The sequence below is a fragment of the Rhinatrema bivittatum genome, chromosome 2 (genome assembly GCF_901001135.1).
Source record: "Rhinatrema bivittatum chromosome 2, aRhiBiv1.1, whole genome shotgun sequence".
NCBI classification, from domain to species: domain Eukaryota; kingdom Metazoa; phylum Chordata; class Amphibia; order Gymnophiona; family Rhinatrematidae; genus Rhinatrema; species Rhinatrema bivittatum.
The window spans coordinates 40,908,292-41,171,105 of record NC_042616.1 but is presented as its reverse complement, the minus strand read 5'-3'; the positions used below and the strand labels follow the sequence as shown (position 1 = coordinate 41,171,105).

Here is a 262,814-nt window from a genome sequence, read left to right as displayed (position 1 = left end):
ACACTCAAGCTGTCACTCTCATATGCTCTCCCCCCCCCCCCCCCCCCCCCCCCCCAAGCTCACATTCAAGTTCTCACTTTCTCACCCCTCCCCAGGCTTATATTCTTATGCACAGACAGACGCACATCCAGGCACCCATTCTCACCCACACACATAAACCCAGACTCCCATTCTCACCCACAAACCCATGCTCCCAGTCTCACCCACACATATTCAAGCTCCCATTCTCATCCATACATATACACATTTAAGGTACTATTCTCACCCACACATACACACATTCAAGCACCCATTCTTATCCACATATTCAAGCTTCCATTCTCACCCACCCACACAAACCCAGGCTCTCATTCTCACCCATATATACACACATTCAAGCTCCCATTCTCACCCACCCACAAACCCAGGCTCCCATTCTCAACCACACATACACACATTCGAGCTCCCATTCACCCACATATTCAAGCTTCCATTCTCACCCACATACACACCCAGGCTCCAGTTTTCACCAACACACACTCCCATTCTCATCCACACATACACATTCAAGCACGTGCACAGCTTCCGCTTTCTCCCCCAGAGCAGGAAGATCAGCTGCCTCTCCTGCTGCCACCGGCCTCCTGCTATCTTCGGGCGTCGGGCCGTACTGCCCGCCGAACTTCCTGTCGGGGGGGGGGAGCGGAAGCGCAGCGCACAACGTCCGCTTCCTCCCTCCCCCCCCCCCCCAGCAGGAAGATCGGCGGACCATACGGCCCGACGCCCGAAGATAGCAGGAGGCCGGTGGCAGCAGGAGAGGCAGCTGATCTTCCTGCTTTGGGGGAGAAAGCGGAAGCTGTGCGCGGCGCTTCCGCTCCCCCAAACAGGAAGTTAGGCGGGCCGTTTGGTCCGAAGATAGCAGGAGAACGGGTGGCAGCAGGAGAGGCAGCTGATCTTCCTGCATTGGGGGGAGGAAGCGGAAGCTGCGCGCGGCGCTTCTGCTCCCCCCCCCCCCCCCCGAACAGGAAGACCGGTTGGCCATACGGCCGCAGCAGCGCTTCCCCATGTGTGCTGTGATGGCGCGCGAGGCGTGGGTTCTCTTGTTCGCTGTCGCGGGGATGGGATCCCGCGACAGCCTTGCAGTTCCGGTGCCAGTTGGGTGGGCCTGGGTCTAAGTTGGGTGGGCACCTGCCCACCCAGGCCCACCCGTGGCTACGCCACTGGTACCGAGTGTGGTAAAAGCTTCCGTCAGAAGACAAGCCTGACCCGCCACCAGAGAGTCCACATGACTGATGAAAAAGAAACAATGGGAGCACAATTCTAATACAGTAGTGGAGAAGGAAGATGTTGTGATCACCTGGAACATTCCTATTTCAACAAACGAGAATACCAATGCATGAAAACCAGATATTGTGGTGAAGGAAAAGAACACAAGAATGGCATTGTTGATAAAAGTATTAGCACCCAGAGATTTTTCTGTGCATTGTATGAAGAAAGGAGAGAGATTTAATTATCAAGAGATGCAATCAGAGCCCAAGAACATGTAGCAGAAAGATACAGAAATAGTCCCAATTACATTGGGTGCCACTAATCTGATTAAGAATTTTCAAGTTCATCTTGATATGTTACCTGTTAAGATTACACCTTATGAACTCCAGAAGGAGGATCTGGCTGGTATAATGCATGTACTGATAAGGGAATGAATAGTAAATTTTGAGAAATTTAGCTAATCCCTCAACATGCCATGGCTTACAAATGATGATCATTCCTGTCAAGGTCTGCACAAAACAAATCCAACTGGAGAGATTGCCCCTGTGGGAAACCATTTACATGTACTAAGTATGGTTAAAGATTCCATCATAAGACACACCTGACAAGTCACCAAATAATCCATACTGGTAAAAACCTTTTGCATGTACTGAGTGTGGTAGTAACTTCCATCACAAGACAAACCTCAATGACACCAGAGAATCCACACAGAAATGAAAGTATTTATAAACCTGGCTATTATCTGTTTCTGATCAATGATGGCCAGATTAATCTCTTCTAAGCAGAAAATAACCACTTAAAGAATTGCAGCATCTACCAGTCTGTTAAGAACACTAAACCTAACCCTTTCTTTTCTATACCTACAGTCAATGGGGGAAGGGGTAAGGACGTATATACTCAACCCCAAAAGTGAAACGATAACAGATTTTTCCAATTTCTATTATATACATTTTAAAAAACAATTATGTTATCAACTATGTACCCACTAGATTATTCATTAGAGTGAATAGACATGTTTATGGGACATATGAAGTTTAATGTTATTGAATATGAATACATATGTAATGGCTCAATGATGTATAACGACTTTTATACACGGTGTACCAATGTAATTGGAAAGTTTATTTTGTTTATCAATAAAATATAAATAGAAGAAAAAAAGAAATGAAAGTATTTATTTGTACTCAGTGTAGAAAAAGTTTCAAATAGACGATCCAACTCTCAGGTCACCAGAGAATCCACAGAAAGAGACCATTTTCATGTTCTGAATATGAGAAAAGCTTTATTAACAAGGGAATGAATGTTTCTTTTTTAAATTTTTTTCTTTATGCATTTACAAAATAATCTCAAGCAAAAATTTGAAAAGTAATACCTGTGATATTACTGCAAAAAGCAGGAAAAAAAATGAACAAATACACAATCATACGTCTAACAAGCCCACTATGTAGGATCCACGATTTACAATATCCAAAGGAAACTTATAAAGAGCATCGAAATAAGGGAGGAAAGGTTGGCATATCAATTATGAGAGGTCAAGTTGCAACATTTGTGGAACTCATTGAGCAAGAACTGGAGAGGAGCTGAGCTGACCCCCCCCCCCATCTTTATTAGATAGAAAAGATGTTAACTGGGAAGGTTGAAAGAACAGGTAAGAAACCCCCAGATATTTAATCATGGAAATTTTAATATAAATAGCGACCTTAGTTCTAGAACCGTGGGCCACAATAGCAAAAACTGACGTCTTCTCCTTTGAGTTTGCTTTGAAAGACCTGGAAATATTTGAACTTTATGATTAAGAAAAAGCTCTGTGCAATGAGCAAAGTATTTTTTGAAGATCCATTCCCTATCAGTCTCAAGCAAAAAAAGTAAAAATCAAAGTGGAAGATGTTGCCACATTTTCATTTGACGATTCCAAAACTGCAGAAATATCCAAATGTGGTGGTGTTTCAGGAGGTATTAGAACATACATAGTATTACTCTGAAGAGGGCTTTTCTTCAATGGAGGAATATATGGAGATGGTCGCCGCATCTCAAAAAAGATATAATTGCGATGGAGAAGGTGCAGAGAAGGGCTACCAAAATGATAAGGGGAATGGAACAGCTCGCCTATGAGGAAAGACTAAAGAGGTTAGGACTTTTCAGCTTGGAGAAGAGACGGCTGAGGGGGGATATGATAGAGGTGTTTAAAATCATGAGAGGTCTAGAATGGGTAGATGTGAATCGGTTATTTACTCTTTCGGATAATAGAAAGACTAGGGGGCACTCCATGAAGTTAGCATGGGGCACATTTAAAACTAATCGGAGAAAGTTCTTTTTTACTCAACGCACAATTAAACTCTGGAATTTGTTGCCAGAGAATGTGGTTAGTGCAGTTAGTATAGCTGTGTTTAAAAAAGGATTGGATAAGTTCTTGGAGGAGAAGTCCATTACCTGCTATTAAGTTCACTTAGAGAATAGCCACTGCCATTAGCAATGGTTACATGGAATAGACTTAGTTTTTGGGTACTTGCCAGGTTCTTATGGCCTGGATTGGCCACTGTTGGAAACAGGATGCTGGGCTTGATGGACCTTTGGTCTGACCCAGTATGGCATTTTCTTATGTTCTTATGTTCTTAATATATCTTGGAAATTATAGGAAGAGTAGGCTCTGGAGTTTAAGTATTTCCAACAAATACCTCCTCCACATATCTTTAGGTGGAATATGTGGAACTTTAGGAAAATGAATATAGCGTAGGTTTTTTGCTCTGGTTTATTTCTCCAAGTTCTCTAATTTAAGCTGCAGTAATTGATTTTCCTTTATTAATGCTTGCTGAGTAGTGAAAGAACTATCTAAGTTGCTTTCAAAGGATTCCTACACAACTTTCTGTTCTCCTGTGTCATTTTCAAGAGTCTTTAGCTGAGAATCCAGATCTTTAACAGTATTAGTAATGGAGTTAAACTGAACAGTAATATTTGTAGTCAGCTTCCCAAATTGTCTCAAAGTTGAAAGACTGTGGTCTTACTGTCAGTGAATTACAGGATATGATCTGCGTCTATCCTACCTGAGTTCACACAACCCTCCTACCCTTAGGAAGAAGTTTTTTTTCTAGAGATGTGAATTCTCCTTTAGAGGTAGAAATGAAATAAACCAGTCTGAACGTATGAAATGATAATCTTTTAAAGCATGTGAATAACTTTATGAAGCATTATACGTCTCTAATCTTATCTTAACCAAACAGTGCAGAGCTATAAGTGTAATTTCCTAGCATGTAGCAGATGGACTCAGGACCAATGGGGTATAGTGTACTCCTGATAGCAGTTGGAGACGGATCAGATTTCAATCTGACGTCAGCCCCTAGTACATCTACCCCTGCAGGAAGTGCAGCTCTTCAGTATTTTCCGTCTCCATAGCAGTTAGGGACTATCTGCACGCTGTCACAGCGTTAGAACCAAATTCTAAGAAGAAAACCAAAATTTAAAGAAGAAACCTACCTGAAGACGAGCCCCGCTCTCCTGCGGTGATACCCATGGGCCCCTTCCCCAGTTGAGATTCCCGAGGTGATTTCCGTGGTCCCTCGGAGGTGAGCTTCGGTCGGGCAGCCGAATCGCGGCAAGGACCTAGCCCCTGATTCTGGGGCGTGGCTGAGAGGCAGCGGGTGCACCCTCGAGTGCGGCGGTGAAGGTATTTGCCCTCTCCCCATGCAGCCAGAGACCGCTCGGAACGAAGCCGGAAAACGCCGAAGACACGGTAAGGTAGAAGTCTTCACCTGATCCAGTCTCCGAGGATCGAGGAGGAGCGCAGGTCACCGGCCAAGACCAGTGCCACCGGGTTGATCTGCCCTAGCAGGGCCAGACCCCGGCTATTTCCAAGGGTCTGCCCATGTGGAGACCCTTCGAGGTGGTCGCCATATTGCCCGTGTGCTCGCCGTCGCCATCTTGACCTCATTCGCCGCTCCGTTCGGCCCAAGCGCACAGAGTACATGTGCGCGTAGACTTACACGCTCATAACCTTGTGCGCATAAGCAGCGTGCAGAAAGGCCGTGCGCATAGAATACGCGCGCCCTATTAGCTGCGTGCATAACTACGGCTTGGGCGCACCACTGCGCGCGTGACCCAGGTGCACTGGAGCGCATAAGATTTATGCGCTGAAAGCCATGGCACCACCAGAAACAGGGATAAAGGCTCAAGGCCTCTGCCCAGCATGTCACATCAGAGCCGCACAAAGCGAGAAGGCCACGCCCTGAGCACCCAGTGTGGGGAGGCCCTGGGAGATCCAGTTCAGGGCCAGTCCCACCCAGGGCCGAATACTAGCTCCTCAGATGGTACCCCGGACCTAGCAAATCCCAGTGGGACACCCCCACAGATGGGGACCCCCAGGGAACCAGCGCCCCTCATCTTGGATCCAGCGTCTATCTCATGGGTGGAGTTCTTCAAAGGGATTCACGCCTTTGTTCAAATGCAAACTGATCCTCTGGCTGATCAGCCACGTGCTCCACCGGAGGACCTTTATGCCCCAGGCCCTTCAAGACCTAGACACAGGCTTCCACTACCCAGAAGCCCCATCTATGGGGAAACGGACATCTCTGAAGAGGAAGCCGAGCCCCTAGAAGAGGGGGAACTCCCCCCGGTGACAGAGCCTCACCGAACCATGAGATGCTTCTTCACTAAGGGCGAGCCACCTGACCTGGTCACCCACAGCCTGAGGGAGCTCGCTATCCCGGGCCCAGGTACTTCGGGGGAGCCTAAGCCGAATCCCCTACTGGAGGGCCTCCGCCATACCTCCCATCATTTCCCTCTGTTACAAGCCGTCCAACAACTAATTGACCTGGAATAGAGTGCTCCAGAGTCCACATTCAAAGGGGGGCGAGCTTTGGCAGCCCTGTACCCCCTGGACCCGGCAACCAAAGATCTCCTTGGATGCCATGGTCTGCGCGGTCTCTAAGCGCACCACTATCCCAGTGGAGGGAGGAGCAGCGCTCAAGGATGCACATGACCGACGTCTGGAATCCATCCTTAAACAGTCATTTGACGTAGCCGCTATGTCTCTACAAATTGCGGCCTGCTGCACCGTGGTGACATGTGCCTGCTTATCCCAAACCAGGAACAACACCCCGGGAGAAGTCATGGAACCAGCGGTATCATTTCTTGCGGACGCTGCTTCCGACCTAGTTCGCACAGCGGCCAGAGGAGTGTCATCTGCGGTGGCGGCCAGGAGGCAACTCTGGCTCCGAAGCTGGTCGGCTGACACATCTTCCAAAACGCGCCTCACAAGGATGCCCTTCAAAGGATCCCTCCTGTTCGGCAGCAAACTAGAGAAACTGGTCGACAAATGGGGAGAGTCCCCATTGCTGCGCCTGCTGGAGGATAGGACGAAGAGAAACCAGCGACCCGTCCCCAGGTCCTCCAGGGGCAGAGGTTCACAGCGCTTCAACTCTTACAAAAGCAACTATTAAGCGCCCCACCCTACGGGCAGGAACCAGTCCTTTCAGAACAAGCACAACAAGAGGGGAACCAGCTCGGGTACAGGCCCCAGCCGCACCCCACAATGAGATTCAGCTGACGCGTCCAAGGGAAGAAGCCATAGGGGGCAAACTAGCCCTATTCTACCGCAGATGGGTCGAGATAACTTCGGACAAGTGGGTCCTAGCCATTATTCGGGATGGGTACTATCTGGATTTTCTGCGAACCCCTCCGGACAAATTCGTGGAGTCTCCCTGCCACGACCTCTCCAAGAGGGCGGCAGTGGAAGCTACACTGTCCAGACTACTGGCCCTCGAGGCCAATACCCTGGTACCTCCACAAGAAATAAATACTGGGCATTATTCCATTTATTTTATTGTCCCCAAGAAAAAGGGAACATTCAGACCCATCCTGGACCTCAAGTCGGTCAACAGTCACCTGAGGATTCCCCGCTTCCGTATGGAAACCCTACGATCTGTAATAAGGGTGATACAACCGGGAGAGTTTCTCACATCTCTGGATCTTTCGGAGGCCTATTTACACATCCCAATTCATCAGGAACACCAGCGCTATCTACACTTCAAAGTCCTGGGCCATCACTACCAATTCCGGGTGCTACCCTTCGGGTTAGCCACAGCACCCCAGACGTTCATCAAGGTAATAGTGGTGGTGGCGGCAACACTGAGGAAGGAAGGAGTCCTCGTACATCCTTACCTGGATGATTGGCTGATCAGGGCAAAGTCACCAGAGGAAAGCCACCAAGCAACCAGCAGAGTCATAACTCTACTGGAGAGCCTAGGATGGGTGGTCAACACAAACAAAAGTTCTCTACAGCCCTCACAGTCGCTGGAATACCTAGGAGTCCGATTCAACACCAAAGAAGACAAGGTCAGCCTGACCCCCACAAAGAGATCAAAATTGTGAAACCGGCTGCAAACCTTGCTGAACGATCCTCGTCCCAAAGCATGGGATTACCTGCAAGTCCTCGGGCTGATGGCATCCACACTGGAAGTCGTGCCATGTGCGCGAGCCCACATGAGGCCCCTACAACGCTCTCTTCTATCACGGTGGAACCCATGGTCCCAGAACTACACCGCACGTCTATCACTCCCGGGCAGAGTCCGGACCCAGCTACGGTGGTGGCTGCAGCCCAGCCACATGAGTCGGGGATCAAGACTGTCCTCCCCAACCTGGATCCTACTCACCACAGATGCCAGTCTACAAGGATGGGGAGCACACTGTGAGGAGTTAACCGCCCAAGGGCAGTGGAACACAGAAGAGGCAGAATGGAACATCAATCTCCTAGAAGCACGGGCAGTCAGACTAGCCTGCCTGTGGTTCGCTCATAGACTTCGAGACAAAGCGGTCAGGGTGATGTCGGACAACGCCACAACAGTGGCCTACATCAACCAACAAGGGGGAACCAGAAGCCAACAGGTGTCCCTAGAAATAGACCCACTGATGGCATGGGTGGAAGTGAATCTCCAGGAGATCTCCGTGTCCACATCACCAGGAAAGACAACATCACGGTGGACTACCTCAGCAGGGAAAGTCTAGACCCTGGAGAATGGAGGCTGTCATCTGCAGCCTTTCAAATGATAGTGAACCGGTGGGGGGCACCGGACATGGACCTTCTAGCAAACCGGTCCAACGCCCAAGTACCCAGATACTTCAGCCGCAGGTGGGAACTGCAGTCCCAAGCGATCGATGCCCTGGTACAGACCTGGCCACTGGGGACCCTGCTGTACGCCTTCCCGCCGTGGCCCCTATTAGGTGCAATCATTCACAAGATACAGCTACACAGGGGACTAGTTCTTCTGGTGGCTCCTGATTGGCCAAGAATACCATGGTACGTAGACATGAAAAGACTACTGGCAGGGAACCCCCTACCTCTGCCTCCACACAGGGATCTGCTACAACAAGGTCCTATCCTCCATGAGGACCCAGCTCAATTCTCTCTTACGGTCTGGCCATTGAGAGGGCTCGCCTGAGAAAGAGCGGATACTCGGGGGCTGTAATCGACACCCTCCTCCGAGTACGCAAGTTCTCCACATTGTTAACGTACATGAGGATTTGGAGAGTATTTGAAGCCTGGTGCGAAGACCACGACATCAAGCCACGCTCATTTAAAGTTCCCATGACCCTGGAATTCCTACAGAACAGACTTCAGAAGGGACTGTCCCTCAACTCCAACAAGGTACAGGTGGCTGCATTGTCATGCTACGGCTCCAAGAGTGAGGGCGACAGCATAGCTTCTCACCCGGACGTGTCACGCTTCCTGAAAGGAGTTAAACACATCCGCCCACCACTAAAGTGGTCGGTACCTCTGTGGAATCTCAATCTCGTCCTGGATTTCCTAGCGGGAACCGCCTTCACACCCCTCCGAGGTCTGTCCCTCCGCCTGTTAACCTTAAAGACTGCGTTTCTGCTGGCAGTTTGTTCAGCCCGCCGCATCTCGGAACTACAAGCACTGTCCTGCCGTGAGCCGTTCCTCAGGCTCACCCCGGGATCCATCCAGTTACGCACGGTTCCCTCGTTCCTCCCCAAAGTGGTCTCATACTTCTATCTTAACCAGACCATCTCGCTACCATTGGCGGATGCCTTGAAGAATTCAGGAGAAGCCCGTAGTCTACGCCACCTCAACATCGGCAGATTCCTATCCAGGTATCTGGAAATGTTGGAACCCGTATGAAAAATGGACCACCTTTTCGTCCTTCACAGCGGAAAGAGACAAGGGGAAGCAGCCTCGCGGGCAAACTTAGCCCGCTGGATCAAGGAAGTTATCAAAGCAGCCTACGTAGAAACAGGAAAGCCTCCACCTCTACAGGTCAAGGCCCATTCGACCAGAGCCCAGGCACCATCCTGGGCAGAAACCAGAATGATGTCACCCGCCGAGATCTGCAGGGCGGAGACATGGTCCTCTATCCATACCTTCTCCAGATTCTACCGTCTGGACGTTCAGGCGCGGGAGGACACGGCCTTTGCAAGGGCAGTACTGAGTGGGTCACGGGCAGCCTCCCACCCGGTTCGGGAGTAGCTTTTATATATCCCATTGGTCCTGAGTCCATCTGCTACACGCTAGGAAATGGAGAAATTACTTACCTGATAATTTCGTTTTCCTTAGTGTAGACAGATGGACTCAGCATCCCACCCTTGGCTGCCGTTACGCAAGGACGTTCAAATGATTCAAGGGTAAGCCACGTTTCATTTACCTAGGGCTTCCACCCTACCGGGTGTCGACGCTTTCCGGTTGAGTACACTGGCGGTCTCCAGCTATAGTCAATCAACCAAATTAATCAAGTTATAACGTTTAAACCACGTTATGAAGTTATGCGAGTTAATCAAGTTACTTAAGTTAATCAATCAGTCAGTCACACATATATCCACAATGCTTTTCGAGGAGAATACTGAAGAGCTGCACTTCCTGCAGGAGTATATGTACTAGGGGCTGACGTCAGATTGAAATCTGATCCGTCTCCAACTGCTAACAGGAGTACACCATACCCATTGGTCCTGAGTCCATCTGTCTACACTAAGGAAAATGAAATTATCAGGTAAGTAATTTCTCCAATATTGTTGTTGCGAATGCGTAGGAGGGAGCGCTAGGGGGGCGCTCCCGATTCCAGGACAAGTGGTGTGTGCCCTTGCGGAGAGACGGACCTCATCTGGAAGTTCAATGAGGACCAAGCCCCTGCCGACCTGCAACCTCAGCGAGACCAACCACGCAAGGTTGCTCTGAGTCGTCTTCCGACCACTCCAAGCCCTTTCGGACCCACTGCTGGGTAACGGCAGAGGCGGCAGGCTGGACAGGGGGAAAGGGCGGACAAAGACACTGGAGTGAAGATGAAGACTCTGATGAAGATAAGGACAAGGCTCAGACGAAGACAAAGATCAGGCTAAGGTTCAGGCTCAGGTTAAAATCATGTTTCTTAGCGTGTAGCAGATGGACTCAGAACCAATGTGTATAGTGTGCTCCTGATAGCAGTTGGAGACGGATCAGATTTCAATCTGACATCAGCCCCTAGTACATATATCCCTGCAGGAAGTGCAGCTCTTCAGTATTTTTCCGTCTCCATAGCAGTTTGGGACTCTCTACACACTTGCACAGCGTTAGAGTATTCAAACCAAAGAAGAAAGAAAAATCCAAACAAAGAAGAAATCTTACCTCTCCAGACAAGCCCCGCTCTCCTGCAGTGATATCTAAGGGTCACTCCCTCAGTTGAGAATTCCTGAGGTGATTTCCGAGATCCCTCAGAGGTAGGCCTCTGTCCGGTAGCCAGTTCCTGGCATGGACTTAGCTCTCGGCAATGGGAGCGGCTGAGAGGCAGCGGGTGCAATACCGAGTGTGGCGATGAAGGTACTTTTCCCTCTCCCCTCACAGCCGGAGACCACCCAGAACAAGACCGGGAAACGCCAAGACAAGGTAAGGTAGAAAACATTTTCTAAGTCTCCGGTCTCCAAGGCTCGGATAGCTGCGCAGATCGCCAGCTGGTATCTGTACCATCGGGTTGATCAGCCCAGTCCGGGCTAGACCCCGATTGGATACAAGGGCCCTCCCACGTGGAGATCCTCCGGGGTGGTCGCCATCTTGCTCGCGTGGTCGCCGATGCCATTTCCCCTTGATCGTCGTTCTGTCCGCCTAACTGAACCGTGCGCACAGAGGCGACCCGGGTGCACAAATATTGTGTGCACCCGGGTCGTGTCACTGTGCGCACAGCAGCGCGCACAGCGACACGCAAGAGGGCCGCTCAACTGTGCCGGACGCACAAGTTAAGGCGCATGCATCTCAGTGAGCGCGCATCCCAGCCTACACGCACATCTTTGGCACACCCGGAACGCGCATAACTAAGCCTCCCAGCACACGTATTACACGCACAGGCCGGGGGTTTCTGCGATCCTACGCACACAAACCATGGCACCACCGGCCAGCATGCCACATAAGAGCTGCGCAGCACGAAGAGGCCATGGCTCTGTGTCTACAGTGCAAGGAGGCGCTGAGAGAACCAGGTCAAGGCCCTCCCCAGCCAGCACTGGAATCCGGATCCACTGACAGTACACCGGACCTCTCTACCCCAGCGTGAGCCTCCTTCAAACGGGGCTCCCTGGGGATGCAACACCTCTCAATTTAGACCCAGCATCCTTTTTCTGGGTAGAATTCTTCAAAGGTCTACACACCTTTGTCCACATGCAACCGGCGCCACCGATGCCACAGACCCCCCCTGAGATGCACCTTCCCTGGCCAAAAGCCTCAACATTGGGGACACGGTCTGGACCCCTCGGACGAGAATCAAGACTCCTTGGAGGAAGGGGAAATCCCCCCAGGAATGGAACCTTACCGAACCATGAGGTGTGTTTTCTCCAAAGATGAATTATCAGACCTCGTGGCTATCAGAGCTTGCCATCCCAGGCACAAGTGCCACAGGGGATACGAAGATGAACCCCCCCTCCTAGAGGGACTCCGGCAGGCCTCCCGCCATTTCCCTTTGCTGCAAGCCGTACAACAGCTGATCGACCTGGAATGGGAGGCTCCGGAGACCACTTTCAAAGGGGGGCGGACCCTGGAAGCCCTATACCCACTGGATCCCTCTGCCAAAGATCTCCTGGGGTTCCCCAAAGTGGACGGCGTGGTCTGCGTGGTCACAAAGCGCACCACCATTCCAGTCGAGGGAGGAGTGGCACTCAAGGATGCCCAGGACAGACGCCTGGAATGCATCCTTAAACAGTTATTTGACGTATCAGCTGTCACTGCAGCTCGCGGCCTGCTGTGCTGTAGTGACACGTGCCTGCTTATCAATGACCAGGAATGCCGCCATGCCCGTTGAAGCACTAGAAACAGCGGTAACCTTCCTCACGGTTCCGCGCTTCAGCCAGGGGCTTCTCATCCGTAGTGGCAGCCAGAAGGCAACTCTGGCTTCGAAGCTGGTCAGCCGACGCGACGTCCAAGATGAGACTCACGAGAATGCCCTTTAAAGGAGCCCTCCTGTTTGGAAGCGAACTGGAGAAGTTAGCCGACAAATGGGATGAATCCCCAGTACCGCGGCTACCGGAGGACAAGAACAAAAGAAGCCAACGCCCTTCTCCCCGAATATATAAGGGCAGAAGTTCACAGCGTTTCAGACCGTACAAAAGTACATATCAAGAATCTTGCCCCACAGGCAGGGGCCAGTCCTTTCGGATCAAACACAACGAAAGAAGAGCCGGCTCTGGTCCAGGCCCCACCCGCACCCCACAATGAGAATCAGCTGACCCATCCACAGGAAGAAGCTATAGTGGGCAGGTTTGCCCTATTCTACCAAAGATGAGTCGAGATAACTTTGGAAAAGTGGTTCCTAACCATCATTCAAAAGGGATATTATCTGGACTTCCATAACATTCCTCCGGACAAATTTGTGAAATCTCCCTGCCACGCCCCTTCCAAAAGGACGGCAGTGGAAACCACACTGATCAAATTGTTCGCCTTAAAGGCCATAACGCCAGTTCCCACGCAACAACAAAATACTGGGCTCTATTCCATCTATTTTATCATTCCCAAAAAAGAGGGTATGTTCCAGCCGATCCTGGACCTCAAGTTGGTCAACCACCACCTGAGGGTACCACACTTCCGCATAGAAACCCTATGCTCGGTCATAAGGGCGATACAGCCGGGAGAATTCCTTACATCCCTGGACCTGTCAGAAGCCTACCTGCACATCCCAATCCATCACAAGCATCAGCACTTCCTACACTTCATGATCCTGGACCACCACTACCAGTTCCGGGCGCTACCCTTCGGGCTAGCCACAGCCCCTCGGACGTTCACCAAAGTCATGGTTGTAGTGGCAGCGACATTGAGGAAAGAAGAAATCCTTGTACACCCATATCTGGACGATTGGCTGATCAGGGCAAAATCTCCAGAGGAAAGTCATCAGGCAACCACCAGAGTCAAGACCCTATTGGAGAACCTCTGTTGGGTAGTCAACACAACCAAGAGCTGCCTGCAGCTCTCTCAATCTCTAGAATACCTGGGAGTCCGGTTCGACACCAGACAGGACAAAGTCATTCTTCCCCCTGCAAGGAGAAGAAAACTGATGAACCAATTGCGAAACCTGCTAAGATGTTTTCGCCCCAAAGTATGGGACTACCTTCAAGTCTTCGGCCTCATGACATCAACCCTGGAAGTTGTCCAATAGGCGAGAGTGTACATGTGACTGCTACCGTGCTCCCCTATGAGGAAAGACTAAAGAGGTTAGGACTTTTCAGCTTGGAGAAGAGACGACTGAGGGGGGATATGATAGAGGTGTTTAAAATCATGAGAGGTCTAGAACGGGTAGATGTGAATCGGTTATTTACTCTTTTGGATAGTAGAAAGACTAGGGGGCACTCCATGAAGTTAGCATGGGGCACATTTAAAACTAATCGGAGAAAGTTCTTTTTTACTCAACGCACAATTAAACTCTGGAATTTGTTGCCAGAGGATGTGGTTAGTGCAGTTAGTATAGCTGTGTTTAAAAAAGGATTGGACAAGTTCTTGGAGGAGAAGTCCATTACCTGCTATTAAGTTCACTTAGAGAATAGCCACTGCCATTAGCAATGGTAACATGGAATAGACTTAGTTTTTGGGTACTTGCCAGGTTCTTATGGCCTGGATTGGCCACTGTTGGAAACGGGATGCTGGGCTTGATGGACCCTTGGTCTGACCCAGTATGGCATTTTCTTATGTTCTTATGGCTCTAAAGAGAGTCAATAATCCCTGGCCTGAGAAACTCCTCTCGCATAGTCTCCGCCTCTCAACAGCCATCCATAAGATAAAATGTTGTGTCCTCCATGGTTACCAGCCCCTGGCTCAGCAGACCCTTTGCCTGGTTGATTCCCCCCCCCAAATATCTTTATTAGTTTTTTTCACAACATTACTACAAAATATGCTTGACAACTTTACAAACATAAACAGGAACTGTACTAGATCCTAGCAGTACGTTCAGCAAGTTAACCTGCAATATCCCTAGAATGTCTCTCTTCCCACTCCCTTCCCAAACAAGTACTCCCCATCACCCCTCTGTCCCCATGATTGGACCTCCACATCCTTCCGCACCACCCCATCGTGTGTGTACTCACTCTCTGACGAAGAGTGGACTATGCACATCTCGTTATCCCAGATTGGCAGAGCATGCGACTGTAAGCATAAAGTATACCCCCAAATCATACCGAAGGTTAGCTCATTCCGTCTATTCCCTGGTACTATTGAAAACAGTGGTTGCCTTACCTCCAAAAAGCATTTTTTGCTCTTTTTACTTAGTGGATCTACAGCTTTATCCTCAAGCATCATCAATGCCATCATATTTGCTTTCCACAGTCTTGCCGAGGGACCCACCACGTCCATCCACGTAAAAATGTTCAATACAATACATAAAGAGTTGACTCCATTAGGCTCTAGCGTCTTGAATGTTACATTAGCCTCACCGGCCCAAAAGTGCGGATTCTCAGTTAGAGGTAAGCAAGGAGACATTTCCCAAGATAGATCGAATAACGACCTAAGAAATTTCCATGTCTGTCGGAATGTTCCAAAGTACAATGACTGAGAAATTTTAAGAGGAAGTGAATCCATAGGAGACTCCAAAGGGGCATGGTGTACACATTTTAAATTCAGAGGATTACACAATTTGCTTCTAATTCTAAGGTCTCTGAGCCCCCACGATTCCCTAACCATCCAGCTATGGTGACTATATTACATGCCATATTGTAGTATTTGATGTGAGAAAATTCCATGCCACTCTCTGCTTTAGGATAACTGTATTTAGCCATAGAGAGTCTCACCTTTGTTGACCTCCATGTAATTGAGGACATAAGTTATGTAGGAACTTAACATCCTTATGCTTCAGTAGGATGGTGAACTGCTGTCTTTTTATAAGTAGGGCTTTTGCGCCTGGTAGCAGAGGGAGTTTGTGTTGCTGTTATTAAGATAACATCAGAATATCTTTTTTTTATGTTATGTTGAGTTGTACGGGGAATATTCTAGTTCTGCTTTATACCCATTGCTGAGGGTCATGGGTGGGGTTAGCCTTGTGACTGTCATGTGTTCAGTATGTCACACATGTGGGGAACTATCTATCAGATGTTTCCTGACAGAAAAAAGGTTGAGAACCACTGATCTATCAAGCTTGCCCTGGAAAAAGTTCCACTAGCCATGCCTCTGCCTCTATTCTCTGGCAGCCTCTGGGGCTTTGATTACTCCAGGTCTTTGACCAACTCTTCCCTGAACAGCCGCCCCTGACAGCCTACTTAACCAGGCCTTAAAGGCCGAGTCTCCTAGCCAGCTCCTCAGCCACAACAGGTGCTTGGTCATCACCATTGTTTGGATGCTATCCTAATCAGGTCGTGCAAGGTAATTGCTATGAAAGCTGCATCTGATTCCATGAATGCTCTCTCTCCACCAGAGTTGAGATCTCTCTTCTTCTGTCCCTAAAGGGGCCTGTTGGATCAGCATATTAAGGTTCTCACTACATATTGCAAACACAGACTGGCCAAGTCAAAGGATTTCTTCAGTAGTGTTTTAACCTTCCTATCCTGTGGGGCCTTCAATGCCGAGCCTTCCTCTACTGGAATTGTAGTTCTCCTTGTCACAGCTATCACCACTGTATCCACCTTTGGCTACTGAAACAGGCGTTTCTTCTCTTGCTGCTGCACAGTGTGTAGCTTTTCTATGGCCCTCAGATTTCTTAATACTGAATCTGGGAAATCCCATTCTGCCCCTGTCATATCCTATATAACTGAATGATTGTGGAATGCTTTGGCTGGCTTTCTTATGCCTGCCAGATTTAGGTCTCCTTTGGGCATCTCCTCCTTTGGCTGGTCTTCCTTCAGCATCATCAACTGCATCATTTTATGGATGAGGGAACTTGGCTTCTCCTTTCTAAAATGCCTGACTGCTAAGACTTCTGCCTACAAAGGCAGCTCACCCTGTAGGGAAATCCCAGTTCTTGCTAACAGGACAAGCAGATACGATGGACTCTCTGACGTCCAAAAAATGGCATTGGTCTGTGTGGCTATCTGCAGTTTCTGTGTATATGACCAGCCTGTAAGGCACCCAGAGAGGGCAAGAAAAACCATAAGGACAATTGCTGCTGTGTGAATATATGCAGCCAGAACACTAGGGGCCTCTTTTTATGACTCTGGGGCCAATCCCAGAGCAGAACTTATCAGTTTACTGTCAGATGTGAACTGGTAGTTGTCATGCTGGTCCCTTGCTGAACTTGGAGAAAGAGACAAAGAACTGAAGCCACAGCCTATCTAAGACTTAATTGTGTATTCACCTGGCTATGCATGAAGCTGATGAATTATGCATAGGTAGCCTCTTAAAAGCAGCAAGGAGCAAGCACTCAGTCGTCGTCAGTCAGCTGATTGTTACCCCATCCAGATGACCCATTCAAGTGTCTGTGCTTCCCTGCACCTGGACTGAGAGACTGATCCTGACCCAGGTATCTCTGAGTAGAGGAGCTGAGTGCACCTTGTTGCTGGCCACTGATAAGGTGAAGCCCTCCTCAGCTCTGGATGACTTGGCCAGGGGAACAGATCTCTACCACCTCAGAGTTCAGAGGCCATTTTACAAAGAGCAGACTCCGCTGAACGTCCTCTGCACTGATGAGAAACTAAGAGTCCCTATCAGTGGGTCAGATAGGCTTTTGGCTCTGGTATGCAAGTCTATGCTAGGGTATGTGATACTAGCATTAACTCTGTAATCTGATAAGCACTGGATGTCACACAGGCTTTTGCAACTATTGTTTTCTTAGCTTTGTTTCCCTAATGATAAGTACTGTCCCTGTATTAGTGTAATTATGGAGGCTCCTAAATAAATAAAATTTTACTCACACAAATGTTCAGTATGGGGGTAATTTTCAAAAGAAGTTACGCACGTAAATGTAATCACTATTGTAGCGATTTTGAAATGCCATTTACTCTAAAGTGCACTTACGAGAGTAAATCCTATGGACAATTCAATGGCATATATTGCAGTATTTACTCATGTAAATGCTTTTTAAAATCAGGCCCCATGTATATTTCACAGTAACTGAAGGGATCGCTGGAAAAGGAAGCAGCGTACAGGGGAGTAAGACCCTAGAAATTCCTCTACAGGCCTCCCTCTTCATCCTCTTGTGAGTCCCAGAGGGAGGCTCCCTCCTCCTTCGCTGACAGAGAGGGATCCCGATCCTCAAGGGATGTATCCAGAGCCAGATGTAACCTTCTCCAAGTCCCCTTGCCCTTGGGCATGACCCGCACCAATTCAACTGAAAAATCCTGCCCCCCTTCCCCCATCAGCTTCTCCAGCCCCTTGAGGCTCTAGACCTTCTCCAGGGCCTGCCCGCAGTGGGTCTGACGCCACGGAGGAATGCCGTGATTATACCGTGGCCAAGGTTCTAGGTTCCAGCAGCTCTGGAAACTCTGCCGCAGAGAGAGCAAGCTGCTTCAAGACGGCCGCACGATCCCCGTCACAATTCCTGCAGAATAAGCCTTTAGCGCTGGAAATACACCTAGCTCTGCCCTGCCCACCCTTGCAGCCCCGCTCCATACCTGGGCGTCCTCGGGGAAAGCACCGCGGGTGGGGGGGTCGGGGAGCGCGTTGTTTGGGGAGGGCCGAAGCTGCGCTGTAGGCCTCTGGTCCTGCCGGCTCTTCTGTGCCTTTTTTTTTTCTTCCTGTTTACCCTCCCCCCCCCCCTTTTGCAGCGTGACTACCCTCCCGCTTTCGGTGGCTATAAATGTTAATGAATTGTTACCAAGATGGTTCTAATTGGGAGTCACCAGCTGTTCACAAGTAGAGTTGATAAGAGGAACACCCCCCCTTTCCATCGGGGCTCCTTACTAGGGCTCGAAAGTAGAGAGGAAAGGCAGACTTAGTAGATGAAAATGAGAGGAAATCACTGTTTTATTTTTCTTTTTTAATTCAGTTTCTTAACAAATTAAATATTTCTTTTGTAAACATGTACTAAAAACTAATAATTTTTTTTCAGGATGTAACAAGATTACAGAGCTGGCCTTACTACTTGCAAGAATTCTCTTTAGAGAAGTATTTTGCTTTATATACAGATACATTTATTAAAGCCATTAAGAATGTATTTTCTGTAACTATTAAAGCGTATTATTTTAAGAAGTGAGTCTTTGTGTGGGCTTGTATCTTTCAGGTAGCTGAAATATGGGATCTGAAGCTTCCCTTATATTGTCTGCTGGTATTTCAGAGAAATGAATCATTTTTTTTTCTCTTTGTTCTCTTTTTTTTGTCTGTTTTCTCTCCTCTGTTTACTTTTGCCTTTGTTGTTTTCTTCTTCTCTCAGTCTTTGCTTGTATTTCTGTAATGTAACTATTGGTGCTTACTTAGTTGCTAATGCTGGTGTTGATATTGGTATCTGCACACTCTTAGCTGTTATCTTGCTAATTGATGCTGGTCCTTTGGCCTTCTTTCTTCCTTCTACCTATCTCGTAACAAAATAAATAAATAAATAAATAAATAAAGGGCTGCTTCCCTGTACCTTTCAATCTTCCACAGACTAATATATGAACATTTATTTATTTATTTATTTAACAGTTTTTTATACCGACCTTCATAGTAAATAACCATATCGGATCGGTTTACATTTAACATAGGGTATAACTGAAGGAACAATTCAGGTAAACAATAAATAACCATAGATAGGAATAAGTCAAAAATTACAATCAACGGGAGTCAAGAACTTGGAAGCTTAAAACAAGCTGGAAGGAAGATAAAGGCAAGTATTAATTATGAAGATACGATAGAGAGAAACGGGTTAAAGCTTGAAAGTGCTTTAACCTGGAGGTACCAGAGTCCATAGTTCATGAAAATAAATGCCAAGGCCGGATGAGAGTGGAAGCCATTAGTGATTGTCTGGAGGATCGGAGAAGGCTTGGTGGAAGAGCCACGTCTTGAGTCTTTTTCTGAAAGTTAAGAGGCAGGGTTCCAATCTGAGGTTTGCAGGGATGTTATTCCAAATAGATGGGCCTGCTATCGAAAAAGCTCTGTCTTTGGTCGTGGAGAGACGTGTGGCCTTAGTGGGGGGATATTTCAGAGTGCCTTTGAGAACCTCTCTAGTTGGTCTGTTAGAGGAGTGGAGTTTGAATGGGATTTCCAAATCGAGTTGAAGTTGATGATGGATGGTTTTGTGAATTAGGGTGATTGATTTGTATAGGATTCTAAAATTTACTGGTAACCAATGTAGGTTACTGAGGATGGGTGAGATGTGTTCACCGCGGCTGGTGCTGGTCAGCAGTCTCGCTGCCGCATTTTGTAACATCTGCAGTGGTTTGGTGGTAGATTTGGGGAGGCCTAGGAAGAGTGCACTGCAGTAGTCTATTTTGGCGAATAGAAGCGCTTGTAGGACTGTCCTGAAGTCCTGGAAAAATAGTAATGGTTTAAGACGTTTTAGAACCTGTAGTCTGTAGAACATTCCCTCAGTGTGTGACTTATTGGAAACTGCAACTCTTTAGTTTTAAAACAATAATTAATTTGGCCCTAACTAAGGAGAAAGAACAGTGTGCTATTGCTTTCACGACTCTCACTCACTCCTATAGCTTTGCACTGTTCCTCTAAACTGGCTCCTTTTGTAGTGTATATGGGTGGCCCGGGTACTATCATCACTATGTAGTTTTCTCTCAGCAGTCTCAGCATATACTGCTTAAGGAAGGGGAAATAAACTTTAATTTGCCCATCAGTGATGCACCAATAATCAGGGTTGGTGACGGTGTGTGGTCTAGTGCTATGTACACTTCTTTGTTCTTTGCACCAGTTATTCTCACTCAAACATTCAATAATACAGTCTCTATCTCAATTAAGCTGCCTTAAGTCACCATGTTGCAGCATCAATATTATCCTTAACTATTCTATTCTTCAGCTTACCTTGCATGGAAACAGTGCTTACATTTTCTCAAACAGACTACACATGCACTCTCAGGTATATGTTTTTAACTATTCTCTCTCTCTCTTTGATAGCATACTGTTACTTTCTGAAGCCTTTTGAGTGCTTCCTCTCTGATCTGACTAAAGTCTAGACTGCCTTTGACTTTTCTTGCTTCCCTAGATCCCTGCGCCATGATGGCACAGGGATCTAGGGATCTAGGCGTTATTTTCTGTTTACGCTGAACAGCGTTCTCCAAGCAAGCACTGGCCAGTGTTTCCAATTTTCAGGGTCAATTGTACAGGATGTTAACATTTTTTTTCTGAAAAGTTATCTTTGCTTAGCGACGCTCGATATCTTACATCTCGCCTGCGCTTTAACCCATTCCGGGGATTTTGCGCCGACCTGCTCACCGGTTGCTAGTTAAGCCGTAACCACATATTCCCCCGGATATGGCTTCAGAATTGCTCCAGTTTCCAGAACGGTCTCTGCTTTTCTGGGATGTATCTGACCGTGGGGATGGACGGACACGACCATTTGTTTATAAACTTTAAATTTTGCTTTTTCTGTGGACATCAAGAAGTGTTTTTCCCCCCATCAGTAAGAATATTCTCCCAGACCAATAAAATCCATACAGGCCATTTCTGCCTTTAAACACAATCTTACAGCTGATGATGAACATTTATTAGCGTTTACATTTTATAATTTCTTTTTTTTTTTTTTAAATAATGCCTGGGTTGGGAACCCAAAGGTCTCTTCTGATGCCCATAATTGAAATTTCTTGGGTTCCAAAGGTTTTAGGGGGGGTTAAGCCCAAACTAGGCAGGTCTCCCAAACAGGGCCAGCAGCGATTCTTAAAGCAACCCCCGAGGTCAGGAGGGTGGCCAGGATCTCCTTACCTGGCCACTACCTTCATTTCTTTTTAATTTGATTTCATTCTCTTCATTTTGTTAAATTTGAGGACCCCCCCCCCCCCCGATCAGGGGTATTCCGCTGATGTCATCACTGATGCAGGTGAACAGGCCTGGCCATTCTCATCGCAGCGGCAGGGCTTCCCCCAAGGCCCCGACGCTAAACTTTCCATTTTTAAAACAAATCACGGCAGCGGTGGCAGGAGAAGACTCGGGCACCTACCCAATTGTGGAGGCGCATGGGCAGAGCCTATTTTGGGCCGGTCGGGAGACACAACAGTGACAGCATCAAAGCGGGCCCAGCAAGCCGGAGGAGGCCGGCACCAGCAGTGACGGTGATCATGGACACCACCTACCGCTGCCGGCCGGTTTTCTCTCCTTCTTCATCTCCGGGTCCCCCCTCAGCGCGGCAGAAGTGGAGACTACAGTGGCAGAAATGGGGCCCAGGCCTTGACATGGCCGCTCCTCTTCCTGCATTTTTTTTTTATCATCGCAGCAAACTCGACTTTCTCTTTGCGGCTCAATGCTGCCCACTGGAACCGTTTTCACTGTGGCAGCAGGGAGCATCGGATCTCTTCAGGCCTCCCACTCTTCCACCTCTCTGGACATCTTGCATTCCCTTCTACTCTTCCTAGGTATTTACTTATTTATTTCTCTGGGTACCCTATTACACCTATGTCCTTGAAACTCCTCGCCTGGCTGGCGGGAAATGCAGGCGTGTTACAACTCCCGATTGCCCTGAGTATTGTCCAGCTGAAGAGTCCCTTGACTCAGCCTGGGCTTCTGTTAGGGAACTTAACCTTCAATAAGGCCCAGATGACTCCTAGCATCTACTGTAGACAAAAACTACTGCTGCCTTCCCTACTATACCAGGCTATGTATGGAGGGACATCAGTACAAAGAGCTTGCCCTCTGCCTCCATCTGCTGTTAATGGTTCATATCCCACTTGTCTGGACTGGTCTATCAGGACAATGAGGAAACTAAGATTTATCATGCTAGGATAGGTAGAAAGAACCACCATAAGTTCCGGCCAAAGGTGATATCCAAATTCCATCCTAACCAATTATCCTTCCAATATTTTTTTTCCCAGGTTAGGCATCCACCAAGGTGAACAAACACTACAAAGTTTGGACCACAAGAGAGCCTTGGCCTGCTACCTGGAGGGGACTGAAGCCCATAAACAGTCCTAACACACTCTTTCCAATTGACTAGCAGATGCATCTCCTTCTGTTATGCCCAATCTGGTGGGTCACGTTAAGGCTCTCAGTGTTAGAGCCAGGGCAGCATCGGTGGCCCACTTAAGAACGGTCTCTATGGAGAAGGTCTGCAAGGCTGAGACATGGAGTTCTCCCCAAATATTCATAATCACACTACTGCTTGGACAAAGACTTCTAACGCACCAAGATGTTTGGTCAGTCAGGCCAGCAGTATCTCTTTTGAGGCATACAACCCAACTCCATCTCTCCTAAGAGCCGTTGTTTTATTCCAGGAAAAATATAGAACAAAAAAGGCCTGTGCCAACAAAAATCATTGTTGTTCCCATTGGCACGATTTTGTTTTCCCAAGGCAGTCTGTAGCTAGGGATTCCCTACTTCTGAGGATTGCCATCCTGCTTGTCCTCAAAGAAAGCAGAGTTGCTTAACTGAACAGGTGTTCTCCAAAGACAGCAGGATGCCAGTTCTCATGATATCCGCCCAGTTCCCCTTGTAGTTGGCTTCTCCAAGTTTAAACTAAAAAACTAGACTGAGGGGACCCTACATGCATGCATGGTGCAATGCCAGCCTGCACATGCTCAGTTGGGACAGTCAAATTTCTAGAAACTTTATCATCAAAGTTCCGGGCCAGACTCTAGCAGATGTCACCCACTTGTAAGGACTGACTTCCTGCTATCCTAGGAAAACATACTCTGCTACTTGTTTATTTGATATTTTATTTTAACTCCACCTTTCGGGAACTTCAAAGCAGATTACATTCAAGTATTATATGTAGTTCTCTGTCCCTAGAGGGCTTACAATTTAAGAGGATCATTTACTAAAGGTCTTCTCCCATTTCGTGTCTATGGGAAATATGCTTAGTAAATAGGGCTCTCAGTTTGTACCCAAGCCAACGGAGGGTGAAGTGACCTGCTCAAGGTCACGAGGAACGGCAGCAGGATTTGAACCTGGCTTCTCAGCCTGTTGCTCTCACCACTAGACTACTTCTCCTCTCCATCATGCAGAGTCTTCCAGTCTTAGTACTATTTGAAAGGGCAAATATGTGTCCCCCATTTATCTGTTCTACCCCAATCATAATTTCATAAACTTCTATCGCCTCTCAGCCATCCGTTCTCCAAGCTGAAGATTCCAAACCTAGTTAGCCTTTCTTCATAAGGGAGCCGTTCCATCATGTTTATCATTGTTTATTGCCGTTTTCTGTACATTTTCTAATCCTGCTGTATATTGTTGAGATGGGATGACTAGAACTGCACATCATGGAATGATTCAGAGGTATGGTGATTACCTCAGTTTTTTTCACTGTTCCTTTCTGAATCATTCCTAACACTGTATTTGCTTTATTAAGCACCACTGATGTTTTACACTGAGCTGAAGATTTCAATGTACTCCAAAATCCCTTTCCTTGGTGCTGACTCCTAAAATGGAACCTAGCTTTGGGTACCTATAATTAGAATGATGTTTCCCAATGTTCATCACGTTGCGTATGTCCACATTAAATTTCATTTGCCATGCAGATTTCCAGTCCCCCAGTTTCACAAGGGAGATCTGCAGTTTCTCACAATCTACTCATGCTTTAACAACTTTGAATCATGTTGTGTCACTCACCAAATATGTTCAACAGTTCTAATCCCAGTACAGATCCTGGGGGAGCCCACCAGTCACCTCTTTCCATTAAGAAATCTGACCATTTAGTTATACTCTTCTGTTTCCTGTCTTTTATTTAGTTACCAAACCATGATAAGACATTGTCTCCCCTCCCATGTCTCTAATTTCCTGAGGAATCTCATGGGGGACTTGTTCAAATGACTTTTGAAAATCCAGATACACTAGATTGATTAGTCTACCCTTATTCACATATTTATTTACACCTGCAAAAAAAAAAAAAAATCTAATAGACTGGTAAGAGACAACATCCCTTTGCTAAATCTATGTTGGCTCTTCCTCAATAAATCATATCTATCTATGTGGCCAGTAATTTTGTTGTTAAGAATAGTTTCTAATATTTTGCTCAATACCAACTTTGAGTTCACTGGTCTATAGTTTCCCAGATCACCCTGGGAGCCATTAAAAAAAAAATGATGATATATTGATCACACTGCAGTCTTTAGGTACTGTGGCTGTTTTTAATGAAAGGTCACAGATAATTAGTAACAGGTTTGCAATTTCATATTTATTTCAGAACGCTGGGATGGATACCATCTGGTCTGGTGATTTGTTACTCTTTGTCAACATACTCTATTACATCTTCCAGTTTCACAGTGATTTGCTTCCATTCCTCTGAATCATCAGTGAAGAACACTTCTCGTGTGGGTATCTCCCCAGCATCCTCCATAGTAAAGACTAAAGCAAAGAATTTAGTTTTTCTGCTATGGCCTTGTCCTCAAGAGTGCCTCTTTTACCCCTTGGTCATCTGGTGGTCCAACTGACTCCCTCACAAGTTTCTTGATTTGAATTTATTAAAAAAATGTTACTACTACTTTTTGGCTCTGTGGTAAGTATCTTTTCAAACTCTTTACTGGCCTGTCTTATTAATTTTGTACATCTATCTTGCTAGTGCTTATGCTCATTTCTACTTTCCCCATTTGGACCTGCTTTCCATTTTGTGAAAGATGTCCTTTTGATTTAATTTCCTATTTTAGCTATTTAACCATACTGGCAGTCACTTGGGCTTCCTTTGACCTTTTTTAAATGCATGGAATACATTTTAGCTGGTCTTCCAAGTTAGTATTTTTAAACAATGTACATGTCTCATGCAAACTTTTTAATCTCAGTAACCACTCCTCTTAGTGTTGTTCTAATTTCATCATTTTATCTTCACCTCTCTTTCTAAAGTTAGACTACAGCAGTAATTTTACTTATTGTCCACCCTACAGTGAGTATGTCAAATTTGACTACATTATGATTACTAGTGCTGAGTAGCACCACCAGTTACCCCTTGCACCAGGTCAGTTTCAGTCTCCTGTAAAACTCCTTGCTGTTCTTTCCTCTCAGTAATTTGTTCCCAAATATTGCATCTTCTTTTATTCCTAGATATTTAACTACCCTTTCTGCTTAGGTTCCTTTACATATGGATTTTCTGATGTTTAATGAGGATTTTCTTAATCCTATACCTTTTATCACACTTAGTACATGCAAATGGTCTCTCACCAGAGTGGATACTCTGGTGTTCAGTGAGGCCTAATTTAATCCTGAAGCTCTTGCCACACTCAGAACATGTAAATGGTTTAATTCCCGTGTGAATTCTCTGATGCCTTATTAGAGTTGTTTTCTGACTGAAGCTTTCATTACATTCAGTACATGTAAATGGTTTTATTCCTGTGTGAATTTTCTCATGGGTTGTGAGGTTTGTCTTCCGACTGAAGCTCTTGCCACATTCAGTACATGCAAATGGATTCATTCCTGTGTGTACTCTCTGGTGGCATATGAGAGATGCCTCATGCCTAAAGCTTTTACTACACTCAGTACAAGAGAATGGTTTCATTCCAGTGTGGATTATCTTGTGCTTTATGAGGTTTCTCTTCTGACTGAAGTTTTTACCACACTCAGTACATGTAAATGGTTTGACTCCTGTGTGGATTCTCTGATGCCTTATAAGGTATGTTTTCCAACTAAAGCTCTTACCACACTCAGCACAGGTAAATGGTTTCTCACCTGTATGGATTCTCTGATGGCATGTTAGAGATGTCTTATGATTGAAACATTTGCTACATTCAGTACATGTAAATGGTTTCACTGCTGCATGGGTTCTCTGATGGTTTATAAGCGTTGTTTTCAGGCTGAAGCCTTTTCCACACTCAGTACACATAAATTGCCTCTCTCCTTTATTGATTTTCTGGTGTTGCATTAGTTCTCGCTTCCTGGTTAAACCTTTTCCATACTCAAAATATGCAAAAGTGGTCTCTGCTGTGCATGTTTTCTGTTGTCCCTGCAGTTCTCTCTTCTGACTGAATGTTGTCACACAGTCTCTATATGTAGGTTGTCTCTCTTCAATGTGAGATCTCTGCTTTGATTTCAAAGTTACAGGATCCCCGAGGAATATCCCATACACATCATATAAACAGCTTGGTTCGGTTGTCAGGTTTCTCTGCTCTTCTCCGGTATATGTGATATTTCTGGCACTTTGCTTACACGAAGCTGAGTCTCCTGTAGAATTGTTTTGCTTCTTTTTTGAGATGCATGGATTTCTGCACTTTTTTACCCAATCAGAACGGGAAGACGTTTCCTTTCCACCTCCTGTTAACATATTGTTCCCTTCCAGATTCTTACTAACTTGCCAGGAATGATTGTTTCTGGGATCATTTTTGTCTAGATAAAAAAAAAAAAAGTAAACATTGAACATTTTTGCAATAGAAGGAAAGTTTAACAAGTTCAGTAATACAATAGCATTTGTTTTTTGTTCTGTTTTCTAGAGAAGGCACAGTGTGAAATAACACCTTAACACAATGAATAACGACAGAAAAAGACCAATCTGACCAGATATCCTGTCCATACTGCTTAGGATACTGTGTGGAAATTTTGCAGGCAGTTAATTAGTGGGTGTGAAGATACAAATGTATGCGAGAGGTGGGAGGTAGTTGGAATGAGCAGAATTCAGAACTCGCGGACCAGCTACAAAGTCATTTCCTGCATAAGTAAGGTTAGGTTAGAAGCAAATCTCTCCTACATAACATAGATTAGGTTAGGAACAGAACAGTTGCAGCTTCACAGAAGCCCAAAATATAGCATAAAAGCTGAGAGGATCAGGATGAAGATCAGATTTAAATCCTGATTCAGTAAGCCAGTGGTATGCTAATGCATCGGGAGTTGGCTTAGCACACAGAAAAACAAGTTTAGGCGCAGAAAACAAGGTGTATGAGCACAAATCACATTTTCCATGCATAAAGTAAGATCTGTGCACACACAAATGCTTTCTGTACAGAAAGTATTTGTGTGTGCATAAATCACGAGTGGAAAAAGACTTGTGCATATAACCATGTTTTCCCGTGCATAAAATATGGTTTATGCACCCCAAAATATTCTCAGTACAGAAAGCATTTTTTTGTGCATGGAAATTAAATTTTATGCATGGGAAAACATGCTTTTTGTGCCAGACATCAAATTATTTAAAAAGGCCCTAAAACCATGGCTATTTCAGCAGGCCTTTGAAATGAATAACTAACCATTGATACGTTTGAAAGGTAACCTACGTCACTCTGGTAACATCTGCAGTGAAGGTCTAATTTATTCTTCTTGTCATGTTGAGTTGGTGTTAATTTTGTCCTTTGCTTTAGATATTCTGTGTATTTTAACATTCTAAACCGGAGCACGGGGTCTAAATAAAGTCCCAACCACAGGTCCCAGCACCGGAACTCCAGCTTCCGCCGTGGACTGACATCAACACTGGAAACGTGACTCCACCTCGGACTGGGAGTTACTGTAAGTTTGCAGCGCAGCTCTCCGCACTGAAGAGTAATACCTGGTGCCTTCATTAGCAGGGTGCCAATTTAAACGCACAAGGTTGTGCACACTTGTTTTTCTGTGCAAAACTTCCTGCAGCACTGGCAGTAGAGTTTGTGCATAAAAATAAACGTACACATAACTGAGGGGTAAACCATGCACTGCACAGAGTGCACCTTTTTGTATTGGCCTCTGTGCAAGCACCTGAATTTCCAACTTCCAATTATTATGCAGCTTGCCAGGCAGACCCAACTGCTATTCATTTCTGTCATCACTGCCCGGCAAGGCCACCGGCCACATGGATGTCCGTTAGTGCTAGGACTGCTAACATTTCCTATTCATTTCTTTCCAGTATAGTTCATTCTGTTGAAGCAAGTGTGTTTAAGATACTATGAATGCTTAAAATATACATTGCCTAGTCTCGCTTTCTGCTCTCACCACTTTTAACAACTAAAAAAAACCTCTGTGCTTATTCCATGTCCACTCCATTAACGTTTCAGCGTCTTCCACCCACTCGTGGAGGAATTCCATGCTTCTACCACCCTTTCCGTGGAAAAACATTCCCTGATATTTCTCTTCAGTCTAATCCCTCTGAGCCTCATATCATGATCACTTGTTCTAGAATGTCCTTTCCCTTGAAACAGATTTGCTTCTTGTGCATTATTGATACTTTTCAGGCATTTAAAGGTCTCTGTCGTTTCCTCCTTGTGACGTATGCGGCTCGCGGGCTGCCCCTGCGAGCCGGCGCGCTCACCTGAACCCACCAGCGGCTCTTCTCTGCATCACAGTGGGCATTGCCGCCACCATGACTCACACGGGGCTTCCCCTCTAGGCACGTGCCCAGCCTTAAAAAGGCCCCGCGGCGGGAACGGCTTCAGCCGGCGCCAGGAGATGGCGTCACGGGGCTTGGTATCTAAACCCCAGCCGTGCAACGCCCCAGCACCGGGTCTGCAGAGGGTTGCTGCTTCTGGAGCTCCTGATCCTGCATTTCAGAACCAAGCTGTCTTGACTCGCCAAGCCCAGCCTGCCTTGTGCTTCCAGCCCCCCTCCCGTCCTCTTCATTCTGCCCTCTCCTGTCCTCGGCCTGACTGCTGGAAACTCCAAGTATTCTTGCCAGCCACCTGCCTCTGATCTCAGCCTGGACCTCGATCACTCTCGTTTGTCTCCCGCCTCTGACCCTAGCCACACCCGGGGACTTCTGTTATTATCAAGTAACTTATGCCTAAGTCTCAGTTTCAGCCCTGGAAGCCGAAGGCTGAAACTAAGCGGAAAGGGGCTTAGTCCCGCCAATTGTCAGGGAGGACCCTACAGGGCCTTCCCAGTGGGTTGAGCCAACCTCCCTATGGCAACAAGGGCCCACAAATCTTACACGCCCCTGCCTCACCTCTCCTCTACAGATGGACTTAAACCATATTTGAGAAGGTTTCTGCATTCCACTCCTATACCTTTGGGTTTTTATACTATTTATTCTATCCTGTTTTTACAATTATAGCTTTATTGTGTTAGCTGAAAAAATAAAATAGAGGATAAAACGTTATGTATGTTATTTTGTTTACTTTTATTTTTGTGTTAGAAAGGTGGTGAATCGAATGTTAAACTGAACTACACACATTTACATTTCTAACTGCCATCCTATAGGGCGATTGAGGCCGACCTCGCACTGTTTTGGAAGCTGTTCCCTGGACTGCCGCAGTTCTCTCTAAATCCTTCCAGAGGGTAAGGCCTCCAGAACTGGATGCAGTACTCCAGCTGAGGTCTCACTAATGATCTGTACAAGGAAATAATAGCCTATTTTTTTTTCTACTAGTTACATTTCTCCTTGTGAAATCTAAACTGTCAAGTAGTCAACCACTCCTCAAACTTCCTTAAATCACTTCTCCTATCATCCACTCCCTCAGGCATCTCCCTTGCACTGCAGATAACGTTTTCTCCCTAACCCTATTAGGGGGCATTTCATGAAGTTAGCAAGTAGCACATTTAAGACTAATTGGAGAAAATTCTTTTTCACTCAACGCACAATAAAGCTCTGGAATTTGTTGCCAGGGGATGTGGTTAGTGCAGTTAGTGTAGCTGGGTTCAAAAAAGGTTTGGATAAGTTCTTGGAGAAGTCCATTAACTGCTATTAATCAAATTTACTTAGGGAATAGCCACTGCTATTAATTGCATCAGTAGCATGGGATCTTCTTAGTGTTTGGGTAATTGCCAGGTTCTTGTGGCCTGGATTGGCCTCTGTTGGAAACAGGATGCTGGGCTTGATGGACCTTTGGTCTGACTCAGCATGGCAATTTCTTATGTTCTTAACCCCTCCACAAAGATAGCAAAGGATCGATCCCTCCAGTTACGCCCTGAAGCCCTCGCTCTAATCCAATCCATCAGGTTTGGGCCCACCTCCAGGCTGCTCGCTTTACTAATGAGGCTCCTCTGCAAGACAGAATCAAAAGCTTTCCTGGAATCCGAGGAAACCACATCCAGTGCATGCTAAAAGTGCGCACGGCCAACATTTTCTTTTCCGTTCATTTCTAAGCTATTTTTTGGACCAAATTTAATTTTTTTTTTTGGGGGGGGGGGTGTTATTTAATTTTGTTTTTTTTCATTTCTATAAACAGTACACACTATTTTCCGAATATATTAAGAATGAAATTTTGGGGGCCTTTTTGATTTATTTAGGGTTTAATAAAATGAAAATGACCATTTTCGTTTTTTTGATTACCATTCATTTTTAAATGAATGCACAGCCCTGGTGCAGGCCTTGACCTACGTTTCTGGTCTCCCAGTCAGAGAAATCAAATCAGATTTGTCTGACATGATTCTCCTCTGCCAAAAGCTCCTGCCGGGTCTCCAGCTTTCCCTTCATTTCGTCACAAATAAGGATCCGTCGTGCTTCTACTCAGTGCAACATGCCCAGGCCCTCTTCTGCCAGGCAGGCATTTTACTGCTGGTCTGAGAGCTTTTGGGCTTAATATGGCCTCCTGGTCATTCCTCCTTGGCTTGTCTGCTCCCCTCATCTACCCTGCTGCTCAAGAGTAGATTAATGAGCTTCTCACTTTTGTGATCTTCCCCACAATCTTCATTTATTTGTCAGGGTTGACAGGCTGAACCCGGCAGCTTCCTTTTTTTTCTTTTGTCAAAATCATTTTTATTGAGGAGCATAGACCGTACAACCATCAAAAACATATAGAAGGTGCCCGATATCATTTAACAGATCAACAACCATAGTGTCAAACCACACCCCCGTCATATTCCCACTGGTTACTAGTCGCACCACCCCACACCTTTTCAGAGTCCGGCAGACACAGACCGCCAGACAAAATCTGTGAAAGCAGTCACCCAGCACACTCACTCCATTCATCTCATATCATGCACTCCCCCTTTCCCCGGAACCCCTAGGAGAGTAACACATTAAACTCAGAGGACATACACTTCATCCAGGTGAAACAGCGAGTTATAGTCTAAAAGACCATCCAACAACTCCCTTCGCCCAAGCAAATTGTCCCATGTACAAGGATCTGTAACTATGAACTGTTACAGCCTAATCACTGCCAGGAAGAGTGATATCCCATCGCAAGCAGGTAAGTTTGAATTTCCATCGGCAGTAAGGTGAAACATACAGCCCAACATTTTTTGTAATCCGGATCCAGCGGCCGCAGCCCATGCAGTGAAGCTAATCTCTCCATTTGCGTAGAAGATGCAAACCGATAGTACCACGCCTTTGTAGTAGGGATTATATTCGGTTGTATCCATTCTGCCAGGACTGTACGGCAAGCCAATAATATAGCGGTATGGCCAAACCGATCCAAAGAGACCTGATAGACTGGTACTGCACCTCGCAGGCCCGACAGCAGAAGCTTGCCATTCTTTCCAATGGTTGAATGCGTACTTTGAGCCACAACGGCCAACACTTCAGTCCAAAATCCTGCCAACTTTTGGCACATAAACAAATCGGTGAATCAATGTTCCCCTTTCTTGATTACACTTGATGCACGTGGGCGATGCGAGCCTCCCCATTTGATAACGACGTACGTCGTCGCAAATGATATGATGTAAAATTTTAAATTGTAGTTCCTGGAGAGATAAGTCCGGTAAACCTTTTGGCATATTTTTGAAGCATGAAAGCAAATAGGATGGAGAAATATCAGTCACCCCCATCTCAGTCCAATATTGCGCTAGGTATGAAACATGCAGAGGAGAACGAGACTTCTTGCCCACTTCTCACCAGCCTTTGATAGGGGGGACAAACCGGTCATGAGCGACGCCCCTGCTGCTCCTGTCCCACTGGTGTCGTAACTTCCAAAGTGGCGCCAGCTGTGCTCCAAAATGCTGTGGGCCTTGGAGGAAGGGGGCCCATGGATGGGGTAAGATATAATGGGGAGCGTGGGGAGATACAAGAGAATCCTGGGGTCCCCCTCTAAAATATTTTTAAACTGGGTTTACTTGGGGGCTGGGCTAAGAAACAAAACTGAAGAAGAAAAGTAAAAATACATTCGTTAACCGTTTTTTCTCTCATTTTGTTTAGAAACAAAAAAAAAACCCACCCAGAAATGTTACTGACATTTTCTATTTTATTTCAAAATGACAGCACATCCCTAGTTCCCAGCTGCTCCTTCCATGCGCCTTCAAAGCAGTTTTACCCCGGTCCCTCTCTTATTTATTTATCTGACATATAGTTCGCTATTTTAGGCACTTCAGACTCACCTGAGCAGCTGCTCTTCCCTGATCTACGGCTCTTCCCCTCGTTCAATGTGGGAGATAATATCAGGGGTGACGGTCGGAGAGCCTGTTCCTGGGGTGAGAACACTGCATTAGGTTTCCCATAGTCACTCTGGGTGAGACTCCCCCACATTCAGGGCTTAGTTAACATTTCTAATATAAAGATATTTGCCAACTTCAGGGAACAAAAACAAATTGAAACGCTCACTAAAAGAAACAATTTTGGTGTCCTGCGAGTCTGATAAAAGTTTCAAACCCAATTTACTCATCTTTTTAGTCTGGCTCCCATTATAAATAGTGCAATACATTATCCACCTCATTTCAATGTGCACAAGCCTCCTTACCCCTTATACAATCTGCGAGTCTCCATTATACCCAGAGCATCTGGAACAGGGGCAGAGGACACACACTGAGCACGCTCAGAATGATGTCAGCTCATGGCAAGGACAGGAAACCAAAACAACTTCAGCACTTCCCTTTCCATATGAATACTTTCCAGTCCCTCACACACCCCAACTCCAGATCAATCCGTGAGAATACCCCCTGACACAGCCCCGTGTGACATCCATTCTACCCTCACTATAACCCCCCCGACACAGCCCCGTGTGACATCCATTCTCCCCTCACTATAACCCCCTGACACAGCCCCGTGTGACATCCATTCTACCCTCACTATAACCCCCTGACACAGCCCCGTGTGACATCCATTCTACCCTCACTATAACCCCCCTGACACATCCCCATGTGACATCCATTCTACCCTCACTATAACCCCCCTGACACATCCCCATGCGACATCCATTCTACCCTCACTATAACCCCCTGACACAGCCCCATGTGACATCCATTCTACCCTCACTATAACCCCCACTGACACAGCCCCGTGTGACATCCATTCTACCCTCACTATAACCCCCGACACAGCCCCATGTGCCATCCATTCTACCCTCACTATAACCCCCTGACACAGCCCCGTGTGACATCCATTCTACCCTCACTATAACCCCCCTGACACATCCCCATGTGACATCCATTCTACCCTCACTATAACCCCCCTGACACATCCCCATGCGACATCCATTCTACCCTCACTATAACCCCCTGACACAGCCCCATGTGACATCCATTCTACCCTCACTATAACCCCCACTGACACAGCCCCGTGTGACATCCATTCTACCCTCACTATAACCCCCTGACACAGCCCCATGTGACATCCATTCACCTTTACAATAATCCACTGTCCCCAGTTTAAAAAAAATTGTGACAAAGTTGCAGAAATTCTGTGGATCATTTTAAAACGTGCATAGACTTTCATATTAAAGATGCATTTAATTTACTTTATTCAAAGAAAATCATTTCCCACTTAGATTATCTGCCTAGATAATTTTATCTTTAGTGAGAGTTTTTGGTGGAAGAAAAAGAGGGCTTTATCATTACCTGCGGGACAGCAGAGAGGATGTTAGGAAAGGTGGAGAGCTGGAGAAGAATTTGAAATATTGGAAAGAGAGCAGGAACTGGAACACAGGAAGAGAGGCAAGAGGGGTCAGGAATGAGAAAGAAAGGTAAGATCTTGAACTTGGTGTGTGGGAAGAAAAGGGAAAATTTACGATGGGAGAGGAAAGGATGAAGCAGGAACTTGGAGGGAGGGGGAAAGGGAATTTTCAGGATTGGAGATGTGGAGAGGATAAATTCTAGTGATCACAAACAGCACATAGCAGGTTCAAAGTCCAATAATTCATTCCTTCATCTAAAAGATTCAATACCTAATCTCAAAAGACTTTTTTTTTTTTAATCTAATTGCACCTTCTAAAACACAGCATCAGATTCACAAGAGCTACAATGCAATCTACCATCTCTTGCCACGCAATGGGCTACAAACAGGATCAGATAACATGCGCCTAATATTTTCATTCGTTTGCTGTTTTTATTAAAAAAAACGAATCTAGGTACTAATAGTAATATATCCCAAAAATGTTTTATTAAAGGACCATTAGAGGTGTCAAACCTCTTCAATTATTAAACCCCCCCAAATTTTTTTAACAAAACAAAAAGTACTTAGCTGAAACAACATAATCATGTAAAACGCTGTGTAAGATACAGGAGTATCTAAATCACCGACACGGGTCCATTTTTCGGCGTCACACCGCCTGTATCAGGGAAATGATTTATCTCCTCTGCCCCAAAGGACATTTAAAGAGCGTATGGAGAAGAAGGATCAGATATCTCACTCTCTCTCAACCCAGAACAAATTCCCTCACACCCACCCCCAGTGCTAATCAACTCTCCCCAGTCTGTTTCACACAAACAGCTCACCCATCTATTATCATCTCACGCTCCTATCCCCCTGGTACTGATCTCCTCCCTCCCAGCCAGTTTCCATGATCACCTTCACCAATTGATCTCATCCACTGATTCCTCTTACCCTACACATATGTAAAGCTGAAAGGATGCAGTATGATCACTGCCGTAATTACTCACTTTCTTATCACACCAGACTTTCACACTCAGAAATGTCCTTTGTAATTAGTCTATGCAGGTCTGCTAATAAAAATGTAAAATTCTCTCTCACCCAATGAGATGAGGGTCTCATAATTCTCCTTCATCACATCCTGATAAAAATCTTTCTGCCATTCTTCTAAATCCTCCCACTCCTCCTGGGAGAAGTAGATGGCGATGTCCTCAAAGGTTACTGGGACCTGAAACACAAACCCTTCTGCATCTCATTCATCAGGAGAATTACCAGTACCGGGGATCAGCAGGGCAGGGGGAGAGTTTATGGGTGTTTATAATTCACAATCATGTAACACAAAGTCCTAACGCAGGATTATAGCAACTGGAAACCAGCTACAAACAGAATATGGAACACAAAATATTTTATGGAACTGATTTCTCTCCACCCACCCCGGGAGATTTCAAAGTATCTTTTCTTTGTCCCAAATCTACTCGGGTTCCTAGTCAGTGTCCCAGGTTAGAAAGCTGCAGCAGGGTTTGTATAGAGAGGGCAGGAAGTTGGGGGGCAATCTCCTACCTGAGCAGAAGCTCCTGCAGGCATTTTCCTCTCTGCTTTTGCTGCTTTCAGGATTAGAAATTAATTGGGGGCTCTTTCTCCGGCTGAGGAAGAGCTGGGTGTTTGCCTCTGGCAGTGCAGCTCGGAAGCAGTTACAGGGGCATCAGAAGGACTGGAGGAAAGAAGCTGAAACTTGAGACTGGTTAATCTTCAAATTAAAGGGTGAAACAAGAAAAGACTCTGGGTCTTCCTGTCTCCAGCACAATGAGGCTCCTCTTCCTCCCAGTTACAAACCGAAAATATCACTCGAGCAGGTCAGACATTTACCATGAGGGCACAGACTGATGAGAGGAGAGGAACGAGCTTTACACTCGACAGGAAGGCAGAAGAACTTTACACAGAGCACAGACTGATGACATCACATACTGGAGGACGGATCTTTACACAGAGCACAGACTGATGACATCACATACGGGAGGGCGGATCTTTACACAGAGCACAGACTGATGACATCACATACGGGAGGGCGGATCTTTACACAGACTGATGACATCACATACGGGAGGGCGGATCTTTACACAGAGCACAGACTGATGACGTAGCTGTGTTTGTTATCTATGAAAGCCGTAGCCTGAGGAATAAGTGGAAAGCTGCTTTATTGCAGGAGCTAAACAGAGCTGGAAGGGAACTTGCAGCTGCAGGGCTAAGGATGCCCCAGGCTGCGTGGGGAGGAAGCTCTCAGCAGTGGGCTTCTTAAAAGTGCATCTACCTGCTTTTCAGCATAATAGTCCATCACTGTATTAAAGTTTGTTATTCAGCCCACAGCATGGGAGTCATGTCCAACCATCCCCTCGAGACAGAGAATTCTGGCTGGCTGAGGTCAGCTCGGACGCCTAGAGGCACGACATTAGAAAACCCGTTATTCTGTCGCCATCAGCTGGATGGTGGGCACAATCCACACATCTGGACTGCTCTGACTGCAGGAACAGGAAGATGTTATTGCAACCTGTGCCAATGGTCATAAGAACATAAGAAATTGCCATGCTGGGCCAGACCAGATTCATTCAAATTACACAGAAGCACTAGACAAGGTTGCCTCCTGTTCTGTTTATTTTAACGTTGGAGCCTTTAATAATCAAACTAAAGAAAGAATCCAGCTGTTCCAGTCACCTCCAAAAAGGTTTTAAGAGGCTCCCTGTGCCGGTTTCTGTTTTCAGTTTTTATGTTCAGCCTGCCCCCTCCCCGCTAACAATGGTCACGGACACCCCCTTCCCCCGACCCCCTCATGTACCTTATTCTTGTTTGCCGAGAGGAAGGGGCCCTCCCTCCTCTGTCCTGCTTCTGGCACCTCCAGCGCTGCTCTAAAACAGGCAGCGTCGGGAGGGTCAGCTCCCGCTTCCAGTGCAGCCCGGGGCCAGAAGAGAAGGCGAGCTAGATGCTGCGCTGGAAGCGTTAGCTTACATGAAGCTTCCCAGCGCCGCCTGTCTTAGGGCAGCACTGGAGGTGCTGGGAGCGGGACAGAGGGTCCTTTGCTCCCAGCAAACAAAAATAGCAGGGGGGGGATGGGAAGGGGATATCTGCGACCATTGTTAGTGGGAGAGCAGGAGGGGGCAGGCCGAACATAAAAATTGAAAACCAAAAACCGGCACAGGGAGCCTCTGCTCCCAGAAATGTCTTTTGGGGGTGACGAGAGAACGGCCCAAGGCCTTCTTAAGATATTGGGGGGGGGGAGAGGGAGATTGCCCCCCCCCCCCGAGACCCCTAGATTTGAAGCTTTTCCCCTTTTTCCTTGTTGTGACAGCGCTACTTAGCCGGATAATCTTTCACATGTAGCCGGATAACTTAAAAACATAAACCAGCTATATTTGAATATGGCCCGACTGAATATTGGGCTCCTGAAGCTTTAGAGCACAGGGTTGTTCCCATTAGAGTGGGCAGGTGACACTTAAATGTTTAGGATTAAATCCACACCGTGACCCTACAGAACGGTAAGTCCCTATTATTCAGGAAGTTTAAAGTAAATGACAAAGTTGGCTGCAGCTTTCCCTCTGCTTTATTGGGGGAACTGCATGAAGATGATTTCCATTTCCAAATTGTTGTATATCTTGCAAAGGATTTTTTTTTTACCTTGTATTGGAGTTTATTTATCAACAATGATAAATAAACTCTGCTCAAAAACTTTATAAGGAAGGGGAAAAGGGTGGGATTACTGCTTTGAAGAACTGATGGATCCAGAAGAAGGAGTAAGGGCGTTTCCCAACATTACATTTTACACTATTGCATGTTGAATGGGATTGGCTGTTATACAAAGAAGATTATTTGAATGTTGTCTATGAAAAAGTAGTTTAGCTGCTCCCCCCTTCATTCAAAGTATATTTTACATACTGAGAGAAAAGATTTAGCCCGCGTCGTTTACGTTCTACGATCATTAGATCTCTGCAAATACGTCCGGCACTTTCTCAGGCACTTGATTCCCTGCCTTGGGAAAATTCATATGTTCTGCCTTTAGTGGGCAACCCATTAACCCCTCCTGGAAATCTTTATGCAGTATTTAAAAGATTAAAGCGATCAGGTGTTCGTATGATTCAAGACTTCCTACACACAAAAACCGGAACAAACAGTTGTTTGACCACGGTTTATTGAAATTAGGTTTTCACCAAAATGATTTTTTTTTTTTTGCATACCTTCAAATACCAAATTTTAACAACACAAGATTCAAATAAAAGCTGCTAAATATACATCTGGAATTTTTCAAAGATTATTGTTTACAAAACTGGCAAATTCTCTGTGAAGTCTTTATACATTTATTCACTCTTTGACATCATATACAACTCTCAAAGTTATGGCAGAAGTATGGAATACAAATCGTAATATAATTATGTTTCGGGTTCAGACAGGCTAGGATCACCTATGACTGACAAGTAGGAAAATTAGGTTCTTACCTTTGCTAATTTTCGTTCCTGTAGTACCATGGATCAGTCCAGACAGCTGGGTTATGCCTCCCCTCCAGCAGATGGAGTCAGAGAGAAAACTGAAAGCACCCCCTAGATATACTGGTGTGCCACCTGCGATCCTTCAGTATATGTGATATCAAAGCAGAAGTAAGAATCCAACCATCGCAAATGCCATCCCCACAAAATTTCCAAAACTTAACTGAGTGCATTGCAACGTAGAGGCCAGATCAAACAGTAACCTCCATGAAAACAGACAAACAAATAGAACACCAAAGTGGTACAGTAAACATGCAACAATAGACAATTGTACAGCGAAAAAATGCTTCATCTGTGGTGTAGTCACCAACTGTAATGGAAAAGATAATAATGGAACACGAGCGGACTCCCAGAAAGAAGTGGGCGGGCGTCTGGACTGATCCATGGTACTACAGGAACGAAAATTAGCAAAGGTAAGAACCTAATTTTCCTTTCCCTGTACGTACCAGGATCAGTCCAGACAGCTGGGATGTACCCAAGCCGCCTCAACTGGGGTGGGACCCTGAGAGTCCCGCTCGAATCACGCTGCTACCAAACGACCGAGAGGACGGAACCCCTGACATCCAGGCGATAATGCCTGGCAAACGTATGCCAAGATTTCCAAGTGGCCGCCCTACATATCTCCAGGGAAGAGACCAATCGATTCTCTGCCCACGAAGTCACCTGAGCACGCAACGAATGAGCCTTAAGCCCATCCGGAACAGGCTTACCGCAGCCAATGTATGTGGATGCAATGGCCCCCTTCAACCATCGGGCAATCGTAGTCTTAGACGCCTGAAGACCCTTCTTGGGCCCATTCCACAACACGAAGAGATGAGCCGACTTTCGAAAATCATTGGTAACCTCCAACTAGCGCAGGAGAACTCGCCGGACGTCCAGACGCCGCAAGTCCTTACCTTGGGGAGACTGCAATTCCTCCGCCGAAAAGGAGGGTAGCTCAACCGTCTGGTTGACATGAAACGCCGAGACCACCTTAGGTAGAAAAGACGGCACGGTTCGTAAGGAAACCCCCGAATCAGAAATACGCAAGAACGGTTCTCTGCAATAAAGAGCCTGTAGTTCCGACACTCTCCGAGCCAAGGAAATAGCCACAAGAAAAACCGTCTTGAGGGTCAGATCCTTCAACGAAGCCGACTGAATAGGCTCAAACGGAGCCACACACAAGCCTCGGAGTACCAAATTCAAGTTCCAGGAAGGACAGGGAAGCCTAAGAGGAGGACGCAAGTTTCTGACACCTCGTAAGAACCGAGCTACATCTGGATGACACGCAAGGGAAAACCCTTCCAGCCGACCTCCCAAGCATCCCAGGGCCGCAACCTGGACACGAAGCGAATTATACGCCAAAACCTTTGTCAGGCCCTCCTGTAAGAACATGAGGATCTGAGGAACGGTCGAACGCTTAGGCGTGATACCCAAACCGGAGCACCAATGATGGAAAACCTTCCAAACTCTAGCATAAGCAAGCGTAGTAGAAGACCGAGGCGCTCGAAGCAGGGTAGACACCACCGCATCCGAATAACCTCTCTTCCTTAACTGCTTCCGCTCATAAGCCAAGCCGCCAGATAAAAGTGATCCGCCAGCTCGAAAACTACCGGACCCTGACGCAGGAGATTGGGCAGATGACCTAGTCGTTGAGGACCGTCCACCGCCAGGTTGACGAGATCCGCGAACCACGGAAGACGCGGCCATTCCGGAGCCACGAGAATCACCGGACCCTGATGGGACTCTATGCGTCGTAACACTTTCCCCACCAGGGGCCACGGTGGGAACATGTACAGAAGGATGTGACGGGGCCACGGAAGTACCAGCGCATCCACTCCTTCCGACGCGTGCTCCCTTCTTCGACTGAAGAAACGCGCCGCCTTCGCATGTGTCCGAGTCGCCATGAGATCCAAGTGCGGAGTCCCCCACCTCCGAGTGATGAGACACATTGCCTCCGACGAAAGCTCCCAGTCTCCTGGATCCAGATGTTGTCGGCTGAGGTAGTCCGCTTGAACGTGGTCTACGCCGGCAATGTGGGAGGCCGCTAGGCGCGACACATGACGTTCCGCCCAGGCCATCAACAACACCGCCTCTGTTGCTACCGCACGACTTTTTGTGCCTCCTTGTCGATTTATTTACGCCACTGTGGTCGCGTTGTCCGACAAAATACGTACCGATCGGCCGCTTACCATGGGAAGGAGGCGACGCAAGGCCAGACGTACCGCCCTGGTCTCCAAGCGGTTGATGGACCAAGTGGACTGGCGCGCTGACCAGGTGCCCTGAACAGCTCGGGATTGGCAGACCGCCCCCCCAGCCGGTAAGACTGGCATCCGTCGTCACCACCAACCAAGAAGAGGGTTCCAGGTTCACGCCTTGGAGCAGGTTGTCCGGATTGTGCCACCAGGAGAGACTGGAGCGGGCCTCCTCCAGTAAAGGGAGTTCCAGACCGTAATCCTCTGATCTGGGATCCCAACGAGAGAGCAGTGATCTCTGTAAGGGCCGCATATGCGCAAAGGCCCATTGCACCATCTCCATAGTAGATACCATATGACCAATGAGCTGTAAATAATCCCACACCGTGGGAGTCGTGAGAGCCAGCAGGCGCCACACCAGTGCCATGAGATTGAGCCTGCGTTGATGAGGAAGAAAAACCTTGCCCACCAAGGTATCGAATCGCGCGCCCAAAAACTCCAGATGTTGGGTCGGCTCGAGTCCGCTCTTCGCGAAGTTGACTACCCAACCCAACGACTGAAGTTGACGCACTACCAGGGAAACTGCCCGTTTGCAATCCGCATGCGACTTCGCCCGGATGAGCCAATCGTCGAGATAAGGGTGCACGAGTACTCCCTGCCGACGAAGAGAAGCCGCGACCACGACGAGCACCTTGGTGAACCCTCGCGACGCGGTGGCCAGGCCGAAAGGGAGGGCACAAAACTGAAAGTGGGACCCTAGCACCATGAAGCGTAGGTATCGTTGATGATGCTCTCGGATACCAATGTGGAGATAAGCCTCCGTCAAGACCAAAAAAGCCAAATATTCTCCCTTGTGGACGGCCGCAACAACAGACCGTAGCGTCTCCATCCGAAAGCGAGGCACTCGTAAGGCCTTGTTTACTCACTTGAGATCCAGGATCGGACGGAAGGTGCCCTCCTTTTTGGGAACCAGAAAATAAATGGAATACCGACCCGTGCGAAGCTGGTCCGGCGGGACCGGGGTCACCGCCCCCAGAGCCTGTAGGTGATCGAGCGTCTGCACTATAGCCAGCCTCTTGTCCACCGGACCGCACGGCGACACCATAAAGAGATCCCGGAGGGGACGTACAAAATCCAACTCGTAGCCGTACCGGACCACGTCGAGGACCCATTGATCCGAAGTTATTTTGACCCATTCCTCCCAAAACCGGGACAGCCGACCTCCGCTAACGGGAACGGAGGAATGGGCCTGCGCACCTTCATTGCGCCGGCTTAATGGCAGCGAAACTTTGTGAGGAGCCTCCACGTTGAGGCCTCCTGCCCCGAAAGGAAGGAGAACAGGACTGGGTTCTCGTTGCCTGTTGTCTCTGGGGAAAGGCACCACCTCTTCCCGCACGGAAACGCCTTTGACCCCGAAAACGAGCCCTAGCATTCCCAAACGCCCGCGATGGACGCGGCTTATCCTCCGGCAACTTATATACTTTGTTGTCTCTCAGGTCCTTAATAAGTTGATCCAGCTCCTCTCCAAAAAGCAACTTGCCCTTAAAGGGGAAGGAACCTAATCTTGCCTTAGAGGTGGCATCCGCCGACCAACGACGGAGCCACAGAAACCTCCGAGCTGAAACAGCCGAGGACATTATGCGAGCTGAAGTACGCAACAAATCATATAAGGCATCCGCTGTATAAGCGACCGCGGCTTCCACGCAATTGGCCTGCTCAGCCTCACCCGGAGGAAGCTCCTGCGTGGTCAGCAACTGCTGGACCCATCGCAGGTTGGCCCTCTGCACGCCGCCGCCCGGACACCTAGGGCCGCCACCTCAAAAATACGCTTCAGCAAGATCTCCAGCTTACGGTCCTGGAGATCTTTCAAGGCTATACCACCCGTAACAGGGATAGTCGTATGTCTAACCACAGCTGTGACAGCCGAGTCCACCGACGGTGTCTTTAGTAGTTCCAAGGAGTCCTTGGGCAAGGGATATAGCTTTTCCATAGCCCGAGTGACCCTCAGGGAAACTCTGGCAGTTCCCACTCCTTTGAAACAATCTGTAAAACCTTGTGATGGAATGGAAAAGTCTGAGGGGGGGCCCGAAGCCCTGCCATAGCGATATCCCCCGTAGAAGTATCAGCGTCCTGGGGGGGCGCCGTTAGCTCAAGCTCCTGCAGGACATGGAGAATAAGGGAGCTTAACTCCTCCTTGCCGAATAAACGCAGCACCTGGGGGTCATCCCCTTCCACGGGCATCTGGTCGTCCGTCGCCAGCAAATCTGAAGGCTCCTGGGGAGCCAGAACCGGTTCCGCAACCCCTGTGCCCTCAGCCCCCCCCCCCGCGGGCGGGGAACACTGGCTCCGGAGGACCCTACGCCCAGCGGTATCCCCTGGGGCAAGGCAGGTTTAGGGACCTTGGGGGGAGAAGGGACCGCTGCCTCCCAACCAGCTTCAGTCTGCAAAAAAGCTTTGTGCATTAAAGCACAAAATCGGAGAAAAAAGGCACCGACCTTTTTAAATTCTTCCTAATGGATCCCGAGGGAGGAGGGGCTGGAGGGCTCCCCAAATCGGCCGGGGACTGTGGATTTCGCTCGCTAGGGGAGGGGGGAGGGGAGGTTTCCTCCTCAGATGCCTCCGAGTCTGTCTGCCGCGTGGCCAAGATGGCCGCCGCACTCCTCCCCGAGGGAGGAGGGGCCGGAGAACGGCTGCTAGAAGCGCTGCGATGCCGCGGCGAAGAAGGCAGCAAGGCATCGCTGCGGGCAGCGCTCGGCCCCCGGGAGGGTCCCTCGTCCCCGGGGCAACATCGGGGACAGAGGCCCTACCGGGAGAGTCGCGCCCCCGTTCCTGCACAGGCCACACAGGCCGAAGATCGCGGCATCGCGGTAAGAAAATGGAGCCCCGATGAAAAAAGGCGCCAAAAAACGAGGTGAGTAAACCCCTCACCGGCTCAGCGCGCTGGGTGACTGAGCCACCCCCTCTGGGGTCCGTAGAGGCTCTGGCAGGCCGGGGTGAAAAAGAAAAAACCCACTGCCTGTTTCCAACAGGACTGAAATGGCTCAATTACTTTAAAAAGGGAACAGTTGTTTTTTTTTTTTTTTTCTTTTTGGACACCCCCTTCAGGGTTGGGACCCCTGGAATTGGGGGGAGGGTGACCGGCCCACCGGTAAGCTCTCCCCCAGCCTCAAGGACCGTCTAACCCGGGAACCTTCACAGGGCAGTGCCCTATGTGCCTGCCCCACTCTGAGCTCAAACCCGCGCTGCGCTCACACAAAACACCAACACGAACATACAGTGCAGAGAGAAGAAGAAACCAAATGATCTTGTCCCTCTATTATTGTTTTTCTTATTATTATTATTTTTTTTTTTTCCCAGTACGAACAAACTGACCAGGCCAGGACCGCAGGTTATGCCTCTCAATCTGCTGGAGTCAGAGAAAATACTGAAGGATCGCAGGTGGCACACCAGTATATCTAGGGGGTGTCTTCAGTTTTCTCTCTGACTCCATCTGCTGGAGGGGAGGCATAACCCAGCTGTCTGGACTGATCCTGGTACGTACAGGGAACTTAACTTAGCACTTCTTTCTCTCTCACACAGAGTTAAAACACCTCAGTGCCAAGTGAAATTAGCAATAGGTTTATTATAAGCTTACAGGAATAATTAGACAATAGGAGTTGCTACAAATAACACTAAGTGGTTAATTGCAATAATAGACAAAAGAGAATAATCACAATAATTAATACAGTTGTATATGAAGCAAAGCATATTCCTTACAATGTTTAATTAGGGCCCAAGGAATCAGCTAGCTCTGCCGCTTCTGGAAGTTTGTTGCTTGAAGAGATCTGACCTCTGACAGTTCTGACCATTTTTATGTAGTTCGGCGATGTACCCAAAATAGCTGTGGCTAAGAAGTGGGCCAGACATCCTCAGCCTAATCACAACTTTCAGATTTTACAAGGTTAGTGACTTTGATCCCCTCTCTCAACCCACGCATGACTTTCAGATTTCACAAGGTTCATGACCTTTTTTTTATTATTTCTGTAAATAGTAGCAAAGGGATCTCCTGATAAGGGTCAGTGTAATGCCCCTTACCTCCTCAGTGGTGCCTTCTGGAGGCAGGATCCTCCGACATGGCTTCTGGCCCCATGCTGCATCCAGTGGCTCCGACTAGGAGGCAGGCTGCAATCTCTAAGCCTTTATAGGCCCTGCATCCGGAATTTCCTCTGGCCTGGCTGATGACATCATTACTGCCTTGTGCTCTCTGCACTTAAGCCAGTGCTTTAGCAAAAGGTCCTTTCATGGATTCCTCTGCCTAGGGGTTTTGTCATTCCTGATTCTGACTCCTGTTCCTGCTTATCTGCCTGCATGCTTGCCATGTCCTGCCTTGCCTGCCCTGTTTTTCCTCCGCCTTGGACTGACTTCTCGTTGTTGGCCTGGCCTTCAATGTTGCTTCGCTTGCTGCATTATCTTAACCTCAGCTTATTTCCTCGTCCCTGCTTGAACTCTGCCAGCCCTGACCTTAGCCTGTTTCGTCTCTGCTTGATCGCCATCTGCCCTGTTTTTAGCCTGCTTTCCATTTCTGGCTGGATGCTGGCTATCCTGACTGTAGCTGGCAACACACCAGCTGCTGCCTGCCTGGACCTAGTCCGTACGCACACGCATTAGGTTGTGCCAATCCAACAGTGGACCAAGGGCTCATCATTCAGTAACATGACAGTCAGTGACCTATTTATTATTGCTCCAAATATTAGCAAATATGACTGCAAGGTCAGGGTCATTCCTCTGTATTTTCTGGGTGTGGCTCTGAGCTCATCAATAGTCAGACTCGGGCTAAATCCCATTACAAGATATGACAGAAGAACATTTTTGGGTGGGCTCTCTTTGCATACCCTCTAGTAATCCTTTTTTTTTTTTTTTTGTTAGCTTCGGTGGTCTGTCTACTGCTGCATGGGTCCATTAACAGGTTCACCATGACCTACAGGTGCACCAAGGTCATTATCTTCTCTTGAAGATTCAGCACTATTGCTGAATCTATTAGCCCTGGTGATTAGGTTAAAGGTGGGCACCTTTTTATCCTAGGCAATGGGCAGCCAGTATGAATTTTTCTTTTTGCTTCCTTCCATACTTAAATAGTCACCTAGCCGAGATTTAGTCTAGATATTGCACAATAGGGTCGCTGCGTGAAGGGCTTAGCAAAACTGGGCAAGAAAGATTTACTCCATCTAATTATTATTCTCACCCCTAGAATCCTGTGTGGATTCTCTGATGGCTTATGAGGGTATTCTTAAGACTGAACTGTTTCCAGTTTAAGTACTTCTAAATGATTTTGTTCCTGTGTGAATCATCTGGTTGTATGTGAGACCTGCCTTACTATGGAAACATTTTCCACTATCAGTACATGCAAATAGTTTCACTCCAGCGTGGATTCATTGATGGTGCGCAAGTAGGTTCTTATAAGTGAAGTTTTTACTATATTAGTACATACAAAACGTTTGAATTCTGTGTGGATTCTCTGGTGTAATGTAAATTGCTACTTCTAACCATAGCAGTTGCCACATTCAGTACATATAAATGATTTTAATCCTGTGTGGATTATCTGATGGCACCTGAGAGTGATATAAAAATGGAAACCTTTTCTAAATTCATTGCATCTAAATGGATTCACTCGTGTGAACTCTCTGGTGGCATTTTCTAGTGAAGCTTATATTATACCCAGAACATGTAAATAGTTTCACTCTTGTGTTGATTCTTTGGTGATCTCCAAATTGTTACTTATGATAGAAGATTTTTGCAACAATCTATACATATAAATGGTGTCATTCTTATGTAGATTCTTTGATGGTTTGTGAGGGTATTCGTCTTATTAAATTTTTTTCAATGTTTTGTACACCTAAACGGTTTCACTCCTTTGTGAATTATTTGAAGGCATACAAGTTGTTTTTTTCAGAATGACGTTTTTACCACACTCATTACAGTAAATGGTTTCAATTTTATGTGGATTCTCTGATGGATTTTGAGCTCTGACTTCAAAACAAAACTCTTGCCACATTCAGTACATATAAATGATTTCACTCTTGTGTGGATTATCTGGTGGCTTGTGAGGTTGCTTTTAAAATGAAAATCTTTCCCACATTCATTGCATCTAAATAGTTTCCGTCCTGTGTGATTTCTGTGGTGGTATGTGAGAGATGCCTTTCTACTGAAGCTTTTACCACACTCAGAACAAGTAAATGGTTTCACTCCTGAATGAATTCTTTGGTGATACTCAAGTTGTTTGTTCTGGTAAAAGCTCTTACCACAGTCTGTACATGTAAATGGTTTAACCACTGTGTGAATTCTCTGATGGCTTGTGAGCTGTGACTTCACACCAAAACTCTTGCCACATTCCATACATGTAAATGGTTTCACTCCTGAATGTATTCTTTGGTGGCTTGTCAGTGCGTTCTTGTGATTGAAACTTTTTCCACACTCAGAACATGTAAATGGTTTCACACCTGTGTGAATTCGTTGGTGGTATGTAAGAGATGTTTTTCTACTGAAGCTTTTACTGCACTCAATACAGGAAAATGGTTTCACACCAGTATGGATCTTTTGGTGGCATGCAAGTTGTTTTTTCTGAGTGAAGTTTTTTCCACATTCATTGCAAGTAAATGGTTTTAATCCTGTGTGGGTTCTCTGGTGGACTGTGAGCTGCCACTTCAAGCTGTAGCTCTTACCACATTCAACACATTTGAATGGTTTCAGTCCTGTGTGGATTATTTCATGGCTTCTGAGAGTGCTTTTAAAATAGAAATCTTTTCCACATGCATTGCATCTAAATGGTTTCACTCCTGTGTGAAGTATCTGGTGGTATGTGAGAGATGCCTTTCTAACAAAACTTTTGCTACACTCAGAACATGTAAATGGTTTCAGTCCTGTGTGGATTCTTTGGTGATATGCAAGTTGTTTCTTCTGATAGAAGTTCTTGCCACAATCTGTACATGTGAATGGTTTCACTCCTGTGTGGATTCTCAGGTGTATTGTAAGTTGTGACTTTAAACTGAAGGTCTTGCCACATTCAGCACATGCAAATGGTTTCACTCCTGCATGTATTCTCTGGTGGCTTGTCAATTTGTTCTTCTGATTGAAACTTTTTCCACACTCAGTGCATGCAAAAGGTTTCACTCCAGTATGGATTGCCTGGTGGCTTGTGAGCTTTGACTTCCACCCAAAGCTTTTACCACATTCAGTACATGTAAAAGGTTTCATTCCTGTGTGAATTCTCTGGTGGCTTGTGAGATTGTTCTTCCAACTAAAACTTTTACCACACTCGTTACATGTGAATGGTTTCACTCCAGTGTGGAGTCTCTGGTGGCTTGTAAGGTGTGCCTTCTGATTGAAGACTTTACCACACTCAATACACAGAAATGGTTTCATTCCTGTATGGATTTTCTGGTGGCTTGAGAGATATCTTTTCTTCTTGAAGTCTTTACCACACTCAGTACATGTGAATTGTTTCACTTCTTTCTGAATTTCTTGGCTTATGAGGCATGTGTTCTCTTTGAATCCTTTTCCGCTCTTAGTAAATTTAAATTCTCTCTCTCCATTGTGGATTTTCTGGTGTTGTGAGATATCTGCATTTTCATTAAGGCATTTTTCTGATTCAGTTGAAGAGAATGGACTCTCATCTGTACAGGTTTTTTTGCGTTTCGGAAAGGCTCTCCTCTGACCATTTTTATCACATTTAGAACTTGAAACTGGTCTCTCTCCTAGGTGGAAAATTGGGTGTCTTGTGAAGTTAGCTTTCTTACTGAAGCTTTTGTCAAAATTAATACATGATAATGTCCTCACATGAGTGTGGTTTTTCTCGAATTTTCTGAGACTTGCTTCATTAGGAGTGCTTTTACCATATTCTGCAATTGTACACAATCTCTCTCCTTTGTTGATTTTCTGTTCTTGCAATTGTTCTCTCTTCCTACAGAAAATTTCCCCACAATCAGAACATGTTAACGGTTTCTCTTCTGTGTCTGTGTTCTGTTGTCCCCGAAGGTCTCCTTTCTGTCCGAAGGTTTTCCCACAGTCTCTACATGTAGATGGTCTCTCTTCAGCGTGAGATCTCTGCTCTGATTTCACGGTTACATGATCCCTGAGGAATATCACACACACATCACATAAACATCTTTGTTCTGTTCTCTTCTCTGTATGTGTGATATTACTGGCACTTTGTTCACCCAGAGTGGAATCTCCTGTTGGATTTCTTTGCTTCTGCGAGATGCAATGCTTCTTACACTTCTTTCCCCAGTCAGAACATGAGGATTTATCCTCTTCATCTCTTTTCAATAACAGCTTGTTCTCTTCTGGATTCTCACTGAGATCCCAGTGAGGTGTCCCTGTTTTAATGTTTCCGGGATCATCTTTTTCTAGGTATAAAATAAAATAAACTAAACATTGGATCTTATTGTAGGAAGAGGACAGTTTGAGGAGTTCAGCAATATGATAGCATTTTTTTTTCTTCTGTTCCCACTATTCTGTTTAAGGACCTTCGTTTTCAGTTTTTATTTTATTTTCCCTGGGAATTTCAATGTTATAACAAAAAATAAATCAAAGTCATTTTTCCACATTTTTTTTTTTTTTATGACACATTGAAATTCCCAAGGGAAAATAAAATAAAAACTGAAAACGAAGGTCCCTAACATTTTTTTAAAAGTGTCCTGCCATAACTTTGCCCTGTAACATAGTATCAGGTCCTGTTGTATCTGAAAGAAAAATATTTGTGCATCCTGTACCTGTCTCTGGTGATTGTGGAGGGTAATTTGCAAAACCATTTATTTGGGTAAACAGCAACTGAAGGAGGTAAAAGTTGACCATCTGAAAACTGCTCTCACTCATTGCAGCTAAAATTGTTGCACAACGCCCAAACATTTAACCACCTTTAAAAGACAGTATATTCCTGGAGACGTGGTTAGGTCGGGGCAGAGGGTACTTGTACAGATTGCCTGGCCAGCTCAACTTCACTCCCAATGTAATAAGGTGAGCGCACAGTTTTACTCACAGTTGTGTGCACAAACTATTCTTCTGATCCAGCAAGGAGTTCTGCACACAAATACCGCATGGATTTATGCTTGTTTTGGGATCACGTAAAATGTGAGTTATGTTTTGGTGTTTTCGGTGCATAAATCCTAACTACGGGTCCTAGCACCAGAACCCCTGCTTCTGCCCATACACTGACACAAGTGCTGGAAACTTGACGCCACTTCTGTTCCAGAGCTAAGAAAATCTGAGTTAAGGCAGCGCCCCCTCCCCCAAGTGGGAGGATAATGTACAATTAACCCTGATGTAGCGGCTGATTCATTTGTAGTCTTGTTGCTGGTCATTCACAAACATAAATCATCTAGTTATCAATTTAAAAACATTAAAGTGAATTTTAAAAGGTGTATGTGTGTGCATTAAATAGCAAGTAGCACTTATTCATGCTAGTGCTCTTTTATAAATCTTGCACATACATGTGCAAGTACTGGTGTGCAAATCACTTTGTTTGTATAAAATAGGGGCAGATTAGGAGCCAATCAGGGGCGTTCCGGGGCGGGCCAACATTTATGCGCACAAGTCGCGAATGCAGCGCTTGCCGGGCTGCTACCTGTGCATATTTACTTCTGCTATTTATCAGGTGCAAGTCAGCAAAAACTCTTTCTAGCCAAATACTGACTGCGTAAGGGGTCTGGGTAAGCTGGGGGAAGTGCAGGATGAAGAACCAAGGGGGGGGGGGGGGGGGGTGGCTTGATGGACTAGAGACAGACTGGGCAAACTGGTGGACTAACTGGTAAAACTGAGAATTTCCTTCATGTGCGGACTTTGGGGTAGATTTTAAAACAGCGCGCCTTCGCGTACTTTTGTAGGCGCATCAGGCGCAAACAAAAGTACGCTGGATTTTAGTAGATACGCGCGTAGCCGCACGTATCTGCTAAAATCCTGGATCGGTGCGCGCAAGGCTGCCGATTTTGTGTAGCCGGCGCGCGCCGAGCTGCACAGCCTACCTCTGTTCCCTCCGAGGCCGCTCCGAAATCGGAGCGGCCTCGGAGGGAATTCGCTTTCGCCCTCCACTCACCTTCCCCTCCCTTCCTCTATCTAACCCACCCCCACGGCCCTGTCTAAACCCCCCCCCTAGCTTTGTCGGGGGATTTACGCCTCCTGGAGGGAGAAGTAAATCCCCGCGCGCCAGCGGGCCGCTGGCGCGCCTAGACGCAACCCGGGGGCGGTTCCGGAGGGTGTGGCCACGCCCCCGGGCCCGCCCCCGAAACGCCACGCAGATCGGCCCCGCCCCCGACGCCCCCCCCCTCGAAAAACCCCGGGACTTACGCGAGTCCCGGGGCTCTGCGCGCGCCGGCAGGCCTATGTAAAATAGGCACGCCGGCGCGCAAGGCCCTGCTCGCGTAAATCTGGGCGGATTTACGTGAGTAGGGCTCTTAAAATCCGCCCCTTTATAAAGCAGAGTTGCTTCTCTGTAACAAGTGTTCTCCGAGGATAGCAAGGCTGCCACACGGATGACAACGTCAGACTGAGCCCATCACGGAACTTTGATCGCAAAGAATCTAGAGCTTTCAGCAAGCTCTACTGAGCATGTGCAGCGGTAGTTCTATCCCTGCCCCCTAGGCAGAGTCCGTCAGTATATGGAGAAAGCAACTCCCAAGGGAGGCCAAAGGGTATTTTGAGGACTGACATCCTGCTGACCTCAGAAAAATGCTTGTTACAGGTAAGCAACTGAGCTTTCTCCGAGGACAAGCAGGATGGCACATTGATGAAACCCAAGGAGATACTGCTGAAAACAGGAAAATTGAGAAAATCCTTTAGTGCGGAAGCTCCACCATTTCCGTCCCGTCCCCCCCCCGTCCTATTTTTCGTGAGGCAACTGACCCTATAAGGGCTCTAGGAGGGAAAAGAGTTGGATTTCTCACCTCAAAGAGACAGAAACCCCAATACACAGCAAGGCATTCGAAGGCAGGGGCATAATGTGAGCACGAGGCGAGAAACCCATTGAGCAGCGAAAAAAAAACAATTCAGTCAGAGCTTCTGAACAGTGAACTCTGACTAGACCCAGTAGTGAAGGATCCCTTCGGTACAGGCAAAAGTACAAATGACCAAATACAAGAGAAAAAAGCTCTCAGATAAAGACCCACAAAGTGTTTTTTTTTTGGGGGGGGGGGGGGGGTGTCACAAGACAACCGAAAATCAGCTGGGACTAGAGAACCCAGCCCAAAGGAAACTGCGGTTCATTATCAAGCGAGAAACAAGGCAGATTGGGCTCGCAGAGCGACGCCCAAAGCATATCCAAAAGGAACTGCAAGCATGGAAACCAAAGGTTCACCTGGGGAAGAAGGGGCAGGAAGCATCAGGGTCTGCAGCAGACCCCACCCGCCGACCTGCCCAACCTCATCTTGAGAACTATGTGCAGTTCTGGTCACATCTCAGAATTAGAGAAGGTACAGAGAAGGACGTCCAAAATAATAAAGGGGGGTGGAACGATTCCCCTAGGAGGAAAGGCTAAAGAGGTTAGGACTTTTCAGTCTGGAGAAGAGACGGCTGAGGGGGGATATGATAGAGGTCTATAAAATAACGAGTGGAATGGAACAAGTAAATGTTAATCACTTGTTTACTCTTTTGAAAAGTACAAATCCCAGGGGACACACAATGAACTTACTAAAAGATACTTTTAAAATAAGAGAAAATATCGTTTTACTCAATGCATAATGAAGCTCTGGAATTCATTGCTAGAGGATGCGGTGAGGGTCAGAGCACCACAAAGAGCGTCATGAAGACCCCCAAGCACCATGAGAGGCGCAAAGCGGCCACCCACGGTTCCAAATGAGGGGCAAAGGGCACCAATAAAAGTGGCATGAAGACGCCGAGCACCAAGAGAGGGGCAGATGGTACCAACAACAGTGCATGAAAATTCCCAGACCGGATGCGAGGGCATTCTGCCTGGGCCACCTGTGGCTGGGTGGGTCCCCTTCACTCGTCACCACCGTGCGCTTGGTCAGAAGATGACGTTCTCTGATAGAAGGAATACCTTTTTTCGGTCAGGGTTATAGGAATAACAGCTATTCCCTGCTAGGACTTTCAAATCATCAGGATGGGCTGAGCACAATGAGACACCTAAAAAGGAGCAAAGGATACCCCTAATAGCGGCATGAACACAAGGCACCTAGTGATCAACAAAACAGGAGCAACAGTTGCATGAACACCCTGGGGCTTTGCACGCAGGGTATGGAAAATATTACAGTGAAATCAGAAACCTCAAGAGGCAGAGTGTATGACAAATTGAGAGTGGCATCAAAACCCAAAAAAAGTAGTGTGTGAAGTATAGCAAGCAGAAGACTGGCATCAAACCCTTTCCTTTCAAGAAAGGCAGAGTTTTCCCATCAGCTGTGGCACTAGTTGTTAATGATGTAGACTTACGATCAAAGCCCCTAGTTTTCTGTAGAATGAGATAGCAAATTCTGTGGCAGATTTTTCAAAGTTCTACAGCAATTCTGTAGCAAATTTGCATAAAGATTCATAAAGGGGCACTTAGAAAAGATAAGTCCATCGCGGAAAGATTAAATGATTTCTTTGCTTCGGTGTTTACTGAAGAGGATGTTGGGGAGGTACCCGTCATGGAGAAGGTTTTCACAGGTAATGATTCAGATGGACGGAACCAAATCATGGTGAACCTAGAAGATGTGGTAGGCCTGATTGACAAACTGAAGAGTAGTAAATCACCTGGACCGGATGGTATACACCCCAGGGTTCTGAAGGAACTAAAAAATGAAATTTCAGACCTATTAGTAAAAATTTGTAACTTATCATTAAAATCATCCATTGTACCTGAAGACTGGAGGATAGCAAATGTAACCCCAATATTTAAAAAGGGCTCCAGGGGCGATCCGGGAAACTACAGACCGGTTAGCCTGACTTCAGTGCCAGGAAAAATAGCGGAAAGTGTTCTAAACATCAAAATCACAGAACATATAGAAAGACATGGTTTAATGGAACAAAGTCAGCAGGGCTTTACCCATGGATCTGTGGCCTCATCATCTATGGGCCATGCCAGATAGCATGTGATTGATATTTGTGCTGGCGTACCCTTTGTGGGAAAGATAATTTGCTCTGCTGCCAATGCTTTTCAATAGGAAACCAGTATTCTTCTTGGTTCGCTAATAAAACAGGTGTCCCATGAGTTCCTTCAAGTTCCCCCAAATAAATCCACCCGTCTAACCTCCACGAAAGAAAGAGCATTCTCCACAGTTGGCCCCATCATCTGGAACAATCTGCCAACTGACCTAAGACTGGAACCCTGCCTGATTACATTCAGAAAGAAACTCAAGACTTGGCTTTTCGTCCAAGCCTTCCCTGAAGCCTAACAGTGCAACAGTTTTCTTTCATATAGCCCAATAGACTATATGTCAGACCCAACCATTGTATATTCTTTCGTGTTCATTCTCCAGTTTTTTCTGTCCTTAATTTCCTGGCTACTCTAGCCCCCAAGTTCATTCTCCCTGTTATTTGTACCTGCGCCTCGGCCTTCCTGTTATATGGTTTTGTTAAGTTAACCCCTAAGTTTGATGTAAACCGGCCTGATATGAAGCTTGTCATGAAGTTCGGTATAGAAAAATGTTAAATAAATAAAATAAATAAATGAGGCTCTGCCTTTTCTGCACTATTATTTAATATCTTATTTCACTCCAATTTGCAAACTTCCATCGAGCCTTGTGTGATGGTTACAGAACATACGCCGATAACGTTCAATTTTATGTCAAAATTAGCGCAACCTGGTCAGAAACGGTTTGTGGCACTGGTATTTGTTTATTGGCCCTCAAACAATGGCTTCAATATAATAAACTCTCTTTGTATGTGGCCACAACCGAGCTCTTGATGGTCACGACGTTCCAACAGTGGCACTCTACCTTCTAAGATTGCTTTCCATAACATCAGTTTTTCAATTTGCCCTCATGTCGCACTACAGACAAGGTCGCCTTGTCTGTAGTGCGAGTTGCTTTCCGAGTGCCTTGTCGTTACCTTGCCTGTTTAGCCTCATTGTTGCCTTGTCTACCTTGCCTCACCCTCTCTGTTATCTTGCCCTGTCTGCCTTGCCTATGTCTTAGTCCCTTGTGCCTTGTCTTGTCCGTCCATCCGTCTCTGCCTGATTTCTGGTTCTGACCTCTGCAACAGATACTCACTACTCTTTTTAACTGCCTCCTGCCCTGACCCTAGCTTGGACCCGGATACTGCTTGTTCACTGCCTGTCCCAACCTTGGTTTGAACCCGGATATTGTTTGCTCGCTGCTAGCCCTGACCTCTGCCCGAGACTCAACTTTGTCGGACCGCTCCTCTTAGGACTCTCGTCAAAGCCCTGCCAGCCCCTGGAACCCAAAGGCTCAACCTGTGTAGAATGGGGCTGGCACAGGTGAAGCCCTAGCTCCAGTCCTAGCAGGGGTGAGTCCACCAACCGTCAGTGGGGGCCTAGGAGGTTCACCTGCTAGGCTGCATCCATCACACCACAGCCCAAAGGCTCACACCCAACCACTATCCTTACCATACAGAATATTTCCTTAGATTTCTCCTGATTTTACTCTCTTTCGCCCTCCTCCTGTAGCCTCTCATTCAAGAGCTTCCTTTCTATTGAAAGAGACCTGCCTTCTGTGAATTTAATCCTTGGAGGAATTTAAATATCTCTATCATGTCTCCCCTTTCCCTCCAGGGTATATTGTTTATAACTTTAAGTCTGTACCCACTTGTTTTATGATGAAGACCAGTGACCACTTTAGTAGCTGTCCTTTGGACTGATTCTATCCAGTTTATCAAATCACAACAGGAGACTTTCACACTCAGAGCTTTTAAATGATAGCCCAGTTCTACTGATACAAATGTAAAATCACTCCTACCCAGTGAGCATAGGATTTCATAATTCTCCTTCATCACATCCCTATAAAGCTCCTTTTGCCATTCTTCTAAATTCTCCCACTCCTCCTGGGAGAAATAGATGGCGATGTCCTCAAAGGTTACTGGGAGCTGAAACACAAACCAGAAAACATGCAGTATTTTCTGCATCATGTCCATCAAGATATCTCACAGCACAAGGGCTCACACACAGTCCCAGAGCAGGATTATAAGAATTTGAAACTAGTGACACACAGATCCTTGAATATAAAATCTCACTTTCTGGGACTCCTGATCTCTCTCCATATACTCATAAGGATGCCAAAATGCCTCTTCTGCACCCCAGTTCTGCTCAGCAGGGGTGATGTAATAAGGTGCACTTAGGAGAAGTAGAGCACATAGGTTTACATGCAATTGAACTCACATTTTCTGTGCAAAAGTTACTCCTGATGCAGCATCGAAATCTGCACACATAAAATGTGTGTGTAGAACTACTAGTAGTGCCGTTTTTTTTTGGAACCCTCAGGCAAATCAAGGCATTAGTCATTACCCCTAAAGCAGAGAGGTGCACTGTTGCAACTCATGATTTCTTAGCTGTGGAAACTTAATTCCTAGGCAGAGTAAAGTTTCCAGCATTAGTGTTCTTCAGGGATGCAGGCTGCAGAGCAGATATAGAAGCAGCGTCATTACAAAGTGCCATTCTTCTTCCCTATCTTCTTTCTATTTTCCCCTCTTTTCTTGTTTTTGAATCCAATCCTGCTGCCTCACACACATCGGCCCCACTGTTTACTCTCTGCCAGTGTGCTGGGTCTCATTCCACTCTTCCCTCTGCTATCTCTTGATTTATGTGAACAAACAAACATAAATCATGTTTTATGTTCACAAAAATTATTTGTGCTTCTTTGTATGCACAAATCATGAGTCGAGAAACTCCACTGCTCCCACCTTACGTTAAAACGTGTGCGCAGCTATTTACATAAGCTAACCACACATTTTAACTATTTTTCATACCTGATGCATTACAACACTATTTGCTTACAGCATCTGAGATTGTGTATATTTGTGTAGGCATTAAGAAACAGTGCACTGAATTTCTGCACAGTCTTAACATATGGTTTAATATATCTGCCCCAAACTCAGGGCTGACTCTGCAGTGTCCCAGGTTAGAAAGCTGCAGCAGTGTTTGTACAGCGAGGGCAGGAAGTTGGGGACATCTCCTACCTGAGCAGAAGCTCCCGCGGGCATTTTCCTCTCTGCTTCTGCTGCTTTCAGGATTAGAAAAGAATTGGAGGCTCTTTCTCTGGCTGGGGAAGAGATTTGTTTGCCTCTTGCAGTGTGGCTCCAGAGTTGGACAGGAGAGGGGGAAAAGGGCAGGAGATGAGATTTGGGGCTGAACGTTTTTGGTTTCCAGCTGTTAATCTGCGCATTAAAGGATGGAGGAAGAAAAGACTTTTCGTGGCTCCCCCGCCCTCGACTGCCTCCAGCACAGCATAGCTCTTCCCTCCGCTGGGCGCAGACTGATGACAACACATACCGACAGAGCGTCACGCTGCAGGCACAGACTGATGACATCACACAGGGGGCGGAGCTCTAGGCTGTGCACAGACTGGTGAAAGCGCTGTGCTTGTTATGTTGGAAAGCATCTTGAGGAACCGCGGGAGCAGGGGCCGCACTGTACTGCAGGGAATAAACGGAGAAGAGCTTTATTGCAGGGGACAGGAGGTGACCCAGCAGCAGGCTTCTTAAAGGTGCAGTAGCCTGCATCAAATCCCCCCCCCCCCCTTCAGCAGAATAGCCTATGAGAAAAGGGAAAGGGATTGTTAGCAGTTATCCTTTGGTGGAGCGCAGACTTTGCTGCTGGCTGATGGTTCCATCCCCTTTATCATTTTGGTCGCCCTTCTCTGTACCTTCTCCATCGCAATTATATCTTTTTTGAGATGCGGCGACCAGAATTGTACACAGTATTCAAGGTGCGGTCTCACCATGGAGCGATACAGAGGCATTATGATATTTTCCGTTTTATTCATCATTCCCTTTCTAATAATTCCCAACATTCTGTTTGCTTTTTTGACTGCCGCAGCACACTGAACAGACGATTTCAATGTGTTATCCAGTATGACGCCTAGATCTCTTTCCTGGGTGGTAGCTCCTAATATGGAACCCAACATTGTGTAATTATAGCATGGGTTATTTTTCCCTATATACAACACCTTGCACTTGTCCACATTAAATTTCATCTGCCATTTGGATGCCCAATTTTCCAGCCTCACAAGGTCCTCCTACAATTTATCACAATCCGCTTGTGATTTAACTACTCTGAATAATTTTGATCATCTGCAACTTTGATTACCTCACTCATCGTATTCCTTTCCAGATCATTTATAAATATATTGAAAAGCATAGGTCCCAGTACAAATCCCTGAGGCACTCCACTGCCCACTCCCTTCCACTGAGAAAATTGTCCATTTAATCCTACTCTCTGTTTCCTGTCTTTTAACCAGGTTGAAATCCACGAAAGGACATTGCCACCTATCCCATGGCTTTTTACTTTTCCTAGAAGCCTCTCATGATGAACTTTGTCAAATGCCTTCTGAAAATCCAAATACACTACATCTAGCAGTTCACCTTTATCTACATGTTTATTAACCTCTTCAAAAAAGTGAAGCAGATTTGTGAGGCAACACGTGCCTTGGGTAAAGTCATGCTGACTTTGTTCCATTAAACCATGTCTTTCTATATGTTCTGTGATTTTGATATTTAGAACACTTTCCACTATTTTTCCTGGCACTGAAGTCAGGCTAACCGGTCTGTAGTTTCCCGGATCGCCCCTGGACCCCTTTTTAAATATTGGGGTTACATTAACCACCCTCCAGTCTTCAGGTACAATGGATGATTTTAATGATAGGTTACAAATTTTTACTAATAGATCTGAAATTTCATTTTTTAGTTCCTTCAGAACTCTGGGGTGTATACCATCCCGTCCATTTGATTTTCTACTCTTCAGGCCTATCATATCTTCTAGAGTTACCATGATTTGGTTCAGTCCATCTGAATCATTACTTAAGAAAACCTTCTCCGGAACAGGTATCTCCCTAACATCCTCTTCAGTAAACACCACAACAAAGAAATCTTTTAATCTTTCTACAATAGCCTTATCTTCTCTAAGTGCCCCTTTAATCCCTCAATCATCTAATGGTCCAACTGACTCCCTTGCAGGCTTTCTGCTTTGGATATAGTTTTTAAAGTTTTACTGTGATTTTTTGCCTCTAGGCCAACTTCTTTTCAAATTCTCTCTGAGCCTGTCTTATCAATGTCTTACATTTAACTTGCCAACCCCTATGCTTTATCCTATTTTCTACTGTTGGATCCTTCTTCCAATTTTTCACCTCACTTTTTTTTTTGTGTTTAAAGATTTTTATTGACTCAGACAATTAGCCTCAGAGGTACATAATAACCAGATCTCGTAGTTAGTTTACTAATAAGGAAGTAGATAACATGGTTAAGAACTACTTTTCTACAGTGTAAAAGAAAGAATAAAACAAGTGTGCTGGACCTAGGATTATAAGAGGCAAAGATTTGATGTACCTGAGTGGAACAAATGATTTAAGTGCCATGGATATGAAAGTTCTTAAGTGACATGTGCTGATAAGAACATAAGATACGCCATACTGGGTCAGACCAAACATTAAATAGATCCCATCCTACTAATGCCGGCAACAAGCAGTGGCTATTCCCTATTGATTAATAGCAGTTTATTGACTTCTCCTCCAGGAACTAATCCAAACCTTTTTTAAACTCAGTTGCACTAGTTGCCTTAACCACATCCTCTGGAAACGAATGCCAGAGCTTAATTGCGCGTTGAGTGAAAAAGAATTTTCTTCAGTTTTAAATGTGCTACTTGCTAACTTCATGGAGCACCCCCTAGTCCTTTTATTATCCAAAAGAGTAAATAACCAATTTACCCGTTCAAGTCCTTTCATGATTTTGCAGACCTCTATCATATCCCCCCTCAGCCGTCTCTTCTCCAAGCTGAACAGCCCTAACCTCTTCAGCCTTTCCTCATAGGGGAGTAGTTCCATGCCCTTTATCATTTTGATCATCCTTCTCTGTACTTTCTCCAGTGCAAACATATCAGAGAAGTGTGTTAAACAGGAGGGAAGCTTTATATGAATGTTATCCCACTTATTGTATATCAAAATAGAGCCAAGGTTTGGTTTTGTATGTAGTTGTATGCAAGCTGCAGAGAGGAGTTCTGGAGGGCGGTGCTGGGATTGGTGTGCATACTTTTCTATTGTAATCACCGTGCACGAACGTTTCCCCACACACATTACACCGTAAGGAGCAGCTGTAGCTGTCATCTTGGCAGAGTGTGCGCAGACTGCTGAATATTTTCAAAGTCTGCGTGTTCACTATAGCGTTGTACAAGCAGACATTACTGCCACCTAGGCCAGCACACAGTTTTTGGTTTATACACTTTTTCAAACTCCTGAGATATTTATGTAGGACTTGTTTACCAGACTGGGGTCAACTTTTAGTAGTGCTGAAAATTAGCACAATTTTTTTTTTTTACCCCTCTCTTATAATAACGGGCTCCAAGTGGCGCACTGCTGTATGGAGTCTCTGTTGGCTTGCGAGATGCACCTTCCCCCCCCCCATTCATAAATCATTTCCCTCTCAGGAGGGAGTGTATAAGAAACTCCTTCAGAACACCTTAAAAGACCAGCCACACTTGTCTGGCCCGGTTCTCCTTAGGAGCTCACCCAGCAAGGGATTCTGGGTCAGGAAGGTTCCCGTCACCTGGGGATAAGAGAGCAGGGCCCAGAGGAAGAAGGAAGCCTGGAGAAAGAGAACTGCACTGAACTGTAAGTTGCATCGTCACATTTGTTTGCTGAACTGCATAGAACAGCAAAGTTGCTTTGGCTGTTACTTTCTACGAATAAAGAGATTTATAAAAGATTTTTTCCCAGAGTCCAGCCTGAAGTCTGTTCTCTGGCTACCTTCTGACCACTCGGTACCACATATGATGGCAGCAGTTGGACCCCCTGTTCTAAGTGGGGAGCACAAACACAGAAGAGACATTTTTTTTTCTTTTCCTGGGGCCGGCTGCAGGGACAGCCTGGGACTTTGGCATATCAGGCCAGGGGGGGGGGGGGGGGGGGGCTAGCCCCCACCTGAAGCAGCTAGTAAAAGGGCCAGACAGGCCAGAAAGATTTTTTTTTTCCCTGTTTCTCTCCAGTTTCCCTGGAGACTCACCAGATTGTGGCTCGTGCACGTGGAGGAGCAGAGGACATGGGGCGGCTTGTACATGGTCCTGGCAGAGGACCAGCAGCAGCAGGCTTTAGAAATGTGTTCAAAGTGTACATGGATAGTTCACCCGGCAGCAAGGGGTGCTGGTGCAGATCGCTGTAGCCACGCAAGCTCCCACAACCCAGAGAAATCCACTCCCTCCCATTCGGTTTAAGAAGAAGACAAGGGAGGACCCGGAGTTTTCCTGAAAAACTTTGTAAGGATCGCCCGCGTGACAGGCTGTCCCGGAAGCCAGTTGGAACATGTACCTTGGCAAACTTGCTCATGGGCAAATGCCAAGCGGCCTATCCGGATGGAAGGACCACCTATTTGATAGTCAAGATCATCCTAGAAAGGGCTGCGTATACCTCAGAAACCTATTGGTAACAATGGTGCAACCTACACCCTGGGGAAAGCCCTCGAAATCTATTTCATCGACTGAACGTTGGAAGTGGCTGCAGCCAGAGGCAAAGCCTAGCCTTGAGGTGGCCAGGCTTTTGGAACAGTTCCTAGATGGGCTCACTCTGGAAGTGGCAGACACCTTTCCACCAGGCACAATTAATGCCCAACATGGTACGGAGGCTAGAAAGATGGCCCGCACAGCTGCCATGTCTCCAAATGAATTAGTATTTTGCTAACCGTAGCAGGCATGAACCTCACGCAGAACCCAGGCGTATGGCAGATGATTTTATTGTTTTGGATAGGTTGCTGGCTTTTATGAATACACGATTCACCCAAAGTGGTTCACAATACATTAGAACAGCAGTAGATGAGCAAAGGTCATTTGCAGCTTTACTATGATGTGTGTGCATCAATTTAAATAGCAGCAATCACATTTTATTTCACAATTTAAAGGGGCACCTTAGTGTTTCTTACACAAAACTTAGTCCTAACTAAAACTCTACAACATAGAGGAGAATACTTATATCTTACTCAAACAAATAACTACAGTAGCTGTATTACTCGTTTCCGGCAACACACAAAGCTTTTGAGGCAGAACGCCAGGTAGTGTCATTTAAAGTCTGTGGGGTACATTTTGAAAAACAGCGCCCGCGCGTATCTTATAAAATCCGGGGTCGGCGCGCACAAGGGGGTGCACATTTGTGCAACCTGCGCGCGCTGCCTGTTCCCTCCGCCTCCCCTCACCTTCCCCTACCTAACCCACCCCCTCCCCCGGCCCTATCTAACCCCCCCTACCATTGTCGGCAGATTTACACCTGCCAGAGGCAGGTGTAAATCTGCGCGCGCCAGCAGGCTGCTGGCGCGCCATCACCTGACCCGGGGGCTGGTTCGGAGGCCTCAACCACGCCCCCGGGCCAGCATCACACCCCCAACACGCCTCCCACCCCGCCATGAAATTCACACCGCCCACCCGCCCCGCACCTTTGGAAAGCCCCGGGACGCGCGTAAGTCCCGGGGCTTGTGCGTGCCGCTGAGCCTATGCAAAATAGGCTCGACACGCGCAGGGGCCTTTTAAGAGGGTTACGCGCATAACTTATGCGCGTAACCCTTTTAAAATCCGGCCCTGTGTGTTTCAGGTTTGGTAACAGAAGCCTGACTGAAGAGCCAAGCCTTTAAACTGCTTTCCCAACTGGGTGTAGTTTTGTATTTCTCGGAGCTCTTCTGGGAGGGAGTTCCGGAGGGCAGGTGCTGCCCCTCAGAAGGATCTCTTTCGGGTGTCTGTTCTTTCAACGATGGGATTGCCAGAGAGGCTCCAAAGCGAGATCTTAGTCTCTCCAATTTACTGCTAATTTGCTCTTTCTGCCAAGCAGGGACTCCCCTCTGGAGCTTCCAGGCCCCATATCAAGGTGGGCCTGGAGGTTCCTTTACCTCAGGCTGCTGGTGCCCTGGTCATCGGGGAAACTATTTCTGTATCCTTCCGCCACATTCTTCTCTTGGTCTCTTGCATCTTTTGACACTTGAAGATCTTTTTCTCTCTACATTGTATTGAACAGTCACTTGGAACTGACACTTCTATCATCAGCAAAGCTTTTCTTGGGCTCCTCTCTTTTACAACAATATCCATCAAGCTTTTTACCAGTTGGAATAGGAATGTCCCAGGCGACCACAGCTTCTTCATACTCTAGAACTCTTTCTGGGTCATGATCTCAATGCTTATCTGGTACAGTAATGTTATATTGTTTGCACGGTTTCCAGTGCATGAGCCATGCCACCTTATTATGCCCTTCTGACATCAGCACATGACACAATCTCTTCTGGTGCTCCCTCACTGTTCAGTCGTCTGACACTTCTCTTCTAATTTTCTCTTTTGGTCTCCATTTCTCATTCTATATCATCCCTTAATTGTTTTAAAATGTTACCGCTTTGTAATTTTTTTGTCAATTTCTTTTAGTAGAATCTTAAATTGTGGTCAATTTCTTTTTGCAGTTTTTCCTTGAATGTTTACTTCTCCCTTTTCCAGGTTTTGGCGCGCTCTCTTTGTGAGCCCTCTTCATTTAAATATAAGGTCTGTGCCATTAAAAAAGGCAGTAAATTATCTCCCCTTTTATCTTCAGGGGTCCATGTTACTGTCTCTCTTCCTCTAAAGTTTTTCATTAACTGCTGTGGTATGTCTCCTGCTGCTCTGGGTCCATCTCTCCAAATGAGTTTAGGTGCACATACATGGACAGAAGTGAATGTCACAAACGCTAGGGTACACCCAAGCATGATCTGAGTCTCTCAAATTCACTGCTAATACCCTTCCTAATTCTTGCATTGTGCCAAAGGGAGCTTCCTTCTGGAGCTCAAAGTCTGCAATCGCTCTTTTTAATCAGGCCAGAGAAGCTCAACATATCACATTTTGAATTTCTACTGTCAATTCCCCCATCACCTGTTCTCTCTCCTCTGTGCCTGCTGCCTGACTTGCTTTACATTCCTCCTCATTCACTGGTATCTCTTGCTGGCTGCCTCATCTAATTGCTCTGGCTGTTTTGGCTTCTTTTCCCCAGTGCTTTTTGATTGCTCCAGCACCTCTCCTCTACAACTTCTCTCAAAAATCTCCTCTTTTAGCCTCTTTTTCTGTAGTGACTTAATTGCTCTAAAATATCATTGCATACTTTTTTGCTGATAAAGATTTTAAATTAGGATCTGTTGATTTTTGCACTTTTCCTTGCATATTATTCCTCTTTCTTACAGTTTTGGGCATGCTCTCTTTCTAAACCATCTTGATTTAAATATTGGGTCTCTGGCATATAAATATCAACCATTATCTCCTTTTTGTCTTCTGGAAACCACATAACTGTATCTCTTCCTCATAGTTTGGTTTTGTTTTTTTTTAATTAAATTTGGTATTCGGTTAACTGCTACAGTGGGTCCATGAACAGGGTGACCAAGGCCTATAGTTGTACCAGGATTCTTACATTCAGCTGAAGAATCTGCACTATCACTAGCATCATCATTAGCCCTAGTGCTGAAGCTAAAGGTGGGCACCTTTATATCCTTTGAGTTGTTCGGCCAGCATGAATTTTTCTTTCCCATCATACTTTAACAGTGATGTTCATTTTGCTGAGATTTTGTCCAAATGTTATATATATGTGAAGGTAATCAGCAAGATTTAGTGAGAAAAAATTAACTCCATTTAATTTTTCTCTCACTTCAGACCTCTATCTGTCCTAAATGGATTCTTTGGTGGCTTGTGAGAGAGGTCTTCTGATTGAAACCTTCACCACACTCAGAACATATAAATGGTTTCACTCCCGTGTGGACTGCCTGGTGGGCCGTGAGCTGGATTTTCCAACTGAAGCTCAAACCACAGTCAGCACATGTAAATGGTTTCACTCCTGTATGTATTCTTTGGTGGTTTGTGAGTGTGCTCTTATTATTGAACTCTTTTCCACATTCTGTACATCTATATGGTTTTACTCCTGTATGAATTCTCTGGTGGTATGTGAGAGAAGCCTTTCTACTGAAACTTTTACTGCACTCAGTACATGAAAATGGTTTCAATCCAGTATGGATTCTTTGGTGGCATACAAGTAGTTTCTTCTGATTAAAACTTTTGCCACACTCAGTACATGTAAATGGTTTCAATCCTGTGTGTATTCTTTGGTGGTTTGTGAGCTGCCATTTCAAACCAAAGTTCTTGCCACAGTCAGCACATACAAATGGTCTCACTCCCGTGTGGCTTATCTGGTGGCTTGTGAGGGTGCTCTTAAGATGGAAATCTTTTCCACATTCATTACATCTAAATGGTTTTACTCCTGTGTGAATTCTCTGGTGGTATGTAAGAGATGCCTGTCGACTGAAGCTTTTACCACACTCAGGACACGTAAATGGTTTTACTCCTGTGTGAACCCTCTGGTGGATTTTAAGCTGCGACTTGGAACCAAAGTTCTTGCCACATTCAGTACATGTAAATGGTTTCACACCTGTGTGAGTTCTCTGGTGGCTTATGAGGGTGCTCTTAAAATGGAAGTCTTTTCCACAGTCATTGCATCTAAATGGTTTCACACCTGTGTGAATTCTTAGGTGGTATGTGAGAGAAGCCTTTCTACTGAAGCTTTTACCACACTCAGGACATGAAAATGGTTTCACACCAGTATGGATTCTTTGGTGGCATACAAGTTGTTTCTTCCGACTGAAATTTTTGCCACACTCAGTACATGTAAATGGTTTCAATCCTGTATGGATTCTCTGGTGGTTTTTGAGTTCTGACTTCAAACCAAAGCTCTTTCCGCATTCAGCACATGTAAATGGTTTCACACCTGTGTGGATTCTCTGGTGGTTTACCAAGCTGTTCTTCAGATTGAAACCTTTATCACATTCAGTACATATAAATGGTTTCATGCCTGTGTGTATTATTTGGTGACTTATGAGTTGCGATTTCCAACCAAAGGTCTTACTACACTCGGTACAATTAAAGGGTTTCACTCCCGTGTGGATTCTTTGGTGACTTATAAGGTTGTTCTTACGATTGTAATCTTTTCCACATTCTGTACATCTAAATAGTTTCACTCCTGTATGAATCCGCTGGTGATATGTGAGAGATGCTTTACTACTGAAGTTTTTACTGCACTCAGTACAAATAAATGGTTTCACTCCTGTGTGGATCCTTTGGTGGCTCGTAAGGCTGGTCTTCCAACTGAAGCTCTTGCCACATTCACTACATGTAAAAGGTTTCTCTCCCGTGTGGATTCTTTGGTGGCTTTTGAGATGTGCCATCTGACTGAAGACTTTTCCACACTCTGTACATAGAAATGGTGTTGCTCCTGTGTGAATTCTCTGGTGATTTGTAAGGGTACTCTTATTATTGAAATCTTTTCCACATTCAGTACATCTAAATGGTTTAATTCCTGTGTGGATTTTCTGGTGTGTTGTGAGGTACTTTTTCTTCTTGAAGCCTTTACCACATTCAGTACATATAAACTGTCTCTCTCCATTTTGAATTTTCTGCTGTTGTGAGATGTCTGTATTCTTGCTGAAGTATTTTTCAGATTTTGTAAAAAAGTACGATCTCTCACCAGTATGTATTGCCTGGTATTTTGTGAAGACTTCCCTCTGACTGAAGTTTGTATTACATTTACTACTTGAAACTGGTCTCTTTCCTCGGTGGAATTTTGGGTGTCTTTTGAAGTTTGCTTTCTGATTGAAGCTTTTCGTATGAATATGGCTTTTCTGGTATTTTGTGAGGGTTGCTATATTAACCATGCTTTTCCTATATTCTGTACTTGTACACAGTCTCTCTCCTATGTTGATTTTCTGGTATTGCAATAGTTCTCTGTTACTACTGAAACCTTCCCCTTCGACAGAACATGTTAAGGGTTTCTCTTCTGTGTCTGCTTTCTGTTGTCCCTTTAGTTCTGTTTTCTCACACTCTGTACTTGTAGATGGTCTCTCTTCAGCGTGAGAACTCTGCTCTGATTTCAGCGTTACAAGATCCCTAAGTAATATCACACACACATCACATAAACATCTTTGTTCTCTTCTCTGGTTTCTCTGCTCCTCTCCTGTGTGGGGGATATTTCTGGCACTTTGCTCACACAAAGCCGAGTCTCCTGTTGAATTTCTTGGCTTCCTTTCTGAGATGTAATGATTCCCGCACTCTCTTCTCCGCTCAGAACAGGAAGACGTTTTCTCGTCACCTTGTTCCAGAAACATCAGGTTCTCTTCTGGAGTCTCACTGAGTTCCCAGTGATGTGGCGCTCTATTAGTGGTTTTGGGATCATCGTTTTCTAGACACATAAAAAGTGAACATTGGGCATTATTGCAGGAAAAAGAACAGTTTTAAAGAGTTCAACAATAGAATGGCATTTGTTTTTTCTTCTTCTGTGTCTGCTATTCTCTGAAAGAAGCAGCACTGCAAAATGTTTACCAAGCATCCTGTAACAGTGTCATGGTTATTTATTTATTTACTTACTGGTTTTATATACCGTCGTTCAGTGTTCTATCACAACAGTTTACATGATCATAAAATGATAAAACAAATAGTTAAATACAATACTAACATAAGTAACAAATAAAAATAGTAAAAGCAATAATACAATAAAAGTAATAAAAACTAAAATTAAGCATAAAATAAAATACAATAATGATATACCTTCAACAATGAAAATTGCTTCCCAAAATGCTTTCTTTAAAAAAGCCTTATAAAGTGCTTCTAGATCATTATTCTGTCTCCTGAAATGCCTTCATGAAAACCCATGTTTTTAGATCTTTCTTAAAGGTTTTTAGATTATTTTGCAAACACAATTCTACTGGTAAGATATTCCATAACTTGGGTCCTGCTACTGAAATAGCCCTGGATCTTACCTCACTTAAATGAGCTATAAGAATTTATGGAACGGTCAGTAAACCTTTATTTAAGGACCTTAAATTGCATTGGAGGTGTGTGAAAATGAATTGCTACATTTAGCCACTTTGTTTGCTCTCCATTTATTACTTTATGTAACATACAAAGTACTTTATACTCGATGCGATATTTAATGGGTAACCAATGTAGAGATATTAAAATGGGAGTTATGTGATCGAACTTTCTTGCTCCTGTTGAAATTCTGGTGGCTGCATTTTGAAAATTTGTAAAGGTCGCAATGTGTTGTTAGGAAGCCCAAGCAGTAAGGAGTTGCAATAGTTGATATTTGAGAATATTAACAATTGAAGTCAGTTCGAAAATCATACTGGGTTCGAAAGGGTTTCAAGTGACTAAGTGTTAAAAGTTTGTGGTAGCCGTCTCTAATTTTTGTGTTAACATGTTTTTTTAAGTTTAAGTCACAGTCAATAAGTATACCCAAGTCTCGTGCATAAGCAGACAATGCAATTTCAGTTTCCGGATCTTGAATTTTTAGAACAGGATAATTAGTGCACGTTAATTTCAGATTCAATAATATGATTTCAGTTTTTTTAATTTGGAAAACCAGTTTCATGTGTGTTAGGAGTTGTTTAATAATGGAAATGTACATGGAAACTGTATCTTTAATGGGAATTAGAAATTGGATATCGTCGGCATCGATGTAATGTGTAATTCCCATCCCTGCTAAAAGGTGGCAAAGTGGAAGCATATATATATATATATATATATAAAATAAAGTGGCAGATAATGATGAACTTTGGGGAGCCCCTGAATCGAAACTTTTTTTTTCTCCGATAAGGTAGACTTAATTTTGACTCAAAAGAAATGATTTTTTAGGTAGGATATAAACCATTGTAGAGTGGTGCCAGATAAGCTCATTTCGGAGAGCCTATTAAGCAAAATATTATGGTTAACTGTATCAAAAGCGCCCGAGAGATCTAATAATACCAACAAATAAGATTGGCCGCTATCAAAACCCCTATGGATAGTATCAGATAAAGGCAAGTAATAATGATTCTGTATTGTGATGTTTTCTAAAGCCAAAGATGGCTATTTTAAATTACATGTCCTAAGAAAACTGAGACCATTGCTTCATAAAAATGACTTTAGAACTGTACTCCAAGCACTTACTTTTTCAAAAATTGATCACTGCAATGCCTTATTACTAGGCCTTCCTGCATCTACCACCAGACCCCTTCCTAGAGTCCTCCCCCTCAGGTGACCAGGGACCACCCGAATGCCTCCGTAGTCGTCTTCCTGATCCTGGCACACGCTGCCACCTGGTCTGGTCTTCTTTCCTCTTGAGCAGTGAAGCAGTGCGCACGGTCTGGGGCACCTCTGTCAAGGCAATACTCACATCACGAAGAAAGTCCATGGCCACTCCCCCAGTTTTAATCTTGATAGACCTGCCCTGTGTGATAGTCCAAAGGGGAACAGCCACCGGTACTTAACCTCCTCTCTCTGCTTCTTTATTGTGATCACTGACAGGGCTTGGAACACCTCTGCTTTTTGGCCTTTCCACATAACATGTCCCAATCTTCTGGCAATCGTGGCTACCTTTTTCCTTGATCACAAAATTATGAAAATCTGCCACTATATCCCGTGGCAGATTCCCTCTCGACCCTCCCAAGGCCCTGTGATCTCTGTCCAGTTTAACCACTGGGGACAGGTGCTACAACATCTTTGGATCCCAGTATTGCTGAGCAGATGCTGGACCCCATCTGAAAACAATCGGCAAACTCGGGGAGCTCCTGCACACCCCTGAAACGCAAGTTTGCCCGGCGTGATCTGTTTTCAGGGTCCTCAAATTTATCTTCTGATTTCCTGGACCGATTTCGCCAAAACCAGCCCCTCCTTCTGCCTCGCAGTTAGGTCCACTGCCTGCTCATCTAAGCGAGATTCGGCCTCCGCTCCTCAGTACCCAAGGGCCGCCACATTGCCTTTCACTTCCGCCACCATTGCCCCGAACTCAGACCGAAATCAAAGCCATATTCTGCCACAGTTCGGCAAACCAGCAGCGGAACTCGGCATGGGTGGGTGGTCCGTCATTTTCAGCCTCCCGCTCGACCCCTTCCTTATTGCGGCCCGCTCCTCCAGCCATGCGCTCAGGCTCCTCCTCCCCCCCTCCAGGCCCGCCATGCTGATTACCTCCCTGCTAGTGAAGGCAAACTGCTTTAGATCAGGTTTCTTTCTACTCTGCGCCATCTCGCGTTTCCTTTTCCAGAGGAGAATTTGTATCTGGGCTCCGGTGGGGATTAGCACCGCGGTGATAGCCGATAGCGATTCGGGGGACTGGAACTCCGGGATCAAGCGTCCATATTGTAGGGCGACATCACTTCCTCCTTCAAATCCTGACTTAATGCTAGAGAGACATTGGCATCAAAGGCACTGCCCTCAAATGGCTTGAATCATTTATGTCTAACATAACATAGTCTGTTGCATGGGCCAACAAACCATCCAATCCCAGAGATATCCCCGACCCTTTTCAACATTTACATTCTTCCAATCTGTGATTTCATTCAGTCCTTAAACATCAAATACTACCTATTTGTGGATGACATTCTACTGTGCATCAAAATGGGATCTGACCAAACTTCATCCACTGCCAATCTCAATGTTCGTCTTAACAGAACATAAGGCTTGCCGTACGGGATCAGAAGAAGGGTGCATCAAGCCCGGCATCCTGTTTCTCACAGTGGCCAAGGCAGGTCACAAGCGCCTGGCAGGATCCCAGATAGTTTTCTGCAACTCTACCTTAATAATTGTTAATGGACTTTTCCACCAGGAACTTGTCGAAAACCTTTTGCAAACGCAGCTACACTTATAGCTTTCGCCACATCCTCTGGCAACGAATTCCAGAGGTTAATAAGCATTGAGTAAAAAAATATTTTCTCTTATTAGTTTTAAATGTATTTTCACATAGATAAGCAGGCTGAATTAGCCGTGCGGTCTGGGATGTCCTCCCGTCCTGTAGGTGGCAGAGCTCTCAAAGTAAAGTTCTCAGTCTTGCTGCAGGGTGTGCCTGCTTGGCACCTCCCCCTCCCCTGTCTCCTCAGTCCATTTTTCTGTGAGCCTGTCAGCAGGCAGAGCTCTTGTTCTCCTTGAGCCGTTTTTTTCTGTGAGGAAAATTAGTTTCAGGAAAGAAGTTTTTCTAAGGTTAAAATCCTTTAGTAGTTAGGCTTAACTACTACTGTTTGAAATTCATCAAAGTTTCTTCAAAAATGCCTCGTCCAGGCTTTAAGTTTTGTAACTGTGGCAAAATCATGTCAGTTACTGACAGACATGAAATTTGCTACATTTGTCTGGGGCCCCAGCATGAACAGGCCACTTGTGATGCCTGTGGACGGATGTCCCTCAGGACACAAAGGCAGAGAGCCGCAAAAATCGAAGGATTAAGAAGAGCCGCGGCAGGATCTTATGCCACCTCTGAGGGATCGGCAAAATCTTCCCCAGGGCCGCCTCGTGCCTCGAGGGAGTCGACTCTGCTGCGATCGGCGTCAGTAGGCCATTCGGCGTCGATCACGCCAAAGACGCAGGTACCTGGATCGGGTGACACATGTTCTGCGTATAAAAAGTCAATTGCATCAACCGGCACATCGACGAAGCCACATCACATCGATGCTCCCGGCGCATCGGCACTTCAACACCGATGCATCGACGCACCCGGCGCATCTAAGCCAAGCCAAGCTTCGGGCTCGAAGCATGGCCATATCACCTCGACGCACCGACGCGTTATGGAGCCGGCTCATCATAAAAAGCATTCTGACTCGACTCCATCCAAGCATAGGGCTCTGAAACCACCTAAAAAACATGTCTCTGGACACAAAAAACGCAGAGAGCCAGCTCCATTGCTTACTGTGGACGAAGACCCGGTTTCATCTCCCCCAGGTCCTTCCTCGCCATCGCTTTCATCGGAGCAGGAAGAACCTTTGCCGAAAAAACCTCGTAAGTCGTCTGAAGAACCTGACACACCTACTAAACACACTCCACCTACTCCAAGGGTGACTCCACCAGCTAGACAGCCACAAGCAGCTCTAGCATCCCAAGCAATGTCTCAAATATTGTTGATTCTGGCGCAATTTTTAGCTTCAGTTGCAGATCAGGACCAACCGGAGAATGCGCCGCCAGTGGAGGAACCACGATCACCTTCAGGAACCCCCACTCCAGAGCCAGCATCGCCTTCACTACCACCGCATGACGTTTCTCCAGTAACATCTTCTCCTGATTCTTCCACAGGCTACCCTTCTGATCCTCCTGAGGAGCAACCAGAGCCAGTCTCACCACCCGAGGACTTAACTTATTCAAAGTTTCTTGAGAAAGTGGGCCAAACCCTCAATATAGAAACACACAAAATACCTGATCCTAGAGCAGACATTCTAGGTCTTCTCAAAGTTTTTGAAACTCCGGCAGAACCAGTTGCATTATCTTCCCATGATGTACTGGACAACCTTATGAAAAGAGCCTGGGAAACACCTTTAACGGGACCTTCCACATCTAGGAAATCAGAGTTGAAGTACAGGATGCATAAATCATCCTACTACTCTCACGTACAATTGCCGCACGCATCGGTGGTAGTGGAATCCGCGATGCAAAAAGCACGTAAACCCAAACTTCATTCAAATACACCGCCAGGTCGAGATAATAAACATCTGGATGACTTCGGAAAACGGGCATATCAGTCTGGCATGCTCAATGCCCGAATACAACAACACCAGTTTGCAATAACTCAGTATTTATTCGAATGTTTGCAATCTTTAAAACCAAAATTGCAGGAGGGCTCTCCTGACCAACAGCTGCCAGATGAATTCCATCACATGGAAGAAGGGTTGCGGCACCTAATACGCACAGTGTATGAGGGATTTGAAACCTCAGCAAAATCTACAGCAAATGCTATAGCCGCCAGAAGAATGGCATGGCTTAGAGCCAGTGCTATAAGAGACGATGTACAAGAAAAATTGGCAAATCTTCCGTGCTTGCCAGATAATTTGTTTGGAGATCACTTTAAAGATACAGTGGCTCAATTAAAAAAAAAAAAAAAATTAGCGGCACAGTCACTCACCACGCCCACACCGTTCTCTTATTACCGAGGCTACTATTCCAGGTACAGAAGGCCCCAATACCAACGCCGCCCTTTCAGGCCATATCCGCCTTCTCGGCCTTCATACTATTCTACAACACGCCCTCAGACTTCTCAAACCCAAACCTCTCGGTAACATCAGAGGACTCTCAGGCAAACCAGGACTCCTCAGGAACAGACACAGCCTAAGTCTTCCCAGAGATTTTAGAAGATCCTACACCACCGCTACCTCTCTCAGTCAGAGGCAGATTAACTCAGTTCTTTCTGCATGGACCAACATCTCCACTGACAACTGGGTTTTAAAAATCATAGAGAATGGTTATGCGTTAAACTTCAAAACCCTCCCGGTTACACCACATTTATAGGAAAACAGGAACAAAACGGTCACTCCCCACATTTACTCCTCGAGATCAACAATCTCCTGCAATAACACTGCATACAAGAACTACCTGCATCTCATCACCACACAGGGTTCTATTCCCCTTATTTCCTCATTCCAAAGAAATCAGGAGGGTTCCGCCCTATCCTAGATCTCAGAGCACTCAACAAGCATCTGGTATTAGAGAAATTCAAGATGACTTCTCTCAAATCCATACTTCCTTTTCTCCAACCCAAAGACTGGATGTGTTCCATCGACCTAAAAGATGCATACTCCCACATACCGATGCACAAAGCCTCATGGAGGTACCTTCGCTTCAAAGCACTGAATCGCCATTTCCAATACAAGGTTCTTCCTGGGGGCCTGTCGTCGGCCCCCAGGGTTTTCACAAAATGGCTAGCGGTGGCTCACTTACGTCACCAGGGCATCCAAATTTTTTCCTACCTGGATGACTGGCTTCTAGTCGTACCCAGCCCCTCCATTCTACAGAACAATCTCTTAACAACCATTCAATGTTTGGATTCATTGGGACTACTAATCAACTACGAAAAATCAAATCTGCATCCAACACAAGTTTTGCAGTTCATAGGGGCCGTTATAGATACTTTAAAGGACAAAGCTTTCCTTCCACAACCAAGGGCTATAGCTGTCCAAACTCTAGCTCAAACTTTAAGACACTCGACCAAGACTCCAGCCCATCAGATATTGACAATTTTGGGGCATATGGCGGTGTCTATCTATGTGGTTCCCCACACCAGACTTCAATGAGATGTCTTCAGTGGGGCTTAAAGACCCAATGGAAACAATTTTTAGATCACCTTTCAACTCCGGTCTCCATTACAAACAGCATGAAGACGGATTTGGATTGGTGGCTACAATCCACAACCCTCACCATGGGAGCTCCACTACAACCTCCGATTCATCATATCATTCTCACCACAGATGCCTCACTGAAGGTTTGGGGAGCTCACCTAACACGCCTTCAAACTCAAGGCCTCTGGTCGGCCTGGGAAAGTATACAGCAAATACATTTTTTAGAACTACGAGCGATTCGAAATGCTCTTCAAACTTTCCAACTGCAGCTACAAGGGAAAAACGGTAATGATCCACACAGACAACCAAGTAGCAATGTTCTATTTAAACAAGGAAGGAGGGTCAGGTTCCAGGACACTCTGCAAGGAGGCAGTGCATATCTTGGAATGGGTGGCCAACAACTCCATTACCCTTCAGGCAACATACCTACTGGGAATAGTCAACACCAAAGTGGACAAACTCAGCAGAATCTTCCATCCCCACGAATAGGAACTTCAGCACAAGGTAGCACTAAAGATCTTCCAAACCTGGGGATGGCCATGTGTCGACCTATTCACCACAGAACGCAATGGCAAGGTGACGACTTTCTGCTCCATATATCCCAGTCACCTAAGACTCACGCAAGATGCGTTCCTCATGGACTGATCACAAGACCTCCTTTACGCCTATCCTCCAATACCACTGATTTCGCGCACAGTACAGAAATGCATCAGGGACAGGGCAAACCTCATCTTAATAGCTCCAGCATGGCCCAGACAACCGTTGTACGTATACCTCATTCGTCTATCAGTAGACACTCCAATTCCTCTAGGAAACAGCCCACGCCTCCTCACACAAGAGCGGGGAACACTTCTACACCCACTCCACTCCTCTCTGAACCTCACAGCGTGGAAACTGAAAGGCTGCTATTTCAAAATTTAAACCTTTCACCTCACTTAGAGGATATTCTACTTTCCTCTAGAAAACCTTCAACTAGGTCGAACTACAGAAGGAAATGGTGAAGCTACGCCGCTTGGTGTTCTACTACTAATATAGATCCATTTACCTGCCCAGCAGAAAAGTTACTGACTTATCTTCATACTCTCTATCAGAGGGGCCTAGCTACAGCTTCACTACGGGTCCATCTCAGCGCCATAGCAGCTTACCATTCGTGGCATGACACAGTGCCTATATCTACCCACCCGCTCATTTCCAGATTTATGAAAGGGATATTACCGTCTGCGAAAATCCCCTGTGCCATGGGACTTGAACCTAGTTCTACAACAACTCATGCTGCCACCATTCGAACCTCTGGAAACCTGTCACCCCAGATACCTAGCTTGGGAGGTGCTTTTTCTAGTAGCGCTCACTTCGGCTAGATGGATTAGCGAACTTCAAGCTCTAGTCCACTACTCTCTGTATCTCGTTTTTTATCACGACAAGGTGGTCTTACGTCCACACCCACATTTCCTGCCAAAGGTAGTTTCAGCATTCCACCTGAACCAATCTATAACTTTACCAACGTTCCATCCCAAGTCTCACATTGATGAGGCTCAACGCCGGTTACATACCCTAGATTGCAAGAGAGCACTTGCATACTACAAACAGCGCACTGCTTCCGAAACTAGAGAGGCACAACTCTTTCTCTCATTCAACCCAAATGTGCCAGGATTACCAGTATCAAAAAGAACTCCATCATCCTGGATAACCAACTACATTCAATTTTGCTACCAAAGTCACTCAGAACAGCTTTCAGCTTCACCTAAGGCTCATCAAGTGCGAGCAGTGGCAGCTTCCATTGCCCATCTAAAGAATGTGCCAATATTGGACATTTGTAAGGTGGCTACTTGGTCATCCCTCCAAACCTTCACTACCCATTACTGTTTGGACAAATTCACATCAGAAGATGCGTCCATGGGTAAACAGATACTGACAGCGGGTACCTCCTCAACCTTTTTTCACCAAGGACTGTCCGTAATCTACCTTTTCAGCTTGAGAACTTGATAACACAATATCTAAACGAACACAAACGCTCAAGCTGTCAGCTGGGGACTCCCAGACAGCATGGCTAATTCAGCCTGCTTATCTACCTGAAAAGAGCAAGTTTGCTTACCGTAAATGGTGTTTTCCGTAGATAGCAGATGAATTAGCCATGCTGACCCTCCGCCTCCCCGGACAGTCTTGCATCTCTCTACCTTGCTTTTTTACTGACTGCGGAGACTCTGCAGAGGAGAGGGGGGGAGGTGCCAAGCAGGCACACACTACAGCAAGACTTAGAACTTTACTTTGAGAGCTCCGCCACCTACAGGACGGGAGGACGTCCCGGACAGCACGGCTAATTCATCCGCTATCTACGGAAAACACCGCTTACGGTAAGCAAACTTGCTCTTACCCAGTCATTTCATTGTGTGTCTCCTGGTCTTTGTACTTTTTGAAAGCAGCAGGGGAACATAACCTATTGGTCCTTACTCCCATCTGGCTACACGCTACGAAATCTGTTTATCATCTTTTAACCAATTGGCAATCCACAATAGGACACTGCCTCCTATCCCATGACTTTCTCATTTCCTAAGAAGCCTCTCTTGAGAGACTTTGTCCAATGTTTTCTGGAAATCCAGATACCCTGTATCAGCTGGCTCACCGTTATCCACATGTTTATTTACGCCTTCAAAGAAATGTAGCAAATTGGTGAGGCAAGACTTCCCTTGGCTAAACCCATGTTGGCTTTGTCCCATTAAACTATGCCTGCCTATATGTTCAGCAATTTTGTTCTTTATGATAGTTTCCACCATTTTGCCTGGCACAGACGTTAGTAGTCCAGTGGCTTAGCAACCACAAACTCAAATCGAACCCCTCTAAATTAGAACGCCTCTCGATCAGTGATCATGGTCATCTCCGCTAATTGCTACTTTCCCTGTCAGGTAATCCCCAGCCCATTGACATCGCTACGGGGTGGCAAGTGCCACCCCAATTTTAAACACTGGATTGGGCAGGGATAAATCAAACCCGTGCCCGATCCGATCACTGGTGACACACCTCCCTACCCTAACCACCCCCCAGCCGCCCCCCCTCGGCAGCAGGAGTCGCGTTTACCCAAATGTCATCTCCTGCTGCTGCGGAGCCAGTCTCACAGCTCTTACCGTGAGAGCAGCCCCGTGGCAGCAGGAGATGACGTTTGGGTAAACGCGACTCCTGCTGCCACCCACCCCACAAACCCGGCAGGGCCATGAGCAGAGCCCATTCCGCTCGCGGCCAAACAAGAAAGAAGCCCGAGGGCACGGCAAGCAAAGCCCATTCTGCTCATGGCCAAAGAAGGCTCGGCAGGATTGGGAGAGCTGCAGGCGGAGGCCATCCTGCCCACAGAAGAAGATGAGACACCTGGGATCAGGAGCCTATGAGCCTGAGAAAGGAAGTGTTTGTGTGTGTGTGTGAGTGATAGAGAGAGGGCGTTTATATGGGGATGCACATGTGTAGGAGAGAGAGAGCGAGATTGCCACTATGAGGGAGTATGTATGTGAGAGAAGAGCTTGTATAAGGGTATGTTAAGTGAAAGAGGACCTGTGTGTGTATGAGAGAGTTAGGGTGCATATGTGTTCGTGTGAGTGAGCGAAAGAAGCCTGTGTGAGGGGTATATGCAAATGAGATGAGGAGCCTATGTGTGTTTGAGAGAGAGTGGAAGCCTGTGAGAGATGAGGGTGTGAGAGTGAGAAAGAGTGTGCAGTAGAGCAAACGTGGGGGAGAGCCTGTGAGTGTGTGTGTGTGTGTATGAGAGAGAGGAGAAAATGTGCACAACAATCCCCTCTCCTCATCCAATCTGCTAATCCACAACAATTTTAGGACATCTGGAAATCGGAAAGTTCTCAGATATGGACAGCAGATGATTTTTATCCTTGTTAGTGTTAATCATTGGGTGGTGTTTGATGTGTCTGCTGTTTTTCAATATTTTTTTTGGAATTTAAAAGATGTTTTTGAATTATGATTTTTGAATTATTGTTTGTCATTCAGCTATTTTGAAATATTTTTAATAGTATGGTTTTATTATTATTGTTTTACATTACTTGATTTTATTGCTTGATATTTTATTAAGAAAAGCAATATTTCTGTTTTTCTATTATTGTACTGCACACAGAGTCTAGTATTGTTTCCAGTTCAGTTTTTGTCTGCACATTTTTCATTTTTACTTTTTAGTCCCTTTATTCTGTATCTGGTGAGGGCCTGTCTGCGTTCTGCATGTGTGACTGAGGTGAGATATTCTGCTAGTTTGTAGTTTCTATAGAGAGATATATAGTAGCCTGACTTGTTCTATTTTCCTAACAGGAGGTGTATTGGTATTTTAGGGCCTGGAGTGCTGACAGTTAGTGCTTCTTTGGTATGGGAGGTTTACTATTACAGTAATTGTAAATTCAGTTTACTCATGGCTTCTTGAGTGCCAAGTCCACACCCAACACAAGTTACAACAGGCCCTAATACCATAGGGGTTCCAAGTGTCTTTTTGGCTTTTTAGAAGGAGTTCTGGTTGGCATACAATATGCATTTTGTGTATTAAATTTACAGGCACTGCTAGAAGGGATATTTTTACTTCAGAAGAATGTCCTTTTTCATATAAGACATATTATTATACATGCATCATTTTTTAATTGTGTCTATGTGTGGTGGTGGTGGTGGGGTGAGCCAGGAGGCTGAGTTTGGGGCCGGGGCAAAATGCTGAAGGTTTGCCTAGGGCGCCTAATACCCTTGCACTGGCCCTGCATCTTTTACATATTACAATAGGTCTAATGTGTCTTTTGTCTCTAGGGGAGAGGGGAGTGGGGACTGAGTGACTTGGAGGGGAGTTGAAAGGGGGGTTGAGGGAGCAAGACCGAATCTTCTGCTAAAAATGGTGACCCCCGGGCATCCAAAGGAGTCAGTATGAAGCCTAGTGGCTTAACATGGTTAAAACCTTACGAGGGAAACTCACATCACTCACAGGCCGATACAGTACAGTGCGCTCCAGTGCGCACCGTTAGCCCACAATTGGCCGCGCGTTTTCGACGCACTATTCTTACCCCTTATACAGTAAGGAGTAATAGCGCATTGAAAAGCGCGGCCAACCCCCCGCCCGAACCTAATAGTGCCCTCAACATGCAAATGCATGTTGATGGGCCTGTTAGTTATTCCCGCGCGATACAGAAAGTAAAATGTGCAGCCAAGCCGCACATTTTAATTTCTGCTGGCACCAGGAAAGTGCACAGAAAAGCAGAAAAAAAAACTGCTTTTCTGTACACCCTCCTACTTAATATCATGGCGATATTAAGTCGGAGGCCCCAAAATTTAAAAAAAACCTAAAAATCGGCCCGTGGGTCGGAAGACGGACGCTCAATTATGCTGGCATCCGTTTTCCGAACCCGTGGCTGTCAGCGGGCTCGAGAACCGATGCCGGAAATATTGAGCGTCGGCTGTCAAACCCGCTGACAGCCACCACTCCTGTCAAAAAAAGAGGCGCTAGGGACGCGCTGGTGTCCCTAGCGCCTCTTTTTACCGCGGGCCCTCATTTAAATGCTGGATCGCGCGCCCAGAAGAGTGGCCCGGGCGCGCGTTGGGAGAGCGGGCGCTCGCCTCGGAGTGCCGGGTCTCCCGCTGATTTTACTGTATCGGCCTGTAAGATGGCAAGAACCTCCTTTCTGCAGCTGCGTCAGAGCTGTCAACCGCGCAGCTATCTCCATAAAGGCGATCTTGCCACCGGAAGCCATACGTTCATCGCTAGCTGGACTACTTCAACTCTCTCTTCAACGGCATCTCACGCTGCAGTATGAAGCGCCTCCAGCTTTACAGAATACAAGTGCTAGAATTTTGGTAGGAGTCAAGGCAACCGACCCCAGAAAGGGTGAACGGATGCATGGAACGCCCTCCTGGTAACAGAATCCCAAAGGACGTGGGAGAAACACGGAGGATCCCCAGTGGCTACAGCAGCGGTTCTCAGCCTTTTTTCTCTTGGGACACACCTGGCAGATAATGCCTGCAGGTGTGACGCGCTGAACACGTGACCATCACGGGGCGAAATGTAAACATATACTCTGCATCCACAGGAACCTGTCGTCCCCCGTCCTCCCCCCCCCCCCCATCCCATCCCCAAACAATGGTTGCAGAGCAGAACTAGGATATTTCAAATAAAACTCGCCATATAAAATGAAGATGTTCTGATTCTGGTGCCATCTCAGTAACGGAAACACAAACTCCCTCACTACCAGGCACACTGTACAATACAAAACCTGAGAAAAATAACACTCAGCACCTGTGAGGCAAACCTTCCCTACCACTGCAACACTAACTCCAAGAAGTCAAACAGCAATAGCCCATCCTGTGAAAGGGCAGCAGTGCCGCACCGATGCATGGCCTACGGAGAATGAGAAAACGCAACAAAGGAGATTGATACAAATCCCTACCTACTGGTAAAATACCTCACCTCAGTCACACATACAGATCCCAGCCTTCACTAAATACAGAATAAAAGACCACAAATTACAAATTTGGAGACAAAAACTGGAATGGAAACCTCAAAAAGCCTCTCTGCATGCAGTGCAAAACTGGAGAGCTAGAAACAGAAATGCATTTCCTCCTACACTAAGACAGAAGAAATGCACCTTCCCCAAACTGCCATATTATGGCTCTTGCACCGCGTCACTCCCCTTCCATGCTGCCATCATCCTTCACTTCTCCCAATTCCTCCCTTTCAATCATCCACTCACACTCACATCCCTGCCCAGCATTCCTGAGCCCTCTCATCCTCTTCCCTGTGCTCCCTCTCCCCTCTGCTTGACTCTTTCTACCCCCCCTTCATCCCATCTCCTTCCCTGCTCAGCTGCCCCGACCCTCCCTCTCTCTTCCACCTTCATCTTCCCAGCATCCACAACCTCCTTTCCCCCATCCTCCACAGGGTGAAGAGATCATCAGCAGCAGCATCACTCCCAGACTCAGCAGGGGAAGATAACGTTTGCGTCCCATCAGGCCCAGAACAGCAAGAGCTGGCAATGTCTCGCTCTGATCTGGATAAAGGAGGAAACAGCCTCCCACTGAGCCAGAAAGAAGAGAAGGAGGTGAGAGCAGCCTCCCATCAGGCCCAAGAGACGTCAACCAAATCCCACCCGGGCTGGTAAGGAGGCAGCCATCTGCTGGCCCTGCGACTCACCTCCCAGGACCTCGCCACACACCTGATGAGAACCACTGGGTGAGAGGACAGAAATGAAGAAATGGGTTAATGGTAAACTGCAGGTGTAACATTTCTGCTTGGGCATAACCCGCCCAGAGCATCGGATACTACTGTTAACAGAAGGCATGGGAGTAACCTGCATGGAGTGGCAATTACTGCCCTAAGCAAACTGATGGGCAGACCCATTTGGGTCATCATCTGCCATCATTTACTACGTTCAGATAAAACCAATATAACCGCAACCGCACTGGCTCCCAGTTACAAGCAGGATAAAATTCAGAAATCCCTGCTACGTCTTAAAGTACATGAATAAACCGGGCTTTACAGGATCTCGCCCGATTTATTATCTCCAACACTCTCGCTGGAGAACGCCCATTCTCCCAAATGGCTCTTCTCGCGTCCCCTCGCCTTTGCCTTCTGCCAGACCGATCTTTTGCAAGAGTTCAGGCTTTCAGCTGTTGTGCACCAAACATCTGTAACAAGGCACCACTACCTCAACCCTTTCAGCCACGCTACCTCTCTTTCAGGAAAAAAAAACCCCCTAAGGCATGACATTTCAGCCAGACTTTCTCTGAAGAAGCCTTCAGTCTTCTGCCCTAACGACCTGAACTGCAAATAAGGCCTCCAAGTTAGGATCCACTGGATTCTTAATGCTAGGATAACTGGAAATTTGATTCCAACTCAAATGGCATTTGGTTTTAAATGGATTGTAGTCCGCTTTATTTATTTAATGGCTTTTATGTACCGATAGCCGTTTGCACGTCGTATCGGTTCACAAGAAACACTGCGCCAGTAAGATGGCGCAACGGTTACATGGAACGAATGGAAACAATAGCACAACAAGAACATGGAACGGTTGGAGACCATGGAAGTGTCATAGGTAATAAATGGAACAACTTTAAAGGATGTTAGGGGAGCGGGATTAGCAGGGGATGGGCAGATGTGTTGAAAAGAGATTAGGGAGGAGCAGGAGCAGAGACAGGGGAAGGCCTGCTGGAACTGAATTTCATGGTGCAGGATTCTGGGCGGAGGTCACGGCGTCCCAAAGACTGGGACCTGCTCCCGAGAATGCTTTATTCTTTGTGGGGGAGAGGCGACTTAGCTTGGGGGAAGGTATGTGAAGGGTTCCTTGGTACGCAGTTCTGGTGGGTCTGCTAGAGGAGTGGAAGCGGAACGAGTCGGGTGGCCATTGCATGCTTTCGTTGAGTAGGGACTTGGGTATAAGGGAAAGGCTTTTGTGGTGGGAGTCTCGAGGTGATAGGTAGCCAACGGAGGTCTCTCAGCAGGGGAGTGATGTAGTCGTTGGTTAAGACTCGAGCTGTGGCATTCTATAAGAGTTGTAGGCGGAAGCAGGGAGGCCTAGGAGGAGGGAGTTACAATAATCAATTTTGGAGAAAATGATGGTCTGGAGCCCAGTGCGGAAGTCGGCGAGATGTAGAAGGGCTCTTAGGTTTCTTTAAAACACGGAGCTCGAAATAGCAATCTTTTAAGGTGGATTTGAGGTGTGGCTTTAGGGGCAGTTGGTTGTCGATTATGATACCTAAGTTCCGTGTGTGTAGAGAAATGGGTTTGGGGAAGGGAGGGGGGTGGTTTGAGGGGGTCTGGGCGAGGGAAGAAATGACAAGGAGTTCCGTTTTGTGGGGGTTAAGTGCGAGGTTCATCTTGGTGAGGAGTTGGTTGATAGGGGTGCCTTTGAGTCCATTCTTGGAAAAAAGGTGAAAAATCAAAAGGTCTATAAATAACTCAGTGCCTATGGTGAAGCTTGAAACAGTGGACGTGTTGGGGAGGGAGGATTTTGTTCCTCAGGACTTCCTGGTCCTTTAAGGATCACTAAACTTAATACCACAAGGAGCCTAAAAAACCCACGTATGTGCCAAATATACAAAAAAAAAAACAAACCCCACGTAAGTTACATATAATATTGGTATCTAGCAATGAGAATTCTTTTGTCAAAATAGGCATCAAACGTGGAGCTTCACCCTAACTCTTTGAGCGAAAGCATCCACCTCATGTCACGAATGCTTCCGCTCAAAGAGTTATGGTGAAGCTCCTCATCTGATGCCTATTTTAACAAACAATTCTCATTGCTAAGTTGCATATAATGTCGGTGCCTACGCCTTTAAGGATGACGAGGGATGCCACCAGCTTGCATATTCTATACCGAGCCCGGTAAGGTGCCACAGTTTTAGTAAAGCCCATTGTATTAACACGGCACGTTAATGCGCTATTTTTTTATCCAGCTTAGTAAATAGGCCCCTAATTATTTTACTCTGAGGTTTCTCATTTCTGTTTTTCTTCTCATCTCCTATAATCCTTTTTCACTCCCTTCCCCTGAGATCCTCTCACTCTGCCTCCTTCGGGATTGGAGGTGCTGTCACTCCTCCTCCCCTTATAATCCTCTCTCAAACCCTCCCAGCCCAACTGTAGGCCAGGGCTCAAAATAGATATTTATTTGCATTTCTTGGGGCTGCTGCCCCTTTAAGAGCTGATGGGGTCATGATGAATGACAGTAGCCTGCTTGGCGGGGTTGGGCTACACTCACACCGGCATGTCGGGTCATGGGGTGTCTGAAAAGGATCCAAATTAAGTGGTGTTGATGAGAACGGTGGAGATAATTATCCTCCTACCCACCCACCCCTGACTGACCCTCTCTCTGTCCCCTTCCTCCCTGGCCAGCAGGAGGAGAGCTGCACTTTAGCGTGTGGAAGAGGAGGAGGCGGCGGCTGATGGGGGCATGAAGTGATGATCTTCTCCTGATGATGGAAGGGCGGGAAAAAAAGAGCATCACGGCGGGGTTCCAGCTGCTGCAGCACATCAAGGAGTTTTCTGCGGCGCCCCAGGTGAGAAGCACTGTCCTGTGTGGCAGACGCATATAAGAGAAACCCTGTGAGCGATTAGAGAGATCTGCAGAGGAGCTTGTGCAGGGGTCTCTGCAGTTCCCAGCTGCTCCTTCCACTCTTCCTCTCAGCAGTTTTACCCCGGTCCCTCTTATTCCTGCACTCACCTGAGCAGCTGCTTCTCCCAGATCCTCTTTCCTCTGATCCCGGCTCATCCCTGATGTACGGCTCTTCCCCTCGTTCAATGCGGGAGATGATATCAGGGGTGTCGGACGGAGAGTCTGTTCCTGGAGTAAGAGTACAGCATTACTATGATTATTAGGTAGACCGTTGTCATTTTAAGATGTGAGAGCTTCACTGTCATCCGGAAAAGGGTGGAGGAAAACCACTGAGCATGCCCAGATTGATATCAGCTCAGAGAAAGTTCCCACGTTTCCCCCCCCCCCCCCCCCCCCCAATGAAACCCTTTCCAGTCCCTCACGAGCCCCAAACTCCCGAGGAATCAATGGGAAAAGGAAATGAAAATAAAGGGAGACATTCTGATTTTATAGCTCTTTCTCTCTCTCACAAAGATACATCTCATCACCTTCTGTGGCTCTCTCTCTGGCACATGGCCCTCACTCCTCACCTCTCCGCCACCCCTGCTCTGTCACCCTCTCTCTCTCTCTTTCACTTACCCCCATCACTACCTTGGGTCCGCTCTCTTGCACTACCTCACTCTCCCCCCCCCCCTCTGCTAACACTTGGATTAGGGGTCACACTCCATGAAACTACCAACCAGCAGACTGAAAACAAACAAAAAAAAAAATCTTAGGAAGTAGCTTTTCCCTCAAGACACAATAATAAAACCTTGGAGTCTTTTGCCAGATAATGTGATCAAAGCAACTAACAGTGGGGTTCAAAAAGAGGGTTGGACAAATTCCTGAAGGAAACGTCCACTGACAGTTATTAGCCAGGAGAGAGAGAGAGATTCGAGAAACGGATCAGGTATTAGGGACCTGCTGACACGGACTGGCCACTGTGGGAGACAAAGATGCTGGGCTCCATGGCCCTCGGGGCCGAGACAGCAGGGCCCGTCTCATGCTCTTATCGACCCACAGCTCTCCAGTACTTCCTTCCTCACTCCACCCCCACCCAAGCTCCCTCGTGACCCCTCCACCACCACAACCCAAGTTCCCTCTCACTCTCTCTGCTCCCTCCCACCCCTACCCCTCTCACGCCCGCTGTGCAACACATGAGAGTGGGGACCCCGAGGAACAAAAAAAAAAAAAAGTGACAAAGAACCAAGCTTACATTGCTGACTTCACCTCTTCCTCATCTCCCCTTGGTATTCACTCTCTCTTCACACTCCCCCAGAATGCACCCCTCCTCCTCCTCTCCGCCTCGGTCTCTCCTTTCCTCTCCACCTGCCAGAATCCCCCTCCTGCCGCCGTCCTCATCGACTCTTTTGGGCAGAGTGGAATCAGTCCGCCGGAGGTGACTGGGGATGAGCGGCGGCCCGCTCGGCCTGCTGATCCCCCGTCGGTGACTGACACAGCGGATTCTCACAGTTGCCCCCCCCACACCCCCTCTAGTGCTTACTCCCAGAGGCTGCCGCCCCTTGCTCGTGCACAGCTCGCACACCCCCTGCTTCTGGCCCTGACAGTCACGTACTGCCCCTTTGGATTTCCGCACCCCAAAATCCCACGATCCTGTACTTTGTTTTGCATTGAAACGTAGTTGCCAAGCACCTATTTATGCCTCAGCCTTACCGTAGGAGCCTTCGTCCAAAACCACCATAATTTGTGTAACTCCCTCCCATTAGAATTTGTAAGGATACAGAACTCTTCCCCCTCCGTCCCTGTGGGGACGGACAGTGCTACAGAAATGACCCACTTATTTTACTTTCACACATGACCCGACGAGCCCAAGGAATCCAGAACAGAGATTTTATTGTAAAGCGTTAGATTACCACAGGAAACACGAACAAATTAGCGACATTAGAAACTTACAATAAATTCTTGGCACAGAATATGCTTACCTTGTGGCTTGGCAGGTATTAATAAAATTAGCAGACGCACATCATCATCGTATTAAGCTGGAACTTGCTTACAATTTTTTTTTTTTTTATAAACCGTCCTGACTTCCTAGCCCCAGACACCATCCAGAAATGCAACCCCTCCCCACTCCCCCCAGTGTCACCACTTTGAAGATTCCTGGGGCCTCTGAGCTGTTAAGAGCAGCTGGAGGTCCCGCGCGCTGAGCCACTGTCACTGTGAAGCAGGCCTTGGGTCTCTGCACCTGGATGGAGACGTCTCCTTGACGGAGTGGATGCAGTCTTCTTTTCCGACCCCGAGCCCCTTTTCCAAGCTGATTTTAAGAGTTAGGATTACGCCAGTGTCTTTGTGCATATGAAAACAGGGACGAGTCAAATTCTGATTGATTCTTCTTTCTTCGTTTCAACTGTCTGACCGCCCTCCCCAGGAGGGCCATCTGTCTGCTGCGTGGCAGGTAGATAACGATCACCTCTGATTGGAGGATCTAGTTCCTAGGTACTTTTGAGCTTTGCTGAAGCCTCAAGTCACAGGCTGGCCAACATTGTCTTAGATCCTCCCTGTTTGCTCAGAAAAGATTTCAATCTTCACGACAGCCTTGGCAGATCAGAAATTTCCGTCTCTGGCAGAAGTTCATCACCTCTGTATTTCTGTGAAATACAGGCCAAGTGTCCAAATAAAATCATAATTCATTTTGCTGCCTGGACAGAGGTGAACCTTAGGGTTTTATTCCTACAGTTTTGCCATAACAACAGTAATCAGCCAGGGATTACAATGAAATTCAACTGACATGGTAAAAAAACAAACCATAGCACCACTGGCACTGGCATTTCTTTTATAGTGTCTCTATAACCAGCACATCCATATGTGACATCCTTTCCACCCTCACTAGAACCCCCCGACACAGCCCCGTGTGACATCCATTCTACCCTCACTATAACCCCCAATTACAGAGCCCCGTGTGACATCCATTCTACCCTCACTATAACCCCCAATTACAGAGCCCCGTGTGACATCCATTCTACCCTCACTATAACCTCACCGACATAGCCCCGTGTGACATCCATTCTACCCTCACTATAACCTCACCGACATAGCCCCGTGTGACATCCATTCTACCCTCACTATAACCCCCTGACACAGCCCCGTGTGACATCCATTCTACCGTCACTATAACCCCCACTGACACAGCCCCGTGTGACATCCATTCTACCCTCACTATAACCCCCACTGACACAGCCCTGTGTGACATCCATTCTCCCCTCACTATAACCCCCACTGACACAGCCCTGTGTGACATCCATTCTACCCTCACTATAACCCCCCCCGACACAGCCCCATGTGACATCCATTCTACCCTCACTATAACCCCCACTGACACAGCCCCGTGTGACATCCATTCTACCCTCACTATAACCCCCACTGACACAGCCCCGTGTGACATCCATTCTACCCTCACTATAACCCCCACTGACACAGCCCCGTGTGACATCCATTCTACCCTCACTATAACCCCGACACAGCCCCGTGTGACATCCATTCTCCCCTCACTATAACCCCCACTGACACAGCCCCGTGTGACATCCATTCTCCCTTCACTATAACCCCGACACAGCCCCGTGTGACATCCATTCTCCCCTCACTATAACCCCCTGACACAGCCCCGTGTGACATCCATTCTCCCCTCACTATAACCCCCACTGACACAGCCCCGTGTGACATCCATTCTACCCTCACTATAACCCCCACTGACACAGCCCCGTGTGACATCCATTCTCCCCTCACTATAACCCCCTGACACAGCCCCGTGTGACATCCATTCTACCCTCACTATAACCCCCACTGACACAGCCCCGTGTGACATCCATTCTACCCTCACTATAACCCCCACTGACACAGCCCCGTGTGACATCCATTCTACCCTCACTATAACCCCCTGACACAGCCCCATGTGACATCCATTCTCCCCTCACTATAACCCCCACTGACACAGCCCCGTGTGACATCCATTCTCCCCTCACTATAACCCCCACTGACACAGCCCCGTGTGACATCCATTCTACCCTCACTATAACCCCCACTGACACAGCCCCGTGTGACATCCATTCTCCCCTCACTATAACCCCCCGACACAGCCCCGTGTGACATCCATTCTATCCTCACTATAACCCCCTGACACAGCCCCGTGTGACATCCATTCTACCCTCACTATAACCCCCACTGACACAGCCCCGTGTGACATCCATTCTACCCTCACTATAACCCCCTGACACAGCCCCGTGTGACATCCATTCTACCCTCACTATAACCCCCTGACACAGCCCCGTGTGACATCCATTCTCCCCTCACCCTAACCCCCTGACACAGCCCCGTGTGACATCCATTCTCCCCTCACTTTAACCCCCTGACACAGCCCCATGTGACATCCATTCTACCCTCACTATAACCCCCTGACACAGCCCCATGCAGGGGTGACTGAAGGCAATCCACTACCTGAGGTGAGGGATGTCAAGGCACTTCCCCACCATTTCTCTAAGGCAAGGCACAGGTCAAATCATGAAGAGGGTTAAGCTGAAATGGGAGACTCTGCTTGGAGTTTTACTGATCAGGAATCCCTTGGAATTTGACATTTTCAATGATTTGAAATGCTGGGGAAACGGGGAGGCAGGGGTCCATGTTCCCAGAGGAAATCTGTGAGATACAGCATCAGTGATAATATTTCTAGGAACCTCACAACCCTGCCGCATTCCCAGGAACTCTACCACCTGCCTTCCCCCCCCCCCGGAAAAGAGGGAGGCAGGCAAATGGTGGGGTCTCTTTGTGGCACAGTCTCTCACACTCACGCCCCACTATAGTATTGCTCACTTTTTACTTCCATGCTTTACTCTTCCCTTCCCCTGCATTTTCACCCCCAAGCCTGGATTCCCAATAGACACACTAGACCTGTGCCTAGAGTGGCACACTTTTGAGGATGGCACAGTTTCTGCCCTGCGAACCTCTCATTTCATTTCGTCTCACTCCCCCGACATGACCCGATTCTCTCCCACAGCAGAACTCAGGGCCTCCTGCTCTACCCCCCCACCGCTGGTATCAGAAATCGGTGAGCGCGGGGACTGGGTCAGATGGAGCCGTGCACTCACAGGTCCGGTCCTCCCCTCCTCCTCCTCCCCCTTCCACGGAAGCCCAGAGGATCCAGGGCCTGCGAGCACACGGCTCAGCCTGGCTCGGGCCTCGTGCTCACGGATTTACAAACCGCAGCAGAGGTAGTGCTGGAGCCCTGAGCTCTGGGGCGGGGGATGGTGGGAGGGACAGGATTGCAGGCCCGGGCTGGGGCAGGAATCAAGCTGGAGGACTGCGAGGAGAAGCGGCAGAGGCATCAAAAGGTTCATAGTGGTAGGGAAAAAAAGGTGATCTGTGGAAGGAGGCAGCTGGCAACTACAGGGCACAGAGGCAGCCAAAACAGAAACTCCTCCGCACGGGCTTCTTCATCCTTTCCCTCAACGCATTCCTACTTCCTGTGTTGTAGATTTAGCAGACGTTGCTCTCTATGACAATTATTTTAAGGTTGGAAAATATTATTTACAGTTCACCGAGGTGCCATGGGTCCAGATGTTAAACCTACCAACAGCAGATGCCGGCAGAAAGAGACCCACGTGATCCATCCAGTCTGCCCAGCAAGCTTTTCTTTTCTTTTATTCTTACGGTAATTGCTGCTTTGTGCAGGTTACCCCCAGCCAACACGAGTTTCCCTCTTTTCTTCAGCTCCATCCTTCAGCCACTGGGATCCTCTGTGCTTATCCCAGACCCTCTTGAATTCCTGTAACGTCTTTCAGGCCGATGCATTACCGTGCGCTGGCTGCAGCACCCGGCTCAAACCTGTGACTGGACGCGCGTTTTGAATGAAAAAATAAAGGGGTTAGCGCGTGCAAAAGGCGCATCCAATCATGAGCGTAAGTAATAGCGCTCATCACGTGCAAACGCTTGTTTATGAGGCTATGATCTATACCTCCCCATGGAAAAACAAAACGTGCGCCCACCGCGCACATTTCTACTCGCCAAATTTAACGCCTGCCCTGAGCAAGCGTTAATTTTGGAGGAGCTGAAAAAGTGTACAGAAAAGCAATATTAAGTCGGAGGAACTAAAAAATTAGAATGTCCAGAAAAAAAAAAAAAAAGGTGCTGGTGGTCAGGCTAGGAAAAGGGAGGCTCCAAAAGTGAATGTCCGGTTTCCTAACCGGCTGACAGCCACCTCTCCCGGGCGCCCACTGCCAAGGAGGTGCTGGGGGCGCGCAATTTGCCCTCGTGTCTCCTAATCGGAGAAAGTTCTTCTTCACTCAACGCACAATTGAACTCTGGAATTTGTTGGCAGAGGATGTGGTTCGTGCAGTTAGTGTAGCTGTGTTTAAAAAAGGATTGGATAAGTTCTTGGAGGAGAAGTCCATTGCCTGCTATTAAGTTCACTTACAGAATAGCCACTGCCATTAGCAATGGTTACATGGAATAGACTTAGTTTTTGGGTACTTGCCAGGTTCTTATGGCCTGGATTGGCCTCTGTTGGAAACAGGATGCTGGGCTTGATGGACCCTTGGTCTGACCCAGTATGGCATGTTCTTATGTTCTTTTGCATTGGCTGCCCCAGAGAGGTGGATTGGCGCGCGTTAAGGGAGCGGGCGCTGTTTAACGCCTGCCGATATTGCATCGGCCTGTTAATCCTCACTCCCTCTTCCAGGAGGACAATCCATGCATCCGCCACCCTTTCTGTGAAAAAATACTTCCTGACATTGCGAACTTACAGTTCTGACATTTTGACAATTTTTTTTTTTTTTTTTAAATATCGCTCTGTGTGATTTCAATAAATTGATATTTGGAGTCCGTGCACTTATGATGTTTTATCCCATGTGGAACTGAGCTGCTGGGAAGTTGGGTGGATTTTTAGAGTGGTTGAAGTCCTTAGACACTACTTTACCATGCACTTTAATATAAACATTGGTGGGGTTTTTTGTTTTTTTTTTAAGATATTCCCATCACCAAAAGGCAAGGCATCGTATATACGTTACTGTATCGTAAACATTTTTACATTTTAGGAATCAGCATCCCAGAAGGCTGAAGCCAAGACCTCCCACCAGAGCCAATTTTGATGACCGCGTCTCGACTTTGTTTGGATCCTGAAGACTTCAAATACCAGGCTCAGCTGCCCACAATCATTTCTTGTCAGAGGTTATCCATCCAGCGCTGTCAGGAACGCACATCTCTGGGTATGGGGTTCGAACAGAGATTTCCTTCTAAATTACAAGCAAGACACATCCAAGCTGGGTTTTTGTTACCCGTTATGCTAATAACCCTTCACAGATTGCAGCAGCAATATTTAAGCGTTGGCATGTTTTGGCCCTGCATAAGGTGTTTAAAGATCCTCCTGTAGCTGCATAGGCCAGGGGTGAAAACGTGCGCCATGTGATGGAACATTCGGCACTTGCACCCTTGCCAGCGGCTGAGGGATACAGAGCCTGTAGATCATGTATTGTTTGTGCTTAATAATTGTTGGGGGGAATCATCCTACACTGGGCATTACTTATCTCGGTGGCAGCACGGACTGTCGATACTCTGGGGTGATATTTGTAATGTCCACACAACAAGCTCTAGGTGGAACGGACTACGAGATCAGTTAAACGGAGGCCGATTGAACATCGTAGCTGTTTGTCACAAGGAAGATCCACAGGTGTTGATGGTTTCGCATTGCCTTCAGTTTTTCTATCACGTCTCCGACCCACGTTGGCTGGTTACTGAACGGATCTCTCTGTCTGCGAGAGGGTGGCGATGTTTGAGCAAAATTAAATCTTTGTGAGCAGTTTGGGATTTTCACATTACATTCGGTAACACCATCGGGTTTAAATGAACAAATGGTAGGGGAAGCTTAATCAAAAGTTGTGGTATTCTACAGAGCTCAGCCATGACTGGCTTGCAATCACTAACTAAAAAGAGGAATGGGATACTGTGTTTCTACTCACTAAGGGTTGCTCCATATCCGCTGCCCTCACAGAAAATAGTCAGGTGGCCTTTTTTCGTTGGCATTTTACACCATATAAGTTGTATCGGGCGAAACTTAAGCCGGATGATCTTTGTTGGAAGGGCTGTGGACTATCGGGGACTTTTTATCACATGTGGTGGATGTGTCCAATTGTCAGCAGAATGTGGAGGGATGTCCTTTATGTAATTCACAGCATTTTGGGGTCTTCCATGATGTTATTGCCAGAATGCGCATTACTTAATATTCCCATAGAAGGAGACAGATACACTCAGACACTTTTTTTCCCCAAATGCGCTTAGGAACTAGTTGTGTGTTGGCCCAAACCTGGAAGCAGGCGAAGGTAGCGCCTGTGGAAGTAGTGCTACAAAAATTGGACATTATGTGCACTCTTTACAAGATGACAGCTCAAAACCATCATCGTCTGCCTGGACATGAGCGGGTCTGCTTGCCCTATCAAACACGGAGACGGAGTGCGGTGCATAAGTAGGCAATGCCTTCTCGGATGGACAAATAAAGACACTTAGTTGCAACTCACTTCAGACTACTTTATTATAGCTTATTTAGCTTTGTCTTTTTCGCTGTTTTACTGTGCCAAGACGATTGTTAATTACAGACATATCATGCTCACCTGTTCTAGGTTTATGTTGTTCTCATGATTAATGCCAAATAAAAATTTCAATTATAAAAAAAATAAATAAATAAAATGAACAAATGGTATGGTATTCTGTTATTTAATAATGAGGTATACAGCTGCTTTTGACATTTTATGATGTGTGATTGGAGAATTTAGGAGTGGCTGTCATTTTTTTTTCTCTCCCACCAATAGATTTAAAGGACGTGGCTTTCCTATAATGGGCTACATTGGGATCTGTTTTCTATTTTAGAATTTGCACTGTGCAGTTTTTACAGCTAAGGGCCTCTTCCCAACCTGGGCTCAAAAATGGTGGGGGCTAGCCTATAGACGAGGGTATGAATTTCGCATGTGGCTGTGCCTATTTCCCTGAGGCAGATACATCGAAAATTGGATCCTAGTTGGGGGGTCGGTTACGGCTAAGTGTTTTGCTACATGTTGGACATTTTATACTGCTTGAATAAAAAAAACTTCACAAAATAACATTGTAAAGTAACATTGGGGAACCGATGATCATAAAAGTTGAACAAACTCCAATTTATCTACTGCGCTTCTTGGGTTTAAAGGTCTTAACATGGTTGGTGAGCCAAGATATTTTTACTGGGACAGGGCTGCATTGGATCGGCTAATGTATTCTTCCCTTTCTTGGACGTTGTTTGTCAGCATAGACAAACCATTCCTGATCACAACAATCAGTGGTCAGAGACAGATGCTGAACCGGGTTAGAGAGAGGACTGATCCCTGTGGTACGCCACAGGACAAGAGCTTGACAGGGGAGAAAGACATCAACAAGGACACCGTGTTTCAACTGTTAGGAGCGAAAGAAACCATTTCAAGTCTGGACCCTTGATCCCAATGCCCGATAGCCTGTTTATTAGAATACACCGGTAAACAAAGTGTTTGTTTCTTTCAGGCTTTCTGGTGTTCCAATTAGATGTTTTGATGTTAATCACACATATATTACTTCAAAATTTGTACATCACATAAGGTTTTTGAGAAACGGCCAAGTTTGTGTTACAATAACTGTGAAATTTTAAAACATAATCTCACGTACATATATTTTCTTGCTGGAGAGTAGTTTTTATGATTTTTAAAATTCATGTCGTATTTTTGACGGCCATAAGCAACGTAACATGTACAGAGACTAACTTTTTTTTTTTTTTTTAAATACACCAAGAAACTCTGCCTGATCATGCCAGAACTTGCTCGGGCAAGCCCCAGCTCGGCTGCAAGATTCCAACAAATGTTTCCACGCGTAAGTGACACCAAGATAAAAGAAGGTGTTTTTGTTGGTCCACAAATCCGAGCCACTTTGATGGTCTTCTGCAAGGTACAGCAAGTGTTGCGTGGACAGCAGCGGAGAGGATCTGAGACCGGATCAAGGAGAGGGTTACTCCAGATCCAAGAGGGGGAGAAAAATTAATTTCAAGGACTGGAGGATGTGGACAGGATGCATCCTATCTCTCACGTCTCCTCTCAAGCCAGCACATCCCCTCATACATCCCCCCCCCCCCCGAGCTAATTAACTCCTCACAAAAAAAAAAAAAAAGGTTTAGCCATTTCCCTATCCCCCTGGTACTAAGCCCCGCCAGCCCAGCTCATTTCCATTCTCACCTCTGCCAGCTGATCTCCACACATCCATCACCCCCTCCCTCAGAGGGGGTGATGGATGTGTGGAGATCCCTCAGAGTAGCGCACAGGTTAACCCGCGGTTAGACGTGCGTCCATGCAATAAGGGGATTAGCGTGTCCAAAACGCATGTCGAAACCAGCACGTAGCTAACAGCGCTCCTCACATGATGCGCGCTATTAGCTATTATCCCCTTATATAAAAAGTAAGTGTGCGCCCGACACACTTACATTTTTACCCTCAAAAACCAACACCAGCCCCTGAGCTGGCATTAAGTCTTGAGGAGCCCCAAATGTTTCACAGAAAAGCAGAAAATACTGCTTATCTGTAGTTCCTCCAACTTAATAGCGTGGCGATATTAAATCGGAGGAACCGAAAAAAGGAGCAACGTAAAAAGTAAAATACAAAAAATGTTTTGCCGGCGGTCAGGTTAGGAAAACGGACTCCCGGTTAAACTGTGGCTGTGCACAGGTTAGGAAAACGGAAAACAGATGCTCGTAAAATCGAGCATCCGTTTTCCTAAACCGTGCACAGCCACTTTTCCCGGGCACCTGATGTTTATCCCTAGCACGTCCTTTTTTTTTTTTTAGCGCGGCAGCTCATTTGCCCGTTGCATCGAGCGCCCAGGAGAGGCGATTGTGCATGCATTAAAAAAAAAAAGTGCATCCAGTTTGGACGCAGGTATTTAGCGTGTTGGTACTGTATCGGCCTGCGAGCAATCACTGCAGCTCTCGAAGAACATGAAGGCACATAAAACACCAACACCCCTCACTAAGGGGCGGATTTTCAAAGGCCCGCGTGCGCAAGTCCCAGGGCTTTTGTAAGGGGGCGTGTCGGGGGCCTACTGACGCGGCGTTTCGGGGGCGGGCCCGGGGGCGTGCTGCCGATTTTGCGCAGCCTTGCGCGCGCCGACCCCAGATTTTATAAGATACGCGCGGCTACGCGCGTATCTTATAAAATCAGGCGTACTTTTTAAAATCTGCCCCTAAAGTTTTACAATCCCTTCCTCTCTCTGAGAAATCTTATATGCACGTCCCAGGCTTTCTCGATCTCCGGCACAGTTCCTGTCTCCACTACCTCCACTGGGAGGCCATTCCATGGACCACTGCTCTCTCTATAAAGAAACAGATTTCTCCCCTTTCACCTTCATCCCATGACCTCTCATTCTACAGCCTCCTTTCTGTTGAAGGAGACCTGCCTCTTGAACATGCAATTCTTAGAAGTATTTAAATATCTCTGTTATATTTCCCCTTTCCCTCCAGGGTACACAGGTTTAGATCTTTAAGCCTGTCTCCATTTATAAATATGTTTTAATGAATGTTTTAATATAATCTGACCTGAACTACATTCCAGAAGAGGCAGCATGTAAAATTGAATAAATAAAATAAATGATGAAGACCACTGACAATTTTATCTGTTCTCGGGACAGACTCCATCCACTTTATCAAATCACACAAGGAAACGCTCACACTCAGAGCTGTCTTTTTCATGATTGATTTATATTCTGACTTTCAGCCTGGGTCTGCTGATAAAAATGCAAAATTATCCCTTACCCAGTGAACTCAGCATCTCATAAATCTCCTTCATCACTTTCTTGTAAAGCTCCTTCTGCCAGTCTTCTAAATCTTCCCATTCCTCCTTGGAGAAATTGATGGCAATGTTCTCAAAGGTTACTGGAACCTGAAAAACAAACCTTTCCATGCTCAGCATCTTCTACATCTCCTCCATCAGGAGACCTCCTAGCACTGGGACTAACACACTGTCCCAGAGCAGGTTTATAACTAGGTCTTCTGATTTTAAGTGTTTATAAATTATAAATTCAGGTGTTTATGTTCTAGCTAATTAGGGTTCTCTGGGCATACCAAAAATCGATGTTTATCTAAGAAACACCTTTATTTTATTATTATTTTTTTTTCATCAGCAGTTTTATCAGGGTTTAGTGGTTTTATACTATAACATCTTGAAACCAATTACACACAGATCCTGAAACACAAAATCTTATTTTGTGTAACTCCTGATCTCTCGCCTTACACCCAGTAAGATCCCAAAGTTCCCCTCCGGTTTCCCAGTTCTGCTCAGGGCCCTATTAAAGGGGCCACTGTAATAAGGTGTGCTCAGTCGAGTGCACTGGTTTACATGAAACTGAAAACACATTTTGCTTTTACTGCATCGGGAGTTACATTTTTTTTTTTTTTTGCATGTGCATTAAAAGAAAACTACACTGAATTTCAACTTACAGTCTTAATGCATGGCTTTAATACATCAGCCCCAGATTCAGAGCCGACTCTGGTCCCAGGTTAGAAAGCTGCAGCAGTGCTTGTATACAGAGGGCAGGAAGTTGGGGGCAATCTCCTACCTGAGCAGAAGCTCCTGCAGGCATTTTCCTCTCTGCTTGTGCTGCTTTCAGGATTAGACATGAATTGGGGGCTCTTTCTCAGGCTGGGAAAGAGCTGAATGTTTGCTTCTTGCAACGCAGCCGGGCGCTGTTACAGGGGCGGGAGGGAGAAGAGAAGGGCAGAAGCTGAGATTTGGGAACGGAAACCTCTGGGCTCAGCTGTTAAATCTGCAAACTAAAAGGATAAAAAAAAGAAAAGCCTCTTCATCTCTTTATCCATCCCCGGTAGCGACCCCCTCTCCCAGTACAGACAAAGGACCTGAACGAAGCTTTACACGGCGGCTCCAGACCGATGACATCATACGGGGAGGACAGAGCTTTACACTGCGGGCACGGGCTGATGACGTCAGACAGGGGAGGCGGGGCTTCGCACTGCAGGCGTGGTCAGATGATTCCCTGAACACTCGATTGAGTGGGTGCGTTCCAAGGATTGGGCTGAGATCCGCTAACCCATGAAAGCTGCAGCCTGAGGAAATACTGGAGGAGGAGGAGCCGCACTGCACTGCACTGCACTGCACAGCACTGCAGGGAAGAAATGGAAAACTGATACACAGAGCTAGAAGGGAACTTGTAGCCACCGGGCCAACAATGCCCCAGGCTGCCTTGCAAAGAGACAGGCGGCAGCTCTCGGTGCCAGGCTTCCTCCAACGTCAGCGGCCAACATCACATTCTCCCTTTTCACCCTGTTAATCCATCAGTCCTTCTAAATTTGTTGGGATAAGAAGTGTCTGTGAGTACAGGTTGAAAGCTTATTAATATTTAACCCTTGCTAGCGCTCAGCCTTTGCTGTTAGCTGATGTCGAAGTCTTTCTATTTCTCAGACGGTCCTACAACCCTCCCCCCTTCTATTTTATTGCTCCTGGGATTCAGATAGATCAACAATTTCTGGGCCCCTTGAGAATCACTCATAGTAGGCTGAAGGCTCTCAGATATACTCTCAACAACCACCCAGGCCCTCCTAAAGTCTTTTTGTGACATGGTCCACTTGGAGTTGACACCTTGTATGACTGTGATTCTTCCCTTTGTTTCTCTACTATTGTTGGTTGCCATCATAGGAGCCAAATTTTCAAAATGAGGGTGCTAACCTTAATACAGATTGCCCCTCCCTGGACACAGTAAAGAAGTTTGCTCAGTATTGACAGTGCTAAAACTCCCACTGCACCCACTGAGCTGGCATCTATGGTTTCTCTGCCCTTCTCGCTAACTCTGAATGATGACAGTTACGCTGCAAGTTTGTCACAGTGGTGTTTTTGTGCCCTGCAGCTGCTGCAGAGTTTTGTTTGCCCCTTCAGTTTTGCAGGGTGCAAAAGGCTAGTTGCAGTAGGCAGATCTCAGGGTCCTGCCCATATAACTGGGCTGGTGAGCAAGCACGTTGCCAGCCACATGGCTAGTGTTATGGTTGGTCTGGGTCATGGGGACTCTGGGGCCCCTTCAAATGACTATTTCACATGCTTCCCCTCAGATGACATGGTCACAGTCCAGCGGCCATACAGGAGCTCCAGAGTGCTTCTAACCGTAGCTTGCATGTGTCAGATGCAGAGAACAATTCTTGTGAGACTGTGCCAAAAAACATGCACACAACCGAAACCTCTAGTAAGAGAAGACTGAGGAGGACAGAGCTGTGGGGGGAGAGCCAGGGAGAGGGGCCAAGCAAGTCTCATGATCCTTTGGCTTATATTCCATTTCATGGACACCATCCTGCTGCAAGAGGTTGAAAAGCTGTCAAAAGAGGTTTAAAAAGTACTACCAGGAGCACCTACCTTGGAGCCAGCTATGAAGATCCCGCATACAGCACTTTTTGTCCGAACTGGGAAAGCATGTACATTGCACTTTTTTTTTTTTAAAGCTTTATTTATAAGACAGACAGATTCAGAATAATAATGCCAACATCACTTGTATGACTCATATACACAAGGCTAGTACATACACAGGCTGATGCAGTATCACCACCTGCTCCCTTAACGCGCACCAATACACCTCTCCTGGGCGCCCGATTTAATATTTAAATCGGGTGCTGTGGTAAAAAGGAGGCGCTAGAGAAAATTGTGCATCCCTAGCGCCTCCTTGGCAGCAGGCACCCGGGAGAGGAGGCTGTCAGCTGGTTAGGAAAACGACACTCAATTTTAGAGCGTCCGTTTTCCTAACCTGTGCCAAACGCGCATCTTACAGTTTTTGCGCATTTTTAACTCCTGATACATTAGCATATTAGCTTTACTGCATCAGGAGTTAAAAAAAATATTAACCCGAGTGTTAAAAATGTGCATTGAAAAGTGCATTTTTTTTTAATGCTCAGATTATTGCATCGGCCCAAATGTGTTAGAAAGCTATTTCTCACCTGGTTGCAACTATTTGGGGGAGGAGAAGGCATTGTGTGATGAGACTTGGTTGACTCCGATATTTGCGCTTATTGCCTAAGCAAGTAGAAACAGATTTGAAATTTTCTAAAGGATATCTTGGTTTGATTCATGCAACATCTGTACATATTAATTAACATAGGATTTACCTGAAAAAGCGCTGAGTGTGCATATGTTTGTGTACACATTTTATGTCTATAAAACGTCTTAACTCAGGAGTAAAGTTTGCACATAAAATCTGTACCCAAGCTGATGCTAACACTGAGGCCATAGTAAGCGATGGTTCATTCACTCTTTTCTAAGTGGAAACTGTTGCACCATGCAGGCTGCCCCAGGCCTTGTGTATAGGATTGTAATTACCGCTCTGTTTAAGAATACTCCAGAGCTTTCTTGGGAGCACAGTGCAGTCATTTCACTGCCATTTCGTGCTTCCGGCAGCGCATTCCAGGCACCCCCCCCCCCCCCAACCTTTGCATGAAAAAATATCTCCTGGCATTATCGCCGAGTTTATTATCTTGAAGCTTCATCTCATTATCCCTACCTCTACAGCTTCCTTTCCATTGAAAAAAAAAAAAAGTGTTTCTTGTTTTTTATGAATACCTTTCAGGTGTTTAAATAGCTCTGATGTGTTCCCTGTTTCTCCTTTCTTCTAGGGAAGTGGTTTATTTATTTCTTTCCAAACATTTGATATTCTGCCTTTTTCCAAAATGGTCTCAAAGTGGATTACAATCAAATAAAGCTAGCCCTGGAGGTGTACACGTGGGGCAGGTTTCCCCACAGAGCTTGCTGGCAGTAAGTACCCTGGGCGGGTGAATCCTCGGCTCCTTCAGGGACTTCTCCCAGGGGAGGTACCTGGAGATCCTGCGAGGCATCCTAGCCTAAAGGAGGGAGCTCCAGACGTCTCTCTCTCTCTCTTTCTCTTTCTGCCACCCTCCTCTCTTCCAATGGATTAAAGTGGGGGGACAAAAAAAGGTTTGTATTGAGGAGGAGCCCGTTGACGGCGCTGCCTCGGGCCTGTGGGGTTGAGCATGGGGGGCAGTAGGGGAGCCAGACCTCTCCAATGGGCCCCGGAGGTGCTGAGTACCTTTTTATGCTGTTGGGGAAGGAAACAGTTTGACCGCGAGCATCGGTGCCACGGGCAGTCTTAGCTCCCAGCAGGGCTTCAGTACACATGTTTGGGGGGGGAGGGGGGGATCAGAATGAGGCAGGGCTATCGGTGCACTATTGCAGCATTAAATGGCTCTCACCAGCATTGCTGGCTTGGCTTGTGATTGTGGCCCAGTATTGGCTTCCCCATGTGGCACAAGAGCCTTCCCCCTGCTAAATAATGCGCAGCCCTTTCGTGCAAGCCTCGGAGGGGGGGGGGGAGGGGGCTGAAGCAGGGACACAGCAGCGCCTATAAAGTCAAAGCTCCGCTCGTCAGGCAACGGGGCCAAAGCAGGGAGGCGCAAGCTGTTTCCAGCAATGGGGGCTCAGGAATGGAGTGCAGAATGTTCCAGAAGCACAGGAGTTCTCCTCCACGGAGAACTCGTGTTCTCATGGTCCTTCATGGCCTTTAAGGCCATGAAGGACCCGGGCAGAGAAGGGCCTTTCTGGGTCGTGGGGGCCTAGAGATCCAGTGGAGGGGGGGCCAGCAATTAACACGCAACTGTTCAAAGTTGTTACATCACAAGAGGATTGTGAGAAATTGCAAGAGGAGCTTGCCAAAGTGGGAGACCGGACTTGCAAATGGCAAATGAAATGTAATAAGCACACGTGCAAAGTGATGCATTTAGGGAAGAGTAACCCAAATTATGGCTACACAATGCAAGGTACCACATTAGGAATCGCCATTCAGGAAAAGGATCTAGGCGGCATTGTTGATAATCCATTGAAATCTTCTGCTCAGTGTGCAGCAGCCAAGAAAGCAAACAGAATGCTAGGGATTATTAGGAAAGGAATGGAGAATAAATCAGAGAATATCACAATGCTTCTGTATCGCTCCTTGGTGCAACCTCATCATGAGTAATGTGTACATTTCTGGTCACCACATCTCAAAAAAGATACAGCAGAATTAGAAAAGGTACAGAGAAGGGCGACCAAGATGATAAAGGGGATGGAATGAGTCTCCTATGAGGAAATGCTAAAAAGATTAGGATTCGGCTGAGGGGAAATATGATAGAAGTCTATAGGGGAATGAGTAAATGTTAATTGGTTGTCTACTCTTTCAAAGAGTACAAAGACCAGGGGACACACAATGAAGTTACTAGGTAATATATTTAAAACTAATAAGAGAAAAAAATATTTTTCTACTCAACACATAATTAAGCTCTGGAATTCGTTGCCAGAGGATGTGGTGAAAGCTATTAGCGTAGCTGTGTTTAAAAAAGATTTAGACAAGTTCCTGGAGGAAAAGTCCATAAACCATTATTAAGGTGGAGTTGCAGAAATCCACTGCTTATGCCTGGAATAAGCTGCATGGAATCTGTTTACCCCTTGGGATCCTGCCAGGTACTTGTGACTTGGATTGGCCTCTGTTGGAAACAGGATGCTGAGCTTGATGGACCCTTGGTCTGACCCAGTATGGCAAGTCTTATGTTCTTAAGTGACCATGCTCTGCCCAAAGCCCCCAGACTTTCAGGCTACTCCAGAGTCCAGAGAGGACTCTAAAGCATAGGAAGGGTCCAAGCCTTCCTCAATGGGTAATTCAGATGAAGATGGGTCATACTCCTCCTCTGACGAAGAGTCTATGATCATAAGGCTCTTTCATACAGAAGAACTGTCAGACCTTATCATGGATACTTTAGTGGCTCTCACAATTCTGAATACTAAAAAGGATGACACTTCAGATGGGGATCGTATACTATTCAGTATCCTTAATCTACAAAAGGCCTTTCCACTACGTGAGGCCCTCAGGAAAATGGTTCTGATTGGGAATTCCCCCCTCAGGGTGGACCAGAGACAATGACGGATTGAGCAGATCTTTCACCTGGAAGAGAAGAATAATTTACTAAGAATTGCAGAGTGGATGTCCTAATGTCTGCAGTGACCAGAAAAACTACTATCATAAGAACATAAGAAGTTGCCATACTGGGTCAGACCAAGAGTCCATCAAGCCCAGCATCCTGATTCCAACAGTGGCCAATCCAAGTCACAAGTACCTGGCAAGTACCCAAACATTAAAAAGATCCCAAGCTACTATTCCTTATTGATTAATAGCAGTTTATAGTCTTCTCTTCTAACAACGTATACAAACCTTTGTTTTTAAGCCCAGTTATTTCAACTGCCGTAACCACATCCTCTGGCAATGAATTTCAGAGCTTAATTACGTGCTGAGTGACAAAGACTTTTTTGCGATTTGTTTGAAAAGAGCTACTTGCTAATGTCATGGAGTGCCCCTTGGTCTACATCAATTTTGCTGACTACAAGATAACATGTGATCTTTCTGTATTTTAGTGTGCTGAATCCAAAAATCACATCCGTTTCCTCCAGTCATGTCCGTTTTTTCTGCAAAACGCTGTCTACTCATTTGTGAAAAAATTTGACGTATTGAATATTTTTTGACTTCATATTTGGAATCAGCACCTTTCATTTGGGTAAAATCAGCAAAAATAATTAGGTCAGCAGAAAACGTTTTTTTCAGATGTAGACCAGCGTTATCAGAGAAAGTAAATAACCAATTGACATTTACTGTTCAAGTCCTTTCATGATTTTGTAGACCTCTATCATATCCCCCCTCAGCCGTCTCTGCTCCAAGCTGAACAGCCCTAACCTCTTCAGCCTTTCCTCATAGGGAAGCTGTTCCATCCCCTTTATCATTTTGGTTGCCCTTCTCTGTACTTTCTCCATCGCAATTATATCTTTTTTGAGATGCGGCGACCAGAATTGCACACAGTATTCAAGGTGCAGTCTCACCATGGAGCGATACAGAGGCATTATGACATTTTCCGTTTTATTCACCATTCCCTTTCTAAAAATTTCTATCATTGTTTGCTTTTCTGACTGCCACAGCACACTGAGCTGAAGATTTCAAGATATTATCCACTATGATGCCTAGATCTCTTTCCTGGCTGGAACCTAACATTGTGTAACTACAGCAAAGGTTATTTTTCCCTATATGCATCACCTTGCACTTATCCACATTAAATTTCATCTTTCATTTGGAAGCCCAATCTTCCAGTCTCACAAGGTCCTCCTGCAATTTATCACAATCTGATTGTGATTTAACTACTCTGCATAATTTTGTGTCATCTGCAAATCTGATCACCTCACTCATTGTATTCTTTTCCAGATCATTTATAAATATATTAAAAGGCACCGGTCCAAGTACAGATCCCTGAGGCACTCCACTGTTTACCTTTTTCCACTGTAAAATCAGACTATTTAATCTTACTCTTAGTTTCCTGTATTTTAACCAATTTACAATCCACAAAAGGACATCGCCTCCTATCCCATGACTTTTTAGTTTTCCTAGAAGCCTCTCATGAGGGACTTTGTTGAATGCCTTCAGAAAATCCAAATACACCACATCTACCAGTTCATCTTTGTCCACGTTTACTCACCCCTTCAAAAAAATGTAGATTTGTGAGGCAAGACTTCCCTTGGGTAAATCCATGCTGTGTCCCATTAAACCATGTCTTTCTATATGTTCTATGATTTTATTCTTTAACAGTTTCCATGATTTTTCCTGGCACTGAAGTCAGGTCACCAGTCTAGAGTTTCCCGGATCATCACTGGAGCTCTTTTTAAATATCAGGGTTACATTGGTCACCTTCTAGCCTTCAGGTGCAACGGATGATTTTATGATAGCTTACAGATTAATTGTAATAGGTCTGAAATTTCATTTTTTAGTACTTTCAGAACCCTGGGGTGTATATGATCCAGTCCAGGGGATTTAATGATCTTCAGTTTGTCAATCTGGCGTACTACATCTTCCAGGTTCACCGTGATTTGGTTCATTTAAGAACATAAGAAATTGCCATGCTGGGTCAGACCAAGGGTCCATCAAGCCCAGCATCCTGTTTCCAACAGAGGCCAAACCAGGCCACAAGAACCTGGCAAGTACCCAAACACTAAGAAGAACCCATGCTACTGATGCAATTAATAGCAGTGGCTATTCCCTAAGTAAACTTGATTAATAGCAATTAATGGACTTCTCCTCCAAGAAGTTATCCAAATCTTTTTTGAACCAGCTACACTAACTGCACTAACCACATTCTCTGGCAACAAATTCCAGAGCTTAATTGTGAATTGTCACCCTTGAAAACTGTCTCCGGACCAAGTATCTCTCCAACGTCCTCTTCAGTAAACACCTAAGCAAAGAATGGTTAATCTTTCCACGATGGCCTTATCGCCTCTAAATGTCTCTTTAACCCCTCAATCATCTAACGGTCCAACCGACTCCCTCACAGGCTTTCTGCTTCAGATATATTTTTAAAAGATTTTATTATGAGTTTTTGCCTCTACAGCCAACTTCTTTTCAAATTCTCTCTTGGCCTGTCTTATCAATGTCTTACATTTAACTTGCCAATGCTTATGCTTTTATCTTATTTTCTTCTGATTGATCTTTCTTCCAATTTTTAAATGAAGATCTTTTGGCTAAAACAGTCTCTTTAACCTCACTTTTTAACCATTCTGGCAATCATTTGGCCTTCCTTCCACCTTTCTTAATACATGGAATGCATCTGGACTGTGCTTCTAAGATAGTCTTTTTTTTAACAACGTCCATGCTTGTTGTACACTCTTAACCTTTATGGCTGCATCTTTCAATTTTTTCTTTTAACTATTTTTCTCATTTTATCAAAATTTCGCTTTTGAAAGTTTAGTGCTAGAGCCGTGGATTTGCTTACTGTCCCCCTTCCAGTCATTAATTCAAATTTGATCAGGTTATGATCACTTTTGCCAAGCGGCCCCACCACCGTTACTTCTCTCACCAAATCCTGCGTTCCACTAAGGATTAGATCTAAAATTGCTCCCTCTCTTGTCAGTTCCTGAACCAATTGCTCCATGAAGAAGTCATTTATTCCATCCAGGAACTTTATCTCTCTAGCAAGTCCTGATGTTACATTTACCCAGTCAATATTGGGGTAATTGAAATCTCCCATTATTGCTGCACTACCAAGTTGGTTAGCTTCCCTATTTTCTCTTAGCATTTCACTGTCCGTCTCATCATTTTGTCCAGGTGGATGGTAGTATACTCCTATCACTGTACTCTTCCCCAACACACAAGGGATTTCTACTCATAAAGATTCGATTGTGCATTTAGGGCCAGATTTTAGTACCTACGCGTGGGTGTAGATTTTCGCGCGCAACCCGGCATGCACAAATCTACGCCCGATTTTATAACATGTGCGCGCAGTCGCTCGCATGTTATAAAATCCGGGGTCATTGCGCGCAAGGGTGTGCACACTTGTACACCTTACGCGTGCCGAGCCCTAGGGGAACCCCGAGGGCTTTCCCTGTTCCCTTCGAGGTCGCTCTGAAATCGGAGCGGCCTCGGAGGGAACTTTCCTTCCGCCCCCCCACCTAGAAATGGTTTCACTGCATTGTGGATTATCTGGTGAGTTGTGAGGCTGTACTTATTACTGAAATATTTTCCACATTCAGTACATCTAAAGGGTTTCATTCCTGTGTGTATTCTCTGGTGGTTTATGAGCTGTTTTGGCCAAATGAAACTCTTGTCGCACTCACTACATTTAAATGATTTCACCCCAGTGTGGATTCTCTCGTGGCTTGTGAGGTTTGACTTCTGGCTGAAGTCTTTTCCACACTCAGTGCATAGAAATGGTTTTGTTCCTGTGTGTATTCTCTTGTGAATTGTGAGGTAGTTTTTCGTTGTGACGTTTTTACCACACTCAGTACACATAAATCATTTCACTCTTTTCTGGATTCTGTGGTGGCTTATGAGGCGTCTCTTCTGTTTGAATCCTTTTCCATTCTCAATACATGTAAACTGTGTCTCTCTGTGGTGTGAGATGTTGGCATTCTTTTTATTATTATTTATTTATTTTATTTTTTTTAATTTAAAGTTTTAAGGTAACAGAATCAGTACAACATCACAGAACAAAAATATAACTATCAAACAGAAACTTCTGTCTCCTTCACCTTATAACATTGGTCAAACTAAAATAAATTTTTCATAGTATCACACCCCTCCACGGAGACCAAACAAAGCCATACTGATTAAGTATTTATATTTCCCCCCACCCTCCCTCCCCCCTATCCATCTCTAATCTGTAAGATACTTTAGGACATTTTACCCCTCGGGAAAAGATATGGAAATCCACAGAAGTACACAGACCAATATATATATATTACCCTTTTCAACCCTTATAACCAGCAGGGCAGCTTATTCGACGCCCAAGTCTCATTGTGGAAACTCAGAGGAACTGCTCAGCTAGTTAAAAGCTCGAACCCATTCCACAAACGGCTGCCATCTCGACTGGAATCGGGAGAGTCTCTTCTGTTTAATCGCTGCTAAATGTTCCAGATGATGTATCTGTGTCAACTTATTAACAACTTGCTGTCTAGTTGGTGCCTCTTTCTGTTTCCAAGTGCGTGCTATCGCCGACCTGGCCGCTATCAAAATTTGTGTAATTAAATAAAAGTTTTCGTAAGTCTCATTTGTGGTTTGTATATTTAAGAGAAACAACGCTGGTGTCAGCTGCAGCTTGGTTTTGGTAATTGTATATATCAAATTAACAATATCGCACCAAAAATCAACAATAATAGGACATGACCACCACATATGTAAATAGGTTCCATTGTGCCCGCATTTCCTCCAACAACCAATATCCCATTTGGCGAAGAAGTTATGCAACTTACAGGGAGTAATATGCCATCGATATAACAATTTATAGCCCTGTTCCACAATATTGGCCGAGATAGAACACTGTTTGATCTGCACAAACCCCTCCTTCCAGAATGATTGTCCTCTTAGTTCTGGTATATCTTTTTCCCAATTCATGAGGTGAACAGGCAACTCTGGCAAATCTCCATTTAGTAACATATAGACTTTAGATATAACCTTACCTACACTTTCAGCCTTTTCACAAAACCCCTCCAGGAGTGTTTTCCCCTGTAACAGGTCTCGTTTAACATGAGACTGCCCCAAGTAATGTTTGAGTTGCATAAAAAAGTATTCCTCTTTAGCTAATAAGCCATATTGGGACATTAGATCAGAGAAGTCTCTAGTCATACCCCTTGAAAGACATGCCCCAAAGTTGCACAACCACCCTCCATCCACCTCTGAGCTACCCCTCTTGATTGACCAGGAGTAAACCCTTTTTGGAAAAAGATAGGCGAACTGTAAAAAAATTGACGATTTCCCACCAACTTAGACTTCCAGGCATCCCACAGCGTTAATGGATGCCGCACAGTAGGTACTGTCCACCTAAGTGTTGGTCTGTCTTCTTTCCGGAGCCATAATAAGGCACCTGGTCCTCCACCCCTAACCAGATCTCTTTCCAGCCGCACCCATCTCTTCCCCGCACCCAAAGTATGCCAATGTATGGCCGCCCTCAATTGCGCTGCCACATAATACCAGATTAAACATGGCACTCCAAGGCCCCCCCTTTGTGTAGGCAAGAAAAGGACTTCCCTGCAGACCCTAGGTGGTCTGTGTCTCCAAATAAATCTCATTAACTTCCTTTGCCATAGAGTAAAGGACTCCTTCGGTATAGCTATAGGCAAGGTTTGGAAAAGGTAATTGAAGCGGGCTAGGACATTCATTTTCACTGTCGCTATACAACCCAACCACGATAGTCCCAACCTCTCCCACGCCTGTAGATCCTGCATTATTTTAGGCCACAAGCCCCCATAATTAAGCTGATATAATTTACTTAGGTTCGGACATATTTTGACACCTAGATATTTCAGACTATGAGGTACAACTTTAAATGGGAATATCTGTTGTATGCTCACAAATTGATCCGCAGGGTCAGATACATTTAATAATTCAGACTTATCAGCATTAAGACGGTATCCAGACACAGCACTGAAGCGCTGCATTTCAGCCAATACACACTCTAAAGACGTCTCTGGTTGTGAGATGGTAAAGAGAACGTCATCAGCACACATAGAGAGCTTATATTCTTGGTCTCTCACAACTAACCCATGTTTCTTACTTTGGGACCTAATAGATTCTGCCAGTGGTTCCAAATATAGTGCAAACAATAATGGCGAGAGGGGACATCCCTGTCTAGTTCCTCTTTCGATTTGAAAAGTTGGGGAATATCCCCCATTTACCTTGATACAGGCATTGGGGTTGCTATATAGTGCCTTGATCCAAGTGGAAAAGCTGCCTCCCACCCCTACTTTATCCAAAACCGCCACCAAGTATTCCCAATGCACCATGTCGAATGCCTTTTCGGCATCGACTGTAAGGATCGCCATCGGTAACTGCTGTTCCTGCCCCCACCAGATTAGATCCAGCACTCGTCTCACATTATCCGCCGCTAGCCTGCCGGGAACAAAACCTGTCTGATCTGGGTGAATAAGAGAGGGAGCCACTACCCCCAAGCGGTTAGCCAGAATCTTGGCCAGAAGTTTTAGCTCCAGATTAATCAGGGAGATTGGTCTATACGACCCACATTGCGTAGGATCTTTACCTGGTTTCGCCAATATAGTAATGCCCGCTTTATTAGATTGTGCTGATATATTACCTCCCTGTAGCAAAGAATTAAACGCCTTAGTCAGCGGTCCTACTATAACATCCTTCAGCTTTTTATAGAACCCTGCTGAGAAGCCATCCACCCCTGGAGACTTTCCCAATTTCAAGCCCTGAATAGCTTTTCCCACCTCAAATTCAGTTATCTCCTTATTGATCATGTCCCTGTGTGCATCATCCAACTTGGGAAGATTAATACCCGACAGATAGTCCTGAATGTCTCTCTGCATAATATCTTGTCGCTTAGAATACAATTGTTGGTAAAATCTAGTGAATCTATTTCTAATGGCCATATTCTCAGTTAGCTGGCTTCCTGTTTCATCTAGAATCTTAAGAATCTGGTTCATGCCCATTCGTGCCTTTACTCTCCTCGCTAGTAATCTACCCGCTTTGTTCCCCCCCTCGTAGTGATCTTGTTTCACCCTGTCCAAATTATGGGCAATTAAGCACATATCCAGCTGCTCTAGTTCCTGCCTCAGTGTTTTCAATCGCTGGCCTATAGCCTGCTCCAGTTGCCTCTTATTTTTTAGCTCCAGCCTCCCCAACTTCCGAAGTATATCAAACCTCCGGCTCTCTCTCTCTCTTTTAACATGAGTGGCTTGCGCTATCAACTTGCCCCGGGCTACTGCCTTAAAACATTCCCACACTCCCATAGGAGAAACTTCTCCATTCTCGTTATCTGCTAAATATTGCTCCATATCTGTCCGTAATCGGAGCACATCCTGTTCCTCGTCTAGGAGGCTTTCATTGAACTTCCAGAACTTATCCTCGCCCATATCTCCTAGTCCCCGCAAAGTAAGCCTAATTGCTGCATGATCCGACCACCTACGCACATCAATACTTGTCTCTTGTACATGATTGACTAAGCCTTTATCAATAAGAAACATGTCAATTCTCGAATATGAATTATGGGTTGCAGAAAAAAAGGTGTAATCTCTCTTGGTGGTATGTAAATGACGCCAAATGTCCACCAGATCCCATTCTTTCATGAGGGCCTTCAAACATTGTCTATGGGCTTTCGAATACGCCGAGCTCCCCGGACTGGTGTCTAAATAGGGATAGCAAGGCATATTGAAGTCCCCCCCCCTATTAGGACCATACCTTCAGCCCATTGCCTCAATACCACTGCTATCTGATTGAAAACGGGTCCTTGGCCCGTATTTGGTGCATATATATTTACTAATGTATACAAATGGTGGCCAATCTTGAATTTCAGGAGTAAATACCTGCCTTCCTGATCCCTGATCACAGTTTTTGCACGTCAACCGTCAAATTTTTTGAAAAAAAGAATTCCAACCCCTTTATACTTCCCTTGGACTGTAGCTGCAGCATAATACTGGACTGGGAAATTTTGAGATAGCATACATTTCTCATGTCGTTTGCAAAGATGCGTCTCCTGGCACAATAAAATATCTGTTTTAGCCTGGAGTGCATCCTGCAACAATCGCTTACGTTTATGATACGGTTGAAACCCCTTTACATTCCAGGAGAGCACCCTAATATTACTAGCCATTGGATACTTTAGCTGCTCCCTGTCTTATCCCATCATCTCTAACCGGAATATCCAAGCGCTCCCATCTTCTCCCTCTCCAACTCTTCACCCCCCAAGGACAATGTAAAAGTCCTTATATTTCCTAACCCCAAACCCCCCCTCCCCCCCCATACATAGAAGGAATGACTGCTCAGAGACCCCTCCAGGAGCCCGAGCTCCTAACAACCATTTCAAACCGTAAAATACTGGTGCAAATAGGAAAAAAAGAAAAAAGTCACCATCTGCTTGTCCAGTGATGCAGTAGCAACCACGTCTCAACCATCAACCAAAACGGTGCCCTCAGAGGCATCAACCGCAGAGTCATATAGTCTATAAACCAAGGACCTTCCATAGAGGAATTTAAAGGACCTGTGATTCCAAATATACTGCAAGTAATGTTTCAACGTGGCGGATCCGAGGATGAAGCTGCACCCCCCCGAATTTCGCCGTAATCTCTTGCCGCCAGATTGGACCCTTTGCCACTGGTGTAGGGGGTCCCGCTTGTCTTTCTCCTCTTGTGAAAGGTCCTCAACGTTTACCGATACCGGCCATCCCGCAGTAATCAGCACTTTCTTAGCTTCCTCCACCGACTGTACTCGCACCGACGAACCTTTTATGGTAAAAGATAGGCCAAAGGGGAATAGCCATTTATATTTGACCTCCCTATTCCGCAGCGTGGTTACAATCTCCTTGAATTCCCTGCATTTCCTGATAGTGTAAGCAGATAGATCTTGGAACACTTCTATAGGATAGCCTTGCCATTTGATTTCTTTTCTCTGCCTGGCACAGGATAATACTTTTTCTTTTGTTTGATAAGAATGAAAGCACACAATGATATCACGGGGTATATTCCCTCTTGGTTTCGCTAGAGCTCTATGTGCTCTATCAAATATAATCGCCTTGCTCCCTTCTGGGGAGGTCATTATCATATAAAATTAACTCACATATGTCTTTTATAACAGCTGCACAATCAGCGTAGGCCGGTTCTTCCGGAACCCCCCGAAATCTTAAATTACCACGTCGGGACCTGTTCTCTAGGTCATCCACCCAGGATCTCAGCTCACTGTTGGAAGTCTGTAAAAGTTTTACTTCTCTTTGCAGGGACTCCTGCCGGTCCTCCAGCTCTCCAATCCTCTGCTCAGCCTCCCCCACCCAGCCTCCGAGTACCTCGTGGTCCTGGCGCAGCTCTCTGATTATGTCTTTAATTTCTCCCCGTAGCGAGGACATCGCTTCTTTCATGTCCCCGACCCATGCTTGGAAGTCTCCCCTCAGGGGAGGAAGCTGTTCCGCCATCTGGTCCGGCTGTTTAGGTGTCGTTCCTGCCGGCTCCCGCGGCTCTTCGCCGCCATTTTCCTGGGCTTCCTCCTCCTCTGAAACAGCGCTGGAAGGCCGCGATTTCGTCGGGTCGTAGAAGCATTTCAGGTCGTTCGTCTTCCTTCTCGCCACCAACCTCAATTACTCTGCACTTTAATCTGCTTTGGTGTTGGTTTTATATAGTCCTGCACCAGATAAGCTATGTTTTATAGATCGGGCTCGGGAGCTCTTCTCTTATGCAGCCATTCCGGGGAGTGACGTCACTTCCCCCTCATGTTGGCATTCTTACTGAAGCATTTTTTAGACTTTTTACATGAGCATGATCTCTCACCACTATGCTTTTTTTGATGTTTTCTGAAGGCTTTCCCCCAGCAGAATATTTTATTATATTTATTACTTAAGAACATAAGAACATAAGAAAATGCCATACTGGGTCAGACCAAGGGTCCATCAAGCCCAGCATCCTGTTTCCAACAGTGGCCAATCCAGGCCATAAGAACCTGGCAAGTACCCAAAAACTAAGTCTATTCCATGTAACCATTGCTAATGGCAGTGGCTATTCTCTAAGTGAACTTAATAGCAGGTAATGGACTTCTCCTCCAAGAACTTATCCAATCCTTTTTTAAACACAGCTATACTAACTGCACGAACCACATTCTCTGGCAACAAATTCCAGAGTTTAATTGTGCGTTGAGTAAAAAAGAACTTTCTCCGATTAGTTTTAAATGTGCCCCATGCTAACTTCATGGAGTGTCCCCTAGTCTTTCTACTATCCGAAAGAGTAAATAACCGATTCACATCTACCCGTTCTAGACCTCTCATGATTTTAAACACCTCTATCATATCCCCCCTCAGTCGTCTCTTCTCCAAGCTGAAAAGTCCTAACCTCTTTAGTCTTTCCTCATAGGGGAGTTGTTCCATTCCCCTTATCATTTTGGTAGCCCTTCTCTGTACCTTCTCCATCGCAATTATATCTTTTTTGAGATGCGGCGACCAGAATTGTACACAGTATTCAAGGTGCGGTCTCACCATGGAGCGATACAGAGGCATTATGACATTTTCCGTTTTATTCATCATTCCTTTTCTAATAATTCCCAACATTCTGTTTGCTTTTTTGACTGCCGCAGCACACTGAACCGACGATTTCAATGTGTTATCCACTATGACACCTAGATCTCTTTCTTGGGTTGTAGCACCTAATATGGAACCCAACATCGTGTAATTATAGCATGGGTTATTTTTCCCTATATGCATCACCTTGCACTTATCCACATTAAATTTCATCTGCCATTTGGATGCCCAATTTTCCAGTCTCACAAGGTCTTCCTGCAATTTATCACAATCTGCTTGTGATTTAACTACTCTGAACAATTTTGTGTCATCTGGAAATTTGATTATCTCACTTGTCGTATTTCTTTCCAGATCATTTATAAATATATTGAACAGTAAGGGTCCCAATACAGATCCCTGAGGCACTCCACTGTCCACTCCCTTCCACTGAGAAAATTGCCCATTTAATCCTACTGTTTCCTGTCTTTTAGCCAGTTTGCAATCCACGAAAGGACATCGCCACCTATCCCATGACTTTTTACTTTTCCTAGAAGCCTCTCATGAGGAACTTTGTCAAACGCCTTCTGAAAATCCAAGTATACTATATCTTCCGGTTCACCTTTATCCACATGTTTATTAACTCCTTCAAAAAAGTGAAGCAGATTTGTGAGGCAAGACTTGCCCTGGGTAAAGCCATGCTGACTTTGTTCCATTAAACCATGTCTTTCTATATGTTCTGTGATTTTGATGTTTAGAACACTTTCCACTATTTTTCCTGGCACTGAAGTCAGGCTAACCGGTCTGTAGTTTCCTGGATCGCCCCTGGAGCCCTTTTTAAATATTGGGGTTACATTTGCTATCCTCCAGTCTTCAGGTACAATGGATGATTTTAATGATAAGTTACAAATTTTTACTAATAGGTCTGAAATTTCATTTTTTAGTTCCTTCAGAACTCTGGGGTGTATACCATCCGGTCCAGGTGATTTACTACTCTTCAGTTTGTCAATCAGGCCTACCACATCTTCTAGGTTCACCGTGATTTGATTCAGTCCATCTGAATCATTACCCATGAAAACCTTCTCCATTACGGGTACCTCCCCAACATCCTCTTCAGTAAACACCGAAGCAAAGAAATCATTTAATCTTTCCGCGATGGCCTTATCTTCTCTAAGTGCCCCTTTAACCCCTCGATCATCTAACGGTCCAACTGACTCCCTCACAGGCTTTCTGCTTCGGATATATTTAAAAAAGTTTTTACTGTGAGTTTTTGCCTCTACAGCCAACTTATTTTCAAATTCTCTCTTAGCCTGTCTTATCAATGTCTTACATTTAACTTGCCAATGTTTATGCTTTATCCTATTTTCTTCTGTTGGATCCTTCTTCCAATTTTTGAATGAAGATCTTTTGGCTAAAATAGCTTCTTTCACCTCCCCTTTTAACCATGCCGGTAATCGTTTTGCCTTCTTTCCACCTTTCTTAATGTGTGGAATACATCTGGACTGTGCTTCTAGAATGGTATTTTTTAACAATGACCATGCCTCTTGGACATTTTTTACTTTTGTAGCTGCTCCTTTCAGTTTTTTTCTAACAATTTTTCTCATTTTATCAAAGTTTCCCTTTTGAAAGTTTAGCACAAGAGCCTTGGATTTGCACACTGTTCCTTTTCCAGTCATTAAATCAAATTTGATCATATTATGATCACTATTGCCAAGCGGCCCCACCACCGTTACCTCTCTCACCAAGTCCTGTGCTCCACTGAGAATTAGATCTAAAATTGCTCCCTCTCTCGTCGGTTCCTGAACCAATTGCTCCATAAAGCTATCATTTATTCCATCCAGGAACGTTATCTCTCTAGCGTGACCCGATGATACATTTACCCAGTCTATATTGGGGTAATTGAAGTCTCCCATTATTACTGCACTACCAATTTGGTTAGCTTCCCTAATTTCTCTTAGCATTTCACTGTCCATCTCACCATCTTGACCAGGTGGACGGTAGTATACCCCTATCACTGTAGTCTTCCCTGATACACAAGGGATTTCTACCCATAAAGATTCAATTTTGTATTTAGTCTCATGCAGGATGTTTATCCTGTTGGACTCTATGCCATCCCGGACATAAAGCGCCACACCTCCTCCCGACTGCTCCTCTCTGTCATTGCGATATAATTTGTACCCCGGTATAGCACTGTCCCATTGGTTATCCTCTTTCCACCATGTCTCTGAGATGCCATTTAAGTCTATGTCATCATTTACTGCTATACATTCTAATTCTCCCATCTTACTTCTTAGACTTCTGGCATTAGCATACAAACATTTCAAAGTTTGTTTTTTGTTTGTATTTTTATTCTGCTTTTTAATTGATAGGGATAAGTTAGAATTTTTTAGCTCAGGTGAGTTTTTAGTTACAGGCACTTGGACTACTTTTCTAATTATTGGAACCTCACTGTCGGGATGCCCTAATTCTAATGCATCATTAGTATCCTTTAAAGATACATCTCTCCGAACCATGCGCTGCTGAGCGACTGTCGGCTTTCCCCTTGAAAGTGGTCTTGAAAGTGGTCTCTTTCCTTGCTTATTGAAGTTTCTCATATGTGTGTGGCTTTTCTGATATTTTTTGACGTTTGCTTTTCTAACCATCCTTTTCACATATTCTGTACTTGTACATAGTCTCTCTCTCTTGTTCATTTTCTGGTGTTCCAATAGTTCTCTTTTACTACTGAAAACTTCACCATCAACAGAACATGTTAAGGGTTTCTCTTCTGTGTCTGTGTTCTGTAGTCCCTTTAGTTCTGTGTTCTCATAGTCTGCACTTGTAGATGGTCTCTCTTCAGTGTGAGATCTCTGCTCTGATTTCACGGTTACACGATCCCCGAGGAATATCACACACACATCACATAAACATCTTTGTTCTGTTCTCTTCCCTGTATGTGTGATATTACTGGCACTTTGCTCACCCAGAGTCGAATCTCCTGTTGGATTTCTTTGCTTCTTCTCCGAAATGCAATGCTTTGTACACTTCTTTCCCCAGTCAGAACATGAGGATTTATCCTCTTCATCTCTTTCCAACAACATCTTGTTCTCTTCTGGATTCTGAGATCCCAGTGAGGTGTCCCTGTTTTAATGTTTCTGGGATCATCTTTTTCTAGGTAATAAAATAAAATAAACAGTGGATCTTATTGTAGGAAGCAGACAGTTTGAGGAGTTCAGCAGTACAACAGCATTTTTTCTGTTCTTCTGTTCCTGCTATTTTCCTGAGAGAAGGAGCAGTGCAAGATGTTTAAAGCTTCCTGTTAGGAAAATTGCCCTGTAACACAATGTCAGGTCCTGTTGCATTAGAAAGAAAAAATTATTTGTACATCTTGCACCTGTCTCTGGGGATGTTAGGTTCCATACTAGGAGCTACCACCCAGGAAAAATATCTAGGCATCATAGTGGATAATACTTTGAAATCGTCGGCTCAGTGTGCTGCAGCAGTCAAAAAAGCAAACAGAATGTTAGGAATTATTAGGAAGGGAATGGTTAATAAAACGGAAAATGTCATAATGCCTCTGTATCGCTCCATGGTGAGACCACACCTGGAATACTGTGTACAATTCTGGTCGCCGCATCTCAAGAAAGATATAATTGCGATGGAGAAGGTACTGAGGGCGACCAAATTCCCCTATGAGGAAAGGCTGAAGAGGTAAGGGCTGTTCAGCTTGGAGAAGAGACGGCTGAGGGGGGATATGATAGAGGTCTTTAAGATCATGAGAGATCTTGAACGGGTAGGTGTGAATTGGTTATTTTCACTTTCAAATAATAGAAGGACTAGGGGGCATTCCATGAAGTTAGCAAGTAGCACATTTAAGACTAATCGGAGAAAATTCTTTTTCACTCAATGCACAATAAAGCTCTGGAATTTATTGCCAGAGGATGTGGTTAGTGCAGTTAGGCACAGATTTTCAAAGGGTTATGTGCGTAACCCCCCGAAAAGCTGCCCCTGCGCGCGCCGAGCCTATCTTGCATAGGCTCGGCGGCGTGCGCGAGCACCGGAACACGCGTTTGTCCCGGGGCTTTCCAAAATGGGTGGTCCGGGGGCGGGGCCAGGGGTGTTCCTGAATCCTCCGGCACAGCGGCCATGCTGGAGGTTCGCGCGTGGGCAGACGTAACTCGCTGAAATAAGTTGGGGGGGGGGGGGGGATTTAGGTAGGGGTGGGTTAGATAGGGGAAGGGAGGGAAAGGTGGGGGGGAGGCGTAAAAAAGTTCCCTCCGAGGCCGTTCCAATTTTGGAGCGGCCTTGGAGGGAACGGGGAAAGCCATCGAGGCTCCTCTAGGGCTCAGTGCGTGCAAGGTGCAAAGTGTGCACCCCCTTGCGCACGCCAACCCCGAATTTTATAATGGCTGCGCGCGCATGTTATAAAATCGGGCGTACATTTGTGCGCGCCGGCTTGCACGCACAAATCTACGCCCACGCATAAGTTTTAAAATCTGGCCCTTAGTGTAGCTGGGTTTAAAAAAGGTTTGGATATGTTCTTGGAGGAGAAGTCCATTAATGGCTATTAATCAAGTTTACTTAGGGAATAGCCACTGCTATTAATTGCATCAGTAGCATGGGATCTTCTTAGTGTTTGGGCAATTGCCAGGTTCTTGTGGCCTGGTTTGGCCTCTGTTGGAAACAGGATGCTGGGCTTGATGGACCCTTGGTCTGACCCAGCATGGCAAGTTCTTATGTTCTTATGGGTAAATGTCACTTCAGAACATGCATGGAAGGTAAAGTTCCTAGTTGCCATCAATGACTGCTTCATGTAGCAGTTGGTGATGGAATTGACGAGAGGGGGAACTACATTATATCTTGTTCTCAGTGGAATGCAGGGCCTGATGCAAAAGATAAAGGTGGTGGATCTGCTTGGCAGCAGTGATCTTAACGTAATAAAATCTGACAATCACTGGAGGGTGAATATTAAGAAAAACTACTGCAATAGTATTTAACTATAAAAGGGAGACTATGATAAAATGAGGAAATTTGTTAGAACAAAACTGAAAGGAGCAATCCACAAGGTTAAAAGCTCGCAGGAGGTGTGGACGCTGTTTAAAATTACCATCCTTGAGGCCAAACCAAAATGTATTCCATGCATTAAAAAAGATCGAAGGAAAACCAAAATGGCTGACAGTACTGTGGTACTTCCTAAATCCAAACTGATGCTGGTCCAAAACAGAAAGCTCATCAAGAAAAATGGACAGCTTCAACACAGAACTCTCTAGAACTTTGGACAGAAAGGGGGGAGATGAAAAGGGACGATAAGCTGCGAAGTTAGTGATGTCGGCGTTTTCAGAACAGGGTGACTGAACTGAGGCCCTCTTCAGAGAAGTTGGCATTTTGCCAGCAGACAAGGCTAAGTTAACTATCCTGGTCGTGATCTCAACATTATATCTTCTCAAATTAATTTCAATAACAGTAGTACATGGATTAAGTGGATATGTGGAATTATTTGGTCTGCATATAACTTCCAAGATTTCAGATTGCAGGACGTATTCAAAATGGCCTCATCCTGTCTCATCCTTACTTAAATGTTCAGTGAAAAAAAACAAAACCCCACAATTATTAGAAAAGGCAGTACATCATTTTGACACCTTAGATGTAAAAAAAAAAACCATCACAAAAGCTTTGCACAAGTTAAAATTAGACTGATCACTGTTTCACTACATAAAACAGTTCATGGAACTTAGCACCAGAAACTATGGGGTAGATTTTCAAACCCCAGCACGTGTAAGTCCCGGGGCTAGAGGCACCCGGCACAATGGCCGGGTGCCTCTAGCTCTAGGTAAAATAAAATTTGGGGTAGTTAGGATAGGGGGTTGGGAAGTTCCCTCCCAGTCCGCTCCTTAATTGGAGCGGACTGGGAGGGAACTGGGGAAGGCCCCCAATGCGTCATCGCGTGAAATTGAAAAAGTAACCCCCACCCCCCCCCCATTGCGCGTGCCGACCCGGCATTCTATAACATACGCGGGCCAGCGTGTTATAAAATCGCGTGCCCATGTGTGCGCGCCGGCTAGCATGCGCACATGGACACGCGTGCGTCGGTTTTGAAAATCTACCCCTATGATTCTATTTTGAAAATACGTTTGACAGAGCTAGTGGCCATCAAATATTTATTTAACTCCTATCTATAAGTCTCTAGGGGTTCTGGAAGGGAGTTTATGCCACCTTAATTTAAGCCTATGAAGGTTTCGCTTCAAGGTTTGTTATGCATGAGTAGATCATGGAGTGTTCTTTTTGCCTCATAAATTTTGGTTTTCAAAGGGGCAAGCTCATCAACCACAGACAACAGGCAATTATGCCATTAATCAACCTTGTTGGATAAAGGACTGTTATAACAGATACTAGGGGGTGCTACCTTTTGTTTGAACATGCCAGCATCAGTGTGCCCGTGACCGAATGTGACCGATTGTTGACTTGGTAAGGCAGAAGAGTTAGATGGTAGATCTACAGTCATGTTAAGTAAAAAAAACCAAAAGAACCTGTCAGGCCAAGGTACCTTACATATGTTCAAATTGGTTTGGTAACGAGATTTTAAAAAGCTACGTTGAGTGTTGTGACCATGTACGACTTGGTCCCACTCAAAAGCCGTCATAGCCTCCAAAAATATTTCACAGGCTGCTGAAAGAGGTTCATGATCAACATGCATGTTGAATGCATAAGCCAGGCTTTTCCAATGGAAAGGGAGCAGTAGGTCTAGGAGTCACAATATGAAGCTCCAAGGGGGTAGATTCAGGAACAATGTCAAAGTATTTTTTTCATGGAGAAGATGGTGAATGCCTGGCGTGCCCTCCCGGAGGAGGTGATGGAGACAAACACAGTAATAAACATTAAAAAAACCCCACAGAGGGTTTGAGGGTTGACTACAGCAGTATTGTACATTATCTCCCTTTTATCTTCAGGGAGTCCATGTCACTATCTCTTCCTCTTTGGTTTTTTTTTTTTATTAACTGCTGTGGTCTGCTCTTACTACCCTGGGTCCATGAACAGAATCACTAGGGCCTATAGCACTACCAGGGATCTTGTCTTCACTATTGCTACCACCATAATTAGCCCTAGTCTGAAGCTAAGGATGGGCAATTTTTCATCCTGGGTGAGGTGTGGCCTGTATGAATTTTTCTGTTTGCTGATTGGCCACTGTTGGAGACAGGATGCTGGGCTTGATAGACCCTTGGTCTGACCCAGTATGGCATGTTCTTGTGTTCCATTTATTCTGCAGTAGATGTGGTCGCCTTGCTGAGATTTGAACTAGATGTTATACAGTGGGGTCACCACATGAAGTCAGCAAGACTTGTTGAGAGAAATTTACTCTATTCTAGGGGTCCCCAAACTTGATCCTCAAGGGTTGCAACCCAGACAGGTTTTCAGAATCTCCACAATGAATATATAAGAGGTCTGTGTGCATTGAATGGAGACACTGCATGCTCTGGGACATATACCAATCTGCCATTCAAAAGGTATTAACCCAAATGAATCTTTCCCTAAATACTAAAAAAACGGAACTCCTATACATCTCCCCTAAATTAAGCAAGACAAAAGAGCTTGAAATTCAAGAAGCGGCCAAAAACTACCCCATCTCCCTAGAAGTACGAGATCTAGGGATTCTTATAGATTGCGAATTCTCCATGAAATCCTGCGTTAAAAAAAAATCATAAGCAATGGTTACTTCAAATTAAACATATTCAAAAGATTAAAACCCCTCCTATTCCCAAAAGACTTTAGAACTGTCTTACAGGCACTTGTAAGACACTATTCTTAGGCCTTCCCGCAAATATCACAAGACCATTGCATCTTCTGCAGAACTCTGCAGCTCGACTCTTGACAGGTACTAGAAGATCCGAACATATCACCCCAATATTAAAAGAACTTCATTGCCTGCCGGTCAAATACAGGGCCCAGCATAAAATCTTATCACTAATTCACAAAACCCTCTACAATGAAAACATTGAATGGCTAACCTCTTCACTTCCACACCCCCTCAAGAATCACCAGATCAACCGGAACAGGGATGCTACCAATTCCTTCCCCCAAAATTGCCCACCTAAATAATGTAAGAGAAAGATCTCTCTCTATTGCTGGACCTCTTCTATGGAACTCTATTCCGCAGGAGTTACGACTAGAAGCTGACATCAAATTATTTAAAAAGGGGATTAAAACCTGGCTTTTTAAACAAGCCTACCAAGAGGTGTTAGCATAATTATCTCACTCTTCTGATTTTATACCAAGATAATGTTTATTTTTATTACAGTATCTCTACCCTAACTATACTACCTCTCTAAGTGTTTAAATTTTGATTATTTAGCCTACTATGTTAATTATTTATATTATGAAACAATGTATTTACTTCCTTTCTTCTTTGGAAATGCAAATAATTTTAAATGATTAACTGCTAACTACTGTAAACCAATTTGATATGCTCGCATGAAAAGTCAGTATACAAAAATAATTAAATAAATAAATAAAACAAATAGATCCCATGCATTTTTATTGTGTAAATCCTAAACATCTGATGAGTTTGTGGCTCTCAAGGACCAAGTTTGGGCACCTCTTCTCGATTCAAATTATTGTTTTGAGGTTAATCTTCTGATTGAAGTCTTTACCACAATTAGTACATGTAAATGGTTTCAGTCAGGGTAATGTCTCCAAATGAGTCTTGCCTGCATGTACATCGTCAGAAGTGAATCTCACCATAAGCCAGGGTGTGAGTATTATCTTAGACCCTCAAATTCACTGCTAATGCCTTTCCTAATACTTGTATTGCAATAAAGAGAGTGTCCTGCAGGAGTTCATAGGGTGTAACATGCACAGCAAGCCATATCAAGGTGTGCCTGAAAGTTCCTTTATCAGGCCTGTGGTGCCCAACAAAACTGGACTATTTCTGTATCTTTTGGCCCATTTTCTTGGTCTACAATTGTATCATTTGTGGATCTTTCCTCTCTCCAAATGATCCACAGAAAAGTCACAATGATGGCCTTTGGTTTATCTCCTTTACCACATATCCAGTTTTCTTGCATCAAGCTTTTTATCTGATAGAATAAGAAATGTCACAGGTGATCACATTGTCTTTAGTCTCTCAGGGTCATAATCCCAGTGCTTTTCACATGCCATAATGTTATTGTGTTTGCACAATTTGCAGTGGATGAGCCATGCCACCTCATTATGCCTTTCTGTATAAAGACCTCCCAACATTAGTACTTGACATCCAGCCATGAGGTGTGTAACCATGTCTAGTTCTGCTTTACAGAATTTGCATTTATGTGTTTTCTCATTTTTTCTATGCTGGCGAAGAACTATCTTCTTTGCAATTCACTATCCCATACTTCAATTATCAATCTTTTATTCTGAGATTTAAGATAATTTCTCAATAGCCACTCTTGAGTCAGGTTTTGATCCATGTGGGATTTCTGAAGGTACTCTCTGTAATTCCTGCCATATTTCTATTTTTACCAAATGATTTTCCTTGCCTACTGGCCAAATTCTGTAATCTGTGTTTTCTCTTGTTTTTCTAATTCTGTTGCCTCTTTCTCATCATGGTCTGGTAAATTCTCACCATTCCTTCCATCTATGTGGATTCTATTGTGGCTTCTGAGCTGCTGCTTCCAACTGAAGCTCTTACCACACTCAGTATCTTTAAATTGTTTCATTGTTGTATGGATTTTCTGGTGATTTGTGAGGCTGGTCATCCACCTGAAACTATTACCACACTCAGTGCATATATATGGTTTCTCTCCAGTGTGGAGTCTCTGGTGACTTGTGAGGTTGCCCTTCCAACTGAAACTTTTACCACACTCAAGGCAAGAAAATGGTTTCACCCCTGTATGGATTCTCTGATGGCACGTGAGCAGTTTCTTCCAACTGAAGCTCTCACCACACTCAGCACAGATAAATCGTTTCACTCTAGTGTGGATTCTCTGATGACTTGTGAGATGTGACTTATGATAGAAGGCTTTTCCACACTCAGTACATACAAATGGTTTCACTCCTGTATGAATTTTCTCGTGCATTGTGAGATAATTTTTCTTCTTAAAGTTTTTACCACACTGAATACATGTAAATAGCTTCACAGCTGTATGAATTTTCTGGTGGTATGTTAAAGCTGCTATGCCACTGAAGCTTTTGCTACACTCTGTACATTGAAATAGTTTTTCTTTTGTGTGGATTTTCTCATGATTTGTAAGGCTGGCCTTCCAACTGAAGGTTTTACCACACTCATTGCACATAAATGGTTTCACCCTTGTGTGGATTCTCTGGTGGCTTGTAAGGTTGGTCTTCCACCTGAAACTTTTTTCACACTCAGTGCATGGAAATGGTTTCTCTCCAGTATGGAGTCGCTGGTGGCTTGTGAGTTGTATCTTATGATTAAAGACTTTTCCACATTCAGAGCAAGGATATGGTTTCAATTCTGTGTGTACTTTCTGGTGGCTTGTGAGGTTGTGCTTATGATGGAAATCTTTTCCACATTCATTACATCTAAATGGTTTCACTCCCGTGTGGATCGCCTGGTGGCCTGTGAGCTGTAACTTCCAACGGAAACTTTTACCACATTCAGTACATGTATATGGTTTCACTCCAGTGTGGAGTCTCTGGTGGCTTATAAGGTTTGCCTTCTGATTGAAGATTTTCCCACATTCAGTACACAGAAATGGTTTCACTTCTTTATGGATTATCTGGTGGGTTGTGAGGCTGTACTTATGACTAAAATGTTTTCCACATTCAGTACATCTAAATGGTTTCACTCCCGTGTGAATTCTCTGGTGACTTGCAAGCTGTTTTGGCCAAATGAAACTCTTATCACACTCAGTACATGCAAATGGTTTCACTCCAGTGTGCAGTCTCTGGTGGCTTGTGAGGTTTGACTTCTGATTGAAGCCTTTTCCACACTCAGTACATACAAATGGTTTTGTTCCTGTGTGGATTCTCTTGTGTATTGTGAGGTAGTTTTTCGTCATGAAGTCTTTACTACATTCAGTACATGTAAATCTTTTCACTCTGTTCTGGATTTTGCGGTGGTTTATCAGGCATCTCTTCTGTTTGAATCCTTTTTCAATCTCAGTACATGTAAATTGTGAATCTCTTTGGATTTTCTGGTGGTGTGAGACTACCACATTCTTACTGAAGCATTTTTCAGATTTATTATATGAGAATGATCTCTCACCACTATGCTTTTTTTGTTTTGTGAAGGCTTTTCTCCAACAGAATCTTTTATTACATTTAGAACTTGAAATCAGTCTCTGATAATTGAAGCTACTCGTCGTATGACTGTGGTTTTTCTGGTATTTTGTGAAGTTTGCTTTATTAACCATGATTTTTCCATATTCTGTAGTTGCACACAATCTCTCTGTTTCGCTGATTTTCTGGTTTTCCAATAGTTCTCTCTTGCTACAGAAAATGTTCCCACGGTCAGTACATCTTAAGGGTTTCTCTTCTGTCTCTGTTTTCTGTTGTCCTTGTAGTTCTCCTTTCTGACTAAACATTTTCCCACAGTCTGCACTTGTAGATGGTCTCTCTTCAGTGTGAGATCTTTGCTCTGATTTCACGGTTACACGATCCCCGAGGAATATCACACACACATCACATAAACATCTTTGATCTGTTCTTTTCCTTGTATGTGTGATATTACTGGCACTTTGCTCACCCAGAGTTGAATCTCCTGTTGGATTTCTTTGCTTCTTTTCTGAGATGCAATTCATCCTATACTTCTTTCCCCAGTCAGAACAGGAACTATCCTCTGATAGTATCTTGTTTTCTTCTGGTTTCTCACTTTGCACCCAGTGTTGTGTCCTTGTATTACTGTTCCTGGAATCATCTTTTTCTAGATAGAAAAGTAAATATTGAAAATTATTATTTAACATGTTAAGTAATACAATAGCATTTGTTTCTTCTTGTTCTGATTCTGCTATTCTCCTGAACAAGCAGTGCTAAATGGTTAAAAGCATTATGTCAGAACATTGCCCTGTTAACAACAGTGTCTGTTGCATTAGAAAGAAAAAACATTGTACACCTTGCACCTGTCTCTGGCGACTGTGGAGGACATCTAAGGGTAAAAAACTATTTGACCAGGTAGCTTGTCTGAAAATTGCTTGCCCTCAATGTGGATAAAATTGGGCATAACACCCACATGTACTTTTTAGCAATTAATATTTTATTCTGGAACTAGCAAGCAGCTTCTAGATCTAGCAATATTAACATAGGCCATCCACATAAGATTTTAAGGATCAAACCTGCATTCAGGCGCAGCTGTACGTAAAAACCAAACATACAGCCATCCTACATGACAACTGGACTGACTGCCAACTTTAACATGTGATTTGATACCTTATACCCTCCCTCCTGCCCCCTCCTCCCATTCCACTCAGGCTTGCCCCTCCTCCCTAAAAAACAACTATCTGAGACGTCCAATGTTCACAAGACAGACCTCTCCAAAAACTAATTAAACTTGACTTATTACACATCATTAATTTTGGGGGATCCTCGTTCGGGACCATTGCACACAAGGCCTTTCCAGATCTTTTCAAATTTCTTCAATGTTTCTCGCTTGATTGCCAGACCTAAACAAGTCCCTGGGAATGCCTTCTCTAAAATGTGGTTAAAAGTGTGGGGGGGTTTACCCAGAGAGGGAGGCACTGCTTGGATAAACCCCCACACTTTTGACCGCATTTTAGAGAAGGCATTCCCAGGGACTTGTTTAGGTCAGGGAAGGGGGGTAACTTGCACAAATTGCGTTTTCAAAACGTGGCATGTCAGTAGGGTCATTTGAACACTACTCACACCCCTGGACGTTGCACTGATTCTCAAAGGTAAAGTTTGCCCTTTGATATTTGCTCAAGGGAAAATAACGAGTAGAAATCTGCACCTGCTCTTCGTGTGGTTATTTTTCCTGGCTTGGCTGCTCCAACTCCGCCCCTGGAAACGCCTCTCCTAAGTGCTGGCAAACTTACTTGGGTAGAGGCACCACGGGCCCAGTATTCAGTAAGCCGGCGAGAGGTCAAGGTATCCGGCTACAGTTATAGCCAGATAACTCGTCCTGGATACTCAGCGGGGCAGACATCCCACGGAATATCCACGAATAAAGTTAGAATACTTGCAGTATTGCCTTTTCATACAGACAGGGCTGTACCTGGGGGGGTTGTGAGGGGGTGAATAAGGAACGAGCACTATACCGAGAAAGGAAAATTGGTTCTTACCTGCTAATTTTCGTTCCTGTAGTACCACGAATCAGTCCAGGACAGCTGGGTTTTGCCTCCCTGCCAGCAGATGGAGACAGAGAAAAACTTCAAGAGTGCCTCCCTCTTAATGCTTAAGTGCTGCCTGCGTCTCCTCAGAATAAAAGGTATCAGAGCAGATGGAATTTGGAGAAAATCGAACAGTCTGAGAACAAACCAGCAATGGACAAGAAGAACTAACGTGTGTAAAAGTGTGCATTTGAAAAGAATAACCCTGAAAAAAGGAGGATAAAGGGAAAAACCTAAAGCCTTCAACATCCGGTATCCAAAAACAGCAAAAAAGGATCAGAACGAGCGGACTCTCCAGAGCAATTATCCCGGGCGGGCGTCTGGACTGATCCGTGGTACTACAGGAACGAAAATTAGCAGGTAAGAACCAATTTTCCTTTCCCTGTACGTACCAGGATCAGTCCAGACTCCTGGGATGTGCCAAAGCCCAACTAAACAGGGTGGGACCTGGAGAGTCCCGCTCGAATGACGCCGTCCCCGAACAGGGCACCCGGAGACCGGACATCCAACCTGTAGTGCCTGGCAAAAGTATGCAAGCACTTCCAGGTAGCTGCTCTGCAAATCTCCCGCGGAGAAAGCAGCTGACATTCTGCCCAAGAAGTGGCCTGAGAGCGAGTGGAATGAGCTTTGATGCCAGGAACTCGCCACTGCACACCGCCACAATGACAGACCGCGGGGTCTCCGTTCGGAAGTGGGGTACCTTGAGAGCCTTGTTCACCCCCCTTGAGATCCAGAATGAGATCCTCCTTCGGCACCACAAAGTAGATGGAATAGCGTCCCGTTCCCCGCTCTTCCTCGGGAACAGTAGCCCCTAAGCGATTGCAGCCTGTGGAGGGTCTGACGGACCATCTGCCGCTTTGTTGGAGAGCCGCAGGGTGATACCATGAGGAGATCCCAAGAGAGGACGAGCAAATTCTGAAGTGTAACCGAGTTCGATAATGCTTAGAACGCACCGGTCTGATGTGAGCTTGACCCATTCCTCGAAAAAAAAAGAGGGACAGCCATCTTCCGATATCCGGGATAGAGGAATGGGTCGGCCGGATCTCACTGAGAAGGCTTGGAGCCAAAGGAATCTTGGGCCGGCCCCTCCCGGCCTGCTCGACAGCCACGAAAGGACCGAGACCAGGGCTGCGACCGTCCCGGAGGCTGACGGTTTACTGGGCCAGGCACCCTGTTCTGGCGAAAGCGTCGTTGCCCTCGGAAACGAGCACGCGATGGAAGAAAACCGCGAGGGCTCTTAGGCCTGTCCTCCGGAAGCTTAAATCAGCTGCTCCAACTCCTGGCCAAACAAGCGCTTGCCCTTGAAGGGGAAAGGCTCCGAGCTGAGCCTTAGAGGAAACATCAGCTGCCCAATTTCGCAACCACAGGAGTTGCCACGCGGAGACCCATAAGCCACCACTGCCTCCAGGTGCTCGGCACTGCTTCCAGTCTTGGAGGTCCTTCAGCGCCGCCGCACCCGCCACCGGGATGGTGGTCCTCTTTGTGACTGCGGCCACCGCGGCGTCCACTTTGGGAACTTTCAACAGTTCCACAATCTCTCCTGGCAGAGGCTATAACTTGTCCATGGCTCGACCCACTCCTAAGACCCGCCCTCTGGAGCATCCCACTCCCGGGCCATAAGTTGTTGGAGCATTTGTTGGAGTGGGAAAGTCCTGGTCGGACCCCGCAAGCCAGCCAGAACCGGATCCACTGCGTCTGGAGGCGCATCCGCCTGCGGGAGGACGAGGCCAAGCTCCTCCAACACATAGGGGATGAGAGGCTCCAGCTCTTCCCTAAGAAACAGACGGACCACCTTCGGGTCGTCTCCATCCAAGGTCGCGGGCTCTTCCGGATCCTCATCCAAGTCCACCCCCGGGAGGGGGGCTGGTGCTCCGTCCGGGGTCGTAGCATCCGCGAGGGCGGCCTGCCGCGAAGGAGAAGGCTCATCTTTCCGGGGCACTGGCCCCCGGATTTTACGGACCCGATTGGAACCCGAGGGATCCTGGCGTCTGGGGACCTTCGGTGGAGGCCCAGCAAGGGGACCCTGAGGGCGAAGGGGCCCCTGCTGGGACATACTAGCCACAAAAGCTTTGTGCATGAGAAGCACAAAGTCCGGAGTAAAAGAAGGCATAGTCGGCCCCTCCCCCGGGGGAAGGGGGGGGGGTCATCATCAGAAATGTCCGACAAATTGTCCCCAGGGTCCCCTGGACTAAGAGTCACTGCGGGGGGAAAGTGGCGGCGGGAGATCCCCTCCCCCAAACGCTCTGATTTGAGCATCTCAGCGAATGTCTTCAAAATGGCTGCCGTTCCCGCGCTGACAGGGAATGGATCGGCCTCGCACAGACGTGAAACAGGACGCTTAGCCGCACTGCGGGTCCTGGAAGAAAATCCCGGCGCTGCGTTAGAACCCCCCCCCCCCCCCCCGAACGCGAGAGGCGCGAGGCAGTCTCTCCACAGGCAGAGCAGGGTGTATCGCGCGGCATGGCTGCCGCGAGCAGGAGCAGGGCCGGCAGGTGCCCCGAAGAAAAAACACGCGCCCGAAGCCGGTTGCACAAAGTAAAACTGGGAAACATATAAAACAACCCAACTTGCCCAAGCCTTGCTCCAATTACCCTCCAGAAGGGTATGGGGGTGGAGCGGGGGGAGGGACCGGACCACCGGTGTCACCCCGGGCGCCTCACAAATGAGGGAGCACGGCGGGCTTCCCAGCCCAGCTCCCGCAGGGATGGCCCCACTGAAACCTACCGACCCCCTGGGAGGAAGCTGCTCCTTCTGCCCTGCCTAATTCTAAGACTGTTCTGCTTCGCTTTTTTTTTTTTTAAACCCCAACAGGGTCAAGACCGCAGGTTTTGCACCACCTCCATCTGCTGGAGACAGAGAAATACTGAGGAGACGCAGGCAGCACTTAAGCCTTAAGAGGGGGGCACTCTCGAAGTTTTTCTCTGTCTTCATCTGCTGGCAGGGAGGCAAAACCCAGCTGTCCTGGACTGATCCGGGTACGTACAGGGAACGTTTGATTTCTGGTCCTCCTTACATTGCTTTTGATAAGCGTGCGGGGGGAGGGGGAAGGAAGGAATAAGGGGCATCAACTTTCCCAGTTCCACCCCCTCCCTGCTAATCCACACTCTCTCTCTCCGCCAACACCACTACATTTTACCCCTTCAGGGATGACCCCCCCAGCCTTCTTCTCCTCCCTCCCATTCCCCTAATTAGTCTGAGCTCCCTGACCTGTGCACCCTCACTCAAGCCTCAGTTAAGTCCCAAACCTTGGAATCACGGCTGCAGGCCGAGCTTCATTCGCTGCAGCTCCTTTCCAGTTTCTCCCCACACGCTGCAGGCTGATCCCTTCTCCTCCTGTTCCCTGCAGGCTTCCTGAAAGGGGGAGGGGCTGGAGCTGTAAAGAGAGGGGCCCGGAGCTTTATAGTGCTTCCCTGGCGTCCTAGCAACCGAGGGAGGTCACCTTACAGAGGAACAGGGGAAAGGATACTGGAGCTGGGAAGAGGTGGTTGAAGGCCTGGATAAATCCCGGCTGGGCTCCTTTGTGGCAGCAGGGCACATGACCCCGAGGTTTTGTTAAATGGTTTTCTATATTCCAAAGCCTAGGTTTGAGGAACCGGCGTTTCCATTGCATTTAAATGCCAATCGCCGATCCTGAATTGTGATTTGTAAGTCACAGTACCCAGAGGCTGTAAGGGCCTAGCTAAGTACCAGAAAGGATGGTTTACATAGAAACGACGACAGAGAAGGACCAAATGGTCCATCCAGTCTGCCCAGCAAGCTTATGGTAGTATCTGCCCAGCCGTGCAGGTTACCCTCATGCTTATCAGTTTCCCCAAACCGTAAAAGTCAAGGCCCTCGTTGGTTACTGTCTGATTCCAATTCCCTGTAACTCCTTGCTGCGGAAGCAGAGAGCAATGGTGGAGGTGCATTGACAATAGGTAGGTTTTTTCTCAAGGCCGAGATTCTGATGGTTTGTCTGTCCTTGATATAGTAAAGTAAATGATGACTGAAAAAGACCCAAGGGGTCCATCCACTCTGCCCAGCAAGTTTTTATTTTTTTGGGGGGGAGGGGGTAGTTAACTGTCCCTTTGTGTGGGTTACCCCAGTCAACACAGGTCACCCCTTGTTTATTTCCATCCTTTAGCCACTAGGGATCCTTTGTATTTGTCCCTCACCCTTCTGAATTTCACAACCTATTCTGGGAGGACATTGCATGCATCCACCATGCTTTCTGTGAAGAAATATTTCCCTGCGCTGTTCCTGAGTCTTCCCTCCTTGGAGTTTCATATCATGGCCCCTGGTTCTACGGCTTTCTTTCCACTGGAAAAGGTTTGATTCCTGTGCATCATTCCTTCCTTTCAGGTATTTAAAAGTCTGTCTCATATCTTTCCTGCCTCTCCTCCATCTCGTATAGCTTCTGATACAGACCCCCACACCATTCTGGTCGCCCTTGTCTGGACCGCCTCCGTCCTGTCTCTATCCTTCCAGGGAGAGCTTATGCTTTGTGCTTTGATTTTACTTGCCATGCCTTGCCAAAATGGCATTGCATATGAGATTGGTGCTGGGCATCCCAGCCTGTGGGCACATTCTCTCATTCAAGTCATTTTGACAAGGAATGTAAGGAAACTAAAATAGTAAGTTTTCTGGGGAAGGCACCGACAGCTAGATGAGCAACGCATAGGCAATCTGAATGGGCACCAATAGCTGAACCATACACACTTTATGTGTGCGTGCTGTCCAGCTGTTCAGAAAAACAAAGAAAACCTGTGACTGGTGCCTGCCTCAGAGAGCTTACATTGGAAATTTAATTCCTGGATCTGAGTTGGAGAAAACTCACAGTTTTGGTGGCCATTGTTGTCTGTTGTTCTGCCCAGTGTAGTACTCTACATCAGACCCAGGGAGGACTTACATTTCCAATATAAGTTCTCTGGGACTGGAACCTACCGCTGAACAATGTGTAAACTCCCTCGGGCTGGCACTTACAGCTGAACGGTACGCAAAGTCAGGGTGCACAACAAAGTGCACACTATTCAGCTGAAGGTGCCTTCCCCAGAGAGCTGATCTTTGTTCAGCTGTAGGTGCAAGCCCCAGAGATCTTACACTGGAACTCCTTCTTTGGTCTGACGTGGAGTAAACTCAAATTTCCGGCGGCCAAAGTTATTCTATTGCTGTGCCCAGTGTAGCAGACACCACCACATGGGCACAGCAACAGAATATCATGGCCATCGGAAATGTGAGTTACCCTTTATTGCACCTCAGTCCAAGGAATTAATAAAACACTGGAGGTAAGTGTTTAAAGTTTGAAGCAGTGTGACCAAAATGGCCTGGCATGTAAGACTGGCATTGGGCATCCCGACTTGGGCACAATCTCACATGCAAGGACATTTGGGCAAGGCATGGCAAGTGACATCAAAAGTAAGCTTTCTGGAATGGCCAACTACAACCATAAGGGTTGCACAACACCAACGTCCGTACTGTTGGGCTGTAGATTCCTTCCCTAGAGAGCTCACCCTTTGATTCAACTAGACATTGCCTCCTCTTCTCTCAGCTTGATCATTCTCAACCTTCCTCCTTTCCCTCTTGTGTTCCCAACAGATTGACCCTCCTCCCTTGACAGCTCAGTCAAAATCCAATGGTCTACAAGACCTGCCTGCCAAAACCGACTCGATTTTTGCCCTCTTGGGTCAGGTGCAGCACTGCACGTAGCCGGGGGCCCCGAGCCGGACTCAGGACACATGCAGTCGCTGCCTGTTGTCCTGCCCCCACCCGCTGCTGCTCCTCGCCTCTCTGACTCCTGCCTTTAGGTAAAGTTGTCTTGCCGTCGCCCTGCCTGCCTCCCTCTCTCCCATCACAATCCCTCCGTTATCCTAGTCTTGGGGCTCCGCTCCCATCCCATCCTCCTAGTTTGCCCCCTGCCAGCCCCATCATGGATTTGCTGCTGCAGGCAGATCTCGACTCAAGCCAGTCGCCTCCCTCAGGCTCAGTCGGTTACCTCATGCTGCCATGGGTTTTTCTGTCTTCTCCTCTCCTGATACCAGCTGCTGCAACCAGAGGAGCTAGCAGCCAGATAAATAAGTGGATTGTGGAAAACAAAAAAAAGAAAGGAAAACCAAAACCACCTTAGCAAGTTGGACTATGTACATATCATGTAGTATGCAAATTTAGTGATCCCCGCCTTTTCTACTGACCTCCTTCTTGCAGAACATAATTCTCATCCCCTCGATTCATAACAGCAATTTGTATAGCAAAATATTATTTATATGTTACTATTTGTATTTCATTTATTGGCATTTGATATTCCACTTTTTATCATGAATGGCTTCAAAGCAGATTACTATAAATTTCAATTAGGTTACAATAGTGTTAGGTCAACAGACAATATTGGTTGATGACCTATATATTAAAACAGTGGTCCCCAACCCTGTCCTGGGGACCCCCCAGCCAGTTGGGTTTTCAGGATATCCAGAATGAATATGCATGAGAGAAAATTTGCATGTTACGGAGGCAGTACATGCAAATTTTGTCTCAAGAATAGTCATTCTGGATATCCTGAAAACCCGACTGGCTGGGGGGTCCCCAGGACAGGGTTGGGAACCACTGTTCTAGATCTTTGGTGTGTAACAGCTAAAGGCCCGAAGTCTGGGGCAGGACAGTCTAGCAGAAGCCAGAGGTGGGGTGGAAAGTAGAGTCAGCTGGGAAGAGCAGAGTTCTTTCTTGGCAGCAGAAAGGAGAAGGAGTTGCGAGAGATATTCTGGGGCCTGTTTGTTCATAGCGGGTAGCGACAGAGATCCCCTGGGCTTGTCCCTTGCTTTCTTGAAGTCCAGACACTGACCTTGTCTCTACCATCTCCAATGGGAGGCCATTCCATGAGTCCACTACCTGCTCCATAAAGAAATATTTCCTTAGATTTCTCCTGATTTTATCCCCTTTCAACCTCATCTCATGATCCCTCTTTCTAGAGCCTCCTTTCCTTTGAAAGACACCGGCCTCCTGTGCATTTAATCCTTGGAAAAATGTAAAATGTCTCTACTGGGGATGTGCATTTATTTAAAAAAAAAGAAAAGCTAATCCAAGCCAAACTGGGAATTTTCATTTCAATTCATTTTACCCCAAAATGAATGCAGTCTTTCCAACTATCAGACATTTTTTCAGGTTCATTAGTTTCAACAGAGTGTACTACATTTCAAAAAGAATTTTTAAAAACATTTGTTTTCATTTAAGTCCACAAAAAAATAACAAATAAAAAATTATCCAGAACCAAAATATTTCCCTGCACATCCCTAGTCTCAATCATATTTCCCTTTTCCCTCCCAGGTATACAGTTTTAGATCTTAAAAGTCTGTCCTTGTATGCTTTTTGATAATGACCATTGACCTTTATAGTAGCTGTCCCCTGGACAGACTCCATCCAATTTATCAAGTTCCTATTATTTTTTCTCGCGCCTAGTTTTATGCCTCCCTGTTTTATTGTAACTTTATTATTGTTTTAGCACCGTTCACTGTTTTCCGTTTATCACCCCACTGTTTATTGTAAACCGGCATGATGTGATACCCTCACGATTGCCGGTATAGAAAAAATTAAAATAAATAAATAAATAAATCACTCCAGGAGACCCGCACACTCAGAATTCTCTTTTTCATGTTAGCCCAGGTCTGCAGATAAAGATATAAAATTCTCCCTTACCCAGTGAGCTCAAGGTCTGATAATTCTCCTTCATCACATCCTTGTAAAGCTCTTTCTGCCATTCTTCTAATTCCTCCCACTCCTCTTGGGAGAAGTAGACAGCGATGTCCTCAAAGGTTACTGGGACCTGAAACACAAAACCTTCCACACTCAGAATCTTCTGTATCAGGTCCATCAGGAGACCTCCCAGCACTGAGTCTCAGCAGGGCAGGGGGAGTTTTCTGGGTGTATATAATTCACAGACACATAGCACCAAGTTCAACAGCAGAATTATAATAACTGGAAATCAATTACACAAAATATAAAGCATTTCACGACTCCTGATCTCTCTCTTTGCACTCAGGAGGGTCCCAGAGTGCCTTTTCTGCACTCCAGGTCTGCTCGGGGTCCTATTAAATTCATGGGTGACTCCGCAGTGTCCCAGGTTAGAAAGCAGGGTTTGTACAGAGAAGGCAGGAAGTTGGGGGCAATCTCCTACCTGAGCAGAAGCTCCTGCAGGCATTTTCTTCTCAGCATTTGCTGCTTTCAGGATTAGAAATGAACTGTGGGCTCTTTCTCTGGCTGGGGAAGAGCTGAGTGTTTGCGTCTTGCAGTGCAGTTCGGGGGCTGTTACAAGGGCAGGAGAAGAAAAGAAGCTGAGATTTGGGGCTGGTTTCCAGCTATTAATCTGCAAACGAAAATATGAAAGAAAAAAGGCTCTTTTTGTCTGTCTGGAACACACAGCACCAACAGGCGAACAGGGACAAAGCAAGTGACAGATATACACTAAGGACGCAGACTAATGACATTACCCAGGGGCGGGCAGAGCTTTCCACTAAGGACGCAGACTAATGACATTACCCAGGGGCGGGCAGAGCTTTCCACTAAGGACGCAGACTAATGACATTACCCAGGGGCGGGCAGAGCTTTCCACTAAGGACGCAGATTGATGACATTCCCCAGGGGCGGGCAGAGCTTTCCACTAAGGACGCAGATTGATGACATTCCACAGGGGCGGGCAGAGCTTTCCACTAAGGACGCAGATGGATGACATTTCACAGGGGCGGGCAGAGCTTTCCACTAAGGACGCAGATTGATGACATTCCACAGGGGCGGGCAGAGCTTTCCACTAAGGACGCAGATTGATGACATTCCACAGGGGCGGGCAGAGCTTTCCACTAAGGACGCAGATTGATGACATTCCACAGGGGCGGGCAGAGCTTTCCACTAAGGACGCAGATTGATGACATTTCACAGGGGCGGGCAGAGCTTTACACTAATGACGCAGATTGATGACATTTCACAGGGGCGGGCAGAGCTTTTCCCGTCGATAGCAGGGCTGAATTAGCCATGCTGTCATGGGATCTGTCCATCAGGTCCAGGAGGCTTCAGCGTTTTCTAATTCTGGTCACTGAATCTATTTCTGAGTTGCTGCAGGAAACTGTGGGACTGTGCCTTAGATCTTCTGCTGCCTGTTGTTTGACCTTATGGGGTGGGGTGAGGAGAAGGTAAGGGAACAGCACCAACAGGGCTTAGCGACAACAAAATCGTAAATTTGTCACTGATGGGGAGCAGTATAGGGATGGGTGAACCAAGCCTGGAGAGGGGAGGTGTGCAGCAGTCAAAAAAGTAAACAATGTTAGGAATTATTAGGAAGGGAATGGTTAATAAAACGGAAAATGTCATAATGCCTCTGTATCGCTCCATGGTGAGACCGCATAAGAACATAAGAAAATGCCATACTGGGTCAGATCAAGGGTCCATCAAGCCCAGCATCCTGTTTCCAACAGTGGCCAATCCAGGCCATAAGAACCTGGCAAGTACCCAAAAAATAAGTCTATTCCATGTTACCATTGCTAATGGCAGTGGCTATTCTCTAAGGGGCGAATTTTAAAACCCCTGCGCGCCGGCACGCCTATTTTGCATAGGCTGCCGGTGCGCGTAAGTCCCGGGGCTTTCGAAACGGGGAGGGAGGGGGCGTGTCCGGGGGCATTCCCAAAACGATGCGGCGTTTCGGGGGCGTGCCGCGGCGTTTCGGGGGTGGGTCCAGGGGCGCGGCGCCGGCCTGGGGGCGTGATCGAGGCCTCCGGACCATGCCCCCGGGACCGGAGGACGGAGCGGGGCTGCTGGCGACACGCGCAAAGGTAAGGGGGGGGTTTAGATAGGGCCGGGGGGGTGGGTTAGGGAGGGGAAGGTGGGGGGAGGGCGAAGAAAAGTTCCCTCCGAGACCGCTCCGAAATCGGAGCGGCCTCGGAGGGAACAGGCAGGCCGCGCTGGGCTCGGCACGCGCAGGTTGCACAAATGTGCACCCCCTTGCGCGCGCCGACCCCGGATTTTATAAGATACACGCGGCTACGCGCGTATCTTATAAAATCTAGTGTACTTTTGTTCGCACCGGTGGCGCGAACAAAAGTACCGGTGCGCGTATTGTTTTAAAATCCGCCCCTAAGTGAACTTAATAGCAGGTAATGGACTTCTCCTCCAAGAACTTCTCCAATCCTTTTTTAAACACAGCTATACTAACTGCACTAACCACATCCTCTGGCAACAAATTCCAGAGTTTAATTGTGTGTTGAGTAAAAAAAGAACTTTCTCCGATTAGTTTTAAATATGCCCCATGCTAATTTCATGGAGTGCCCCTAGTCTTTCTACTATCCGAAAGAGTAAATAACCGATTCACATCTACCCGCATCTTGAATACTGTGTACGATTCTGGTCGCCGCATCTCAAAAAAGATATAGTTGCGATGGAGAAGGTACAGAGAAGGGCAACCAAAATGATAAAAGGGATGGAACAGCTCCCCGATGAGGAAATACTAAAGAGGTTAGGGCTGTTCAGCTTGGAGAAGAGACGGCTGAGGGGGGATATGATAGAGGTCTTTAAGATCATGAGAGATCTTGAACGAGTAGATGTGAATCGGTTATTTGCACTTTCAGATAATAGAAGGACATGAGGGCATTCCATGAAGTTAGCAAGTAGCACATTTAAGACTAATCGGAGAAAATTCTTTTTCACTCAACACACAATTAAGCTCTGGAATTTGTTGCCAGAGGATGTGGTTAGTGCAGTTAGGTTAAAAAAAGGTTTTGATAAATTCTTGAAGGAGAAGTCCATTAACGGCTATTAATCAAGTTTACTTAGGGAATAGCCACTGCTATTGCTTCAGTAGCATGGGATCTTCTTGGTGTTTGGGCACTTGCCAGGTTCTTGTGGCCTGGTTTGGCCTCTGTTGGAAACAGAATGCTGGGCTTGATGGACCCGTGGCATGACCCAGCATGGCAATTTCTTATGTTCTTATGAAGACCCTCTCCTAAATAGAAAAGTCAAAGAGTTCCCAAGAAGTCGAGGGAGAATTTTAAAAGTGTATCAGGAGTAAAGGGGGGGGGGGAGAGAATAAGATGGGGAGAAGAGAAAGATTTTAGGAGAATGTGAGAAAAAAGGGGGTCGAGAGAAAGTAGGGGAGGACAGGTGAGGGTGGAGAGAGGGACCATGGTGTTAATAGGATACAGGGATGGGGGAGAAGACGAGTTGGGGAGAAGAATGGTTGGTGGGACTACAAGTGCTTCTATAGCTTTTGTTTTGGCCACATGAGTCTTTCCCATGTCCACATTATCTACTCTTTTCTAGAAATTTAAATACAGGCTGGTCAATCACATTCAGGACCCCCTGTGTTGAATTCGGCCTCTCCTGCCTTCCCAGTCATTTTCAGAAGTTGGCTCCTATGTCTGGGAAGACAGTGATATGCCAGGCCTGGGCAGTGTCCAGTTTTGCCCATCCCTTCCAGGCAGCAGAAGGGGGAGGAGGTGGACAGAATGGGAAGCATTTGAATAGGGAGCTGACTGAATGGACGTCTGTGCTGTTCTGTCAGCGTTGGCCTTGTCCCTTCCCCCTCCTGTGTGCCAGTGCTGCTGATTGCAGGCAGAAGGGGGAGGAGCAGAGAAAAGCCTCTGATCCCTGCTTCAGCCCTTACCCCCAGTCTCTGTGGCAAGCAGCAGTACTGTAGGGACAGGAGAGCATGGAGTAAGGCCAAGGTAACTCTTCTCTACTCTACTGTTTGCACTCCCTGCTGCAGCCTCTCCCATCGTGTCTTCCACTGTGCTGCCTAGTTGCCTTTGGAAAGGGGGGTGAAAGCTGCATTTTATACATGCAGATTCCTGGTATATACCATCATAATAGAACATTTTACATTTTTAAGTCAGTCGGGATTTAATGTTTTGGTTTTCATCATTTCTTAAATATGCCCTCAGCATTTTCATTGTTCCTTGCTTTGAACAAAAGGAGTGATAAGGCAAATAAGTGTTTTTCTTTATTTTACAGACTTTCTATTACGCTGATCCTGATTTCTGGTCTCAATGAATGACAAACTAAAAACATAAAATATAATTTAAACAAGAAGTCAAACAAAAACATAATAAAATAAGAACATAAGAAGAACATAAGAAAATGCCATACTGGGTCAGACCAAGGGTCCATCAAGCCCAGCATCCTGTTTCCAACAGTGGCCAATCCAGGCCATAAGAACCTGGCAAGTACCCAAAAACTAAGTCTATTCCATGTAACCATTGCTAATGGCAGTGGCTATTCTCTAATTGAACTTAATAGCAGGTAATGGACTTCTCCTCCAAGAATTTATCCAATCCTTTTTTAAACACAGCTATACTAACTGCACTAACCACATCCTCTGGCAACAAATTCCAGAGTTTAATTGTGCGTTGAGTAAAATAGAACTTTCTCTGATTAGTTTTAAATGTGCCACATGCTAACTTCATGGAGTGCCCCCTAGTCTTTCTATTATCTGAAAGAGTAAATAACCGATTCACATCTACCCGTTCTAGACCTCTCTTGATTTTAAACACCTCTATCATATCCCCCCTCATTCGTCTCTTCTCCAAGCTGAAAAGACCTAACCTCTTTAGTCTTTCCTCATAGGGGAGCTGTTCCATTCCCCTTATCATTAAGAGTGGGGTTGTAGAAACGGCCTATGAAGGTTTCTTCAGAAAGGTCAAATATTCTTCAGAATGTAATTCAAAAGGGAAATCATTCCATAAAATAAGTCCCATCATAAGCAAACTTCTCGACGGGGTCTCAGTAAGGTGCATGATCTTCACGAGAGGTACTGTCAGCAAGACCTGGTTAGCAGAATGATCTCTTGAGGAACATCTTAAATTAACCTTACCTCAGTGGTGGGAAAATTGATGGAGACTCTCCTGAAGGAAAGGATAGCTATCTACAATCCAGAGGATTTCACGATCTGAGGCAGCATGGTTTTACCTCAGACAAATCATTTTAAAGAATTGAATTGATTTCCTTGATAAGGAGACTAGAGATCAAGGACATGCACTGGATGTGGTTTACTTGGATTCCAGTATACTACCAAATAAACTTGCTGTGCAGACTGGATGGACCATTTGGCCTTTCTTCTGCCATTACTGTGTTACTATGGTTTGATGCTGTCCGACACAGGAGGCTCATTAATAAACTGAGCAGCTTGGTTGAATGATACAAGACAGAAGATAGTGGTAAATGGAATTCACTCTGAGGAGATAATTCCTCAGGGATTGGTTCTAGGGCTAGTTTTGTTCCATATTTTTGTCAGCAAAATTGTGAAGGAGTTAGAAGGAAAAATTTGCCTTTTTGCAGAAGACACTAAGATACTGTATGCAACAAAATCGTCACCCCTGTAGGAGCAGACAGAATAAAAAATGATTTATGAAAGTCTGAGGAGTGGTCTAATATCTGGCAGTTAAGATGCAGAGTCATGCACTTGAGGGTGTAGAAATCAAATGGGAGTAGTATGGAGTAGGTGTTTAAGGGCTGATGTGTACTGACTAGGAATGGGAACTTGTGTTAGTATCAAATGTTTGATCTTAAGTTAGCAAAACAGTGTAATACGTCAGTGGCCATAACCAGGATGATGCTTGGATGTAAGTAGTCTATGGGTACACTGTCAATCAAAAATGGTGCCAGCCAATCAGCGTTTACTTCCGGTCTAAGCCCCGCCCACCCCATAGAGGTGAATGGGGTGTAGCCCCACCCCTGACCCCTCCCACCCCTGGCCCTGCCCCTAGCTCTGCCCCAGGCCCCACCTATGCTCCTCCCCCCAATAGAAGTGAATGGAGTGGCCCCTCCTGCTCCCCACCCCCAAACCAAACCTCCTATGATGTCACTGGTGGCCCCTCCCATGCCTCCAAGCCAAACCCCCTATGATGTCACAGGTATGACATCACCGGAAGTCCACCCCCTCCCCCTAGAACGTCATCAGAAAGGGCCCTGTCACTTTTTAATGACGACAGAATTAATGGACTACGAAACACACGGCCTATCCCTGCTCCGTATATGACCGGAGCACCGTAATACCCCAAAAGACCGTGACCGGCCTGTGCTGCATAGTAATTTCTGTATGTGCCAGAGTCCCCATATTCTTTAACCACAACCATTTTCAAAAACAGCTTTCCGGGGTCACAGGTGCAACTTAAGGATCACTTTCCCATTGCACAACGAGACGTGTTGGTTCTGGTCTGTCTTTATTTCAAATGTTATGGTGTCTATGTGCTGCTTTTTCATAGGGACATAATGCGGTTTATCATAAGTGAAGGTGATAAACTCATCCTTACCCACTTTAGCGAAGTAGCTGCACAAAATGGTCTCCCACCAGCTGGTGCTCTACAATATCTGTGTACAGGTATAGGGTGTTAAACCCGCCTGTGATATCTGTTGGAAATAGCGAGTGCCTCGTATTCGCTTTAACTTCTAGCCCCAAAATGGCTGATAAATCAACCTCTGCGGAAATTACTGTGTTGTCCTCTGACTTTAATTTGATTCTTCGGATATTGGGGTCATAGATGATTCGTGGTGGCATGGGTTTAAGGAGACTGTTCATGTCGTGGTTCATTTGGTCCGCCAGGTTTTGAACGGTTGCATAATACCCTCTTCTTACAACAAAGTGATGCTCCGTGCTTCCTTTACCCGTGGTGACAACATACTTATGGTCTTCTTTATTATCCCATGTGTTCGGGTACTGTATTTCCACCAGCCCCACTTCCCACGGACCCTGTAAGTCCAAAGGCCTAGCTAATTTTGTGGTAAAATTAGAGAAGGTGTTTTGTGGAAATATTCTCACAGAGGCATTACTAGGCAGTGTTATGTAAAACCCCCCTTCATTCATTTTTTTTCTTTTTATGATACAAGGCCTTTTCAAATCAAACGTCTTGAATCTCTGATGCTTTTATCCAACTGTTAAATTTTTCAGGCCACCCTTGCCATTTCACAAAGCACTGCTTGTTCTTACCTCTCCCTTTTACCTTTAGAACCTTATCAATGCGGTATATTCTGTCCTGTTAAGGGATGACTTTTAGTAATTATTCAGGATAAAAAGAACCTTGAATGGCTTCCTCACCATAATCTTGTATCTTGTACACTGATTTCTGCCCCCTGTTTAAGACGTCAGTTATTATAAATATCTCATCTGTCCATGTTTGTTCATAACCTTTTTCAAATTTCTCTTTAGTTTTTGACAGTCTAACATGATCCCCCTTTTTTAAAAAAGGCTTAGCAGTTTCATGTTTGTTGTTATTGCCGTAGATTACTTTCCAGAACCGCAGAGAGTTTGAGGCTGTTACATCGATGGGGCGGGCCTGTATTGTTCTGTGAAAGCTGTGGTTATAACTGGTCACAAAAGCACTGTAAAGTATCGCCACATTTTGGATTTTAAAGTCCTGTTAAATCTCTCCACAACCGCTGCCTTGTTTTTTTCACTTTTGAAGCCCCACAACTTCCAACACCCTGCTGTTAATTATTCTCTGCTCAGATTCCACTCTGCCAGGATAGGGGCGGTTGGGGCATGCATATCTACAGTGAGGGGAGGAGGGGGGGGGGGGGGAGATTCTCTCTGTACACAGAGACAGGGAGGAGGAATAGCCTAGTGGTTAGAGCAGTGGACTATGAACCAGGAGACCAAGGTTCGAGTCCTGCTGTCACTCCTTGTGACCTTGGGCAAGTCACTTTACCATCCATTGCCTCAGGTACAAAAACTTAGATTGTAAGCCCTCTGGGGATAGAGAAATACCTACAGTACCTGAATGTAAACCAGTGTGATATCTCAATTGAGATGAATGTCGTATATAAAAATAATAAATAAATAAATAAAATACAGAATGAGGCACAGCTTCCTGCCACCTCACAGCTAGTAACTTTTAAAATATAGGGACTAGAAAAAAAAAAAAGCATGCTTCCAGCTCTGTCCTCATTAAAAAGTGACAGGGACATTTCTGCAGATGTTATAGGGGATGCATTTTTGGGGGGTGGGTGGAGTTTTGCATTGTACTTCCAGTGAGATCATCAAAAACAGCCAGAGTCCATTAATTCTGTCGTCATTAAAGAGCGACAGGGTCCTTTCTGATGACGTTCTAGGGGGCATGTTTTTGGGGTGTGTGGTGAGGGGGTGGACGTCCAGTGATGTCATACCTGTGACATCATAGGGGATTTGGCCTGGGGTGGGGTGTGGTAGGGACCACCACTGACATTATAGGAGGTTGGTTTGGGGGTGGGGCATGGGAGGGGCCACGCCATTCACTTATATTGTGGGGAGGAGCATGGGCAGGGCCTGGGGTGGAACTAGGGGCAGGGATGTCAGGGATGGGGTGTGGCTAGGGTGGGAGGGGGCGGGGCTGCATACCATTCACTTCTATGGGAGGGGGCAGGGCTTAAACTGGAAGTGAACGCTGATTAGCTGACATCATTTTTGATTGACAATGTACCCATAGACTACTGATGTATAGGGAGAGGCACAACTAGTTAAAAAAAAAAAGGTTGTAATGCCTCTTTATAGGTCATCGGTGAGGTCTCACTTGGAGCATTGTATCTTAGAAAGGATACAGACAGGACTAAAGATAGTCCAGAGAAAGGCAAGCACAGTGGAGCAGAGTTTGTACCATAAGTCTTATGAGACTGAAGGACTTTAATATGTATTCCCTAGAAGAGAGGCATGATGGGAAATATGGTACAGCAAGTTTGCTTACTGTAAACAGTATTTTCTGTAAATAGCAGAATGAATTAGCTATTATATGTGGGTAACATCATCTGGACTCATCTTTCCTAGATAGTAGCACTTTGAGCTCTACTGAGCAGGTGCAGGAGTTCTTGCATGGACATTGCCTCACGGGCCTCCTAAGTCTATATCAAAATTAATTCTAGCTATGTAGTCAACTCTGCAGGGATGCGGGCAGTTATTCTATAGATAATTAATCCTGTTATCTACAGAAAACACTGGTTATGGTAAGCCAACTTCTTTTTTCCATTAATAAGCAGGTTGAATTAGCCATTACATGTGGGGAGTCCCAAGTTGAGGGTTACTGTAGAGCATTTATTGAGTAAGCAATCTGGACTCCACCATGGAGAGTGGAGAACAGTTACGAAAAACTGCTTGTGTAAATTTACTGGCAGTCATGAGAGATTATCCAGACAGCAATGGGAGATAAAGGTATGAACTGATGACCAGGTTAAACCGTTGCAGAAAGGCACTTTTCAAAGATGAACAACGGAAGAAGCCATAGCTCTCACTTGATGAGCTTTTACAAAGTGCATGACTTGCAGAGCCAGTTAGACAAGGTATGTGTGGCAACCACCATGCCTAGCCTGTTAAGATGGTATGACACAAACAGCTGAGAAGTCTGGTGATATGGCTGAGTTCATTTCTTGTAATGGGCCAAGACACTTTTGCAGTCCAATATATGAAGGTTTTTTCCTCCTTCGTGTGCATGAGGTCTTGGAAAGAATACAATGGATTAACTGATATGGAAAGCCGAGACAATGTTCGGCAGAAACTTTGGGTGAGTATGGAAGACTACCCTGTAGTGGAAAAATTCATGTATGGTAGATAGTGGCATTGCTGACTCTTCTAGCTGATGTCAACATAAGAACATAAGAAATTGCCATGCTGGGTCAGACCAAGGGTCCATCAAGCCCAGCATCCTGTTTCCAACAGAAGCCAAACCAGGCCACAAGAACCTGGCAATTACCCAAACACTAAGAAGATCCCATGCTAATGATGCATTTAATAGCAGTGGCTATTCCCTAAGTAAACTTGATTAATAGCCGTTAATGGACTTCTCCTCCAAGAACCTATCCAAACCTTTTTTGAACCCAGCTACATTAACTGCACTAACCACATCCTCTGGAAACAAATTCCAGAGCTTAATTGTGCATTGAGTGAAAAAGAACTTTCTCCGATTAGTCTTAAATGTGCTATTTACTAACATCATGGAATGCCCCCTAGTCCTTCTATTATTCGAAAGTGTAAATAACAGATTCACATCTACTCATTCAAGACCTCTCATGATCTTAAAGACCTCTATCATATCCCCCCTCAGCCGTCTCTTCTCCAAGCTGAACAGCCCTAACCTCTTCAGCCTTTCCTCATAGGGGAGCTGTTCCATCCCCTTTATCATTTTGGTTGCCCTTCTCTGTACCTTCTCCATCGCAACTATATCTTTTTTGAGATGCGGCGACCAGAATTGTACACAGTATTCAAGGTGCGGTTTCACCATGGAGCGATACAGAGGCATTATGACATTTTCCGTTTTATTCACCATTCACTTCCTAATAATTCCTAACATTCTGTTTGCTTTTTTGACTGCTGCAGCACACTGAGCCGACAATTTCAATGTGTTATCTACTATGATGCCTAGATCTTTTTCCTGGGTGTTAGCTCCTAATATGGAACCTAACATCATGTAACTACAGCAAGGATTATTTTTCCCTATATGCAACAACTTGCACTTGTCCACATTAAATTTCATCTGCCATTTGGATGCCCAATTTTCCAGTCTTGCAAGGTCCTCCTGTAATGTATCACAATCTGCTTGTGATTTAACTACTCTGAATAATTTTGTATCATCTGCAAATTTGATAACCTCACTCGTCGTATTCCTTTCCAGATCATTTATATATATATTGAAAAGCACCGGTGCTAGTACAGATCCCTGAGGCGCTCCACTGTTTACTCTTTTCCACTGAGAAAATTAACCATTTAATCCTACTCTCTGTTTCCTGTCTTTTAACCAGTTTGTAATCCACGAAAGGACATCGCCTCCTATCCCATGACTTTTTAGTTTTCTTAGAAGCTTCTCATGAGGGACTTTGTCAAATGCCTTCTGAAAATCCAAATACACTACCCTTTACCTACATGTTTGTTAACCCCTTCAAAAAAATGAAGCAGTTTTGTTAGGCAAGACTTCCCTTGGGTAAATCCACTACAAGGAACAGTACTTTCCATGTCAAGAACTTAAGTGAAGGTGACTCCAGTGGCTCAAAACGAGGCTTCATTAATAGAGAAAGGATCACATTCAAATCCCATGGAACTGGAGGATTCTGTACCAGAGGCTTGACATGCCACAGACCCTTCATGAATCTAGATATCAATGGCTGAGTAGAAATCAGTTTGAGCTGAATGAAATTATGGAACATATTGGCTCCAGTGTTTCCAAACAAAGACCCTCCATCAGTAACCTGGACGGACTGAGGGTCCTTGTTATTGGAAGGGGCAGAGGTAATCTGACTCCTTCCGCCATAGATCTAGAGAGGGCTGTATATTGTTGTGTTGACAGAGCAGCCTAATGAGCCAGATGTTGGACTTAGGGCATTGAGGAATGCCTGCACGCTTTGGAAAAATTTTACTTTGCTTTGATGGATCTGTAGTGCGTCGCAGCAAGGAATCTGGTTCACAGTGAGGTTGCTGCATTGATGCAAGTGTCAATTGCATCAGGATCACACTGTATGTTCTTGCACTGTGCATCATGGGGGTCATGCATCAGAGGACCAGAGCACTGGGCAGCCAGAGCATGGAAGCCTCAAGGTGCATAGATGAAGCATGGGTAATATGTACAAAGGGCTTCAGTGCATTGGTGCAGCATTCATCAGGGATGTGCCTATGCATCGTACGTTGACAAGGGCCACTTCAGTGGTGCTGGTGCCAATGCATTTCGCTTTGAGTGTTTATGCTTCCTCAATGCAGGCTCAGATGATTCCAATGACACGACTTCTTTTTTTAAATAGTACTGAAAAGTGCTGTTGAGGGTGCTGCAAAGGCAAAGAGGCACCTAGACAAAGAATTTGCAGAGAGAGAATATTCACATTCGAGAGTTTAGAGAAAAAAAATTAGGAAAGACCGAGTACATATCCACATGTGCTCGGATAAACAATGGCTGAGAAGGCTCACGGCGCAACTCCCGCACATGCTCAGTAGAGCTCAAAGCTCTACTTGCTAGGAGACTTGAGTCTGTTCGGTGCTGCTGGATGTTGTCACCCACATGGAATGGATAATTCAGCCTGCTTATCAATGGAAAAAGACATTTAAATACCAGAAAGGTATTCATGCGCAAGAAGCCAAGCTTTTTCAATGAAAAGGAAACTGTAGAAGTAGATGTCAAAATTGGAAGTTCCAAGGAGATAGATTCAGGAACAATGTCAGGAAGTAGTTTTTCACGGAGAGGATGGTGGATGCCTGGAATTTGCTCCTGGAGGAGGTGATGAAGACAAAAAATAGTAAGAGACTTCAAAAAAGCATTGAAAAAACAAAGAATCCCTAGTGGGAAGGGAACAGTCCTGATGCACTGGGCAGCCTTCCCTAAGCGGCAGCTGCAGCCTAGGGTAGCAGTGATACGGCTGCTTTCTCTTTCTTGGAAGGCATGGGGTGGCCTATGCAGGCTAAGCCTTGTGCTCCTAAATCATGGTTTGTGTGTATTAAGGGAGTAATTTCCAAAGCTAATTATATGCAAAACAAACTGGGTTTTAAGTGTGTACAAGGCTATAAAAATAGATCCAGGCTTGATTTTGCGTGTACTTGATTTATATTTCTTTATGTCAGAAAATGTACATAATATTAGGAAATTAGGTAAAAAGAAAAACATTAAAAGGCACATTATCCATGAAAGACCTCAACTGGGGGGGGGGGGGGGGAAGAAAGCAAGTATCTATATGATTATGTATTAGGCACTGATACAATCAATAGATTACTTGTTGAAAATGAACAGCTTTTTAATTAAAGGCTACAAGTGACAGGTGATTCTCCATTTCCAGCTGTTCAGGATTAAAAAGTAGAAATGTATTACCCATCCCAACCTGACATCTACGGGAAAGGACACTCCAAGAGCTACAACCAGAGCCGTGGCTGGGCAATTTGGCCCCTATGGCCAAATGAAAACGTGCGCCCTCTCTGCCATCACCACCATCCCCCCCTCTCTGCTCCCCTTCCCCTCCTCTGACCACCATCATCAATATCCCCCCATTAATTGTCCGAGCTTTGTCAGGCTCAAGAAGAAAAGTAACAAGCAATGTAGCATTACCCTGAATCTCGATCTGTGAATCCTGCAATATAGCTATTACATTCTCTAACACGTTAGATTGAACAGATGTACTGCTTATAGATTCTTCACTTCCCCCAGTTGGTGAACTTTTCCACTGATTTTTCTCCTGTGTGTTAGAACTGAATCATTTTTCAATTAATTTTTTTGGTTTTAAATTGAAACTCCCAGAAAAATAAAATTAAAACTGAAAACAAAGGTCCCTAAATGTGTGCATGAATTCTGCCAATTTCCCCAGCAGTTTCAAAGCTCAGTAAAGTCTGTGTGTTCACTGTAGCACTATGCCGTACAAGCAGACCTTACTGCTATCTGGGCTGCCTGAAAAAGACCCTCTCTGGGTAATTTATGTGCACTAGTCATTTGCTTTGCACACTGCTGTATGGATTCTCTGGTGGCTTGTGAGATTCACCTTCCGAATGAAGCCTTTTCCCCCACGCAGAAATCATTTCATTCTTGGAAGTAACACCTCCACATGAAACATGAGCGAATCTCACCATAACCCCGGGTGTGTTAGATAAGATCTCCATCTCTCAAATGTACTGTTATTACTCTTCAATACTCGCATTGTGCCAGAAAGAACTTCCTGCTGGAGTTAATAGGGTGCAATACGCAAAGGCAACATATCAAAGTGTGGCTGGAAGTTCCTTTTTCTCAGGCTGGTGGAGCTCAATACAACTGGAACTATTTCGGTAGCTTTCTGCCACATTTTCTCCATCTCCAATTACATTTTTTGAGGTTCAAACATCTTCTCTTTCTGTATGTTGCACTGAATAATCACTTGAAACTAAGCCTTCTATCAGAAATGCCTTTCTTGTGATTTTTTTTCTTTTATGACAATATCCAGGGTTTTGCATCAAGCTTTTTATTAGTTGAAATAGGAAGGTCCCAGGTGATCACAACTGCTTCATTCATTTACAGTCTCCCAGGGTCGTGATCCCAGTGCTTTTCTGATGCTGTGATGTTATTGAGTTTACATAATTTCCAGTGGATGAGCCGGGCCACCTCCTTATGCCTTTCTGGACGCAACACCTAGCAATGAGGTATATGACCATTTCTAGTTCTGTTTTACAGACTCTGCATTTATCTGTTTTATCAGTTTTTTCTTTGCTGGCTAGGAATTATCTTCTCTGATAACTGCAGCAGAGGATCATGGATTACAATCTCTCATCCTATAATATATACATACCGCTCCTTAGCCAATGCTCCTTAGCCAATTCTGAGTCAGGATTTGATCCATGTGGGGTTTTTAAAGCAACTATCCATATGTCTCAATATATTTGTGCTTTTGCCAATTTGTTTTTTTTTGTTTACTAGTCAAACTCATTTTTCCTCTTGTGTAGTAAATTCTATTGTCCCTTTCCCATTATATACAGGTAAATTCTTACCATTCCTTCTATTTGTGTGGAATCTCTGATGTCTCGTGAGTTGTTTCTTCCAACTGAAGCTTTCATCACAATCAGCACATGTAAATGGTTTCACTCCAGTGTGGCGTCTCTGGTGGCTTGTGAGGTGTGATTTATGATTGAAGACTTTACCACACTCAGTACATAGATATGGCTTAACTCCTGTGTGAATTCTTTGGTGTATTGTGAGGTATATTTTCCTCTTGAAGTCTTTACCACACTCAGTACATGTAAATGGTTTCATTTCTGTATGGATTATCTGATGGCTTGTCAGGTTTGACTTATGACTGAAATCTTTTCCACATTCTGTACATCTAAATAGTTTCACCCCTGTATGAATTCGCTTGTGAGATGTGAGAGACTCCTTACTTCCAAAGTTTTTACTGCATTCAGTGCATGTAAATGGTTTCACTCCTGTGTGTAACCTCTGGTGTCTTGTAAGGTGTGACTTCTTATTGAAAATTTTTCCACACTCTTTACATATTTCTGTACATGGTTCAATTCCTACACAAAGTGCCTGGTGACTTGTGAGCTGTATCTTCCACCTGAAGCTCTTACCACACTCAGTACATCTAAATGGTTTCACATCTGTGTGAATTCTCTGGTGCCTTGTGAGGTTTGACTTTTGATAGAAATCTTTTCCACATTCAGTACATCTAAACAGTTTCACTCCTTTGTGAATTTGCTGGTGCATTGTGAGAGACCCTTTAGTAGTGAAGCCTTTACTACACTCAGTACACATAAATGGTTTCACAACCATGTGGATTCTCTGATGTGTTGTGAGGTATCTTTTCTGCTTGAAGTCTTTACCACACTTGGTACATGTAAATGCTTTCATTCTTTTCTGGATTCTCTGTTGTCTTAAGCGGCATGACTTCTGTTTGAATCCTTTTCCATACTCAGTGCACATAATCTGTCTTTCTTTGTTGTGGATTTTCTGATGATGTGGAATATCTGGAGAGATACCCACACCAGATGCATTCTTTGTTGGCAATGATTCAGAGGAACTGAGGCCAATCACTGTGAAAACATAAATAGTAAGTTAGCATATTGACAAACAAAACTGTAACAAATCATCAGGACTGGATGGTATTCGCCCCATTTTATTAAAAAATTTAAATACGAAATTGCACACCTTGTACTAGTAATCTGTAAGCTATCCTTTTGCCAGTTTTATAAAGTGGATCTAGTGGTGATCTGGGAAACTATAGACTGATACATCTGACTTTGGTGTCAGGCAAAATGTAGAAGCCATTCTTAAAAACAAAATTACTGATGCTATAGATAGACAGGACCTACTGAGGAGGAGCTGACATTGATTTAGCAAAGGAATGTGTTGCCTTACCAATCTACTGGATTTTTTTTTAAAGGCATTAATCATTTCATAGACTTGGCTGGATTTAAGGCTTAGGCACCCATAGACAGAGTGCCAGTGGGTCACCTTTTTGAAGCTGTGCTGGCACAGGGCTCTGAATCCTGCAGAAGCAGGCTCCTTTTTTTGGCCTGAATATTTGGCTCCATCAAAATTTGAGGCCTTACACAATTGTTCAGGGCCAGATTTAAGATGACAGCGCCCACAGTCAGAGGACTTAAAACGAGAGGTTTCCTCCGTCCCCTCTGCCTGGAAAGCAGAGAGCAGTAGAGGGAGTCCCAATTTCTGGGCACTTTCAGAATATGGTGCCCAAGGCACCATACTGCCTAAATTATCTATGTCTAGATCCGGCCCAACTGACAGGGCCAAATCAATCAATATGGTGTATCTGGATTTTCAAAAGACATTTGACAAAGTCCTACATGAGAGACTCCACAGGAAACTAAAAAGTCATGGGGTAGGAGAAGATGTCCTATTGAGGCTTGACAACTTGTTAAAAGAGAGGAAACAAAGAGTAGGACTAAAGGGTCAGTTTCCCCAATGATGAAAGTTAAATAGTGGTCTGCCTCGGGGATTGCTACTGGGACCCATGCTGTCTAACATATGCATAAGTGACCTGGAAGAGAAAGCAACAACTTCAGGTGATCAAATTTGCAGATGGTGCAACATTTATTCAACGTTGTTAAATCATGAACTTGCAGAAAGAGCTTGTGAGACCGGAGGGCTGGGAATCTAAACGGCAGATCAAATACAACATAGACAAACATCAAATGATGCACCTAGGGGAAAAAACCATACAGAATGCTGGGTTTCACGTAAGGGCGTCACCGCCTAGGAAAAGGAACACCGTGGCCAATCCATTCAAACTCTCAGCTCTCAGTGGGCAGCCCCGCAAAGCAAAAGGAAGGATAAGAATGATTCGGAAAGGAACGGAGGAGAACTCTGCATCGGCGTATGGCATCACCACATCTTGACCGCACGCAGTTCTGGTCTCCCCATCTCAAAAAAAAAAAAAAAGCTAAAGAAGAGCTCAAAAAAGGGGTCACAGAGCAGGCAAGAGAAACAATGAAGGAGACGGAGCCAGGGCTAACTTTCTCTGTGCCTGCGGCAGATATTCAGAATGACTCCCCTGCTTTTTGACTTTTACCGGTGGCGCCGGCACAGCGCTCTCCCTTGCAGTGGTGACGGCACTGCTGTGCTCGTGGTGACAGGGCACTCCCCTCTTTTTCCCCTCCTGCCCAGCATTCCCCCCCCCTTTCTCATCATACACCCCTTGTCCAGTATCTCCCTGTCTCTTCTCTTCCCTCTCCCCTGACTCCTTGCTCTAGATCCCTCTCTTTCTCCCCCACCACATCCCTCCCTCCTCCCTCTCTACCATTCACTCTTTTCCTAGCCGCTTCCTCCCTCTCTTCCTCACCCCCTCCCCCCCCCCCCCCCGCTCAGAGGAAGTCCCCAACTCTCTGCCCAGCAGCAGCCCCTCTCTCATCTCTCTCTCACACAACGAACTACTCCACACCCTCACCCCTCTCCCCAGCCTTCTTCCAAGCACAATCAGCCCCTCTCGCCCATCAACTACCTGTCCAGAAAGAGCCCCTGCTCTCCTTGCCCCTAAATCCACCCAGCCAGAGACACAAACTCTGCCCATTACCAGGCACGTTGTGAAGTAATAAAACAAAACATTACAGTCAGAGCAGCAAATCCCCGTACCAAAACAGCATGAACTCCCAACAGCCCTGTGTGACCTTAGGAGAGGGTGCAGAGCCCAGGGAGAACCAACAAGCAGTGGGGCCTTGCAATGCTGAAATTATAGTGTTCAGGATGGGGGGCTAATATTGTGATGTGGGCCCCCAAAGGGCGGTCACCCCTAGGCTCTCCTCCCTCCCCCAGACAGCACCGCCTGTATGAAAAGGCAACGCTGCAAATATTTTACTGGGCCTCTAAAACGCCACCATATTTCCGATTGGAAAAAACAGAGCAATCTGGACTGCTGCAGATGCCTTCACAGAATGCAGCGTCGCATTACACACACAGAGCACAAGATCCTCACCAATTACAAAACAAGGAATCACAAATTAGAAATATGCAGAGAAAAAGTGAATCCTTGTGTGTTCTGCCTTGCAGTCCGGCTTTACTCCCCTCCTTCTTTGCTTTGCACTGTGCTCTGATTCAGGCTCACACCCTGCTTGGTAAGGGAAGATATGGAGTAGGAAGCAGGGGGGGTGGGCTGCTTTCTGCTGTCTGATATGCAGAACATTGCGGGCTGAAAGAAATGCTTAATACCAACAAGTTAACGGGAGAGAGAAAAATCTTTATTCAGGCAGAAAGTCAATAAGACATCGTAGGAGAAGCGCAAATTACCAGCAATAGCGAAGCAAGAGCAGACTCTGATCCAAAAGTTATATGTGAGTCAGCCACTTACGTTAACATAACATGTATTCAACTGGTTCATGCTAATTTCCTATCTCTAATTTGAGAAAGGCTGCTTTTGTGTGAGACGAGCTAGGACGGCAGGCTAGCACTGACCCTTAGCACAGCTCGGCACTGCGCACTACCTACAGTTTCTCAGTATTGCACAGTGAACTGCAGTTCCCTGTCATACGGCCTTTGTTATTCTCTGCGTCCTTAATGCACTCGGGTATATCTTCCCGGGTACTCTTCAAAGCACCCTAACAAGAGCACTGGCAAATACAGACAGTCATCGGGGCATAGCTCTGTGCACTTATGTAATGGGTCCCCCTGCTGTGCTGAGACACCCCCCATGACTCTGACGCCCAGGGACGCTGCCTGTTCGCTCTTCCTCTCCCTAATCCCTGCACTGAAGAAAGGCTAAATGGGTTAGGGCTTTCATCTTGGACAAGAGACAACTGAGACGGGATATGATAGAGGTTAAAAAAAACGAGTGGGATGCAACACAAATAGGGGATCAGTTATTTACCCTTTCACATTAAGACTGGGAGACTCTACTCCCTGAAATAAACAGGTAGCACAATTCAAACTAAGCAGAGTAAGTATTTTTTTTTTTTCATTCAATGCACAATCAAGCTGTGGAATTCACTGCCCGAGGATTTGGTCAAGGGATCTAGCAGAGCCAGGGTTTAAAAGGGGTTTGGACAAGGAGGAAAAAGCCATAGACCATTATTAGCCAGCTAGATTTGGTAAAGCCGCCACTTATCCCTGGGAGTCAACACTAAGGACCAGATCTTTTTTTGGGGGGTTCTACAGGATACCTGTGACCCGGATTGGCCACTGTCAGAGACGAGATGCTGGGCATATCTTATGTTCTACCAGAAAATCTTCTCCCAAATTTCTCTGCATTCAGGCTTGTCACCAAGATCTACTAAAATGGGATTGTTGTTAATTCACTGCTTCAGGGGCAACCATTTATAAATTTTGAGATCTGGGCAGAAAATAGACAGAACCAAGTACAACAGAAGTCATAAGATGCAGCTCCTTTAAAACATTTGCCAGCAATCCGATCCCTTTGCCTGGCTACGTGGGACAATTAATAGCAACATTCTTTACCTTAAATAGAGGCAGAGTCCCCGGTTTCCTCTAGCACAATTTTTCAACTTTTTATGCCAAGAGTTGGCAAAATCCATGGCAGATTTTTCAATATTCTGTGGTAATTTTGCATATATTTGCAATTTAAATGTATTTTTTTATTTTATACAAATGAAGTGATTTTCTGACATTTATGGATCCAATTAATTTATTTGAGTCTTTATTACAGGGAAAGGGATCTTAATGATTGGGGCTGGGAGGAAGGGATCTGAGAATGGGAAGGCAGGAGATTGCAGGGGAGAGAAATGATAAAGAATCTTGGGTAGGAGGAGGAGGATAGAGGGAGAGGAGGAGCGATTCAGGGAGGAGAGGAGAACAGGGAGGGGAGAGAAGAGGGATCAGTAGTGGAGAGGAAGGAGGAGGATCGGGGATGGGGTGGTGGGAAGAAAGGGGGCACTGGGGATGGGGATGGAAGAGGTGGAGGAAAGAGGGAGTAATAGGGATGGGGGTGAAGGAGGGAACACTGGCATGGAAGGGAAGGAGGAAGCCACACTCTCCCATCACACCCCTTCCCCCTATATCCCTTCCCCCCCCTTTCAAAGCCCCTTTGATCTCCTCACTCTCCCCCTTTCACATCCCTCCCCCCACCTGGTCCTTCTCCCCCCTTGCCCCCCCAAAATCCCCTCACTTACCCTGATTCCCCTCCCCCTCCAAAAAATCCTCACACTGGTTCATTCCTTCCCTAAACCCAACAAACCCCCTCAACCCGGTTCACTCACCCTGTTCCCCCCCACACACTGAACCCCTCCCTCATCCTGGCTCCCTCCCTCCCACAAACCCTTCTCTCACTCAGGTTCACTCTCTCCCTGGCCCCTCCGCATTCCCTCCCCCATCAGTCCCTACCATTTCCACACAGGAAGAGGAGCCCTGCAGCTCCTCCTTCCTTTCCTGCCAGGGCCCAGGCATCGGGCTTTGAGCTCCGTGCAAGGCTGCTGTCCCTCCTCTTGTTTCGACACGGTAGGTGCCGGTGAGTGAGGGCAGATGGGTGGGATGGGAGAGGGTGGACAGAGCCATCCGCTGCTACCAATTCTTTCATTCTGAAAGGGTCTCGGGTCTACCTTGGGAATTTGGCAAAGATTGGCTAAGAACATGGGGCAAGGGCCGAAGTTTGCAGCCCTTATCGTGCCCACACAACGGTGGGAGACCGAGGTCCCTGAATATAAGACAACTGTAAAGGCAAATAAGTCCTCAACCATTGATTCTAGTTTTATAAAGGTCTGTTGTAAAGAATAAAATTGGATGGCTCTTGATATTTAATTGTATAACCTGCTATTCCACAATTCATAGCGATGTACAATAAAACATACATAATATTAAACCATAAAGTAACATCGCCAATAAAACCATAAACACATAAATACAACAATAATATAAGCTAAACAAAACAGATCAGGCCCACTTAGACAATAAGGGGCGGATTTTAAGAGCCCTGCTCGCCTAAATCCGCCCAAATCCGGGCGGATTTAGGTGAGCAGGGCCCTGCGCGCCGGTAGGCCTATTTTACATAGGCCTACCGGCGCGCGCAGAGCCCTGGGACTCGCGTAAGTCCCGGGGTTTTCGGAGGGGTGTGTGTCGGGGGCGGGCCCGAACCGCGCGGCGTTTTCAGGGCGTGTCGGGAGCGTTCCAGGGGTGGGCCCGGGGGCGTGGCTACGGCCCGGGGCGGTCTGGGGGCGTGGCCGCGCCCTCCGGACCCGCCCCCAGGTCGCGTCCCGGCCGCTAGCGGTCCGCTGGCGCGCGGGGATTTACGTCTCCCTCCGGGAGGCGTAAATCCCCCGACAAAGGTAAGGGGGGGGTTTAGACAGGGCCGGGGGGTGGATTAGGTAGAGGAAGGGAGGGGAAGGTGAGGGGAGGGCAAAAGAAAGTTCCCTCCGAGGCCGCTCCGATTTTGGAGCGGCCTTGGAGGGAATGGGGGTAGGCTGCGCGGCTCGGCGCGCGCCGGCTATACGGAATTGATAGCCTTGCGTGCGCCGATCCAGGATTGTAGCGGCTACGCGCGTATCTACTAAAATCCCGCGTACTTTTGCTTGCGCCTGATGCGCCAGCAAAAGTACGCCAAATCGCGCGGTTTGAAAATCTACCCCTAAATAAATTGTACCTATAACAGCTTTGCAGTCTTCCATATTAAGCTGAGACTGGAGTAAAATGCCTGATTAAACAGCCAAGTTTTCAAGACCTTCTTGAATGTTTTGTAAGGATCATGGCAGGTAATAAAGTCAAGGGATAGGGTGACACCAAAGCCTGCGGTGCCAGAAACTAGCAGGGAGATTTCTCTACAATCCATCAATAACCTTCACACAGAATGTAAGCACAATGGTAATAAATAAAATCTGGAAAACTTGACATGACCGCAAGTGAGATATTGTGAATAACATTACGAAATCAAAATACGGGGAGATACAGCCAGCAACAAACTGGAGATATCAAATGAAACTAGTATTGATATGGGATGTGACTTTATGCAACTGGGCGAGCTGAGACCTGAAGAGGAATGAAAAGGAAAAAAAACGCATAGAGCAGGGCCTTAGACAACCAATGGCAGCTGCATGCCCAGTGGTCAAACTTCCCAAAGGAATCGTGGGAAGAGCGTCATAAGTTATGAGCACCGCACGACAGTAAGCATCTCATAATTCGGATGAGATGCCAGTTAGATTCTGAAAAGGTTAGTGATCAAGCTAATAGGGATTCTTACTGCAGTGGCTGAATGTGTCAACACTGAATGCAAAACAGAAGTTAATGAGACTCAAGCCGTGACAATGTTGCATCGTTTGTCTGAGGGCAAGGATGGGGTAGAGTTGGCTCTCTGTAACTTCTCCAAGTCAGAGCTTGCATTTGTGTCTGAAGAGCAGAGGCTGCAGCATTCCAGGTGAAGGAGAGGGTTACCAGGAGAGGCAAGAAATGCCCAGTGAAGGAAGCTAAGAACCGTTTCAAATGTGGAGAAAAAGGCCAATTTTTTAGACAGTGCACCATGAAGGTAAGCCCAAACCAGGAAAACACGGGAAGTCCACAAGCTCCACAACGGAAGGCAAGAAAGGCTGGGATATGTTTGCGGCATGCAATGCTTTCTACAGATATTTTGCTGACATGTGCCTCATCAGTTCTGGAGCAAGACACCGCAGGATACTGCACAAGAGTTACTCTTCCATGGGGATGAAAAATAAGAGTGATATTGGCCAAATCAGGTCAGCCTATGCCAGGAATTCAGAGAGGCATAGCCTGCATGAACATTGTCGGTAACCCGGTTTAACCACCTCTCCTTTGTGGCGTGACTACCCTCCTGCTGTCCAGTGGCTAAAGGTTGGTAAGTTGTTTTTAGGATGGTGTTAATTGGGAGTCACTATTCACAAATGGGGTGATTAAGAGGAATGCCCTTCTTTCTGTCGGGGCACTTTACCAAGACTAAGGGGAATAATTCCCTCGGAGGTAGAGGGGAAAGGCAGAGTTAATGGACGAAAATGAAAAGAAATCACTGTTTTGGTTTTACATCTTTACTTTTCTTTTTACTTTTGTAAGTTTGATTAAGCAAAGTTCCTTACACAACCAATGTATTTAAAAAAAACTAATAGCAATAATAATTCTTTTTCAGGTAATCAGGTTCCCATCACACACACTTTCTATATTTACTTTCAAAAAAAGATATTGATAAATTCATTAGGGAGGGAAGTGCCAAAGAGAAATTTGAGAGACTGGAAGATATTCTGTGCTGTGAGCATGGGAGGAACAAAACATATGCACAAGTGAGAGATGATTTAGAGGAGGAGGGCACTTCTCCAACTTTAATTCAACAATGGACCACTGATTTATAAGAAAGGTTAAGTCCAAGAGGTTGGAAACAGATTTGGAAGACTTCCAGGAAAGTGTCTATTTGTTGTAAAAATAGGGAATTACTGTTTAAATTACAGCACAGAACCTATCGCACCCCGGTGCCTTTCTCTAAATTTTGTAATTCAGTTTCATTATGCTGGAGGGGGTGAGGGCAGATAGGTGGTTACCTACACATTGGTGGGAATGCAGTGAGATTCATGAGTTTTGGACCCTCGTCACACTCAAAATATCCGAGATATGTAAAAATATCTGGTCCTTGATCTGGTAGTATCAAAGAAATTGACCAGTTATCAACTACACACACAATTGACTGACTCACATTCCTGGAAGGTGACTCTGGGAACAAAAGGCAGCAGACGTTACCACAATTGAGCAACTTACTTGCACATTCAAAGAACAACAGGATGCTTATAATATGGTGTGGTCCCGTATGGGTCTTGGAGAAGGGAAGCAGGAGGAAGAGGGGATTTATAAGGATTTTATTGAGTAAGGGATGGCATGTTAATTGATGAGGATTTTCTATAAGATGTAATTATGCCAATGTTGGTATGCTTTTTTTCTGCATGTTGTGTTATGTGCCTGGTTAAATTAAAAGTTTAAAAAAGAAATGGAGTACTGTCAATACTTCAATTCACTGAGAACAAAAGAACCTTTAGATTTGTGGTACCAGTAAATGATGCATGTAAATAAATCAAATGGAGAAACTCATTTGGGCAAAAAAGCGTTAGTACACAATGCAACTCATGAAATTTCAGGAAGCCACAAAGTGACCACCCTACTGCCAGCGCATAGCTCTTTCAGTTCTCAATGACATAAAGATATGAATGTCATCATCTATTTTGGGTTATTTCTCTCTCAAGAGTACTCATTTTGTCAGTATAGTCAAAACATTGGAGCTTGGATTTCCTGATCACATCAGAGGCCAGAGATAGATGTTGAACTGTGTTGGAGAGAGGATTTATCCTTGTGGTACTCCCTAGGACAAGGATGTGATAGAGAAGAAGGAGTCACGAACAATGACCTATTGTTTCTCATCTGTTAGACATGTTCAAAAACATTTTTATGATATCCCAGCTCTGCAGATAAAAATGCAAAATTATTACTCACCCAGTGAACTCAGGGTCTGATAATTCTCCTTCATCACATCCTTGTAAAGTTTCTTCTGCCATTCTTCTAAATACTCCCACTCCTCCTGGGAGAAAGAGATGCTGATGTCCTCAAAGGTTACTGGGACCTGAAACACAAAGCCTTCCACACTCAGCACCTTTTGCATCACATCTATCTGGGAACCCCCAGCACTGGGACTAAAACACAGTCACAAAGCAGGAATATGTCAACAGAAATCTAGTTACACAGAGAATCTGGAACACAAAATATCACTTTGTGGGACTCCTGGTCTCTCTCCTTACATGTAGGAGGTCCCAAGTGCTTTTTCTGTGCCCCAGATTTGCTCGGGGTCCTATTAATGTCAGGGTTCACTCTGCAGTGTCTCAGGTTAGAAAGCTGCAGCAGGGTTTGTACAGAGAGGGCAGGAAGTTGGGGGCAATCTCCTACCTGAGCAGAAGCTCCTGCAGGCATTTTCCACGCTGCTTTTGCTGTCTTCGGGATCAGAAATGAATTGGAGGTTCTTTGTCTGGGGAAGAGCAGAATATTTGCTTTTTGTTGCAGTGCCACTTGCATGGGGGTAGGTTGTTACAGGGCGGTGCGAGAAGGGCAGAAGGTGAAATTTGGGGATGGAAGTTTCTAGTTTCCAACTGTTGACGTGTATATTAAAAGAAGAACAAAGTAACGAGTGCCCCTCTATCAGCTTAGCAATCGTATGGAGACAGGCAGGGTTTTACAAGGAGGGCGCCGAGAGATGACATCCCCCAGGGGCGGGCGGGCAGACAGCGTTACACTACGGGCACAGGCTGATGACGTTGCTGTGACTTATTTATGAAAGCGGCAGAATGAGGAAATAGCCGCACTGTACTGCAGGGTATAAATGGAAAACTGTTTTATTGCAGCAACTAAACAGAACTGTAAGTGACCTTGCAGCCTCAAAGCTAACAGTGCCCCAGACTGCCTGGCAGAGTGGCAGGAAGTGATTCTCAGCAGCAGAAGCTTGCATCACAACCTTCCTGATCAGTGCATTAGACCAGCTGCTCTTCTGAGTTTGCAGGGGTAATATGTGCATGTGAGAGTAGGGTACGACGTTAGTAGCATACCTGGGAGTTCTTTATTTTGAGTCACCCTGAGAGTAACATAGTAAATGTCAGAAGATAAAGGCCAAAATAGTCTATCTGGTCTGCCAAGCAAGGTTTTTAGGGTTGCAACTGTGCTCCATGCAGGTGATGGCCAAACACCCCTCCCAGCTTTATTTGTTCATTCCTTCTTGCGGTGCACAGAGGCTGCCCTAGCAGTAGAAGCACCAGCGGACTGCACCTGCCTTACCACCATCATGTGTGTGAACTTGATCAAACTTCCTTGAATGTAGCAGCCTGATAACTATCTGTTAACTGTAACATATTTCCAGCTGGATCCCTTGAATGCACCACTGGCTGGCTGTAACTGCCTGTGTAGGTCATCTCCATGCAGAAATGTTTCCCCCAAAGTTCCCATAGGTTAATTAACCATGTTAAATTAGTGGGGTGGGGAATAGAATACAAACAGACATTCTTCTCGCTACTATACACACACTCACATGCTCACCCAGGGGCATGCTCATTCTCGCATATGCGTGGTCACTTACACTTTCACTCCTCTCATTCGCCCACATAAACACTATCTCTTGCACAGTTGCCCACTCACAAGCCCAATTGCATTCAGTTTTCTCCCTCTCACATCCATGCTCACTCACTCTCTCCCACACATACACAATCCCTCACACAGAAGCTGACTCATTCTCTCCCCCATGAATCCACCAGTGGCAGCAGCAGTAACCTCCTTTGGCCAAAAGGATGCCTTCTCTTTCTTCTGGCCACATTGGCCAACACTGACCTGCTCCAAACACAGAGTGTCCTTTCAAACACAGAGCTGATAGACACTTCTCCTCTTTTCCACCGGTGGGAGCCCATATGTCCTTCTGAAGTCCACACAGGCCATGTCAGTATCAGCACCAAGAGGTTTCTAGTGTTTGCCTTAAGGTCTGACAATTCCTTTTGAAATCCAGGCAATAATAAAGAGTTCCCAGTCATGGTTATTAATAGTTAAGCCTTCATAGAGCTCAGTTTTTACTGTTGACTGATGTCATAGTCTTTATACTTCTCATACAGTCTTATAACTCTCCCCTTCCTGATGTCTTTCTGTGGTGAGAGTACACTAGGTCCCTCCTGCGACTCAGGTGAGGAACATGATTCTGAGATCAGCAGTTCCTGGGCTCTTGAGAGTCATTCATAGTGAGCTGAGGGTGCTCAGAAGATTCTCAACAACCACTCAGTCTTTCCTAATACGTTTTCTGTTCTCAGGGCCAGTGCAAGGGTAGTAGGTGCCCTAAGTGACTTCTGTCTTGTGTCCCCCTCCTCCCCCCACCTCATTCGCACCGCCCACTGCATGCTTCTCAGGGCCATGGCCCAACGAATCTCTACTCCACTTTGCCTCGAGTGGCTCTGCTCACAGCACCATCTGGCTGCTCTTTAGCACCCCCTAAGGGTCGGCACCATAGGCGACTACCTAAGTTCGCCTAATGGACACGCTGGCCCTGACTGTTCTTTCTATGGCATGTTCCACCTGGGGATGACCATAGGCGCCAGTTTTGTGAGTGTTTGATCACCCCCAATATTGGCTCTCACACTCTTATGGAATAGGAACTAAGAATTCATGCTGCAGGAGAGGGCAGGAAGGAAGTGCTTGCATCTCCTGTTACTATTGCCACCGCCCCCTACAAACTATTGGCTGGCTGTAGAATGTCTGACAAATGGGCTTCAGGGAGACCTCCAGAGCAGCAGCAGTGTAGGAAACAAGGTTCTTGTGTCCTAAGGTGCAGTGGAGAATGTGAGGGCTCCCGCTAGAAGGACTGGAAAAGAGGAGCTGTGGAGCGGTCTGGGAGAGGTCCTGAACAAAGGAATGCTGCCTGGGAAAGGAGGAGAGGAGCTGTGAGGGGTAGGAGGGGTTTGAGAGAAGGGTTGATAGTGGAGTCGAGGAAGAAGGGAATAGCAGGCTATGAGAGGGCTGGGAGAGGGGACATTGGCTGTGAGAGGAGCTGGGATTAGATGATAAATAAAAGGAGCTTCCTTTTCATCCTGCTATACCAATCCAGATGTGTGGGTTATTCCTTGCTGCTAGCAGATGCAGAGAAGAGGACGCACCATTTTCTTAGGCATCCTTACTGGTTTTCCATGCTCCAGCAGATGGAAAGATGTACTGGTCTGGTTCAGCAGGATTGGGGACTCCCAGGTTTGCCTTGGTCTGCCTGGCTGAGGGTTTTGAGCAGTTTTGTCTAATTCCAAAAACTGTGGGCCAACCTACTGTTTTATTGCAGCCTAGTGAACGCTTTTGAGGCCTCCTAGTTCCAAAGAGAGTTTGGTAGAGTGAGAGCCTTTGGCCTAGAAGGATCCGCTATGAAAGATCTCTCTTCTTAAGAATTGCCATACTGAGTCAGCCCAAGGGTCCATCAAGCCCACTAACCGTTTTCCAACAGTGACCAAGCCAGGCAGCAAGTACCCAGCAGGATCTCAGAAGGTAGCAATTCCATTATGCTTATCCCAGAAATAAACAGTGGCTTTCCCCAAGTCCACCTTAACAATAGTTTATGGACTTTTCCCCCAGGCCCTTCTCTAAACCTTTTTTTAAACCCAGCTACACTAATAGCTTTTACCATCTCTTCCAGCAATGAACTGAGTGAAAAAAGTATTTTCCCCAATTTCTTTTAAAGGTGCTACTTAGTAACTTCATGGAGAGCCCCTAGATTTATTTATTTTTTTTTTTAATTTTTATGAATGTTTTTAATTGCATCAGTAGCATGGGATCTTCTAGGTGTTTGGGTAATTGCCAGGTTCTTGTGGCCTGGTTTGGCCTCTGTTGGAAACAGGATGCTGGGCTTGATGGACCCTTGGTCTGACCCAGCATGGCAATTTCTTATGTTCTTAACTTTGGATATGGCAGTATATAAGTAGTTTAAATAAATAAACAATTGATTCGTATTTACCTGCTCCACTCCATTCATGATTTGATAGAACTCTCTCATCTCTCTCTTCAGCCATCCCTTCTTCAAACTGAAGAGCCTTAAAACCTTTAGAGTTTCTTCATAGGAGAATCATTCCATTCTCGCTAACATTTTGGCCACCCTCCTCTGAACTTTGCCAGTTCCGCTATATCTTTTTTTGACTTGTGACAACCAAAACTGCACCTAATACTCTACCTTCACTTCCTAATTGCAGGTGGTTCAGATTGCTGTTTGTGGTGGTTCTGTGGCTAGGGCTCTTTTGTGATAGGTGAAGCAGCTCCCAGAGGGTCCAAAGATGGCTTTTATGCAGTTGGGACTACTTTTCACTCTGAATGACCTTCTTAGGAGCTCCTCCAGGTCAATAGCCGCCTCAGTGGTGGCTTGAAGACTTTCGTGTGCCTGCCACTGCGTTGCTGATTCTTATTTCAAAGGCCATCTGAGCAAGCTTCCTGTCAAGGGGAGGTTTTTGTTTAATGAGGAATTATGGAACTTTTTTTTTTTTTTCAAAATTAAAGATCGTGGGGAAGTGAAATCGTAAAGACTCCCAGAGTATAAGGTTTGTCCTTACTATCCTGCCAACAGAAGCTGGGGATAGTTTAGAGACTTCAGGAAACAATAGGGTGGAAAAGCAATCAACCTCTCAATCATTCAGACTCAGAGGAAGGAATTGGCACTTTTTTTGGAGATAGAAAGCAAAAAAGGAGAATCAGCTGGTTCTGTTGCCACCAGCCATTCCTCACAATGAACTTCAATGGGTCTCCCCTTGGGAGTGCTGGTGGGCAGTCACTTCCTTCTTTTTCCCTAAGGGTGGACCTAAGTAATGTGGGACCAGTGAGTTCTGGTTGTAGTGCAGAATGGTTATGCTCCAGCATTCACTCCTCCCATCTCCAATGCCTTCATGGTCTCTCCCTGCATGTCCTCTGCCAGAAGAGTGGCAATTCTGTGAACGCCAGAGAAACTTCTTCATTTAAAGGCAATTGTTCCTGTCCCGGACCCATTACACCGTCATAAAGTATTCCATTTACTATGTGGTCCCAAAGCAGGGCAATTCTTTCAGACCCGTGCATGATGTGAAAGGGGTAAAACAAGCCTTCAAATCTTCCATTTTTATATGAAGACTATCAAATCTGGGTTGGTAGCTGTCTGACAAGGTGAGCTTCTTTCTTCTTTATATCTTTCAGAAGCATACTTTCATATTCCTATTAAGGAAGAACACCAAAGGTTTCTCAGATTTTGAAACTTGGGGAAACACTTTTAGTTCAGAGCACTTCATTTCAGACTCAATATAGCCCCAAGAATCTTTACTAACGTAATGGTGTTGGTAGCAGCCTTTTGCAATTGGAAGGGAATATGGTTCATTCTTATCTCAACAATTGGTTGTTCAGAGCCAGATCCTACCAGGAAGGCATCACAGTGTTCAACAGAGGAGTGCAAGTCTTAGAAGACTTGACTTTGCCAAGAGCAAGCTCTGTCCGACCGAGTCTCTGGAGTAGCTGGGGGTACTCCTAAATGATGATACGTCCCCTTGGGCCAACTCGATGCTCAAGTTGTACCAACCAATGAGAGCTTTAAGATCTATGCATCAAGATCTCCTTGAGATTCCCTACCAAAGGTAGTGAGGCTTCATATCACTCAAGAATGTGTGTTCTCAGTTGCTTGGCCTATAGTTTGGAACTCTCTCCCTTTAGAATTGAGACAATCCACCTCTCTGAAAGAGTTTAGAAAGCTAATTAAAACATATTTGTTTAAATTATTTTAATTATATTATTTTTGTTGATTTTATATTCTTTTTACTTTTCATTTTAAAGACTGAGTTTTATTTGTCAGAATTTTAGTTTTGTGAGAATTTTATAATTTTATTTTTTGTGATATATTTTCTTTGCTAAACCAAGCATGGTCACATGTATTTTATTTGGATTTCTGTTTTTGCTAAATTGATTATGTATGTATTTTTGTTCATCGCTTAGGCCTTCATTATGTTGAGCGAGTAAGACATTTTAATTAATTTATTTATTTTAACATTTTTATATACCGACATTCGTTGGGAACATCATATCGGTTTGCATATAACATTAAAGCAGCATTAAATAGCTTTACAGGGAACAAAGATTAACAAAATAAAGTTTGGAAATACATTATAACATATAATCTTTGGAACATTAGACTCAACAAGGTAATATTGATGTTTAAATTATAAGTTTTCAAATTAAATGTAAATGGGGCCGTACTGCAATACCAAAGCAGGTTGAGTCTACCTGACTCAGGAGAGCATAGACAAGACCATAAGCCAGGTGATGAAGCGAACTGCTGAAAGAACACCCAGGGTGTGGGGTTACCTTCAGTTGCTGGGTCCACATTTATTGTCAGTCCTTGAGAGACTGTGAAGATAGTATTGGGATGTATAGGTGTAAACTGACAACCACGCTGTATCTTAGAAATTCTCTCTCGCAGATTACCAACAGGAGAGGCCATAGCTCTGATGGGGTTTGATAGTCTGTGATTTGTAGGCCTGTGACTGTGCAGCAATGCTGAAGGCAGTCTGCTATCCAGTTAGATAAATGTGCATTTGGCGACTGCTGTGCCAAGCCTGTTATGATCATATAGATACGAAGAGCTGCAAAGATTGCCAATGCAGCCGAGTTCTTTTCTTGTAGTAAGCCAATGCCCTTTAGCAGTTCAAAGTAGGAAGGGTTTTCTCTCCTTCATGTGCATGTGGCCTTGAAAAGAAGGTAGGCAGAACAATGGACTGATTGGTATGGAAAGGTAGACAACTTTTAGAAGAAACTTTGTGCGAATGCAGAGCACCACCCTGTGGTGGAAGCATGCGGGGGAAGTTCCACTCCGAGCTCAGAAAGCACAGCCGGAATGAGGGGAACAGATGGGTCACCTTAGAGTCATCTCCATCCAAGGTGGACTGTTTCCCTGGTCATCATCCAATTCCTGGGGGGGGGAGGGGAGGAGAGACCCCTGCATCTGCAGCCGCACTGCCCGGGACCCCCGGAGCGGCTGAGCCTCCCGAAGCCACAGCACCTTTTAACTTCGTGAGACGCGGGCACATCCGTGCGCTTGGTTATCTTGGGGGACGGTCCCTGCGCAGGTCTCATCGGCAAAGCACCACCTTGCGGAGACCGGGAAGCCAAAAATGCTTTATGCATAAGGAAGACAAAATCCAAAGGAATCAGAAGCAACATCCTGTCCTCCTGGAACAACAGGATCCTCATGTAATGAATCCTGGTCCTGATCTGAAGTGTCCTCAGGACTGGCAGGGACCGGCGACAGCGTTGGAGGAAGCTCCCCCTCCCCCATAGCCCTTGCCTGAGCTGCAGCAAAGGTGTTTAAAGATGGCCGCCGTCCCTGCACTGAGGGAGAAAGGATCAGTCTGAAGCTCCCGCGGAGCAGATCGTTTGGGAGCCCCTCGAGGCTTGGCCGATGCTGCAGACCCTGAGAAAGAGCTGCCTTCCCCGCCAGGTCAGCAGCGGGAGCAAATACCGGCCCTAGAAAGCCGCGCCGACGATTCTCTACATGCCACACACAAAGATGGCCTCGGCATCGTGGGAGGGGGGGAAACGACCCAAAACACGTGAAAAACAAGACGAAATTCGTCAAAAACATGGCGATTCTGATGGGGAGGGGTCCTGGATTGCAGCAGAGCAAAAAAGAACACTTTTTCAAAATTTTCGATTTTTTTTTTTTTTTTTTTTAAATGCTCAGAAACACCACGGGTTAAGAGAGGGAATGGACCACCAGTAATCTCTTCCCCAGGTCCTTACCTGGCTGGAGCCCCACGGGGTTACCAACCCCAGCTCCAATAATCTGCTACCAGAGGGGATGACCTCGCAGGATCTAACAACCCTCTGGGAAAACTTCCCCCTGCAGAACTTCTTTTCTCTTTTTTTTAAACTTTCTTGATTCACAACTAATAGCTAGTTCACTTTTGGTTAATTTTAAGGGATAGCCTACACCCCAGAAACAGGGCAAGACTGCAGGGTTTGCGCCACCTCCATCTGCTGGAGGCAGAGAAATACTGAAGGGCTGCAGGAGGGCACACCAGGTTAAGTGAGGGTGCCTTTCAAGTTTCTCTCTGTCTCCACCTGCTGGAAGGGAGGCATAACTCACGGTCTGGACTGATCTGGGTACGTACAGGAAATAACACATTATTGTCTTGGGTGTTTTTTCTGCCAAACCATGAATACAATGGACTGCCTCTTGCAGTTTTATTAATCGCTGGCGTGAGCTGGCTTTCTCACCCTCAAAATTATGCACATGAAAAGATAAAACCATTTTGTTATCTAGGGTACTCTTTACTGTTGCTGGATGCATCAGAAACAAATGCGGGCTTTGCTGCATACAAGACGAGGGTGTGAAATTTGAATTCACTTTTATCTTGACCCTTTTTGTATTTGTGTACAGACATTTAAAATACCAGAAAGGTATCAATGCACAAGGAGCCATGTATTTGCAACGGAAAGGAAGCAGGAGTAGAGGTCCAAGGCAGTAGATTCAGGAACAGTTTCAAGAAGTTTTTTTCACAGAGGGTGGTGGATGCTGGGAATTCCCTCATGGAAGAGGTGGTGAAGACAAAAAAAAAAAAAAAAAAAGTAACAGACTTCAAAAAAAGCATGGGAAAAACCAGAGAGGATCCCCTAGTGGAAAGAGGTACTGGGCAGCCTTCACTGAGTGACAATTGCAGCCCAGGGCAGCAGTGATAGGACTGCATTCTACTTTCCGGGCCTGCACGCAGCAGCAGCAGCAGCAGCTGTAGGCCCAGAGCGGTGTGTGCCAAGCACTGGTCCATGGCCCAGCAGTGGTTTCAGGCTGGACTTCTGCTGGTCCGCAGAATGGCCGTCACCGCAGGAGGAAACACGCCCATTGTTGCAGTCGCCCTCTGCAGCTACTCAGACACTGGCTCCCAAATGGCCATCCACAGCGACCAGAGGGACATGCTCTCTAGTGCTCTAACCCCCCGAGCCAAAATGTCCGGGTAGTGGGGTCAATCCAAGCCCCCACAGCATTACACACTGCCAGCACTCTCCAGCACCCTCACTACCACCAGCACTGAAGAGCTGACCAGGTTGGCAGACTAAACATGACCGTTGGGCTCAGCCGAGCCCCAGACTGCCCTCACTCCCGCCCTGTAAGGAAACAAAACAAATCCAACCGGTCGCTGGGAATGCAGCCATGACGGCCGCTGCAAGCATCAGGCACCTTAAAGAGGTAGCGCCTGCCCCCCTGCCATCAATATATTCTTATCCCCTGGCCACATTATTCTCCGGAATGAAGAGACCCGAGCTTTTTTTCTCCCCAGTTCTGGGTGCAAGAAGCACAGCTCCTCTGGCATAATTCTTGTCCTTAAAACGTTAGGGGGTGGCTGAGTGGGGAATCCTGAAGAGGAGCATTTACCTCTACCACCTCCCCCCATCCCCACCACACATACCCTCTTTAACCATGGAGGGGGACCCTCCCCTGCTCTTCAGCCACAGGAGAGAACTCATCCTCCTCCTCCTCCTCCTCCACTCTTCGGGTATCTTCCCCCCCCCCCCCCCCAACCTCCACAAGACCGCGGGGTCCATGTCAGCTTAGGGGGGTCGGCCGACCGGTCCCTGACATCAAAATGTTTAAGAAACCCTGCCCTGCAGGACACACTGTCCATTTGATCTTCTTTGGGTAGATGCGCATACAGACTGGAGGGGCCATTTTGGTCTCTAGCTGCTGTCATTTCCTGTTATATATCTCTTGATTCAGGTTAAAAACATAATGTGGCATAATATTGACATAGATACACACATTTAAATACTATCTATGTGTAAGAGTAAGAAACATTCATAAAACATTTTTCCTAATCCTTCCCAGCCTCAATTTAAATCATACAACTGCAGAACAGAGATTAGATTCAAATATTCTGTCAACGGTCTCCGGAACGGACTGTAAGAACCCCGCCACATCACCCTCATCTATCAGCGGCCTTGCCTTTATGCTGCTGGGCCATTTTCATCTTCCCTCTTTCATCTCTCTGTCCAATCTGCTTTCTCATTGCTCTGCCTGTGCACTCAGCTGGTCCTGATCATGTCTGCACAGTCTGATCGCATGGGGAAGGTGGCTCCCGCTGCTCCATTTGTCTGATTGATTTCTATTCCACTTTTCAGGCACTTCACCGGGTTCAGGCTGAAGCCAGCCCGTGCAGGCTGGGATCTTCTCCGCCGTGTCGAGCAGTCACCGTCTGCAGCTTTCACCCCTTATAGTAAAACACAAGTGGAAATCTCAGTTCAACTACATCTAAACAGCAGCAGTGTAGTTCTGCTGGATATCTGAGAAAGCATTTAGACAGCGTGCACAGAGCAGTAGTTACAACCCTGAAAGTCAGTGGTACAACCCTGAAAGGTGCGTGAGGGACAGGGGAGAGATGGGTTCCACATGAAAATTTGTAGACACATCTATCCAAAGTAGACCAATCGTCTACTGAGCAGAAAGGACGGGCTCAGTGTGCTGCAGCAGTCAAAAAAGCAAACAGAATGTTGGGAATTATTAGAAAAGGAATGATGAATAAAACGGAAAATGTCATAATGCCTCTGTATCGCTCCATGGTGAGACCACACCTTGAATACTGTGTACAATTCTGGTCACCGCATCTCAAAAAAAGATATAATTGCGAAGGAGAAGGTACAGAGAAGGGCAACCAAAATGATAAAGGGGATGGAACAGCTCCCCTATGAGGAAAGGCTGAAGAGGTTAGGGCTGTTCATCTTGGAGAAGAGATGCTGAGGGGGGATATGATAGATGTGTTTAAAATCATGAGAGGTCTAGAACGAGTAGATGTGACTCGGTTATTTACACTTTCGAATAATAGAAGGACTAGGGGGCATTCCATGAAGTTAGCATGGGGCACATTTAAAACTAATCGGAGAAAGTTCTTTTTTACTCAACGCACAATTAAACTCTGGAATTTGTTGCCAGAGGATGTGGTTAGTGCAGTTAATGTAGCTGGGTTCTAAAAAGGTTTGGATAAGTTCTTGGAGGAGAAGTCCATTACCTGCTATTAATCCAGCTGACTTAGGGAATAGCCACTGCTATTAATTGCATCAGTAGCATGGGATCTTCTTGGTGTTTGGGTAATTGCCAGGTTCTTGTGGCCTGGTTTGGCCTCTGTTGGAAACAGGATGCTGGGCTTGATGGACTCCTTGGTCTGACCCAGCATGGCAATTTCTTATGGTCTTATGCCAGTTTGTTTTTAATTTATTGTCTTACTCTATACAATTCAGCTCTTTCCTCTACTAAAAACATAGCAGCATGACAGCAGAAAAAAATACCATACGGCCCATCCAGTCTGTCCATCTGCCCAATTAATTTAGCTTTATAATTGTCATCTCTTCCTTAGAGATCCCCTGTATTTATCCCATCCTCTCCTGAATTCAGATACTGTTTTTCTCTCCACCATGTCCCCTGGGGGGGCTGTTCCACATATCCACCACCCTCTCTGTACAGAAACATTTCCTAGGATTACTCCAGTGTCTACCCCACTTTCAACCTCATCTCATAACCCCTCAGTTTAGAATCTCCTTTCCACTGAAAGAGGCTCACCGCCTGTGCATGGAAACCTTTGAGATATTTAAATGTCTCTATCATATCTCCCCTATCTCGCCTTTCCTCTAGGGTGCACGTTAAGTCTATTCCCCTATGCTTTAGAACAAAGACCACTGTCCATTTCAGTAGCCACTCTCTGGACCTATTCCATCCTGTTTATATCCTTTTGAAGGTGCGGTCTCCAGAATTGTACACAGTATTCCAAGTGAGGTCTCACCAGGGTCCTATACAGGGGCAATATCACCTCCCTTTATCTGCTGACCATTCCTCTCCCTATGCAGCCAAGCTTCTTTCTGGCTTTTGCTATTGCTTTATGCACCTGTTCGGTCACCCTAAGATCATCAGATGCAATCTTCCCCAGATACTGTTCTTCCTTTGGCGCTTAGAAGAAATTCACCTCTACTACTATACTTTTCCCTTGGGATTTTGCATCCTAAATGCATTACCCTGCATTTTTTAGCATTCAATCTTACTTCCAGACCTTAGACCATTCCTTGAGCTTCGTCAGATGCCTCTTCATGTTTTCCACTCCTTCTTGGCTGTCTATCTTGTTACAGGTTTTGGTATTAATCGGCAAAATTACAAACCTTTCCCGTCCGTCATGTCGCTCACAAAAAATGTTGAAAAGAAGCAGTCCAAGGACCGATCCCAGAAGCACACCGTCAGTAACACCCTTTTCCTCAGAGAAAACACCCTTTACCACTATCTTTTGTCGCCTCCCACTCAGCCAGTTTCTAACCCTCAGACAGCCACCGTAGGTCCCACACTAAGGGCGCATAAATTTAGGTCTCCTATGCAGAACTGTGTCAAAGGCCTTACTAAACTCCAAGAACGTTTACATCTAGCGCTCTTCCCTTGATCTAACTCTCTGGTCACCCACTCAAAGAAATTGAGCAGGTTCACCTGTAGTAAAACCCGTGCTGCCTCGGATCCTGCAATGCATTGGATTCCAGAAACTGCAGGCTCCTCCGTTCTAGTGGCGATTCCATGAATTTGTTCACCACAGGACAGAGTAACCAGCCTGCAGCTCCCAGCCTCTCTCCTTACTTTCACTTTTATGCAGACGAAGCACCTCCAGGACCACTCACAAGTCTCAGGAAGCATTGAGAAGGTCATCCAGCAGAGCTGCCAGGACATCTCTAAATTCCTTAGTACTCTCGGCTGTGTCCCATCCGGCCCCATCACTGGTCTCTTTTGTTTTTTTCATGTTTCACCATTTTTTATTTTGCTCAAGACATGTATGGTATATTTCTAGGGAGCTGATAAAATTCTCTAACCAATTTAGGGAGGTAAATGAGACTCTCACCGCTGCGAATGACTGCAGAGCCAATATTTACATTTACATCCCAAGGCACGCAATTCTGTTTTTGAAAATTTGATCTAAAGCTTTTCCTCCTAAATCATGGTTTATGGGCAGTAAGGGGGCTAAATTTGAAAGCTAGTTCTGTACATAAAACTGGATTTTATGCATGCAAAAGGCAATGAAGTAGCTCCAGGCTTGATAATGTGCCTACTTTTATGCAAACAGCAGACTGGCATTCCAGGGGACAGAGCTGGCTTTACGTGCATCATTTTTTTTAATTGTAAATCATACATGCATAGGTGTTAAGCCCTGCAAGAAACAGGTGTCGCTTTATGCAGTGAGACTAGGGACCTTTGCCTCCAGTCTTTATTTTACGTTGCCTGGGAATTTCAATGTTATAACAGAAAAATATCAGTGGACAAATGACGTTTATGCAGATTTTTCTCCTGTGCATTATAGCTTAGTCGTTTTTCCACTGATTTCTTTTAATATTAAAATTTCTAGGAAAAATAAAATAAAAAACTGAAAAGTCCCTAAATGCATACAGTCTGCCAATTTCCCAAGCATTTTCAAAGTTCAGTAGAGTCGGTGTGTTCACCGTAGCACTCTTACTGCACAAGCAGACTTTCCCTGCTCTCTGGCTGTCTGAAAAAGGACTCGTTCTGTGTGGTTTACGCGCTGTGCAGATTTCTCTGGTGGCCTGTGAGATTCACTTTCTGAATGAAGCCTTTTCCCCCACTCACAAAGCATTCCATTCTACATGAGTCAGTGCTGTGTTTAACTACTAACAGGAGCGAATCTCACCTGTAACCCTGGGTGTGGGAGATAAGATCTCAGCCTCTCACATTTATTGCTCTGCTCTTCTTACTACCTGCAATTGTGCCAAAAAGAACTTTCTGCTGGAAGGCAGCATATCAAGGTGCGGCTGGATGTTCCTTTTTATCAGGCTGGTGAGGCTCAATACCATAGATATAGAAATAGTTCCTTTCTGCCACATTTTCTTGGTCTCCGATTGCATCTTTTTTATGTTTAAAGATCTTCTCTTTCTGCATTTTGTACTGAATAGTCATTTGGAACTGACAATTCTATCAGCAATGCCTTTCTTGTGATTTTTTTCTCATCAAATGAAACAGGAATGTCCCAGGTGATCACAACTGCTTCATTCATTACAGTCTCTCAGGGTCGTGATCCCAGTGCTTTTCTGATGCTGTGATATTACTGAGTTCACATAATTTTCAATGGATGAGCCGGGCCACCTCATTATGCCTTTCTGTATACAGGCCTTCTGACATTAGGACGCGACACCTAGCAATGAGGTGATTTGACCATTTCTAGTTCTGTTTTACAAAATCTGCATTTGCCTGTTTACCAGCTTTTTCCTTGCTGAGTTTGAATGATCTCTGTAATCTAATATCCTGTGTTGCAATTATCAATCTCTCATTCTGAGATGTACTCACCTCTTCTTGTTTCTGAATCAGGATTTGATGCACATGGGGTATGTGAAGCAATTTGCTGTATTTCCCACTACATTTTTGCCTTTGCCAATTTATTTTCCTTGTTTACTGGTTAAAATTCTTTTTTTCTCGTTTAACAAATTCTGTTTCCTCTTTCCTATCATGTATTCATAAATTCTCACCACTCCTTGTATACCTATATGGAATCTCTGATGTTTTATAAGTTGTTTCTTCCAACTGAAGCTCTTACCACACTCAGTACATGTAATTTGTTTCACTCCAGTGTGGATTCTCTGATGTATTGTGAGGTACGGTTACTTCTTCAAGTCTTTTACCACACTCGGTACATGTAAATAGGATCACTGCTCCATGAATTATCTGGTGCCAAAGACAGCTTCCTTCTGGAGTTAATAGTGTCATTTATACAAGCAACATATCAAGATGTGATTGGAAATTCTTCTTAATCAGGCCAGTGGCTCCCAAAACTTCTGGGAGTATTTTTGTTTCCTTCTGCCACATTTTCTTGGTCTTTGATGGCTTGTGAACTGTGCCTTTTGATTGAAGACCTTTCCATACTCAGTACAAAAATATGATTTCACTTTTGCGTAGATTTTCTGATGGTTTATGAGGTTGTGCTTATGACAGAATTCTTATCCACAATTAGTACAATGAAATTGTTTCATTCCTATATTAATGCCTGGTGAATTGTGAGCTCGAACTTCCAATTAAAGCTCTTACCACAATCAGTAGATTTAAATGGTTTCACATCAGTGAGAATTCTCTGGTGGTTTGTGAGGTATGATTTAACACTAAAACATTCTGTACTTCTAAATAATTTCACTAATTTGTGAATTTGCTGGTGGAGCATGAGATGGCTTACTACTGAAGCTTTAACTACACTCACTATATGTAAATGGTGTCACTCCTGTGTGGAGTCTCTGATGGCTTATCAGCTGTTTCTTCCAACTGAAGATCTTATCACACTCAGTACATGCAAACGGTTTCACTCCAGTGTGAATTCTTTGATGTGCTGTGAGGTTTGACTTCCTATTGAAGACTTTTCCACATTCTGTACATAGAAATGGTTTCATTCCTGTATGGATTGCCTGGTGGCTTGTGAGCTGTAATTTCCAACTGAAGCTCTTACCACATTCAGTACATGTAAATGGTTTCACTTCTGTGTGGATTCTCTGATGGCTTGTGAGATTTGACTTTCGATTGAAATCTTTTCCACATTCTGTACATCTGAATAGTTTCACTCCTTTGTGAATTTGCTGATGAAGCGTGAGAGATGCCTTACGACAGAAGCTTTTATTACACTCAATACATGTAAATGGTGTCACTCCTGTGTGGGTTCTCTGGTGGCTTGTCAACTGTTTCTTCCAACTGAAGCTCTTATCACATTCAGTGCATGCAAATGGTTTCACTCCAGTGTGGATTCTCTGGTGGTTTGTGAGGTTTGACTTCTGATTGAAGACTTTTCCACATTCTGTACATAAATATGGTTTCATTCCTGTGTGAATTCTCTGGTGTATTTTCAGGTATGATTTCTTCTTGAAGTCTTTACCACAATCAATGCACATAAATGGTTTCACACCTATGTGGATTCTTTGATGTGTTGTGAGGTATGATTTCTTCTTGAAGTCTTTACCACACTCAGTACATTTAAAGGGTTTCATTCTTTTCTGGTTTCTCTGGTGTCTTAAGAAGCATGTCTTCTGTTTGAATCCTTTCCTACTCTCAGTACATTTATACTGTCTGTCTCTGTTGCAGATTATCTGGTGTTGTGGGATTTCTAGGGAGATGCCTACATCAGATGTTTTCTTTGATGATAATGATGATGATTCAGAGGAACTGAAGCCACTCACTGTGAAAACATAAGCAGTAATAGAGCAAATTGACAAACAAGTTTAGTTTAGTTTAGTTTATTTCATACTTGATTAATTGCAAATCTTTACCAAGGCAATCCAAAGCAATGTACAATAAAGGACAAAGTCGACAACATCATTGCCAAGATTCCACAAATCCACACCGACTCAACGGACATCCTCCCATCCACACATGGTCACATTTCACCCCCGTCGCATCTACAGAAATTGAACCCATCATCAAAAAAACCAACCCCGCATCCCACCCCTTAGATCCCATCCCCATGAGACAACCTACAATTAGTAGTGAAGGAGGAATTTTTTAGTGTATTGCGATGATGATTTATATGATGCATGTATATTTTTGTAATTTTGTTTTTGTTGTGAAATTGATGTGTTGTAACCCACTTAGCATAATTGTCTCATTATAAGCAGGCTATAAATGTTTTAAATAAACTATAAAGGCAAATAAGCCTTAGTGAGCCATTTAACCTCAATCATTGATGCTAGATTTATAAAGGTCTCTGTTGCAAACAATAAAATTGGATCGCTCTTGATATTTAATTTAAAAAATGTATAACCTGCTATTCTATGATTCATAGCAGAGTACAATAGCACATACATAATATTAAAACATAAATTAACCTCATCAATAAAACCACAAACATATAAATGCAATAATATAAGCTAATAATGAAACAGACCAGGACTGCTTACTCAAATAAATAAAAACTACCTGCAACAGCTTTGCAATCTCTATATTAAGCTGAGACTGGAGTAAAATGTCTGTTTAAACAGCCAAGTTTTCAAGGTCTTCTTGAATATTTTGTAAGGATCATGGCAGGTAATAAAGTCAAGGGATAGGGTGACGCCAAAGCCTGCGGTGCCAGAAACTAGCAGGGAGATTTCTCTACAATCCATCAACAACCTTGATGTGGAATGTAAGCACAATGGTAATAAATAAAATCTGGAAATATTAACACCACCACAAGTGAGATATTGCGAATATCATCATGAAATCAAAATATGGGGAGATATAACTTAACTGAAGTCTACAGCCACCAACAAACTGGAGCTATCAAATGAAACTAGTGTTGATGGAATGTGACTTATGGACAACTGGAGTTGAATCGGTATAAAAAATGGACTTTCTTGAATCTTACCCGACTCTGGCCGAGTTTCGCTCATCAAGCTGCCTCAGGAGCTTGAGAGCCACTTGAATTGGCTCAGATTAGCATGGATCTCTCAGCCACTTTTAACAACACCACTGTAAACGGTGCTGAGCGGCGAGTAGTACTGAACTTTTCTCCTGGCCCCCCCCCACCCCATCCCTAACTAAATCCCCCCTACCTTTGTTGAAAAAGTTACGCCTGGCCAAGGCAGGCGTAATTTGCGCGCACGCCATTCCCCGGGCCGTGGGCTGCTTCGGAGGCCTCGGCCACGCCCCTGGAACGCCCCCCCCCCGAATGCCGCACCGTCCCCGACACACCCCCCCAACACGCCCCCGGCACACCCCCCCCCAAGCAAAACCCCGGGACTTAGGTGCATCCCGGGGCTTTGCAACATAGGCGCGCCGGCACACAAGTCCCCTGCGCACGTAAATCCAGCTGGATTTATGCGCGCAGGGCTTTTAAAATTTACTCCATATTGAGGACGTTCTAGAAGTAGTTTGAGAAGGCTGAGAGAGATATTCAGAGAGCCCTGAAGAAAATGTGCACCAACAACAAACCTGAATTCTGTTATATTGTCTGGAACATACAGAACTGCACATGAGGGCAGGCAGATGTACACCTCCCAGCAGGATGCAGGAGTGGGGTGTATTAATCATAGCTTGTACAATTTCATCAAGAGTACAATCAGCAGCAGTACCCCATACAAAGCAATTTGGAATCAACATACAGGACAGCATATATGAAAAACTGTGTAATGAACAAGAGAGAGGAGGAGAAGCCTTCCTTGGAGCAGAAATTTTAGAGGAAGCCAAGTTTGCATTATCAAAGACTGTAGTTGCCAAGAATTTCTCTGCATTTTTCAAACAGAAGAGGGGGTCTAATCTAACTGCTAGTGCTTATATTCATGAGATACACTTTGCTGGAAAGTGTAGGTGCCCAAACCTCAGCATTTTGTTGAATTCCAGGACTGTGCCTTTCAGGAAGATGTGAAGAGAAGGGACTCACATTGACAAGTGGACCTATCTTATTTATTATTTATTTTATTTAAGATTTTTATATACCGGCATTCATGATACAATCACATCATGCCGGTTTACATATAACAGGGGTGTACAATGAACAATTGAATAACCTATTAGTGTGGAAGGAAGCAGTTACAAATAACAAGGTAATAGAACTGGGAGAAGAGAAGGAGGAAGAGGATAACATTAGATATAGATACTTACATTAGCTATAAGTACTTTAGTGACATCTCGTCAGTGGGAAAGAAAAAGATAAACTCAAAGACAAAAATGAGTATGATCTCTCACATATCAAATCAAATGGATTTTGCCACCATTAAACCTCATCCCTTCTTTCTGTTGAAAGATTCCTGCCTCCTGTTCATTTCATCATTGGAGGTATTTAAATGTCTCTATCATATCTCATTTCAGTCCAGGGTAAGCACATTTAGATCTGCTCCCATATGATTCAAGATAAAGACCGCTGACCATTTTAGTTAACTGCCCTTGAAAAAAACTCCATCCTGTTTATCATATCAGACCATGTTAGTCCAGCTCTGCAGATAAAGATGTAATATTATCCCTTACCCAGTGAACTCAGGGTCTCATAATTCTCCTTCATCACATCCTTGTAAAGCTCCTTCTGCCATTCTTCTAAATATTCCCACTCCTCCTGGGAGAAAGAGATGGTGATGTCCTCAAAAGTTACTGGGATCTGAAACACAACAAAACTTTTCACTCTCAGCACCTTCTGCATCGCATCCATCAGGAGACCTCACAGCACCTGGGCTAAAACACACTCATAAAGCAAGATTACCTCAACAGAAATCTAGTTACACACAGACCCTATAACAAAATATCACTCTGCGAGACCTCTGCTTTCACTCCTTACATGTAGGAAGGTCCCACGTACTTTTTCTGTGCCTCAGATCTGCTTGCTGTCATATTAAAGTCAGGGCTGACTCTGCAGTGCCCCAGGTTAGAAAGCTGCAGCAGGGTTTGTATAGAGGGGGCAGGAAGTTGGGGGCAATCTCCTACCTGGGAAGTTCCTGCAGGCATTTTCCTCTCTGCTTTTGCTGAATTGGGGGCTCTTTCTCTGGCTGGGCGTTTGCCTCTGCAAAGCAGCTCGGGGGGCTGTTACAAGGGCAAGAGAAGGGCTGAAGCTGAGATCTGGAGCTAGAGGTTTCGGGTTTCCAACTGTTAAGCTGCAAACTAAAGGTCCGACGAAGAAAAGACTCTTTGCGTCTCTCACTGTCTGCCTCCATCCAACACTGCGAAGCTCGTTTCCTGTTGGGCGCAGATTGATGACATCATATGGGGGAGGGCAGTGTTTTACACGGAGGGTGCAAACAGATGACATCACATAGGGGGACGGCGGAGCTTCACATGGAGGGCACAACATGATGACATCACATAGGGGGACGGCGGAGCTTCACATGGAGGGCACAACATGATGACATCACATAGGGGGACGGCGGAGCTTCACATGGAGGGCACAACATGATGACATCACACAGGAGAGGGCAGAGCTTTACACTGAGCAAACCTGGAGACAAACCACAGGGGAGGGTGGAGCTTTACACCTGGCACACAAACTGGTGGTGACCCTTATGTTTTTCTGTTAATCTGTGAAACCAGCAGTCAGAGGAAATACTGGGACAGGATCCACACCGTGCTGCAGGATTATAAAGAAAAATGTAGAAGTTTGGATTGTGCGGCACATAAATGTTTTCAAAAATAATAAGCTAGAAGTGAACTTGCAGCTGCCGAACAAAAAGTGTCCCAGGCTGCCTTAGTGGGCGGCAGGAGGCGACTGGCACAGAATGCTCCTTAAAGCTTAAGCGGCTTGCATCACAAGCTGCCTTTTCAGTAGGGACAAGCAGCCCTTCTAAGTTTGTTGGGGTACGATGTGTCTTTGAGAATAGAGTAAGAAGTTATTGGGCCTACCTGGGGATTTTTCATTTCCAGTCACCCTGAAACTAACAGTAAATGACGGCAGATAAAAAAACCAAAATGGTCCATCTAGTCTGTCAAGAAAAGTTTTTAGGTTGTAACTGCCATTCTGTGCAAGTTATCCTAAGGGGAATGAGGTCTCATCCCAGTGATAAACCCAGGAAATGGCCAGATGACCAGGTGAGATGTTTTGGACAGTGCCCGGCGTTAGCCAACAACTGCGGGACTGCAGGGAAGATAGCAGCAGAAAGATTATATACATTTTATAAATACTGCCCCATTTGCACTTGGTGGGCAACGATGCAGGAAACGAGTCATCGACAAACACCTTCAGGCACATGGCAACCAGAAACCATGGGTCTTTGCCAGGAGGCAACGGTGGCTCGAGAGCGGGAACGTTTCGCCTTTAGCAGGGCTATCTCCACAATGATGGAATCAGGCAGGATCTGACTGGCAGTGTGGCCAGAGAAATACTGCACCTTATATTTGTTACCCACAGTCTTTGAGACCGCTGGTGCAGAATATGGAGAGGACCACACCTTGCGTTGGAGGTCCAACAATGCCTCATGAATGGGACTGCTCTATAACATTTAGGCAGTTGGAGAAATTGAAACACTCCTTCGTAAGCTTATGTGTTAGGCTCCATAATTGAAGCAATAAACCAAGATATGTATGGAAGTTTAAAAGAATGATGTCCCTGAAGAAGCCCTAAGTGTTAGGGTGAAACGAAGCTCTCGTTGGACAAAGATCTCAGGAATATAAGATAAAGATTTCAGAAATATATGTGGACAATACTATACAATTATATGAGCATATGAAGATAATTGATATTAGTAATACTAGTTTTGTGTTATAATTGCTCTATTGAAAATTAGAAACCTTTTATTCTGAAAGATATCTGAAAATAGCATTGAATGTGCTGCAAATGTTCAAGATAACTGTAATTGTATTTGTGCAAAGTAGGTTTTAGTATTTACATATTTTATGTGAAGGATGACTGAGGAATGTGTGTGATACATGTATGGTATGATTGAAGGGTAAAGTATGATTGAGTATATTTTAGTAATTGGATATAACTAGCACAGGGAATATAGGGAAGGGTCATGTATGCAATAGAGTTTTTGTAAAAAAATTTTGAGGTTATAAGTCATTGGAAATAAAAAGATAATGTGGCATGGATAATTGCCTAAGGACCTCTGATTTGGGGTATAGTATTTACTGAGTTTTCAGAGGACATGCAGTTTTGTGTTTACCATATATGAAAATTCTAGATCAGCTTGCAACTCAGCGCCATTGGATGACATCACCCGGTAGTGTGACTGTAGTCCTGCTTGTCCACGTAAAAATGAACTTATGCTGCAGGGGAGGGCAGGAAGGAGGTGCTTGCATCTCCATGTTACTGCTCCCACCTCCCCCTACAGACTATTGGTTGGCTGTAGAATGTCTGACAAATGAGCTGCAGGACCCCCGAGAGCAGAAGCAATGCAGGGCAGGCAGGCAGGCCTCCTGCCTTGGTGTATCCTGCGGTGTAGTGAAGAATGGGAGGTGCTGTGATAGGAAAGAGGAGCTGAGGGGTCTGGGACAGGACCTGAAACAAAACAAATCTGGTTGGGAGAGGATAGGAGCTAAGGGGAAAGGTGGGCTGGAGAGAAGGGTTGATAGTGCAGCTGAGGATAACCTACAAACAGGTCAATAACTTTCTAGAGTCTACCACACTTGATTTTCTATGCTGTATATATCTTTTTTTTTAATGTTAATTGCTTTGTTTTCCTTTTTTAAAGCTTCTTAAGGTTCCTTTACAGTGAATTATTTTCTTTGAATGTTTTAACGCTTTTGTAAATCGTTGTGATGTAAACGCGAACGACGGTATATAAAATCTTTTAAATAAATAAAATATAGTAGACATTCTGTGAGGATGAGAGAGGCTAGAGAAGGCCTGAAAGAAGGAAAGTTGGCTGGGAGAGGAATTGTGGGGGAAAGAGAGGGGTAGATAGTGGAGGTGAGGGAGAGGGAAGCACTAGATTCAGGCTGTGAAAGTTAGAGGACCTGAGAGGGCTGGGAGAGGAAAAATAGATGTGAGATTGGGAAAGGATCTGGGAGAAGGGAATAAAGCTGGGAGAGAGGGAGCTGAAGTTAGGGATTAGGCAAAAGAAGCTTCCTTTCATCCTGCTTCGCCAGTCCAGATGTGTGGATTCTTCTTTTTTGCTAGCAGATAGAGGACACACCATTTTCTTTGGCATCATCACTGGTTGTTACCATGCTACAGCCCCAACAAAAGTCAGTATTCTCTGACTCCAGCAGATGAAAGGATGTATTGGTCTGGTTCAGCAGGATTGGTGACTCCCAGGTTTGGCCTGGTCTGCCTGGATGAGTGTCTAATTCCAAGAATTGTGGGCCAACCTGCTGTTTTATTCCAATCTAGTGAGCCCTTTGGAGGCCTCCCAGTTCCAAAGAGACAGGCCGATACAGTAAAGTTCACGGGAGAGCAGGCGAGCGCCCGCTCTCCCGGCGCACGCACAGGTCAGTGTCCTGTGCGCACGATTCAGTAAACTAAAATATTTAAATTAGGGCCAGCAGTAAAAAGAGGCGCTAGGGACACTAGTGCCTCCCTAGTGCCTCTTTTTGGACAGGAGCGGCGGCTGTCAGCGGGTTTGACAGCCGACGCTCAATTTTGCCGGCATCGGTTCTTGAGCCTGCTGACAGCCACGGGTTCGGAAACTGGACGCTGGCAAAATTGAGCGTCCGGTTTTCAACCTGCGAGCCGCGGGCTGATTTTAAATTTTTTTACTTTTTTTTAACTTTTGGGGCCTCCGACTTAATATCGCCATGATATTAAGTCAGAGGGTGCACAGAAAAGCAGTTTTTACTGCTTTTCTGTGCACTTTCCCGGTGCCCGGAGAAATTAACACCTACCTTTGGGTAGGCGCTAATTTCTTAAAGTAAAATGTGCGGCTTGGCTGCACATTTTACTTTCTGTATCGCGCGGGAATGACTAATAGACCCATCAACATGCATTTGCATGTTGCGGGCGCTATTAGTCTTGGGGGGGTTGGACGTGAATTTTTGACGCGCTATTGCCCCTTACTGAATAAGGGGTAAAGCTAACGCGTCGAAAACACGCGTCCAAGTGTCGGTTAACTGTATCAGCCTGATTGTTTGGTAGATCCAGATACTTTGACCTAGAAGGATCCTCTGTGGAAGATCTCTCTTCTTAAGATCTGCCATAAGAACTACCATAGTGAGTCAGACCAAGGGTTCATTAAGTCCAGGATTCTAAAAGCAAGTTTTGCCATACTGGGTCAGACCAAAAGTCCATCAAACCTAGTATCCTCTTTCCAACTGTGACCAATTCAGGTCACAAGTACCTGGCAGGATCCCAAAAGGTAGATTCCAAGGAGCTTATTCACGCAATAAGCAGTGGATTTCCACAAGTCCACCTTGGTAATTGTTTATGAACTTCTCCTCCAGGGACTTGTCCAAACCTTTTTTAAACCCAGCTATGCTAACAGCTTTTACCACATTTTCTAGCAATAAGTTCCAGAGCTTAATTATGTGTTGAGTAAAAAATATTTCTCCTATTTCTTTTAAATGTACTTAGTAACTTAATTGCGTGTCCCCTAGTCTTTGTACTTTTTGAAATAGTAAACAACTGATTTGCATTTACTTGTTCTATTCTACTCATTATATTATAGACCTCTATCATATCTCCCCTCAGCCGTCTCTTCTCCAAGCTGAAGCGCTCTAACCTCTTCAGCCTTTCTTCATAGGGGAATCGTTCCATCCCCTTTATCATTTTGCTGTACCTTTTCTCTGTACCTTTTCTAATTCTGCTATATCTTATTTGAGATGCAGCGAACATAATTGTACACAATACTCAAGGTGCCGTTGCATCATGGAGCAATAGCGAGGCATTACGATATTCTCTTTTCTATTCTCCCTCACTTTCCTAATAATTCCTAGCATTCTGTTTGCTTTCTTGGCTGCCACTGCACCCTGTGAAGAGAATTTCAATGTGTTATCCACAATGACGCCTAGATTCTTTTTTTTTTTTTTATAATTTATACTTTATTCAATTTTTTAATTCAAAACAATGAATAAAATTATCAACCTAATAAACGAAGCTTGACCGACGTGCCGCAAATGCGCAGTAGAGAGCAGCTCTACTGCGCATGTGCGGGCAAGCAGGTCGGTCTCAGCGAGCGTCAGCTGGATATCAACATGGCGGCGTCGAGCGGTAGCAGCGGCGACGAGGAGCGGCGTTGTCGAGCGGCAGCGGCGGTGACGAGGAGCGGCGTTGTCGAGCGGCAGCGGCGGTGACGAGGAGCGGCGGCCAGTAGCGAGGAAGGAGAGAGTGAGAGGGAGGGAGGGAGGAGAGAGTGGGTGGGAGAGGTGGGGAGGAGTGAGGGGAGGGGGAGAATGAGGGGGGAGAAGGAGAATGAGGGGGAGGTGAGAGACAGAGGGATGTGAGTAAGTGGAAGGATAAGAAGTTGTGGAGCAGAGAAAAAGGGAGTGGAGGAGGGCTGAGGGAGAGGGGATGGGATTGAGAGGGTGGGGAGTGACTGAGGGAAGGGGAGGGAGGTGAGAGTGAGGGGAGGGAGGCAGTGGGAGACAGAGGGTGAGTAAGACTGAGTGGAGGGAAGGGGTTGAGTGAACGAGGGGAAGGGGGAGTGAGGGAGAAAAAGTGTAGAAGGGTGCCGTGTTCGAAAATGGACTGAAAAAAAAATTTAATGTAGCCCGTGCTTAACGGCTTGTCAAACATAAAGAAAGGCAATAAACTGTATACAAATCAGGCATAATAAGTAACAAATAAATGAGGGTCTTTATACGGTAAAAGAAAACTCTTACATATTGCAATTAACTAGGATGAAAGGGAAAAAATGTTTTTCTTACAGACCTATTTCTGCTGCTTCAACAAAAGTACGCTGGATTTTATAAGATACGAGCGTAGCCGCGCGAATCTTATAAAATCCGGGGTTGGCGCGCGCAAGGGGGTGCACATTTGTGCAACCTGCGCGCGCTGAGCCCAGTGCACGCTGCCTGTTCCCTCCAAGGCCGCTAGATTTCAGAAACTAGAAATTAGAAATTGTGAGGAAAGAGGAATTTTAGGAATTGCAAGCACCTCTATTAATTTCCGCTGGTTAAAAATCGAACTGGTTGTAGTGTATTGAGTTGGTATGGAATAGTATGAATGTGTGTGGATGTTTGTGAGTGTTTTTATTATATGCTAGGGGTCACAATTTGTAGTTTCTGAATTCTAGAATTTAGAAATCGTGAGGAAAGAGGAATTTTAGGAATTGCAAGCTCCTCTATTAATTTCCACCTGTTGAAAATCTCTTTAAATCTTGAGACGAAGGCAATGTGATTGGTATTTAAGAAGAAGATTTTTCTTCTTACTACTTTATACCTCATATTGTTGCAAATTGAACTATATTGAGTGGGTATGGAAATAGTATGAGTGTGTGTGGATGTTTGTGAGTATTGTTATTGTATTTTAGGGGCCCGGTTATGATTCAGCAATGCTATAGTATGAGATCTCTTTTCCATTTTTTGAAAGATGTTCTTTTTGCTATAATACCATCTTTTACCTCATCATTTAATCATACCGGCAGTTGTTTGGCCTTTCTTCCACCTTTTTTAATGTGTGGAATACATCTAGTCTGGGCTTCCAAAATGATATATTTAAACAATTAAGTGAAACTGCTCAATCTTATAAATCATAGCTCTCGGTGTTTTTAATGCCCAGCAATAATAAATTTCATATGCATTTAAATGTCCAAAAATAACATTTTTTTTTTAAATTTCTTTTGCATTTAAAAACACTTATATAGTCAAGCTAGGTAATTCAGCCATTGTACAATTCCAGCTTCACCAGAAACCCAACATGGGCCATGCATTTTGCTGACTTCATCAGGGGTGACATTTGTTATTGGTGTACATTAAAAACACCGAGATGTATGATTATAAAATTGAGTTGTTTCACTTGACTTATATGATTTCAAAGCTATATTTATGAAGGTCTCTTGGTGCATAGATGTGTCTCCAGCTTGGTGGTTTTCTTTAAATAGGATTTTTATTTACCACTATCATTAGATTATTTTTGGAAATTGTTATGCATCTGGCACAGTTGAAAAGCACATCTGCACATCTTGAAGGGAATATTACAAGAATCTTCATTCTTTCAAGGAATTGACAGGAGAAATAAGGATTTGATATGCTCTCAGTACATCAATCTAAATAAGTCTTTCTAATCTCTAAGACCAATACAATTACTGCAAAATGCAGCAGCAGGTGTTCTCACTGGAAGCAACTGATTTGACCATATTCGGTCCATTTCCTTCCCCCTCATTCTCCCTCCCACCTCCCCCTCATTCTCCCTTCCACCTCCCCCTGCCACTCATTCTCCCTTCCACCTCCCCCTCCCTTCCCCCTCCCCCTCATTCTCCCTTCCACCTCTCCCTCCCTCCCCATTCTCCCTCCCACTCCCTCTCACCTCCCTCCCCTCATTCACTCCCCCTCTCTCAATCCCCTCCCCTCCCAGCTCATTCACAACCCCTTCGGATGGCGCAGACGGAAGATCTCCGGGGGGGAGGGAGGGAGGGATGGAGGTCCCTCCCTCCCTCGCGTGCGCCGCCGCTACTGGTCCTTGCCGCCACCGCTACTGCTCCTCCCAGCGCCATTTTTGTTAACAGGCAAGCTCTGACAGACGTGCTCGTCCGTGCATGCGTGGTAGAGCTGCTCTGTACTGCGCATTTGCGGCACGTCGGTCAGGGCTCCTTTATCTAGTAGATTTTTTTTAAACTGGGCTCTGTTCCTTTAAGAGCGGGCCAGAATCAATTGCTGTAGCTCTTTGTTGCTTGGTCTTCCTAATAACATGCTGAGACTGGCCACTGATAAAATGTGTGTACAACTGGAGATAAAACTGAGTGCGTTCTGCTGAGCGCGCCTTATTGCATCATCCTCTATGTGCAGAAAACTGGATATGTTAAAATAGATCCAGGCTTCATAATGTGTGTACTTTTACACAAATAGAGTGGCATTCTAGGGGACAGACATGTTTACGGTTTTGGTTTTTATTTTATGTTTGCTGGGAATGTCAATGTTATAACAAAAGGCTTTTCCACTGTTTGTTCTCCTCTGTGTTAATACAAAGTCATTTTTTCACTAATTTTTTTGTTATGACATTGAAATTCCTAGAAAGAATAAAATTAAAACTGAAAACAAACAAAGGTCCCTAAATGTGTGCATGAATTCTGCCAAATTCCCAAGCATTTTCAAAGCTCAGGAAAGTCTGCGTGTTCACTGTAGCACTATTCAAGCAGAATTTACTGCTATTTGGGCTGTCTGAAAAGGACCCTCTCTGTTTGCTTTATTTATTTAAAAGTATTTATATACCACATGTTCACAAGTATCGCAGCAGTTTACCTGGTAAAAAAAAAATACATAAAGTATTGAAATAAAAATAAAAAACAAAGCATTTAAAATTACATGCAAAATATTAAATAGCTGGCCATTTAATTAGAATTCAATTGGCTTTTTTTATAAGGGCTTCATTTAGCCATTGCCAGTCTTAAAGTTACATAAATTAACAAGAGGAAGACTATCTTAAATGAATCTGGAGCAAAAGATAGCAAGATTTTAACAGTTATCTTCACTGGATGTCTTCTCATAAAGCCAAGTCTTCAGTGCCTTTGTTAATATTTTATTTATTTATTTATTTTATTTATTTATTTAGGGCTTTTTTATACCGACATTCATGATACCAATCATATCATATCGGTTTACAAGAAACAATGGTGAAAAAAATTAACATCAACATGAACAATAGGCGAAGAGAGAACAAGTGAACAAAAGTTACAATAAAACATCGAGGATAGGCCTCAGGTGCTCATTGCGGGTTCTCTTACCAAAAAGGCATGTTCCCTTACTTCTCTTAACTGCAAATGATGTACTGTGGGGACTTCTAATAATCCCTACTTTGCTGAACGCAATGTACGTTGAGGAGAATATATTCCTAAGGTTGCTCCTATGGGCAGTCAGCCATTATTATTTTGTGAAGTAGTGTTAAAATCTATTGAACTCTAAAATGATTCATTAACCAAGGAAGCTTGGCTAGGACTGGAGTGCTATGATCATAGGGAGACTGGCCCATCAGGAACTCTTGCAGCTGAATTTTACTACAGTTGCAGTGGTCTCAGCGTGTTATTGGGAAGACCACGTAGCAAGGAGTTACAATAATCGAGCCTGGAAAAAAGTAAGGTTTGAAGTATTTTTCAAAAGTCATTTGGGTCTAATAAAGGCTTAAGTCGTCTAGGCATCCGTAATTTTAAATAACCAGCTTATAGTTGATTCTTGACATGTATTCTCATTGTTGATGCGCACTATTCATTTGCTCCGCTGTGCGGATTCTCTGGTGGCGGGGTGGGAAAATGGACGCTCAATCTACAAGCATCCGTTTTCTCCCACTACTGGCATATATAAGCACAAGATACACAGCATGATATATCTTAATGCCAGTCCTGGGATGGCATTAAATTTGCCGTGTTTCAAGGGTGCATTGGCAGCGGTGAAACTTTTTTGGATCACGGGGATTAGCTAATAGCCTCATCTACATGAATTTCCATGTGATGAGCGCTATTAGCTATGCAGTGATTTGGATGCACGTTTTGGATGTGCTAATCCCCATATTGGATAGGGCTTATGGATGCGAGTGTTAGGATCCCCGCCCTTGGCCGGGCCATCTTACCTCCGCTACAGCAGCCTGCCCTCACGGCCCAGCACACCACCACCCCGACCTCCGCGTCCGGCTCCCTAGGTTCGTGCGCTCACCATAGCTCCCGATTTAAAGGTCCTGCAGCGGGAAAGTTCCCCACAGCCCATGAAGATGAAGTCAGGCAGGGTGGGTATATATATACCTTGCCCTGCCTCTAGCACTTTGCCTCAGCATTGGGTCCTGCTCTGCTTAAGAGTGTGAGTTCTGCATCGATTCCTGATCCAGCGTTCCTGCTTTGCTCCTTGTTTCCTGAGCCGTGCCTTCCTGCTCCTCATCCCTCCAGATTAACCTCCTGGTTTTGACTCTGCCTGACCTCTGCCTACCTGACCTCCAGCCTGTTTCTCCTCCTTGTTGCCCGTCCTGACCCCTGGCCTGTTCCTGGTTCCATCTGTCTGCCGCCTGCCCGATGCTGCTTCAGCCTCCCTCTGGTTCCACGCCTTGAGAGACCCCCGTCTAAGTCCTGCCGGCCCCGGTACCCAAGGGCTCAACCTGCGGAGAACGAGGGGCCCTCTCCTGGTGGTAGTGCCAACCTCGTCTCAGCTCAAGGGTCCACATCCTTAACAGCATGTATTGGACTGGCCTGAATGTTTGGGTACTTGCCTGGATTGGCCAAGTCTTGCTGAATATCTTCACCTGTTTGGGTACTTGCCAGGTCATTGACCACTGTTGGAAACATGATACTGGGCTTGATGGACCCTCGGTCTGACCTAGTATGGCAACTTGTTATGTTAGGGCAACTTCTTCTTAGAGCTAGCAACCCTGCTGCTGGCGCCTCAACTTTTCATGTTGAGCTCGTCTCACAGCACACCTGCAGGTCAGCCCTGGCACACTGGTTGGGAAACACTGGCCTGTACAGATTACACCCTAAGAACTCTAGAAGGAGGCACATTTTGGCAGAATTTAAGTACTAAGAAGGGCATTAGCAGTAAAGATGCAAGATTAAGATCATGTCCAACATACTTGGGTTATGAATGAGGTTCGTTTCTGTCAAGGTATGTGCATTGTACAAAACAAACCCAGTTAGAGACACTGCCCCTGAGAGGTCTGAGGGGAGAGAATATTCAATAGAGTAAATTGTTCTCGCCTTTCGTCTTTAAGATCATGAGAGGTCTTGAACGAGTAGATGTGACTCGGTTATTTACACTTTCGAATAATAGAAGGACTAGGGGGCATTCCATGAAGTTAGCAAGTAGCACATTTAAGACTAATCGGAGAAAGTTCTTTTTCACTCAATGCACAATAAAGCTCTGGAATTTGTTGCCAGCAGACATTGTTAGTGCAGTTAGTGTAGCTGGGTTCAAAAAAGGTTTGGATAAGTTCTTGGAGGAGAAGTCCATTAACTGCTATTAATCAAGTTTACTTAGGGAATAGCCACTGCTATTAATTGCATCAGTAGCATGGGATCTTCTTGGTGTTTGGGTAATTGCCAGGTTCTTGTGGCCTGGTTTGGCATCTGTTGGAAACAGGATGCTGGGCTTGATGGACCTTGGTCTGACCCAGCATGGCAATTTCTTATGTTCTTATGTCTTGCTGAATACCTTCACCTGATGACCTCATTGTATAATCTCTGGGCCAAATTGTTGCAGTTGGACACTGCAAGTGGACCCTTGGGCCGGCCTACCTAGGGTGACAGGGTAGGCCGGGGGGCAGAGCCACAGGCAGGAGGTGTTCACCCGGGAACCAGGAGCCCCCCAGGAGGAGCCCGTAGGGCACTAGTACCTCGGGACTTGGAAATGCAGGCAGAAAGTCCAGGGACTGAGATAGGCTAGACTGGGACCAGAGCAAACAGGGGCAAAGGAAGTCCAAAGGTACCCGGGAAGCAGGGGACTGGTTGTACAGGGCCGAGGGCCGGCTGAAGACAGGGCAGCGGGCGGCAGCGGAGTCTGTAGCAAACCGGAAGCTGAAGCAGGCTGTAGGCTGAAGCGGAGTCGGTAGCAAACCGGAGGCCGAAGCAGGCTATAGGCTGAAGCGGAGTCGGTAGCAAACCGGAGGCTGAAGCAGGCTGTAGGCTGAAGCGGAAGCAGGCCGGGGTCAGAGGCTGGCTGCAGGCTGAAGCGGAGTCAGAGGCAAACCGGAGTCAGAGGCAGGCAGCAAGCAGAAGCGGAGTCAGAGGCAAACCGGAGTCAGAGGCAGGCAGCAGGCAGAAGCGGAGTCGGAGGCAAACCGGAGTCAGAGGCAGGCAGCAGGCTGAAGCGGAGTCAGAAGCAGACCGGAGTCAAAATCAGGAAACGTGGAAATCACCAGGAACGCAACTAAGAACAACTATGGAGTTGTGAACCTCGTTGCAAGGCGATGAGAGAGAGTTTGAATGCTGGTTATATCAGGGCTTGGGCATGACGTCAGCAGCACGGGCGGGGCCAGGCTTCCGGGAGTTGAGCGCTCAAGATGGGTGTCCTCGCTCGCGTGCGCGCGAGACGGACGAGAAGCGGGCACGTAATGGCGGCCGCCACGTGGAGTGAGAGAAGCCCCCGGGGTCCAGAGTGGGCGGAATGCGGAGATTCCTAAGGCGGAGGTAGGCAGGTTTGAGCCCTAAGTGGAGGGAAGCGGTGGAAACCGCAACACAAATCTCAGAAAGATATGTCCACTATTACTACAGTATGAAAGGAAGCAAAAAGAACAATTGATATTCGCTGCAGGTCACCCATGATTGAAAGATGCCCACCCTTAGTTTCAGCACTAGAGCTAATGAAGGTAGTAGTGATAGTGCAGATTCTTCAGGGACGACCTGGTTCCTTGTACAACTATAGGCCATGATGACTTTGTTCATAGAACCATTTTAACATCAGACGGACCACTGAAGCTTATGGTAAAACTAAAGAGAAGATATACAAATAGATGAACTCCTGAATATGAAAAGGAGATAATCTACTGCTCTATTTATGCCACTCTCCCTATATTTTAAATCAAGAGGGTTCACAAAGAAAGTAGACTAAAAACTGAAAGGAATGATATCCAAAGAAAAGCTGCAAAAATCTGACCAAAATTTTAGATCTTTAGTAACAAAAAAGAAAATAAGTAAGTGAATGATTAACTTTTTAAAGCAAGGGATGGTACAGAAAGAGAAATGGACGAATATGAACTAGATTAACTCCTTATTATCGTGAATATGAACCAGAACATGTATTTATTAAGGTGTTAACCTAGAATGTGAATGCTAACACACAGTATGTGTTTATTGACCAAGAATATGAATGATGATATTGTAAACCATTGTGATCTTCATTTGGAACAACGGTATATAAAACGCCTAAATAAATAGAGGCTGACAGAGGAGATATGTAGAGAAGTGTCAGAAAGGAGGTGCCAGAACATTGAAGGAGCACCAGAAGAAAGGTGAAGACACAGTCAGAATTGAGACACCAATGAATAAGAATGGTGCAATGCACGAGGCAGAGCAATTGGAGAAGGTAATGTGCAGGATACCAGTGAATGAGAAAGGTGCAGTACATGAGGATGAAAGCTGTGTAAGACAGAATAGGATGCAGAGTGAAGAGATAAGGCAGAAAAGAGACCAGAAGTTGGAGGAATTAGTGGCTGAGCTCCTGGTTTATGTGGAAATTAATATTTTCCTAGCATGTGGATAGATGGATTCAGGACCAGTGGGTTATGCATCTCTACCAGCAGATGGAGACAGAGCAAAATGATGTCACAGTATATATACTCCTGCAGTGATATCAGCCTGCCAGATTTCTCTGTCTCCAGCAGATGGTGGATGTGCATCTCCCTTCTGGGGATTGCTTCAAATTTTAGAGATTTAATTCACCCCGCTCTCTTGCGGTGATACCAAATGGTCCCTCCCCCAGTTGAGAATTCCAGAGGTGATTTTCGTGGTCCCTCAGATGTGTGCATTGGTCCGGTTTTCAGCCGATGTGGATTTAGCTGTTTGTACAGCTTAAAGGCAACAGGTGCAGGAAGCCGAGCGCGATAGTGATGTAATTTGCCCTCTCCCCCCACTTCTGGGAAGGGCTGAGCTTAGTGCCATCTCTAAATCAGCAATGCTGCCATCTTGTGTCTCCAGGCATTCAATGTATTCTGTTACGCTTTGAACCAGGCTGGTCACCTTCGGTTATTATTTGTAAGGTTTTGGGTGGACCCTTGGACACTGTGGCAGCTGACCATGCCCACGGGGGGAAGTCCCGTGAGGGGCCACAGGACAGGCTCAGCTTTGGGACACACAACACAGAGTTATATCTTTTATTAGACAGAGTTGAGAAGCCACCAGAGGTGGCAGTAGTAAGTAGAGATGAAGCCCGGCTGGGCTAGGGTTCCTCAGGATACTGGAACAGCAATTCCCTCTATAGCTGTGCTGTAGTGGAGAAAACTGAGATAGTGAGTACAGTGGAGCATGCACAGAATTCTGGTATGGAGCCTCGTTGGTAAAGTTACTCACACAGCGGTTTCTCCCGGAAGGTGACACAGAAGCTGGAATAGAGGCAGGCCCTCGAGGAGCGAGTACCTGGTTCCAGGGAACAGCTCTGAGGAAATAAAGTTGGTAACTCACTGATGATGTAGGCAGCGGTTTCTTCCAAGCAGAAGAGATAAGCTCAGGCAGCGAGTCAGGGAACATGGGCCCTCGAGGAGCGAGTACCGGTTCCTGATAGCGACCTGAAAGAAATGAGAGAGGCCCCTGAGGAGCGGGTACCCTGTTAGGATAAAGTCCAAAGGTTGGAGAGGCAGAATAGCTAGGTAAGGAGAGCGAATCCCATCCGTAAGGAGTTTCCTTGCTAACTTGATTAGCTAGCAAAAAGTGTAGGCTTTTGTATCCGGGATGCGTGACATCATGTGATGAATAAGAAGGACTGCGCGGCGCGCGCGCCCTATGGTACCTGGACAACATGGCGGGATGCAGCGCCCAAGCTGGACCGGGGACGCCGGAGAGGATGGCTGGCAGACGTCGCGGCAGCCAGACGTCCATCAACCGCGGGAGGAATCGCAAAAACGGTAAGGTGGGCGGAGTGGAGACGTCGGGCAGCAACAGTCGTGACACCTTCTCCACAATAATGTTCATGCGAGAGTTCAGTTTACTGGATATTTTCTCTGCAAAAGTTTCCAATGGGTCTTGAAATTACTCCGAGCCTACCTGCAGCCCCAAGGGAATAGCGGTAAGATCGTCATCCAAGCCGGAGTCCCGCCTCCATCAGCAAGTCTTCGCTCTGCTGCACATCAGTTGAGCAGGACGTAGAGTTACCGTCCTCTAATTTAAATTTGATATCTTTATTGGCCCACAATGCAGGAATAGATTGCTTCCCTTTTCCTTTTATCGGAGGCATGTCTAAAGTATAAAGTCGGATGCGTATAAGCTTATGACCTTGTTTAAGATAGGTGCTGAGGTCAGTGGACTGGAGGATAGTGACGGGAAAGCTGCACAAAGAACCAAGCTTTAACTTTTTATTCTAAAAGTGAGGTAGCAGGGCTGACAGCATCAAGTTAGCAGTATCTTGTTCCAAATTTTTGGTGTGTAGTATCTGAAAGCCCAGAGTTTTCAATTGTGTATGCTTTTGTTGTAAGCTGCTTCGAGCTGTGTGAGGGGCAGCATATAAATATGAGAAATGTATTTATAAATATATATATATATACAGGATATAAAATGCAGGACAACCTGGTAGAGGAGGGGGAAGGAAGAAGGGCCAATTGGGAATGCCTTTGTACTATAACAAAAATGCCCGGGAGCTCAACCTATACGCTCTCACCCATGTCTGGTTTTCCAAGCAGGGTTTCCTTGTTGAAATACATGCTGCCTTTGGCACTTTCTGATGATGGCTTTAACCAGGCTACCCGATCCTCTCTCCTCCTCCTTTCTTCTTCATTGCCTCTGTCTCTTCTATCTTCCATTTCTCTTTCTGCTCTAGCTCTAATTCCAGTCAGCCCTCACCTGCAAGAGATAGATGAGCAAAAAGAAGAATCACAGTTAAATCACACTGGCGTAAGAGAAACTGGCACAGCAAAGTTTACTAAGGCTAACCCTGGAAATATTAACTTTTATTCCAGTTCAGATCAGGAGGAGCTAAATTCCCAGCATTAAAAATGTGAGCATTACAGCTTCAGGGCTTCAGCAGTGCACTTTCCAGTATCGGACATTACCAGGTAATACCTTCATTAACGTAGCATTTGCATTCAAATGTGCTAACCTGGGTACATTTTTTTGTGCACAGGTTTTAAGCATATAACTCCTTGCTGCATTGGAAGCTATGCTGTAATCACGGAAAGCATACAAATGTGATACTTGTGCGCAGCCTTATTACAGTGGACCCTTAGAAGGACTGATTGACTTTTATACTGAAAAGGGGGAATGATGCAGGCTGCTTCTCTTTACGGAGGATGCGACTGAGAGTCACCTCCTGACTCTCCACAGGACAAGTTCACTTCAAATTCTTTTAAACTCCTGCAGTAAAACAGTTCTGCATTTATTCCCTGCACTGCAGTGCGACTCCTGTCCCACTATTTCCTCAGGCTGCAGCTTTCATAGATAAGAAACGTCAGCACTCTGTACAAAGCTCCGCCCTACGTTGTGTGATGTCATCAGTCTGCGCCCAACAGGAAAAGGAGCTGTCCTGTGCTGGAGGCAGACTGAATGGAAAGAGTCTTTTCTTCTTTTATCCTTTACTTTGCAGAAAACTCCAGCCCCAGATCTCAGCTTCTGCACCGTAAGAAGCAAACACTCAGCACTTCCTCAGCCAGAGAAAGAGCTTCTAGTTCATTTCTAATTCGGAAAGTAAGAAAAGCAGAGAGGAGAATGCCTGCAGGAGCTTCTTCTTCTCAGGTAGGAGATTGCCCCCAACTTCCTGCCCTCGCTATACAAACCCTGCTGCAGCTTTCTAACCTGAGACACTGCAGAGTCAGCCCTGACTTTAATAGACCAAGCAGACCTAGGGTGCAGAAGAGGCACTTTGGGATCCTCCTGGGTGAAAGGAGAGAGATTAGGAGTTCCAGGTCCTGTGCATAACTGGTTTCCAGTCGATATAATCATGCTCTTAGACTGTGTGTTATCTGACTTTGAATTATATACACCCAGAAAATTCTCCCCCTGCCCTGTTGAGCCCCAGTACTGGGATGCGAAAGGTGCTGAGTTGGTAAGGGTTTGTGTTTCAGGTCCCAGTAACCTTTGAAGACATCGTTGTTTATTTTTCCAAGGAAGAGTGGGAGGATTTAGAAGAACAGCAGAAGGAGCTTTATAAAGATGTGGTGAAGGAGAATTATGAGACCCTGATCTCGCTGGGTAAGGGATAATTTAACATTTTTATTACCAGAAGGGACTATCATGGGTGTAAGGATTTCCTAATGTGATCTGGTTAAAAAAAAAAAAAGTGAGAAATTGAGAGCTGCAGTGATCAGTTTACATCAGGGACATGGAGGGGGAGTGGTAAAGCAAGAGACATGCATGTGAATGGGAAGTGCTGAGAGTGGAAAATGGCCGGGAAGGAGGGTGTGATCACCAGGGGATGGAAAAGTAAGGGGTTAAAGGGTTGGTGAGTTTGGAGTGTGTGAGAGAGGGGACAGTTGATTAACTCTTGGGGTGTGTGAAGGTATTTTTGCCAGCTGAAAAGGGGAAATATGAGATGGGATCTCCCTCTCCAATCTCCTGGTCCTAGATAATATCTCTCCAAAATCCATGGTCCTTGAAAATCCTTCTTCTCCCTTTCTTCCCCTGATTCATTCTGTATCCTCTTTTTCAAATCATGAATGCTTCCCCATTCCATTTCCAGATCTTTCTCCCCCTCCCCCATTTCTGATCCACTTCTTCTCTCTTTTCCCCCATTTCTGATCATTTCCCTTCATGCCCTCATCCAAAATTCTCCTTCCCTTTCTCCTTATCCACCATCCTTGAGTTCCCCAACCTCATACAGATTCCCCTTCCTAACTTCCCTGCACCTATCAATGAGGCCCCTTTTTTTCACTCAAACAACCCTAAAAAATAAACAAAATAATTTATATAGTACATAAGAAATGTTGGAAAATAAATGAATATTCATAATATTCATTTATGAAAACTACTGCAAATGTTAAAAATAATTTTTCAAGTTTGCCATAGACGTTTGCAATTTTTCATGCAAGCTGCAGTAAGAAACTGGGGGAAGTAGTTATACTCATAGCCGCCAGTTTCCTGAGTCAGATTGGAGTAGAATCTGCATCAACAGAAAATTATATGGAAATTGTTCTGAAATTCAATGGCAATTATGCTGCACATTTGCATACATTAGAATTATTTTGACTATTAAATAATGTACAAGTGGTTTTTCAACCTTGCTTTGTGTCTGAATATTTGATTTTGTTCTTTTGGGAGTTTAATGAGTGGGAAATGTCAGGTATCAATGTGGAGAGGTGAGACAGAGGTGATATCTGGGAGAGAGAGTTAGGTTCAGAAATAGTGAGAAAGATAGATCAGGGAAGGTGGGGCATGCTATGTAATGCCTCTGTGCTACCCCTAATCACTTGGGGGTCCCAACAAGCAGCTACACACATGCTCTTGTCCTTGCAATTTGCTACCCACCAACTGGGTTCCCACTTGTCTCTGTGGAACTACCTGCCCACAAGCTATCCCTTCACAGACCCCCTTACTAAAAATCCTAGGCTTGTCCAGTAACATATTTCCTGGGTCACTGATCAGTCTCAAACACAGTGCTATTAAAGTGAAACAATTATTAACAAAAATACATAGTGAACATATAACTGCATGTAATAGGCGGGCAAAAGAAAAGGGATTTCACAGTACCTCTAATACATTAAATGAACTTGTCTACAGAGTTACATAAGGTGACTCTCTCAGTTAGATTTAACTCATGGCACTCTTCCAGCCACTCTGTCTCTGGACTGTCCTGTTAGGCTGACCTGAGAGACAAATACAAGGCAGACAAATATTAACACTAATAGTTAAAACTCCTGTCTCGCTAAAGAGGGAATTTGTGTGGATCAGGGTTATGATAGCCTGGGGGAGGGGGGGGTGTTGTGAAAGAAAGAATGGGAGTGTGATTGAGGGGTGGGGGTACGTGTGAAAGAGAAGTTGGGGAGAGTGGAGATGGGTTTGTGTGCATGGGCACCTGGGATGGGGACAGATCAAGGACGGGATGGAGAGGGGAAAATGAGAAAGTATCGGGATAGAAAGGTGGGATAGGACGAGGGTTAGAGAGAGGTTGGTAGAGATAAAAGGGGGGAGCAAGACTGAAACCAGGAGAGGGATACCCTCAAGATCCTGAAATCTTACCTCCCGTTTCTCTTCTCCTTCCATCATCTCCCATCCTGATCTTCCCTCCTTCTCTTCTCCCATCCTCAATTTCCTTTCTTTTCTTCCCTCAATCCTTCCATTTTTCCCTCCTTTTCTTTCAACCCACCCCCAAACTTCCCTAATCACAGTCACTGTTTCACATAACCCTATCCCTTCTATTCCCATAACACCCCCAGCCTCTTTATAAGAACTCACCCCTCTATGGTAATGGCAGTTGGGTTATAGATATGTCTTTTCCTTGTTAGTTGAATTTCAATACAATACTTGGCTGAGACTGTTGCTGTGATGGAACCTAAAGGTAGGGAATGAGTTGTTATAAAAAAATAAAAAAAGACGTTTTGGATTAAGTCTTGTAGTACTGGATCAAACCCCTGTTCCAGTTAGGCTGAACGTATAAGCAGAAGGAGTTAAATACTGGATATAAATAGAGGAGGAGGAAGTTGAAGTGCAGCAAAGTTTCAGTGAAAAAGATAGCACAGTTTAGGATGCAGCAAGCCAAAGAGGCTGTACATCATGGGCAGGTCCAAAGGGAACAAGTGTGCAAACAGTGCATCAGCACAGGGCAGCAACCACTGGGGGCGGTGCAGGACAGCGAGAATCCCCTCTGCCTCTAACTGATAGGGATCAGCAGGCAGAGTGCCTGTTGCTTGTCTCCTACCTGACTGCAATCCACGTTGGACTACTGTATGGAGGTTATGGAATATAAGAACACTTAAAATGTATGTATTTATTTATTTACAGCAAATTCCAACCCACCCAAATACCAGACCTGTGTTCTGGGTGGTTTACATCATCAAAACACAATAAAAAAAAAATTTCTCTTGGCAGCTTATTGGCTTTCTTTTGCTCAGGAGAACCAATCGGAGGGAGTAGGCAGGAGATAGCATCCATGTGCTCGAGGTACTGCCGCTGGCACACGGAAAGGTAGATGGAGTTTAGCTGAGGAAATGGAAAAGGCAATGAAAGAGGGCTGAGAGCAGCAAAGTGGAGAACGAGTGAATACTGAGGGAGATAGAAGATTGGGGTAAATACCAGAGGGAGATGAGGAAGGGGTGACTTCTGTGGTTTAAGGCATGGCAAGTCCTCTCCCTCTAGTCAGCAGTGGAAACTTGGCCCTCTGTCATGTTTTCCTTTCCAATGGCCCACACCATCATCTGTTCCACAGTGGGTGGGAGGGAACAGACGTGGGGAGAGAGGAGAATTGGTTTGGAGGGGTAGAAAGAATTCATGAGAAATGTGGGGAAGGGGGTGTGTGTGAAAGTGTTGTGGGGGGGCGGAGTTGAGAGAGCTCGGAAGGGGACAAACTATTGCAAGAGAGCCGGGGGAGGGGGAGGAAAATGGCGTGTAAGAGAGCAAGCGGCTGGTGGTAGAGGAAGAGTGCAAGAGACCTAGGGAAGGGGGAGGTAGTGGGTGAAAGAAATACAGAGGTAGTTATGGGGTGAAAGAGAGAGAGAGCCAGGGACAATGTCACAATGGGGGGGGGGGGGGGGGGAAGAGTTGATGGTGACTGGGGCATGTGTGAGAGAGTTGCAGAGATGCTGATCTGTGGAAAGAGTTTGAGAGGAGACGGCCACCACAAGAGAGGCGTTCAGATGTGTGTGAGCCATAAAATCAGAACGCCTCACGTTCTTTTAATTTTCCTTTTATCATTGATTCCTCTGGCACTGGGGCAGGTGAGGGATTAAAAGGTGTTTCATATGGAGAGGGAGGTGGGGAAAACATTTTTGGCTTCCTGCCCTGCCTCTGAGCTGACGTCGGTCTGAGCGTGCTCAGTGTGTTGTTTTTTTTTTTCCACCCTATTCCAGATGTTCTGGATATCGTGAAGGAGACTTAAGACTTGCCATACTAGGGTCGGACCAAAGGTCCATCAAGCCCAGTATCCTGTTTCCAACAGTGGCCAATCCAGGTCACAAGCACCTGGCAGGATCCCCTAAGGTCGATAGGTTCCGAGGTACTTATGCCAGGAAGACACAGTAGATGTCCCCAAGTCCACCTTGCATGCTGTATCAGGGTTAGTGAGGCTTGCACATATTCAAATGAGGCTGATAATGTATTGCGCTGTTGATAGTGGGCGCACAACTTAAAAGGATGAGTTAAACGGGTTTATAAACATTCAGGGCCTCAAAACTGTTTGAATAGTTTTTGTTCACTGAAACTGGTGAAATTCTTTTTGCTGGAAATGTTTCTAAGTCTTGAATTTGGAGGACTCACTCTTGGAGTTATTATGAGAAAGCTAATGCAGTGCTCTCACCCCAGGTACAGGCTCCCCGACTGCCACCCCTGATATTATCTCCCGCATTGAACGAGGGGAAGAGCCATACGGCAGGGACGAGCCGGGATCAGAGGAAAAAGAAACTGGGAGAAGCAGCTGCTCAGGTGAGTGCAGTAATGAGAGGGACCGGGGTAAAACTGCTGAGATGAGGAGCACTTTCCTGCTCCCCCTGCCACCTCCTCCGGCTTCATTCTGAAGTTGAAAAACTGGGGTCCCATGTTCTTGTGGTACTGGCCAGAGTCGCTCAATGAAACCAATGGAAGAGGAGGTGGACACTGCATGAAGTACCCCTGCCGGGAGGGAGAGGTACATAAGAGAAGGGAGGGGGAGGAAGATAATTACCTCCAGCAGCACTGCCACTGTTTACAGCAGATGACCCTTCTGACAAATTTTCAGGGGCTCAGTGGCTGCGGTCAGTGCCTTCGGGCACGTTACTGCCGCTCACAGTGGGTGATCAGCGGACAGCGTGGCTCAGTACTAGAGTGCAGGAGATGTCCTAGACGTCAGGAAACCTAGATGTCTGTTAAAATGGGAAGGTCCCTCAAGGACCTGGGTGGGAACATCTATGGAAGAAGAAGAGCAGTGGCGAAAATAAAAGGAGAAAAAAAAAAAAGAGGCCATTACGTTTTTCTAAAGAGGTAGCTGAAAAGGGCAGCATTCATAAACTTATATGAGATCGTAGAAAGAGGAAGACAGGCGACAATATCAGGAGAAGCTGGGAAAGAAGTGAGGAATGTAAAAACTGAAAAGGAAGAAAAACTGAAAACACAGTAAAAAAAAAAAAAAAAGGGGGGGGAGTGATATATTTTAAGATACGTTAGTGATAGGAGAAAGTGCAAAAGTGGCAGTGTGAGACTCAGGGGTGAAGGGGAGGGATATGTAAAAGCTGATGAGGAAAAAGCAAAATTTCTTAACAAATATTTCTGTTTGGTGTTGTCTGAGGAAGGACAATGAGTAGGACCTCAGACAATGGACACAAAGGGGTGGATTTTCATACTCCGCGAATAGGCCTACTTTTGTTTGCGCTCCAGGCGCAAACAAAAGTACGCTGGATTTTAGCAGATACGCGCGGAGCCGCGCGTATCTGCTAAAATCCTGGATCGGCGCGCGCAAGGCTATCGATTTTGTATAGCCGGCGTGCGCCGAGCCGCGCAGCCTACCCCCGTTCCCTCCGAGGCCGCTCCGAAATCGGAGCGGCCTCGGAGGGAACTTCCTTTTGCCCTCCCCTCACCTTCCCCTCCCTTCCCCTACCTAACCCACCCACCCGGCCCTGTCTAAGCCCCCACCTTACCTTTGTTGGGGGATTTACGCCTCCCTCCGGGAGGCGTAAATCCCCGTGCGTCAGCGGGCCTCCTGCGCGCCGGGACGCGACCTAGGGGCGGGTCCGGAGGGCGCGGCCACGCCCCCGGGCCCGCTCCAGACACGCCCCGAAAACGCCGCGCGGTTCGGGCCCGCCCCCCCGACACGCTCCCCGACACGCCCCCTCCGAAAACCCCGGGACTTACGCGAGTCCCGGGGCTCTGCGCGCGCCGGTAGGCCTATGTAAAATAGGCCTACCGGCGCGCAGGGCCCTGCTCGCCTAAATCCGCCCGGTTTTGGGCGGATTTAGGCGAGCAGGGCTCTGAAAATCCGCCCCAAATAGTATTGGAAGTGAGGTAAGCACCCAACAGTTTACAGAACACTACGTTCGTCTGGATCTAGCTAAACTAAAAGTAGACAAAGCGATGGGGCCGGACAGGCTACATCCAAGGGTATTAAAGGAACTTGGAGACGTTTTGGCAGCTCTGCTGACCGACCTTTCCAAAGCTTCTTTAGAATCGGGAGTAGTTTCAGAGGTCTGGGGATGGGCGGATGTGCTTCCTCTCCACTAAAGGGGAAGTAAGGAGGAAGCTGGGAACCTTTGTGATAAGTAAATTTAATGTAATCGCTGCTGGAACAGAGGATAGTGCAGTTTTTGGAATCCAGTGGATTAGAAGATCCAAGGCAACATGATTTAACCAGACGAAATATCAGACGAATCTGATCAGTTTCTTTGACAGGGAGACCAGAGAGTTGGATCAAGGGAGAGCACTAAATGTAGTGTACTTGGATTTCAGTAAGGCCTTAGATGACTTCTAACTAAACTGAATACCCTTGATATGGGCCGTAAAGTGACTGACTGGGTTAGAAACTGATTGAGTGAGAGGTGACAAAAAGTGGTGATAAATGGAGCTCCCTTTGCTGTTATGTTCATTTGACTGCGTTTAATTAAAAAAAAAAAAAAACTTCAATTACAAAAATAAAATTAAATAAATGGAGCTCCCTCTGAGGAAAGGGGCATTACCAGTGGTGTGAGCTGCAGAAATCAGTCCTTGGACTGGCTCTTTTCAGCATTTTCATGAGGGATATTGCAGAAAGGCTATCGGGAAAGGTTTGTCTGTTTATGGATGAAGGTGTAAAAATGTGTGGGGGAAATCTAGCAAAGCGCGAGGAATGATCTAGATGGGGGGGGGGGAGAGGCAATTCTGATCCTGGAGAGCCACAAACGGGTCTGGTTTTCAGGACATCCACAATGAATATGCATAAGATATATTTGCATATAATGGAGGCAATTCATGAGACAAGATGGATTTACAGCATAATTTTATTAGGCATGTTTCGTGGGTTTTTTTGGTTCTGACAAGGTGGAAGGTTCATTTGTAAAGGCTAGAATCAGAGTATTGGAAAAGCTCGATAGGGACCCTGTGTATGGTCACCATTATTGGTGTTTTCACATTGTAAACAGTTTTTCCTAATGTATTTATATCGTTAACGCACAACTTTGCCTTTGGGGTAATGGTGTATATAACGTTTTTTCATCACCTTAATCCACGAAGGGCCAAAGCCAAACCAATTCCAAGTCTGAAACAGATAGTGCCGTTCTGGCTGATCAAATGCTTTCTCAGCATCTATTGCCAATGCCATCAAAGGGATCGCTTGACTACTGGCCACAGACAGCATTGCCAACCATTCTAGCATTATCTGATGATATTCTATTTGTCAAACAATCCATTGTGATCTACATCCAAGGAACCCAATGTATTATTTAGTGTTAATGCTAGAATTTCTGCATAAATCTTGCAGTCTGCATTGATAAGTGAAAGGGGACGATGTGCACCTAATTTTAGTACCCTGCAAAAACACCTAAGTGCCTGGAAAATAAAAACCTAAGTTTACAGCTTGTGAGTCCCTAGAATGAGAAGCCCCGGTTATACGGCTTCCGTTATCTTGCTGTGATGATAACTTCCGAAGTTCCTCCCAGAATTTCCATGGCATGTTTTAAGTGCTGCCCATGCTATCCCTAGGCACTAACCAGAGAACCAGTGGCAGCGTTCTCCTGCGGGCATCTATCACCTACTGAAGCCTGGAGCTCCTCCTCGCTCAATGGGCATTTACAACAATATCCTTCCTGTCTAGTGGGCTAAAGAGAAGTTATCCAGCAAGAAGACGTACTACATTTTCTTACATTGACTTGTGTGTGTATCTAAATCTACGTGTGTATGTGTGTGTGTATATATATATACTGTATATCAAATGTATTACGTAAACAGTTTTGGAAGTAAGCCATCCCTTGAAGCAGGCCTCTAGCTGAAACATGGCCACGTTGGCTTGATTTTTAAGGTACCCTTTAAAATGTTCAGTGTTGAGGATGTATTTATGCAATGAAAGATTTGGTTGATGTTTTCAGTGTAATACTTTATGCTTGGGTGGCATTTCCTTAGAATTGCCACTACAATAATGGTCTTCAGGCCATGGAATTCTATCATTGGTCTCTCCCCTCCCCCTCCTCCCCCTCACTGTGCTGGGTTTCCTCTTGTGGGCCCCATGCGCCCTCTTCCAACGTGACTCTCCAAAGAGTCTGCACTGGGCCAAGAGTTGCAGGCGAGTTTTACCCAAAGACTTTGCGCAGTGTTAAAAGTGAAATCACGGAGACCTTAATGGGAAACTTTCCCTCCCCCCCCCCCCCCCCCCCCCCCAAAAAAAAATGTGCAAAATTTGAAAATACCCAATCTAAACAGGACACCAGAAATGCCTCCTTTCAAAACTGCTAAAAGTCTGCTCCTTGGACAACACCAGGAGCCTCCTTGAGTCAGGGCAGAGACAATTTCAGTTCCTAAATTGCTCTTTACCTGCATAAAAAATGATGACAGAATGACTGCAAACATTTTGCACTGTGACTGCTTCAGGAAAATAGCGGAAACAGAAGAAGAAACAAAAACATATTTATTGTTTACTGAACTTGTTAGACTTTCCTTCTGCTATATTAGTGCCTAATATTTACTTTTTTTTATCTAGAAAAAGATGATCCCAGAAACAGTAATACAGATACATATCACTGGGAGCTTAGTGAAAGTCTGGAAGAGAAGACGATGTTATCGGGAAGAGATTGTGAGAATACTCATTCGTGTTCTGAGTGGGGAAAAAATTACAGGAATCAATACCTGTCAGAAGAAAAGCAAAAAAATGCAACAGGAGACTCGGCTCTATATGAAAAAAGTATAAGTAATGTCACACATATAGAGGAAGAGCAGAGAAACCTGCTGACAGAAGAAAGATGTGCATGTGATGTGTGTGTGATATTCCTCAGGGATTCTGTAACTCTCAAATCAGAGCAGAGATTTCACACTGAAGAGAGACCGTCTACATGTCCAGACTGTGGGAAAACCTTCACTCAACGAGAACTACAGGGACTGCAGAAAGCATGCCAAAGACAGGCACCTTTTAAATGCTTGGAGTGCAGGAAAGGTTTAAATTGGAAAAGAGAAATAAGGCAGCAACCGAAAATAAAAAAAAACACCATTCAGAAAGGAAAGTTCACAAAACACCCAAAATTCTACCCAAGTGAAAGATTAGTTTCGAGTAATGAATTTAATAAAAGCTTCTGTCAGAGGAAAACCTTCATAAAAAACAAAGCATCCCAAACTTGTGAGAGACCATTGTTTTGTACTAAATCTGAAAAATGCTTCAGTAGGAAAGCTGACCTCTCACAAAACCAGAAATTCCAGGAAAGAGATAGACAGTTGACATGGACTGAGTGTGAAAAATATTTCTGCAAGAAAACAAAGCTCAGAATACACAAGAGAATTCATACAGTAGTAAATTCATTTACATATATTGAGGGAGCTAAAGATTTCATTCAGAAAGGCAACCTCATAATCAGCCAAAGAAATCACACAAGAGAGAAACAATTTACATGTGGTGAGTGTGGTAAGGGATTCACAAGGCCAATCAACCTCACAATCCACCAGAGAAGTCACACAGGTGTGAAACCATTTACATGTACTGAGTGTGGCAAATGCTTCAGTCAGAAATCTGGTCTCACAAGCCACCTAAGAATCCACACTGGAGAGAAACCATTTATATGTAATGAATGTGGTAAAGCCTTCTCTCAGTTGACTAGCTGTACAAGGCACAAGAGAAGCCACACAGGAGTGAAACCATTTACATGTATGCAATGTGGTAAAGGTTTCAGTCAAAAGAGTTCCCTTATGAGCCACCAAATAATCCACACAGGAGTGAAAAAATTTACATGTTGTGAGTGTGGTATACGTTTCTATCAGAAAACCCAACTCGTAAGTCACCAGACAATCCACACAGGAGTAAAACTGTTTAAATGTACTGAGTGTGGTAAAGGCTTCAATCAGAAATCCAACCTTGCTTGTCACCAGATAATCCACACAGGAATGAAATTATTTACATGTACTGAATGTGGTAAAAGCTTCAGTCATAAGACGTCTCTCACAAATCACCAGATAATCCATACAGGATTGAAACCCTTTGTCTGTGCTGAGTGTGGTAAAGGCTTCAGTTATAAAACCTCTCTTAGAAGTCACCAAATAATTCACAAAGGCATGAAATCATTTATATGTAATGAGTGTGGCAGAGGTTTCAATCTGAAGTCCCATCTCACAAGTCACCAGAGAATCCACACCGGTGTGACTCCATTTACATGTACTGAGTGCGGTAAAGGATTCAGTCACAAGATCTCTCTCACAAACCACCAGAGAATCCACACAGAACCCACTGCAGCAGGTGACAAACCACAGAAGCTAATGAAAAAATTAAGAGGATTATCTACTATTAGGTGGACCCCTGAAGATAAAAAGGAGATGATGTACTGCTATTTTTATGCCAGAAACTCCATTTTTAAACCTCTGGGGTACACAAAGAGAGCCCGCCAAAAAATGGAAGAAAGGGCAATAATATCTAAGGAAAAGTTGCAAAAGGCAACTGATAAAAATTTAAGATCTTTAATTGGACAGATCATAGAACATAAATTCTTCAATGATGACATCTTAAAACAGCTGAAGGATGATGCTGAAAAGAAAGAAATGCAGAAAGGAAACCCCAGGGGAGAGTTGTCTGAGCAACTGAACAACGCCATAGTAAAGCTGCCAGAAAAGCCAAAGACCACCAGGATAAAGATAAAAGATTAAAGGTGCATTGCTGGAGAAGGGGAGTAGGGTAAATTAGGTCAGAAAGCAAAATGAAGAAAGGAATCAGAAGTCTGAAGAATTGGCAATAAAGCTGATTTACGCGGAGAGGGATAAGTATGTTGGGATCTTGAAGAGAGAAAGACTACTGAAAGTAAATTTGACACCCAGAGTTAAAAGCATGATAAATGATATGAACAAGGCCATAATCCATTGCTATCACAGACATAAATCAGACACAGTATTGTGCAGCAAAAATTATTACTGAGAGAATCTTTCCAGCAAGGACACAAGGCCAGAAGAACGGGAGAAAGATAACAATTCCTCCTTGGAGAAAACATATAGAAGAGAAAATTAAATCATTGCATGCAGAGGTGTGGCTGGCAGATGCATACCTCAAATGATTGCGATGAGAAAATCCAAAACATAAAGCTAAGATACGCTGCATCAACTGAAGAAGATCTGAAATTCATATGCTTCAATATTAAACTGAAAATAACAGCAGAAGCACAAAAGCTGCAAAGATAGGAAGAAAACGGAAAGGAGAGGCACCAAAATATAACATTTAGAGAGAATCCAAAGGAATTGGGGAAGAACATTAGTGCCCTTAAAGAAACAGCAACAAAAGAAGAAATGGAACGGTTTTGGAGAAATTTGCATGAAGATCTTGTGGAGCATAACAGAGAAGCAGAAGGGTTGCCCAGCACACAGGGGAGTATAGAACAGCCTGAAGTTACATGGATTGAGATGGAAGCCAGGTTATAACGAGTCCCAAATCGGAAGTTGCCTGGTCCTGATGCAGTGCCCAAATTTTGGCTCAAAATATTTGACCTCTCTCCACTTCTCTAACTGCTCAGAAAGCCAGAATTCACTTCACAATGGCTAATAACAGGAAGAACCCACCTGCTGCCAAAGGGAGAGCACAATAATGTCCCCCAAAACTATTGACCAATAATCTGCTTACCTACAATCTTACCTACAGCTGTTCACTGCAATCATTGTAGATAGACTGTATCATCATATTGATTCTAATGACATTTTGGCAACAGAACAGGAGGGGAGCATATGGAACCTAAAACCCATCTGATACTGCATAAAGCCATTATGACCAGCTGTATAAATGGCCAGAACCTTAGTGTAGCAGGGATTGACTATAAGAAAGCCTTTGATAGTATCCCACGCTCTTGGTATTGCTTTGAAATATGCAAAGTGAACCCTGACAGAATACATAAAGTTCACAATATTAAGGTCCGGCGAGGAATATTTCAGGGAGATTCTGGGTCACTGCTTGTGTTTTGATTTGCATTAAACCCCCAGATTGCGCTCATTAACTCCTTGGGTTATGGGATGAGCCTTAATCCTGGAACATCCATTCCCCTATCACAGATATCTCCCTTAGTAAGGAAAACCTTTAAACAGCCACGCAGGTGCACATGTATGCACATATGCTGGCTCGTGGCAAAGGATGCGGCCATTTTATAACAGGCACGCATGGTATAAAATGGGCTGTACGTGCGGAACGTGCGCGCGTATGCAGCCTCTGAGTAAGTGGGGGGATTTTAGTAGACGCGCAATTACTAGTTTCCCCAGTTGGTTCCCAGTTCTCCCAGGTAAAGGATAGGACTTCCTAACCCCCCTAGTTAAATAGCCTCCGTTTTACCCTGTTAGTCCCAACCCTTAAAACCCTGCTGACTAGCCTAGTTTTTTTTGTTTTATGATTTACACGGCATCCATAGCAGAAATAAAGTTACACAGTAGGGTCCCCGGCACGTGCTTGTGCGCGTAAATACTTATGCGCTGGTTTAATTCATAAATGCGGGAATGCCCATGCCCCGCCCAGACCACGCCCACCTCTCTTCAGCAAAAACTTTTGTGCGCGGACAGGGAGATAACGGGCGTACTTTTTAAAATCCTCCGGCCCGACTTCTGCGTGCATCCCCTGGGCTTTGGCGCATGTAAGGGCTTTTAAAATTCGCCTTTTGGTGTTTGTTGATGAGTTGAAACTCTACGGTTCTTGTGCTGCGGAACACCTTTGGGTGGTGAAAGAGTTTCTCGGAAGACATCGGGGTGACATTTGGCTTAGACAAATGGGCTTAAGGCAAATTTCCTTAAAGGAACTGAACTCATCTCCCTGACTGAAGACTTGCAATCTAAAGGAAGTGGAGCAAGAAGGTGCATAGAAATATCTAGGAGCAGAGGAAGGTGGAAAAAATTCAGCATAAAGTAATGAGAGAAAAGATCAGGAAATCATACCATTGTAGAGGGAAGAGTGCCTTAACAGCACAAAATAAAATACAAGCTATTAAAAGGCTGGGAAAAAAGTGAGAAATTAGCTTCGGCCAGAATGTTACTAGATTTGTTTTTAATTTTTATATACCGACATTCCTGTATAGAATACAAATCACACCGGTTTACAATGAACATAACACTGCCTGTGAGTGTTACATAGAACAATTAACATCGCATGTAAAATTGAACAAATAACATCGCAAGACAGCGTTACATTGAAACATTATAGGAGAGGCAAGTAAATAACTGGGATACAGGGACTTCGAACTAGATGAGCTAGTAGCTTTAAATGGCTGGGAAAGAACACATTTTTGAACACATTGCACTCTTGTTGCCATTTATTATGTTTTTCCAATTGTCATGTATATGTGTCTAGAGAGAGACGCTTAATTATGTATGTGTGCCTTTGTTTTTATGATTCGAAACCGCTGTGACCTTTGCGAGCATTCAGTATAAAAATGATTTTAAATAAACCAGTTTGGAGCTCCTGCATTTATCATACAGTTTTGGACTAGTGGACCGGCCTCGTAGATATCTTAAAGAATCGGATTTAAAAAAATGAAAGATGCTCCACGTTCATCAGGTAATTTCTAAGAATGAGTGCATGCTGAGATTGTACATTCCTAGAGGTAAAGGCGATTATGGTTCTTATTGAACTTGATTACCCTTTACAGAGCTACCATAACAGACCTTCAGACGTTCTTAATGGCATCAACAGACTCTAATGCTAAAATAGTGCAGAATTACAACAGCGAGCAACCATCCTCAGTCTGTTTCCTAAGTTAGAATAGAGAGCATGACTGAAAGTGCACCAGTACATGAAGGTAAAGAAGCTACAGTGTTAGCAAGACAAGAGAAAAAACTCTTTAAAGGATTAGATCAGCAAACAAGGAATATAATTGGCAGATGCATAAGTACAGTGGGAAGTACAGAGAGCTACTTCAGCAACCCCATGTGGAACAAGATTTGACACAGCAATAGTTGAGAAAAGGTGAGAGATTGGTAATTGCAGCATAGGATAGTGGACTACGGATGAGATGGTTCACATCCAAAATAGATAAGAATGGTTAAATGGACAAATACAAATTTCCTAGCGTGTAGCAGATGGACTCAGGACCAATGGGTATAGTGTACTCCTCATAGCAGTTGGAGACGGATCAGATTTCAATCTGACGTCAGCCCTAGTACATATACTCCTGCAGGAAGTGCAGCTCTTCAGTATTTTCCGTCTCCATAGCAGTTCGGGACTATCTGCACGCTCTCACAGAGTTAGAGTAAATTTTACCAAAGAAAACCAAATTAAGAAGAAATCTTACCTCTACAGACGAACTCCGCTCCCCTGCGGTGACACCCATTGGGTCCCTCCCCCAGTTGAGATTTCCTGATGTGATTTCCGCGAACCCTTTGAGGTAAGCCTCGGCCCGGCAGTCGACCCTCAGCGGGGACCTAGCCCCCGACATCGGGTGAGGCTGAGAGGCAGTGGATGCAACCTCGAGCGCGGCGGTGAAGGTATTTTCCCTCCCCCCCGCAGCCGGAGACCACCCGGAACGAAACCGGGAAGCGCCGAGACAAGATAAGGTAGAAATCTATTTAAAAGTCTCCGGTCTCCGAAGATCGAGGAGACGCACAGGTCGCCAGCCGGGACCAGTGCCACCCCGGTCAGATCCGAGGGTCCTCCCACGTGGAGACCCTCCGAGGTGGTCGCCGTCACCATTTTGGCTCTGTTCGCCGCCCTGTTCGCCGTTTTGATCCGTGCGCACAACGTCGCACACACAAGTACCGGGTGCACACATAGCCACGCGTTTACTGTGCCGGACGCATAATTTCGACCTGTGCGCACATCTCCCTACACGCGCGCACCAAACCCACGCATGCAACTTCGACGCACACCAGCGCGCACCACTGTATTGTATGTGCACAAGCCATGGCACCACCTGAAAATAAACTCAAAGCTCAGGGCCTTTGCCTAGCATGCCACATCAGAGCTGCACAGCATGAGGAGGTCTTGGCCCTGTGTATACAGTGCGAAGAGGCCCTAGGGGACCCAACTCATGGCCCTCCCCAGCCGGTACCGGACCCCAGTCTCTCGAGCAGTACACCGGACCTAGCATTACACAGCGGGACTCCCCATCAAACAGGGCTCCCCAGGGACAAGGCGCCCCTTAGTCTAGACCCAGCTTCTATCTCCTGGGTGGAATTCTTCAAAGGTCTGAATACCTTCGTCCACATGCAACCGGGGCCTCCCATAATGCGGCCACAGGCTCCACCAGAGGACCTCAACTTGCCGGGACCCTCTATGCCCAGGGAAGTGATTCCACCATCCAGAAGCCCCACCTTCGGGGACACACACATCTCAGATGAGGAGTCAGAACCCCTGGAGGAAGGGGAACGCCCCCTGGGGACCGAACCCCATCGAACCATGAGACGCTTCTTCACCAAGGACGAGCTTCCAGACCTGGTCACACAGCTTAAAAGAGCTTGCCATCCCGGGCTCAAGTGCCTCGGGGAACCTAAGATGAACCCACTATTGGAGGGGCTTCGTCAGACCTCCCGCCATTTCCCACTATTACAAGCCATCCAGCAACTAATTGACCTGGAATGAGATGCCCCAGAAACCACATTCAAAGAGGGCCGGGCTCTGGCAGCCATGTACCCTCTGGACCCAGCCACCAAAGATCTCCTGGCATGTCCGAAAGTGGATGCCATGGTCTGCGCGGTCTCGAAGCGCACTACTATCCTGGTGGAGGGAGGAGCAGCACTCAAGGATGCTCAAGACAGACGTCTGGAATCTATCCTCAAACAGTCCTTTGACGTCTCCGCTATATCTTTACAGATCGCGGCCTGCTGTGCTGTAGTGACATGCGCCTGCTTAGCACAGACCAGGAACAACACTCCTGGGGAGGCCCTGGAACCAGCTGTATCATTCCTCGCGGACGCCACTTCGGATCTGGTACGCACAGCAGCCAGAGGCGTTTCATCCGCCGTGGCAGCCAGAAGACAAATCTGGCTCCGAAACTGGTCAGCTGACGCATCCTCCAAAACGAGACTCATAAGGATGCCTTTCAAGGGAACACTCCTGTTTGGAAGAAAACTAGAGAAGCTAGCCAACAAATGGGGCAAGTCCCCACTACCGCAGCTACCAGAGGACAGGAATAAGAAAAACCAGCCAGTTTGCAATCTATGAAAGGAAATCGCCACCTATCCCATGACTTTTTACTTTTCCTAGAAGTCTCTCATGAGGAACTTTGTCAAACGCCTTCTGAAAATCCAAGTATACTACATCTACCAGTTCACCTTTATCCATATGTTTATTAACTCCTTCAAAAAAGTGAAGCAGATTTGTGAGGCAAGACTTGCCCTGGGTAAAGCCATGCTGACTTTGTTCCATTAAACCATGTCTTTCTATATGTTCTGTGATTTTGATGTTTAGAACACTTTCCACTATTTTTCCTGGCACTGAAGTCAGGCTAACCAGTCTGTAGTTTCCCGGATTGCCCCTGGAGCCCTTTTTAAATATTGGGGTTACATTAGCTATCCTCCAGTCTTCAGGTACAATGGATGATTTTAATGATAGGTTACAAATTTTTACTAATAGGTCTGAAATTTCATTTTTTAGTTCCTTCAAAACTCTGGGGTGTATACCATCCGGTCCAGGTGATTTACTACTCTTCAGTTTGTCAATCAGGTCTACCACATCTTCTAGGTTTACCGTGATTTGATTCAGTCCATCTGAATCATTACCCATGAAAACCTTCTCCAGTACGGGTACCTCCTCCTCAGTAAACATCAAAGCAAAGAAATCATTTAATCTTTCCGCAATGGTCTTATCTTCTCTAAGTGCCCCTTTAACCCCTCGATCATCTAACGATCCAACTGACTCTCTCACAGGCTGCTTCGGATATATTTTAAAAAGTTTTTACTGTGAATTTTTGCCTCTACGGCCAACTTCTTTTCAAATTCTCTCTTAGTCTGTCTTATCAATGTCTTACATTTAACTTGCCAACATTTGTGCATTATCCTATTTTCTTCTGTTGGATCCTTCTTCCAATTCTTGAATGAAGATCTTTTGGCTAAAACAGCTTCTTTCACCTCCCCTTTTAACCATACCGGTAATCGTTTTGCCTTCTTTCCACCTTTCTTTCTTTTTAACTTTTTTATACAGACGTTCCTGTAAAAAATACAAATCACACCAGTTTACAATGAAACTGAAATGTCGCAAGAGAGCGTTACAAGGAACAGGGGATATAAATAACTCGGTGCGGGAAACTAAAATATTTTCACTTGAATACAACCCAAATACAGCCTTAACTACAACTTAAATACACTTGAATACAAACTTCTATACAACTTAAATACGATATAATACAAGTCAAGAACAGAATGAGCTGAGAATACTTGTGGGTAATTGCTCTTAAAGGATGGGATCCGTTAATATATATGCACTCTGGGAAGGATCAATGATAAAATCAGAAAAGCCAGGATATAAAAAAGGAATGGACATGACGTTCGTGACGTGTGCAAGTGTTATATTTCGGGAAATGCTTGGCTGAAGAGCCACATTTTGAGGTTTTTTTTGCTGTTCCTGGGTCGGCAGACCGTGGGAATGGCGGCCATCTTGGGGGTTTCTGCAGCTCCCGATTCAGAGCTGCTTGGCACGGACGATCTGATTTTTAATGTGTGGAATACATCTGGACTGTGCTTCTAGAATGGTATTTTTTAACAATGACCATGCATCTTGCACACTTTTTACTTTTGTAGCTGCTCCTTTCAGTTTTTTTCTAACAATTTTTCTCATTTTATCAAAGTTTCCCTTTTGAAAGTTTAGCACGAGAGCAAAGAGAGAAAAGGGCAAACCTATTTATACAGCTTTCCAGCCTGTTCTTGTTGTCGGGGGCCAGCAGCCAGGGTGGTTTGGGAGAGAAGCGTGCAGGGTTCAGTCTGCTGCCTCCGCTCTTGGCAGCACATTTTCGGCTCTTACTGCAATCAGCTGATTTTCTCTGCTCTTCGTGGCTTTTTTTCAGTGATCATGCCACGCTCCAACTGCTGCCTGTTGTGTGGAGAGCCCTCGATGCGTATATCGCGCGAGGGGCTCAGCTCAGCATGCTTACCGGGGGATGAAGGGCCCTCTCGGGTGGTGCGTTTAAATTCAGTGTGGGGTCGCTCTGCTAGTCACGTGGCCAGGCCGTTCCTGGGTCGGCGGACATTTTGGGGGTTTCTGCAGCTCCCGATTCAGAGCTGCTTGGCACTGATGATCTGATTTTTTAGGGTCCCCCCTGCCTGATTTGAGTCCTGTGAGCGCCAGACAGAGGTACCTGACCCCCCTTCTCCCCCTCCCGCCCCCTCCTCCTCCGGCAAGTCTAGGTCGCGTTTTTCTTCAGAATTTCTGCTCCTCATGCACAAATAATATCTGGCAGCTTGCAGGAGGAGGAGGATTTTTCCCCTGGTCTCCCGCTGGCCAAAGTTCCACGATTAGACCCCCCTCTCGCTCCTGCACCCCCGGATGGGCAGGGGTCTGTTCGGGTGCGGGTGGTCCCGGGGGCCCCCCTCTCCCGGACCCTCCAGCACCCTTGGGCACCCCTGATCTGGATCAGAGTCTGGACGTGGTGGATGCTTCCTCCTCTAGATGGGGATGACCCTAGGGTTCTCCGGCTATTTCACAAGGAGGAGTTAGAGCCCATCATTCCCTTTGTCCTTCAGGAATTAGGGATTGAGGGCCCCCCGGAGGATTCCCTGACGGCCGCACTACCCAACCATATGGACCCCGTCCTGGCAGGACTTTGGGCTCAGGTGTCGGCCTTTCCTTTCCATCCTATGCACAAGTTGTTACTCCTTCGGGAATGGGAAGCTCCCGAGGCAGGGCTCCGCGTCGGGAGAGCCATGGACAAGCTCTATCCGCTCCCGGAGGACTGTTTGGAGATGCTGAAAATTCCCACGGTGGATTCTTCAATCTCCGCTGTGACCAAGCAAACCACTATTCCAGTGGTGGGTGCTACAGCTTTGAAGGACATGCAGGATCACAAGCTTGAATTCCAACTTAAGCGCATCTTCGAGGTGCTTGCATTGGGAATCCGGGCGACTATCTGCAGCAGACTCATGCAGCGGGCAGGCCTTAGGTGGGTTCAGCAATTACTCGGCACCCAGGACCTCCCGTCCGCAGAGACGAAGCAGGCTGAATGGTTGGAAGGCGTCATTGCATACAGGGTGGATGCTCTGTACAATCTGCTCCGAGTCTAGGCAAAGGCGATGGCCTCGGCGGTCTCCGCTCGTAGACTCCTCTGGTTGCGTAACTGGTCAGCAGACCCATCGTCCAAGGCGCTGTTGGGCACCCTGCCCCTCAAGGGTAAGTTGCTTTTTGGCGAAGACCTGGAAAAGCTCATTAATTCCTTGGGTGAGAACAAGGTTCATAAGCTGCCTGAGGACCAGCCGAAACAATCCCGGGCATTTATGCCTTCTCGTTCCCATTTCCGGGGCCAACCTTGGTATGTGGCGCGTGGGTGTGGTACTTCTGCCAGGGGGGTACCCTTCCAGGTCCCAATCTTGGTTCCAGCCCTTTCAAGGGTGCCGGCCCTTCCGCAAGGGGGCCTCTCAGTGGGCCGCCCCGAAGCCCGCTTCGCAATGAGATTCGGTCGGCCCATTCCTTGGTCCCCAACCTAGGGGGTCGCCTCTCCTATTTTTGCGAGGAATGGGTCAAGATCACATCGGACCAGTGGGTTCTCGAGATCTACCGGACCTCTATGTAGTCTCTTCCTGCGGGCGCCTAAAGCAGGATGCGGTGGCCCAAACCCTTACCAGGCTCCGGCAGCTGGGCGCCATGGTTCCAGAGGCAGAGATTGGCGCCGGCCAGTGTTCCATCTACTTCATAGTGCCAAAGAAGGAAGACTCTCTTTCCCCGATCTTGGACCTCAAGAGGGTAAACCGTGCTCTCAAGGTGCCCCATTTTCAGATGGAGACCCTGCGGGTGGTCCTAGCAGCTGTTCATCCTGATGAATACCTGGCCTCCCTCGACCTAACGGAGGCATACTTACACATCCCGATTCGCCCCAAACACCAGAGGTTCCTTCGCTTCCATATTCTGGGCCAGCATTTTCAGTTCCAGGTGCTGCCCTTCAGTCTCGCCACCGCGCACCTTTACCAAGGTCATGGTGGTCGTGGCGGCTGCTCTCCGATGGGAAGGAATCTTGGTCCATCCCTATCTGGATGACTGGCTTGTATGGGCCAAGTCGGAGATTCTCTGCCGGCAGGCAGTCGACCGGGTTCTTGTTCTTCTTACCTCCCTAGGGTGGATAGTCAACTTCCCCAAGAGCCATCTACAACCTTCCCAGGTGTTGGAATTTCTGGGGGCGCATTTCGACACACGGCCTGGCAAGGTGTTCCTGCCCCATGCTCAGGCATTCAAGTTCATCGATCAGGTGAGCAACCTTATTCCGCTCCCGATGGTGTGGGACTACCTGCAGGTCCTGGGGACTATGGTCTCAACCATCGACCTAGTCCCCTGGGCCTTTGCGCATATGCGACTGTTACAGAGAGCTTTGCTATCCCACTGGCAGCCGGTGTCGGAACAGTTTCAAACGCTTCTTCCGCTTTCGGCCTCTACCATCGCTGACATACAGTGGTGACTTTCGCTTCCACATCTTCTGAAGGGAATGCCTCTTCGGACTCCACAGTAGATCATAGTCACCAGTCTGCCAGTCTCAGACCACTCAGGGTTATTGGTCCCTGGTCCAAGCCCGCTGGCACATCAATCGGCTGGAAGCCCTGGCAGTACGCCTAGCTCTACAGGTGTTTTTACCCCTACACCGAGGCAAGGCGGTGAGGGTCCTCTCCGACAACTCCATGATGGTAGCTTATATCAACTGGCAGGGGGTATGAGGAGTTGCCTAGTGGCTCTGGAAGCCAACCGGTTCCTTGCCTGGGCGGAGCAGCATCTGGATTGTCTTTTGGCCTCCCACATAGCGGGCAAGGAGAATGTGCAGGCCGATTTCCTCAGTCGTCAGTGTCTCGATCCAGGAGAGTGGGAGCTCTCGGACAAAGCCATGACCTTGATCATCAACAGGTGGGGCCCCCCACACCTGGACCTCATGGCGACTTTGAGCAACTCCAAAGCCAACAGGTTCTTCAGCCGTTGGAGGGAGCACTGTTCAGAGGGAGTGGATACCCTCGCTCTCCCTTGGCCATCGGACGTCCTCCTTTATGTGTTCCCTCGGTGGCCTCTCGTGGGAAAATTTCTCCAATGAATAGAGTTCCACGAGGGGCCGGTCATCCTGGTAGCTCCCGAATGGCCCCGCAGGCCATGGTTCATGGATCTGGTCAATCTGGCGTTGGACGGTCCTCTTCGTCTCAGCCATCTTCCTCGTCTACTACGGCAGGGTCCTGTATTTTTCGACCAGGTGGATCGCTTTTGTCTAGCGGCCTGGCTTTTGAATGGTGACGGCTGAGGCGTAAAGGCTATAAGGAAGAGGTGATTACCACCCTCCTGCGGGCACGTAAGCCATCTACTTCTTTAGCTTATGTCCGCATTTGGAAAGTCTTTGAGAATGTCTGTGATGATTCGGGTGTCTCGGCGCGTTGGGCGCTGGTCTCCGTGGTTCTTTCCTTCCTTCAAAAGGGCCTCCCCAAGGGTCTGTCCTTCAATTCGTTGCGCGTCCAAGTGTCTGCTGTCGGTTCTCTTCTCGGTCATGTAGAAGGGCACCCCCCTGAAATTTCAGCCAGGAGGCAGGTGCCTAGAGCTTTTGAGTTATCCATCTAAATGGCTTTTGAATATGGACCTCTTTGTGACTATACCATGCAAGGAAAGAACATTTTTCAATTATATAGTTGCATTACTAACACCAAAATGGTGTCATGGAGAATGCAGTCTCTTACTGATAAATGGAATGTGGGTCTCCTTAGAGGAGGAGGATTGGAATGACATCTGGCAGGAGCCACATTCACTCTGAGTGTGTGAGTGGGTGGAATTGATGGTGAGACTTCTTCACTGAACCTGTCAATATCCGTTATATAAAAGTTTTTCAAAAACGCATCCTACATTATGCTGGATGTGGCCTTGAGAGGACTCAAATACAGATGTGGTAGTCCTGTCCCAGGAAATAACCTTTCTGGGGAGAGGTTGGAAATGAGATCAAAACCATATACAAAGGTGACATATCTCCAACACCCAACTTTATGGTTGCTGGGACCATTTGGATATCCCTGTTAGAAACAGAACTGTGCTCAGTCATTGTACCATCGTACTGTTCTGGAGGCACAATCCATGTATATACTGTATATGGCAGTGGAAGAAACAGCTGTTTGAGTTTGCTTTGATCAAACAAATGATCTTTTCTTTAAAGGGGAAGTCAGATAAATATGACAAACCATGGGGAAAATATGGGAGCATGTGGGGACAATCAGGGGTCATCTGTAACATTCTCTCTCTCTTGTTTGTTTCTTCTTTTTTTAAATCTTGATTCTCATATCTTGTAGTTTGAGCTCCAAAAGTGTTTCTAGGTCTTCCTAATTGCTTAAGGACTGTTGGGTTGGTTTTTTTTTAAATAAAAAGTTTTAAAAAAACACCCCAATATCGGCATTTAGAACCTCCTATCATTGCTTATTCACAAGGAAGGAACAGCCAGGAGAAAGTGGTGCCTTCTAATTTGTTGGATGTGCTTTATTCACAACCTGCAGTAGGTTCTCATTCAGCATGTGACCAGTGTGATCTCTGTGCATAGACTGGAGCAGGAGCCGTTTGGACTCATTCCACAGGTGGAATACAGATTGTATGTCATCTTCTGTGATAGATGCTATAATATGTTCCTGGCTGGAGCCTTTGCAGGTTTTCCTTTGATAGATTTCCAAGATAGGATTTCGGACAATGCTGGGGAGGAGCCAGCTCGCATGGTACATATGGGCACCACTGACGTAGGAAAGTGCTAGAGGGAGTTTCTGCAACTCAAATATAACAATCACTGAAGAAAGGACATTAGCAAAAACTACTTGGCTTTAAACAAGGAGACTACGATAAAATGAGGAAATTAGGTATGGGACGGGGCCCGCAATTGCTGGAGGATTCCTTACATTTATTGGACGTATGGAGGGTACTACACCCTACGGAGCGCAACTTTACACACATCTCACGAGCGCAAGCATCCTTTTTGCGATTAGATTATTTTCTAGTAAGCAGTCATGCGTTCCCATTGGTTCAGGATACGGGCATAGATAATATTGTAATTTCGTATCATGCCCCTATTTGGGCAGACTTTCAGTTTGCTGGCAGTCAACACGAGTCTGAATTGTGGCGGTATCCTTATTTTTTGGCTAATGATACACAATTTAGGGAATACATCCAAACCAAGTGGGCAGACTATGCTACTAACAACCAAAGTCACTCCACCCAACCCGCCTTGTACTGGTACACAGCAAAAGCGATCTTACGGGGTGATATCATCTCATATGTGTCCCATAGAAGGAAAGTCCTAAATAATAGGATCCTGACATTGAACACACAGTTGAGTAAGGCCTGGGCCAAGCTGAATACTACAGCGACTACCCAGAATCGAGATCAATACCGCTCTTTACAGGCTGCCTTAAATTCTCTCCTTCACCAGAGAGCAAAAAAAAAGTTTCCTTTATTATCAATTTTGTCTTTATCAAATTACAAATAAAACTGGGCAGATGTTGTCCAATTTGATAAGATCGGCCCAACCACATCGATATATACCGGCACTACAATCCTCAAGTAATACAGTGGTGCGGGATACCGCCTCTATTTTAAGGAGATTTCGAGACTTTTACTCCGCCTTATACACCTCAGAGGGTGGGAATGCAGAAGTTTAGGAGAGGTTCTGTTCCTCTTTACCTCTCCCATGCTTGAGCAGAGATCAGAGGGAGAGACTTAATCAACCTATCACGGAAAGCGAAGTCCTTTTGGCTATTTATCAAGTTAAGCTTTTCAGGGCACCAGGCCCAGATGGCTACACGACGGAGTTTTTTAAATTGCTTAAAGACCAGATAGCAGGCCCTTTAGCAGCAAGATACATGGACCTAATAACTCAGGGTTCCTTTCCTGTCCATGAGAATTTGGCCCTAATTAACTTATACCTAAGGCGGGCAAAGATCCCCTTTTACCTGAGTCCTATCGACCCATATCACTGTTAAATTCAGACATCAAGCTGTTGGCCAAGATATTGGCAGATAGACTGGCCTCCATTATACCCTCATTAGTAGGGGACCATCAAGTGGGCTTTGTCCGTCAGCGATATGCATTAACCAACATCAGAAGGGTATTGACTGCTATGACAATGTGCCATCAACTGGATATCCCACCCTTAACCATAAGTTTTGACGCCGAAAAGGCATTTGATAGGGTGGAATGGCGCTACTTATTTGATATATTACAATGGATGGGGTTCAACGGGTTTTTTGTGCAGGCCTTGAAGCTTTTGTACAAGGAACCTAGGGCAAGTATACTCACAAATGGCGCATTGTCGGAGCCCTTTGAAGTGGCCAGGGGAACAAGACAGGGCTGTCCGTTATCACCTCTTTTGTTTATATTACAGCTGGAGCTCCTACTACTTGCTATACATCGAACGCGTGAAATTTGTGGAGTCCGCTTTGGTGTGCGCATTTTCAAAAGTGTAGCATTCGCGGACGACCTGTTGGTCTTTCTTACAGAGCCTCAGGCGACTTTGCCCAAGTTACTGCGGTTGATTTGGGACTTTGGTGTCTTTTCTGGGCTGCAGTTAAATGAATCCAAGTCCGCGACGTGACCAGATTCCTTTCCATTGCAGTGGGTAACAGACCATCTCTGTTATCTAGGGGTGCGCCTCCCGTTAAACCCAGAACATGTATAGCAAGCCAACATTCCCCGACAGTTGCAATTAACAATCGACAGTTTGACCAACTGGAGGAACCTACCCCTTTCCTTAAGTGGCCGGGTCAATTTATTTAAAATGAATGTATTGCCAAAATGGCTTTACTTGCTTCAAAATATAACTATTCTTTTAAAGCGAGAAGATATAGTAAAATTAGAAAGTGCCCTAAGGCGTTTTATTTGGAGGGGAGGGAAAATCTCGAATACTGCTATCTTGGTTGAAAAATAAGTGGGGTAGAGGGGGTTTAGGAGTACCAGACTTGGCTGTGCACAATTTGACTTGCAACTTAAGGATTCTTCAAGATTGGTTAACGGGAAGGCCGGTATATACCTTGCTATACGCGGATAGGGCAGTAATGGCCCCGGTGGCACCGACCTATGTGGTGCAAGCTAGTTCAATCCATTTGTCCCCCTTCATCATCCACACTATGTTGATAAGACCGCTGCGGCAGACATGGAAACAACTGGCTAAATTATTAAAGATACAAGCAGAGTGTGCTTATTTTCTTCCGATGCAGAGTTTAGCCCGGGATCACAGTCCTCTTACCCCTAGACTCCCAGCTCCTAAAGTATTACTCTTCTGGGACACCTGCTGACGAAAGAGAGGAAGCTCCTTCCCTTTTCAGAGTTTTTGATGACTTATGGGTTTGGGGCTACGCACACATTTCCTTATTTACAGATAGGACATTATCTACAAACGATCCCTGAAGCCATTAGAAGTCCTCTGGTATTTCATGCCCTGGATCAGGTGTTTAAATTTGAGGCAGTAAAAACCCCATCTCTGTCAATGTACTATAAAAAAAACAATGCTGTAGTTCTGAAGTGGATATGTGTACGGTATTAGAAACCCGATGGAACAAAGATGGAGACTTTGTGGTTACCCAAGCCATTATACGGATGAGCTTTAGGCGGATAGCCAGGATCTCGAGTAACATGGGCTTTTGGGAACTCCAATTTAAATTTCTTAGTCGAGCTTATATATCCCCGCAAGCGGCATTTCAATTAACGACGTGCCCTCAGCAAACTGTACCAAATGTGGTCTTGTCATGGGAAGCTTCTCACACGTGTTTTGGACGTGTGATCCAATACAACGCTTTGGATCACAATACTTGGCCAACTTGCTAGATATCATCTTCCCAGTTACATCCAAATAGCATTCACAGGTGTGTATCTCCCCGATTAGGATTCGAGACTCTGGCTCCCGTATGCTTCTTCACAAGGCTTATCTGGTGGGGAAAAAAGTGATCCTATCGGTTTGGAGAGTGCCAGACGCCCCGTCCTTTTGGGCCTGGAGAAACAGCTGGCATACCATGATGACTATGGAGGGTCTGGCATTGCGAGTCTCTCCTCGGCATAGAAAGCGTTTTCTTAATGTGTGGCAGCCCTATGTCCAATCACTTTCACCTCAGGCTCATAGCCTTGTTGTTAATGATTAATGTGTAAATCTTTTTCAATTAGCAGTATATGAATGACACCGTGTACCTGATAACATGTACCACACTGATAGTCCTCGATGGGGTGGGGGGAGTATTTCTTTTGCCATCTGAATCTGTTGGTCATTGATACTGGGGAAGGCCAAGAGTCCTGCCCTCTTCAGAGATGTTGTTGATGATGTTATATCCAAAACCAATAAAAACGTTTAAACACAAAAGGAAAAAAAAATGAGGAAATTAGTTATGAAAAAACCTAAAAAGGAGCAGTTGCAAAGGTTAAAAAAAGTTTGCATGCAGCATGGACGCTGTTTAAAAACACCATCTTGGAAGCCCTGACTTGATGTATTCCATGGATTAGAAAAGGCAGAAAGAAGATTAAACTGTGGGCATGGTTAAATGGTGAGGTGAAAGAGGTTATTAAAGCTAAAAGAACATCTTTCAAAAACTGTGAAGGAGATCCAAATGAAGAAAATAGGAAGGAGCATAAGCATTGACAAGTTAAATATAAAGCATTAATAAGGCAGGCCAAAAGATAATGTAAAAAGAAGCTTGCCAATGAAGCAAAAATTCCAAACAAAAACCTTTTCAACTATTTTCTAAGTAAGAAACCTATGAGGCAGTCAGTTGGACTTCGAGATAACCAAAGAGATAAATGGTGTACACAGGGAAGACAAGACCATAGCGGAAAAACTAAATTAATTCTTTGCTTTGTTTTTTTGTATTTTTTTTTTTTACTGAGAAAGGTATCAGGGAGATACCTAGACTGGAAATATTCTTTGAGGGTGATATTTCAGATTGATTAAAGTAAATCATAGTGAACTGGGAAGATGTAACAGAGCAAACTAACATATTAAAGAGAAACAAATCACAGGGACTGGATGGTATACACCCCAGAGTTCTGAAAGAACTAAAAAAAGAAACTACAGCTGTAGTACTAGTAATCAGTGCCCCTAGCCTCCTGTGATTGTGTGGGTTTGGGAAAATCCACATAATCTTTATTATAGATTTATTAATTGCCTACTGCAAAAAGTGCTAATAAATGTACAATAAAACATACATAAAAGTTTTAAAACATAAATAAAGTACAGATTATAACATAAAATAATATAACATAATTAACTTGTTGCCACATAATTGACATCCTACCAAAGAATCAATATACCCGAAGCTTTCCCACCTCTTAATGTAATCTTTCAAAGAAAGCTACAGGGTGCCTGCCTTCAGTCTCAACTCTCTCTCTGCTCCTGTTCCAGACTGCAAAGGAAAGGGGGAGGGAAAGAGGGACAGGGGAGGGAGGTTGACATTGAGGCTATAGCAATCTCTTGAAGCAAACCAATGTTGATTTTGAAAATTTCTGGATGGAATTATGCCCCTTTAGAAGATGTTCATCTTTATATAAAGATTCTTGTACCTGTATATGTGGCCAATCATACATCAATTAAAGGAGTATATAAGAAACCCCCAGAACACCGCAGGGGAGCATAACCCACTGGGGTCCTGAATCCATCTGTTTACACACTAAGAAATACTGCATTTATTGGTGATTCTCTTAACTAGGTATGGGTAAGATGCTTGGAGCATGAATACTGTAATGTTGATTGTTTTGTGAAATTGATGTTTATGTGAATTTATTGTACATCGCGTTGGGCGATTTTTATCTGTAAAGCGATTATCAAACAAAGATAAATAAATAAGCTACAATGGACAATTTTAAATATAGGTTATAAATTAGTAGTAATAGATCTGAAATTTAATTTTTTAGTTCTTTCAGAACCCTGAGGTGGATATCATCAGGTCCAGGTGATTTGCTACTCTTCAGTGTGAACATGACTGAAGGAGTAGAAAGAATGAAAAGTGATTTAAAAAGCTTGAAGAGTGGTGAAAATTTGGCAGCTGGGATTCAATGCCAAGAAGTGCAGAGTCATGCATCTGGGATGCGATAATCCAAAAGAGCTGTATGTGATGGAGGATGAAAGACTGATGTGTACAGACCAAGAGCGGAATCTTGGAGGTGATAGTATCTGGTGATCTGAAGATGGCGAAGCAATGTGACAAGGCAATAACTAAATCCAGAAGAATGCTGGGCTGAATAAAGAGAGGAATAATCAGTAAGAAAAAGGAGGTGGTGATGCTCTTGTACAGGTCCTTGGTGAGGCCTCACTTCAAGTACTGTGTTCAGTTCAGAAGCCCTTATCTCAAAAGGGATAGAGACAGGATGGAGGTGGTCCAGAGAAGGGCTACCAAACTGGTGTGGGGTCAGCATCAGAAAACCTATGAAGAGAAGCTGAAGCATCTGAATATGTATACCCTGGAAGAAAGGAGGCACAGGGGTGATATAATACAGACCTTCAGATACCTGAAAGCTTGTAATGATGTACAAATGTCAAACCTTTTCCACTGGAAAGAAATCAGTAGAACTAGGGAGTCACGAATTGAAACTCCAGGGAGGACATCTCAGAACCAACATCAGAAAATATTTCTTCACGGAGAGAGTGATGGATGCCTGGAATACTCTTCCGGAAGAGGTAGTCAAGACCAAAACAATGAAAGATTTCAAAAGGTCATGGGATAAATACTGCGGATCCCTAAAGGCTAAAGGATGGAAATGACGGAAAATGTGCATGGGGGTAATTGCTGGTGCAGCAGTGACTCCCCTTAACCAATAAGCCTTGATACTGCTGATACGATTCCATCATTGCTCTCTGCTTCAACAGCAGGGGTGAAAGGGGAACTGGATTCAGACAGCAACTGAGGACCCCATCTTTTGCAGTCTGGGGAACTGATATGAAGACATGGGGGAAAAAAAACACAGGACTGCAAAACACTTGAAGCAGCCCTGTCTGAATTTTCAGGAATGTTCATCACCCAGTAAAAATGTTGCTAGCAGTAAATTTTTATGGGCTATCGTAAGGCTTGGGGACAGAGCAGCAGTTGCAACCCTTAAGAGAAAAATTGGGGGTAACCTGCATGGTGCAGCGGATACTACCATGGCAGGCTTGCTGGGCAGACTGGATGGACCATTTTGCTCCTTTTCTGCCGTCATTCCTCTGTTTCTCTGACAACCTTGCCTACTACATCTTCCAGGTTCACCATGATTTGGTTCAATTCAGCTGATTCAACACTCTTGAAAACCATTTCCAGAATAGGTATCTCGCCAACATCCTCATCAGTAACACCAAAGCAAAGAATCTGTTTAGTCTTCCCACTATGGCCTTATCTTATATATCTTAAGTTGATAAATTGTTTTTTTGTACTTGGTACATTTATTAATTTGGATATAATTGAAATATCTTTTTAAAAAAACAATATGAATGGTTTTCAATACCAGTTAACTGTTTTGCACAGTCAGAAGTGTGAATTCTGATGAAAAATTGACAGAATTGCCATAGAATTTGCTCTTGCCGCAGAATCTTGAAAAAACTGCTGCAGGAAACTGGGGGCTCTGCTAGCAATCAGGAACTTCTCATTCAAATCAGCCTAAGTACCAGAGGGTTGGAGGGTGGTCAATATAAACACCAGGGTGATCCAGGAAAGTACAGACCAGTGAACTTGAGGCTTGTGCTAGGCAAAAGCTATTCTGAAGAACAAAATTATTGGCTACCTGGGAAAGCACAAATTAATGGGGCAAAGCCAAATTGGATTTCATAAAGGGAAGTCTTGCCTTACAAATGTTACATTTTTTTTGCAAAGGATTAATAAACATGTGAATAAGGATGAATTGGTTGATACAGTAAATCTGAATTTGCAAAAGGCATCTGACAAAGTTCCTCATGACAGACTCATCAGGAAATTAAATTCATGGGCTAGGAGACAATTTCTTATTGTGGATTGGTAGTTGGCTAAATAATAAGAAATAGACAGGAGGACTGAATGGTCATTTCTCTCAGTGGAGAAAGGTAAACAGTGGAGTGCCCCTAGGATCTGTATTGGGATCGGTGCTTTTTAATACATTTATAGATGATTCTGGAAAAGGAGTGGCAAGTGAGGTGATCAGATTTGTAGAGATTGTGCGGAATTGCAAGACTGGAGGACTGGATGTCTAAATGGCAGATGAAATTTAATGTGGACAAGTGCAAAGTGACGGATATAGAGAATAATAACCCAAACTATAGGTACACACTGCTGGGTTCACCTAGGAAAGAGATCTTGGAGTCCCTCTGGACAATATTTTCAAATCCTTGGTGTGGCAGCAGTCAAAAATGCAAATACAATGGTAGGTATTAGAAAAAGAGTGAAGAATAAAATGGAAGATATCATAATGACTCTGTATCAATGCATGGTGTGAAAATAACTTGAGTAGGAGGAAGTGACGTCATCCTAGCCGATGGCAGCATAGCTGGCGAGCTCCTGCAACACCCGGCAACTTTTCATTAAAATACACCCTTACTTAAGGCGATTTCATAAAAATCCAGCGGCGAATGCTAAATAGCCCTCGCAGGCATGGCGGGGAAGAAAAAACAAATTGATTTTAAGCAGTTTTCATACCGCAAGCTTTCTGAGATGGGGCCTTCAGAGGAGGGCGAGGAAATGGCGGCCGATCCTGAATGCAAGATGGCTAATATAGAAGGAGACGAGTTTAACATAGCCACGGACGAAGCGCCAACTCGCTCCGAGTTTCGGAACTGGTTTTGTACACTGCGTCAAGACCTGAAAAGCTATAAAAAAGAAATTCGCACAATGCTGGAGGACTTCCGAGAAGAAATAAATACGCTCGGTATCAAAGTGGACGAGGTGGACACGCGGTTAGAAGGCCAAGCTGAGCTAACTAAAACACTGCAAGAGACTTGTCAAGATCTGCAAGAGGACAATTTAATAATCAAGACGAAATTAGCAGACCTGGAAAATCGAGCGAGAAGGGGGAACCTGCGGTTCCGAGGCTTCAAAGAAAATGAAGAAAATGCAGATTGCCACGCTACGGTGCAGAGGTTCTGCTCCTTTTTGCTCTCTGCAGGAGATGACGGCGCGACTCAGCCTCCGGTCTCAATAACATTTGACAGAGCGCATCGGGCACTCAGACCACCGAAGGCGAATCTTCCTCGCGACATAATAGTCTGTTTCCATGATTATTTACAAAAAGAAAAAATTCACGAAGTGGCGAGGAAAAATATCCGCTGGCAATGGGAGAATCAAGAGATATCCGTCTACGCCGATCTTTCACAAGCCACTCTGCAAAATCGATTTGAACTGCGAGAAGTCACCCAATTCCTAAGGCAAGCCAACGTGAAATATAGGTGGCTGCATCCTTTTGGGCTAGCCTACACGTGGGATGGAGCTTCAGCGCAAATCCGTACCTCGCAAGAAGCGGCGGCCATTTTAGGAGAGCGGGGTTTCAAGGCCTCTCAGACTGCGGGCCCTGATGGACGAAAAGACAGAGGGAAAGTTCAACATCCCCGATGGCAGAGGGTTGGAGCGCGGAATAATCGCCTGAAAAGGAGCTCTGATGCAAACACTAAAAATTCTGGCTGATTTGGAAAACTCTAAATTCTGCAGGCATGGTCCAGAAGCATCAGCCGAGCTTGGGAGAGTTCCAAGCAAGTGAAGGGCTCTTGAGTTCTAGAGTGTTGTGAGCCATTTAGCTATCATTCTAACCATTTTACAATGTTTATTTCACAGGATAAGTTGTCTGCTATGTGTTAATGCATATGGGTGTTTGGATATTATTGTTATTGTTCATGGAATATGTGGGTGTGCAGGGGAGTGGGAGATATTGTCAATTTCTTTTCTTCCTCCTTACGGTGTAGAGGATGGATCTGCACGGAGGATTATGCAGATTCTTTTGGGGGTGGGGGAGGGTGGGGGGGATTTATGGGGAAGGGGTTCATTCCAAAAGGGTTTGAGACGGTTGTGCATTAGGATATACTTGAACTGTGCCGAAGTTCCCCTGACCTTCTACTTTCATGTACTGTTATTCAAGTGGATGGGGGTCACTAAATATTTACAAGCCGATCAGAACATGAGATTTCAGATGTACCAATTTCTTTATTCACCATGACTTCTGTACGCTTAGGATCTATTAATGTTAAAGGTTTAAATACGCCCTTTAAGAGGAGGTTGCTTTTTAAAGAAGTAGCTCATCAAAAATTAGATATCATATTTCTCCAAGAGACACACTTAAAAAGTCAGCATCAGCATCTCATGGCTTCTAAAACATTTCCCAAGCAATATTATGTCCCATGCCACAAGAAGGCTAAATATACGGGAGTAGGAGTTTTATTCTCTTCTAGTTTTGTTTTTGAGTGTGTATCTTGCATTAAAGACCCTGATGGTAGATACATCTTGTTAGAAATTAAGGTAGAAGGGGAGTCGTACACACTTCTTAACATTTATGCACCTAATACTGATCAAGGGGCTTTCTTTGCTAAACTGAAGCATTTAGTGTTAACTCATGGCAAGGGGAAATTGCTAGTGGGGGGGGGATTATAACTTAGTTAGAGTACCTGGTATAGATGCGTCTAAGGGCTATGTATCAGCTTCTCCCAGTCATAGAAGAGCCTTACATGACTTTATGGATGCTTGCCAGCTGGTGGATGCTTGGAGACTAAGATTTCCTACTAGTAGGTCCTATACATATTACTCCTCTACCCACCAAGTGTATTCCAGGATAGACTATTTCCTTCTGGATAAGGGGCTGTTCCATCAAGTTACGCAGACGGGTATTCACCCTATCGCCTGGTCAGACCATGCTATTATAGACCTCACTTTAGATTTTGCTGCCTATGATAGGGGAACTAGATTTTGGAGACTCAATGAATCGCTGCTATCAGACCGGGAGTTCAATCAAACCCTGATTACAGAAATCAAAGAGTTTTTCTTGAGAAATGACAGTGAAACTGTGGCTCCAACCATAGTATGGGAAGTATTTAAGGCGTATCTTAGGGGGATACTTATCTCCAGGGGAACATTTCTCAAGAGGAAAAATGGTAAAGAGATTCAGTCGCTGAGAGCTGAAGTGGCGACTCTGAGCCATGAACATCAAATTTCGGGTAGCCCCAAAATTCTGCATAAACTAGTTAAGGTCAGGGAAGACTTAATGTGGGTAGAGGCTGCTAAGATGGCTCATGGGCTGCAAATGACTAAACAGGTCTATTTTGAGGGGGCCAATAAGGCGGGGAAAATCCTAGCTGGGCAGTTGAAAAAAATTCAATATCAAAATCATATAACCAAGATAAAGGGAGATGGAGACCGGATACTCACCAATAATACAGATATTAGGAACAGATTTCTCCAATTTTATGCGGAGTTGTATAGTGATCATAAGCATATCTCACACCAGCACATAGAGGAGTATTTAGGTCATATAAACCTTCCACTCCTACCTGAGTTAGCGCAGCAGGAGTTAGATGCTGAGATTACCACCCCAGAAATCTTGGCGATAATTAAGACATTGAAGTCTGGCAAGTCACCAGGCCCGGACGGTCTGACTGCCAAGTTTTATAAGCAGTTCGGTCCTTATGTGGTAGCACATCTGTAAAAAGTATTCAATTCATTGAGGGAGGGGAACTCTTTCCCGCCGAATGCTAATCTAGCTGGGATCACTATATTACCAAAGCCGGGTCGGGACCCCACTGTGTGTGGCTCCTATCGCCCAATATCTCTTATAAATCTAGACCTTAAAATCCTGGCGAAAATACTAGTGAGCAGGGTAAATAAGTATATTACTGGCCTGGTTCATCAAGATCAAGCAGGGTTTATCCCGGGGAGACTAGCGGGAGATAACATCCGCAAGCTTCTAAATTTAATGTGGATAGCGCATTCTTGTCCTCCGGAGGCTTTGTTCCTCTCAATAGATGCGGAAAAGCATTCGATATGGTGCATTGGCCGTTTCTATTTGGAGTCCTGAAGAAGATGGGTTTTGGAGATTACTTTTGTACATGGATTCGAAAACTGTATGATAATCCCAAGGCATGTCTCAAGATTAATGGCGGCTATTCTAACCACTTCACTGTAGAGCGGGGGACCAGACAGGGGTGTCCCTTGTCTCCAGTACTTTTTGCCCTCTTCCTGGAACCCCTGGCTACAAGCATTCGACAGAATAATCAAATAAGGGGTTTTGAGGTGGGAGAGCATGTTTACAAATTATGCCTGTTTGCCGACGATATAATGTTCACGGTTAGGCAACCACATATATCTCTTACTGGCATTGAGACAGAAATTAAACATTTTAGTGAGGTGTCAGGGTTTAAAGTAAATTGGGAGAAATCCGAGATACTTAATATTACATGTTCGCAGGAAACTACTGCAGATCTCAAGCGTAATCATCCCTTTCGATGGGCTCTATATGACATTAAATATTTGGGAATACGGTTGGCGAGTCATCCTAGGGAGCTTTTCAAGCTTAATTATGTTCCCCTACTACAAAAAATATATCGGGATCTGGATATTTGGACCCGCCTACCTAGTTCATGGCTGGGACGCATAGCCACGATTAAAATGAACATCTTACCCAGATTACTATATTTGTTTCAATCTCTTCCGTTAAGTATATCCTCAAAGCTGATTAAGAAATGGCAGAGGAAAATCTTCAGCTATATATGGAAACGCAGACCCCCGAGAGTGGCGAGAGCAATTTTATATCGTACTAAATCGGAGGGGGGGCTCGGGGTTCCGAATTTACAGTGGTACCATGCGGCATCTCAGTTACGGCCATTGGTGGCGTGGCATGGTGCGCAGGACGTGAAACATTGGGCCCAAATAGAACAATATTATTCAGCCCCTATGCCACTCTCAGCGTTACCATGGCAGCCTAAGAAAACGTGGAGGCCATGCCCTAACATGCTCCCCACGACTAAGACCACTTTAAACATGTGGAACAAATGGAAATTACACTTGGTGGGTAAGCAGCGATACTATCGTCTATCACACCTTTTTCACAACACCACATTTTTCCCTTGTATGCCCATGAGAGCATTTCATTCCTGGAAAGGAGTGGGAGTATATACTATAGCTCATATAATGTTAGACCATGGTATTGTTCCCTTTAGTACGGTGTGTACGATGTACGGCCTCTCACAACGAGAGTTCTTGGCTTATAACCAACTTTCTCATTATTATGGGAGCCTTATCAAATCCGAAGTGTTGAGCGCCAGCAAATCTATGTTTGAAGTTTATTGTTCTTCCCCGCAAGTACCAGGAAGACTAATTTCCAAACTTTATATGTTGCTCAATACTCCTCCACTGGCGAACCCATCTTTTGTTAAACAATGGTCTACAGATTTGCCTGTGACCTTGGATTCAGATGATTGGTCCCATATATTCCTGCAGATTGGCAAAGCTTCCATTTCAGTGGATCTCTTAGAAAATGGTTATAAACTTCTTTATCGCTGGTATATTACTCCTGAGAAACTGTGTAAGTTTACTACTAATACCTCGGGTTGCTGTTGGAGGGGATGCGAGGAATGGGGAACCTTTATACACATGTGGTGGTCGGGGTCATGTATCTCATATCTTTGGAGGCAATTGCAGGTCACCTTGTCAGCAATTTTGGACACTAAACTAAATCTAACCATGGACTTTGCTCTTCTGCATAATGTGGACAGTGTGGAAGGCACACCGGGACAATTACTGAGTTTGCAAGCATGTATAGCTGTCCGGATGGAAATCGCTCAAGTGTGGCGTAATCCACAGGGACCACAGTTCTCAACAGTCCTGAGACGTTTGGATCGGGTATGCACCCTATATAAGATAACAGCGTATAAACGACAGAAACCCTTCAAATTTCACCAGATATGGGACCCGTATCTGACATGGAGAGGAAAGGAGGACCATTAGGGTCCAGCGAGGGGGAAGTTAGAGCTTAGGACAGATCACATTATTGTCGGGCAACCGTTCTATATTTTATATATTTTCTATGTATCTCTTGCTTTTTAATTTTCATTTTAATTTTTTTTGGCTTGAACACCGGAGGAGGGGAGTGGGGAGGGAGGGGATAGGGTTTCAGAATATATTCTATGGCGCTGTTGTCTCATGATGTTGTTGATACAGATTGTTTTTATTATGTACGTCAATAAAATTTAAATATCAAAAAAAAGCAAATAACTTGAGTATTGTGTGATCCTCCTCCACCTGATAACAGAAGCCAGCTCTAACAAAGGATTGTCAGTGGGAGCCGATAATGACTAGTCTTGCCCTTCTCTAGACATTCAGTTGACTACATAAAGACTGATTCAATCAAGTCAACCAGGCAATACTGATTCAAGTGAATACACAAAGTCTGAACAATGATGACCTCAAAGGACAGACAAGACTGATCCAATGGAATAAATATCTAAAGATGGGATACATTAAACTAAAAACTGATTCAGTCATCTCGACCACTAGCTTGCTGTGTGATAAGATCTCTACCAGCATCTTAGAAGATTTGCATGCACAGAGATCAGAATGAAGACAGTGACAAACACAGAGATTCACAAACATAGAGAGAAAACACCAGACAGAAGCAAGAAAAGGACCAGAAAGACCATCACTGAGACACCACCACATAAAGGGATTCCTGCCACTGGACTTTACTAAACAACCTGGCCATCTGCTAATATCTGGAAATTTTAAGTTGAAATGATTTCAGATGAAAACATCTACCTGCCCTTTAAATTTCCTTTTACAAATTTTAGTTTGTTTTACAGAGAAAGTCCATAAACCATTACGGGCCATGCAGACTTGGGGAAAGCCACTGCAGATCCCTGGTTGTGAGCCAGAAGGATTGGGTCGCTTCTTTGGGATCCTGCCAGGTACTTGTGACTTGGACTGGCCATTGTTGGCCTCATGGTCCTTTGATCTGTCCCAGTGATCTGTTTGTAAACCCTTGGCGTAAATCTAGGGATTTTTTTTTTTTCATAAAAATAGTAGTACATTATCTTTTTATCTTCAGGGGTTCACTTGTGTCTCCTGCTCTTAATTTTTCCATTAGCTTCTATGTTCTTATAGGACTTTTCAGCTTGGAGAAGAGACGACTGAGGGGGGATATGATAGAGGTGTTTAAAATCATGAGAGGTCTAGAACGGGTAGATGTGAATCGGTTATTTACTCTTTCGGATAGTAGAAAGACTAGTGGGCACTCCATGAAGTTAGCATGGGGCACATTTAAAACTAATCGGAGAAAGTTCTTTTTTACTCAATGCACAATTAAACTCTGGAATTTGTTGCCAGAGAATGTGGTTCGTGCAGTTAGTATAGCTGTGTTTAAAAAAGGATTGGATAAGTTCTTGGAGGAGAAGTCCATTACCTGCTATTAAGTTCACTTAGAGAATAGCCACTGCCATTAGCAATGGTTACATGGAATAGACTTAGTTTTTGGGTACTTGCCATGTTCTTATGGCCTGGATTGGCCACTGTTGGAAACAGGATGCTGGGCTTGATGGACCCTTGGTCTGACCCAGTATGGCATTTTCTTATGTTCTTATGCTACAGAGGGTCCATGAACAGGTTCGTCATGGCCTGTAGCTTCATCAGGGATACTATTTTCCTTTGAAGGGTTTGAATTATCACCATCATCATCAGTCCTAGTGCTGAAGCTAAGGTGGGCATCATTTGATCCCGCGTAATGTGTGGATAGTATGAATTTTTCTGTTTCCTTCCTTTCCTAGTTCAATGTTGCCAATTTCCTGACATTTGGTATACATGTAATATAATAAGGTCACCACATGAAGGTGCTCAGCAAGACTTGGTGAGGGAAGCTTATTGTTGCCGCCTCAGAAATGTACAGCAATTCGCTGACATCACTGCGGGCCTCTGCACAGCAGTTCTCTGACATCACTGCAGACTTCTTCACTCTTGTGTGGATTCTCTGGTGGTTTATCAGATTAGTCTTTTGACTGAAGTCTTTACCACACTCACTACATGTAAATGGTTTCACTCCCATGTGAATTCTCTGGTGGATTGTGAGGTTTCTCTTCCGAGTGAAACTTTTACCACAGTCAGCACATATAAATGGCTTCACTCCTGTATGAATCCTCCGGTGGATTCTCAGATCTCCCTTCAGCCGGAAGCTTTTACCGCATTCATTACAGTTAAATGGTTTCAATCCTGTGTGTATTCTCTGGTGGATTTTGAGGTTTGTTTTCTTAATAAAGCATTTACCACATTCAGCACATATAATTGGTTTAATTTCTGTATGCTTTCTCTGATGATTTGTAAGGTTTCTCTTCCAAGTGAAGCTTTTACCACATTCAGTGCATATGAATGGTTTTACCCCCGTGTGGATTCCCTGATGCATTGTGAGGTCTCTCTTCCCCTTGAAGGCTTTGCCACACTCAGAACATGTAAATGTATTTACTCCCAGGTGGCTTTTCTGGTGGCTTAAGAGCTGAGTCTTCCAACAGAAACTCTTACCACACTCAGCACATGTAAATGGTTTCATTTTGGTGTGGATTCTCTGGTGGCTCGAGAGCTGTGTCTTCCGTGTAAATTTTTTACCGCAGTCAGTACATGAAAATGGTTTCACACCTGTGTGAATTCTCTGATGGCTTGTGAGGTATGTCTTCCAACTGAAGCTCTTACCACATTCAGCACATGTAAATGGTTTCAATCCTGTGTGGATTCTCTGGTGTATTGTGAGGTTTGTCTTGTTACTGAAATGTCTACCACACTCTGCACATGAAAAAGATTTCTCACCTGTGTGTATCCTCTGGTGGATTTTGAGTTTTGACTTATTACTCAGGTTTTTACCACACTCGATACATGGAAATGGTTTCGAGGCTGCATGGATTCTCTGATGGATTGTGAGATATGTTTTCTGACTGAAGCTTTTACCACACTCAGTGCATGTAAATGGCTTTAGCCCTGTATGAATTCTTTCGTGGCTTGTGAGATAAGTTTTCTGACTGAAGTTTTTACCACACTCACTACATGTAAATTGTTTTGACCCAGTGTGAATTCTCTGGTGCTTTATGAGGTATGGTTTCTGACTGAAGCTTTTACCACACTTGCTACATCTAAATGGTTTTGACCCTGTGTGAATTTTCTGGTGCTTAGCAAGATATGATTTCTGGCTGAAGCTTTTACCACACTCAGTACATGTAAAAAGTCTCCCTGCTTTGAGGAGTTTCTGGTGTTGTGAGAGCTCTGCCTTGATACTGAAGTGTTTTTCAGATTTGGTACAAGATAATTGTCTTTTGTTTTTATGGGCTTCTTGGTGTTTTGTGAAGGCTTTCCTCTTACAGAAATTTTCCTTACATTTATTATTTGAAAATTGTCTATCTCCTGAGTAGAATGTTGGGCATCTTGAGAAATTTGCATTCTGACTGAAACCTTTAGCACAATCAGTAAATAAAATTGTTTCTTCTTCAATATGGCTTTTCCCATAGTCTGTAGATGTAGGTGGTCTCTCTATAGTGTGAGATCTCTGTTCAAATATCTCACACACATCACATAAACATCTTTCTTCTATTGTCAGGTTTCTCTGTTCATCCCCTATAAGTGTGATATTACTGGCACTTTGCTCACACAGAACTGAGTCTCCTGTTGGATCTCTTTGCTTCTTTTCTGAGCTGCCTTGATTCCTGCAATTGTGCTCCCACTCAGGACAGGAAATATCATCTTCATCCTTTTCCAATAACATCTTGCTCTCTTCTGGAATCTCACCTAACTCCCAGCAATGTGCCTCTGGATTATATTTCCTGGGATCTTTTTTTCCTAGATGAAAAAATAAACATTGGGCATTATTGTAGGAGAAGAACAGTCTAATGAGCTCAGTGATACAACAATATTTGTTTTATTCTTGCTCTGCTTCTGCTATTCTCCCTGCAAGTGGCACAGTGTGTAATGCTTTGTACCTGAATGCCATCCGCTTTGAAGTGCTGAAAGGCAGAATATGATTAAACAAACATACATCCTGCCATAACAGCATGCTGCAGTGCTGTGTCGGGTCACTGTGCATGCGACAGAACAAACAATACGGGTGCATCCTGGACCTGGCTCTGATGACTGAGGAGGACGAGTTTCAAAAGCATTTATGCAGGTAAATATCAATGAAGGGATATAAACTGGGTGTCTGAAAATTAACCCTCTTTGAAGTTCAGATTTAGAGGTGGCAGTGTCTGGGGCATGTTCAAGCTGGAGGAGGAAAATCACATGCACGATTGCATTTTCACAGTTTGCATGTTAGTTTCCGGGATAGTGTCTGCACATTTTCAAAATCTTTGGATAAAACATATACAGACTGTATCCCAATGAAGGCACTTTGAAGTTTGCCCCCACGGTGAGCAGTGAGAATCAGGTTGGAGGAGTGAGAATGGGCCACACGAGAGGTAAACCCAGCATGGGAGGGAATATCATAGCTGAAGAGCGGGGACAAAGGGCATAACCACAAAGACTGAACATAAAACAGTTTAAAAAGCACCTTAAAAATCAACACAACATGGTTATATAACTGCTCCAGGCGACTGCTTACTTCAAAAAGCACGTTTACCAAATAGAAAAATATATATACATGCGTGCACGTACAAGTCATTGCAAGAAAACGCAGAATTACTTTGTCCTGAATAACTTGTTTAATAAGGTAAAAATAAAGCACAAAAATGATGTGTCTCCCCAATACATTCTTCCCCCCACCTTCACACACACTCACACTCACACAGGGGAGGAGAGGGCTGCAAAGTGGAGAGCGTAAGGGAGCCAGAGGGTGCACACACACACAAACCATACCGTTTCCCTCTCCACACCACCACCTACCCGCACACATACACACCCCTACCTCCCTCACATCCCTTCAAACTTACACAGGTGAGGAAAGGGGACAAAATGCCCCCATCATGCATACACCCACCTGTCCCGCAACATGCCCACAGAGCGAAAAAGAGGGGGCTACAAAATGGAGAGTGTGAAGGGGAAAGTGCATGCAAGCAAACACACACACCCTCCCCATATCTCTTCTGCATCACCACCTACCCACACATACAGAAGTGAGAAGAGGGTTAAAGATTACCCCACCCATATAGATACTGACTCCTCCCCCTGCCACACACACACCCACACACACACACACACACACACACACACACATTGGGGAGGAGACACTTAGAACATGAGGGAGAGGGAGAAGGGGGAAATAGTGCCTTTTTGTGAACAACTCAAAAAAATCTGCAAGATTTTGGACAGCCCTGAGTAGAAAGAATGAGAAATGATGTAAGAAAGCTGAAGGAGAGGTTGAATGCTTGGCAATCAAGTTTCCGTAATAACCAAATGCGGAGGCTTAAAAACAAGCCAGGGTCTTCTTTGGCCCCATTGGTAGCCTGTCTGATGTAGATTTATTTGAGCATTTGTATATATATATTTCGATATATTGGCATTATGTTAGGACATGGCGGAGGTTTATCAATGATGTATTCTTTGTTTGGAAAGGTACATTACAGGAGCTCCAACTTTTTATGATAAGGATTAATACTGTAAGCCCCAAACTTCAGTTTAATTTTCAATACCAACAGACGGAAATTGCGTTTTTGGACCTTATATCATCAAAAAAAAGACAATCGATTTAAGACATTCATCTTTAGAAAGGAGACTGACAGAAACACTCTCCTCCATTATTCAAGTTTTCATCCTAGGTGTTTAAAAGAGAGCTCTTTATTCTAGTGTGTTGCAATACATATTCATCTTGAGGCGAGGATTTCCTCATCTGATATTCAAGCAGAGAGTTTCTTGGAGAGACTCCAAGATGAAAAATTTCAACTTATACAACTTATACAAGAGAATCTCTGCTTGAATATCAGATGAGGAAATCCTCGTCTCAAGATGTATATGTATTGCAGCACACTAGTTTATCATCTGCCATTGTCCGGAGCATCCGTCAACATTGGCATGTTTTACAATTACATCCTATATTCACCGAGCAACCCTTGGTTTCTTACCAAAGAGGGTCAAATATAAAAAATTATATCGAACGTGCAGCATTGCCCGTTATTGTCAATCCATCGGGTGATTCATCTCACACAGCATGTGGACAGTGTGATATGTGTTCCACCACCCTAGAAGGGAACATCTGGCAACATCTGACTACTGGCATCACCTATAAAAGGAATTTTTCATCTGATTGCAACTTTGACAATGTGATCTACATCATCCAATGTAATTGCCCCTTGCTCTATGTGGGCCGTCCCTCTAGGACAATCAGAACTCGGTTGAGGGAACACAGGAGCCTATTGAACACAAAAAATTTGGAGGCTCCCATAGTGAAACATTGGTTGGCAGCACATCATGATTTTTCCCCAATTATGTTGGACAATTATAGACATCATTTCAAAAAACGATAGAGGTGGAGATAGACGAAGGTTACTCAATTACAAAGAACAAAAGTGGATTTTTGATCTTGCAACAGAATTTCCACAGGGTATGAATGACAATATAGAGTGGATGTCAGTAATTTAAAATGTTTGCCATTGGTCCTCATTGGTTCATTATTACCCCGTTTTCATTCATGATTGGTCAGTACAGAGACATGCTGATGCTTTAAAAACGTAAGTTTTAAAATGGTGAATCCTCTTTGAGATGCCGCAGCCACATTGACATAGCAAGGAAAACCTCTCATTAAGACACTTATGTATTGTTAAAGGATTGTATATTTCAGTTTTGTATAAATTGAAATTTTTACATCTAGAAAATCAACTCTTATTTTGTAGTGTAAAGAGTGGCCCTTGATGAAGAATTCGAAACACAGGCTGTGTCGGGCGGGCAGAGCAGATATATTCAATGCTCTAGTGCTACTTCAAGGATAAGTGTCTTTAAAAAAATTTTTTTTGATGGGGTTGAAATAACAAAACTGTTTTCAAAAGGTTTAAAAAGTGGCTTACAGATGTAACAAGTGTTAAACCCCATGATTAAATCTGCTGAGCAGGCATATTGTTACACTTTGCAACGAAAAAAATTGCATCACTACAAGTGAATAAGTGACAAAACGTCTTTTAACGTTTGTGCTTTTTGCTCATTTACGAGGGTTATCACTTGAATTACAAAAAGTGGCATTCACACGAGTATGTGGTTCATTTATTTTCATATATATATATCTACCACATCAATTACCAGTTCTCTCATTTTATATTTTTATATACGATAGCATGTGTGGGCTGGGTATTACTTCTGGAGTGGGAATCCTTAGGGGAGGGGGGGGGTGTATATTTTATCCATAATTCATATAAAGAAGATACTCTGTTTTCTCTATGTAATAATATGCAATTGAAGCCTTTGTTTCAGTGTTTTCACTATGAGTTTATTTGTTTGATGTATACACAGACGTTTATCAATAAAACTTTAAATGAGAAAAAAAAAAAAAGAAATAGAAGGCCCCAGCGTTCCACTAGCAGCTGGAATGCCTTGTCAGACAATACCCATTCTCCTGGGTCCAGACTCTCCCTACTGAGAAAGTCCTCTCTTACGCTGTCTTATCCTGCAATGTACGAGGCTGAGATCTCCTGAAGATGCGCTTCCACCCATTCCATAAGTTGGTCTATCTCCTGCGATACTTGTTGGCTCTTGGTTCCTCCCTGCTGATTGATGTAAGCCACTGTAGTTGTGTTGTCTGACATTATTCGGACCGCTCGACCCTGCAGCTGAACTAAAAGCATGCCAACCAGACCACCCAGGCTTCCAGCCGATTGATGTTCCAGAGAGAATCCTCTGTATTCCAGCGCCCTTGCGCCGTTAGTTCCTAACAGACAGTGAGCTCCCCAACCTTGGAGGCTCGTATCTGTCATGAGTACCAACCGGTCCGGCTACATCAGGGACACCCCCTTTCTCAGATGATCCCCTTGCAACCACCCCTGGAGGTGAAAGCAGACTTCCAATGGCAGGTGGAGTTGAATCACATAATCCTGAGACTACGGGTTCCATCGAGACAGCAGGGAATGCTGAAGTGGACGGATATGTGCCTTCACCCATGGTAATACTTCCAGGGTTGCTGCCATCAACCCGAGCACTTATATACAGGACCATGCTGTCTGGCATATAGTGCTCACCAAGAGACGCATCTGTGCCATCGACTTTTGAATACGAGCTTTTGGAAGAAAAACTTTGCCCTGCTTCATGTCAAACCGCACACCCAGATAAGCCAATGACTGAGATGGCGGAAGACTGCTCTTGGCCAGGTTCACCACCCAACCGAGCTCCTGCAACAAGGAGATCATTTTGCGGGTCATCAGACGGCTCTCCTTCCAGAGACTTGGCCTGAATCAACCAGACGTCTAAATACAGGTAGTACAAAGATCCCATCCTTTCTCAGCTCCGCCGCCGCCACCACCACCATAACCTTGGAAAAGATTCTGGGAGCAGTGGCTGGACTAAAAGGCAGCCCACTAAAAGGTGAAAATGGCATCCCCAGCACCATAAAACGCAGAAAATATTGGTGCTCCAATCGGATAGGAATATGGAGGTGCGCCTCGCACAGATCCAAGAAGTCAGAAATTCCCCAGACTGTACGGTCATTATCACTGAGTGCAGAGTTTCCATAGAAAATGAATCACCCGCAAATGACGGTTCACCGCTCTGAGATCCAGGATGGGGCGAAAGGAGCCCTTCTTGGGCACAACGAAATAGATGGAATATCGACCCGTATTTTCTTGACACGTGAGAACTGGAACCACAGCCTTCAAACTGAGGAGCCTCGACAGTGTACACTCCAGCACCTGCTTCTTCTGTGGGGAGCAGCCGGGAGACACCATGAAGATATCCTGAGGAACACTGCAAAACTCCAGCACACATCCTTCTGGTATCACTTCCAGGACCCACTGATCCGATGTGATCTTGGCCCACTTCTGATAAAAGAGAGAGAGATGTCCCCAGGGGTGGGTCGGCAAACCTTCAACTGGGAGAGACGGAAGGCTGTACTACCTGAGCCCCCACCTCGCCTGGGTTGTCTGGGATGAAAGGAATGAGACCTACCAAAAGGCCGTGTCCTCTGAAAGGTCATTCCTCTATTGGGATGAACGCTTGAAACCTCTGAGATGACCCTTTATACCAAAGGGGCGCGCCATCTGCTTCTTATCCTCCAGCAAACGAGGAACCGGAGACTCGCCCCACTTACTGGCCAGCTTCTCCAACTCACTCCCAAACAAGAGCAAACTTTTAAAGGGCAATTTCATAAGGTTGGCCTTGGATGTTGCATCGGCCGACCAATTTCTTGGCCATAACTAGTATCTGGCCGCTATCACCGAAGCCACTCCTCTGGCCAAGGTGCGGACCAAATCGCAGCCTGCATCCGCTAAAAAGGCGGCGGTGAGTTCAGCATCAGCAACCTCCTGAGACAGAAGCAAACAAGAGCGAGCCACCAGGGAACAACAGGAAGCTAGCTGCAGGGTCACTGCCACTGCTTCAAATGTTTGCTAAAGGATGACCTCAATTCTCCTATCATGCACATCCTTCAAGGCCTCTCCTCCCTCTACAAGGATAGTCATTCGCTTACAGACAGCACAGTCAAGCGCATCCACTTTCGGAAAACAGATACTCTCTCACCACTGGATCCAGGGGTATAGGCCTTCCAAGGTCCAACCCCCTATAAAATTTGCCTCTGGGGCGTCCAATTCAAGATCAATCAATTCTTGAATGGCGTCCATAACTGGGAAAAAAACAAGAGGCTTTACGCAAAGAAACCAAAATGGGATTTTAATTTGGCTCAGACATGGAATCTGCCCAGGAATTCCCAGCATCTTCAACATCTGGGAAATCAGGGCCGGCAATTCATCTCTATGAAAGAACCGCAACATAGTCCTATACGGCTCCAGTCCCGGAGGAATTTCCCCTTCCTCTAGAGAGTCAGGATCTGCCTCATCATCCGTGCCCACCGGATTCCTGTCAGGGACACCTGCAGTTCGAGGTGTACTTTGGCACTTAAAAGTAGTACCAGAAGAGGGAGAGACCACCGCCTGAGGAACTGAGCTGACAGGATAGGGCGGGGGTGAGGGCTGTGCCTGAAGAAAAGATTGCAATCCCTGAAAAACTTCTACCCAAGGAAAGGCAGAAGGATCCATACTAAAAACAGGAGGCCCTTGAGCGGTGCCTACTGAGCTGCTGAGGAACCAGACAAAGGAATTCCAGTATCAGGCATTCCTCCTGACCCATCTTTACCCTTAACCTCATCAGGCTGGGAAGAACCAGGCTTAGTAGAATCAGAGGAAGACAATTCTCCCTGAGCCTCAAAACAGCGCTGGCACATGTTATAAGGCACGCCAGGCTGAGATGCCCAAATATGACAGCCGGTGCCCAAGGCAAGGCACTTAGGCTTCTTAGCTATTGCTGCCATTATCTTTTTTTTTTTTTTTATATGTGTCCAAAATTTAGGCATCCAGGAGTTAGGCATCCAAAAACTAGGCGTTCCAAGAGCAGGCGCCGCTCAAGCGCACACAAATGTTGGCCTAACGCAGGATAAGAGCGCGTCCAAGCTGGGCATCGCTTAACCTGAACGCCGAAACAGACTCTCAAACTAGACGTCCAAGCGTTGGACGCACAACCTGGACGCACCACAGAAAAGACGTCCTATAGAGGGCAGCTGACCGCATCTGCAAAACGCGTGCAAAAAACAATGACGCGACCTCCTACGTGGCGCACAGTGGAAAAGCTTCGGCGCGGGGCCTAGCCACAAGAGGTAGCTCAACCCGCCAGACTGCCGCCTGTCCCTGGGCCTCCCTGGGGACAGGATGCATGTGGGAACGGAGCGCCGAGCTCAGAAACTGGGAAGGGGAATCCCGGAACAATCCCCTCCTTCATAGTCCCTGTAAGGTAGCAGCTAGGCAGAATGCACATCCAACCAGGGCGAGAGTACATTGTACAAATCTCATCTTTGTGTGGCTTTCCTCACTCCAAATCACATCCAATGTACACCGATGTGTACTGTGCTGTTCGTACCTCTGACTGGGCATGTAAAACTGCCCCCCCAAACCTCACCTTGAGTTACTCGTTACCCCTCCTACAGTGGTATGAACAGTTGACTAATAAGTGTGCCACCCCAGAGGCTCTCTCTCTATACTCCCCTCCATATCACACAGCATAACGCCAGGAAAAAAGCTGCAGTTATTTCCAGCGTTAAAATGTGCGATAACGTGCATTACGCTGTCGCACGCAATGCTAAGCACCCCTCATTTTAATTGACTCCTCCCATTTGGGAACAATTTTTAAAATTTGCATCCGCATCTCGTGAGGCGTTATTTCTCGCGGGATGTTATGGTGTTATCGGGGGCGTTAGGGCCCTAACGCCCGCGATGTGGCCCCTAACGTGATTTGATAAAGGACCCTGATAGAGAGGCTAGAGGCAGCCCAGAGAAAGGCAACCAAAGTGGTGTGGATTCTGCACTAGGAACCCTTATGAGATGAAATTGAAAGACCTCAATATGTATACTCTAAAGGAGATGAGAGAGAGGGGTATAGGAAACCCTTGAAAAGCATTAATAATGCCCAAGAAGCAAACTTTTTCAGTGGAAATTATAAAACTAGCTACGGTTATATGAAGTTCCAAAGCTGCAGACTCAAACAATGTCAGGAAGCATATTTTTGTCCTGAAGAGGGTAGTGGATGCCTGGAAAGCCCTTCTAGAGGAGGAGATGAAGACTAAAATAGTAATGGCATTTAAAAAAAAAAAAAAAAAAAAAGGAGGGGGATGTGTTACTGTTCAGGATTAAGTTCTTGCTTGAGGTTTCATCTTAAGGAATAGCTGGGCTCGAAGGGACAAAATGTTTATTTATGCAAGGATATTTACAGTACAGGAGTACACGTAACACCTTGCTTGTCTACTTATTTGAGAAGTTCAATAAAAATATTAAAGTAAAAAAAACAAAACAGTGGGATAAAACAGAGGAGCCCGGGAGACAGAGGATCGATAACCTGCACATTCTGGCAGATTAGGTCCAAGAAAACAAAGAGGTAGGCGATCTATGATAGCCGTCAGGTAAACAAAACAAAATAGATGCCTTGATCTTTTTCAAAACTTTATTCATGCAGAGACGTGTTCATAAAATTGCCTGACTCAGGCCGAGTTTCGCAGCTCAACAGCCGCTGCCTCAGGGGCTCAGTCACTCAAGTCATGAGTGAAAGCAATGATGCTGTTTCTTCCAATGAACAACAATGGTGTATCAGCAGTACAAGAAGAACTAAAAAAAACAAAGTGACTTTAAGTAGTTTATCTTGCAAATCAGCGTTCGAACTGCAGTCTCAGATTAGCCAATAACAGCAGCAGTATGCCTGCTTCCTGCTTCCAGTAATGCACTGGGGCCACAACAAGCCTAAACGGCAGTGGTACAACTGCATCACGGTGTGGTCTTGGGTGCCGGTTTTGTGGAGAAACAAAGATGAAGATGGCAGGGCCTGAAATGGCCGATGTGCAGAAGAGGTAGAGGCCAAAATGTAATAGACTGTGGGTATACTCAGGGGAAGGGCTAAAAGCACACATAAAAAGAGCTGGGAGGAGGAAGGAGTTGTGTCGGGTTGCATAAGGGATTTTGTACATGTGCATACCTAAATTGACCAAAGGGACCGTTTTGGTTTTTACGTGCTGTCATTATACTAGGTATCCTCCTCCGTTGGCTTCACTCTGCAATTTGAACGTGTGGTGCTGGCCAGTACTGTGGAGCCCTGCGATTTCACCTTCATAACGAAGCCAGACGAAGAGGAACAAGGAGGAGCATGAAATGCTGCGCTCCTACTGCCGCTGAGAGGGAAGAGAATCTAGCTGGGGCTCTAACTATTGCCACATATGAAGGACTTTCCCAGGCCGTACTGATTGAGAAGCAATGTCTTATAAGACTGGAGCCTGTAACAGAAACCCCTGTTTCCAGAGGAGCTTGTGCAGGGGTCTCTGCAGTTCCCAGCTGCTCCTTCCACTCTTCCTCTCAGCAGTTTTACCCCGGTCCCTCTTATTCCTGCACTCACCTGAGCAGCTGCTTCTCCCAGTTCCTCTTTCCTCTGATCCCGGCTCGTCCCTGATGTACGGCTCTTCCCCTCGTTCAATGTGGGAGATAATATCAGGGGTGGTAGTTGGAGAGCCTGTTCCTGGGGTAAGAGCACTGCATTAGGTTTCCCATAATTACTCTGGATAGGATTCCCCACATTCAGGGCTTAGAAATCTCTCCAGCATAAAGAATTTCACCTGCTTTAATGAACAAAAACAGTGAAATCCTCAGTTAAAGAGAAACAGTTTCATGGCCCTGCATGTTCAGAAAAGACGCATAAACCCTCTTTATCCCTTGTACAACACGCATTGTACAAGGGATAAAGAGGGAAGAGACATGAGTCTCCTTCATGACCTTTACATTCGGAACTATCTTTTTCATCATGGCTAATGAGAAGGTAAAATTATTCCTTACCCAGTGAGATGAGGCTCTCATAATTCTCCCTCATCACTTCCTTGTAAAGCTGCTTCTGCTGTTCTTCTAAATCCTCCCACTCCTCCTGGGAGAAACGGATGGCGATGTCCTCAAAGGTTACTGGGTCCTGAAACACAAACCCTTCCACACTCAGCACCTTCTGCATCTCGTCCATCAGGAGACTTCCCAGCGCTGGGGGACTTTTCTTTTTGTTTATAATTTGGTCACATAATACAGTCTGTGAGTTTCATACAAAATATTCTAGCACAGTGTACCTGGTTCCAGCTCCACTTACCTGGTGCCTGCTTTTGGCTAAGTTTGAAAAGTCTAATTTAATCTAACTTTATTCTGCATTTTCCAAATATAATTTGCCTTCCCTCTGCTGTTTAGAATCTGTCCCGCCCTCCCCACTCTTTCCCACCCCTACAGTGTTTCCTTCTTAAATATTTCTTCCAAGGACCTAGGATAATTGAATAGTATAGGCCTGAAGTGCCAAGCTCTTAACTAGCTTATTAGTCTCTATTAGCAAAATGTTCTTTATTCAGCGCAACACTTGTGGTGCTTACATCCCAAGGCGTACCTTTTGGAGAATGGCCGTCTAATTTGCCTTCAGCTGTCTGCCATGAATAAGGAGCTAACGCACCTGAAGGAGATGTTATGCAAGATTCAAATAACCTCCCCTTCTTTGCAGCATCCTGTATATCTCTCCCAACCCTCACAGCGGATTCAGAAACCCAGGTATAAGAGGTTTACAGTGGGCTCTGGTAGAACACGACCTGTGTCTCTGAGACACCCAGTTTCCCCAACTTTTGAAGCATCCTGAGTATCCACCCCCACTCCCACAGGGAAGCCAGACATCCAGGACTCAGAATACCAGGAAACAATTTGATTATAGTGGGCTCTGGCAGAATAAGGCCTGTGACGAAGAGACACCCACTCTCCCCTCTGGTACCCTTACATAATGCATTTTCTGCATTGGAAAATGAAGAAGTCCAAATAGCAGAATATGAAATGATGTCTGAAAGGGAAGGAGTCACCCAATGCACCCAGAATCCCTTCAATACGATTAAATGTCCTAAAAGAAAGCTGCTTCTGCTGGGAGATTCAATTATCAAAGGAGTCAACTTGGGGAAACTCATGATGATGGGGACACAATAGTTAAATGCCTTCCAGGATCCTCAGCTATCAGAAATGCAAACCAGGTGGTCAACACAAATATAAAAGAAAGAAATCTGTTATCAATGTTATAATCCATCTGGGCCCAATGACCTTGCTAGAAACGATGCCCACAAAGTACAGAGAGATTTCCAAAATCCAAGGGAAAAAGATTAGACACATGGCAAAGACTATTGCCTTTTCAGAAGTATTACCTGTTCATGGAAAAAGAAAGGAAGGGTCATGCTATATAGATAACTCCAATGTCTGGCCCAAAACCTGGTGTAAAGAATGTGGATTTAGATACAATGGTGGCCGGGGCCGAGTATGGAGCAATTAAAGAATATATGGTAAAGATAAGCTATGCTTCTATCTTCAGACGGTCTGCTGTTTTGTATATATAACTGACAGCTATGTTGCTTTGGTTACACAATCTGTTTCCATTGTTTAATGCCATCTTGGCTGTATATGGTTTATTATTATATTTTTTGGAATGCTTAATAAAAAAAACTTTACATTTAAAAAAAAAAAAAAAAAAAGATTATATGGTAATGACGGCCCACATTTGTCAATGGCAGGAAAGAGGCTGCTAAGTGAAAAATTCAGATCATGCATGATCAGGCATTTCAACTAAGGAACAGGGGTGGCAGGAGGTGGCCAGGGAACTTGGCAGGTCACCCTCAAGCAAAACAGGAAGAGGGAAGAGAAAGCAGAAAAATCAATCAGTTCAAAAATGCAAAAAAAAAGGTTGCCTAGGAAGAGCAGCTGGAAAGCTGTGACCACAAATGCTCGTAGACTGGGTAACAAAATCCCAGACCTGCAGGCCCTAATGGTGGAGGCGGACTTGGATATTGTTGAGGTTACAGAGACTTGGTTCACTGAGTCTCATGATTAGGATGTGGCCATCCTTGGCTATAACTTGCTAAGAAAGGACAGAGAGGACAAACAAGAGGGAGGAGGAGCTCTTTGTGTCAAAAACAATATCCAAGCAACTGAACTGCAAAGGACGTGGGGTAGAGAAGAAGATGGCGCTTCCATTGTTACTGGTGTGATCTACGGGCCACCCACTCAAACGAAAGAACTGGACAGAGAACTCATCAAAGACATCCAAAAGGTGGGAAAGAAGGGAGAAGTGTTGCTCATGGGAGATTTTAATCTGGCGAATGTAGACTGGAGTATTCCTTCTGTGAAACCTACGAGAAGTAGAGAGATAGTGGATGCCCTTCAAGCGGCTCTACTCAAACAAATGGTAATGGAACCCATGAGGGAGGATGTGATACTCGATCTGGTGCTCAGTAATGGTGATAATGTCTCTAATGTTCAGGTAGGGGCTCACCTAAGCAGCAGTGATCATCAGACGGTATGGTTCGATTTTGCAAATATGACACAGAGAAGACACGTGAAGACCCGAGTTTTGAATTTCACAAATACAGACTTTGTCGAAATAGGGACATACCTGGAGGAAGACCTGGAAGGCTGGGAGAAAACGGTGAGGTGGAATAACAGTGGGCCAAGTTAAAAGGAGCAATTACCAAGGCAACAAATCTATATGTTGGAAAAGTAAACAAAAGTAAGAGGAATAAGAAACCAATCTGGTTCTATGAGGAGGTGGCTGAAAAAATAAAGGCAAAAAGAACAGCATTCAAGAAGTATAAAGGATCCCAAAAAAAAGAACTCAGAGAAGAATATCTGTTAAAACAGAGGGAAATGAAGAAAGAATTAAGGAAAGCAAAAGGTCAAGTGGAAGAAAGGATGGCCAAAGAGGTAAAGCGAGGAGACAAAACATTTTTCAGATACATCAGAGAAAGGAGAGAGGTCAGAAGTGGTGTAGAAAAATTGGTTCTTACCTGCTGTTTTTCGTTCCTGGAATACCACAGATCAGTCCAGACTCCTGGAATTATGCCTCCTTTCCAGAAGATAGAGACAGAGAAAGTTTCACTGCCAATAACCCGGAGTGCCTCCTGCGGTCCCTCAGTATTGACCTGTACCCAAGCCAAGCTAAATATATGCAAATTTAATGCAAATAACATTTCCCCAAACGAGCGAGGGAAAATGAGGATAAAACCTTTCCCAAAAAACTGATCGTTCTATAACTCCACAAGAGGAGAACCAGCTTGAACCGTAAGCAGCTCTGCAGCCTATATACAAGCAGAAACCTGAGAGAAATGTATTTTTAATTTATTTATTTGTTTTTCTATACCGATGTTCATCGGACATATCACACCGGTTTACAGTGCAACAGAGGAGTCTATTGGTGTAGACTTCTTGTTTTACATTAGAACATTGTGACATTTAGGATTGGACTTCATCACATTTTACATTGAACTTTGTAATATTTTGCATTGAACTTTATAACATATTGTTTTGAACGTAATAACATTTTACATTGAACTTTATAACATTATATAGTGAGACTTTATGACGTTGAGCATTGAAACTTTACAGTATGTGTAGCAGTTGGTCAGTGGGGAGTTATTCTGAATCATATTATAGGTATAGAAGATAGTTTACGAATTTGCATCAAGAGTGGTAAGAAGGTTTGGTTTTTTGGGGTTGATCATAATGTGTGGTTATGCAGATCTGATGTGGGTGTTGAGGGAGGGGAGTGGGAGGTGAGTGGGGGGGAGCTAGTGTTCATGTGTTGGCTGGTGGGTGGTAGTTGGGTATGCTTTTTTGAAGAGCCATGTTTTGAGGGTTTTTTTGAATGATTTGTGGGGTTGTGGGGTTAAGCCTGAGTTGAGGAGGAAAGCTGTTCCAGAGTGTTGGACCTGCCACTGTTAGGGATCGTTCCCTTGTTGAGGTTAGGTGGGCCATTTTTGGTGATGGTGTAGGAATGAGTCCAGTGTTAGTGGATCGGAGTGTTCTCTGGGTGGAATGAAAGTGAAGGGCTGGGCTTAGCCAGTCGAAGTTTTCAGTGTATAGTGCTTTGTGTATGAGTGTTAGAACTTTGTATTGAATTATTGTGGTATGGGTAGCCAGTGCAAGTTTTTGAGGATTGGTAAGATGTGTTCAGACCTTTTGGTGTTGGAGAGTGATCTTGCCACTGCATTTTGGAGCAGTTGTAATGGCCTGAGAGAATTGGATGGTAGGCCCAGGAGTAGGGCATTATAATAGTCGAGTTTAGAGAATAGCAGGGCTTGAAGTACTGTTCTGTAGTCTTGGGCGTAGAGAAGTGGTTTGATTTTTTTTAGGATTTGCAGTTTGAAGAATCCATCCTTTATTACTGAGCTGATGTGATTCTTCATGTTGAGTTCATTGTCCATGAGTACATCAAGATCTCTGGCTGAGGAGGATATTCTAGCGTCTATTGTAGGTGCTGAGTTGTTGTTTTTAAGTGATGACAAATACGAACAGACTCTCACCCAAACCTCGGTGGAACTCTGGACTGATCTGTGGTATTCCAGGAACAAAAATGAGCAGGTGAAAACCAATTTTCCTTTCCTGGGATGTACCCAAGGTTCCTAATTAGGGTGGAACTTTGAGAGTCTTGCTCGGAGAACACTCTCACTGAAGCCCATGGATTCTGGGTATTGGACATCCAAAAAATAATGTCTGGCAAAAGTGTGCAACGACTTCCAAACAGCTGCCCAACAAATCTCTTGCAGTGACACCAGCTGGCACTCAGCCCACGAAGTTGCCTGAGACTGAACTAAATGAGCTCTCAATCCCTCCGGGACCGGACACCCCTTAAAGAAATAAGTGGAGCTAATTGCCTCTTTCAACACCTTGCAATTGTGGACTTTGATGCCTTCTGCCCTTTCTTGGGGCCAATCCATAGCAGAAAGAGATGGTCAGATAATCTGAAACCACTGGTGACCTTGAGATAACGCAACAAGGCCTGTCTGACATCCAAACACCGCAACTACTTAGCATGCGGAGATGACACATCTAGATTCGGAAAGGTAAGTAGTTCCACGGACTGGTTCAAATGAAAAGACGACACCACCTTCGGAAGAAAAGAAGGCACCATCCTCAAGGAAATCCCGGAGTCCGAGATATTCAAAAAAGGTTCTCTGCACGATAACGCTTGCAATTCTGAAATCCTCCGGGTGGAACAAATGGCTACCAGAAACACTACTTTCAAGGTAAGATACTTTAATGTAGACCTTTTTAAAGGAGCCACACACATCCCTTTAAGAACCAAATTCAGATTCCAGGAGGAGCATGTTTTCCATACCAGAGGTCGCAAATGCTTAGCACCTCAAAAAAAATGAACCACATCCGGATGGGCTGCAAGCGACAGACCATGCACTCTACCTTGCAGCCAGCCCAAGGCTGCAACCTGAACCTTCAGTGATTTGGAAGCCAAGTCTTTCATCAGACCCTTCTGCAGAAAAGCCAGGATGCGAGGAATCGAAGCCTGACTCGAAACCATTCCTTGAGCTGAACATCAGGATTCGAAGAATTTCCAAACCCTCACATATGACAATGACGTGGAAATCTTCCTAGCCTGCAACAAAGTAGAAATGACATCCTCCAGATAACCTTTTTCTCTCAGTTGCTTCCTTTCAAAAGCCAGGCCGCAAAATAAAAGCAATCAAGTCCAGGTGAGGAACACCGCACCTGCAACTTATCAGAGCCATCGCCTCTTCTGACAGCTCCCATTCCCCCAGATCCAATTTCTGATGACTGAGAAAATTTGCTTGCATATTGTCTACTCCGGCAATGTGGGACACCGCCAGCATAGCTAGATTCTGCTCGGCCCAAAGAATCAAATCCTGCAGCTCCTGGGCCACTGCCCGACTCCTGGTTCCCCCTTGATGGTTGACATAAGCCACTGTGGTTGTGTTGTCCGATAAGATGCGTACTGTGCAGCCGCTCAACAGAGGGAGAAATGCAATCAAGGCGTACCGCACTGCCCTTGTCTCCAAACAGTTGATAGACCAGGGCTTCTCTTCCTCGGACCACTGCCCCTGAACAGAATGATTCTGGCATATCGCTCCCCAGCCGGAGAGATTGGCATCCGTGGAAACCACCACTCACTCTGGCAGGTCCACTCCGTGCCTCAAATGTTCTTGACCAAGCCACCATGAAACACTGGACCTGGTGGGCTCCTCAAGTGAAAGAAGAAGACGAAACTCCTCCGACAAAGGATCCCAAACGGAAAGGTGCAACCGCTGCAAGGGCGTCATATGCGCAAAGGCCCAAGGAACCAGCTCCAACGTCGAGGCCATAGAGCCTAGGACTTGTAGGTAATCCCAGACCCTGGGCATCCTCACTTCCAATAATCTGCACACCTTCATCTGCAGCTTGATTATACGATCCTCCATAAGGAAAATCTTCCCCGCCTTGGTATCGAAGTGTGCTCCCAAGAAGTCCAGAACTTGAATAACCGGTTGAGGTGATTCGTCGCCAGATTCACCACCCATCCCAGTAACCTCAATTGTTGCAAGACGAGATCCATTGCCTGAACGCCCGGGGCTTCCGACTTTGCCCAAATGAGCCAGTCGTCCAGATATAGATTAACCAGGTTGTCCCTTTTTCTGAGCACTGCCACCACAACCACCATCACCTTGATGAATATCCACAGTGCCGTAGCCAAACCAAACAGAAAGGTGCAAAATTGGAAATGTTTTCCCGAGGATCATGAAGTGCAGAAGCCTCCGATGCCTCAGATGAATCGGAACATGCAGATAAGCTTCTGTCAAATCCAAAAACACCAGGAACTCTCCCTTGCGCACTGCTGCAATCACTGACTGCAGTGTTTCCATTTGAAACCGAGGAACTTTGAGAGCGACATTTACCTTCTTTAAATCCAAAATCTGGATGGTATGAACAGTCCTTTTTTGAGTTCACAAAGTATACTGAATATATACCTGCCCTTTGTTCCCCCACTGGGAAAGGAACCATGGCTCCCAATGCTTGAAACTGTTCCATGGTACCTTGAACTACCTTTCGCTTTCCAACCGAGGTGCAAGGGGATACCATGAGCAAATCCCAAAATGGATGAGAGAATTCTAACACGTAACCATCTTTTATCACGCTGAGGACCCACTGAGAACTAATGGAATCAAAGGCCACAATTCCTCCTTTCAGAACAATCGTATCACTTCCGGGTCGTCTCCCTCTGCCACCGGCATCTGGACCAACCCACCCTCCAGATCTGGACTATCCGGATCAACACCCAAGGCCACCAGATCATTGTCCGCCCCCATAGGATCCGGAACATCTACACTCTGAGGAACACCTTCCAAATCAATGGAGTCAACACCCGGATGGGAGGATGCTGTCCTCATCCCGAGGATCCTAGGCATTTGGCATGACACCAGCCCCTCAGATCCCCCAGATCTCTTAGCCGGTTGCTGAATGGCAGGCTTCTGAGAGCAACCTGACTTCCTGCCAGCTGCTTTGCGTGCCAAAAACGCCTTGTGCATCAAAAACAAATGACATATGTTCAATAAAAATGTAATTGCAATAAATAAATAAATAAATTCGGAAGTGAAAGCAGTGGGATGCTCAGCGGCATCATCAGAAGGATCCCCCTCCCCATCGAAATCGGCTGCCTCCGATCAAAAAAGCCTTGCCCCACCATGGACAACGGAGGAGGGAGGTCATCGCAACCCCGATTCGCCCCTGAGCAGCCCTCAACCTCGGACAAAATGGCCGACTTTCCCGCACCCGGTGGAGGAGGAGCAGCCGACTTTAAAGACGCTCCCGCGCCTGAACTCAGCTTTGCCTGCCGGACTGCTGCAGGCTCCGATGGCCTCAACCCGCCCCCTTCCACCGGAGAGGCAGCGGGAGCACAGTCCATTGTGGGAGAGACGCGGTGGCGCGTTCCCGCCTGAGCGACAAGTACTGCTGCGCGGCATCGCCTCTGCAACACGGCGCGCCAACTTTGATCAGGCCCCACCCCGCAGTTAAAGAGAATGAGCTCCGCCTGCACTGTGCGGCTAAACAGGTCCACCACCCGTGCTCCCACCTCAGCAGAGCAGCCCCCAACTCGCCACACAGTCTCCCGGCCACAGAAGCTTCCAAAAGATTCTGCTAAAGAAGCCTTTTTATTTGTTTTTTTAAAACTTTACTAACGCACAAGAGAGAAGAAACCACTTCTTCCCTGACTGAGAGCTGCTGCTGAAGAGCCAGAGTTCTCCTGTGGGAGAGGAGGGAACTGGTACCACCAGCTATGCCTCCCCAGGCAGCGACTGAGACAGGTGAGTGTCCCCGACCCCCTGCTCGTTGCCCAAACCACGAAGAATAGCCCGACCAGGGTCTAACAAGCTCCTGGGAGGAAATTTAGAAGAATCCCCTACTTTTTTAACTCATCAAGACTGCAGGGATTGCACCTCCATCATCTGCTGGAGACAGAGAAATACTGAGGACTACAGGTGGCACTCCGGGTTATTGGTAGTGTCAGTGAAACTTTCTCTGTCTCCATCTTCTGGAAGGGAGGCATAATCCCAGGAGTCTGGACTGATCCGGGTATGAACAGGAAAGTGAAATTGTGTGGCGAGTAACAAAGAAAAGGCAGAAATATTAAACAAATATTTCAGTTTGGTATTTACTAAAGAAGACCCTGGAGAAGGCCCATTGCTAATTAGCAAGACCATAGTTGGGGATAAAGTAAATGGAACTCTGTTTACAGAAGAGACCGCATGGGAGGAGCTAGGCAAACTGAAAGTGGACAAGGCCACAGGGCCGGATGAGATACACTCCAGGATACTAAGAGAGCCCAGAGCTGTGCTGGTGGGTCTGCTGAAGGATCTGTGCAATAGATCCCTGGAAACAGGAGTAGTGCCATGGGATTGGAAAAGAGCGATGGTGGTCCCACTTCACAAGAGTGGTAGCAGAGAGGAGGCTGGAAACTACAGGCCGGTTAGCCTCACCTCAATGGTGGGAAAATTAATGGAGACTCTGGTGAAGGAAAGGATAGTGAACTACCTATAATCCAGTGGATTGCAGTACCCTGTTGCTGTTAAATGTTTTACTGTTTTTTAAACTGTTACATGTAAAGCCTGTTGCTATTTTATTGTTTCACTGTAAACCGAGGTGATGTATGTCTATACGTACCGCGGTATAAAAGAATCTATAAATAAATAAAAAATACCCAAGGCAGCATGGATTCACCAGAGGAAGGTCCTGTTACCTAAATCTAACTGACTTTTTTGATTGAGTGACTAGAGAACTGGATCAAGGAAGAGAGGAAAATTAGTTCTTACCTGTTAATTTTCGTTCCTATAGTACCACGGATCAGTCCAGACCGTGGGTTGAGCCTCCTGCCCAGCAGATGGAGACAGATCAAAACTGAAAGGGTATCCTATATCAGGACAGAGCCTACCCTGCAGCCCTTCAGTATAACCATTGTCAAAGCAGATAAGAATTTAAGATAAACCCCGAAAATAGATCAAACAAGTAAACAAGACTCAAATGAGTAACCAACGAAACAATTATCAACAAGGAATGGACTCTGTAAAATAGCGCGCCTGCATATCCTTGGTCATCAATTACAGATGCTTCCGGTGTCCTGAAGAGAATGATAGAGGATATCCATTCAAAGACCTGTAGGAAAAAACTTTGAGCGGACGGCAGAAAAGAAAGAAACCAGGGAAGAGCGTCTGGACTGATCCGTGGTACTACAGGAATGAAAATTAACAGGTTAAGAACTAATTTTCCTTTCCCTGTACGTACCTGGATCAGTCCAGACCATGAGATGTACCAAAGCTTCCCTAAACCTGATGGGACCGAGACAGTTCTGCTCGAAGCACCTGCAGCCCGAAAGAACCAAAGACCGATGCGTGCACATCCAGACGGTAATGCCGGGCAAAAGTATGCAGGGATGTCCATGTAGCGGCCATGCAGATCTCTTGCGGAGAGACCGACTGACTCTCCGCCCACGAAGTAGCCTGAGAACGCAAAGAGTGAGCCTTCAAGCCCTCAGGAACTGTCCGGCCTTGACAGATATAAGCCGAGGCAATCGCTTCCTTCAACCAGCGAGCAATAGTAGTCTTAGAAGCCTGTTTGCCCCTATTGGACCACTCCAGAGGACAAAAAGATGATCGGAGACCTGAAACTCATTGGTGACTTGAAGATAACGGAGTAACATGCGTTTCACATCAAGCCGGCGAAGATCGCCCCCAGAGGGACCTGCGACGTCCTCCGTAGAGAATGCGGGAAGTTCCACCGACTGATTAATATGGAAGGAAGAAACAACAGTCTTGAGAGAGACTCCCGAATCAGAAAAACACAGAAAGGGCTCCCGACAGGACAGCGCTTGAATCTCCGAAACCCGACGAGTGGAACAAATAGAAACCAAGAAAAAACCCCTTAAGTGTAAGATCCTTTAAGTAGCCCGACAGAAAGATTTGAATGGAGGCACACAGAGAGCCTGGAGGACTAAATTGAGATTCCAGGACGGATATGTGGGATGGACGGGTGGCCGCAAATGTTTGGCGCCCTTCAAGAACCGAGCAACATCCGGGTGAGACGCCAAGGTGTGCCCTTCTATGCGACCGAGAAGAGAACCGAGAGCGGACACTTGGACGCACAACGAATTAAAGGAAAGACCCTTGGAGATGCCTTTCTGGAGAAAGGAAAGAACTACTGAGACTGGTGCCAAATGTGCTGAGACACCCGATTCAGAACAGATAGTCTCAAAGACTTTCCAAACACGAACATAAGCCAAAGAAGTAGATGGCTTACGTGCCTGCAGGAGAGTGGTAATCACCTCCTCCCTCCTCCTTATAGCCTTTACGCCTCAGACGTCTCCGTTCAAAAGCCAGGCCGCTAGACAGAAGCAATCTGCCTGGTCGAAAAATACGGGACCCTGCCAAAGCAGATGAGGAAGATGGCCGAGACGAAGAGGCCTGTCCGATGCCAGGTTGACCAGATCCGTGAACCACGGTCTGCGGGGCCATTCGGGTGCTACCAGAATGACCGGCCCCTTGTGAAGTTCTATTCTTTGGAGCGCTTTTCCCACGAGAGGCCACGGAGGAAACACGTAGAGGAGGACATCCAAGGGCCAGGGGAGAGCGAGAGCATCCACTCCCTCCAAAAAGTGTTCCCTCCATTGGATGAAGAACTGGTTGGCTTTGGAATTGCTCAAAGTCGCTATGAGGTCTAGGTGCGGGGGACCCCACCTGCTGATGATCAATTCCATGGCCCCGTCCGAGAGCTCCCACTCTCCCGGATCGAGACGCTGGCGACTGAGGAAATTGGCTTGCACATTCTCCTTGCCCGCTATGTGGGAGGCCACCAGGCAGTCCAGGTGACACTCCGCCCAGGCAAGGAGCCGGCTGGCTTCCAGGGCCACTAGATGACTCAGAGTGCCCCCTGTCGGTTGATATAAGCTACCGTCGTGGAGTTGTCGGAGAGGACCCTCACTGCCTTGTCTCAGAGCAGGGGCAAAAACTCCTATAAGGCCAGACAAACCACCCGGGCTTCCAGCCGATTGATATGCCAACGGGATTGGACTGGAGACCAGTATCCCTGCGTGGTCTGAGACTGGCAGACGGCTCCCCAGCCGGAGAGACAGGCATCCGTGGTGACTATGATCCACACTATGGAGTCCGAAGAGGCATTCCCCTCAGAAGATGCGGAAGCGAAAGCCACCACTGTATGTCGGCGATGATAGAGGCCGAAAGCGGAAGAACCATTTGAAACTGTTCCGACACCGGCTGCCAGCGGGATAGCAAAGCTCTCTGTAACGATCGCATATGCGCAAAAACCCAGGGGACTAGGTCGATGGTGGAGGCCATAGTCCCCAGGACCTGGAGGTAGTCCCACGCCGTCGGGAGTGAGATAAGGTTGCGCACCTGGTCAATGAGCTTGAGTGCTCGAGCACGAGGCAGAAACACCTTTCCGACCCGAGTATCAAAGCGGGCCCCCAGAAATTCCAACACCTGGGAAGGCTGGAGATGGCTTTGGGGGAAGTTGACTATCCACCCGAGAAAGGTAAGAAGAGCTAAAACCCAGTCAACCGCATGCCTGCAGAGAACTTCTGATTTGGACCTCACGAGCCTACACATTCATAAAACCTTTTCCATTGAAAAGAAATCAGTAGAACAAGGGGTCACAACATGAAACTTCAGGGAGGACGACTCAGAACCAACTTCAGGAAATATTTCTTCACGGAGAGTGTGGTGGATGCTTGGAATGCCCTTGTGGAGATGGTGAAAATTAAAACAGTGAAAGAATTCAAAAGGGCATGGGATAAACACTGTCGATCCCTAAAAACTAGAGGATGGAAATGAAGAAAAGAGTGCATGGGGGTAACTTGCTGTTGCAGCAGTTACTGCCCTTAACCAATAAGCCTTCATACTGTTAATGTAATTCCATCAGTGCTCTCTGCTTCAATGGCAGGGGAATGGGATTCAGACAGTAACTAACAAGGGCCCCGACTTCTATGGTCTGGGGAAACAAATAAACATGGGTGTAGTTTGCTGGTGATGCAGTTACTACCCTTAACCAATAAACCTACCTACTGTTAATGCAACTCCATCATTGCTCTCTGCTTCAGCAACATGAGGTAACAGAGAATTGGATTCAGACAGTAACCAACGAGGGCACTGACTTTTACGGTTTGGTAACTGATAAGCATGGAGGTAACCTGCACAGCGGGGTATAAGCTTGCTGGGCAAACTGGATAGACCATTTGGTCCTTTTCTGCCGTCATTTCTATGTTTCTAGAATAACAACTGGAAACCAGTTGTACACAGAACCCTAGACACAAAGTCTCACTTTATAGGATTCCTGATCTTTTTCCTTACATTTAGAAGAATCCCAAAATGCCTTTTATTAGCTTCAAGTCTGATCTGGATCCTTTTAAAGTCAGGGCTGACTTTGCAATGTCCAGATTAGAAATCTGCAGCAGTGTATAGAAAGGGTAGAAAGTTGGGAGCAATTTCCTACCTGAGCAGTAGCTCCTGCAGGCATTTTCCTCTCTGCTTTTGCTGCTTTCAGGATTAGAAATAAACTGGGGGCTCTTTCTCTTGGGGGGGGGGGAAGAGCTGAGTGTTTGCCTCTTCAGTGAGATCTCCCCTCCCTTCCTGTTACAGAGAAGGGCAGAAGCTGAGATTTTAATGCTGACGGTGTATGGTTTCCAACTATTACTCTGCAAATTAAAAGATGAAAAAAGAAAAAAAAAACGTTGACTATCCCCAGCACAGGTCGACAACTCTTGCAGCTATACGCAGCCCAATGATTTCCCACTGGGAAAGGGTAGAACTTTACACTGAAGGCAGAGACTGATAGCACAAAAAGGGGCTGAGCCTTGTCCTGAGGGCACAGACTGATGACGTCTCAAGGGGGCGGAGTTTTACACTAAGCACAGACTGGTGACGTTTTTGTGTTTCTTATCTATGAAAGCTGCAGCCCGAGGTGACAGGAACTGCACTGCACTGCAGGGAATAAATGGAAAACTTTTACTGCAGGAGCTAAACAGAGCTAGAAGTGAACTTGCAGCGGCCGGGCTAACAGTGCCCAGAAAGACAGGTGACGACTCAGCAGCAAGTTTCTTAAAGGCGCTCTACCCTGCATCACACACGTCACATGGACAGGGGGCAAGGTTGGAGTTTCACACTTTGCACAGACTGATAACATCAAACGGGAGAGTGACATTCTAAACTGAGTGCTGTCACTCCTGGGCCGAAATGTCTGTTTCTTTGCAGTGGCTGCCTAAAGTATCTAGAACCCGGGATGGATACTTCCTTTGGCCCTCCCCCCGCCCAAGGTTCACTCCTCCATTCCCTCCCCTCCCCTCCCCCAGTGAACTGCAGTTCCCCGCTTCCTTTCAGAGGCGCTCTCTCTCTCTCTCTCTTACACATACACACTCCTTCACACAGGCTCCCCCTCTTACACACACAAACACGCACTCTCACTTCCATGTACACACACACACCTGCTCCTAGTCTCTTATTTACATACATACACGCACCCTCTCTCCCATATGATCTCTTTGCACTCTCCTTCCTCTCTCAATCACGTAGGCTCTCTCTTCCCTGTCTTGTGCCATGAGCAGGATGGGCTCCGCTTGCGGCCACTAGATATCACCACTGCCAGTGGCCTCAGGTCGGCATCTTTCAATGGCATTCCCCCCCCCCCCCCCCTCCTGGCTGTCACCCGGGGCAGACCCCTTCCCCCCCCCTTAATACGTCACTTGTTCTTTGTGGACATCTATGGCCTCATGCTCGGTCCTCACAGGGTCACCTTGGGGCAGAATTGACATGGGGAAGAAATCTTTTAAGAGGCAGATTTTCAGCACATAGCACACATTCTTTTTCCCCATGGTGCTTCCAAGAAAAATACCATAGTTATACCAATGGCAATACAGTCTCTTGAAAAAATGTTTATGTTTGTTCCTTGTAAAATCTACAAATAAATTAAAAAATATATATATATATACAAATAAATAAATAATCCATTTCCTTCCAGACTTTAGAAATTACTCATTCAATAATAATAGTTTCAGACTTATTTCTTAATCTTTTCTACCATCTTCCTTTAGTACTTCTTCAGTTCTAATCCTTCTTGCTTTCTTTCGTGTTTTCTTTTTTCTTTTCTGTTTTGTATTCATTTTCAGTTTTCTACATTTCCTCTTTCCTTTTATTTCCAAGATTTTTTCCTTCTCTTCCCCATTTCTCAGCCTCTTTTGTATATTTCTCTATCCTAACAGATTTCTTTTGCTGCCGTTACCCCTGCTATTTCCCATTTTTATCTATTTGAATTGTTTCCTTTTGTTTCTTTATCCTCATTCTTCGTATCCACAAGACACCACATTCTCTCTCTCTTCTCACACATTCCCCTTGCTCCTCCTCACACACATCCCTCCCTCCCTCTTTACTCACGCTGCTGTCCTTCTACTCCTTTCTCTCCTGCACACACAACCTCCTCTCTCCCTCCTCTCATCCTTTTCTTCCATCTCTCCTCCACCCCTTTCTCATCTTTTTCTTCTCCAGTAAAATGTTTCGGAATCTGTCTAGAATCCTATGGTTAGAATGTACTTTTCAGCCGGAACCAAGATGGATGCCTGAAGGAGATGATGCGACGTACACACTCTGCTCTGGTCTGAATTATTTCCTCTTTGACTTCGGCTGTTAGATCAACATGCTGCACACTAAAAGACAGGGCAAACTGCGGGGAGATACCTGTCATATCCTCTCCAGCGAGCGTGACTCGACAGAGAATACAGAGTTTCTTCGCCACAGGTCCTGGTATATCTCCAGGAGTTGGAAGCGCTGTGAACGCTGCTGAGGAGCAAAATGCAGAGTCACTTGCCTCGTCCATCTCTCTGGGGCCCTGGAGCGCAGACAGACACCCTCTCCCCTCCCCCTTCCCCGATAATATCTGCGAAGTGCAACGGATAAAAGAACCAGAGGGAGTGGATAACCCGTCGGGGGGTTCGACGCCGAAGGAAACCAGCTGGATATGGTTAAGGACTCTAAAGTAAGTGAGAATATTACCTATGGGGTTTCTCGAATAGAGAAAAGAACTTCAGATGAGAAGTTTGTCCCAACAAGAGTCAGTAATGGCGTCAACTCCAAGGGGGAAGGGAGGAACCTCCAGTGAACACAGGGGTGTGCTAGTTCCTGGCGGAGAAGATGCAGCTACAGCTATTCCTGAAAGGACTTTGAAAAAAACCTCTTGTAATAACTTTGGACAGTGTATGGTCAGCTGTAATAACGTTAGAGAAATCGATCTCTTTGTTAACGTCTATTATAGCTGATGCAAACAAACATTCACAAGTTCCGGGCCAACAGGTTGTTGTATAAGAACATGCCATACTGGGTCAGACCAAGGGTCCATCAAGCCCAGCATCCTGTTTCCAACAGTGGCCAATCCAGGCCATAAGAACCTGGCAAGTACCCAAAAACTAAGTCTATTCCATGTTACCATTGCTAGTAATAGCAGTGGCTATTTTCTAAGTCAACTTAATTAACAGCAGGTAATGGACTTCTCCTCCAAGAACTTATCCAATCCTTTTTTAAACACAGCTACACTAACTGCAAAGATAGAAGATTTGGAACAAAAAGTGGCCCAGGTTTCAAGGAGGTTTAAATACAGGGAGAAATGAACTGAACGAAAAAGTTGGAAAAGATAGAAAATGAAGCAAGATATATACAAACTTGAGAGTGCTGAATTTTCCTCAAATTCAGTATGTTTCAATTCAAGATCAGTTCAAGAGATATCTACAGGAAATTTTAAAAAATACCAGCCGAAGCAACGCCACCTTTGGCTAAGATTTACTTTGTATCCTTTGATAAAAAAAAAGAAGGATCTGGCCCACTGTTAATATCTCAGCGATACTGGAGGCATCGGGAGAAGAGCCCCATTGAAAGGCGAGGAACAGTGCTTGTTAAGTTTATATTTCCTTCCGACAGAGATTTAGTTCTCAAGTTATTTCTAAGAAATAGACAGATTCATTATCATGCTCAAAAAAATATGGATTTTCCCGGACATTATAAAAGCAACCCAGCAAAGGAGAAAAGAATTCTTAGCACCGAGGCAACAAGCTGAGCAAATGTATTTATTTATTTAAAAGCTTTTATATACCGGTATTCGTGGGAACATCATATCGGTTAACAAGGAACTTAAAGGCAGTACGTGGAACATGGTGCATGTTAATTTGGACCAGGGGATGTCAACGGAACTTGATAATGAAAGAGGATATCCATACAATAATACAACGATACAATCATAATAGAGAAGATACAATATAGAATTATTGGGGTAATTAACATAAGGCAATAAAAAAGTGTATTGTAAGAAACAAAGATAAAGTACGTTAATGCAGGATTCGAGGAGTCAGTTGTGTAGTATAGGTTAATTGAGCGAGGTGTGGGGGCTATAGACTCTTTTCTGTGGGGAGTCTTTAAAGGTTTTGATATCTGAGGTGGATTTCAAATTAGTGGGGAGAAGGAAGGTTGTTTCTAGATTACTGAGAGGAACTGGGGGGGGGGGGGGAGGAATCTGATTAATTGAGGGGTGTTGGTATAAGGAGGTGTGGAGGGTAGAGCGCTCTTCTGGGAATGCCTGTTTAAAGAGCCAGGTCTTTAGTTTTTTTCTTGAATTTCTGGGTGCATGGCTCTAGACGGAGGTCAGGGGGCAGGGTATTCTAGAGGGCGGGTCCTGCAATCCATAGGACTCGATCTTTCGAGCAGTTGAGGTGGGTGGTCTTAGGAGAGGGTGTGTGTAGGGTACCTTTGTAAGCTAATCTAGTAGGGCGATTGGAGGTGTGGAGTCAGAGTGAATTGTCCAGCCAGTGTATATTAACAGTTGTGTAGGGTTTTATGTATAATTGAGAGATTCTTGTAGAGAATTCTGAAAGGTATTGGGAGCCAGTGGAGTTCTTTAAGTACACGGGTAATATGGTCTGTTTTGTGGGTGTTAGAATTCTGGCAGAGGCATTTTGCAGCATTTGGGTGGTTTGATGGTTGCGTAGGGGAGGCCTAGTAATAGTGAATTACAGTAGTCAGTTTTAGAAAAAAATTGTGGCCTGAAGTACTGTGCGGAAATAATTGAAATAGGAGCTCAGATTAATATTCGCTATCCATGCAAATGTATCATGAAAATAAATAATGTTAAGTGCATATACTTTGAACCTGTAGACCTTAAGTCATTTCTAGATGCCAAGATATTGATCGGGAATACTGACAACTAGTGCTGTCGCATAGAAGATGACCGGGACTCTCCTTGATTCTTCTGATATTTGTGTTTGTATTAATATTTCTCCTAACTGGATTCTTGGTTTCCCCAATTACATAGTATCAGGATATTTTATCATACCAATGTTATGGGATAGGAGGGAAAAAGTAAAGGAATGAGTGGAATAATGATTGCTTGATTAGTTAATAATGATTGTAATACTTTTTCCGTGCTCTCTCTTCTGAATAATATTGCTTTTCCTTTTTTTCATTTCATCTTGGTGTTTTAATATCCATTATGTTGATAGGCATTGTATGTCATATTAAATATGTTAAAATTTAATAAAGAGTAAATTACAAAAAAAAAAAGAATGTACTTTTCAGTGTTGCATTACTGTATGTTCTGTAGAATGTATTTTTTCTTACTTTATCATCAGAGCATGGGGCTAATTGCACAAAATGGCAGCTACTACCCTTAACAGACCACCCTTAAGAGTTAGTTTTAATTGCAACATGTTTTTTAAAGTTAAGTTCTGGGTCTATCCAATCACCGAGATTGCGCACTTTTGTTCCAAGATTTAATTAAGTAATTTTCATACGGGAAGTAAAGATTTTGGCCCAATGACAATGTTTTCCTTTCAAGCAGGATAATTTTGGTTTTGTCAATATTTATACTAAGTTTCATTTGTGTTAATAACTGATTAATAACATTGAGGTACATGGCTGTGATTTAAAATGTTTTTTCCAATGTGTCTGTGCAATGAAAAAGTTTACCAAGGACACAGAGGACAACATAGACGGTGTATTTCTCCTGATCAAAAGCTTTTA

At 45.4% G+C, this 262,814-nt stretch overlaps 7 protein-coding genes and 1 long non-coding RNA gene across 11 annotated transcripts; 2 read left to right on the top strand and 6 right to left on the bottom strand.

Moving 5' to 3' along the window:
- Positions 1-24,767: 24,767 nt before the first annotated feature.
- Positions 24,768-35,444, bottom strand: LOC115085936 (zinc finger protein 501-like). Of its 2 annotated transcripts, none has more exons than XM_029592488.1 (3): positions 35,400-35,444; positions 32,813-32,894; positions 24,768-26,989 (listed from the first exon to the last, which is right to left on the bottom strand). In XM_029592488.1, the coding sequence occupies exons 1-3, from the start codon at positions 35,418-35,420 to the stop codon at positions 25,746-25,748; spliced, it is 1,347 nt and encodes a 448-aa protein (XP_029448348.1). In that variant the 5' UTR covers positions 35,421-35,444; the 3' UTR covers positions 24,768-25,745. The 2 variants fall into 2 exon arrangements, with proteins under 2 accessions (XP_029448348.1, XP_029448347.1); XM_029592487.1 differs by having other exon boundaries at positions 32,813-32,900; positions 35,400-35,438.
- A 9,159-nt stretch (positions 35,445-44,603) lies between these two features.
- On the bottom strand, positions 44,604-57,420 carry LOC115085895 (oocyte zinc finger protein XlCOF6-like). Its single transcript, XM_029592429.1, has 3 exons — positions 57,097-57,420; positions 55,881-56,007; positions 44,604-49,382 (listed from the first exon to the last, which is right to left on the bottom strand). Exons 1-3 carry the CDS (start codon positions 57,118-57,120, stop codon positions 46,927-46,929), a joined length of 2,607 nt encoding a protein of 868 aa, XP_029448289.1. The 5' UTR covers positions 57,121-57,420; the 3' UTR covers positions 44,604-46,926.
- A 108-nt stretch (positions 57,421-57,528) lies between these two features.
- Positions 57,529-92,808, top strand: LOC115085944. The gene is made up of 3 exons (XR_003855000.1): positions 57,529-57,623; positions 84,056-84,219; positions 91,334-92,808. It is a non-coding gene; the product is annotated as an uncharacterized LOC115085944 (long non-coding RNA).
- LOC115085899 (zinc finger protein 271-like) lies at positions 62,588-257,602 on the bottom strand. Of its 2 annotated transcripts, none has more exons than XM_029592434.1 (4): positions 257,257-257,602; positions 244,258-244,384; positions 243,824-243,943; positions 62,588-67,331 (listed from the first exon to the last, which is right to left on the bottom strand). In XM_029592434.1, the coding sequence occupies exons 1-4, from the start codon at positions 257,278-257,280 to the stop codon at positions 64,756-64,758; spliced, it is 2,847 nt and encodes a 948-aa protein (XP_029448294.1). In that variant the 5' UTR covers positions 257,281-257,602; the 3' UTR covers positions 62,588-64,755. The 2 variants fall into 2 exon arrangements, with proteins under 2 accessions (XP_029448294.1, XP_029448292.1); XM_029592432.1 differs by lacking the exons at positions 243,824-243,943; positions 244,258-244,384; positions 257,257-257,602 and adding exons at positions 84,384-84,503; positions 96,088-96,214; positions 96,891-97,223.
- LOC115085904 (gastrula zinc finger protein XlCGF58.1-like) lies at positions 121,311-134,533 on the bottom strand. Its single transcript, XM_029592440.1, has 3 exons — positions 134,215-134,533; positions 133,737-133,863; positions 121,311-124,654 (listed from the first exon to the last, which is right to left on the bottom strand). The coding sequence occupies exons 1-3, from the start codon at positions 134,236-134,238 to the stop codon at positions 122,307-122,309; spliced, it is 2,499 nt and encodes an 832-aa protein (XP_029448300.1). The 5' UTR covers positions 134,239-134,533; the 3' UTR covers positions 121,311-122,306.
- On the bottom strand, positions 146,501-159,085 carry LOC115085935 (zinc finger protein OZF-like). The gene is made up of 3 exons (XM_029592486.1): positions 158,786-159,085; positions 158,339-158,465; positions 146,501-149,496 (listed from the first exon to the last, which is right to left on the bottom strand). The coding sequence occupies exons 1-3, from the start codon at positions 158,909-158,911 to the stop codon at positions 148,394-148,396; spliced, it is 1,356 nt and encodes a 451-aa protein (XP_029448346.1). The 5' UTR covers positions 158,912-159,085; the 3' UTR covers positions 146,501-148,393.
- Positions 172,478-178,044, bottom strand: LOC115085937 (gastrula zinc finger protein XlCGF8.2DB-like). Its single transcript, XM_029592489.1, has 3 exons — positions 177,789-178,044; positions 177,339-177,465; positions 172,478-174,576 (listed from the first exon to the last, which is right to left on the bottom strand). Exons 1-3 carry the CDS (start codon positions 177,807-177,809, stop codon positions 173,600-173,602), a joined length of 1,125 nt encoding a protein of 374 aa, XP_029448349.1. The 5' UTR covers positions 177,810-178,044; the 3' UTR covers positions 172,478-173,599.
- On the top strand, positions 194,016-208,175 carry LOC115085903 (oocyte zinc finger protein XlCOF6-like). 2 transcript variants are annotated; one of them, XM_029592438.1, is made up of 4 exons: positions 194,016-194,233; positions 194,563-194,689; positions 198,950-199,069; positions 203,280-208,175. In XM_029592438.1, exons 1-4 carry the CDS (start codon positions 194,045-194,047, stop codon positions 205,418-205,420), a joined length of 2,577 nt encoding a protein of 858 aa, XP_029448298.1. In that variant the 5' UTR covers positions 194,016-194,044; the 3' UTR covers positions 205,421-208,175. The 2 variants fall into 2 exon arrangements, with proteins under 2 accessions (XP_029448298.1, XP_029448299.1); XM_029592439.1 differs by lacking the exon at positions 194,563-194,689.
- Positions 257,603-262,814: the final 5,212 nt, after the last annotated feature.

What these genes read in the sequence shown, in the direction of transcription:
- LOC115085936 (XM_029592487.1), bottom strand. Translation starts at nt 35,420, where the DNA reads ATGAGACCCTCATCTCATTGG. An exon ending in TGAGACCCTCATCTCATTGG is followed by an intron (nt 32,901 to 35,399) that starts GTGAGAGAGAAT and finishes TTCTCACCCCAG; the next exon opens with GAACAGGCTCTCCGACCGTC. An exon ending in AGGGAAGAGCAGCTGCTCAG is followed by an intron (nt 26,990 to 32,812) that starts GTGAGTCTGAAG and finishes TTTTTTATCTAG; the next exon opens with ACAAAAATGATCCCAGAAAC.
- LOC115085895 (XM_029592429.1), bottom strand. Translation starts at nt 57,120, where the DNA reads ATGCCCGCGGGAGCTTCTGCTCAG. An exon ending in CCGCGGGAGCTTCTGCTCAG is followed by an intron (nt 56,008 to 57,096) that starts GTAGGAGATGTC and finishes TTTGTGTTTCAG; the next exon opens with CTCCCAGTAACCTTTGAGGA. An exon ending in TGAAATCCTATGCTCACTGG is followed by an intron (nt 49,383 to 55,880) that starts GTAGGAGTGATT and finishes TTTTATACCTAG; the next exon opens with AAAAAGATGATCCCGGAAAC.
- LOC115085904 (XM_029592440.1), bottom strand. Translation starts at nt 134,238, where the DNA reads ATGCCTGCAGGAGCTTCTGCTCAG. An exon ending in CTGCAGGAGCTTCTGCTCAG is followed by an intron (nt 133,864 to 134,214) that starts GTAGGAGATTGC and finishes TTTGTGTTTCAG; the next exon opens with GTCCCAGTAACCTTTGAGGA. An exon ending in TCAGACCTTGAGCTCACTGG is followed by an intron (nt 124,655 to 133,736) that starts GTAAGGGAGAAT and finishes TTTTCTATCTAG; the next exon opens with AAAAAGATGATTCCAGGAAC.
- LOC115085935 (XM_029592486.1), bottom strand. Translation starts at nt 158,911, where the DNA reads ATGCAAGTGGCACTGCAACAAAAAGCAAATATTCTGCTCTTCCCCAGA. An exon ending in CTGCAGGAGCTTCTGCTCAG is followed by an intron (nt 158,466 to 158,785) that starts GTAGGAGATTGC and finishes TTTGTGTTTCAG; the next exon opens with GTCCCAGTAACCTTTGAGGA. An exon ending in TCAGACCCTGAGTTCACTGG is followed by an intron (nt 149,497 to 158,338) that starts GTGAGTAATAAT and finishes ATGTTTTCACAG; the next exon opens with TGATTGGCCTCAGTTCCTCT.
- LOC115085937 (XM_029592489.1), bottom strand. Translation starts at nt 177,809, where the DNA reads ATGCCTGCAGGAACTTCCCAG. An exon ending in TGCCTGCAGGAACTTCCCAG is followed by an intron (nt 177,466 to 177,788) that starts GTAGGAGATTGC and finishes GTTGTGTTTCAG; the next exon opens with ATCCCAGTAACTTTTGAGGA. An exon ending in TGAGACCCTGAGTTCACTGG is followed by an intron (nt 174,577 to 177,338) that starts GTAAGGGATAAT and finishes ATGTTTTCACAG; the next exon opens with TGAGTGGCTTCAGTTCCTCT.
- LOC115085903 (XM_029592438.1), top strand. Translation starts at nt 194,045, where the DNA reads ATGGAAAGAGTCTTTTCTTCTTTTATCCTTTACTTTGCAGAAAACTCC. An exon ending in CAGGAGCTTCTTCTTCTCAG is followed by an intron (nt 194,234 to 194,562) that starts GTAGGAGATTGC and finishes TTTGTGTTTCAG; the next exon opens with GTCCCAGTAACCTTTGAAGA. An exon ending in TGGGAGAAGCAGCTGCTCAG is followed by an intron (nt 199,070 to 203,279) that starts GTGAGTGCAGTA and finishes TTTTTTATCTAG; the next exon opens with AAAAAGATGATCCCAGAAAC.
- LOC115085899 (XM_029592434.1), bottom strand. Translation starts at nt 257,280, where the DNA reads ATGCCTGCAGGAGCTACTGCTCAG. An exon ending in CTGCAGGAGCTACTGCTCAG is followed by an intron (nt 244,385 to 257,256) that starts GTAGGAAATTGC and finishes TTTGTGTTTCAG; the next exon opens with GACCCAGTAACCTTTGAGGA. An exon ending in TGAGAGCCTCATCTCACTGG is followed by an intron (nt 243,944 to 244,257) that starts GTAAGGAATAAT and finishes CTCTTACCCCAG; the next exon opens with GAACAGGCTCTCCAACTACC.